The sequence below is a fragment of the Trachypithecus francoisi genome, unplaced genomic scaffold, assembly GCF_009764315.1.
Source record: "Trachypithecus francoisi isolate TF-2019V2 unplaced genomic scaffold, Tfra_2.0 Lachesis_group4, whole genome shotgun sequence".
Lineage (NCBI taxonomy): Eukaryota > Metazoa > Chordata > Mammalia > Primates > Cercopithecidae > Trachypithecus > Trachypithecus francoisi.
In genome coordinates this window covers 8,994,946-9,270,827 of record NW_022681469.1, presented here as the reverse complement: position 1 = coordinate 9,270,827, position 275,882 = coordinate 8,994,946, and the positions used below count along the sequence as shown (strand labels likewise).

Genomic DNA, 275,882 nt, shown 5'->3' with positions numbered 1-275,882 from the left:
GCCCATGGCCCCATCCTAGGGCCTCCTCATACCACAGTTTCCGGTTCTGTAAAGTGAGGAGTTCGGGCTGACCTTTCAGATCTGATGTTCAGGGAGGGGAATATCCTCACACCGTGTAGCTTCATGGAGAAGGTGGCCAGGGCTGACCTTGGGGAGTGGTAGGTCACAGTCAGGTGGAGAGGAGCAGGGAGGGTTCCCAGAAGCCCAGGGGGATGTGAGCACAGCCTCCAGGTTGAGAGGCCCTGGGGCAGGGTCTGATCTGGGAGCCCGAGCCTGAAGCCCACTGGAAGAGCAGGTCTAGGCTGGGCAGGTCCAGCAGGCACTGAAGCTGCAGTTTTTGTGCTGGGCTAGTGACACTGTGGAAGGGTGTGTTAGGAGGACCGGTGTGCAGCCGTGAGCTAGGAAGCTGCCCGTAACAACAGTCCTGGGTCAGGCCAGAAAGAAAGCTTTTCTCCAGTGGTTGGGGGAAGGAGGTGAAGTGGGGCCCACGGAGGAAGGCTGGTGGTGTGTGGGTAGAGCCAGCCAGTGGTGGCCTTCCTCCTCCCGAAGATGAGTGTTGTGGTCCAGGTGTTTGCACACTCACACTTGCTCACTCCCTCACACACAAAACCCTCACTCTTCCTTTGCTTTTTCTGTGCAGAGGGAGGCCACTGGCGGAAGTGCTTACCCTGGCCACAGTCAGTTCCCATTCGCATTTTGTAAGAATTTTGTCACAAAACAGTTTGTCTTGAGGCTGAGATGGTGAGAGGCCTGGAAAGCATCTCTTACAGATTCCTGGAAGAGCTGGGATATATTTAGCCTGGAGCAAGAGAGGCACCGGTGGTCAGGAGCAGTGTGTGGAAGAGCTCAGCTGGCGGGCTCAGACCTGCAAGCGGGCGTTAGGCAGACAGGCCTGGCTGCAGTAGTACTAATCATAGCTCTTAATATTCATAGTCCCTGCATTGGTTTCAGGCACTATTCCTGTATTTGTTTTGTCTTCACAATGTCTCTATGAGGTAGGTTGTTATGATCCCAGTATTATAGATGAGTTCGCTTAGGCCCAAATGGGTTATGTTTGGCTGAGGTCTCATAACTAATATGAAACAAGGCAGGAATTGGAATTCTGGCAGCCTGGCTACTGAGGCTAAGCCCCAGCCACCGTGCTCTGCCCGGTCTCTGGGTCCAGAACTTCTTAACTTCCACATCAGGTCAGCGGTGGTACCAGTGGAACCAACACAGTTGGTATCATGTTCTTCCTTAGAGCTCAGACCTGTCTTGCCAGCTCTGTGTTGAGCCACCAGAATGTCATGTGGGAGCCCTCTGCCTGGCATGAACCAAAATTCCAGACTCCCAGAAAGAAAGCAGGGGTGTGGCACACACCACATTGTTTGTTCAATCTAGGCACCTTGAGCCACTTCCATCGTTTAGAGAATGGTGGGAAGCCTCCTGACACCTAAATGCCTGGAAGCCAGCCCGGGGCCCTCCTGGCAAGCAGGCCTTCCTAAGGACAGCAGTCTAGGGCCGCTCTGCGCGCTCTTCTGCATAGACCGTGATGTTGGCTACATTTTCTCTGTTCCAAGATGCTAGGAAGAAATGTAAACAACTCTTTGAGAGAAGTTTTGGAGGGTGTCTGAGACTGTTCCTGAGAGGGAGTGACCATACCTGGGCCAGAGCCACAGAGGCTCAGGGAGAGTCTGCACATTGAGGCAGGAGACAAAGGCTATGGCGTCTCGCTGCCCATGGGCCTCTGGGCCTCTGGGCCTCAGGCAGGCAGTCACTTGCGGGGCTGCCCCTTGCCAGGGTTGTAGATGCAGCCTGGCCAGAGAGGAGCGCTGGTAGGTGTGACTGCATGGGACAAGTTAATAGCTGTTCAGGGAGAACAGGCAGAGAGCCTGGCAGTGAGTGGACATCAAGGCTGCGAGTTAGTGGCAGGGACGGTTTTTTGTTGTTTTTTTTTTTTTGAAACAGGCACTGGAGTACAATGTTGTGACCTTGGCTCACTGCAAATTCTGCCTCCCAGGTTCTAGCAATTCTCCTGCCTCAGCCTCCCAAGTAGCTGTGATTTACAGACACCTACCACCACGCCCGGCTAATTTTTGTATTTTATTAGAGATAGGATTTCACCATGTTGGCCAGGATGGTCTTGAACTCCCGACCTCAGGCGATCCACCTGCCTGGGCCTCCCAAAGTGCTGGGATTACAGGCATGAGCCATCACCCCCAGCCTGGGACGGTTTGTAGAATCACTGACTTGGGTGGGTGCGGTGGCTCACGCCTGTAATCCCAGCACTTTGGGAGACCAATTTGGGATGACCACTTGAGCCCAGGAGTTCAAGACTAGCCTGGGCAAGATAGTAAGATCCTGTCTTTATTAAGTAATTAAAATAGCTGTGCTGAGCAGATGAAACAAGCAGTGAATTGTCTTTGCTTTATTAGGAGCGTTTTCGTTTTCTTTAATAATTCATTCTTACGAATAAATAGTTTAACATTCGTTTCTCAATAGGAAGGACCCTTCCCATGATTTACCTTCTCTTTGCTTAATTTGCACAGTTAATTTTTGCCATAATTTTAAATTCAAGCCTATTGATGCTGGTCATTTTCTAGTGTCTGATGGCCACTTTAAAGTCCACTGAAGGACCTTTTTTTTTTTTTTTTGAGATGGAGTCTTGCTGTATTGCCCAGACTGGAGTGCAATGGTGCGATCTCGGTTCACTGCAACCTCCGCTTCCCAGGGTCAAGCAATTCTTCTGCCTCAGCCTCCTGAGTTGCTGGGATTACAGGCGCCCGCCACCACACCTGACTAATTTTTGCATTTTTAGTAGAGACAAGGTTTCAGTATATTGGCCAGGCTGCTCTCAAACTCCTGACCTCAGGTGATCCGCCTGCCTCGGCCTCCCAAAGTGCTGGGATTACAGGTGTGAGCCACCGTGCCCAGCCGAAGGACCATTTTTAATGAAAAGTAGACAAAAATGTTCCTGTTACTTTAAAAAGCCGCAGGGTAGGAGGAGATGAGTACAGAGAATAGGAGATAGGAGTACAGAGTGTAGAGGAGCCTGGTGACCCAAAGCTTCCAAGGGTGACCCCAGGTTTCTTCTGAGCACCTCTCTAAACCCAGCACACAAACTAGGTGGACAACAGAAATGTATTCTCTTACAGCCCTGCAGGCATGAAGCCTTACATCACAGTGTGGGCAGGGCCACACTCCCTCTGAAGGCCCTGTGGCTTCTGGTGGCCCTGAGCATTCCTTGGCTTGTGGCTGCATCACTCTAGTCTCTGCCTGTCTTTACACAACCTTCTTCTTCCTGTGTGTCTGTCTTTGTGTCTCTTCTGATAAGGACATAAGTCATACTGGACTAAGGGACCCCCCTACTTAGGATCATGACCTCATCTTAAGTAATTCCATCCACAGGGACCCTGTTTCTACATAAGGTCCTACTTGTAGGCGTGGGGGTTAGGTGTCTCTGCAGAGACACAGCTCACCCCCAGCGCTGTCTCCTAAGGGGATTCCTGCATGTCAGACCCTGGCCCCGGCTCTGGCTATTATCCTGGAGTGTGCACCTGGAGGCCTAGGTGGGGTCACCAAGTGCAGGGACAGCTAGGCTGGCCCCTCTGGGATGGAACAGCTAACCCCCCTGGAGACTGTGCCTGCAGATGTCCATCACCTTCAAGGACTTGGCAGTGCGGTTCTCGGAGGAGGAGTGGCGGCTCCTGGAGGAGGGGCAGAGGGAGTTCTACCGAGACGTGATGCGGGAGAACTACGAGACGCTGGTCTCCGTGGGTAAGGACAGGAGGCAGCAGCATGTGCAGCAGGAGCCTGGTGGGCGGTGGAAGGGAGACTGGAGTCCCTGGGACCTGGCAGCCTTAGTCTTTCCACCTGTGCAATGAACATGGGGATCATTCACGCTGCTGCTGTTCTATTTCCCAGGACCAGGTTCTAGGTACAATTCGGTGGGGGTATGCGGTAGCCTCTGAGGTTCCAGCCACTCTGTGGTTCTTTGAGTTTAAGTGGTCACGTGAACGTGCACAGACATGCAGGGGCCTGGGGTGCTACCCAACTGTGTGCAAAGCAGAGGCCACTCCATTCCCAGGGCCACAGTTCCCTCTTCTTTCCCAGGGACAGCTGAGCTGCTCCCCCTCTCTGCTTTCCTGTCACCCTCAGAGCCTGGAGGAGCTGTCGTGGGAGGGAGCCACGCTGATGAGGGGCAGGAGTCTGCTGCTGGCGGAGGTCCCCAGTGTAAGTTATCTGTCAGACTTTGGGCGTCTCCTGCCACTCATAGATCGTCAGCTCCGGGCAGTGTGTCGCCTCAGCCTGCTCAGTCCAGCCGCTCGCCTCCCTGGCTCCCCTACTGCAACCTCCCAAACTTTCACCTCTCATCCCTCTGGCCTGGAAGCCTGTTATGCAGAGAAGCACTCAGAGGAAGCCTGGGGTCACCCTGGAGGGTACCTCCTGCCTCAGGCCCCCACCTGCCACCACCCTGAAGCCTTATCACAGCCACCCCTGCAGAACCTGCCGCAGCTCCCAAAAGTCCTGCCACAAGGCTTACATCCCAAGACCTCACATGGTGGACGTGCTCCACCGGCGCAGACTGGGCAAGGCCAGGCATTTAGGGGGTGCCGGAAAGGCAGAGGGCCCAGATGGTGGGAGAGGTGCGGCGGCAGCCCGCTTGGGCATTCCCCTGGGAGGCAGGGAGGTTAATGAGTAATGCAGAACAGAAGAGCCCTGTTACCCAGGCCCTGCCCCCATGCCCTGGCTCTCCCTTGGCCAGAGCGCCTGGCCTGAGCCCACGTCCTCTATATCTCATGGGACATGGTGTCTCCTCTGGCTGCTTCTCCTGTGGCTGGGAGGATTATGTGAGATGCTGGGTGTGAAAACGCACATAGGTGTGAGTGCTGAGCAGCCGCAGGGTCACTGTGGCCTCTCTGCAGGGGGACAGCCCCGGCACAGCCTGCACCTCACCGCCCTGGTGCAGCTGGTGAAGGAGATCCCAGAGTTCTTGTTTGGGGAAGTCAAGGGCGCTATGGACAGCCCCGAGAGCGAGAGCCGGGGAGCCAGCCTGGATGGAGAGAGAGTGAGCCCCGAGGGTAAGTCAGACAGCGGGGCCAGTGCACGCAGCCTCCTCTGCACTCCCCATGATGAAGCGCAAGTCCACAGCACTGCACTGCATGTGGGCTCCCAGGCACAGGCGGGGAGGCAGAGTCATCCGCTGTTCCTCATGGCTAGGCCGTGTGCCGCCCTCTGAGCGCGTGGCCATAGCTGGCGAGAGGGCAGCTCGGACTTTCACATGGTAGTTTCTGTGTGGCTTTGTCACCCTCCACCCATCCCCATCAGAGCTCAGTGATGACAACGCATAGCTGGCTGACATCCTGGTCATTGTTAGCAGCACATGGGAAGGAAAAGACCCAGAATGTGACAGTGTGACAATGTTAGGGGCATCTTACCAGCTGTTATCTTTTCCCTCTTTCCCGACAGCAGCTGTGGCAAGAGAGCCTTGCCCTCTCCGAGGCCTGCTCAGCTGTCTTCCAGATGGCCCTGCCGGCCAGCCCCGCCTGGCTGCCACGCCCACCGACAGCTTGTGCTCCAGTGGCCCAACTGGTGACGGGGTCCAGGGAAGTCCTCTCCCCATCAGTGAGTCTGACACAGCAGGGACAGGGAGAACCAGCATTTCAAGAGCCCTGACCATGGCGTCAGGAGACCTGGACCCTGTGCCCTCTTCATTTTTTTCTAGGACTCAGTTCCCTTGTTGCTCTGTTCTCTTGTTGACAAAGTACCCCAGGGAGCAGGACCACATATTTAGCCTCTGGTGTAAACACCAAAGAGGAGGCGTGATGCTCAGCCCCTGGGGAGCCTCTCCTCCCGCCCCGATCACTGAACACTTTGAACACAGAAAGCCTCTGGCAATTTCTAACATGCAGGCCCATAGCCGGCAACATTCACCTACCTATGTGCACTGGAGACCATCTCATCACAGCAACCCCAACTGCAGAACAGGGCAAGGCGAGCTCCTAGGACTTCTCTGGGGTCTCATTTTATTTTTAAAACTTATTACAAATTTTGCATTTGTCTGTTTTTATAAAAAATAATTCAAATTTATATGGAATAAAATTGGCATTCCCCAAAAACATACCCCATTTAGCTGTGGTTTCATCTGGTGTTCAGAGGGTGTCAGGCACACTTGCTCTGGGTTTCTGTGTGCCCTGGTTTGAGAAGCGTGAGTGTGAGATTGTGGTCTACATGTCGAGACTGCTGAGCCAAATTCGGTGGCTGGGCTCACGGGGAAGGGCCTAGGGGTGCTCACAGTGAACCAACAATCTTGCTGTTTACAGTTAAACCAGAAAGAAATGGTGAAAGCCCTCAGCCCTCCTGGAACAGGGACTTGGGTAGCTGGAGAAGGCTGTCCTCTTCGGGGACCAGATCTGGGGTGATTTTCCAGAGTCTGGAGCTGGGGCTAGAAAGGCCCTCTTGTGTTCTCCTGCAACAGAAACTGGCGACAAACCATGGCCTACAAGGAAAGAAGGCCCAGGAGCCCTGGGAGCCCCGGGCGGGGGGCCTAGCCCTCCCACCCTTAGCCCCAGCAGGAGGAAGAGCCACAGAGAACAGGAGAGAGGGACCTCGGAGGCCGGTGAGAGGCAGGCTTTCCTCAGTGGGGTGGTGATGGGCAAGTGTGTTTAGTTCACACGAGGAGGTCATGCTGCTCCCCAGCCTGGGCCTGGTGGCAGCTCCACGAGGCAGGCCTTGTCTGTGTTCTCACGGGCAGGAATCTCAGCTGCCCGGAGACCTGAGTGCCTGCTGAAGCACTCCCGGGTGCCCCATCAGGACTGCACTGACCCTGGCCCACCTTGTGTGTGCTACAGGAATTTCTCCTGGGAACAGCCCCTTGCAAGGCCTCATCAACTGTCTGAAGGAAATCCTCGTGCCTGGGCCCCAGCACCCCGAGACATCCCCAAGCTTCCTGCCGCCTCTCCCCAGCTTGGGCACGTCCAGGCTAACCAGAGCAGACCTGGGGTCTGGGAGCCCGCCCTGGGCAGGTGAGTCCTGGGGCCTCAGGCTGAGGTCTCTGAAGCTTGGTTTGCATTTCAACAGCGATTCCTCCTGCTCCAAACTGTCTCCCTTAGGGATCGTTACCAGCTCGGCCACTGCTGTGTTGCCATTGTCACCTTTCTGGAGCCAGGTGGCTCTCTTAAGGACAGCATTTGGTCAGCTGGGAAAAGGAAACTTGGAAGCAGGCTTTGCCCTGGTTTCCTCATGTCCCTTCCTCCTCCTGACCCGGGACCCGAGGGGAAGAGCTGCAGAGCTCATGTGTCGCTTTGCATTGACGCCAGGCATGATGCATGGGGTGGGCTTGGGCTCTGGACGGCATGGTGGAGGGGCCAGGGCATGGGTCGTGGAGTCAGACCCTGAGAGGCTCCTGATGCCTTCAGCCTAGGCTGTTCCCACTCACAGGGCCGCAGTGAGCTTAGCTGCAGTAATGTACTTATTGTACAACTCCATTTTCCTCAAATGTAAGTTTTGTTCAGGACCCACAGAGCTGTCTCGAACAGTGACCCCGACAGCCCACTTCCTTCAATTTGTCCTCAGAGTGATGCCACATGTCTGCCTGCAGGGCGACTTCCATGCCTTCCCTCTCTGCCCTGTCCAGTTGTGGCAGGTGTGTGAACCCAGGCACCGGGAAGACTCAATGAGCCCCTGGAGGATCCTCATCTTCAGAGTTGGCCCCACGCCTTTCTAACTTATCCCGTTTGTTGTTTGTCATGAAGGCTGAGGACACTGGGCTCCAAGTGAAAACATGTTCTTTTTTCCTATAGTGAAGACCGAGGCAGCTTCAGGGGATTGTCCCCTCCAGGGTCTGCTAAACTGTCTGAAGGAGCTCCCCGAGGCCCAGGACAGGCATCCCAGTCCCTCGGGAGTGGGGAACCCACGGCTACAGGAGAATCCAGAGGCCTGGAAAAGGGGTTCTGGAGGTAAATTCTTCTCACTGGGCTGGGAGGCCCCCAGACGTCCTCTGTTACCTTGCCCCAGGCATAAACACTCAGGCCCCCACGGTGGCCTGTCAGGGAGAGGAGCCAGATGCAGGAGAACCCCACTGTGTAAATGGAGCGAGCTGCGTGGGAGGGGCTCGGTCAGCACTTGATAATTCTCAGGCTGGCTCCCAGAGGAGGAGCTGGACATTCCGAAAGGAAAGTGGGGAGGGAGCGAGATCAAGAAATAGAGGATGGAGCTCTAGCCCAGCACACACGCAGCTCCTCATTGTGATTTGGGGTCCTGTGTGTTTGGGTCAGGTTAGTATAACTGAGATTTGGGATTTCTGCCGTGTGTGAGGGCTGGGAACCCCAAATCCTAGTTATACCCACCCAGCCTACACATGGGTTCACGTTTCCGTGCGTGTCACCTCAGCTGTTAGCTTCTCAGAACAAATCCCTGAGCAGCTGGGTTGAGTCAGGTGTGCTGGCCATGGAGAAAGACATGATTGGTGCTGTCCAGGGAGGGCCGACTTCATGCCTGGTAGAAACCTTGGGGGCACCCCAAGGGGCCATGGTCGGGGAGGAGGCATGTGACTCAAGTCTCTCTGCTGGTGATTGACAAGTGACAGCATTCTGATCCGGTGACTGCCGTGGAGGCACACGGGCTTTGGAAGCCCCTCCTAACCCTATAAAGACTTCAAGGGATTCTCAGGGTGAGTCCAGGCCTGAATCTTGGGCTTCCCACTGGCCTCCTCCCGCAGGGCCTGGATGCTTCCTGACCCCTCCTCCCCGTCCTGGTCTTGGAGCTGGCAGCCTGCTCTCTGTGAAGATGGAGAACAGCTGGGTCCAGAGCCCCCCAGGACCCGCATCCTGTCAGCCTGGCAGGCAGCCCCTCAGTCCCTCAGCCACTGGAGACACCAGAGGGGTTCCCCAACCCAGCTGGGGCCCTGAGGCTCAAGGTGAGGCCTGGGGTTGGCTGCTCCGGTGGTCTTCCCCATGGGCTTGTCAGTCCCTAGCAAGGTTCCACCAACCCCAGGAAAGCAGCTCTCAGCAGGGAGCCGTCCCCTGGCCTTTCTTCCCAAGCAGTGAATCCCTTCATCCACGGCCTCCTCAGCCCAAGCCCCTGCTGCCTCAGGGCCATTGTTTTGCAATGATTCCTGGCCCCGGAACCTGCTCCTGCTGATGCATGGCCCTCCTCACTTCCCTCCTGTCTTCATGCCTTCCAGGGGCAGGGTAGGGGGCAAGAGTAGATCAGTCCCCCACAGAAGGGTTTCTTGCCTGGCAGGCCCCAGAGCCTAGTGCAGGACTCATCAACCTTGCAGAAAGCACGTCGGGTGGAGCCAGCCAGGGGTCTGATGGGCAAAGCTGGGATGTGTGGGAGATGGTGACAGGGTGCTCTCTCCTGTTCCAGCTGCCAGTGCCTCAAGCTCCCCGCTGGAAGCCCTGGAAGCCTGTCTGAAGGGCATTCCCCCAAGTGGGTCATCACCTTCCCAGCTGCCAGCCACTTCTTGTTCCCAGAACCCCCAGCCAGGAGACTCTGGGCCTCAGAGGCCTGAACTGCAGCCCCACAGATCACACAGTGAAGGTAGATTGTGGCCATGGGTGCGGGGTGGCGTGTCCCTGGGCACAGCAGTGGAGGCAGATGCTGAGGACTGTCAGGTCATTATGTTCCCCAGCCTCCTGAGGTGCAGGCCTACTCCCCCAGGCTGCCTTTCATACTCACCCCCAGACAGCTGCCTGCATGTGGTGAAAGCCAGTGCAGATCTTCCTGCCCTACTTCCTTCTCTCAGAACTCTCTCCAGTCACGAGACTCACTGTGGGGGTTCTGTGGGTCACGCGCTATGGGAATTTAATCTGTGCCACAGGGAAACTGTAGTGGGAGATACTTTGGGGCAGGGTCTTCTGGTGCCTGTGCACCCCATGGCCCAGGGGTCTCCTCTCCAGTGAGCCTCCTGGTGACCACAACTGTGCTGTTCCCTACAGAAGCGACCAGAGATCCTGTTCTGCCTCTGAGCCTGCAGAGATGTGTGAGAGATGGCCCCACCCGGCCCCCAGCCCCCCGAGGAACCCCCACCAGCTTCTCCTCATCCAGCAGCACTGACTGGGACCTGGATTTTGGGAGCCCTGTGGGGAGCCAGGGGCAGCAGCCTGGAAAAGGTGAGCTGGGCCAGCCCGAGGCTGGGGTTCATCCTGGGAGAGGACTTGAGGCCCCTTGCCCAGTCCCTGTGGCTTAACTGGGTCAGACTCCCATGCCAGTGCTGGGAGCAGAGCCAGGGATACTGAGGCAGGAGCAGATGCAGGGCTTATCTTGGGTGGGTTGTTGGGAGCCTACCCAACAACCGAAACGGAGGGGGCTCCGTTTTAGTGACTTGTCTCAGAAAGGATAGGACAATGTCTAAGATTTCTTTTAAAATCTTTTTGGGCTGGGCACAGTGGCTCACGCCTATACTCCCAGCACTTTGGGAGGCTGAGGCAGGAAGATCAGTTGAGGCCAGGAGTTTGAGACCAGCCTGGACAACATAATAAGACACCGTCTATACAGAATTTTTTTTTTTGAGACGGAGTCTCTTGTTGCCTAGGCTGCAGTACAATGGCACAATGTCGGCTCACTGCAAGCTCCGCCTCCCGGGTTCAAGTGATTCTCCTGCCTCAGCCTCCCGAGTAGCTGGGATTATAGGTGCCCACCACCACTCCCAGCTAATTTTTGTATTTTTAGTGGAGAAGAAGTTTCACCATGTTGGCCAGGCTGGTGTCAAACTCCTGACCTCAGGCAATACGCCTGCCTCAACCTCCCGAAGGACTGGGATTACGGGCATGAGCCACCGCACCCAGCCTGTACAGAAGACTTAAAAAATTATCTGGGTGGAGTGGTACCAGTAGTCTGTAGTCCAGTTACTCAGGAGGCTGAGGCAGGGAATCACTTGAGCCCCAGCGTTTGAGGCTGCAGTGAGCTATGATCACACCACTGCACTCCAGCGTGGGGGACAGAGTGAGACCTCCATCTCAAAAATAAATAAATAAATATAAATAAAAATTTCCTAGGCCGGGCGCGGTGGCTCAAGCCTGTAATCCCAGCACTTTGGGAGGCCGAGACGGGCGGATCACAAGGTCAGGAGATTGAGACCACCCTGGCTAATACGGTGAAACCCTGTCTCTACTAAAGAATACAAAAAACTAGCCGGGCGACGAGGCGGGCGCCTATAGTCCCAGCTACTTGGGAGGCGGAGGCAGGAGAATGGCGTGAACCCGGGAGGTAGAGCTTGCAGTGAGCTGAGATCCGGCCACCGCACTCCAGCCTGGGTGACAGAGCCAGACTCCGTCTCAAAAAAAAAAAACAAAAACAAAAACAAAAACAAAATTTCCTTTTTGCATTGAGTTCCTTACCCTAGCCACAAAGAATCGCCTCTGATATCAAACTGACCCCCAACTTAGGAAAACACACAGTGAGGCTCGTGTCAGAAACACTTGGGAGTGTGCTTGGTGACCTGTGCCTGCCCCAGGCCTTCCAGTCGAGTTGCTCCTGCAGACTTGAGGATCTTGCAGGACTCCAGCATCTCCTCTTGGCCTTTTTATTTCCCCCACCCGGTTAATCCGAGTCCTCTTGGTCTGTGTTGTCCTGCCGACACCAGTCCCTCTGTCCTCACCTGTGTCCTGACTGCCAGCATATTTACTGAACAGGCCTCTCGCAGCAGCCACAGCTCTGGTCAGGCCTGTGGGGCCTGCCAGTGTCCACAGCAGCCTGAATTCCCAAGCCCCACTAGGGGTTAGCCCCTTGGGTGTGGGGCTTTTCCCCCAAAATGCAACTGACTTCATAGGTAATATGATCACATAGCTTTGTTCAAAAGCTATAAAAGGTTATGTGGGAAAAATGAAGTCTTTGGCGCTCCAGCCCCTGCTGCCACTGCTGTGAGTTCATTCCCCTCCTCTTCCTCACGCAGAGGGCAGCATCTGTACATGCCTCCTCCAGGCTGCCTTTGTCGTCAGCATTTGTCTTTGACCCCTTTCTATACTTTTCATGTTCCTTGGCCACCAGCACCAGTTTCTTCTTTGGGATAGCAGCGTGGTATTCGGTAGCATGCTTCATGTGTCCTGCCTGGGTGGACTTCATTTACTAAGTAACCCAAACTGCAGGATATTTCACACTGCTTTTCAGAAGCTTCCAGCCAACTCCCGGCTCCCTCTGTTGCCCCAGAACTCAGCGAATGTGCTGTGGAGAAAATGCACGTGGAGGTCCTCTGGTTTCCACCCTGCCCTTCCAGCCCGTGGACATTCAGAAGTGCTGTGGGTTGCCCTCCCGCCCTGTGCCTCGGCCCAGGATCATCAGCAAACGCTTTCAGGAAAGAGAGCGGCAGCACTGTCCGCTTTATTAGGAAGGGCTCTCCTCACTCTAGAGTTTCAGTCCATCTAGTTCCTGTTACTCGCACGGCTGTCACTGGAAACAGGATGTTTACAGTGTATTTAGTTCTTTCCTAGTTGAAGCTGCATGCATGTGGGCCTGCCGTGGCCCAGAGGCGAGGAGGCCTGTGTTGTTCCCCTCTGTGAGTGCTGAAGGAAGTCAGCACATTCCATCTGTGGGGCCATCCCCTGATCCCCTGTGCTGGGGACACAGGATGGTGTCCCTCACAGTAGTGGCAGCTGGGTGTGCTGAGGAGGACTAGAACCCACACCTGTGGCCAATGCCCTCATGACAGCCACAGGCCAGGCTTCTGTGTGGGTGGCCAGGACAGGCCAGGCTTCTTCTACAGCAGCCAAAGCAGGGCCGCTGCAGAGCCAGGACTGACACGTCCAGTGCTCTGTGCCCAGCACTCCTGTGACCCTGCTTCCCTGGACACAGCGGAAGAGGGGAGGCTTCTGCGGTTTGCAGAGATAGAGCTACAGCCCCCATCATCTGTGAATGTTTGATCTTCACAGGAAGCCCGCCAGGAAGCTCCCCACTGCAGGGTCTGGAGAACTGTCTCAAGGAGATACCTGTGCCTGTGCTGCGGCCTGCCTGGCCCTGCTCCTCAGCAGCAGACAGGGGACTGAGGAGAGTGGAGCCCAGGAACTGGACAGCAGACAAGGAAGGTAATAGCGGCTGCCAGGGCCCTGGGTGTAGACAGGGCTGCTCGCAGGATGCCCTGGGCACTGCACCTGTGGGCTCATATCTGCTCCTGAGCCAACATGGTGCTCTGGAAACAGGCCTGGGCAGAGCCTTGTTGGAGGCTGGAAAGCCAGATAGTCTGTTCAGCACACACGTGCAGACCTGCTGACATCTGAGTGACGGGCACACTTTAGTGCCGTTGTCTGTGGCTCCACTGCCCTGGCTGGAGCTGGCTCCTTGTGGCCAGGTGTCCTTGTCCCGGCCGTGCTGGCCCCATGTGCCTTGGTATCTGGGCACCAGTTTCTGAGCCCAGGGTTCCACGCAGCTGGGTCTGGGAATAGAGAGGTTCTGGAGGGTTCGGGCGCTCCCCGGAACATGGCAGATGGGTGTTTCCCACACCTGACGCTGGTGTGCCCGAGAGCCCAGCAATGGCAGAGACCGTTCCCTATCCCTTCTTCTGTGGCAGCATGAGGCCCCGTGGGGCTGACAGGCCTTCTGTTTTCTCATTAAAACAGGACTGAGGGCCGAGGCCTGGGAGTCAGCCCGTCTTGGGCACGGTAGGGGAGAAGTGCCCACCCGGAGCCTCCGTCTGGTCAGCCCACAGGTGTTCACCTCCAGCTGCGTCCCCGCCTGCCACCAGCGGGGGCTCAAAGACCCTGGGGCCACCAGGCCAGGAGTGTGGAGGTGGCTCCCAGAGGGTGAGCTGGCACCTGCCCTCGGTACTGACAACCAAGCTTTAGTTAAAGTGTTTGACAAGGAAATAGACTTCCCCTCCCTGTCCCTCTGTTCCTTTCCCATCTCTCATCCTTTGCCCAGAGGACAGAAGCTGGTGCCAAACAGAAACTGAGGTTTGCTGAACAAGAAGATAAAGTGTCACAAAGTGCTGACAAGGAGCGGGGTCGGGAAGATCGTTGTTTGTGTCCATCCATTGGGTTTCTCCTGTGGAGAAGCTTCTTGGGGGGCTCCCGCTGTCTACTGCTGCTGCTTGGTTTAACTTCCAGCAGAATCTTTCCTCGATCTGCCACAGGGCCTGGTGGGATACCTTTGCTGAATAAATGCAGTTTTGCTGACTCTCCCATCAGACGAGGATGGGCCCTAACTGAGCCCCACCCTTGGGCTGCTGGCCTCTGTGAGATACCGGGTGCAGGGATGGTACCTGCCTGGTGGGAGAGGCTGCCTGGCCTGTGAGACCTAAGCCTGGCTAGCACCAGACTGCTAATGACTTCCAAGGACTGGAGATTTCCAGAAAGTTCCCCAGCAGACTTTCCAAAGCTGCTGGGGTCCTGGCCAGGCTCTGGCTTCACTTTTGTCCTCTTTCTCTGGCAAGAGAGGCAGCCATTTAGGGTCCCCTAGAACTCATGGTGAGTGTGGGCTGAGCTGAAAGGGGACCAGTTCTGTGTGCCCAGACACTAAGGCAGAGGCCTGGCTCTCTTCAGGCTGATGACAGAGCACTCTCTGGTCCCCTGCTCAGGGCCTGCCCCCAAGCCCTCCCCGCTGCACTGCCTGGAGAGCGCCCTGAGGGGGATCTTGCCTGTACGGCCCTTGCGCTTCGCCTGCGTGGCAGGCCCCAGCCCCAGCCCCAGCCCCGCCTCCAGCTCGAGCTTCAGCGGCTCTGAAGGAGAAGACCCGAGGCCAGAGCCCGAGCTCTGGAGGCCGCTCCTCCAGGGTGAGCCTCTTCGGAAAGGGAGGATAGTGGGGTGTGTGCTAGAGCGCCAGTCACCACTCTGATGCCAGCTTTGTTTGTGACATTAAGAGAGGGACCGCCTTCCCAGCTGTAAGCCTCCTGTCCCTCTGTCCCCATGTCTTGGTGGGACCCCTGCTGGAAGCAGTGGCAGCAGCCCTGGTGAAGACCCCAGGAGAACAGAGCCCAGGTACTGCAGCGGTCTTGGTGCAGGTGAGCCTCGGGTCTCCTGAGGGGGCGCCCATGCATCCCCCAGAGGGCCAGGAGTCCAGACTGGATCCTCTGAGTCCTGCCTGTCACTTTGCCTGGCTCTTGCCAGGGAGTCCTGCACATTGGCCGTGCTTTAGTTCCCTGTAAGGTGAGCTGTGTCCGAGAGGGAGGCCGGGGCTGCTGGGGGTGCTGGTGAGCAGCTGCAGGGAGGTCTAGGCCACCCACTTGAAGCCATGTACACAGTGTTTGCACTTGCTAATATACACGCGTGCATGGAGACAGATATGGATGTATTTATACAATAATAGTGTATGCTTTTAAAACTTGGCATCAATAACAAAAGTCTCAAAAGTGAGATTTCCCCAGCTGAGGGGACTTCTTGGAGAGTGTCCCATTAGGAAAGCTAGAAATGCTGCCTGCTGCCCCAGGTCACCTTGCTTCTCAGTCTCACTGTGAGCCAGTGTTTGCTCCCAGCGGGAAAAGCAGATGGGACAGGAGACAGGTCCCAGTTGCCTGGGAGAAAAGAGAGTTTAGATAGTACTTGCTGGCCTGGCCCCCTCAGGAGTGCTGGAGCACGAGGAGAAGGAGGAGGTGGGAGAAGGAGTGGTAGAGGATGGGGAGAAGGAGGAAGAGGCCAGAAATGGTCAGTGGAGGGAGCTCTCCCCAGCTCCTGCTGCTGGCTCCATTTGCAGGCCCTGGCCCTGGTCTGTGTAGGCCCGGGCCGTACCACATTCCTCACTCCCCAGTGGGCCTAGTGGAAAATGGCAGAGTGGGCTGGGTATGGACCACAGGATGCCCCAACACGCCCTCGGAGGTCTCACTGGGGCACGACCCACAGATGAGAATCCTTTTTCCCAGCTGCCTCTCCAGCCACCACCTCCTTGCCAGAGCCCCCTGCAGACCGGGCAGGAACACCACACACACGCACCACAGCGGGCCCTTCCACCAGAATTAGCCTCCCTCATGGGCCAAGTGTCCATCTTCTATCTCATTTAGTCACTGTTTGAAAGTTGAGAGTTTGAGATTGTTTTAGGGTATGTCAGAATGGCTCTGGCCAAACGATTGTCTCCCTGCCTCAGGGTCTCTGTGCTTTTTCTACAGGTACAGCTGGGGATCCCTGCCCTGTTTCTCAGCTGGAGAAAAGGCCCAGGGTTAGTGAAGCATCCAGAGGCCTGGAGCTTGGACATGGAAGACCCAGAGTTGCAGGTGAACTGGTGGCTTCCCCCATTCCCTCTGCACAGGCCAGGACCCAGAGCCCCCGCTTGGGGAAAACAGCCGTCCAGGGTCACCGTTTAGGTGATGGGTAGGAAAAGTCTCACCTGTAAGCCACTTCAGGTTGCATATTTCATTTCAGTGTTTTATTACAGAATCAGTTGGGATTTTCATAAAAGCAGACACACCCTTTAGAGGTGGAAATTGAGAAGTGAAGAATCAGTTTGGGGCTTGAGGGGACTTTAGAGAATAGGTGAGGAAACTGAGGCCAGGATGACCTGGCCACGGTCATTGTGAGAGGGTTGGCTCCGTGTCACACACCTGCCCCTGCGGACCCATGGTGGAGACATGCAGGGGCCCTGGCATCTAGTGCCCTGGGTCACTTGGGGACAGTCCCACACCAGGAACTTCCAGTGTGGCCTGCAGCAGGTTCTCTTACTGGCTCAGGGTGTTGGCTTCTGTCCAGACGCCACCGCTTTGCTGAGAGCTCTGAGCTGCCTGGGGCCACCCAGCCTTGCCTGTCCTCTGTAGAAGTCCTGGCCGGGGTCTCCAGGCCGAGATCCTTGTTGGTGAACTTGACCAAACAGCGGTTGGGTCCTTTAGCTACTCCAGTCTTCCCTTTTTCCTCGGTTTAAAGCCTCGGAGGTGCCGAAAAGAGAAGGGCAGAGCCACAGCTGGGGGCCCAGAGAAACAGGGAAGAAACCGGCTCTGTGCCCAGCCTGGGGCTGAACAGGTTAGGAATGGCAAATGCCTGGCCAAGCCTTTCTTGTGGTTTGCCCAGGGTTGGGACCAGTTCCAAGGGAATTTAGGGTGAAGGATTAGGTGATCTTTTTTTTTAAAAAAAAAAAAAAGCTTATGACTCCTATGAATCTGTAACTTCTGAATAGGGAGAGTAACGGCAGAGTGGGTGGGAACCGTTGTGGTTTGCCTGTAACCAAGAGCACTGAGTTCTCGAGTGGCCCCACAGTCACCCCACAAAAAATGCGCAGAAGGCCCTTGGCTGGCCTGGCCCTCTAGGCCCATCTCCTGATGCTCCCATGGCCTTGGTCTCATGCTGTCCAGGGGCTCTGGGCCCTTCCCACTGACTCCTAGGGCAGGGCTGCCATTTGGTCTCATTAACACAAAGACCCACTGATTCCTAGAAGGTGGGAAGACCGCAGTTTAGGAAAGCCTGGTTACCATGGAAACCCAAACCCAACCTGTGGTTGATCCTGCCCATCAGTTTGGGAAACAACCAGGAGATGTAGCCAGTTTTCATGCCATAACCATTGGCATCAGCGTTTTCAGGCCTGACTCACCTTCCTTCCCTTCTGGAAGCCGGGCCTTGGAGGAGGCAGGGTACTGAGTGCCCTTGGTTCAGGGGACCTCTGGGGAGAGAAAGATCCTTACAAACCAGGAACTCTGACCAGTCCTTGCTCTGGTTTTAGCCAAGACCCATGGGAGGCTGCTCCCCCAGGTCCCACCTGAGCCACCCCGTGAGTCTCCACCTCCGGAGCTGCCCCCTCAGGAAGCCGCGCCTCCCGTATTGCCAGCCTCCTCCCCGCAGCCGCCGTGCCACTGTGGGAAGCCCCTGCAACAGGAGCTGCACAGCCTCGGTGCTGCCCTCGCAGAGAAGCTGGATCGGCTCGCCACGGCGCTGGCAGGCCTGGCTCAGGAAGTGGCCACCATGAGGACCCAGGTGAATCGGCTGGGGAGGCGTCCCCAAGGCCCTGGGCCAATGAGCCAACCTTCCTGGATGTGGACCCTCCCACGGGGACCTCGCTGGGCTCATGGCCCTGGTCACAGACACCTGCCCTACTGGAGGCAGAGGGGACCCACAAGGCCTAAACCAAAGATCCTGCGTGGCCAGGGAGAGGGCTGCAGGGCGGGTGACCCGCCAGGACCCTCCAGAGGGACCGCTCGCCGGGCACCTCCGCTGCCTCCAGACGCTCCCCCGGCAGAACCTCCTGGGCTCCACTGCAGCTCTTCCCAGCAGCTGCTGTCCTCCACACCCAGCTGCCATGCTGCGCCGCCTGCGCACCCCCTCCTCGGACATACCGGGGGCCACCAGAGCCCCCTTCCCCCTTTAGTGCCTGCTGCCTTACCCCTGCAGGGAGCCTCTCCTCCTGCAGCCAGTGCAGATGCAGACATGCCGACCTCGGGAGTGGCACCAGCAGGGATCCCAGACCGGCCTAAGGAGCCGAGCAGCCTGCTGGGAGGAGTGCAGAGGGCACTCCAGGAAGAACTGTGGGGTGGGGAGCACAGGGACCCGAGGTGGGGGGCGCATTGATGGCATTCCTCTTCTCCACATCTGCTCGTTCTTGCCAAGGGTGCAGTGGTGGCATGGAAGCCCTGTCACCCAACCCCAGGCCTCCCTCTCCCAGGGGATGCCATCTCTCTTAACTGTTGCTGGGAGCCTCACCCTTTGTCCCAGCTGGGCAGAGCCCCCAGGTGCTGTTTACTCAGGAGGCTGCTGTGGGGGTGCCTTCCTTAGCCTCTGGCCCTCTTGGCTCAGATTCAATCAAATGTTGCTTCCCTCTCCTGTCTTTCCCACTGGAGCCGCCCAAGCTTGTAGGTGGGTGGTGTGCACAGGCCATGTGTGCCCCAGATACGCAGGGAGTGCCCCACACAGCTAGAGTGGCCAGGAGAGTGCCTCCTAACCACCAGCCATTCCTGATCTCAGGAGCCATGAAGGGCTGGGCTCTTGCCTTCTTGGAGTAAATAGTGGCACAGATTTCATTTGAAGAGATCTCGGCCCCTTGGTCTAAGCTGGACTTACCTCTGTGGATTCTGAAATTAAAGAAGTGAGTTGCTAAGGAAGGCCCTGACCTGACCCCTGCAGAAGGGAGCTCCATGCGGGCCCACGTTGGGGCGGGGCTGGTTGTGCCACCACAACCAGCCGCCTGGTCTCCCAGACATTCTTGAGAACATTCAAGAGTGTGCCAGGAAGGGTGGGGGAATTCCCACAGGACTCATAGGACTCCCAGGGCACACTCTGTGAGTCCCCCGGGGCTGCCACACAGAGGACCCCTGACTGGGCAGCTTCAACAGCAGCATTTGTTGTCTCTGTCCTGGAGGCCAGAAGTCTACAATCCAGGTGTCAGGGTCAGTTCCTTCTTCGGGCTGGGAGGGAGCATCTGTCCCAGGCCTCTGCCCTTGGCCTGTAGATGTCTTCCTGTTCAGATGTGTTTTCTACACAGCTGTCTCCAAATTTCCCCTTCACATCAGGGCAGCAGTTGTATGGAATTATGACTCACCCTAATGAGTCCATTTTAACCTGATGACCTCTCTAAATACCCCGTCTCCAAGTGAGGTCACATTCGGAGGTACTGGAGGTTAGGCTTTCACCATACACATTTGGAGAGGAGCACGGTTCAGCCTGTAACACCGAAGGAGCTGGGCCAGTCTTCTTGGGTTTGTGTTGGGAAAAGGCATGACCAGGCATCACTAGCCCACTTGTGTCCTGGTTATCGGAATGTGCCTGCTCCCAGCCCACTCAGTTGGTGCTTGGCAGTGCGTTGGAACTGGCCTGCCTGTCATTCCCTCGCGTCGTCTTCCCAAGAGGCAGAATGCAACCTGTGTGCCCCCAAATCCCTTATTTGACTTGAGGCGGCTTCAGGACCTATGTGTGCACCTGTTGCCTGGCAGGGTCAGCCTGGTGTGGGCTGGCACACTTGGCCCTGTCCTCAGGTCCCTGAGGAGCCTGGGACACCAGCACTATGGCCTGGGGCAATGCTGGCTACCCACCATGACTACAGGAGCAGTGCCTTGTGGCTGCAGCACCCAGTATGTCCCTAAAGTCAGGGTCACTGGGGACACACCCGGAGCCTAAGTGCCCCGCAGCTGAGCAAGGGGCTTGGGAGCTGTGAAGCCCTTGCTCTTTGCCGCCCTGTGAAAGCAGGGCAAGGACACCTGTCAGAGGGGATGGGAAGATGCTTTCTGGACTAGAGTGAGCTCCGAGGCGACTGTCTGGAAACAGATCCTAAGATCATGCAAGTAGGATGTTTGTTGAAATACAGGGGCTCCTCACTCACAGCCATGCTTGCACAGAATTAGGAAGAGAAAGGCTCTATCTAGGCTGCTCCCGCCTGAGGAGCTCTCCTTGTGGTAATAAGCAGGTAGCAGTGCCAGGCACATTTCAGAGCCACAGCAAGGGGTGGGACACAGGTTCAGAGGAGGGTTGAGAAGCGAAACCGCGCCTGCCCTGACTGACTGTGAGGAGAGGACTCGTGGCCACCCCTGCTGCAGCTGGCCCAGTCCCGTCCTGCCTCCCTATCCTCCCATCATCCTTTCCCTTCTAAGCAGGGGTCACTGGGCTGTTGGCTCAATGGGAGGGGGGCCACCTTACACTTCCATGTGGCACATTAAGGTGGTTTTGCTTTGCTGGCTTCAGAAACAGCCACCACACAAACCCTAGTTGACAGGCACAAATGAACAAATGAGCATGGTGGCTGTAAGTGACTGTCACAGGCAGTCTTCAACCAGCAGAGCTGGAAAGAGAGCGCGAGCCCTCACCAGTGCCACCAGCACTCGGCACATCTTCACCCTGGGCACAGATGCCCCCTCCCGGCCTTTGCCTGCTGAGACAGATGAGGGTATTCAGGACTGAGCCTGGTCTAAGTGGTCCGGACGCAGCTGGATCATGGAAGTTTAAACTTGTTTTAAGAATGTGGATTCTAAGTAATTAGTGGTAAGAAGTTCCATGGTCTGCAGCTGTGTTCCTCCTGCAGCAGCAGGTGCCTAGGTGTAGGTCTCCAGGACCTGTCCACGGTCACTGAAATGCCTTCTAGCATCAATGATCTAGTGGAAAAAATCTAGATGCAGCTGAGGTCTTTGGTACTGTGCCCATCTCCTCTAAGAACTGTACAGTGTGATTTGGAAGAGGAGATGTGGTCACTTTGATGGGAGAAACTGAAGGAACTTTTTGAATTCAGAGGAGCTCCAGGGTTTGGGGTTGGGGTAGAGAAGGCTCCAGGCTGCTCATTCCATCCTGGGTGAGCCGAATGGGTCCTGGCTGACCTAGGTGCGACCTTCCCAGTCAACCAGTCAGAGTTCCCCAGCAGGCAGGAACATGTGAAGGTTCTGCTTCAAAATACGAACCAAAGGGCTCCTCATGTCCCTATTATTTCCTGGCCACTCGCAGGGGTCCTGATGGAAGGGAGGCTGACCTGCAGGGTGCAAGAACCAGGAGTCACCGCTCCCCACTCAGGTGCTTGGTCAAGAGCACCAGGCATGCTGTTAACCTTTGTGTGGGTTTGTGTTTTGGATGTGGCTCCTATACACAACGTACAGATTTTATCTCATAAACCATCTTGACAGGTTTTGCTCTTCACTGGGAGCCCTTAATCCATTTAAATGTCATCGACTGACTGATTTATTTAGACTTTAACAGACTTTCTTACTTTGTGCTTTTTGTTTGTCCCACCTCTTCTGGGGCTTTCTCTTCCCTGCCTTATTTTGTATTAACACTGTTGTGGCTTTAAAAAAATCGTTCCATGTTTTCCTCTGCTAGCCTCAAAATGTAAAGAACTAAAAGGAGAAACACCCAAAATCACAATCATATTTGGGAGGTTTTCGTATATTTTTCTCAGAAATTGATAGAACAAATCGGGAGTGATGTAGAAGATTTGAAAGGGCTCCTTAACAAAATTGGCCTGACTGATGCCCACATAGAACAGTACACCATGGGGCCAGGCGCGGTGGCTCACACCTGTAATCCCCGTACTTTGGGAGGCTGGGGCGGATGGATCACTTGAGGCCAGGAGTTCGAGACCAGCCTGGCCAACACGGTGAAACCCTGTCTCTACAAAAAATACAAAAATTAGCCGGGCATAGTAGCATGCACCTGTAATCCCAGCTACTTGGGAGGCTGAGACACGAGAATTGCTTGAACCCAGGAGGCAGAGGTTGCCGTGAGCTGAGATCATGCCACAGCACTGCAGCCTGCGTAAAGAGTGAAACTCCATCTCAAACAAACAAAAACTGTGCACCATAGGACTACTTAGTATACATTCTTTTCAAGCATACACAGGACATTTATAAAAATTGACCATATATTAAGCCCTATGGTAAGTTTAAATAAATTTAAAGTATTGAAATTGTATAGGGTATGTTCTCTGACAATAACCTTTTAAGCTAGAATTAAATAATAACCAGAAATTCTTATATTCAAAAATGAGAATTATGCTGCTAAAATAACGCATGTGTCAATGAAGAAATCATAATGGAGATTAGAAATGTTTCCCACTATTAAGAAAGTACCACAGTCCAGGCGTGGTGGCTCACGTCTATTGTCCCAAAACTTTGGGAGGCTGAGGCAGGCAGATCACTTGAGTCCAGGAGTTCGAGACTAGCCTGGACAACATGGTAAAACCCCATCTCTACTGAAAAAAAAAAAAAATATATATATATATATACACACACACACACACACACAAATTAGCCAGGCATGGTGGCATATGCCTGTAGTCCCAGCTATGCAGGAGGCTGAGGTGGGAGAATCACTCGAGCGCAGGAGGTGGAGGTTGCAGTGAGCCGAGACCGTGCCACTGCACTCCAGCGTGGGTGATAGAGTGAAACCCCGTCTCCAAAAAAAAAAAAGAAAAAGAAAGTACCATATCAAAATGTGTAGCATAAAGCAATATCAGTACTTAGAAATGTATAGACATAAGTGAGTATGTGGAAAAGGAAGGACAGAATTCACAAGGAGAAACAAACAGAACAGCAAAGGAAATCCAAAGAAAAGTTTAAAAGGGCACACAAAAATCAGAGCAGAAATTACTGAAATAGCATACATATAAATGATATAATCAACAGTTAAAAATCATTTCTTTACAAAGCTAATAACATTGACTACTAGCCTGTGATGAAGTTCATCAATGAAAAAAGGAAGCACAAATAACCAGTCTCAGAAATGAAAAAGGTGACAGTACCGCAGATGCTACAGGCTACAGAAGGACAATAAAATGATATTATCAGCAAATTTTCACCAAAATTTTGAAAATAACTCCACAAGAATGCAACTTAAAACAGACTCAAAACAAAACAAAAAACCTGAATAGTCCCATACCATTGAAAGAAAAATGCATCAGTGATCAAACATCTTACAAGAGAAACTGTAGGGCCAGGCATTGTGGCTCAGGCCTGTAATCCCAGCACTTTGGGGGGCCAAGGCGGGCAGATCGCCTGAGGTCACAAGTTCGAGACCATCCTGGCCAACATGGTGAAACACAAAATATTAGCCAGGCGTGGTGGCATACGCCTGTAATCCCAGCTACCTAGGAGGCTGAGGCAGGAGAACCACTTGAACCCGGGAGGTGGAGTTTGCAGAGAACCAAGATCATGCCACTGCACTCCAGCCTGGGCAACAAGAGCAAAACTCCGTCTAAAAAAAGAAAAGAAAAAAAAAAAGAAAAGAAACTGTAGTTCCAAAAGGCCTCACTGGTAAGTTCTAGCTCACATTTAAAAAGGAAATTATTTCAGTAATATACAAACTATTCCAGAGAATGGAAAAATATGGGACACTCTCTGACTCATTTTACGAGACTGGTATAATCTTGAAATTTCCAAAACTTGAGGATAGTACAAGAGAACAAAATTACAGGCTAATCTCAAAAAAATGTACATAGGAAAAATACTCAACAAAATACTAGCCCAAGAGAATCTAGCAATATACAACATGTTTTACTGAGTAAAACATCATTACCCAGTTAGCTTCATCTTTTAGATCAAGAATGGTTTCAACATTTGAAAATCACCAGTGGTAACCCACAATAATAGATTAAAGGAGAAAATTCACATGATCATCTCAATAGCTGCAGAAAGATCACCTGATAAGAGCCAGCACCCATCAATATTCTAAGTGAACTGAGATGACAAAGGAAATTTCTTACTTTGATGAAGATTATATACCAAAAAAAAAAAAAAAAAAAAGATGATAGCTGTATTAGCCTGTTCTCATGATGCTAATAAAGACATACCCGAGACTGAGTAATTTATAAAGAAAAGAGGTTTAATGGACTCACAGTTCCACATGGCTGAGGAGGCCTCACAATCATGGCAGAAGGTGAAGGAGGAGCAAAGGCATGTCTTACATGGCGGCAGGCAAGAGACTGTAAGGGAACTGCCTTCTGTAAAACCATCAGATCTCATGAGACTTATTCACTGTCATGAGAAAAGCAAGGGAAAAACCCACACCCATGATTCAATTCCCTCCCATGGGGTCCCTCCCATGACGTGGGGATTATGGGAGCTAGCATTCAAGATGAGATTCGGGTGGGGACACAGCCAAACCATATCAATAGCTAATACACTTAATGGTGACATATTGAAGTGTTAAAAACCAGTATACCAAAACTAAGTTATATTTACATATACCAACAGCCAACAGTTAGAAAATACTACTTTAAAGATTTTATTTGTAGTAACAAAAAGCTCAAGAGCCCAGGAATCAATGTAAAAAAGATTTATGTGGAGAGAAGTATTGAGCACTTTTTGTGATTTCCTTGAAGCACAGAAGTTAAGAAACTTGCTCACAGCTACCCAGTTGCTAGGTGAGTTTGAGCTGTGATTCTCTGGCTTCAGAGCTAAGGGAGGCCCCAAAACATGCAGGGCAAGAGGCACAGTGAACACTGGACCTTCACATTAGGTTCGTCAGTGTCTGAGGCAAATCAGGGAGGAATAAATAAATAGATGGTTATAAAAATTAGTAACCTGCAGCAACTATTTGTGTGTTACTTTGTTGAATGTCTGCCCCTCACACCCACCAGCCCTGGTTGTAAGCTCTGTGGATGAGGCAAATATATATGGTATCTCTGGCATCAACACTGGATCAGCTACATAGTGGGGGTTCAATAAACCTGGATTGAATCTCTGAATAACACTCTTATTTGAGTTTAAGACAGAGAGTGGGCTGGGCGCAGTGGGTCACACCTGTAATCTCAGCACTTTGAAAGGCTGAGGTGGGTGGATCACTTGAGGCAAGGATTTTGAGAGCAGTCTGGCCAGCATGGTGAAACTCCATCTCTACTAAAAATACAAAAAATTAGCTGGGCATGGTGGCGTGCATCTGTACTCCCAGCTACTTGGGAGACTGAGGCAGGAGAATCGCTTGAACCCAGGAGGCGGAGGTTGCAGTGAGCCGTGATTGTGCCACTGCACTCCAGCCAGGCAACAGAGTGTGACTGTCTCAAAGGAAAAAAAAAAAAGAGAGAGAGTGAAGGTGTTGGAATAAATTCATCAAAATTTTCCAAGTGTTTATTGGACCCTTGGATTCTAATAGAAACCATGAGCTGGTTTCTATTAGAACCGCCATCAACACCTCAGGCTTAGCACTGTGCCTCAGTTTCCCCTGTGTTAACAGGCCAGTCACACATTGTTATAGAAGACAGAGCATTGCCCTAGGGCATCTCTGTCGACCCTGAAGGTCCTCAGACACTCCTTCATCCCCTCCATTTAAAATTTAAAAAATTTTTAAAAGTGATTCTGGCTTGGTGGTAATCTGGACTTGGATCTTTAAGATGATGGAGAAGTTCATAGAGCAACAGTTCTCTTCCCTGAGTGCAAATTGGGGTCACCTGAGAAAGTTTTAAAAAATCAGGTTTGACTGGGTGTGGTGGCTAACGCCTGTAATCCCAGCACTTTGGGAGGCCGAGGTAGGCGGATCACGGGGTCAGGAAATCGAGACCATCTTGACCAATACAGTGAAACCCTGTCTGTACTAAAAGTACAAAAAATTAGCCGGGCGTGCTGGCGGGCACCTGTAGTCCCAGCTACTCGGGAGGCTGAGGCAGGAGAATGGCATTAACCCACGAGGTGGAGCTTGCAGTGAGCTGAGATCGCGCCACTGCACTCCCACCTGAGCGACAGAGCGAGACTCCGTCTCAAAAAAAAATCAGGTTTAGGCCCCACCTACACAGATTCTCATTCATGGAGAATGAGATGCTTGATAGATGGAGTTGGCATCTATATCTAGCCATATGTATGCGTGTATAAACTTTTTATTAATATACAATATACAAAAAAAGTACACATTCGATTGGTATATTTTTAAATTGCTGGAGATTCTGCCATGCAGCCAGTATTGAGAACCATTCTTGTTGGCAAAACTGTAGAACAATCAGAGTTTGCCACTGCTGCCTCCCAGCCATTCCCCCTGCTAACCACAGAGAACTTCTGTATCTATCTGCCTTCCACAGGCAGCATGCATTTATTTCACAGCAGATTCCAGAGTGCCCGGAGCCCTGGAGAAGCCACCGTAGCCCTCAGCAGGCTGGTGGCACTGCATCAGGCGGCCGCAGTTCGCCAGAACAGTGGGCCAGGGAGGGACCACAGGTCCCCAAAGATAAGCGGGCGGAGGTCTCCGGAAGGAGCTGTGGGTGTGTGGAAGCCCCTCCAGAGTCCTGGGTCGCAGCTGAGAATAATCGAGCCAGACTTTTCTTTACCTCCCCTCCCCACCAATAATGAAACATCTGCTCTGAGTCCCAGTCCCTTGGGAAATTCTCAACTAGGAAACTAAGTAAATTAATCCATTCTCTTACCCCCTTCCAGGAAATAATTTGTATTTTGCCAGAAACTTTCGATCGACTTTGAGGCTGCTGTGAGCAGAACAGGAGGCTCTTCTGAATCTGGAATGCCTTTGCTCGTCCATCAAACCACACTGAGACCACCTGCTCTGCCCGACCTAGGGCAGAGAGGAAGGAACCTGCATTTCTGGAATCCCTATTTCAGAGGGGAGAGCTAGTCAAGGAAAGGGGCTTCCGTTCCAGCGCCTCGGCGCCATCTGCCGGGAAAGAGAGACAATGACAATTCAGGACTACAGCTGGTCCCCGTAGGGTGTTGAAACGAAAACAGAAGCCATAAAGGCTACCTTCTTGGCCGGGCGCGGTGGCTCAAGCCTGTAATCCCAGCACTTTGGGAGGCCGAGACGGGCGGATCACGAGGTCAGGAGATCGAGACCATCCTGGCTAACACGGTGAAACCCCGTCTCTACTAAAAATACAAAAACTAGCCGGGCGAGGTGGCGGGCGCCTGTAGTCCCAGCTACTCGGGAGGCTGAGGCAGGAGAATGGCGTAAACCCAGGAGGCGGAGCTTGCAGTGAGCTGAGATCCGGCCACTGCACTCCAGTCCGGGCGACAGAGCGAGACTCCGCCTCAAAAAAAAAAAAAAAAAAAAAAAAGGCTACCTTCCTACTCCCGAACATTACCTGAAGGGCTTCCTCAGAGATCCCACGCTGCCTTGTATATGAAGCCACCTTGTGTGTGTTACTGGACAGAGGGTGAAAAGACCCCTTGCCACCAGCTTTCTTCCTAGAGGAGAGCTTGGTTCTGCAGCCACCTTGCTGGGAGATGGGGGAAGGGCAGCCTCCTTCAGAGGTTCTACTGCAGAGAGAATCAGATCTGTGCCTACCCCTGGCGCAGCCTTCCAGGGAGGCAGCCATGGGCAGCGGTGCTGGGTTTGGATGAGGACATCACTGTGGGGCTGTGGAAGGGAATCCTGCTTGGAGGGAGTGAATGATGAGAGCCAGGTGAACTTTAACATCACACCCCAATTTAGGACTTCATATACCTGTCAGGTCTGATGTGAGACTTTTTTTTTTTCTTTTTTTTGAGACAGGGTCTCACTCTGTCACCCATGCTGGAGTGCAGTGACATGGTCATACATCACTGCAGCCTTGAACTCCTGGGTTCAAGCAATCCTCCCACCTCAGCCTCCCGAGTAGCTGGAATTACAGGTATGCACCACCACGCACAGCTGGGTTTTTGTTTTGTTTTGTTTGTTTGTTTGTTGTTTGTTTTTAGAGACAGGGTCTTGCTATGTTGCTCAGGTCTGTCTCGGACTTCTGGGCTCAAGCAATCCTTCCAGGCTGGCTTCCCAAAGTGCTGGGATTACGGCTGTGAGCCCTCATGCCTGGCCAAGATGAATTTGCACCTTGAAAATATTGTGGCCGGGCGCGGTGGCTCACGCCTGTAATCCCAGCACTTTGTGAGGCCAAAGCGGGTGGATCACTTGAGGTCAGGAGTTCAAGTCCAGCCTGGCTAACGTGGTGGAACCCCGTCTCTACTAAAAATACAAAAATTAGCTGGGCATGGTGGCACATGCCTGTAATCCCAGCTACTGGGGAGGCTGAGGCAGGAGAATCGCTTGAACCTGGGAGGTGGAGGTTGCAGTGAGCCGAGATCGCACCACTGCACTCCAGCCTGGGCAACAAGAATGAAACTCCATCACAAAAAAGAAAGGAAGGGGCCGGGCGCGGTGGCTCAAGCCTGTAATCCCAGCACTTTGGGAGGCCGAGACGGGTGGATCACGAGGTCAGGAGATTGAGACCATCCTGGCTAACACGGTGAAACCCCGTCTCTACTAAAAAAATACAAAAAACGAGCCGGGCGAGGTGGCGGGCGCCTGTAGTCCCAGCTACTCGGGAGGCTGAGGCAGGAGAATGGCGTAAACCCGGGAGGCGGAGCTTGCAGTGAGCTGAGATCCGGCCACTGCACTCCAGCTCGGGCGACAGAGCGAGACTCCGTCTCAAAAAAAAAAAAAAAAAAAAAAAAAAAAAAAAAAGAAAGGAGGAAGGAAGGAAGAAGGAAGGAAGAAAATATCATTCGAATGTGTGGCTCAAATAAGATCATTGAAAGCATAATTGGAAAATGTTGAAGTTTTGTGCCAATGCATGCAAATATTTGGAGAGAGAGACCACATTCTCATTTAGACTCTTAAAACAAACTTCACGTATTTTCTGGGAATGTTTTCTTGACATTGGCTTGACTTTGTGCCAGATCCCTTACTTCTCCCTGGCAGTGGCAAGTCCCTAACTTGACCCAACGTTGCCTGACCTGTTCTGTTTACTAACTACAGCAACAGCAACTAACACTTACTGAGAATTTATTATATGCTAGTCACAAGAATGACATTTAATAAGGACCTATGTTGGAAAGATTTGAGAACAGTCCCGCCCTTGACCGCTTTTATATTATAAGATTTAGTATTTTTCAGCTGACTTTATCTAATATTTACATTCAGAATGTGCCAGACACTATGCCATATTATTTCATTATTATGCATTATTTCACTTTATTATAGTACCAACCAAATGAAGTATAATTTTATCTTGATTTTGCAGAGGAGGAAATTGAAGCTTAGATCAGTCAACTACTCAACATGGTGAGGGGGAGGGATGGTAGACAAGCCACCCCTAGCATCCTGCTGGTCTCTCTAGCTATAATATGTACTTGTTTTCCTCAGAGTCTCATAGAGTCTCACCATATCTGAGTTGGTGCATGTTGCAACTTGGTATAAGAATAAATGCAGACCTGGAGTCTAAGCAGTAAAAACATTTATCATTGACCCAATAACTTTTTCCCGTAAAAACTTTTGGCACCCCATTGTTTCCCAGCATTGCACCCTGGATTTTATTGGTAGAGATTTACAGTAGCATCGTGGGCTGACGTGTATGCATGTGGTCAGCTGAGGGCCAGATCTGGGCCTTCTCTATCGCTGCTCATCTCCCTGGCATGAATGAGGGACTCAATGAGAGAAACATCTAATCAGGTGCACCAGAGAGCTCACACTCTTGGCCCATCTCCTACTTCCCACCCGAATTCAACTCTCAATCCATCTCTGAGAGACATTTGACCAGAATTTCTTCGGGCAGGAAAGCTGATGTGGAAACATGAACAAGTGGGGAGACAGTAAGAGGGACATGGCCCAACCTGCAGATCTCCCTGTCTGTGCATCTGTAGTGAAGACACCAGGAGCTGGGTCTCTCCCCTGGAAGAAACTGCGCCTGCAGCCCTTCTCTCCTCCAGGATCTGAAAGCAAGGTGCCAGGCTAGTCATGGTGGCTCAAGCCTGTAATCCTAGCACTTTGGGAGGCTGAGGCAGGAGCATTGCTTGAGACAGAAGTTCGAGATCAACCTGGGCAACATAGCAAGACCCCATCTCTAAAAAAAAATTAAAAAATAAAAAATAAAAGCAAGGTGCAGAAGTAACCAAAACCCCTTGTCACCCCATCCACCTAGTGGAAGTCCTGAGACAAGGATCTAAGAAAGGAAAGTAAGTTTACGTGAAAGGATAATTTGGAGAATGTCCACTATTTACATGGGCCCTTGGGCAGTCAACAGAGTAGGGAAGAGACTGCTGGTCCCTCTCCCCTCTCAGTCTTGTTCTGTGGTTTCTATCCCTTCATTCCTGGCAGGGAGCATAGAGGAATCAGAACCTCTTGGGGTGCTTAAGGCGGGGCAAAGACCTAGGGCCGGGTCTTGCTGCTTGCCAAGGCCCAGTGGCAATTCAGGGTGACTTCCTGTCTTGGCACAGGCAGGAAAGGTGACACCACAAGGAGTCGACTGGTGCCCTGGCTGCTGTTCTCCCAGAGGATGCAGGCTGCACTGCCCCTAGGACTGCATAGCCACCCAAGTGCTCCAAATATTGAGCATTGTGAGCAGCAAGGGAAGGGCAGGGCTGGGTGGGGACAGCTGCTTCAGCCACGGTCAGTCCCCCAGGCAGGGGAACAGCTTTCCAGCAGAGTCTTGGTGACACTCTTATTGGTCAGATCCAGAGCCCGACCTTCTGTTAGGGTCTAGCTCAAGGCCAGAAACCTGTAGCTCAGGAGAGTGTGGCTTTAGATTTCTAGAAATAATGGGAACAGTTGCCAAGTCACTCACACAGCCCTGGGAAAGAGCATCTCCTTAAATTTTGTGCCCTGGCACCTTGCTTTCCTCACTGTAGTCTCAGCTTTGGCTGAAGGGGTTAGAGGCAAGGTCAAGGGCTCTCTGTTGAGGGGTTAGTGGATCTAGTCAAAGAGAGGACTACTTCAGTGGAGTGGTGCTGAGATCTGTCAACCTGGGAAGTCTGGCAAGAGGCCAGAGGCACTCTGGAGGCTCATACTGGGCTGAAATCCTCATAACTGGGCTGGAGTATGAGCCCCGGGAGCCCAGGATCATGGAGAAGATGGCTTTGCTTGGGATGGAGGAATTGAGCAGCTTCTTGGACACCTCCTTAATGGGTGTCTAAAAGGGTTCCTCCTGCTGGGAGAAGCTAAGCTTGGAGGTGGGTTCCAAAACCTTGTCTGGAGGTGCTGAGGCCCTGAGAATTGTAGGTTGGGCTCTTTCAGGCCAGGAGAAAACAAGATCTGTTTCTACCAGCCCTGACTTTCCTCCCTCTCTCCCTCTGCTAACCATCAGTATTCCAAAGACTCCTGGGTTGGGGATGTAAACCCAGTATAAGAGGTCTTGGTCCTTGAAATGAGAGGCTGGGACAAGTCCTTCCAGGGTGGACTGATTCCTCTTGGAGATCTGGGATGGGAAGATGCACCTTTGCAAGGTGGTTACTCCAATTTGATGGCCTCCAGGAGAGGCACTGCCTCCCCTGGCTGGATTCCTCTAAGAGAGGTTTCTGCTTTTGTCCAGTCCTGAAGCAGGAAAAGGCGTTGCTCCTTCCTCAGCTAGGATCACCTGGGGGCTTGTGAACGCTCTGGCTGTGATGACTGAATCTGAGCTCATTAGTTTATGGGTGTAGCCCCAGGGAAAGTTGGATCTTCACTGAGGGCTGCAACACCAAGGCCTGTTCACAGGGAATTAAGTGGGCCAAGGTGTGAGTGGACATCAGGGAGTCCAGGCTGGATGCACAGATTCCTGAAAAGTTCTGAAGTGGGTCATCCCTGCTATTTAAATACCTGGGGCACCCTCCAAGTAGCCACTGGCATTGAAGCAGATGGCCCAGAAGAAGACCTTGTCATTGGTGGATATTTCACTGAAAACATATTAGGGAGGAGACTTGGCAGATGAAATACTTCTAGCCTGATGTGGAGCGACCTTCAATTAGGGGAAATGTTTCTCCATCCTTGTATAGATGTCTTCCAGTCACATGTTCCCGTCCACGTTGAAGGCAAATTGAATCATATCCAGTTAGGCTGCAGTACCTCATTATTAGCGGGCTCTGATCCCAGGGCGGTTCTCTGTCTCCATTGCGTGCTGCTGCTGCTGGAGCCCAACCCATCAGAACTCATCTTTCCAAGTCAAGAGTGAAGCACAGCTCCCTCGCATCTGCCTGGAACGGGCTCCAGTGGTTTGGAGGATGAGTTCTGGAGGGTGAGTTTGAAGAATAAACTTCTAGGACGGCCTGCTGCTACTGTCTTTTCCTTTAGTGGTCAAGAATTAGAGATTGTTCAGACTATCGCTATCTTTGGGGACAGCCATCATTTGGGTGTCGGGTGGGGATGGGGGTGATTAATAACCTTGATTCCAGTTGAAAACTTTCAAGGGTCAGACACTGCTGCCTCCCAGGAGCCCTGCACCCGACCAGGATCAGGTCAAAGCCCTGAGAACAGTCTGAGGTCAAAACCCTGAAAACAGTAAGGGGAGGGGAGCAACCAACATTAGTGTAAACCCCAGAATCAGCCTGAGAACAGAAGCTCTGATGTCTGAGAGCAAAAGATGATGTCCCAGCTCTAGAACAGAAAGCAAATTCACTTTTCCTCTGCCTTTTGGTTCTAGCAGGGCCCTCAATGGATTGGATGGTGCCCACTCGCTTTGGTGAGGGCAGATTTTCTTTCAGTTGACTGACTGAAATGCCAGTCTCTCTCAGGAACACCCTCACACACACCCAGAAGTGATCTTTTACCAACTATCTGGACATCTCTTGGCCCAGTGAAGTTTACACATAAATTTACCTGTCACAGAAGCTCAATTCAACTAGCCAAGACAAAAGGAGAAATAGACCAGGCATGGTAGCTCACACATGTAATCCCAGCACTTTGGGAAGCCAAGGCAGGTGGATCACTTGAGGTCAGGAGTTCAAGACCAGCCTGGCCAAGATGGAAAAGTTCCATCTCTACTGAAAATACAAAAATTAGCCGGGCATAGTGGTACGCCTCTGTAGTCCCAGCTACTTGGGAGGTTGAGGCATGAGAATCACTTGAACCCGGGAGGCAGAGGTTGCAGTGAGCCAAGATCATGCAACTGCACTCCAGGCTGGGTGACAAAGAAAGACCTTGTCTCAAAAAAAAAAAAAAGAAAGAAAGAAAGAAAGAAAAGAAAAAAAAGAAATATATTGGCTCAATGAAGTCATGGGAATGATTGCTTCAAGAAGCAGGCAGAATTACAAGGATAAGAGAATTATGGGGAAGTATAGCTCCCATGAGATGTGAAAAAGAGAGATAGCAGTCTCAGGCACGATGAGCATCCGACCCCTCTGCAAAGAGAGCTGGGGGCGGAGGGAACAGGATTGTGCAGTTGGAGCCTCAGACCCTGATGCACAAAGTCTCAGACACCCCAACAGAGAGCTCCAGCCCAGAGAGCTTATTCGCCGGCTTATTAGATGACTTCCACTTTGGGTAGAAATAGCCTGGCGTGGTCACTGGCTGGGGACTTCCTGGGAGGAGCATGGCCTTGGCTCACAAGCTGAAGTGGACCCTGGATGCACTGACAGCAGCCAGCTGTCAGCTCACCATCCTCCTGACAGAGGAGCAGCATTGGGTTTGGAAGGGAAATCCAAGGGTGCATCTCCATGGTTGCCACAGAAACAAGGGATACAGTTTGGCCTAAGGAAAGCCAAGAGTCTGTGGCTCATCTGATACAAAGATCTTCTTCGCTCCTCATTCCTACTTTATTCTGGGATCACCTTCATTCTTCCTCACTGAAAACCAATCTCATTCACATGGTAAGAAATATGGCCTATGGAAACTTCCATGTGTTACTTCCTATAGCTTTTGTTACCCAAGAGGGTCTGACTCACACGGTCACTGGTCCAAAGTTCAAAATCCTGGGGAAGGGCGCCAACTGGCCTAGCTTGGGCTAGGTTCCCTCTCCTGGACCAATCACCTGGTGCCAGGGCCAGAACCATGCAGAAACATGGCAGCTGCATCTCACCAAGAAGAAGGAGAGGGTATTTTTTTTTTTTTTTTAAAGAAAACAGCAGCACTGACTACATAAATTAGATATCTGTTCCAAATGGTCTACACATCTTGCCTCCATTTCTTCACTCCAATTCACCCTTCAGACATTCGCAATCTAACTTTTGCCACCATCATTCTACTGAAGCAGCTTTCTAAGTGACTACCCATGAGTTTATAGTTAATAAATCTGATAGTCCTCTTGAACTGTCAATATAGCAGTTGCTAACATAGGACAGTCTCTAGCTATTGTGCCCACTGCAGTAGATACTTGGGCCTGACTGTCCAGCGTGGTGGCCAGCATTTCCCTGGGAACTGCCATTTCTTCCATAAATGGGTGGGACATGACATCCGGGACAAGGATCATAACTGAACAGCCCTGGGATCAACTTGACCTTAGCTTAGCCAGATTCATTCTTCCAGGAGTCTGGAATTGAGAAAGTCAGTCAATTGTTTGAATGACTACACCAGTAACTGGTCAATGTGGAAGCTGTGGAGAGGCCACCTTTGCCGTACTCTATGAGTGAAGAAGCAGGAAACCTGGTCCACAGACAAGGAAGGAATGAAGGCACAGAGAAGCAGGGGAGAAAACAGCGCATCTGATAAGTAACCCTGGAAGAAAGCAGTTGTGTGGGGTACACAGCAGAGCAGAAGCCAAAGGGTGGTCACTTAGAGGGTGCATGGCCCTCATCAGGGAGCAGTGAAGCCTCACATGGCCCCACACAGGGAGCAAGTGACTTAGAAGAACTCAGCAAAGCACCTCATGAGAGACAAAGTCAATATTCCAGCAGCATCCTGCCATACATAGGACACCTGGGCTGGGTGAAAACAACACTGGTCAGATGGGACGCATTCTCCTTCCCCTCCTTCCTGTCATCTCCCCGGGGGAGCCAGCTGGGGCCCAGGGTGTGAAGAAGAGCAGTGAAAGAACAAGATGGAGATCATTGAGACCTGGGCCCCTTTCCCATCACAGCAGTCCCCAGTGAGATTGGAGAGATGCTTCAGAGTGGATGAGATATAGAAGTTGAGGGTTAGATGGTGCTAGACTTTTTAGTAACTGAAAATGAGACCCTTCTAACATCCAAGATATATTAGGATCCACGTAACATATGGTCCAGTAGTGGCTGTGACCAGAGCTTCTCCTGCCCTGCACACTCACTACGGTGCCATGGGCTTTGGCTGCTGTTCCCACCAAAAACTGGTTTTCCACCTCTTAAACCTTGGGGGGCTTTGTAACTTGATTTGATCAAGAGAATATGGCTGACGTGACATGGTGTGAGTGCTGCAGCCGTGGCTTCAGGAAGCCCTTACAGATTCTGCAGCAGTCCCCTTGGAAGACAGAGCTGGCACGTCGGAGGCCCAGGTCAGCCTCCAGGACGAGGAGAAAGAGGCCCAGCCAATAGCTAGCACCAACCACTGGCCATGAGAACAGGACCATTTTGGACCACCCAGATCCAGTTGAACCACAAGAACCACAAGGCAACTGTACCTGCAAGGAGGAATCCAGGTGAGACCAGCCAAAAACCACTCTGCTGAACCCAGTCCAAATTGCTAACCCATAGAACTGTAAGCAAATAAAGGGTTGTTTTAAGTGACAATTTTGGAGTGATTTTTTACACACAATAAAAAAGTGATATAACAAAGAAGGCAGATACAACAGAATGGGGTTGAATGCGACGATGAAAGAAGAAAATAAAGTTGTTTCTTGCCACTCCCCAAGTCCAGCTCATTTAATTTACAAGCAATATTTGCAAAAGGCAGATGCCTGTAGCGATACGAAATTCTCCCCCCGGGTATTCTCAAGTGCCTAAATACCTACTTGGTTTAAAATAGATAATTTTCAGCTGGGCACAGTGGCTCAGGCCTGTAATCTCAGCACCTTGTCTGCCAAGGCAGACAGATCACTTGAGGTCAAGAGGTCAAGACCAGCCTGGCCAACATGGTAAAACCCTGTTTCTACTAAAAAAAAAAAAAAAAAAAAAAAATAGCCAGGCATGGTGGCAGGTGCCTGTAATCCCAGCTACCCAGGAGGCTGAGGCAGGAGAATCACTTGAACCCAGGAGGCAGAGGTTGCAGTGAGCCAAGATCGTGCCATTGCACTCCAGCTTGGGCAACAGAGTGCAACTCTATCTCAAAAAAAAAAAAAAAAAAAAAAAAAAAATTCTCATCTCTGGACTCTCCCCTTGTCTCACTCTGCAATGTTTCCCTTCGGACATCTCCTCACAGAGCTGTGGAAAGCTCAGAAGGCCCCTCTCTGAAGCCTTACTGCTGGTCACCAGCATTGGCCATCAGAAGGCTGCTGCTAATCAGGGCTGAGGAGAAGCTGTGACCTTGACTGAGAATAGAAGTGGGGGTGAGGGGTGAGCTAGCTCTGCTTTGTTTCTTTCCTGAAACAGCAAAATGAGACAAGTGTGTGCACGCTATGCTGCTGCAGCTGCAAAATGAAAAGCTTCTCATTAGCATCCTTTGCACAGGGGGTGGGGGCAGGGGATAACTCAGGAACAGCTCTCAGAGTGCAGAGCTGGGGCTTCTGCTCCCAACCCAGGCCCCAGGCAGGCCCCCAGGTGTGTCATCTGCCTCCAGCCCAGCTAGGTGACTGTGCTTCCATCTGGGTTGGGGAGCGGAACTGGTGGAAGGCTCCTGTGGGGTAATTGTGAGTCCTGATCTGGTCCCAGAATGTGAGCCCACCTTAGCTGTGGGACCCTGGGACCCCCACCCTCCCCAGCCCGCTGAGCAGGGAGGGGCATACAGAGCTGGGTGGAGGGGAAGCAGGTTCCTCTGGCCACATAGGCTTTTCCTGTGCCAGGGGTAGCCCAGGCACAGGATGACAAGGAGAATCGGAAACCAGCCAGCAGGGCCTGCCCTGTGAAATCATAGATTTCCTCTTTCCCTCCCTCCCACCCTTCAGGCCCCAGCAGAATCTCTCTCCTCCAGGCCTCTGTCCTCTCATGCAGGATGAGAGCAGAGGTTCTTCAACCAGCTCTGGGGACTACGGGGACCCACGGAGGGACTTAAAGAGGGTGTCCACATACCCTCTAAAATTATGTGCAAATCATTATTTTTATGCACATTACTCTGAAGGGAGTTTTAAACAACTAAGTACTTGGTGGTTTGCTAAAGGTTAGGAACCATCAATCTAGAAAATTCTCAGGCCTCTCCAACACTAACATTCCTGCTTTCCCCTTTGTGTCTGCTTTCCTGAGTGTGGTTCTCAGCTCTCTTAGTTCATGTAGCTCTGTTCTCATCTAATACATACACTTTGCAGTAACGGCCAACAAAGGTGGTATATCACAGTGAGGCTTTAAATGGGAGATGCAGAGTACATGAAACATACCAGATATCTAACTCACATAATTGCATTTGAGCAATAAGTTTAGCTTTAACCATCTCAGCAGCCACATGAAAAAAATAGATAGCTGAATTTATTAACTTTGGGATTTGTATTCGCTGTCACCCTGTCTTAGTCCACAGCTATAACTCTGCAGGGGTGGATTTTAGGCACTCAGATTACCTGGTAGGGGAGAGATTTTGAGATGGGTAGGCCTTGTAAATGCTCCTCTTCCAACTGTACAATTCAACATACGTGTTGTGAGTGCTCAAATGTGCCAGGCCCTGGAAATACCAAGACAAAAAAACACAACTTCTGCCCTCAAGATGTTCCTAGTGGGCCTGGAGATATGAGGCTCCTACAAGGGCATAACCTTTCTAAACCCATTTCCTTACCTGAGAAGTGAGGACAGCATCCCTGTACCAAAGGGCGCTTAGGGGAATTAAGTAGTAGCCTCAGTCACAGGAGGCACTCACACATTTTAGGCACACACGGACACACCCAACAACTGCAGGTGACATCTGGTAAGGTGGGAAGCAGAGGAGCCATGACAGCTTAAAGGAGGAGATTGTTGTGTGCTGGGATCATGGGGGAAGGACACCCCCAGGAGGTGGTTCCCATCTGTGCTCGAAAAATAGGATTTAAAAGGGAAGTCAGGGCAGTGGGCACTTCATGATGGTGAAGCCCAGGGAGGCCAGGGCAGGAGGCAGGAAGGACCACATGGCCCAGAGACAGGAACAAGACTGCTTGGTGTAAGGGAGGATGTGTACCCAGGAGGTTTGGAAAATAAGTTTCAAAAGTTTGTTGGGGCCAACTGTACAGAGCCTTGAGTTAGAACAGACATGTATTGCACACTGGCTAGGTGGGCACCGTGCTCTGTGCCAGGGAAGCTTGCCACTCCCAGAGGTACACACAGCACAATGTGGCACAATGTGTCAACCACTAAGGCCTCTGGATAGTCAGATGAGCAGAAGTTTCCAAGCTGGGGCGTAATAAGTTATAAGGAAGATCAGCCTGACAGTTGGAGGATAGATGGGGAAGCGGGAGTTGGGGAGAAGTCAGAGGGGGACCCGATAGGAGAAGGTTGTCCACTGGCCTGGGCTTGGGTGGACGGTGCCGGGAGGGTCAGGGGCAGCGGGGACAGCAGGGCAGGCATCTGCAAAGGATGAGCATGCTAAGAGGCGAGCTCCATCATTCTGGAGAAAGAGGATCCTGAGGACATAGCCTACTCTGAAGAGAGCCTCATCCACCCAAAATACAGTTCTTCCGGGGAGAAGCTGAGGCGGACAAGGGTGAGGCCTTTGTAGGTCTCCTGGAAGTCCGACAGTGAAACCTCAAGAGAGAAAATCCCAGCGAGGAAAGGGGCACTGGGCCTGCGGGAATCCTGTCTTGCTGGGCCAGAGGGGAGCCCTGGGTCTGGCTCCTGTAGAGCCTGAAATAGAATCCAATTTGTGATGCCCCTAATGATGTTATGTAATGACATTGCATAAGCCCGTTACATAAATCAAAGTCCTGCTATTGACCAAGAATGTCCCCTGCCCCGAGGCTGACCTAATCCCACGCCTGAAGGCTCAGTCCTTTGTCGCAGTTGGATAAATCTGTTTCCTAAAGCCTCTGTCAAACCCTCCCGATCTCAATGTCTCTGTCTTTAGGGTTCCTGGGGCCTCCTTCTCCGTTGCTGCTTCTCTACTGTGTGAGGCCTCAGTGTGACACTCACTCATCCTTTTCCCGAGGTGAGGGCTCCCAGGGAAGGACAGGATTCTGGTCCTTCCACCAGCGTGGAACTGTGGCTGTGCGCCCTCTTCTGGGGGTCTTACATACTCCTTCTGGCTGTGAAATACAAGACTTGTCTCTGGTTAAAAGACATTTCAAGGATCAATCAGTGAGTGAAGAGGTTTTCTTCCCTGTGGGGCATGGGTCGCCTCCCCAGGACCCTGGAGTTAACAACTACAAGAAGGTTCTTGAGTCCCAGGGACAGAAAAAATCTTTCACTACTGGAAACCAGCATGTTCCCTGAATGCACTCACCAACGTGTCTCGCTTCAATCGGCCCATCTGTCTCCCTGAACATACTAGCAGAAGCCCTCCCACCCTCAACCCACCTCTGCAATCCCCACCCCGGCTTCCCTTGAAGCCCTCTCCCCAACATAGGCAACATCTTCCCCGGGAGGCTGTCTCCTTCCTTCATCTACGTCTCTCCACAAGTAAATCCTGATGTGCACACCACCCACCCCCGACACATAAACACAATTTACAGAAACACCAAACAAAACAGTCATGTTTGATGGAAAAAGGCTGAGTTCCCAGTTGCTCCTATAGTCTCCTAAAAATCAACTGTTTACTGTCATATCAAAACTATTTTACTGTTATAGGAGTAGGAAAGATTTACATTTAAAAATCACCTAACATGAAGCAACATTTTTTATGTTTTATCTTTTTTTTTTTTTTTGAGACAAACAAGGTCTTGCTCTGTCACCTGGGCTGGAGTGCAGTGATATAATCTTGCTTCATGTAACCTTGAACTCCTGGGCTCAAGGGATCCTCCTACCTCAGTGTCCTGAGTAGCTAGGACTACAGGCCTGCTACCATGCCTGGGTAATTAAAACATTTTTTTTGTAGAAATGAAGTCTCCCTGTGTTGCCCAGCCTGGTCTTGAACTCTTGACCTCAAGTGATTCTCCCACTTTGGCCTCCCAAAGTGCTGGGATTACAGGTGTGAGCCACAGTGCCCGGCCTCTTTTGGCTTTTTTGTATGATATGACACATCTCCAAAACATAGCACAGGGTGGATCCAAGAGCTTCTGGGGTGAGAGCTGCCCAGACCCACAGGTCCACTCTCATGGGCTCTGATTAGAGCTGCACTGCCCCATTCCCTCCCAATACCAGGAGCCCTTATTTCAGCCTCTGCTCCCCCAACTTTGACACAGTATTTTCCTCAAGATCTCTGTTATGAATTGAATTGCGTCCCCCAAGAAGTCCAAAAAGTTGTGCTGAAGTCCTAGCCCTGGCCCCAACCTATGAATATAGCCTCTTGAAAATAGGGTCTTTGCAGATATAATCAGGATGAGGTTGTTAAGGTGGGCCGTACTCCAATATGACTGTTGTCCTTATAGGAAGAGAATGGACACAGACGTGCCCAGAGTGGAGGAGACTCGGGAAGAAGATCATGGGAGGATGGAGGTAGAGATTGAAGTGATGTGTCTGTAAGTCAAGAAATGGCCAGAAGAAAGGCCTGGAACAGAGCCTCCCCTTGAGCCTTCAGAGGGAGCGTAACACCTGATTTCACACTCACAGCCTCCAGACTGTGAAGAAATAGATTTCTACTGTTTTGAGCTATGCAGTGTGTGGCACTTTGTAAAGGAGGCCTCAGGAAGCGAACACAGGGGCTTCGGTGAACACAGTGCCACATGGCACAGCTCTCCGCTTGTCTGTGTGCAGGGGACGGCAATGTCAGCAGGACAACTTTCAGGCAATTCTCAGAGACTGAGGCTTGGAGTTGGGCCCAGGCTGGCCAGTGTCATGGGAGTCTCTGAGGCCTTGACCCTCTTCCCAGGTTGCTATCTGCCTGCCCCATAAACACATCCTGAGACTTTGCTACCTTCCTTTCCCCTTTCCTTCCTTGTGTTTTCTCAGAGCTGCACCTCTCTGTACCGCCTGGTCTCCTTGGTACATCATCTGCTTGGACATCAGCCACCCTTTCTCAGTGTCTCGATTCAGGATTCTATAATATATTCTTTCTATGAAAACGAAGCTTCATTCTGCCTGCCGATTCCTACCTATTTTAAATCACAGCTGACGTTCATGCCTCAACAAAGATTCCCATAGCTGTGGCTCCATGATTCATTATCAAGTCTGGAAAGGGAACATTTTCCAACAGATGGCCAAGCCCAACTTCCACGGCTTCATGCTTCTTCCCAGGTCTCTGCCACTCAGCACTGTCCTCTCCCAGGAGACAGATGTGTGTTAATGCCACCTGTGCGTGTAACAGGTTTCCTGGCTGGCTGGAAGCCTGGTTCCCAGTTGCTTACAGTCTTGGCAAGTTAATTTGCCTCCTCAGAGACGCCCTCCTGACCTCCAGGTGTGAGTCCCTGCTCCTTGCTCTTTGTTCCACAATCCTTTGCACATAATTCTTTTACTCACCAACCCACTAGGTCCAACCATGAGTTTGTGAGTGCCCTGAAGACCTTGAATGTGTACCCTGAAGACCCCTCTCTGCAAGGGGACCATGGAGCTTGGTATTTAAAAGCCCAGGGCCTAGAGAAATGCAAATCAAAATCACTCTGAGATGCCACCTCAAAGCCATGAGGATGGCCACTATCAAAAACCAGAAAATAACAACTGTTGGCAAGGATGTGGCATCACTGGAAGCCTCATGCACGGCTGGTGAGAATGTGAAATGGTGCAGATGCTGTTGAAGACAGTATGACAGCTCCTCAAGAAATTAAAAATAGAATGACCATATGATGAGGCAATTCCATATCTGGGTATATACCCAAAAGAGCTGAAAGCAGGCACTCAAACAGATATATGTACACTCCTGCTCACAGCAGCATGATTCACAGTACCATAAGGTGGAGGCAACCAATTGTTCATTGACAGATGATTGGATAAACAATGTAGTGTAGACATGCAATGGAATAGTCAGCCTTAAGAAGGAAGGAAATTCTAAGACCTGCTACAGCACGGATGAACCTTGAGAACATTATGCTAAGTGAAATAAGCCAGTCACAAAGGACAAACACTATGTTATTCCACTTATAGGAGGTCCCTAGAGTAGTCAGATTCATAGAGATAAAAAGTAGAATGGTGGTTGCCAGGGATTGGAAGAGGGGAGAATAGGGTTTAATAGGCACAGAGTTTCAACTTTGCAAGGTGTATTAGTCAGGATTCTCTAGAGAAAGACAACCATGGGGTGTGTGTAAATGTACATAGAAAGAGATTTGTTTTAAGGAACAGGCTCATGTGATTACAGGGGCTGGCAAGTCCAAAACCTGTAGGGTGGCTTGGCTGGCTGGAGACCCAGGGAAGAGCCGATGCTTCTGCTGGCTGAATTCCCTCTTCCTTGAGGGAGGTCAGTCTTCTGTTCAACTGATTGGGTGAGGCCTACCCACATTATGGAGAGTAATCTGTTTACTCCAAGTCCACCAATTTAAATGGTAATATCATCCACAAACACCCTCATATAAACATATAAAGATAATGTTTGGCCGGGCGCGGTGGCTCAAGCCTGTAATCCCAGCACTTTGGGAGGCCGAGACGGGTGGATCACGAGGTCAGGAGATCGAGACCATCCTGGCTGACACGGTGAAACCTCGTCTCTACTAAAAAAATACAAAAAACTAGCCGGCGAGGTGGCGGGCGCCTGTAGTCCCAGCTACTCGGGAGGCTGAGGCAGGAGAATGGCGTAAACCCGGGAGGCGGAGCTTGCAGTGAGCTGAGATCCGGCCACTGCACTCCAGCCCGGGAGACAGAGCGAGACTCCGCCTCAAAAAAAAAAAAAAAAAAAAAAAAAAAAAAAAAAAAAAAAAAGATAATGTTTGATCACATATCTGGGCACTATGGTCTAGCCAAGTTGACAGAGAAAATTAGCCATCACACAAGATGAAAAGAGTTCTGGAGATGGATGGTAGTGATGGTCACATAACGTGAATGTACTATATGCCACTAAATTGCAAACTTAAAGATGGTAAAGATGTTACATTTTATGTGTATTTTGCCACAATTTAAAATAATGTAATTTTTTAAAAAGCACAAGCTCCGAGACGGGCGGATCACGAGGTCAGGAGATCGAGACCATCCTGGCTAATATGGTGAAACCCCGTCTCTACTAAAAAATACAAAAAACTAGCCAGGCGAGGTGGCGGGCGCCTGTAGTCCCAGCTACTCGGGAGGCTGAGACAGGAGAATGGCGTGAAGCCGGGAGGCGGAGCTTGCAGTGAGCTGAGAGCCGGCCACTGCACTCCAGCCTGGGCAGCAGAGCAAGACTCCGTCTCAAAAAAAAAAAAAAAAAAAAAGCACAAGCTCTAGAGTCAGACCACCAGCTTGCTTTCTTTCGTTACGTACGGTCTCGTGTCTGTGCACAGGTCATGGAGACTCTCTGAGCTTCCTTCACCTCCTCAGAATAACTGGACCGGGGATGGGCATGGTGGCTCATGCCTGTAATCCAAGCACTGTGGGAGGCAGGCAGATCCACTTGAGGCCAGGAGTTCAAGACCAGCTTGGCCAACATGGTGAAACCCCGTCTCTACTAAAATACAGAAAAATTAGCTGGACATGGTGGCATGTGCCTGTAGTTCCAGCTTCTCCGGAGGCTGAGGTACGACAGTTCCTTGAGTGCAGGAGGCAGAGGTTGCAGTGAGCCGAGATCATGCCACTGCACTCCAGCCTGGGCAACAGAGCAAGACATCTCAAAAAATAATAATAATAATAATTGGATCAGTGACAATGATGCCCCATAACAGGGAGGTGGTCAGAATAAACAAAGCAACACTTGTAAACCCTTAATTTGTATAGTATCTAGCACAAAGTGGGTGTTTGATATATTTTAGTTTATCATCTGAACTATCCACTCCACGAGGGCAAGAGCTGTCATTCTATTCCGACCATGTTTGCACAAGCCTGGGTAGATTTTAAAGCTCAGCCAATGTTTATAGGGGATTAAAATGCCGGACTCACCCTGGATGCCTGAGGCAGTCAAGCCTGGGGAACATCTCCAGATCTCTCTACTAGCAGCTCTTGTTGTCCAACCCTGCAGATGGAGAGGGAGAAGATACAGAAGGCCGGGCTGCACAAAAGATTCTCGTGTCTTACTACAGTCCTGTGGTAGGCAGGCTTCGCGAAAGCCTAAATGAAGTATAAATGGCTTTAGTATCCTCACTTCACTTTGCTCTGACTCCACCCTGCCAAACCCAGTCTTGATGATTAATTTCATTTCCCCAGCATGGACAAGAGGAACAGTCCAGGCACCTGAGAATCTTCCAATATAAAGCAATACACTGGCCATGTGGCACATTGGCTGTTTACTGACCATTTCCCCTGCTCCTCAAATTGAAAAGGCAGCAGCAACTTGGGAACTAAGCGCTTGGATGCACTGGGTGCTTGTTAATTGGTGCTCATGCTATAAGGAGCTGAGTCTTGGGGTTAGGCTTGAAATCCTAAGCAGATGAGAAACCCTGCCCTCTTTAACCACTGTTCTGCTCTCCTCTTGGGCACCTAACCTCTAACAGGAGGGCAGTCCTGTTCTTTGTCTTTCTCCACCTCCTCCCAGCAAGATTGTCATCAGAATGGCTGTGGACTGGGTTCCATTTAAGATTCCCCAGGTCAGCTGGGCGTGGTGGCTCACGCCTATAATCCCAACATTTTGGGAGGCCGAGGCGGGTGGATCGTGAGGTCAGGAGTTTGAGGCCGGCCTGACCAACATGGTGAAACGCTGTCTCTACTAAAAATACAAAAATTAGCCAGGTGTGGTGGTGTGCGCCTATAATCCCAGCTATTTGGAAGGCTGAGGCAGGAGAATCACTTGAACCCGGGAGGCAGAAGTGGCAGTAAGCTGAGATCGTGCCACTCCAGCTTGGGTGACAGAGTGAGACTCTGTCTCAAAAAAAAAAAAAAAAAAAAAAACAACCAAACCAAACACAAAACATTCTCCCGGTCTCAGGTATCTATCAGTTGGAGGTTCTAAGACTGAGATAGATTAGCAGTGGAGGGAGGAGATAGGAACCCACTGAAAGGACTGAGAGGAAGATGAAGCGTTAACTGGACACAAGCATGTAAAGATCATCTGAGTCAACGGCTGCCAAAAATTCTGGAATGAGAATTTTTTTTTGAAATGGGGTGGAGGTAGGGTGAGAACTGAGGGCTCTGATAAAGGTTAAGCCATGAAAAAGACAGAGGCATCGCTAGGTTGATGCCTGGTGGGGTTAAGGGCTCCATGGTGTTTCTTCTCTCTATTAACCATCACAATCCAGGGAACTTGGATATTATCATTCTTGTGACAAGTGAATATGTCCCATCTCCCTCACAAACAAGAATTCGGGTCTGTAACATGGAACAGAACTCGCCAATGTGTTGGGAGTTCCAGGGATATGGAGGTCACGCTCAGCTATCAGGACCACCAGGTGTGGGGCTGGGGCAGCCCCAGTCATCGCCACAGGCCTCGAGTGGGCTCCCCAGTGACCCTAATATTATCCTTACCTAAAGGCCATCCCATTAAAAAGACTGGGAACAGTTTCTGTTTGGGATGATGAAAAAGTCCTGGATACAGACAGTGGTGATGGTGATGCAATATTGTGAGGGTGCTTAAGCCACTGAACTGTACACTTAAACATGGTTAAAAGAGTAAATTTCATGTTATTTATGTTTTACCACAATAAAAAAATTTTTAAAGATTGAGAAGCACAGGCTCCATGGAGATTAGAGAAGGAGGAGGGGCCGCTGACTAGGGGTAAATAAGAGTTGGGAGGACAGAGAATCTAGGAAGAAGTATGTTGTAAGAAGGGGAGGTTGGAGCCTTCTCTCTCCTCCTGCCCTGACCATCCAAGAATCTTGTCCATGCAGCTCCATGTTCAGCCCCACCTCCTCTCCAGAGCTTTCTCTGTCCCCTCAGGTCTTTAGAGCCTACCGCAGAATGCCACCTAGCACTTAGATTCTCTGCTTCATCAACATTGATGTCTCATCTCCAGTCAGACTGCAGGTTCCTTACAGACAGGTGGCATGTGCTTGACATCTCTGTGCTATTCACAGGGACTGGCACATTCTGGGCATATACTAGGTACTCAATACCTGTTATACAGTAAGTCTCTTTTTTTGAGCAGGATTGGGGAGAAGTAAGTAAATTTTAGCTAACTAATAAAACCTTTCTCTTCTAGATATAGAACTAGTAAATGAATGCTTTACTTCTCTGAGCATTTTCACATACCAGGATGTGGTTCTAAAGTCAAAAGTCTGGTGCCTTATGAAGGTAGTTGTACCTGGGGTGGCTCAGACCTGGGGTGACATAGGGGTGGTGATGGTAGATATTGATTTTAGTGAGGCCATCACTTTCTGAGTCTAGAACTCTTCCCTGGGAAGAGCCTTTAGAAACCTCAGTCTTTCATCACAGTCACGGTGCATTTGTTGAGCAGACGTCTTCTGAGTTGGCTACTGCCAGACTGGATGCTAAACAAATTTTGACTATTTGCAAACAAACTAAAAAATAAGGACAAAGATATTCATGTCTTGTAGAGAATCTTTAAAATAATGTGAAATCCTGAAAACGTCTGGCACATGGTAGGCCTCACCAAATATGCTGTAAGATCTAAAAGCTGTTCTTACAAGAGAATTCCAGAATGTTTCAAGAAAGGAAAACATTGGTCTAACCAACACAAACATTGTTTTTATGTGTTTGATTATAAAGTCTGTGAAATGACTTTTTTTTTAGCTGGAATCACAAGCTCTGTGCCTAACAGGCTGGGTAGGGAACCTCGGAGAAGCCTAGTTGGGCTTTAGGATGAGGGGGAGTGCTGAGGACTCTGATCCCTTAGTCCAAAGAGGCCAACTTCCACTCAGCTTCAGCCACCAGTTGCTAAACCTTTTGCTTTTTTCACAACAGAAGCTGGAAGTCCAGATTTTTACGTGACATTTCAAGATATTTAAAATAACTTGGAGTCACCGACTCATTTTGGCCATGAAACTCATAAACACACCTGCATTCATGCCTCCTCTGACAGGCTTTCCAGCCAACACCCCTCCCTCACTTGCATCCAGGTCTCATTGTCTCCTACCTTCTCTGGGATTTTGCTTTTATAGTTCACCATTATGATCTGAATTCTGACCCAGCTGCTCCTGATGCTGCTCTCACCAAGACCTGGATTTGCCTTGCAGCGAAATCCAAAGGGTTTGGAAGTCCTTTGCCTGTGACCTCTCTCTAGCCCCCAGCGGCCTCCTCCTTTCTGAAGCACGTCTTTCCTCGGCTCCTCTGTCACCTCTACCTGGGGCTTTCCTGTCCAGTCCTTGCACCTCCACTCTCCAATCTTGTTTACAGTCCTCTCTCGGTGCCATCCCCTAATGTTGGTGTCCCAGACGCTTCTGTCCCAGGCCCCCAATTTCTCACTCCACACTCCGTTCTTTGGGAAGATCATTCACTCCCCCATAGCTTCAGAAGCACATGCGGATAATTCTCAGCTCTGTGTCTGCATCCCGGCCCTCTTCTTAGCTCTCCACCCACACAGCCTCCTTCCGGCTGGGCAGGCACTGCTCACAACTCAGCAGATGCAGGACTGCTCCCCCAGCACGAAGCTGCCCAAACACCGCGTCTCCCTTCTGGGAGTATGCCACTGTCATCCAGTCAGTGGCAAGCAGAAATCGGGCCAAGCTTATTGATTCCCCCACCCACACTAGTCAACAGGTCCTGTGTCCTCTGCCTATTAAGCCTATTCAGTGTCTCTTGAATCCATCAATTCTCTGTTTTCTCTGACACAACTATGGTCCCAGGTCATCACCACCTGTCACCAGGACAACTGATGCGCAGGCCTCCAGTCTCGCTCCCGAGTTGTCTAGCCAAACATCCTTCCAAAATGCAGGACTGTAAGCGTGGCCCTGTTCCTGCCCTGTCTAACCTTGCCATGGTTCCCCCTCTCTTGGACACGGTCTAAACTCCTTCACAGGTGTGAAAGGCCCTTCCATCTCTCAGGCCACTGCTCTGGCCTCTCATCCCGCTCGCTGGGAAATGAATAATGCTGCGCTCCAAGTCCGACGAGAGGCAGAGCGGGGTCAAACCCAAGACTACTCACTGCAAGCCCCATAGGCTCCCCATTATCCTACCCTCCCTGCTCATGGCCAGGCAGCCCTAGCTCTCCTACCTGCCTAGGCTGGAGAAGGGCAATACAGAGACTTCTGGACTCAGCAGCCTCAAGAAAGGACTTGTTGCAAGTGCGATGTGAAAGCAACCTTCCACTGCAGTGGATGTGCCACCTTCTTCCTCAGGCCACCCAGCTCCGAATCCCCCAGGAGAGCTGCAGGGACCGCACAGAGCTCCCAAGCCCACGCCAAAGGACGGCCTGCCTCCTTCAGCTCCAGTCTGTGACACGTGGCGTGAGTGAAATGCACCCTAATGTTCCTTCCTTATACTTCCGAGCTAGAAGCAGGAGCCAGGGTGGTGGTTTGGTGAATAAGCATATTACATTTTGATTTGGGAGAACCAATTAACAGCAGCTGGCTAAATGTAACTCACCCAGGACTGAAGGGCAAGTGGAGGGGGGTGGTCAGTGTGTGGATGGAGTTGGGACAGTGGCTAAGGAGAGTCAGGGGTTCCCTCCCCCAATTCATTTAACAGCCCCAGAACGTTCCGATTTTAATTTTAATGAAACTTGAAGTACATAAATAATCACTCTTTCCCGCCCTGGTTGAGGCCGCGCTGGGTCCAGGAAATATCTGCTTTCCAACAGGGCACCTGGGTGGGAGCCTTCCAAGAACTTCAGCCTCAACTGTTCCCAGCAAGGGTTCGCTCGCATGTCTGTCCTAGGAGGTCCAAGCTGGGTATCCTGGCGGACGCAGACACTGCGGGAAGGAAACAGGAGTTCCGCGGAGGCCAGATCTTCGGGCAGCTGCCTAGGCCACCGTGCTCACCCCAGGCGGTCTCATGGCACGGGCCTCTCCAAACTGTAGGCAAGAAAGGGTCCTGGTGAGAACTAGGCTCAGAAAAAGAGCGGGGGCGGCGCCACCTCTGGGGGAGTGGACCAGGCTGGGGCTGCCAGGGCGGCGTCCGGAGCCGCATGGGCGGCTTCGCCGTGAATGAGCTGGTGCCGCACCAGGTGGGTCTTGCGACTGAAGCTCTTTCCGCACTGTGGGCAGGAGAAGGGGCGGGAGCCTGTGTGGATCGCCTGGTGTCGGACTAGGTTGGTTTTGGAGCTGAAGCTGCGGGCGCAGACGGCGCAGGCGTAGGGGCGGCTGCCCGTGTGCACCGCCTGGTGGCGGCCCAGGTGCGACTTGCGGCTGAAGCGGCGGCCGCACTGAGCGCAGGCGAAAGGCCTGGCGCCGCTGTGGGCCCTGGAGTGGGCGACCAGATTGGGCCGCGAGCCGAAGCGGCGGTCACACTGCGTGCAGGCGAAGGGCCGTTCGCCCGTGTGCACGCGCCGGTGCCGCGCCAGGTGCTGCCCATGGGCGAAGCCGCGCCCGCAGTCCGGGCAGAAAAAGGACCGCTCGCCCGAGGGGGCGCGCTGGGGCGCCACAGGATCGGATCCTGGGCCGCAGCCCGGTCCGCCAGGCGCGCTGGCCAGGGGCTCGGCGGCGGGGGGATCCACGGTGGTGCCCAGTGCGCACTCGTTGCACCCATAGGGGCGACCCTCGCTGCGGTGCAGACACTGGTGCGTGGCGAGGTTCTTTTTCCAGCCGAAGCTCAAGCCGCAGTCGGAGCAGGCGAAAGGCTTTGGCCCGGGAGGGGATGGGGTGGGGGACCGGGCAGTGGAATGAGGAGAAGCGGACGCGTCGGGAGAGGGCCTGGCAGGGCCGGCCGCCTGGTGCACCCTTTGGTGCCGAACCAAGTGCTGCTTATGCGTGAAGCTGCGTGCGCACTGCGCGCACTGGTAGGGCCTCTCGCCAGTGTGGATGCGCTGGTGCCGAATCAAGTGCGTCTTCTTGCGAAAGCGCTTCTCGCATTCTGTGCAGGGGAAGGGCCGCTCGCCAGTGTGGGTCTTCTGGTGCGAGCCCAGGTGGATCTTCTGGCTGAAGCGCTTGCCGCACTCCGCGCACGGGTAGGGCCGCTCGCCCGTGTGCGTGCGCAGGTGGCGGGTCAGGTGGGCCTTCTTGCTGAAGCGCTTGTCGCACTCGGAGCACGGGAAAGGCCGCTCCCCGCGGTGGCTGCGCTGATGCAGCAGCATGTGGGCGCGCTGCGTGAAGCTGCGGCCGCAGTCCGGGCAGGCGCAGGGACCCTCGCCCCGGTGCAGCCGCTGGTGCAGTCGCAACGTCAGCTGGTCCCGGAAGCGCCGCTCACACTCCCCGCAGCCGTAGGGCTTCTCGGGCATCGGAGCCCACCCGGACAGCGCGAGCCCACTCAGTGTCCCCGGGGTCCCTGGCTCCAGTTTGTAAGCGGCAGCCAGATGCCCCAGGTCAGGTGCGGGAAAAGGGCTGGGAAGTAACGATAGATGCTGGGGCCATTCAACCTCCTCTTCTGCCTCCTGATCCTCATCCTCCACCTTCACCTTCCGAATCATCCACTCGTCTCCTGAAAGGTCAAAACAAGAATTGTCTATTGAGCTCCACGTGTGGCAACGTTTATTTAACCACAGGATCTCCACTTCCTGGAACCCTGCGGTCTGGCTGTGCTCTCCACTCTACCTAACGGTTCCTGAGAGTGACCAAATCCGCAGCTTTTCTCAGGCCTCCTGCACTCTCGGAAGCCTGTGATGCATGTGAACACCACACCCCTCCCGGGGGCTTCTTCCCCGGCCTGGATGTGCCCAGGAGCCTTCCGGCACCCCTGAAGAGGAAGGTTGCCCAAGCTTCAGTCCTCCTGCTTCGCTCCAGGTTCACATCCCTTTGGTGGCTGGCCCAGATCTTCCTGCTCCAGCAGTGCCTTTCTGGGACCTCAGTCTCCATCTCTGGTCCAGCAGCTCTCCTTGGTACTGCAAACTGGCCGCGGCTCAGCAGCTTTCTTACCACACACCTGACCTTCCCAAACTGAGCCCTGGCTGACTTTAACCTTAGGACTAGAGCCTCCTTCCCTGGTGGCCTTGAAAACTTGATCTTTGACATCTCACCTGGGCTGCTTCTCTTGCTCTCTAACCCCCACCCCCAGCCCACCTTACCTCTAGTGGCCAAGGAACCAGGGTGCTCTCGTACTCCTGCTACTCCCTTCTTTCCTGCTGGACAGCTGGAGGGGAAATCACCATTTAGGAAGACCAGGATGGAGTTTACAGGGTCTGGAGAACTAGTGAACACTGGCTCTGGAGAAGCAAGGAGGGCCCTCTGGGGGAGCCTCAGCCTAAGGGCAGGTTGCAGGGGGTTCCACTGGAGTGTTGCCCCTCTCGGGTGCTGCAGTGGTCCAGCCAAGAGGAAGGAGCCCGGGGTCCAGACGAGAGGGTCCAACTTAGGTTCTCCTCTGTCACTAACTAGGAGTGTGACTTTGGTTCAGTCACTTAACCTCTTTGAGTTATGTTTCTTAGTCCGCTAAGAAAGTTTTCCCTTTGTCTAAGAGTTGGAGTAGTTTAAAGCTCTTACGCTTGTTTTGCATCATCAGCTCCTGGGGAACTTTGAGAAAATGCACAAATGGGGGCAAGCCATTCTCCCGCCTCCGCCTCCCGGGTTTACGCCATTCTCCCGCCTCAGCCTCCCGGGTTTACGCCATTCTCCCGCCTCCGCCTCCCTCCCGGGTTTACGCCATTCTCCTGCCTCCGCCTCCCGGGTTCCCGCCATTCTCCTGCCTCAGCCTCCCGAGGAGCTGGGACTACAGGCGCCGCCACCTCGCCCGGCTAGTTTTTTGTATTTTTAGTAGAGACGGGGTTTCACCGTGTTAGCCAGGAGGGTCTCGATCTCCTGACCTCGTGATCCGCCCGTCTCGGCCTCCCAAAGTGCTGGGATTACAGGCTTGAGCCACCGCGCCCGGCCTGTTCTCATCTTTAAAGCTCCCAAAGTGACTCTCATTTGTGAATCACTGAATCAGATAATTTGAGTTCCTGTCTGGCTTGAGCCTCGATTCCATCACACATGGACTTCCACAATCAGAGGTACTCCCAGTTTCTTCTATCAGTTCATTGACTCCACACTCCTGTCTACTTATCATACTGTGATACTGCTTTCACCTTCATTGTGGCACTCTTCACTTTTCTACTCAAGAACCATCAATAGCTCCTATTTATTTATTTTTAATTAAGTCAGGGTCTTGCTCTGTCTCCCAGGCTGGAGTGCAATGGGATGATAATGTCTCACTGCAGCCTCAAACTCCTGGGCTCAAGTGATCCTCTTACCTCAGCCTCCCAAGCAGCTGTGACTACAGGTGTGCACCACTATGCCCGGCTAATATTTCTTATTTTTTCAGAGATAGGGTCTCGCTGTGTTGCCCAGGCTGGTCTTGAAATCCTAGCCTCAAGCAATTCTCCCACCCCAGCTTCCTGAGTCGCTGGGATTGCAGGCATGAGCCACAGTGCCCAGCCCAGCACCCTATTATTTGAAGATAAAACAGGTTCCAGCTGTATCTGAGGCTCACCTCACCCAAGTCCAACTTTCTTTCTCCCAGGCATGGACCTTCCACTTCAGCCAAGCTGCTCTCCTCCCCTTTCCTGCTTCAAGATCTTCTCACCCTAGAACGTCTTCCCATCCTCCACCCCACCCCTTTCAGAACTGAAGTTTACACCTTTCTCAAAATGCAGCACAAATTAATGTGTTTTTTTTTTTTGACAAATTCCCAATGCACGTGGATCTTTTAGCATAAACTCCTATAGCACTTACTGTTAACACTTTTGTACTTATTTGTGACTTGCCTTTATACTGTTTTAATTCTTTGTTCTGGCTCATATTAAGGTCATTTCAACCAGATTTTTTCTTCCGGGGTGCAGACATTTTGTGTTCCATTTCTTTTGTGTCTAATAAGAAAGTTGTTTTTATATGTCTGATAAAAATGGGGACTGCTGCCACTTATTGAGGACCAACTGTAGATGAAGTGGTGTAAACACACTGTCACAAACCTTCACAAACCGAAGCTCCTAGAGGCAAGGTGGCCTATCCAAGGACACTCAGCTAGTAAATGCAGAGCAAAGATTCAAACCAGGCCCAGGTAACTCTACAGTTCATCTCTTTCCCCTATACTTAACACAACCTGTATGTAGTAGGTGCTCAATAAATCCTTGCAGAATAAATGATATTCCTCAGGCAAAAGGTAGTAAGGGTGGTGGTAGTGGAAGGAAGTAATGGTGGGATTGTTGAGAGAGAATGAGCAGTTTGATCACCCTGGGTGTGAGGAGATGAGTTGAATACAGCAGATGTGGAGCATCTGGGTCCCCTCACGATCAGAGGAAGCTGGGGAAGGCAGCATGTCAGGGGAGAGGCAGTGAAAAGGTCGATCAAAGCCATGTATCTTCATGGCAACTGTAATTAGACTTAGACTGGGGGAAATAAAGAGGGGGAGGCAGGAGTTCTAGAAGGCATTTGAGGGGAGGCTGTGTTTCTCTTTGGTGACCAGCCTGTCTGACTCCTGCCATGTACAGATGTGAAATTCCCTTTCAGCACTGAAGCTCCACAGCAGAAAGGTGCTGAACTCAACTTGGGTTGGAAGGGCCTGGACTGCCTGTCTTGGGGGATTACCTGCCTCATGAGATAGCAGCTCCAGAGCTTGCTGGGCCCCGTTCCCTTGGCCTGAGCCCATGGTGGGAATGAAGTGACAGGAAGACTCACCTGGGCAGGCGCCCACAGGCTGAGCCTTCTGTGCTGTGCACGCCTGGCCTCTGCAGGGAGCCTCGGCTTGTTCTGTGCGGGCACCTTCCTCCGGTGTGGGGGCCTTGTGCCCTGGCAGAGAATAGGATACCTCAAGGACTCTGGAGATATCACAGATGGCCAAAGGGCCCCACTGGTGCTGGGAAGAAGGAACATTTGAAACTCTGGCTCCAGCAGGGCCCATAGGGTTCCTCCCACATCCTACCTGAATTCAGGGGCTGAGTTCCTGGCTTCCCAGGGGCTGCCTCAGACTCCTTCAAGCAGGGCAGCTGCTAAGGGTATGTATGAGATGGACCACAAGGTCACAAGAGCCACCACTGTGAGGAGCTTCTGGAATACGTGTATGTAAGACAGTGGAAGCAAGGGAGGCCCCTAGGAGAAGGGCTAGGGCTTTCCCAGCCCCCAGATGGACCCTGGTTCCAAGCAAATCACTGGGGAGAACCAGGATGTCAAAAGTCAGGCACATTCCTGCCTTAGTGCTCTGTTCTGGCTGTACTCCTGCCTGAAGCACTTTTCCCAAATTTGCTGAGCTGTCTCCTTCACCTCTTTTATTTTTCAAGAGAAAGGTCCTCTCTGTCACCCAGGCTGGAGTGCAGTGGCATGATCATACCTCACTGCAGACTGGGCTTCAAGGGATCCTACTGCCCCAGCCTCCCAAGTAGCTGGGAACACAGGCATGAGCCACCACATCCGGCTAATTTTTAATTTTTTTGTGGAGACAGGGTCTCGCCATGTTGCCCAGGCTGGTCTCGAACTAGGCTCAAGGAATCCTTCCACCTTGGCCTCCCAAAGGGCTGAGAATACAGGCATGAGCCACCATGCCCAGCTTCCCCCACCTCTTTCAAATCCTGCACAAATCTTACCTTCCCAAAGAAACCCAGTCTCGCCACCCTATTTAATCCTATAACATGCGCCACTCACCCTCACCGACAGTAGTCTCGGCCCCCCGTCAACCCACTTCAGACATTATCCTGTCTCCCAGAGCTCTGATCATCTTTGAACATAGTTTATAAATGTCCTTATTTATTGTTTGCTGACTTGCTGCACTCATTAGGATTAAGCTCTTGAAGGTAGGGATCTTTGGCTATTTGGTCACTGAGGTATTCCAAATGTTTAGAATAGCATCCCACACATAGTAGGTGCTCAATAAATATTTGATGAAGGGAAGGAAGAAAGGAAGGGAGGGAGGGAGGGAGGGAGGAAGGAGGGAGGGAAGAAGGGGACGAAGGTAGGGAGGGCAGGAGGAAAGCAGGCAGACTCCTCCCTGAGCCTCTCCATGGTTCCTGTTACCTACCTGAGCACACCCCCAGTGCTCTCTCTTCCCTAGAAGAGGACATCTGCTCCTGGACATTATGGGATCCTTCCCTGGGCTCACTTTGGGGGACCATCTCTGGCTGTCCCACAGAGAATCCTGTTACAGGCAGAAGGGTGGGTCCAAGTAAAGCATCCAGTACAGAACAAGTAATCAGAGGCGGGGGCTCATCCCCGTCCCAGCCTGCCCAAGAGACTTTTCCCAACCTGCTCAGGAAGGACAGGGTCTCTCACCAGCATGGACATGGACAGGTATCAACCTCAGTCCCTTTGAGTTGAGTCAAAAAGGACAGAAGGAAGAGATAGCATAGATGTAAATATGACTGTGCTCTGTGAGTGCTCAAGTGTGCAGACGGTCTGGAGCACAGCCTCTACTATGGTCCAGGCATTCAGACACCCCATGCTACAGAAAAGGAGGCTGCCCTACAGGCCCCTGGGGCCTCAGGGTTGCAGCCTCCTGAGGGTGGCTCTGCTGTCTGAGTTGTAGATGCTCCTGAATCCTCCTAAGCTTTTCCCCAAGTCCCTTCATTTCTGCCAGCTCACCCAGGGAGCTGAGGGCCTCCAAGGTCTCTCTCATGGTAACCCAGAGTAGCTCCTCCTGGGGATCGGCCACAGACCCTATGGAGAAAAGACAGCCTTGTTCAGATTTCTCCCACACCAGCTTCCACCCGGGCCCTGGCTCTGCCCAACCTCTCCCTATGGGCTCTTCCAGGAGCTCCAAAGGTAACATCTCCAGGTACTGGGGGATGTTAGGGAAACTGGATTTCAGAAAGCCAAGAGATCTTTGAAGGTGGCCCAAGAAGGCCTTGAAACCATTTCTGTCAGCTCTGGAAACCAGCCACGCCACCCCCTCACCGGGCAGGTCTCTCACCCGCAAGCCCCAGCCCATCAGCACCGCAACTCCACGTCCCAGTGTCCTTGCCTGGGGAAGTGCAGTAAAGATTCGATTCTCTGGGGAGAGGCTTGAGGGTGGGAGCCTAGGGTGGGGAGTGGGAAACTGCATCTCCTAGGCCCTCCAGCTGTCACCGCCCGAGCTGGTGAAATAGGAGCCAGCCCTGGGACGGGAGTGAGTGTCACTTTAGGGGTACTGCTTGGGGAGGTCCTCGAGAGGATCCTCTTATAGGTAGAAAATGACTGCCTCTCCCTAAACCACTGCCATAAAACCACCTCTCACCCGCGCCGGGCTGCTGCCCAAGGCCGGGACACCGCCCCTGCTGCCCCTTCCCTGCTCCGCCTCCCGCGGGTCCCCCGCCCTTCCCCCAGCAGACTCCCCTCCCCCATCTCCCCGGCTGCCTTCCCTCTGCCCCGCCCCTCCCGCTCCCCCTGCCTTCCGCCCTCTCTCCGGGCGAATCGGGCCGGCGCCCCGGCTCCGCCTCCGGTCCCGCCCCTCAGGCTCCGCCCGCCCGCGCCCGGCAGGGCCAACCCCTCGAGGCCCCCTCGGGGTCGGCCCTCCACTGCCACCGCCTCCCCTGACCCTCCGCTCCAGGCCGCCTCGGCGGCAGCGCTCCCCTCCCCCTCCCAGACTCCGGACTGCCTTTCCCTGCCCTCCCGGTTCTCCCCCGCTCCATCTCCCTCCCTGGCTGCACGCCCTCTCCCTTCCTTTCCCCCTCCTCTTTTCCTTCCTCCCCAACACCCGCCCTCCTCCTCTCAGCTTTTTCCCCAACCCCGTTCTCTCCTCCCCTCCCTCCTCTCCTCCCCCACCGCGGTTTTCCTTCCTTCTCCTTTCCTCGCCTCACCTCGGTTCCCTTCCCCTCCCCCTTTCCAGCCCTCCCCCACGTCTCCCCACCGCCCTCCCCCTCCCTCCCTCCCTCCCTTCTGCAGCTCTCCTTCCCCTCCGAGGCCCCCGCCTCCCTTCCCCCTCTGTCTCCCCAGCAGGCTCCAGCTTCTCTTCCCTCCCCGTCCCCAGTCCCCAGAACCGCTCTTCCCCTCCCCCTCCCAGGCCGCTCCCCAGCTCCCTGGTCCTCCGGCCCGCAAGCCTGGGGGTCTAGGGCTGACCCGCTCGCTCGGGACCTTCCCGCGGGCCCTGCCCTCCCCCCCCGCCTCTCCTCGGAACACCCCTCCGCGCCTCTCCCTTGCTCCGCGGCGCCCCCTCCCCATTTCTGCCCCCCTCGGACTTCTCCTCACCCCTCCCAAGTTTTCCTCCCGACGGGACCCTCAGCTCCACCTCCCTGCCCCAATGCCGTCCCAAGCAGCTCCGATCACCGACTTCACTCCAGGTCCCGGCCCCCTCCGCAGCTCCGGGGCTCACCTGTCAGCGCCCTCCTCTCCCGCCCCTCCCGAGCGGCCCGGTTCCCTGCGCCCGCTTCTTCTTCCCCTTCCCCCTCGGCCCCCTCCCACACTCCCTCTCCCCTCCCCTCTGGGCCCGCCGGCCCCTTCCCACCTGCTTCCCGCCCGACCCACTCCCACCCCCGCCCTTCCCTCCAGCCCCCCGGTCCCCTCTACCCCCACAGCCTCACCGGCCCTCGCCGGCCTTGCCCTCCCTTCCCCCAGCCCCCGACCTCCCCCGACCCTGCCCCTCCCCCACGCCCTCCGTCCGCGCCCCTACCTCCGGGGCTGTCACCTGCGCGGAGCCCGCGGTGACCCGAGCGCGGCGCTGAGGGAGACGCGGGCGGGGCCGCCTGCAGCGGAGCCTCCCCGGCCCTTACCTGGCTGGCTGGCCGCTCTGCCCGCGCCGCGGGGACCCAGGCGCCCGGGCCTCCTGCCCCGCCGGCTCTGCTCACAATGGCGCTCGCCGCCTGCAGCTCGGGTGCTGACGGCCCGAAAGACTGACAGACTGACAGCCCCGAAACTTCGCGGGGAGGAGAGGGATAGACGCGCGGGGAGCGGGAGCCGGGAAACGGCGCCCGCGAAGGAGGAGGGACCGAGGGAGCAGGCGAAGAGACTCGGTGCACCGGGCTGGGGGAGGCAGGGGCAGGGGGTTTTAGGAGTGGGGTCCCAGGAGGGATCACCGCGGGCTTAGGTGGGCAGGTGATGGTCTTAAGGCTCCGAGCCCGGAGTAGGTGCTGGAAGTGGGAGCTCAGGACGGGGGAGGGGAGGGGTGGGGAGGGTGATGGGAGAGCGGGTGGAGGAGGGCGAGGAGGCTGGGGAGGAAGGGCACTCGGGCTGCGGGGAAGGGTGCCGAGGGAGGGTGCTCGCGGCCGCGGAGGGAGGAGACGGGGAAAGGTGGAGCGCGAACGGGTGGGGTGGGCGAGGAGGAGTTGGGGGAACGAGGAGGGGGCGTGTCGGGGGGGAGCCAGCGAGTCGTGCACTGCCTTCTCTAAGTCGCCGGTGCCAGCCGGGTGTGCAGCGCCGCGTTCCCGCGGGAGGACGGCACGGGGGGGTCGGCCTGGGAAACTGTGGCCCCGCCCCCGTTCTCCACCCGGATTCCACCCGGATCCACCCAGACCCACAGCCCCTCGCCCGGAGTCCCGAGGACCGGATTCGAAACCAGCCGTGGGGGCAGACGGGAGAGAGGGCTGGGCCCCTGTGCCTGCGAGAACGGGTCCTTCGAAGTAGAAACTGGGAAGAGGACTTTGAGCCAGGTCCCCTGGGAGAAGGCCGGGCCGGGTCGGGAGCTCCAGGGGGCGAGGCTGGGACGAGGCTGGGCAGAGACTCTGAGGGCGGGGTCCGGGGGAGGGTCTGGGAGGGGGCTGCAGAGAGGGGAGGGCTCTATGGGCGGGAGAAGATAGCTGGGGTGCCTGCTGGCCCGGACGCCACCTGGAGTTAGATGTGGAGGGTCCCCCTCAGCCCCAGCTTCTCAGGGGACTCCACTCGCCGTCCCTGCCCAGGTTATGAGGTTTCTCCTCGGCCTCCTTTCCGCTGCGCCCACTCCTGAAAGCTCCGGAGATGCTGAGTTCTGGACTGTTAGTTCCCGGTCTCCTCTCCATGAACTTTCTCCAAACTCCCTTGGGTTCCAGCTTCCTCCCTCCTGCCCCTTTGCTGGAAAGGGTGGCTCCAACTCGGGTCTGTTCCCAATCCCAGTGCTGCCTGATCAGCCCCGGTTTGAATCCAGAGCTGAGAAAGAGGCTGGGAAGGGGAGGGTGTGAATGGTCCTCGAGGTCCTGCTACCACAGCCCACCACAAGGATGGGTGCCTGGAAGAGCGCCCATCCCTCGAGCTCAGCTGTGAAGGCTCCTCTGCCTCCAGGATGAAGGGAGCCCCCGGAGCAGCATGTGTCACTGTGCGTGCTGGGGTGTGGCCGAGCACCTGTGCCAGCGTTGTGAGACTTACAGTGAGAGTGTGCATGTGTGTAAAACAGGAAAGGGGGGTGACTGGGTGTGCGTGTGGCCCTTTCTGAGGACTCCAGAGCGGGAGTTGATCCCAGCCATCCGTGACTCCCTAAGAGACTCACTCTGGGCCCTTTTTTGGCCCCGGGACCAATGGTGAACCCAGGAGAAGGAAAGTCCCGCCCAGCTCTGGTTCTCAGCAGAGGTCTTCCTCCCCCAGGTGGAATGACTACAGGATGCTGGGAAGGGTATCAGGTTTAGGAGACCGAGGGGCGTGGAATCGGAGCCAGGAGACCAGGGCGTGCATTCCAGCCCGGGTGTCCGGGTGTGCTTGGAGCTCCGCTGGGACCAGGATGGACCCCGGATTCCCCTGTGGAGCCTGTCACTGCCCCTCCCAGCCGGACTCTCGGATTATTTCATCCGGCTTCGCTCTACCCCAGGGCTGGGGGAGCTGGCTCCCCTGCCCACTCCTTCCAGAGGGTCCTCTCATTCCTCAGCATAGGCTCCCCAGTTCTAAACCCCAGAGACTCTAGGAGACCCTCGAAGAAGGAGACAGGGTGGGCCCAACCAGCCACACATAATCATTCTTATGGTCACAATAAGAAACTGAACCCTTACATGTTGCCCACCCATCTCCACACACTCAGGAACCCCAGCTACCCTACCCTGGAAGCGCTCCCGCTTACTGCCCCCCACTCCTGAATTTGGGCAAGAGAGGAGTGGGAGGCAGGGGAGCACCATCCAGGCAGAAGTTCAAGGCTGGAAGACCCCATCGGTCGTTTAGCCCAGGAGCTCTTAACCTTTTCATGGGGTCATGGCCCTCTTGAGAATCTAATAAAAGTTATAGAACTGTCTTCAGAAAAATGTGCACATACAATTTCAAAGATTACTGGAGTCTGAGTCCTATCTGTGCATCCCTGGGAAGTCCCTGAAATTTTTACTGGGAAGGAAATTGAGGCCCAGAAAGGGAGGGTGGCTTGCCCACAGCCCCATGTTAATTTGTGGTAGTGCCTGAGAGTGTGAACACACACACACACACACACACACACACACACACACACACACACGGAAACAGATGCACTGGGAGGGGACAGGAAGGAGACTGTTTCCAGGGAGAGCTGGCCTCTGAGGGGCTGGTGTGGCAGGTCCAATCCAGTTTCGGGCAGCTGGTGCCCTGGGGCATGAGACTGGAATAAAGCCTCCTCAGCCCCCAGGACTGGCCACTGGGCTGCGGGGAGGCTGCGTGGGGCAGGAGAGAGCGCCGCTGGCCTCTCTGTGCCCCCTCTGCAGTATCACCTCTCTTGAGCCTAAGCCTCACATTCCCCAAAAGTGCCCTGGGGGTGAGGGCACCATGCTGCTCCCTGCCCTCCTCTTTGGGATGATGTGGGCCCTGGCTGATGGGTAAGCAGCCCACCCTGGACCCCTCTGACAAGGGTCCTCCTTCTACCACATGCCCAGGGACCCTCTGGAGCATCAGACTCCACGCCCCCCACCCCCAGGGTCCTCCCTCCACCCCTGCCACTTCCCATGAGTGTCTCTCCCTGCCTTAGCATCCTCCTTACTTCAGTAACCACCCCTGGGAGTGGGGTCATAGGACAGGGCTTTTGGTGACAGAGGGAATGGTGGCGGCAGCTGTGGTTCCCCATCATGGGCAGGCGGTGGTGTGAGTGGACAGAGACCATCCGTGTGGAGGAGGAAGTAGCACCCCGTCAGGAGGACCTGGTACCCTGTGCCAGCCTCGACCATTACAGCCGCCTGGGCTGGCGGCTGGACCTGCCCTGGAGTGGCCGCGCGGGGCTTACCCGGTCCCCAGCGCCTGGGCTCTGTCCTATCTACAAGTGAGTAAGGGTGAGAGCCTGGGCTGTCTGCTGGGCCGGAAAGGAGTGACAGGCCGGACATCCTGAGAGTGGGGAGGCCCTGGAGAAAGCAGGGATTTGGAAAGTAGGTTTGGAGTGGGCCTGGAGAAGGGTGGAGTGTGTGAGATTAGGGTGGGGGGTGAGTGGGCACTACAGTGGGCAGGACAGGGAGAGGCCCGAAGCCCACTCCCTCTATCCCCAGCCCCAATCCCCGTGGTCTGCCCTCCCAACATTATTCTCACTTTGCATGTGGGGAAATTAAGGCCCGAGGAAATGATGTGATTAGAGTAGCTGACAAAACTGAATGTCCGCAGCCCTCCCCAGGGTGGGACTGGGCTGAACGCTAACATCTCTTCCCCGTTTCCACCGGCTCGGTGGGTGCAGACCTCCAGAAACCCGGCCTGCCAAGTGGAACCGGACAGTGAGGGCTTGTTGCCCAGGCTGGGGGGGCGCCCACTGCACTGAGGGTAAGCACCTGAGGGCATTTGGGGAAGTGGTACCTTCTGGGAGTCCTGGGCAGGGGATGTTAGCTCAAATTTGTGGTTTTGGGCAGAGAACCAGGGCCGGACTGAGAGCTCCAGGCTACCCCATCTTCATTGCCTGGGTCTGCCCCATTCTCCCCACCTACTGCAGCCCTTGCCAAAGCCAGTCCTGAAGGCCACTGCTTTGCCATGTGGCAATGCCAGCTACAGGCAGGCTCAGCTAATGCCTCAGCAGGAAGCCTGGAGGAGTGCTGCGCCTGGCCCTGGGGACGAAGCTGGCGGGATGGCAGCTCCCAAGCCTGCCTCAGCTGCTCCAGCCGACACCTGCCAGGTGTGTCCACAGACTCCAGCCTGCCAGACAGGCACAGTCCTGGCCATCACCCCTTCCGCCTCCCCAGGCACTCCCACGTGGAGTTCTTGTGCTGGGCCCTCTACAGGGCCCATACTGGCTCCCTGGCCCACTAGAGGGACCATGTTCTGTCTGCCTGCCTCCCACTGTGCCGGGAGCCCTGTGTCCTCGTCCTCCACCTCTGCCTCACACTCAGAGGCTCACAGTTGCTGTGTCTCTCCCAGGCGGTGCCTCTTCTCCAGCCCTCCTGCAGCCCCTGGCAGGGGCCGTGGGCCAGCTCTGGAGCCAGCACCAGCGTCCCTCTGCCACCTGTGCCTCTTGGTCGGGTTTCCACTACCGCACCTTTGATGGACGCCACTATCACTTCCTGGGCCGCTGCACCTACCTGCTGGCAGGTGCTGCGGACTCCACCTGGGCTGTCCACCTAACACCTGGGGACCACTGTCCCCAGCCTGGACACTGTCAGCTGGTGAGGGAGGGAGATGGGGCAGCCACAGGGAGGAGGTTGGACAGGGGAGGAAGAGAGCCCCGGCCCCCTTTTCCACTATGCATCTCCCCAAGGTCCAGGTGACGATGGGACCTGAGAAGGTGCTGATCCAGGCTGGAAATGTGTCTGTGAAGGGGCAGCTGGTACCTGAAGGGCAGTCTTGGCTGCTCCACGGTGAGAGCACTGGGGGAGCAAGCGGCTGCCCGGGCCCCCACATGCTCCTCTGGGACAGTCTCTCCACCCTCCAGGCAGGGTCAGAAAAGGAGCAGGGGGCAGTTTGGGAATGAGCCCATGGTGGGCCCCCAGCCATTGCTGTTGGGAGGCTCTGAAGTGCGGAGCTAGTGAGGGGACAGGAGGAACCAGGCCTGGTCCCGACCCTCTGCAACTACCCCCACCAAACTCTTGCAGCACCAGCTCAGACAAGTCTCTCTACCTAACTGGCCGAGTCCTAGTTTCCCCACCAGCCTCAGAGGAGTGCTGTGAGGTAGCACTTTGGTGCTGCTAAGCAATGGGAAGCTTTCCAAACAGAACCTTTGTCCTGGCTGGACTGCAGGGTGAGGTGGGGGTGAGTTTCTTGCATGTATGCCTGTGTGTGCACGGGTGCAGTGTGTGCATGTATGCATGCATGCGTGTGTGTGCACATGCACATGTGTTTCATAGTTCACTTGAAGTTTGCTCTCTCCAGAGAGCGTCTGCAGCTTTCATGAGCTCCTCAAAGAGAGCTGTGATGGAAATCACTCTGCTGTAAAGCATATACTTTTGGTATAAAGTGCAGAGCTCTCTAGAATGTGAGAATTGTGTGAGTTATTTCCCTTCTCCTTTCCATCCCTGCGCAGCTGAGCCCTGCTGTGGTAGTGGGAAGGGTGAGAATTGTGGCTGCAGGGGGCAAATGACCTCTTTCTGTGCCCAGGGCTGAGCCTGCAGTGGCTAGGGGACTGGCTGGTGTTGTCAGGGGGCCTAGGGGTCGTGGTACGGCTGGACAGGGCTGGCTCCATCTCCATCTCTGTGGACCACGAGCTCTGGGGACAGACACAAGGCCTCTGTGGGCTCTACAATGGCCAGCCAGAGGGTAAGTGGGGTGTGGGTGGTTGCTGGTGTAGCAGGGAAGGGAAGACCAGAGGCCCTAGACCCAGCACCCCTGCCTTACCCCTTCTCAGATGACTTCATGGAGCCAGGCGGAGGACCGGCCATGTTAGCAGCCACCTTTGGAAATTCCTGGAAGCTCCCTGACTCGGAGGTGAGGCTGCCACTGCGGCCCCTCCCTCCCAGTTGCCTGCCCATTCCCAGGTTTTCAGCTCGGCTCCTGACTCCTGAACCTCCAAGCCCTTGTCCCAGTTTCATCGCTGGCCTGTTCCCTAGGACAGGGCCTGGCCCTCTTCCAGATCCTTAGGGGTGGAGGGCGGGCCTTGGGGTCCTACAGAAAGCCTGGCTGCCTGCTGTGAACTAGCCATCTGAGGCCAGCGTTGGTGAACCAGTTAGTCATTTATTCCCATCACTACAGCCCAGTGTGGGGCTGCCACCTCGCCTCTCTCCCCAGCCCCAGGATGTGGGCGGTGGGCCTGACGGTGGGGCCCTGGTGCTGTGTGAGAGCAGGAGGCATTTTTCTGGGGTCCTGGTTAACGTCCCTTATCACTGCTGCCTGGCCTGATGTCCTTTTTCTGCAGCCTGGGTGTCTGGATGCGGTGGAGGTGGCCCAGGGCTGTGACGGCCCCCTGGGGCTCACAGAGGCAGACGTAGAACCTGGCCACCTGCGGGCTGAAGCCCAGGACGTGTGCCATCAGCTGCTGGAAGGTCCATTTGGGCAGTGCCATGCCCAGGTATGAGTGGGGTGGGGGTGGTGTCTGGCACCCAAGGGAGGGTGCTAGAGAAGTGTCAGCAAGCTGGTCTGGCCCTGCCTGTGGGTTACTTTGGACCATCTGTCAAACCCCCACCTCTCCATCCTCGGCTTTATTTCTGGGAAATGACGCTCATATGTGTGATCTCTGAGGTCCCTTCTGGGGCCTATCCGTTTGGTAATAAGTCATAGAGTGATGGAAGCAGGAGGCAGGAGGTGCTGGCTGTTTGCTGAGGGGCCGTCCTTTCCTGCAGGTTTCCCCTGCTGAGTACCACGAGGCCTGTCTCTTTGCCTACTGTGCAGCGGCCATGGCGGGCAGCAGGCAAGAGGGGCAGCGGCAGGCTGTGTGTGCCACCTTTGCCAGCTATGCCCAGGCCTGTGCCAGGCGGCACATCCACATTCGCTGGAGAAAACCTGGCTTCTGCGGTATTACTTGGGCCTCCCTGTGCTGTGGGATTGACTGAGGGCCTCCCCACCCAGCAGGATTGCCTGGGGTCTGGCGGGGGACTACAGCTCACTCGTGTGCCCACAGAGCGCCTGTGCCCCGGGGGTCAGCTCTACTCCGACTGCGCCTCCCTCTGCCCACCCAGCTGTGAGGCGGTGGGTCAGGGAGAGGAGGAGTCCTGCAGGGAAGAGTGTGTGAGCGGCTGCGAGTGCCCACGAGGCCTCTTCTGGAACGGCACCCTCTGTGTGCCTGCCGCCCACTGCCCCTGCTACTACCGCCGCCAGCGCTATGCACCCCGTGACACCGTGCGCCAGCTGTGTAACCCCTGGTGGGTCCTTGAGCCATGCTGGGGGTTGGTGGCCATGTGGTACCCTCAGATCCCTCCCTTTACACCCTCTCTTCAACCTGCTTCCCCTAAGCCTCCAGCCCATTCTGGGGCTTCCTCTCGGAGACTGGGACTGCTGCTGGCATGGCTGATGGCCTTGCCGGCTGACCTCTACCCCTTCAGCAAGAGGGGCTTCCATGGGAGGGGAGGAACAAGGGTTTTTGGGGGGGTCACCTCCAGCTCAGGGGTCATCTCCACCCCCTCAGTGTGGACCTGATGCCAGAGCTCATTGTCTCATCTACGTGTCCACAGCGTGTGCAGGGATGGCCGCTGGCACTGTGCCCAGGCCCTATGCCCCGCCGAGTGTGCCGTGGGCGGGGACGGGCACTACCTCACCTTTGATGGGCGGAGCTACTCCTTCCGGGGCGGTCAAGGTTGCCGCTACAGCCTGGTGCAGGTGGGCAGAGGACGGTCTGCAGGGGTGGCACTCGGCCAGAGTAGGGGCCCTCCTAGAGGGCACAGTGGGACTGACTGTAAGGAAACCCCTAAATAAATAAGGGAAACCCAGAGTCTTCCCAGGAAAGGCCAAGGGAGAACCAACACTGGGGGCATGGCTTTCACAGGCCTTCAGGCCTCCCGCTGGGTTCTCACCTCCTCCCCAGCTTCCCTGTGAAAGTCCCTCTGTCATCACCACCCAGCCCAGGGCCAGTAACCAAAACCCATCTTCAGTTGTGTCTCTCACAGATGGGACAGGCTGGGCTTGTTACAGGCTACTTCACGCAAAACAACCTCAGGGGAAATCAGAGGCCCTGCTCCCACCCTAAACCTCCCCCAGTGAGTGAGCTCACTTCTCAAGTTCAGGTGCAGGCCACGATCTTCCCAATCATCTAGGGCCCCTGAGTGATCTCTCCATCGAACTATTGGACCATTCCCACTCCTCTCATAAGTAGTGATGGAGATGATGAGGTCCTGGGAGCACAGTCCTCAGAGAGGCTGTGCCTGTCCATGGGGAGGGAAGAAGACAGCCATCTCCCCCAGCAAACACAGTCAAAGATGCATGTGTGTACATACACACACAGGCTGCACAGCAACACACAGAAATCTGCATGTGCAGACACACACACACACACACACACACAGAGGCTACAAACCAACACAGAGATCTGCATGTTTACACACACACATACAGGCTACACACCAACACACAGAGACTTGTATGCACACACACACACATACATGCATCCAGGTACACACCTACAGAGAGACACAGACATACACACGACACACACTCATATATGTGCATGTAGATTTAGCACGTGTGTACATATGCACACACATATGGGAGAACATACATGCCCATGTGGAGGAAAGAGAGGAGTCATCTCACCCTAACATGCGGACACGCACTTACCTACACACACTCGTGCACACACAAACATGCACACACATACTTCCACATGACACCTATGTGCACATCCATGGCCCTGCACACGCATACACACAAACATCCATGCATGCCGGCCCATGGTGAGGACGAAGCCCCTTACCTGGCAGACAGTCTGGCTGGCCGGAAGGTGAGCAGCTGCCTCCAGGTGCGTGCTGAAGGTGGTCTGTAGGGAAGGTCTCCAAAAGCCTCCCCAGAGAGAGTCGGCCTGCCTGGCCCCACTGAATTCCCCCTGCCTGTCCCAGGACTATGTGAAGGGACAGCTAGTGATCCTACTGGAGCATGGGGCCTGTGACTCTGGGAGCTGCCTCCACGCCATCTCCGTCTCCCTGGAGGACACCCACATCCAGCTCAGGGACTCAGGTAGCCTCTGCTCTGAATTCTTGGCGCAGTCCCAGGCCTCCTGTCACTGCTCCCCCTGCACACTACCCTATGGCTTTGGAGTCCAGACACTCTTCCCCAGAGTCCTGCACCTGAGCACACTGCCTCAACTTCCCTGGCCCTCTCATCTCTGAAGCAGACACACAGAGTCCTGAGGAGATATTCCAAGGCACCTTCCGCCCCGTCCTGGGGTCAAGTACAAGTCATGCAGCTATGAGAGCTTGAAAGGCCGCGAGCCATGACCAGACCGGGCAGGCCACTCTCAGCAGGGTCCCTCCAACCCTCCCCAACCAGCTTCTGGCTCGCCATCTAGCTCCTCCCACACACTGATCATGAGGGTGAGGGACTGGAAAATCTGTGTGCCAAGGGTAGTCCTTGGGCCACAGGGGTAGGGAGCTCAGGTGGACACTTTGGTTGTCCCCAGCAGCCCACCCTGACATGGGACCTCCTACTTCCCACCCAAGCTCCTTCCCTTCTCACAGCCCTATCCTTCCACGTGCCCCACCCCCATCACCAGGCCCCCTGTTCCAGGAGCTGTGCTGGTCAATGGGCAGGACGTGGGCTTGCCCTGGATTGGCGCTGAGGGCCTCAGTGTGCACCAAACTTCTTCTGCCTTCCTGCTGTTGCGCTGGCCTGGGGCCCAGGTGCTCTGGGGACTGTCTGACCCTGCAGCCTACATCACTCTGGACCCCCGCCATGCCCACCAGGTGTGCCAGTGAGGCAGGTGTGTGGCTGAGCAAGGGTGCAGTGGGACTGCCTTCGGCTGTCTTACATGCGTGCCTGTGGCCCAGGTGCAGGGTCTGTGTGGCACCTTCACCCAGAACCAGCAGGACGACTTCCTGACACCAGCTGGAGATGTGGAAACTAGCATTGCTGCCTTTGCTAGCAAGTTCCAGGTGGCCGGCAAGGGAAGTTGCCCCTCTGGGGACAGTGCCCCGCTCTCCCCCTGCACCACCCACTCCCAGCGCCACACCTTCGCAGAGACAGCTTGTGCCATCCTGCACAGCTCTGTCTTCCAGGTAGCTGGGTTGGGCTCCTCCCACATCCGTAAGATGGGCCAACACCTTCCCTGCCCTCCACCTGGGCTCTTGGGAGGGTCAAGGAAGACCAGACAAGCCCAGGGGTGCTGTTGGGGACCAAGGGGATGTAGACTCCATGGAGGAGAAGTTGACCCATTTTCCCATCTCCTCCCAAGGAATGCCACAGGCTGGTGGACAGGGAGCCATTCTATCTGCGCTGCCTGGCAGCCGTGTGTGGCTGTGACCCTGGCAGGGACTGCCTGTGCCCAGTGCTGTCTGCCTATGCGCGTCGCTGTGCCCAGGAAGGTGCCTCACCTCCCTGGAGGAACCAGACCCTCTGTCGTGAGTTCGCTCAGCCCAGCCAGCCCTACCTAGGCTCCTCCCCTCCTCCCTAGCCCATCCCCCTTCCAGGAATGGCTGGGGGCCCGGGGTGCATCACTACCCTTGGCAGACTGCCGGGCTTTTCTTCCTGCAGAGGCACAGGGGATGTGGGGTGTGGGGTTCAGAGGGGGTGGAGAGAGCGAGAGAGCCAGCGGTGGCTATGCCCCTGACCTGTGTGTGTCCCTGTGCCCAGCTGTTCTGTGCCCTGGTGGCCAGGAGTACCGAGAGTGTGCCCCAGCATGCGGTCAACACTGCGGGGAGCCAGAGGACTGTGGGGCGCTGGGCAGCTGTGTGGCCAGTTGTAACTGTCCTCTGGGGCTGCTGTGGGACCCTGAGGGCCAGTGTGTGCCCCCCAGCTTGTGCCCCTGCCAGCTCGGAGCCCGTCGCTATGCCCCTGGTAGTGCCACCATGAAGGAGTGCAACCGCTGGTGAGGGCAGCGACCTTTGGGGCAAGAGGAAGAATGTGGGGGTGAAGAGGTAGCTTGGGAGATAACGGGTGGGGTGTGCAGCCTTGTTGGTGGCAGCATGCACGCTGGAGGTGACAGAGTGCTGATCACTTCCCCTCGGTAGTGGGGCACTTTAGGGTCCATAAAGCACTTTCCTGTGCATCCTTTTATCTAGTTTTACTTCCTACCATAACCTAATAAAGTAAGAAGTGGAAAAATTGCTCCCATTTTGCAGATGAGGAAACTGAGGCTCAGATAGACTAAACAGCTTGCAGAGTCACACAGCTTGTTCAAGAGAAGTGAAGGCAGATTATGGATCTGTGCAGGCAGGGCCAGGATCCAGGGTTGATGAAGGTGGGGGCTGAGGATGCAGGCTTCAATGCACCCCTCTCCTACCTGGGCTAGGAGTAGGGTGGTTCAATATCTCTGTCCTGCTCCAGAGCCTGGAGGATGGCCCTATTGGAGCTGGGACAGAAAGGGTGACAATGTCTATCCCAGGCATGTCAGGGTGCTGGAAACAGTCCAGCTCCCTGTGTTGGTGACTGGGTGTTGGGAGCTGAGATGGACAGGTCTCCAGCATCAGGGCTGGGTTTTCACTCAACATGATGGGATCTGGACACCTGGGAACCCAACGAGCGTCTGGGTTCCTGAGATTCTCACCAGGTCAGACCAGGTCCCTGGAGGCTTAGACTTGCCTCTTACTCCTTCTCAACCTCCTGCAGTGTCTGCCAGGAAAGGGGCCTCTGGAATTGCACAGCTCGCCGCTGCCCCCCACAGCAGGCGTTCTGCCCTAGGGAGCTTGTCTATGCCCCTGGTGCCTGTCTCCTCACCTGTGACAACCCTACCGCCAGTCACTCCTGCCCTGCAGGCGGCGCTGATGGCTGTGTCTGTCCACAGGGCATGGTGCTGCTGGTGAGTCCAAAAAGGAGCTGCATGGGAGAACAGGATGGCCTTCCTTAAGCCAGGGCACTGCCCTGCTCCCCTCACACCCCTACATGGTGCCTTTTGTTCCTGCCCTCTGCCCAGGACGAGCGCTGTGTGCCTCCTGACCTCTGTCCTTGCCGTCACAGTGGGCAGTGGTACCCACCCAACGCCACCATCCAGGAAGACTGCAACATTTGGTATGACCTCTAACCCTTTGGCCTTGTGGCCCATGGCTCCCCACACATCATCCTTCCCTCCACCAGAAGGGGTTGGGGTGGTGGGGGCTGGGGTATCCAGACTGGCCTGGGCCAGAGGAACCCTGCAGGACCCCTCCACCCTGAGGGCTGCTGAAACTGCCTGGAACCTGGACCAGCTGCCTCCCCTGGATCCAGCCCCCAGGGCTCTGTCCTCAGTGACTCTGTCTCCCCCACCTTGTCCATAGCGTGTGCCGGGGCCGGCAGTGGCACTGCACAGGCCAGCGGTGCAGTGGGCGGTGCCAGGCATCAGGCGCCCCCCACTATGTGACATTTGATGGACTGGCCTTCACCTTTCCCGGGGCCTGCGAGTATCTGCTGGTGCGAGAGGCCAGTGGCCTGTTTACAGTCTCTGCCCAGAACCTGCCCTGTGGGGCCAGCGGTCTCACCTGCACCAAAGCATTGGCTGTGCGTCTGGAGGGCACTGTTGTGCACATGCTCAGAGGTGGCTGCAACATTGAAGGGTGACATTGCCAGGGAGGGGCACACCTGGATGGCTTCCCAGCTGTGCAAGTTGGGCGGGGATGGGGTTCCCTGTGTCTGCCCGCTGCTGGCAGGCTCCTTACCAGGCGTGGCTGCCCTCCATGCCATGGGGTTGGTGCCTGTCCTCTTGGGTGGGACTCATAATACTGGAAGGCTCCCAGAAATTAAGTCCCAGAGAAGTCTAGTGACGTGCCCAAGGTCACATAGGTAGAGAAGCAGAAGAAGGGCTCAATGGGGGAGCTAGAGAGCCTCATGAGGATCTGGAGGACCCTTTCCTCCAAGTTGGGCCTGAATGCCTCTCTTCCTCTACAGGCCGGGCAGTGACAGTGAATGGGCTGAGGGTGACGCCCCCCAAAGTCTACACAGGCCCCGGGCTGAGCCTGCATCGTGCTGGCCTCTTCCTGCTGCTCTCGACCCGCCTGGGCCTCACCCTGCTCTGGGACGGAGGTCAGGCCCCTGCCCTCCCTCAACCATCGGACCCGTGCCCCATCTATAGGGTTGGACTCACCCCAAGTTCTTTCTCCCAGTGCCTGACCCTCCCTCCTCCTGGTCTCCCTCCACTGAGCCCCTGACACCTCCATAAGGCAGATTTCCAGGCTGAGAGCTAGGCTGACAGCCAGGCTAGGACCCTGAGCTCTCACTTTACCTCCCTGCCTGGCCGGCACTCGCCCTGCCCCATGCCCAGCCCAGTGCCACTCCTACCTTCCAGTCCATGCAAGAGGTCCAAGTTTCCAAATTAGGTTTTTTGCCAGGTGCAGTGGCTCATAACTGTAATCCCAGCACTTTGGGAGGCTGAGGCGAGCAGATCTTGAGTTCGGGGCTTCGAGACCAGACGGGGTTGAACATGGCAAGACTCCCTGTCTAGAAAAAACACAAAAATTAGCCGGGCACGGTGGTGCGCGTCTGAAGTCTCAGCTACTTGGGAGGCTAAGGTGGGAGAATTGCTTGAGCCTGGGAGGTCGGTGCTGCAGTGAGCTGTGATCACCCCTCTGCACTCTGCCTGGGCAATAGAGCGAGAAAAAAACTTTTTTTAAAAATTAGGTTTTCATAATTATCTTTTTCATCATTATGAAAGCAATCCTTCCACACCAAGGGAAACATTGAGAAAATACTAAGTTTTAGAAAGGCAAAATGAAAATAAATACCCTAACTTCCCATCACCCATATAAGCAGCTGGTTTGTATGTCATATCTAACTGCTTCTGCAGAACTAACAGAAACCCAGACAACCCCCATATAGACTTGGCTCTGATCCGCTGGGCCACCCTCCCAGCCTGCCGCCACCAAGGCTGGTGCTACTGAGCCTCACAGTCCATCCTGGAGTCTGATTTCCCGGAATCTGACCTGATGGAGAATTTCCGTCCCCCCAGCCCTTGGCTTGGTGTTAGTTAGGAAAATAGGCTCCTACTTCCCACCTTGAGCCCTCCAAATGTAGGTCTCTTCATTTATCATCACCAATCATCCCCCCACAAAAGAGGTAACCACACCTCCTGGTGGCTTGGTACCTGGTGGTGGTAAAACAGACCCTGGGTCTTCTGGCCCAGATAAGGGCTTGTGGCGTCACTTTTAACCATGCTGCCTGCCACCAGGGACTCGGGTCCTGGTGCAACTGGCCCCTCAGTTCCGTGGTCGCGTGGCTGGGCTGTGTGGTGACTTTGATGGAGATGCCAGTAATGATCTGCGGAGCCGCCAGGGCGTCCTGGAGCCCACAGCTGAACTGGCCGCCCACTCCTGGCGCCTCAGCACCCTCTGCCCTGAGCCAGGAGACCTGCCACATCCCTGCGCAGTGAGTGAGGGTGGGAAAGCAGGAAGGGAGGTTCCCAGAGGCAGGGCTGGGGAGGGTGTCCACTAGTCCACTGTGCTGGAGACGCCACCCTGTGCCTGCAGGTGAACACACACCGGGCTGGCTGGGCTCGGGCCCGCTGCGGGGTGCTGCTGCAGCCGCTCTTCGCATCATGCCACGCAGAGGTCCCCCCGCAGCAGCACTATGAGTGGTGCCTGCATGACGCCTGCGGGTAAGGAGGGGACAACCTGGAGTGGGGTAGAGGTGGGGGTGCCAGGGCGTGCGGAGGGGGTGCCGGGACTGAATACTTCCTCCCACAGCTGCGACTCAGGGGGTGACTGTGAGTGCCTCTGCTCAGCCATTGCCACCTACGCAGATGAGTGTGCCCGGCATGGGTACCATGTGCGCTGGCGTAGCCAGGAGCTCTGCCGTGAGTGTGCCCTGCCCTCAGTCCCCAGTGCTCAATCCTGCCACTGCCACAGGCTCAGCGTCTTGAAAGAGCTTCTGCTGTCCCACAAGACGGCCGTTCATTCATTCAAGGGCAAGCTGTGCATTGAGTGCTTACTCTGTGCCAGTCGCTTTTCTAGATGAGCCATATATGCAAGAATGGCTCCTGAGTAGAGCTGACATGGTACACATAGGCCCAGGGGGATCGTGCCCAAGGTCTACACCAGATGCCCCGTGCCCTCCATGGTGGTCACCTTGGGCAGCCAGCCTGGTGTGGTTGCATCCTGCTGCCCCGGTGCCTTGGTGATCCAAGCCTCTCTCTTCTCCTCCCAGCCCTGCAGTGTGAAGGGGGACAGGTGTATGAGGCCTGTGGCCCCACGTGTCCCCCTACCTGCCATGAGCAGCATCCTGAGCCTGGGTGGCACTGCCAGGTGGTGGCCTGTGTGGAGGGCTGCTTCTGCCCCGAGGGGACTCTGCTGCACGGTGTGTAGAGTGACAACGGGCAGAGGGGAGGGGCACTGAGACTGGGAAGGGGCCACTGTGCCCTTTTGCTCTAAGCCCTGCACTCTGTGGCCTCAGGAGGAGCCTGCTTGGAGCCAGCTTCCTGCCCCTGTGAGTGGCGCAGCCACTCCTTCCCGCCGGGGTCTGTGCTGCAGAAGGAGTGCGGGAACTGGTGAGTGGGGAGGTCACCTTGGGGGGCGCCTATTGAAGAAGCACTGGGCCAAGCCCAGCTTGTGGCTGATCCCAGGACGCTGTGTGCTCAGCACGTGCCAGGAAGGTCAATGGCATTGTGGGGGTGACGGTGGCCACTGTGAGGAGCCGGTGCCTGGCTGTGCAGAGGAAGAGGCCCTGTGCCAAGAGAATGGGCACTGTGTGCCCCATGGGTGGCTTTGTGACAACCAGGACGACTGTGGCGATGGCTCTGATGAGGAGGGTGAGTGTCTTTGCTCGTGTGTGGAAGCGACAGGATTGGTCAGTCCTTGCACATGTAACTGAGTTTCCTGGGGCCAAGGCAGCTGTCCTGGAGCGGCTTCTTTAGCTGCTGCTCCCATTGCCAGGGACTATCTGTGGCTCGGAGGGATGAGGGGAAGAGAGGGTGTTCTGGTCCCTCTGGGGTTCGGGGCTTCTCTGGGCCCCTACAGCAGCGTCCTGAGCCTGCCTGCTTGCCCCGTGCTAGGTTGTGCCGCCCCAGGCTGTGGGGAGGGGCAGATGACTTGCAGCTCTGGCCACTGCCTGCCCCTGGCCCTGCTCTGTGATGGCCATGATGACTGTGGAGATGGCACAGATGAGAAGGGCTGCCCGTGCCCCCAGGGCTTGCTGGCCTGTGCTGATGGACGCTGCCTGCCCCCGGGCCTGCTCTGTGATGGGCATCCTGACTGTCCGGACGCCGCAGATGAGGAGTCCTGCCTGGGTGAGTTGTCCCCACGCTGGAAACCAGCCCACCTGGCACTCCCTCCCGCAAGGCCCATCTCCTCAAGAGCCCTGACTTCGCCTCCTCGCTCCTTTGCCAGGTTCCTGCTATGAAGTTGGTCCTCAGGGTATGGGAGTTGGGGCACCCCAAACAGTAAGAGTACAGGGCAGTGCCCCAGGGCCAGCTCTTCTTTTCTGGCTGCAGGGCAGGTGACCTGCGTCCCCGGGGAGGTGTCCTGTGTCGATGGCAGCTGCTTGGGGGCCATCCAGCTGTGTGATGGAGTCTGGGACTGCCCAGATGGAGCCGATGAGGGGCCGGGACACTGCCCCCTACCTTCTCTGCCCACGCCTCCTGTCGGCACCTTGCCTGGCCCCTCCTCTGGCTCCCTGGACACTACGCCAAGTTCCCTGGCCAGTGTTAGCCCTGGTGAGTCTCCTGGAGGGAAGAGGTGGGAAAGCTGGTGGCCAGAAGCCTGGGGGAGAGGGGCATGGAAACCTCGGAGAGACGCATTTGTGGCGCTGCGCTGGCATGGGAAGGAGCAAGGCACAGTGGGAGACTCCGGAAGACGCTGGAGTGAATGAAGTGGACGGCGTTTGAAAGAGTCTACACTCTTTCCTGGCGTTCAAGGCCTCCCTCCCAGCTGCAGGGAGTCTCATGGAAATTCTTGACCCAGGGGAGAGCTTTGGGAACACCAACAGGGCAGCAAAATGCAGGAGGGATTGTTCTCGGGAAGGGGCTGCAGGTGGGTTAGGGCCGGGCCCAGGAAACGGCCAAGGGACTTGGAGCAGGGAGGGCAGCGGCGGCGGAGGTGGAAGGACTGACCTGGGCGCAGTTGGGATGGGAAGGGCGCTCGCCGGCGGAGGATCCAGCGCGGACGCTCCCCGCAGCGCCGTCCTGCGGCCCCTTCGAGTTTCGGTGCGGCAGCGGCGAGTGCATCCCGCGGGGCTGGCGCTGCGACCAGGAGGAGGACTGCCCCGACGGCAGCGACGAGCACGGCTGCGGAGAGCCCTGCGCGCCGCACGACGCGCCCTGCGCCCACGGCCCTCACTGCGTGTCCCGCGAGCAGCTGTGCGACGGCGTTCGGCAGTGTCCCGACGGCTCGGACGAGGACCCCGACGCCTGCGGTGAGGCTCCCGCGCCCCCCGGCCGTGCGCGGCCCCCCGCTGGCCAAGCCGGCTGGCCCACCTCTTCCCGAGCACCACCCCCACCTTCGCCTCCTGAGGTACAGGTGGGCGCCGCAGCCAGAGCGATTTAGGTTTGGGGGCATGCGAGGCTGGGCCATGTTTGCGTTCCTTTGATCTTTTTCGTGAAACTTTATTTGAAATGTTTTTGCCCTCCCACCTAGGCCCAGGGGAGAGAAGAAAGGGGCTTTGTCTTTGCCCACACTTGGCCAAGAAGGGATGAGAGGGTGGGCAGAGGCTCTGCGGGGCTGGGGAGTGTGTCTGTTTGGAGGGGTCCCGCCATCAGCGTTTCCCCACCAGACCTGAGCACACCCTTTGTGTCACTGCAAGCCAGCCTTTCAGGTCCTGCCTACCTCCCTCTAGAGGGAGCTGTGCACAGGCCCCAGCTCCTCCCAGGCTGGCCTGCCCTGCCGCCTCCCATCCATCTTCCTGCCCCTCTGCAGGGAGAGGGCAGGAAGGGACAGGAGCAGAGCAGGACATCTCATGGTGCCCGCAGGCTCCACCCAGCTGCCTCCGTGCCCTGGCCTCTTTCCCTGTGGTGTGGCTCCGGGGCTGTGCCTAACTCCTGAGCAGCTCTGTGATGGGATCCCAGACTGTCCCCAGGGCGAGGACGAGCTGGACTGCGGTGAGGACGCTTTGTTCCCTAAGGGAGGCCCTGCTGGCTGGGCCTGGGACGCAGCTCACACTCCCTGCTCACTGTGTTTTCTCTCCTCTTCTTTCCCAGGGGGGCTGCCAGCCCTGGGAGGCCCCAACAGGACAGGGCTTCCCTGCCCAGAATACACCTGCCCCAATGGCACCTGCATAGGCTTCAAGCTGGTGAGGGTGGGAGTGGGTGGTGGAGGCGGCAGTGCCATGTTGCCCCCCAGCGCAGGAGCCCTGACCCCACTCTCTCCCCAGGTGTGTGATGGGCAGCCTGACTGTGGAGGGTCAGGGCAGGCAGGTCCCTCCCCAGAAGAGCAGGGTTGTGGGGCCTGGGGCCCCTGGAGCCCGTGGGGACCTTGCAGCCGGACATGTGGGCCCGGGGGGCAGGGCCGGAGCCGCCGTTGCTCCCCACTCGGCCTCCTGGTGCTACAGCACTGCCCGGGACCTGAGCACCAGTCTCAGACCTGCTTCACAGCAGCCTGCCCAGGTGAGGGGCTGGGGTGGTGGGGCCTGGATAGAGGAAGGGAGAAGAAGGCCACTAGGCCTTCAGCCTTCACCCATGGTCCCCACTGCCTGCCCTGTCCCCCCGCCTTGCAGTGGACGGTGAATGGAGCGCCTGGTCCCCCTGGTCTGTGTGCTCTGAGCCATGCAGGGGCACCATGACGCGGCAACGGCAGTGCCACCCACCCCAGAACGGGGGCCGCACCTGCGCTGCACTGCCCGGAGGCCCGCACAGCACCCGCCAGACCAGTGAGTGAAAGAGAGGATGGCACTGCTGGTGGGAGGCCATCACCTCTGCAGAGCTCCCTTCCCTGACCTCTGACCTCTGCTTCCGGCTTCTCTCAGAGCCTTGCCCTCAGGACAGCTGCCCCAATGCCACCTGCTCTGGGGAGCTGATGTTCCAGCCCTGTGCCCCCTGCCCACTGACCTGTGATGACATCTCTAGCCAGGTCATGTGCCCACCTGATCGGCCCTGTGGCAGCCCAGGTAAGGGGGCTCTGGGCCCAGGTGCTGGCTCCAGGGTGTGGGTCTGTGGCGACAGCCCTCTGCATGGAAGCCTCATCCTGGGCCCCCTCTAGGCTGCTGGTGCCCAGAAGGGCAGGTGCTGGGCAGCGAGGGGTGGTGTGTGTGGCCCCGGCAGTGCCCCTGCCTGGTAGATGGCGCCCGCTACTGGCCCGGGCAACGCATCAAGGCCGACTGCCGCCTCTGCATCTGCCAAGACGGGCGGCCCCGACGCTGCCGACTCAACCCGGACTGTGCTGGTGAGGCCCTTCCCTCGGGGTCCCTAGTCCTCTCCCTGCGCATCCACCCTCCTTCAGGCCCACCTCCCAGCTGTGCATCCACCACCTCCTTCAGGCCCTGACTCTTGGCCCTCCCTCAGTGGACTGTGGCTGGTCCTCCTGGTCGCCCTGGGCTGAGTGTCTGGGCTCCTGTGGAAGTCAGAGCCTCCAGTGGTCCTTCCGGAGCCCCAACAACCCCCGCCCCTCCGGACGAGGTCGCCAGTGCCGTGGCATCCACCGCAAGGCACGCAGGTGCTCTGTTCCCCCCCCCACTGGGGCACCTGCAGGGACCTTGACCCGCACCCCACCTCCCACTTAGGAAGCTTCCTGTGTGCCCCTTCCACATCTACCACACTGCCCTGTGTCCCTACCTGTCTAAACCCCAGGAATCCCAGAACCTCTTTGGGGACTGCTGGCCTCCCCCTTCTCTAGTTTTATGCTTTCTAGGTCTTGAAGGTGGGTAGACGGAGCCCGCAAATGTAGCTTCACAAACTCAGCTTGAATTCCTGGGCTGAGGCTTGCAGGGGGCTATTGCCATAGCTGCCTCCCAAGCCCCCTCTGGGACCTGCTGTGCTGGCTGCAGTGTTGGCACAAATTGCTTCCCTGACCTTCTTCTGGGCCAGTTGCAATGTCTCAGGTGCAGAGGCAGAGTGGGCTTATAGGGTGACCAAATGTCTCAGTTTTCCCAGGACTTTCTCAGTTTTATCACAGAAAGTCCCAAGTCCCAGGGATGTCCTCAATCCAGGCAAACCAGGAGAGTTGTTTACCCCACACAAGCCCCGTCACCAGCTCAGGGATATCCTTCCCTTCTCAGGTGCCAGACGGAGCCCTGTGAGGGGTGTGAGCACCAGGGCCAGGTCCACCGTGTCGGGGAACGCTGGCGTGGGGGCCCCTGCAGGGTGTGCCAGTGTCTGCACAACCTCACCGCACGCTGCTCACCCTACTGCCCGCTCGGCAGCTGCCCCCAGGTGAGGGCATTGGACTGTGTGGTGGGCAGAGCTGGAGGGGTGTGGAGGCTGGTGGAGTGGGTTGGAGATAGGCAGGTGGCCTGACCTCTGTGCCTCTGCAGGGCTGGGTCTTGGTGGAGGGAATGGGAGAATCATGCTGCCACTGTGCCCTACCTGGTGAGTGTGCCTGGGGAATGACAGGGAAGCCCCAGGGGGAGGACAATTGGTGGGATCGCTGAGAGGGAACCGGGGCACTGAGCGGAGGTGGCTGGATACCCCAGCCTCAGCGTGGCGGGAAGCCTGAGTTCTGCATGCCAAGGGAAAGAAGGGACCTCAGGGTGGGAAGGCTTCTCTCTGCCCTCCCTCTCCATCCGCCTTGCCTTCCTGTGCTTTGGGGGCTTTCTGCCTCCCACATGGTGCCACCTTTGAGGTGTTCTCTTTCCTCTGGTTCTGTTCAGATCTGGTTGCTCTGGTTGCTTTTCTTTTCATCTTAGAACAGCCAAGACAAAGTTAAGTTGGACTTTTCGAAAGTATCTTTGCCTGGAAATGAATTATAAATGAAATAGGAAAATACAAAGGCTTGAAATGGATGCATTTATGGGTCCAGGTTTCTCTCTTTCTTTCCTTCCTTCCTTCCTTCCTTCCTTCCTTAGTTCCTTCCTTTCTCTCTCTCTCTCTCTCTCTCTCTCTCCCTCCCTCCCTCCCTCTCTTTCTTTCTTTCTTTCCTTTTGTTTCTTTTTTTTGAGACAGGGTCTCACTCTGACACCCAAGCCGGAGTGTAGTGGTGCGATCTCGGCTCACTGCAACCTCTCCCTCCTGGCTTCAAGTGATTCTCATGCCTCAGCCTCCCGAGTAGCTGGGGTTAGACATGCACCACCATGCCCAGCTAATTGTTGTATTTTTAGTAGAGACAGAGTTTTGCCATGTTGGTCAGGCTGCAGCTTTCTTATCCTAAAAGTGCATCCACAAGTTGCTGAGGTTAAAACAGAGCCAGCATACTCAGTTGCACAGGTTGTTCACTGTGCAAGTTAGCTGTGATTGGGGCCTAGACTCCAGCCCACAGAGCTGCTTTCATCCAGAGGCAACCGCTTTCTAATGCCCATGAAGGTGCCTTTTTGGTGTCAGCACCCCTGGGTTAGGAGCTGCAGTTGCTGGGTCCTGGGCTGAAAATAGTTTCAGGCTGGCAGTTTTACTCTATGTTCTCTAAATACTCAGCGGATGTGAAAGCCCCCGATTCACACCAAGGGAAGGAGACGGACCTTTCCCAGCTAGGAAGTTGTTCTGGGAAGTCAGCAGGGAGAAAGTGCTCAAGAAGTGGGGAGAGGCCTGAGTGCTGGTCCAGGAACTGTGAGCCTCTTGGTCTCTGTCTCCTAATCCTGAAGTCTCCTCCCACAGGAGAGAACCAGACAGTCCAGCCCATGGCCACTCCTGCTGCAGCTCCGGCTCCCAGTCCCCAGATCAGATTCCCTTTGGCCACTTACATTCTGCCTCCACCAGGAGGTAAGGGATGTGTGCAGTGCCCTGCAGTGCTGAGAGGGGCCACGCTGCCCAGGGATTATCCAACCTGGGAGGGGAAACAGGCCCTCGGGGACATCCTCCTTGTCCTGCACATAATGGATGGTCATCCTAAGGATCTGGGAGTCATCCTATCTTAAGTTGCCTCTCTTGACTCTTCCCTCCCTGGGCCAAAGTCACCCATGTGAGCCTTTCACATCCCCTAGCTCCCCGTGCAACTTCCTAACCGTGTCCCTGAAGACTCCTGCCACCCTCTATCCTACCCTACTCCAACCTGTCTCTCTCTTCTGCACCCAGACCCCTGCTATTCTCCCCTGGGGCTGGCAGGACTGGCCGAGGGGAGTCTGCATGCATCGTCCCAGCAACTGGAACACCCCACCCAGGCTGCCCTCATGGGGGCTCCTACCCAGGAGCCCAGCCCTCACGGATGGCGCGCTGGAGGTCATCCTTATGCCAGATGGCACACTCGGCCCCATTACCTGCAGCTGGACCTGCTTCAGCCCCGGAACCTCACTGGTCAGTGAGGAGGGCAGTGCTTGAGGGGGAGGCAGTGATGATGGGGCGGGGGGCAGGTGTAGCTCCTTCAGCTCTGACCTCTGCTCTTGCCCTGACCCCTCCCTCCCCAGGCATCATAGTGCCAGCGACTGGCTCTTCCAACGCGTCTGCCACCAGCTTCTCACTCCAGTTCAGCAGCAATGGTCTACGCTGGCTTGACTATCATGACATCCTGCCTGGCATCTTGCCCCTGCCCAAGGTACCACCCGCCCAAGGCCGATAGGGCCAGTGGCCCACCATACCCTTTTGTAGTTTCCATAGTCTTTGTCCCCAAGGGCCTTCCAGTCTCCCCGAGGGGCATGGCCTGCATTCGATGCTTGTTGAATACCTGGTGAGTAGCAGGGACTGTGCTCTGTGGAGCTGAGGCTTGGGTGCCACTGTCACATGGATGCTGGAAACCATCCAAGTGGCTCAGACTCAGGGCAGGTATGTGAAGCCTACAAGGGAGAGAGGGTGGGGAGCACCAAGTTCACTGAGGGCCTCTGGGGGCCCAGACCCACGCAGGTCTTTGTGGAGAGCAGCCGGGGCACAGCCCTCCCCTCAGGGGGTTTGCATCCTTCCCGGAGACAAACCGCACGAAGCGATAGGAGTCAGCCCATGCTGTGTGTTAAGTCTTAGCTGTTTCAGGAGCACCCGCTCTGTGCCAGGTGCCGAGCCAGGCCCTGGGGACACAGCAGTGAACAGGACCTGGCCTTTGCCCTCAGGGTACCTCCAGCTCAGCAGGAGGAGCTCAGTCCAGGACCAGCTCCCTCCAGCCTTGAGAGCCCAATTCCTACTGCCAGGGTGGGGGGCATGGCTCTGGGATGGCCGTGAAAACTGGGGAAACAGTGGGGTCACTCAAAGTCATGAGGTCAGCCTGAGAAAGAGGTGAAGCTCAGTCAGCAGCATCCTCTGCCGGCAGCTTTTCCCTAGACACTGGGACGACCTGGACCCTGCCGTATGGACTTTTGGCCAGATGGTGCAGGCGAGGTTTGTCAGGGTGTGGCCCCGCGATGCCCACCACAGCGATGTCCCCCTGCGGGTGGAGCTGCTGGGCTGTGAGCCAGGTACAGGTTGCACAGGGGTGGCAGGGCAGGAGAGAGAGGGGCCATGGGAGGAGCCCTCAGCCGTACGTCCTCCACACAGGGTCCCCACCGGCACCTCTGTGCCCAGGGGTTGGACTCCGCTGTGCCAGTGGTGAGTGTGCCCTGAGAGGGAGCCTGTGCGACGGTGTTCTGGACTGTAAGGATGGCTCGGATGAGGAGGGCTGTGTGCTGCCGCCTGAGGGCACTGGCAGGTATACTGTGGCCGGCTGTGTGCAGCTCACGCCCTTGGCCTGGCCTTCAAGGGGACAGCCATGTGGGAGGGGCCCAACACTGCCTTCGCCCCCCAGGTGCCCAGACCCTGCATGCTGAGGAGCTGCAGCTGCGTGCCTTCAAGGCCCTTTCCCACCTGGATTCTAGGATTCCCTGCCTTTCTCATAGTTGATTCAGGGATTCTCCAGGTGTGGGCCCTAGACCAGCAGCATTGGCAGCACCTGGAACTTGTTAGAAGGGCAGGTTCTCGGGCCCGCCCAGACCTGCAGGGGTGGGGCGCAGTAATGTGTGTCTTACAAGCTCCTCAGGTGATTCTAACCCACGGTCAAGTTGGAAGCTACTGTTGGGAACCTCACCTTTGTCCAGCCTCAGTGGGCAGAGTCCTTCCTGGATGCCCACCCCAGCAAAGACCCCAGGCCCAGCAAAAGTACACTGACGCCCCTGCCTGGAAGCGGGGCACTGGTGCCGGGAGGGCCCCTGGAGCCTTTTTGCCTATTTTTCTCCCCAGATTCCATTCCACAGCCAAGACCCCGGCCCTCTCCTCCGCCCAGCCGGGACAGCTGCTACACTGGCCCAGGGAGGTGAGTGTGGAGCCTTGGGCCCAGAGGGTGGAGTGCGGGTACAGGGACCTCGCCTCCCGGCCTCACCAGCCCTGCTCCTGCACCAGCCGGCGGCATCTCCCCTCTCCGCAGCGTTTCCTCCTGTGTGTTCCCTGGTACTGCTCTCAGGAGGCTTCCTGGTGCCTGGCAGAGGGCTGAGGGCTGGGGCAACACAGAGATGCAGAGATGTGCAGGCAGAGCGAGGGCCCAGAGGGGTCTGGGGACAAGAGAAGCCTGAACCTCTGATAGGGAGCTTATGCCCACGGGGCAGGCACCAGGACATCTGGTGCTCAGAGCCGAAAAGAGCCCTGTGCCCGGGTCCCCAGGGGCTTCCGGGACAAGACTTGAGGGCTGGAGAGGGGTGTCTGTAGTGTGGAGAAGAAGGCGCGGAGCATCTTCCTACCTGGAATAGCCTGGTCAGGAACCCAGAGGGTGTGGGTGGGGTGGGGGGGACATGTGCACTGGATGGGGGAAGGGGAGTTTGAGGGGCAGGAGCTGAAATGGATCACCATGGTGGGCTGCTGAGAATAAAGTCCCTGAGCTCCTTGAGGGCAGTGGGCTGGTGCCTGGAAGTGCAGTTGCATCCTCAGCTCTGCCCTGGGCTGTGGGGGAGGAAGATGGACAGGAAGCAGTGCTGGGACTGTGAGCGCCCAGGCTGTATCCTCAGGGGATGGGAGCTGCCCTCAGGGCCTGGGGCTGTGCAGGGTGCTCAGCCCTCTCCCTCTGCAGGGCCTGGCAGAGACTGAGCGCTGGCCTCCCGGACAGGAGTCCCCCACGTCCCCAACAGGTGTGTGCACAGACTCCAGGCCCCCTCCCTAAACCCTTGTCCCACCTGTTCTTCCAGAGCCAGGGGCAGTTACATCTCAGGGGTTCAAATCCCCTTACCCCTGACTTCCCCACAACCGAGAAAGTCACAGAGTTGGCTCAGGGAGGAGACACTGGTCACTTTGGACATGACCAGGTCCTGCCTCTGCCCACCCCCTGGGATTCCAAGGTATGTGGGCTGCAGGTAGGCAGGGCGGGTGGCTCCAGGCCAGCTCCCAGGACTGAGCCTGTGCCCTGTAATGTGGCTGCCTCCCCAGATGCCTGGTCAGGACATGTCTCCCCCATGGGGGTGGGAGGCCACTTGACTGCAGCCTGCACTCCCTCTGCTCACCATCCATAGAGCCAGGCCCCCTTTTCTGAAGCATTTGCTGGCAGCAAATGTCTCTTAAGTGGGCACGGGGGTTGGATGTGGTCATGAAGTTGGTGTGCTCCTATATAAGAAAGGAAGGGGCTCTGCCTGGTTGTGAGCCGGCCTCCCTGGAGCTACCTGATTATTCACCTCCCTGCTAGCCAGCAGACAGCTGCCTCCTAGAGGGCCTGCTGTCCTGCAGGGATGGGGGGTGGTAAGAGGGCTTTTGGTGTGGGGGAGTTCCTACCCTCATTTCTAGCCCCTATGGGAAGGACCTGGGTGAGGCTTGGGGCAGCAGGGGCTGGAGAGAAAGGAGGGTGAGGGCGCCAGGGCTGCTCTTTCATTCTGGCTCATCCTCCCCTGTGCCTCGCCGTGCCACCTGCCTGGGCCTCAGCTTTTCCCCATCTGTGACACTAGAAGGCCTTATAGACAACTGTGGCCTCTCCCTGTGAGTTCTGATGGAAGTTATTCGGAACCTGGCCAGACTGTTTCTGTGTCTTTTGTGAAAAGCAGACAAAGCAATTGATTCTACCCCTCAGATCCATAACATGCAGACCCATGGGATACATTCTAATTTCATTCTCAGTCTGGTTCTAAAAAAAAAAAAAACACACAAAAAAAGGCTGTCTTTGAATGCATCTCTTGCCAGAAAATGAGACTCTTAACTCTTTTCACTGTAGCTGCCAGGAAGCCCAAAATCAGTTTGTTGTTGTTTGTTTACAACAGAAGCAACGAACTCACCCTGAGTCTATGGTAGTGTTTACTCCCTCTGCTGCTGTGTTAAAATGACCTCAGTTCTTTCTCTCCCTAAATATCTTATTTTATGGTGAGTTTGAACTTGGAAGTTGTCATGTGTTTCTTCTTGGGAATAGAGTAAAAATCTCAGATCAAAACAAGTCTTCTACTTTCAGCCAAAGCCCTTCTTGTGCTCCTTGGATTTTTTTGATCCAAGGCCTCTCAGAAGGCGGGGTGTGGTCCGCAGTACCTGTGATTACTTTGTACCACCCAGAAGCCTGGGATACCCTCTCAAGGGCCCCCATCTTCCTTTCCTGGGAAGGGGAGCTGGGTAAGCCTCACCTCCCTCCACCTCCACCCACAGAGACAAGACCCGTGAGTCCTGGCCCAGCCTCTGGGATACCTCACCATGGGGAATCCATGCAGATGGTGACCACCATCCCCATATCCCAGATGGAGACTAGGACCCTGCCACCAGGTATGGCAGCTGTGATGGTGCTGACCCCACACACAGTGACTCCAGCGACCCCTGCTGGTAAGACGCCAAGCCCTTCTCCCTGTGTGCAAAGCCTCTGTGAGCCCACCTTCCTTGTGAGGGGGACAGAGGCCCTTTGTTCAAGATCACACAGCTCAAGGTCATTTTGGGGAGGACCCAAGTGTCCTAGCCCAGTTTACCCTTTTTCTATTATCCCAAGATAGGCAGAGTGAGGAATAGCAGATGCCAAGAGGAGGGAGGTTGGGGGCTTCAGGGAGGTGACGAAGGAGAAAGGATAGGGCAGGCCAAGTGACTGGTCAGCCAGCTGTGGTGGTGCCCACAGGCCAGAGCGTCGCCCCAGGGCCCTTCCCACCTGTGCAGTGTGGCCCCGGCCAGATGCCCTGTGAGGTGCTGGGCTGCGTGGAACAGGCACAGGTGTGTGATGGCAGGGAGGATTGCCTCGACGGCTCCGACGAGAGGCACTGCGGTGAGCTGCTGGAGGGCCTGCTGTCCTGTGGGTAGGGGGTGGCACTTATCCTTCAGTGTAGGAAAGTGTCTGCCCTCGTTTGTAGCTCATATTGGAAAGGATCTTGGAGAGGCTTGGGCAGCAGGGAATGGAGAGAATGGGTAAAAACAGGAGTGTGCGTGTCTTTGGGTATGGTCAAGATGGGGAATAGAATAGGCCTTGGGTCTCAGCCTGTTTTATAAAACCTGTTTGACCTTTGAAGAGACTCATCTATTTACTCACCCATCCAACAGTCTACCTACCCCTCCATCCATCCATCAGCCACCCATCTTTCCATCTACCCACCCTCCCACCACTAACCCACCCACCCACCCACCCACCCATCATCCATGCATCCATCCACCCACCCACCCACCTACCCTCTATCCATGTATTTATCAGCTACCTATCATCCGTCTACTCACAAATTCATCATCTATCCATCCACCCATCCAGCCAGCCACCATGCATCTATCTATCCATCCATCTATCCATCCATCCATCTATCCATCCATCCATCCATCTAAATCCACCTACCTAACCCTCTATCCATGTATTCATCAGCCACCCATCCAGTCAGCCACCCATTCGTCCATCTACCCATCCATTCATCAGTCCACCCACCCATCCTTCAATTTATCCATCTATACATCAGCCACCCATCCATCCATCCACCTACCCATCTATCCACCCATCCATCCATCCATTTACCCCTCTATCCATTCGTCTGTCAGCCACCCATCCATCCACCCATCCATCCACCCATCCATACACCCATCCATTCACCCACCCATCTATCCACCCATCTTTCCATCTACCCACCCATATATCCATCCATTCATTTATTCATCCATCCATCCAGGCAAAGTAGATCACTGTGATCAATGCTTAGTCTTCCAATCATGACCAAAGAAATCAAATGCTAATCACAAGAATGGCCACCCCAGGGAGTATACATTCAGAAAGAAGGTATCTAAGCGTCTAGAATCTCTGTGTGAGAGCTTGTGTAGACCAAAGACTCCATGATCTCACCAATACATTGTGGAAGGAAGCCTGCTCTGGGCATGGGATGCAGGAGGCATTAGTAGGAAGGGGAGGCCAGGGACTCCAGTCAGCAAGCTCACTTCGGCTCTTGGCCTGAGTTAATGGGCTGAGTGTATCATCCAGCCAGGAATCTACTTATGTGGCTCCCTTCTCTCCCTGCCTTGTGAGCAGCAAGCACTGTGCCCTTCACAGTGCCTACCATGGCCCTGCCTGGGCTTCCAGCCTCAAGGGCCCTCTGTTCCCCAAGCCAGCTGAGCTGTGGCAGCGGGGAGTGTCTGTCTGCTGAGCGGCGCTGTGACCTGCGGCCTGACTGCCAGGACGGCTCGGATGAGGATGGCTGTGGTATGTGCCAGCAAGGGCAGGGGCAGCCCTGAGGGCCCCCTCCTGCATGAGCCCCTCTGAGCCCCGGCCCCTATTCCCCTGCAGTGGACTGTGTGCTGGCCCCCTGGTCTATCTGGAGCAGCTGCAGTCGCAGCTGTGGCCTGGGCCTCACCTTCCAGCGCCAGGAGCTGCTGCGACCACCTCTGCCAGGGGGTAGCTGCCCACCTGACCGGTTCCGAAGCCAGTCCTGCTTGTGCAGGCCTGCCCAGGTAACCCTGCACCCCAGCCTTCCCTCAGGAAAGCCCCTGCTCCCAGAGGAAAGTGAGGAAGCCCCCCATCCAGTCTCCTCAGGACCCTTCAGGTGGGAAACCTGGGGTGGGTTTCCATCTGAGACCCTCCCGGCCAGCCCTGCCCTCCTTTCCTGCCTGAGCCGAGACTCAGGTTCTTGTGTATAGCCTGGAAATAATGGTCATTCCTGCCTCAGAAGGCACTGCAAGGATTAAGGGAGATGACGTGTGGGGGTGTTTGGAGCCGGGCCTCAGGTGTCAGCCGGCTGTGCCACTTGTCCCTGGGTGCCATGCTGAAGGCCTTGTCGCTCTTTTATTCCGTCAGTCCAAGGGAGTGGCCCTCACCCACTTCTGTGCATGGCAGAGAGGGGCTCCCCATACAGGGGCCTCTTCAGCCCCACCCTGGCTCCTCCCTGGCTGTGATGGCCCTACAGCTGCCATCAGGGCAGCTCTCCCCAGGATCCCCGCAGTCCCAGCCCCTTCCCGGGGAGCAGAGCTTTTGTCCTGGGAGGCACCTAGAGCCCTTTCTCCAGGCACCTGCCACCTAGGGGAGGTTTTCTGGGACAGAAGAGGAGCTGTGGAGTGCCCGGGGCAGGGCCCTTGGCTGCCTTGCTGGCCACTGCCCAGGCTGGGGTAGGAGGGGAGCCCTGGCTCCAGCCACTCTCTCATAGCCTGTGTCCCCTGGGCCCCTCCTGCTGGTCCTTCTTTCCCCAACAGTGGCTGGGGCATGGGCCATGTGGGAGGCCTGGGGGCCCTGCAGTGTCTCCTGTGGGGGTGGCCATCAGAGTCGCCGGAGAAGCTGTGTGGATCCCCCACCCAAGAATAGCGGTGCCCCCTGCCCCGGGCCCTCCCAAGAGAGGGTACCCTGCGGCTTGCAGCCCTGCTCAGGTGGCACAGGTAAGGGGGAGCTGGGCTGGGGGCAGGAAGAGAGCACTGTGCGCATGAGGTAGTTGGACCTCCCAGCACTCAGGCTCACCTGGTGCCCATCTCCCACCAGACTGCGAGCTAGGCCGTGTGTATGTGAGTGCTGATCTGTGCCAGAAGGGGCTAGTGCCCCTGTGCCCACCCTCCTGCCTGGATCCCAAAGCTAACAGAAGCTGCAGTGGGCATTGCGTGGAAGGTGAGGCAGACCTGGCCTGCAGGGAAACTGTGGGGTGCCCACCCAGGCCCACCAGCCCCCAGTCTCCAGCTTCCCCTCACTGCTGTGCCCCTTGGGACTGAGTGCCCTCTTCCACACACGCCAGGATGCCGCTGTCCCCCGGGACTCCTTCTGCATGACACTCGCTGCCTGCCTCTCTCTGAGTGCCCCTGCCTAGTGGGCGAAGAGCTGAAGTGGCCCGGCGTGTCCTTCGTCCTGGCCAACTGCAGCCAATGGTGAGGGCGGCTGCGCCAGGGAGAGGACTGTGCCGGGGTCTCCCCAGCCCTGACCAGTTCCCCAGCCTCTCCCTCCCCTGCAGCGTGTGTGAGAAGGGGGAGTTGCTGTGCCAACCAGGGGGCTGCCCCCTGCCCTGCGGCTGGTCAGCCTGGTCCTCCTGGGCTCCCTGCGACCGCTCCTGTGGCTCTGGAGTGAGGGCCAGGTTCAGGTGCGTAACAGGGGGTGGGCGGCAGTGTGAGAAGGAATGGTGGGGGCCAGGGAGGCAAGGAGCCAGGCCAGCCCTGAGGGGGCAGTAGGGGGAAGATGGTGAACAGGTGATGGAGGATGAAGAAGGCAGGAGTGAGGGCAGGGGGAGAGCAGAGCGGGTGCTGAGGGCTGCCTCTCTCCCCAGGTCTCCCTCCAACCCTCCAGCAGCCTGGGGAGGCGCCCCCTGTGAAGGTGCCAGGCAGGAACTGCAGGGCTGCCACACAGAGTGTGGGACAGGTATAGTTGGGAGCCTGGATGCAGGAGCCCCCTCTTCCTCCTCCCAATTCTGTACCCTGGGAACACACAGGATGGGACCCACTGGCCACTCTCCGTGGGGGATTGGTAACGCCTCTGCAGTCTGAGAGGCAGCCCTTGAACTGGCCTTGGCGGAGGGGCTTTGATGGAGAGAGGCAGACTCCCGCCCAGACTGCCCGGGCACCAGGAGCAGGTTGGCCTGGGTGGAGCAGACGACTGCAGAGCTGGGAGAGAGAGGTGAGGCTGAGGGTTTGAGGGAGGCCAGCAGCAGCATTTAGAGGCCAGATGAAGGTGCCAGATGGTTTCCCTCTTTCCACCCACTGGGTGCCCCTCAGACAGTGCCTGTGTCAATGGAGGTGTCTGCAGAGCAGGCCCAGCCTCACTGGTGTGCAGAGCAGTGGGATGAGGTGGGCAAGGGGAAAGCAAGAGGAGTGGGGGAGGGGAGAGGGAAGAGAGGCAGGGTACATCCAGGGTCTGGGCCAGGATCTTGTAGTAGGAGGGAAAGAGGGGCCAGTGGGGAGTAGCTGGTGGGACATTGACAGTGTCCACAGGGACTCTTAATTAGTTTCTGGCATAGAAGGATCAGGAAGCGTTGATCTGGGGGAAACATGAGGATTTTTGGTAGTCCTTCCTGCTGAGGTGCTGTCCGAGTCCAGGAGAGAGATGTGGGAATGTAGTCGAGCCCAGGTTCACAGGAGGCTCCGTGCCTGGCTCTGGAGGGTGAGAAGTGGAGCTGGAGGCCGGGTGCGGTGGCCCACGCCTGTAATTCCAGCACCTTGGGAGGCCAAGGTGGGAGGACTGCTTGAGGCCAGGAGTTCAAGACCAGCCTGGGTAACAGAGAGAGACCCCATCTCTAAAAAAAAAAAAATTAAAAATGTAGCTGGCCGTGGTGGCGCACGTCTGTGGTCCCAGCTCCTCGGGAGGCTGAGATGGGAGATTAGGAGGTAGAGCTTAGGAGGTAGAGGCTGCAGCAAGCTATAAGCATGCCTACTGCACTCCAGCTGACAGGTCCTGTCCTCAACCCCCCAAAACAGAAAAAAGGACTGGAGGGGGGGGTCCCAGCAAGTGAGCTGAGAAGGGGCAGAGGCTGCACCCTGAGCCCAGAGCAGCCTCCCTCCTTGTGAGCCCTCTTCTGCCCACCTAGTTTCTCAGACCTAACCCAGGCTCCCTGACCCTCCCCAGCCCTGCCAGAAAAGGCCTTTGCACAAATGGCCTGTCCTGTTCATCCTCCGCAGAGGTGCTGGGCTGGACGCCCTGGACTTCCTGGTCCTCCTGCTCCCAGAGCTGCCTTGCCCCCGGAGGGGGCCCTGGCTGGCGCAGTCGTTCCCGACTCTGCCCCAGCCCTGGGGATTCATCCTGCCCAGGAGAGGCCACCCAGGAGGAGCCCTGCAGCCCCCCTGTATGCCCAGGTACTCCCCCTCAGGCTCAGGTGTGGCTCGGACACTGGGGTGGGATGAGAAGCAAAGAAGAATGCCCCCTTAAGCCGGTTCTAGACACCTGGAGTGGGGGCCAAGGGTTGGAGCAAACCTGGCTGTTGTCCTTAAGCCTCTCCCACCCCAGCCATCCCCCAGGAAGCCAGCCTGAGTGGTAGATGTTGGTGGGAGCTAGAGGCTGCAGTTAAGACTCTGCAAGCTACACAGCTCCAGCCCCACAATGCCCTGCCCTGGACTGTCTTTGCCATGCTGGTGTCTGTCCTGGACTGTCTTTGCCATGCCAGTGTCTGTGACTCTGGATTGGGCTCTTCCTGGCAGTGCCAAGCATCTGGGGTCTGTGGGCTCCCTGGTCCACTTGCTCAGCCCCCTGTGACGGAGGCATCCAGACACGAGGGCGCAGCTGCTCCAGCTTGGCTCCTGGGGATACCTCGTGCCCAGGACCCCACAGTCAGACCAGGGACTGCAACACGCAGCCCTGCACAGGTACCAGACTCTCTGCCTGTTTTGCAGCGGGCCTCCCTGGCCCAGCTCCTGGGGATTTTGACCTTTTCCCCACCCTCACCTTCGCCCATCACTGTCCTCTGACTCCAGGCCAGGTAATTCCTGGAGCTCACGGAGACTGGGATTTCCTGTGTCTCTTCTAGCTCCCTGCCTCTCCCTCCTGCCTGGGACCAGGTCCCAGCAGCTGTAGGCCCTCAGCCCTTTGCTCTTCTTTGATGGAGGCAGGCCTCCTTCTCCAGAGAACAGGCTCCCTGAGGGAGTCAGACTGGCCTTCCTCAGGGCAGAACACACTCACGGCCAGAATCGTGGGGGAGCAGAGTTCGTAGTTTGAAGCTCCTGGCCCCTTCCTTACTCTCTCTCGTCCTCTGAGCGCTCCTCCTATCCCAGATGACTGGAGTCCTTGTGGTCTGGTTTCAAGAATATTTGTATTAAAATGGAGCCAAGCCATGACTGTGTACTGGTGCCATCCCAGACACTGGAGCAAAGCTGTGAGGGTAGGGGCAGGAGGCGTGGCTTCTTTGGCACACTGTTGCCCGGCAGGCTGCCGCCCCATGCCCTGCTTGCAGGTTCCCTTCCACACCTCTGCCTCTTTTCCCTTCCCATCCCTTCCCATCCCTCCTGCCCCTGCTGAGACCTGCTTTGTCTTCCTGTGCAGCCCAGTGCCCAGAGAACATGGTGCTCCGCTCAGCAGAGCAGTGTCGCCAGGAAGGGGGTCCTTGCCCTCGGCTGTGCCTGACGCATGGCCCTGGGATAGAGTGTTCGGGCTTCTGCGCCCCTGGCTGCGCCTGCCCCCCTGGTCTCTTCCTGCACAATGCTAGCTGCCTGCCCCGCAGTCAGTGCCCCTGCCAGCTGCACGGGCAGCTCTATGCACCAGGAGCAATGGCTCGCCTGGACTCCTGCAACAACTGGTGGGTCATAGCGTGGGGGCAGGGTGGGAGAGGGGCCAGGGGTCCAGAGGTGGGCAGGTGTGGGCTCCCTCCCACAAACACACCCATGGTGGGGTGCTCCGTTCCCCAAACAACACAGCAACCACGGGTGCCAGGCAGGGTCTTGGGAATACTAGAGCGAGCAGTCATCCCCATTTGACTTATGGGAAGATTGGGTCTCAGATCGATGGAGCGATTTATGATAGAACTAGAGATGGGAGGGGGTCTAACCTCTCATCACAGCTTTCTCTGGTTCTCTTTCCTGAATATAATTTCATACCCGGGATCCACTTGATTTCTGTTCAGAAACATTCAAGTGCCCAATACCCAAAGCTGACATCAGGACCTGCCAGCAGAGGGTGCTCAAGCCATTTCCCTCTTTTTTCTTTTTCTTTCACTTCGTTTCCTTCTTTTTTTTTTTTTTTGAGATGGAGTCTTGCTCTGTCGCCCAGGCTGGAGTGCAGTGGTGCGATCTCAGCTCATTGCAACCTCGCCTCTCAGCTCACTGCAACTTCCACTTCCCGGGTTCAAGCAATTCTCCTGCCTCAGCCTCCCTAGTAGCTGGGATTACAGGCACCTACCACCATGCCAGGCTAATTTTTGTATTTTTAGTAGAGACAGGGTTTCACCATTTGGCCAGGCTGGTCTCCAACTCCTGACCTCAGGTGATCCGCCTGCCTCAGCCTCCCAAAGTGCTCGGATTACAGGCTTGAGCCACTGCACCCGGGCCATTCTTCATTTCCCTCTTACTTTTTACTTTATGTACCCTGCCCCTCCTTTGATTTCCTCCTCTTTCATTCTTCCTCCCTCCTGTCCTTTCTTTCTCACTTTTCATCTCTGATCTTTTTCTGGGACCTCCAGTATTTGATAAATAGGCTTTACAACATGTATTGGAGAGAACAGCAAGTGTGGAGAAGTACCCAGTTCTCCCTCCTAGAAGAACTCCAGCTCTCTCTAAATCCCTCCTACCTGGCCCCGGCCCTCGAGGTCATTTCGCAATAAATACAAATGGATGAGACCTTGGGACAAAGGACAGCACAGTGCCTGGGTGTTGTGGGGCTCACTGAGTGTGCGTCGTGAACTTCACAGAGGACGTGGGCAGCAGGCTTCACACCCAGACCCTCAGGTTTCTCTTCTGCGGTGGCCTCAGCTGCTGCCCCGGGGGTAAGGGCTGACTGTGGCCGTGATGGCCAGGTAGAGCCTTACTGCCCCCTCTCTCTGCAGCACCTGTGTCTCTGGTGAGATGGCATGCACCTCGGAGCACTGCCCAGGTACCCCCGTGCTTGGGGCACAGGAATTGGGCAGTGGTGGGTCCTCAGGGACCACAGGGGGCTTAGACCCTTTCTGAGATAAACTCCTGGGAGCTCAGTGGTCCCCAGGGAAGTTAGGGTATGAAAAGACTGACCTGGTTTCACACACACTGCCCTCTGCCCCCAACACGCCCTGGCAGTGGCCTGTGGCTGGAGTCCCTGGACCCCGTGGAGTCTCTGTAGCCGCAGCTGCAACGTGGGCATTCGGCGCCGCTTCCGGGCAGGCACTGCACCCCCAGCTGCCTTTGGGGGTGCTGAGTGCCAAGGCCCCACCATGGAGGCTGAATTCTGCAGCTTGCGGCCATGCCGAGGTGAGAGCTAGGACTGAGGTCCTGAGACCTCCTTAAAGAACCTTCCAGAGAGAAGCCAAGAAGACTCCCATCACCCCCCACCCTGAACCTCCAGGGAAGTGCAAGAGACTTCATTAAGAGATGCCACTAAGAGGTTGTCCCCAGAGACTCCTTGAGGGTCTGTTCCCTAACAGGGCCCCTCCTCAGAGTAGCCCCAGCTGCTCTCTAGAGACCAGCCCAGTTCTAGGCCGAATACTGGAGCCCCTCAAGCAGGTGTGAGGCACCTTAGGTAGGATATGACACTACAGGTGAAGTGGTGGAGGGATCCCAGGGGTGTCTGGGTGGGAGGAGGAGAAGGTGAGGTGGGCACGAGAGGCAGGGCCTGTGGTGACCTGGGTACCACCCCCAGGTCCTGGTGGGGAGTGGGGCCCTTGGTCTCCGTGCTCCGTGCCCTGTGGTGGTGGCTACAGGAACCGCACCCGGAGCAGTGGCCTGCACAGCCCCATGGAGTTCTCCACCTGTGGCCTGCAGCCCTGCACAGGTGAGGGCTGCCCTGGGGACCCTCCAGTTCTCATTCTTACCAACCCAGGGCACTGTCAACCCCCTGTCCGCCACCCCAGCACAGCCCTGTCCCTCAGCCATTGTGCAGCCCCCATGACCACCCCACCCATACCCAGAGCTGGTGCCTCTCCCAGGTTGGGAGCTCAGGGGAGAGCTGAGTGCTCTGGGGCTGGGCTGTCAACTTCTATGTCCCCAGGGCCAGTGCCTGGTGTGTGTCCCAGGGGCAAGCAGTGGCTGGACTGTGCCCAGGGCCCTGCCTCCTGTGCAGAGCTCAGCGCTTCAAGAGGGACTGACAAGACCTGCCACCCTGGCTGCCACTGCCCCTCTGGGATGCTCCTGCTGGTGAGTGTCCCCCTGCCTGGCCCCAGCGAGGCCTCCACACAGCTTGGGGACTGTGGGGTGGCAGGGAAGGGACAGGCAGGATCTGGACAGCGAAGAACAAAGGGTGTGGGGCTGGAGACAGGGAGACCCTGCAAGGTTGAGGAAAGGGTACTGAACTCATGGCAGGAACCAGCAGGGGATCCTGGGCAGGTCTCATCCCTCTCCCATCTCCCTCCCCCACCTGTCTTCCCTCTCCCCACCTGTGTTAGTCTCCTGGGGCTGCTGCCACTGAGTGCCTGAGATCCTGGGCAGGTCTCATCCCTCTCCCCTCTCTCCCCTGTCCCCCATCTGTCATCCCTCTCCCCACCTGTGTGAGCCTCCTGGGGCTGCTGCCACCAAGTGCCATGTACTGCGGGAGGGTCTTGAGCAGTGGCCCCTGATGGTCTCACAGATCCTGGAAGCCCAGGGTCATGGTGTTGGCGGGTAGGCTCCTTTCACAAGGGAGACTGTTCAAGGCCTCTCTCCTCTTCTGGGAGTTTGCTGGAAATCCTTGGCACTCCTTGGTCTGTAGGTGGCCCTTCTCCCTGTCTCTTCACGTCACCTTCCCACATCTTCTCTTCTTCTAAAGGACACAAGATGCATTAAAACTAGGGCCACCTCAGTGACGTCCTTTTAACCCAATCACCTCTGTACAGACCTCATCTTCAAATAAGCTCCCATTCCCAGGGACTGGGGCTAGGACTTGAACTTGAGGGTTTGGGGGGCCACAATGCAGCCCATGGACCACCCACCTCTGTTTCTTCACTGGTAAAAAATGGTGATAGGTCTAGAAGGTCTTTGTGAATTGTCCCTGCTCGAGTGCTCTGTCCAGTATGTTATCACCAGTTATTTATCGAGCACCTACTGTATGTTTAGTCTCTGGCTAAGCTGTTCTGTGGGGAAGTAGTAGTCTCTGCCCTCAAGGAGCATCCAGTCTGGGGAAACCAGACCCAGAGCCCCTAAAATGAAGATGAAGCCATCAGATGGGCAGGAAGTGAGCTTTGCACATTGTGGAGTGGGGTAGGTCAGCCATGGAGGGCTCCCTGTAGGAGGTGGTCCTGACTTGAACATCAGAGATTGGAGGGTGTGGAGAGTAGGGAGGCATGGCAGGCTTCCTGGAGGAGGTGGTCCTGCACTTGAAGATCTGAGATTGGAGAGCAGAGAGGTGGCCATTCTAGGCAGAGGGTGGTGGGAATTGGGGCTAGGAAATGCTGGCTGCGTGGTGGGATTGAACTAAGCCGTGGGGTGAGTCATAGGGTGTGGTTAAGGGACATGTTGTAATCATATCTGAGTTCAAATCAGGCTCTTTTACTAGTAGCCCAGCGAGCTTGGGGGTAGTATTCCCGTGCCTCAGTTCCTTCCTTTGTAAATTAGGGTAAAATTACAGCCAGTCACAGGAGTCAGTGAGACGGCGTAGGGAAAGTGCTTCCCAGGCCCTGGCCCGTAGGGAAAGTGCTTCCCAGGCCCTGGCCCGTAGGGAAAGTGCTTCCCAGGCCCTGGCCCGTAAACTTCAGAGCATTCGACTTTGCATCGTGTGCCACAAGACGGCTGTTTATTTTAAATCTGAAGGACTTCTGTCCGGTCGGCCTGTGCACCATGTTTTTCTGTTTTTATTTTGTTGATGAAAGTGTGTCTTTTCCTACCATTGCTGTACAAATTGCACAGTTCATGTTTTCATGGCTAACTTCATGGGGATTCGACAGTTCAGTCTCATGTCCTGCAATTTAAGATGGTCTTTTTCTCCTAGAAATTGGAGGGTCCATGCCCCCATGGCCCCCAAGCTGATGGTCTGCATTTGCCCGGCAGGAGGGCAGTGGGGAGAGCTGTATGTCTGTGGAAGGAGGGTGGGTGGCTTTTAAGGGGGAGCTTGAGGATTGCATGCTGGCTGTGACCAGGGGTGGGGAGCCCAGACCCAGCCCATCTGGAGCCAGAAGATGATAGAGGGTTTCGATTCCAGAACAACGTGTGTGTGCCCACCCAGGACTGCCCTTGTGCCCACGAGGGGCACCTCTACCCTCCAGGCAGCACTGTGGTTCGTCCATGTGAAAACTGGTGAGACACCGCCCCCACCTCATTATGGCCCTGTGACTTCCGAGGACTCGCTGTCCCTCCTCAGAGGCAGGGACTTTGGCTCCAGTTGGGGACAGAGACACACGTGCCCCCCACCCTCAGCCCCTCGGGACAGTCGTCCAGCCCTCTAAGGCTGCACCTGCCTGTACCCCTCCCTCCCCCTGTCTCCCATCTGTCTTCCCTCTCCCCACCTGTGTGAGCCTCCTGGGGCCGCTGCCACCAAGTGCCATGCACTGCGGGAGGGTCTTGAGCAGTGGCCCCTGATGGTCTCACAGATCCTGGAAGCCCAGGGTCATGGTGTTGGCGGGTAGGCTCCTTCTGAGGGCTGCAAGGGAGACTGTTCAAGGCCTCTCTCCTCTTCTGGGAGTTTGCTGGAAATCCTTGGCACTCCTTGGTCTGTAGGTGGCCCTTCTCCCTGTCTCTTCACGTCACCTTCCCACATCTTCTCTTCTTCTAAAGGACACAAGATGCATTAAAACTAGGGCCACCTCAGTGACGTCCTTTTAACCCAATCGCCTCTGTACAGACCTCATCTTCAAATAAGCTCCCATTCCCAGGGACTGGGGCTAGGACTTGAACTTGAGGGTTTGGGGGGCCACAATGCAGCCCATGGACCACCTGACCCTCTGCTGCTCCCCACAGCTCCTGTGTCTCCGGGCTTATCACCAACTGCAGCTCCTGGACTTGTGTGGAGGGTAAGGAAGCATCCCCACTTCTGACTTGCACCCCAGCTCCCCCATCCCTCGGCTGCAGAAGCGGGCCAGGGCTGAGACTGGGGGAGGAAAGCCATCAGGAGAGGTGGGGAGCAGGGGCACCATGCTCCATCTTTAGCCTGTCCAGCTTGTGCCTGTCTGCCTCCTGCCTGCCTGCCTCCTGGGCATCTCTTAGGTGAGCCCACGTGGTCACCCTGGACCCCTTGGAGCCAGTGTTCAGCCTCCTGTGGCCCTGCCCGACGCCATCGGCACCGGTTCTGTGCCAGGTCCCCCAGTGCAGCACCATCCACTGTGGCTCCGCTGTCCCTGCCAGCCACCCACACACCTCTCTGCCCAGGCCCCGAGGCTGAGGAGGAGCCATGTCTCCTGCCGGGGTGTGATCGTGAGTGCCTGCCCGCCCTGCCCGCCTGGACCCTCCTGCGGAGCCCAGGGTGGTGCCCACTGTGCGCTGTGGATGCTGCTGCCTTGTACCAACTGCCCCCTGGCCCCAGCTATGCCCCTCCTCACTCCTTCCTGTGCTGTCCCCCCAGGAGCTGGGGGATGGGGTCCATGGGGGCCCTGGTCCCACTGTAGCCGGAGCTGTGGGGGAGGCCTGCGGAGCCGGACCCGGGCCTGTGACCAGCCCCCACCCCAGGGCCTCGGGGATTACTGCGAGGGGCCACGGGCCCAGGGGGAGGCCTGCCAGGCTCTGCCCTGCCCAGGTACCTGCCAGGGATGGGGGTGGGGATCAGGGATGGAGGAAGGGGAGTTAGAGGAAGCATTCCAGGGAGACAGGCCAGGGTAGATGACCTCACACAGCTCTTAGCCCATCCTGTCTGCCCTCAGTGACCAACTGCACCGCCATTGAAGGGGCAGAGTATAGTCCCTGTGGGCCTCCATGCCCTCGCTCCTGTGATGACCTAGTGGTGAGTCCCAGCTCCCTTGGTACTGCCACCTGACCCAAGGCCCACTTTGCGGGAGGGCAGGGCATGGCTTTGGGCTCGTGGCCTCTTTTTGCTGGGGCCTGGACAGCCCAGCACAGGTGGGCATGGGTGGGGGCTCTGGCTTCAGTTCACAGAGCATGCCAGCCCATCCCAGAGAGACACCAGCCTCGCCCCACAGAGAGCCAGCCTCACCCAACAGCCCTTATCTGTAGATCAGACAGTTATGGCAAAAATGGCATAAACACAAAGGAAGGGGGAAATCATCTCGAACCCCATGAGCACGTTGGTGTCTAGACCTGCGTGTGTGCGTGGGTGGGGGAGTGGGCGTCCGCTGTGTGCCCACCCGGGCACCCTGGACACAAAGGGAAGCAAGCGTAGGGTCACCACGGAGCCCACGTTCTGGGCTGAGCAAGACGGACACGCATGAAAGAACGGACACTCTAGGGGCCGTGAAGAATGAGGTAGGGCTTGGAGGCCTTGGGTGTGGAGGTGCTAAGGGAGATGGGGACAGGGAGGAGAAAGAGGAGGAGTTAGAAGAGAAGGTCGTTGCAGGCAGTGTCTGCTCCAAGCCGCCCCAGGACCTCCCAGCTCCTTCCCAAACTGCCCCCTTGCCCAGCCAGCTCTCCAAGTTCTAGAGAGGTCTGGGACATGCCCCAGGTCCCAGGCCATCAGTCCAGGTCACTCGCTGGAATTGGGGTTTTACATTTGGGAACACCTAGCTCCAAATTCCTGCCCCAGGGAGCCAAAGGGAACCTCCTCAGCTGCTCCTCCCTCCCCTCCACCCCCAGGGAGGGGCCAACTCAGAGACTCCAGTGGAAACTGCAAGGCTGGGTCCCCTTCCTGCCTTTCTCATTGGCACTACAAGGTGTACTCTGTGTTTAAAACGTGAGGCCTCTGTCATACTTTTCTCCTCAGCCCCTTGTTCCATTGTCTTCCCTGCATAGCTTCCCTTTTTCTGCTGATGGCCCCCCACTTACTGTCCCCCAACTTACTGTCCCCCAGCACTGCGTGTGGCGCTGCCAGCCTGGCTGCTACTGCCCACCAGGCCAGGTACTGAGCCCCAACGGGGCCATCTGCGTGCAGCCGGGTCACTGCGGCTGCCTGGACCTGCTGACCGGGCAGTGGCACCATCCGGGGGCTCAGCTGGCAAGGCCTGATGGCTGCAACCACTGGTAAGGGCCCCCTGCCGTGGCGGGAGGCAGGGATGCCAGCAGGAGTCGCCCCACTTCATCCCATGCTCTTGAGCTCTCCGGAGTCTCCGCGGATGCCCCCACAATCCCTGAGCAGATGTGGGCAGGCACCATGACCCGTGTGTGATAGGCGAGGAAGCTGAAGCTAAGCCTGTGTGTCTGCAGGGGCTGGGCGTGTGCTCAGGGGCAAGAGGGGTCTGGGCAGGAGGAGCCTGGGCAGGAGGAGTGACAGATATGGCATTCACAACCCATCTGACCACACAGTTGGCTCCCGGGTACCTGTAGTCCTTCGTCAAGAGAAGGCATCAGCTGGTGACCCCTTCTGAGAGGGCCAACTAAGTGGGACAGGGAGCAGGATGGGGAGGCACTGGAGAGCTGGGAGATGGAGCACTGTCTGGGAGAACCTGAGGATCAATTATAAGGATGAGGGGAGGGGAGAGGCAGTGGGGAGGGTGCAGGGTTAGGGTTTGGGGTGGGACTGAGCTGCTGCCTCTTCCTTCTGTGTCTGCACCCCCTGCCCAGCACCTGCCTGGAGGGGAGGCTGAACTGTACAGACCTGCCCTGCCCAGGTATATGCCCAGCTTGGAGGGAGGTAAGGAGGGGGGCCTGGGACCGGGGAAGGGACGGGTTGCACCCCAGTGCCCCCCGTTCTCCTCACAGTGCCCGGAGGCTGGTGCCCATGGTCGGAGTGGACAATGTGCTCCCAGCCCTGCAGGAACCAGACCAGGAGCCGCTCCAGGGCCTGTGCCTGCCCCACTCCTCAGCATGGGGGTGCCCCGTGCACCGGGGAGACTGGGGAGGCAGGGGCCCAGCATCAGAGGGAGGCCTGCCCCAGCTCCGCCACGTGCCCAGGTGTGATGCCCCACGAGGCCCACGTCCCTTCCGCAAAAGGCCCTAAACCCCTGCTCCACCCCTGCTGACCTGGGGCCTCCTGGGCCTCCTAATGCCGACGATCTGTCTTCCTGGCACAGTGGACGGAGCCTGGGGCCCATGGGGGCCATGGTCTTCCTGCGACACGTGCTTGGGGCAGTCCCACCGGAGCCGGGCATGCAGCCGGCCCCCCACCCCTGAGGGAGGGAGGCCCTGCCCTGGGAGCCACACGCAGAGTCGCCCTTGCCAGGACAATTCCACCCAGTGCACAGGTCAGGCTTCAGTAAGGTCTGGGAGGGCGCCTCTAAGTCTAGGGAGATGCTGACTCTGGCCTTTGACCTCCACACACATCATGTCACTCTCTCAAGGGACAGTTCCCAGGCCCTCAGTCAGTCATGGATCTGGGCAAGGTGGCGGGCCCAACTGGGGGACGGGCATGGCAGGAGGTCTGAAGATCCCTCAGGATGCCGTTCAGTGACCACCCTCTCTGTTTTCTTCCTGCATAGACTGTGGGGGTGGCCAGAGCCTGCACCCCTGTGGGCAGCCCTGCCCCCGCTCCTGCCAGGACCTGTCCCCTGGGAGTGTGTGCCAGCCAGGCTCTGCGGGCTGCCAGCCCAGCTGTGGGTGCCCCTTGGGCCAGCTCTCCCAGGATGGGCTGTGCATACCCCTGGCCCGCTGCCGCTGCCAGTACCAGCCTGGAGCCATGGGTGAGTGCCTCCCCTCTCCCCCAGGCCCCAGCACTGCAGTGCCACCTGTCCGGCTCCTGTGCCACTTCCTCGGGGGCCCAGCCTGGGGCTGCAGGACAAAAATGAGCAATTACCAGCTCTCTAGGCTTTGTGTCCCTCGACCCACCCCACCCCCACCCCCAAACCCAGGGCTGTCTGGTTGAAGCATCTACCTCCTTGTTCAGGACATAGCGTGCCATGCAGTAGAGGCAAGAGGGTGGGGAGTAGAAGGCCATGGGGTGGGAAAAAGGATGGATGGGGGGAGCTGAGCTGTCTGGAGCCCCCACCCCCCACTCCTGTGCCCCTCAGGGATCCCTGAGAACCAGAGTCGGTCAGCAGGGTCTAGATTTAGCTCCTGGGAGAGCCTGGAACCGGGAGAGGTGGTCACTGGGCCGTGTGACAACTGGTAAGCCAAGAAAAGTGGGGACAGGGAGGCGCGTAGAGCCCAGGAGGGGAGCCCTCAGGGCATGGGGCTGGTCCTGTCCCTGAAGTCCCTCCCTTGTCCCCAGCACCTGTGTGGCAGGCATTCTGCAATGCCAGGAGGTGCCCGGCTGCCCGGACCCTGGGGTGTGGAGCTCTTGGGGCCCTTGGGAAGACTGCAGTGTTTCGTGTGGGGGTGGGGAGCAGTCGCGCTCCCGGCGCTGTGCCCGTCCTCCCTGCCCAGGGCCTGCCCGCCAGAGCCGCACATGCAGCACACAGGTCTGCAGAGGTGAGCGCCAGCCCGGGGCCTAACCCCCCTCTGACCTTTGAGTCCCATCCTGGCTTTTGACCCTGACTCATGGTTGCCTTTTGGCCTCTCCCTCCTCACCCCCACCTGTCCCCCAGTGCCCTCCCACCATCGATGGACAAGTGAAGGAGGACTCAGCCAGACTGTGGGAGCCTGTGGGAGGGGGCAGTGCCCATGGCGGGGAGATGGGCAGGTGAAAGGCACTCCCTGAGGTGGAGAGTGAGGGCCGGGGCTGGAGCAGGTGCTGATGTGGCTGCTGCCTCAGAGGCAGGTTGCCCGGCCGGCCGCCTGTACCGCGAGTGCCAGCCCGGCGAGGGATGCCCCTTCTCCTGTGCCCACATCACGCAGCAGATGAGCTGCTTCTCTGAGGGCTGCGAGGAGGGCTGCCACTGCCCCGAGGGCACCTTCCAGCACCGCCTGGCCTGTGTGCAGGTCAGAACCTGTCCACCCCACCACCTGTCCACCCCACCACCTGTCCACCACTCCTTGCCCTGCCTGCCCTTCCTTTACCTGTTCCCCTCTGTCATGTCTGTCACTTTTGCAGACCCTGTTGCCCCTGGGCAGGCCCCTAAGCAGAATACAGGCTGGTGAGGCCACCTGAGGCCTCTGCTGACAGCGTCGGGGGCAGGCACAGTTAGATGCAGACTCCCGGGGTCCCTGGTTCCCCGGGAATGGGGGACACCTGCCGCCTCTGGACTTGCCTGGCCTCTGCTCCTGACCGGCACATCTCCCAACCCCGCCGGGGCTCTCACCCGCCTCTGTGTTTCCCGCTGACCCCTCACCCTGGCAGGGAGGGGCAGTTTCCTGCCAGGTTCTCATGTCCCCCAACCTCACTGGCCCAGCCTCACCTTCCTGTCCTCCACTGTGGGGCATGGGTCTTCACCACCCCTCTCTTGCCTATCACACACTTGTGGGAACAGTGCCCCTCACCTTCACTCCCCTTGGCGCCAGCTGGTCCCCCGCTGTGCATCCCAGCGGCAGCCGGGGCCAGCTCTGCTCTGCTGAGCCCAACGGGCACACAGGGATCGCTTTCCTAATCCTAAGGCTGGCTGCCCAGTGGCCACCCCTGAGCCAGAGTTCCAGGATGCCATAGCCAGGAGGGACCAGAGCAGCTACCTGGTCTCACCTCCTAGACCTAGAGATGGTGACAGTGAGCCCCAGAGAGGGGAGGGGACACACCAAGGTCACACACAGCAGCAGAGCCAGACCCAAACCTAACATCCCGATTCCTGGCTCAGGCTCTTTCTGCCCTCGCACCGCATCTGAGTCTGTGAGGGCCTGTGCTGGCGCCTCCTTGTGTCCTGCTGGGCGCTCTGTGTGAGGAAGCCAGCTCAGGCCAAGCCCAGGCCATGTCCCTCTCATGGTGTGCTCATGCACCTGACGTGGGTGAACAGCCCCCTGCTCCTGGAAATGCTTTCCTGGAGCCTGAAGCCCTCTTCTGGGTCCTCACACTGACCCTCCCCAAGTTTCTCCAGGGGATGTGCACAGCCCTGGGTGGGTGGCCTGTGCTGTAATGCTGTCTCCTCTGCCCCACTTCCCCAGGAGTGCCCTTGTGTGCTGACAGCCTGGCTACTGCAGGAGCTGGGAGCCGTCAGAGGTGACCCTGGTCAGTCCCTCGGGCCTGGAGATGAGCTCGGCTCGGGTCAGACACTTCATACAAGCTGCGGCAACTGGTGAGGGCGATGGTGAGGGTCAAGGAGATTTTCAGTGGAGGGAGGGGTTAGAGGGTAAGAGACCAGGAACCCCAGTCTGCCCTCTGACCCCACCTGGGCTGGATTAACCTGGCTCTTCCCCCAGCTCCTGTGCACATGGGACACTGTCTTGCTCCCTGGAGGACTGCTTCGAGGCCGGTGGTGGTTTCGGTCCCTGGAGCCCGTGGGGCCCATGCTCCCGCTCCTGTGGTGGGCTGGGCACCCGCACCCGCAGCCGCCAGTGTGTGCTCCCCATGCCTGTCCCCAGTGGTCAGGGCTGCCGTGGGCCCCGCCAGGGCCTTGAGTACTGCCTCAGCCCAGACTGCCCTGGTAAGGACAATAGGAAGGTGGTGGGCAGGGCTGGGGTCAGGATGGCACTGGACAAACATCTAGGAGGTCTTGGAGGAGGCAGTATCTGAGGGGTTTTGAGGGAGGGAGGGAGGGAACTTTGACCAGTATTGGAAGGAAAGGAATGGCTTGAGCAAAGGCCTTGATCCTGCAGGGAAGTGCTGTGCTTGGGGCCTGGGTATCCACAGGAGCTCAAGCTGAGGAGGGCTGGACTAGATAGCTGTGAGCCCGCAGTGCCAGCTGCCAGCCTTAGGCGTGGTCCTGGTGCACTGTGGGTACAAAAACATTTCTGAGTGGGGTTTCCTTTGGCACAGGGGCTGAAGGGTCCACGGTGGAGCCAGTGACAGGCCTTCCAGGTAGCTCCAGACTCCCTGCACCTCTGCCTCATGGCCTCCCTGTGGGAAGAGCAAGTCCAGGGACCCTTTCCTCATCCCCTGCTTCCTGGGGAGGCTGAAGCTCAGGCCCAACTCATCCCAGGAGGCGCCCTCCCCACTCCCTCCCCCAGGTGGCTGGGGCCCGTGGTCCTCCTGGTCCCCCTGCTCCAGAAGCTGCACGGACCCTGCTCGCCCTGCATGGCGCAGCCGCACCCGCCTCTGCCTGGCTAACTGCACCATGGGTGACCCGTTACAGGAGCGCCCCTGCAACCTGCCCTCATGCACAGGTGCACCTTCCAGCCTCAACCTCTGACCCCAGCCACCACCCTCAGACAACTCATTGTAACCCCCAAGTCCCAACATCTAATACCCCTCAAGTAATCATTGGTTTCTAGTGTTGACATCTCATTTCAAATCAGTGTCTGACTCTGGGCTCTGGGTCCTCGTTGCCAACCTCAGCAGCTGCTGGGGAGCCCAACTTCCAGCACATTCCTTGTTCTCTTGTGTGTGTGCTGAACTCTCCAGCCACCCCAAGGTCCCACCCAAATCCCTTTGCAGCCCTGTGAGTCTGGGATTACTGTCCCCGATGAGAAAAGGGAATACTGAGGCCCAGTTGTCAAAGCTGCACAGTAGTCAATGTCAGATCCAGACTGAGAGCCCAGAGCTCTGGACGAGGCTGGCCTGGGTGGTGGAGTTCTACCCTTAAGCTGGGAGCAGAGAGGAAAGGCTGGGCAGGTGTCGTGCAGCTGGGACTGGCTCCAGCTCCGCTTTGTGTCACAGAGCTGCCCCTGTGCCCTGGCCCTGGCTGTGGAGCTGGGAACTGTTCCTGGACCTCCTGGGCCCCGTGGGAACCTTGCTCCCGCAGCTGCGGGGTGGGTCAGCAGCGCCGCCTGCGGGCATACCGTCCCCCTGGGCCCAGCGGGCACTGGTGCCCCGACATCCTTACTGCCTACCAAGAGCGCCGCTTCTGTAACCTACGAGCCTGCCCAGGTGAGGCAGCTGGGGGAGACCAGGGCGTACCCTAGGCTCTGCCCCTGGAAGGCCCCTGGCATCAGTGCCCCCTCCCAGGCACCCAGCCTACCTGTGTGGCACTTCCATCTCTCGCACCAGATCCTGACCCGGGCTCGTGGGAGAGGTGGGGGCTCCCTACCTGAGCCGACCCCTCAAGTGGCCGTTCTCTTTCCCACACAGTGCCCGGGGGCTGGTCACGCTGGAGTCCCTGGTCCTGGTGTGACCGCAGCTGTGGGGGAGGCCAATCCCTGAGAAGCCGCAGCTGCTCGAGCCCCCCACCCAAGAACGGGGGTGCCCCCTGTGCTGGGGAGCGGCACCAGGCCCGGCTCTGCAATCCCACGCCTTGTGGTATGTCAGTGGTGACAGTCCTGTCCCACCCCTGTTGGGCTCCACTCTGCATGGGGCCCGGCTGCTACCTCATGGGCCAGTTTGGAAACTGAGCCCTCTGGGTGGATGGCTGGGCCTGGCATTGGGCAAGGATACCCTGAGCGTGTCTGTTGTCTGTGCCAAGGCCCAAAGATCCACCCCGGCCACCCCAACCAACAGGAGAGCACCTCCTCTCGGCTTTCCCACCCCCGAGGTGGGAAAGAGCCACCCAGTCCTGTCACGATTTTTGGAGGCTTTGACAGTGGTCCTGTCAGGAGCGGGTGTGGCACTTGTGGGTGGTGGATGGAGCCAGTGACTGTAGCTGAGCCTGTGCCGCCTCCTGTCACCCCCAAGCTTCAGCTTCTTTAATTGGCCCTCCCCAGCTCACCAGCCCTGTGGCGTGGGTTCCCCCAGGGCTCCCCTCCTCTATCCCCACCCACCCTCTGGGGGGACACAGGCTCCAGGTAACACTGTTGGCTTTTGAGACCCAGAGATTTAGTCCACCTGTGCAAACATTTACTGGGTACCAGGGTAGGTGCTGAGAACTCACAGGAGGTGAGAGGAACTCACTGTCTACCTAGAATGTCCCAATCCCAGAGTCTTCCTGAGTCTTCTATGTTTCAGTGGGCTCCAGCGTGGGGGATGGGATGGGTCCTGTAGCTTCATGGATGGTAGGGAGTCCCCAGCAGGGCAGAGGGAGGGTTTCTGAGCCCTGGGTCCTCCTGACTCTGGGCCCCCCCATCTGCTTAGAGGCCAGCTGCCCAGCAGGCATGGAGGTGGTCACCTGTGCCAACCGCTGCCCCCGCCGCTGCTCAGACCTCCAGGAGGGAATTGTGTGTCAGGACGACCAGGTCTGCCAGAAGGGCTGCCGCTGCCCAAAGGGTAGGTGCTGCCCTGTCCTTCAGGAGTATCAGGGTGGTTGAGTGGGAAGGTGTGGGTGGGGCCAGGGGTGCCAGCTCCAGCCCTTGCCCCACAGGGTCTCTGGAGCAGGATGGCGGCTGCGTGCCAATTGGGCACTGTGACTGCACCGATGCCCAGGGCCACATTTGGGCCCCAGGGAGCCAGCACCAGGATGCCTGCAACAACTGCTCATGCCAAGCTGGGCGGCTCTTCTGCACGGCTCAGCCCTGCCCGCCTCCCACCCATTGTGCCTGGAGCCGCTGGTCGGCCTGGAGTCCCTGCAGCCACTCATGTGGGCCCGGAGGGCAGCAGAGCCGCTTCCGGTATGGGGCTGGCAGGGCTAGAGGTCCCCTCTGCCACCCAGGGCCTCACTCTGCAAGGCGCAGTCTCCCTTCTGACAGAGAGTTCCTAGGTCCCACTCTCACCAGTGACAGCACCACCCCAGACCCTGGGCCAGCTCTGTCCCTGGTTGCCCTGGCTTTTCCTTAGCTGTCTCCATGCCCACCCTGAGGTATCCCGTCAGGGTGTCTCACCAGAAGACAGACAAGTGATGAGGGGCCTGGGCCATCTCTCACCTCCTCTGCCCTGGCCCCACCCAGGTCCTCCACGTCGGGCTCGTGGGCCCCAGAGTGTCGGGAGGAACAGTCCCAGAGCCAGCCCTGTCCTCAGCCCTCGTGCCCACCCCTGTGCCTGCAGGGCACTCGCCCCCGCACCCTGGGGGACAGCTGGCTGCACGGGGAGTGCCAGCAGTGGTGAGTGCAGGGCAGGGAGCGGGGCTGGAACCGCCCTGCTGGAAAGCAGAGTCCTGAGTCCTGGCTCTTTCGCAGCTCCTGCACCCCGGAGGGTGTGATCTGCGAAGACACGGAGTGTGCAGGTCTGGGCTGCCTCCGGATCCCCGCCTCAGCCATGCTTCTAGCCTCATGCTTTGCCTGCCATGTGCTCTGGGCCTCATTTTCTCCCACCTTACTTAACTGCCACTCCCTGGGCCACCATGCAGGTCCCGACCCAGTCCTCTGGCCTTTGCTCCCTCCACCTCCTCTGACCTCACCTGTGCCCTCCCACAGTGCCTGAGGCCTGGACGCTGTGGTCCTCCTGGTCTGACTGCCCTGTCTCCTGTGGAGGTGGAAACCAGGTCCGAACCCGGGCCTGCAGGGCCGCAGCCCCTCACCATGGGAGCCCACCCTGCCTGGGCCCTGACACCCAGACCCAGCCCTGCGGGCAGCAGCCTTGCCCAGGGCTGCTGGAGGCCTGCTCCTGGGGCCCGTGGGGGCCCTGTTCCCGCAGCTGTGGCCTGGGCCTGGCCTCTCGCTCTGGGTCCTGCCCCTGCCTGATAGCCAAGGCCGACCCCACCTGCAATGGCACCTTCCTCCACCTGGACACCCAGGGCTGCTACCCAGGGCCCTGCCCGGGTGAGTGTGCGGGGGAAGTGAAATCACCTCCCCACTTTTCCTACCTTGGGAGATTCAGAAAATAAATATTTTTCTAGTTCCCGGATGATCCCTTCAAATAAGCCTGCCCTGCCTGTGCCCCCATGTGTTGCTCAGTTCCTTTCGTCTTCCCACCATCTCTTCTCTTGGGGCCCTCCTTGTGGGGTGAGAGGGCGTCCAGCCAGCCCAGCCTTTCAGGCCCCTCTTGCCTGTTTCCTGTGGAGGGTGTCAGCAGGGCTGGGGTGAGAGGGAGGGCAGGCAGGGGAGAGGGGGGCTGACACACCCCTCTGGTCCCTAGAGGAGTGTGTGTGGAGCAGCTGGAGCAGCTGGACGCGCTGCTCTTGCCGGGTGCTGGTGCAGCAGCGCTACCGGCACCAGGGCCCGGCGTCCCAAGGGGCCAGGGCAGGCGCCCCCTGCACGCAGCTGGATGGCCACTTCCGGCCTTGCCTTATCGGCAACTGTTCTGGTGAGGCTCCAGGAGCAAGAAAACAGGGGGCTGAGCAGGGCAGCAGCCACCAAGGGTCCCTGTTAGAACTCCCTGCTCCCCTCACAGCCAATGTAATGCCCCCAAGACCTCAAAGCAGCTGCCTGCGCCTGTGCCTGCACCCGTGCCTGCCCTCGAACCCAGCCGCTCCCCTGCTCTCCCCAGATACTCCGTCACAGCTGCGCCCCCAATCCCTCACCACAATTTGTCCACCCTGCAGTTGCCAGCCCGCCTGTGACTTTGGCCCGTGTAGCTGCCCTCTAGGAGGGTGCCTCGCCTGCCTCCTGCTGCGGCTGCCCTCCTGCCTTCCATCTCTGCCCCTGTCTCCTATCTCTGCCCCTCTGTCTCCCATCTGCCAATCTCTGGAGCACCTGCCAGGCCCCTCACTCCTGCAGCCCCCTCCTCAGCTGCCTCCTCCAGGCATCCTCCTGGCTCTCCAAGGCCCAACCCATCCTGATCTTCCCTGGAGGTGCCCACAGGAGCTGAGTGGGTGCCAGACGGGGGACACTGGTTTGTTCTGACATGTGGAGGGTGGGCATCTTGTACTTTTGCCAGGTGACCCCAAGGGGCCTCAGTGGGACCATGCAGCATGTTCTCTTGGCTTTGGGAGTGGTGTCTCTGGGCTGTTCCCCCACCAGCCTGCCTCTCCCGCATCTCCCCCAGAGGACAGTTGCACGCCTCCCTTTGAGTTCCATGCCTGCGGCTCCCCCTGTGCTGGGCTCTGTGCCACACACCTGAGCCATCAGCTCTGCCAGGACCTGCCGCCCTGCCAGCCGGGCTGCTACTGCCCCAAGGTGAGAGCTGGGAGCTGGGGCAACTTCCAAGAAAAAGGGGGTCCTCTGCCCACCCTCCCACTCCTCCTTATCTCTGTGATGTCCATGGTGACCCCACCTCCTTCAAACTCCTTGGAACTCGGTGCCTCCTCCCAGCTTGCCGTTCACTCGGCATCATGCATACGCACCTGCTGCAGGCAGGGCACAGTGCTGGGTGCTGGGATGACACGATGATCACTGTCCCGTCTCTCCTTCCACCCAGGGGCTGCTGGAGCAGGCTGGGGGCTGCATTCCTCCGGAGCAGTGTAACTGCTGGCATACCTCAGCAGCGGGAGCCAGGATAACCCTGGCCCCTGGGGACCGCCTGCAGCTGGGCTGTAAGGAGTGGTGAGTGATGGGGGAAGGAGTGGGGTGTAAGGAGTGATGAGTGACGGGGGAAGGGAGACAGAGTGCTGGGGCCAGGGAATAGGGCAGGGAGGCCTGGGGGGCCCAGTCCAGCCTCAGGACAGAAGACCATGAGATGCCAGAGTTTGTAGCTCCCTTATCTTGCCCCAAATGTGCCTAGGGCTCAGGTTACCGTTGCATGACCGCCCCCCAGCCTGGGAGGTCCTGGGCTGGGTCCTGCCTCCCTTAGTCTACCCTGACCACCCCCTCCCGCAGTGAATGCCGGCGTGGGGAGCTGCACTGCACCAGCCAGGGCTGTCAAGGTAACCCTGACCTATGGAGACAACTGTCCCCATTGTTTGGGACTGGGGGGTTTCTGGGATGCAGAACTTTCAGTGCTAAGACGGGGACAGTCCCAGGCAAACAGGGATGGTGGGTCACCCTACCCTGCCCCCACACCACCCTCAGCCTTCCTGTTTCCAGCACTTCCTGGTCATGACCCTGAGCCCCTCCTGCCTGTCCACCAGGGTCTCTGGGCTGGGGGGCGGTCACTGGGAAGGGCACCCACACCCTGCCCTTCCAGGTCTTCTGCCTCTGAGTGAGTGGTCCGAGTGGTCGCCCTGTGGGCCCTGCCTGCCGCCCAGCGCCCTGGCCCCTGCCTCCAGAACTGCCCTAGAGGAGCGCTGGCTCCAGGACGCAACCAGCCTCTCTCCCACCTCGGCCCCGCTGCTGGCTTCAGAGCAGCACCGCCACCGGCTCTGTCTAGATCCTGCAACAGGGAGGCCCTGGACTGGAGCCCCTCACCTCTGCACTGCACCCCTCCGCCAGCAGCGCCTCTGCCCTGACCCTGGAGCCTGCCCTGGTAATGGGGAGAGGCAGAGGCCACAGGACAGAGGGGGCCTGGAGTGCAGGTTGGGGGAACCTTGTGGAAGGGGCTAGGCTATAGAGCGCATTGATCTGCTGCCCCTCCTGCTTGCCTCTAGGGCCTGCAGGATTTGAAGCTGGGGTGGAGTCCAGGCAGCAGCTAGAAAGAGGAGCTGGAGGGCCTAGAGGGCTTTAAGGCCAGCCGGAGCGTTTGCAGCGACAAAGCTCAAGGCTTGAGGGGAAGGCTGGAGGTGGGCCTGGGTACTGACTCCATTGTGCCTTCCCCAGACTCATGCCAGTGGAGTCTGTGGGGGCCATGGAGCCCCTGCCAGGTGCCCTGCAGTGGGGGGTTCAGGCTACGCTGGAGAGGGACAGAGGCCCCCACTGGAGGAGGCTGCCGGGGGCCATGGGCTCAGACAGAAAGCTGCAACAGAGGGCCCTGCCCAGGTAACTCCCATCCCTGCATCCAGAGGAGGGTCTGGGACAGGAACATCTGAGATCAAACCTGAGGGGAGAGTTGCCTCTACCCCAGAGCCGTGCAGTAGAAGCAGGGAGCCAAAAGTGTCCCCAACACGGACTCCTATCATCTGGTCTTCAGATGAGAGCTGCGAGGCCCGAAACACTGTACTCACCCTCGACTGTGCCAACCAGTGCCCACGCAGCTGTGCCGACCTCTGGGACCGCGTTCAGTGTCTACAGGGACCCTGCCGCCCAGGTAGCCAGCAGGTCCCACCACCTGGCTGGGAGTTCCCGGAAAGCCTGGGCCTCCCCCAACTGCCTCCTGCTCCCAGAGAGTGTGTGATCTCAGGCAGGGGTGGGGGAAGTTCAGACTGCTGGGTCATGAGTGGCGGGGCAGGAAAGTGATCACTTTCAGCAGCCAGCTCTGAGTCCTGCAAGAAGTGAGCGTCACTCAGGGCCACTGTTCCATGTGGATGCTCAGGTGGCTGTCAGGGTTACTGGGTGGTGCCCACACAGGCTAGAGCAGCCCTTTCCTGTGCATGGGCAGTGGGAGGTACTGTGGAAACCAGGCTTTGGACTCAATCTGGTTGCCGGGGGAGGATCCATTGGGTAAGCCCTGCCTGAGCACCCAATCTTGTTCGGCCTCTTTACCCACATCCCTAGGCTGCCGCTGTCCCCCTGGCCAGCTGGTCCAGGATGGGCACTGTGTGCCGATCTCCTCTTGCCGCTGTGGCCTCCCTAGTGCCAATGCCTCTTGGGAGCTGGCCCCGGACCAGGTGGTGCAGCTGGACTGCCAAAACTGGTATGGCTGCAGCCCCGCCAGGGCTAAGGGAGCTTTGGGTGGAGGCATGGGCAGGTCAGCCTTCGTCGGCATTGCTGGGGAGCAAGGGTTATGTTCACCCTGACTGGAGCCCTTTGTGCTTACCCCTGTGCACAGCACCTGTGTCAACGGGTCCCTGGTGTGCCCACACCAGGAGTGTCCAGTCTTTGGGCCTTGGTCAGCCTGGAGCAGTTGCTCGGCCCCCTGTGGTGGGGGCACTATGGAGCGACATCGGAGCTGCGAGGGAGGTCCTGGGATGGCACCATGCCAGGCCCAGGACACGGAGCAATGGCAGGAGTGTAACCTGCAGCCCTGCCCTGGTGAGTGTCCTGGGTGGCACGTGAGTGATCCCTCCATTGCTGCCGAGCCCAGGCCCTGCCCCAGTTGTAGGGGGTAGGTGTGGGAAGAGGAGGTCGGACTCCGGGCAGCCCCCTCCCTGGGACTGGAGTTGCTGGGTCCCTCCCATCTCCCTATCTGTGTGCACCCCACAGAGTGCCCCCCTGGCCAGGTGCTTAGTGCCTGTGCCACCTCATGCCCACGCCTCTGCTGGCATCTGCAGCCTGGTGCCATCTGTATGCAGGAGCCCTGCCAGCCTGGCTGTGGCTGCCCTGGAGGGCAGGTGGGTATTGGGTGCTGTGTCCTGACTCCCTGTGGGGGAAGCCGGCAGGTGGGGAGGGAAGAGGCGGTGGTCGGAGTGTCACTGAACCTGCCTCGCTGCAGCTGCTGCACAATGGCACGTGCATGCCTCCTGCTGCCTGCCCCTGCACCCAGCATTCTCTGCCCTGGGGCCTCACCCTGACCCTGGAAGAGCAGGCCCAGGAGCTGCCCCCAGGGACTGTGCTCACCCGGAACTGCACCCGCTGGTGAGGGCCTGGCCCTGGGGTGGGGAGCCGGGATGAGGAAGGGTGGGGAGGAGGGCATGGGAGGCATCTGAGTGTGCTTCTGTCTTCCCAGTGTCTGCCATGGTGGAGCCTTCAGCTGTTCCCTTATTGACTGTCAGGGTGAGATGGGGCCATCCATGCCCTCTGCACCTCCAAAGTCAAGGCCCGGGACTGGCACTGAGGAGGAGAGGAGGGCCCTGCTCACAGCCTAGACAGAGCTTCAAGAAGCCCTCCCCTGCCTGTCCACACTGACCTCTCTCTAACCGGAGACCCAGCACCCCCTGCCCAGGGCTCCCTGGGGTACTCAGTGTGGTCTGCCCCACTTGTGGGGCATTCCCTAGCACATGGTGTACACAGAGCCAGGGCTGTGAGTGACGCCAGGAAGTGGAAGGTTCTTTCCCTGCCAGGGAGGAAACTGAGGTCTGGAGGGGTGAGCGGAAATGAGGGGCCTGGCCTGGCAGCCCCCAGGCGGTAGTATTTGCCCTGTGCAGTGCAGTGTTGCCCCAGTCTGATCAAGACCAAGGGCCCACCCACTGTGTGCCCAGCTCTGCCATGCTGGGCCCTGTGGCCAGCCTCCAGGCAGACCACCCCCCAGAACAGGCAGAGAGGGGACAGTCTCCAGGCCTCTGACAAGCAGGCAGCACCCCAGAGGGTGAGACATCAGTGCTGAGAATAGAGGCTGGGTGGACAGGATTGGTCAGGGAGGCTTTTCTGAAGGAGGTGAGACCTGGCCTGGGTCCAGCTAGTGTTTGAGTGGGTGGATAAGAAAGATCAGGAGGTGTAGTTGGAGGCTACTGTGGCTGAGAAGGCAGGACGGGGACATGAGGGTGCTCAGCTTGGGAGGGGCGGAACCGAGGCTGGATCCAGGGCTGACTGGAAAGGTGGGTTGGATGGTCTTCCCTGGCAGAGTGCCCCCCTGGAGAAATGTGGCAGCAGGTGGCCCCGGGGGAGCTGGGGCTCTGTGAGCAGACATGCCAGGAGATGAATGCCACAGAGACCCGGAGTAACTGCAGTTCGGCTCGAGCCTCGGGCTGTGTGTGCCAACCTGGGCACTTCCGCAGCCAGGCAGGCCCCTGCGTCCCTGAAGACCTCTGCGAGTGCTGGCACCTCGGGCATCCCCACCTGGTGAGACACAGAACCCCCTCTGCTACCACCCACCCATTCCTGACCTCAAGCCTCCCCATCTGTCTGTAACTCCACTGGCTCCTCTCCCTACTCCAGGCCCTGCAGCAGCCAGCAGGGCTCCGCTCTCCCCCTGGACTGTCTCTGGCCCCAACAATTCATCTCCCTCCTGGGTCTCTTGTTGCCTGACTCCATCCAAGCCCATTGCCCCAGCTAGGCACTCACAGTCTGGGCTTGGGGGTCAGGAATACTATTATAGAAAAGTCTACAAGTTGGAGCTGGGCACGGTGGCTCATGCCTGTAATCCCAGCACTCTGGGAGGCCAAGGTGGGTGGATCATGAGGTCAAGAGATCAAGACTATTCTGGCCAACATGGTAAAACCCTATCTCTACTAAAAATACAAAAATTAGCTCGGAGTGGTGGTGCGTACCTGTAGTGCCAGCTACTCGGGAGGCTGAGGCAGGAGAATCACTTGAACTGGGGTGGTGGAGCTTGCGGTGAGCAGAGATTATGCCACTGCACTCCAGCCTGGCGACAGAGCGAGATTCTGTTTCAAAAATCAATCAATCAATCAATAAAATAAAAAAGAGAGAGAGAGAAAAAGCTACAAGTTGGCAGAGACCAAGAGGAGGCTCTCCCCTACTCTCCCCAGCCTGGATCTGAATGGCAGGAGGCCTGTGAGAGCTGCCTCTGCCGCAGTGGGAGGCCTGTCTGCACCCAGCGCTGCTCCTCGCTCACCTGTCCTCAGGTACTCCCTGTATCCCTGCTACTCTCCGGGGTGGTTCCCCCCTCACCTGTGCTCAGGTAGCCCCTGCAGCCCTACTACCCTCCTGGTTCCTCAGGCTCCTTCCTGGGACCCTCCTCTGGGGAGGGTGGGCTGGACTCCAGGTGTCAGGACCACCGTGGGGCTCTCTCTCTCTGCAGGGCGAGGAGATGGTGCTGGAGCCAGGGAGCTGCTGTCCCTCTTGCCGCATGGAGGCTCCGGGTATGGAGGGAACCTGGGCACACTGTGGGGTACCTCTCCCTGGTCTAGACCCTTCTCCTCTGCCGCCCCAAACCTGGCCTTTTCAGCCTGGCAGGTGCCTGCCTGCCTCCCCCAGGCCGACCCACCATGGGGATTTGAGGAGTGAAGACCCCAGCACATATTACAGCGCCTGGCTGCCCCACCCCACGTGTTCCCCTCAGACCCAGGCCCTGCCCCTCTTCCCACAGTCCCCTCAGTCCCTCCTCCTCCTGTGCTCTGTCCCCCCCAAGTCCCCTCAGTCACCTCCTCCTTCTGTGCCCTACCCCACAATCCCCTCTGCCACCTCCTCCTCCTGTGCCTTCCCCCACAGTCCCCTCAGTCCCCTCATCCTCCTGTGCCTCCCCCTACAGTCCCCCAGTCACCTCCTCCCCCACAGTCCCCTCAGTCCCCTCCACCTCCTGTGCCTCCCCGACACAGTCCCCTCGGTCCCCTCCCCCTCCTGTGCCCTCCCCACAGTCCCCTCATTCCCCTCCTCCTCCTGTGTCCTCCCACAGTCCCCTGTCACCTTCTCCTCCTGTGCCCTCCACACAGTCCCCTCAGTCACCTCCACCTTCTGTGCCTATCCCCTCCCCACAGTCCCCTCAGTCCCCTCTGCCTCCTGTGCCCTGCCCCCACCTCCTGCCACTCAATGCCCCTCCCCACAGAGGAGCAGTTGCCCTCCTGCCAGCTCCTCACAGAGCTTCGAAACTTCACCAAAGGGACCTGCTACCTGGACAAGGTAGAAGTGAGCTACTGCAGTGGGTACTGCCCGTCCAGCACCCATGTCATGCCAGAGGTGAGCCAGGGACCTGCCGTCCAGGCCAGGGGAGTCGCATCGGCCAGTGGCTGCCGAGGGCTGTACTGAGCCTGGGACCTGGGCACAGCCAGAGGCCACGAGGCACAAGGTGCTTCTCATGGAGATAACAGTGGAGTCGGGGAGGCAGATGGTCAGAGCTTTCCCCAAGGCAGTGGTGTGCACCTGCGGGTTGGCCCAGAGGTTTTACTAGGTGCCTGACCCCCTCCCACAAAGGTCTTCTGTGGTCCCACACCATTCCCAGAGTGTGTCCGCTGTGCCCCTCAAGGCAATGAGCCAGGAGCCCAGCAAAGAAAGGCATGGAGGAGCTAAGCTAACCTCTGAAATTAGAACCCATCACACCGTGCATGAGAGCATGAGAGCTCTGCCGGAATGCCCTTTCTACAGAGAGGATCACCGCACACATTTCCCACAAGCTGTCGAGCCAGGCTGGCTCTGAGTCTTGGGCAGGGCTCCACTCTGCGTTTGCCCTCTGTGGACCCAGAAGCCCTGATCCTTCTTGGGATCATCCGAGGGGCTCTGTGCCCACCCTGAGTCCCCTCAGCCTGAGCCTGATGAGCTGTGACCTGAGCTGCCTCCTGCCAGGGTCCTCTCTCCAGCTCCACTCCCATTACCGCCTGCCCCTGGGCCCACCTCGCGTCCCTCCCACCTCAGTCCACCTGGTTTACCTCATCCTGGAAGACAAGGATGCTTTCCTACCTCGTCCCCAAAGACACAGCCCCTTAACCCTCAGCCGCTCTACGGCTCCCCCAGGTGCGTCCTGGACCTCCTGGAAATACCTTCCCAAATCACTTTTGGAATTTTTTTCACACTTTTAGAATTTTTAAAACATAGAGTGAGAAAAGAGAGAAAGTAATTAAGAGATGCTTTTTTTTTTTTTTTTTTCCCCTGAGGAAAGAAATTGCTAGTGGGATAGAAATTGGAGGGATAATTTTTTGCTGAATAACCTCTGGCAGTTTTTGAACCTGGCATTGTATGAATGTACTACCCATTTCAAAGTAAAATTATAAAGAGAATTATACATAAAATTAAATGATGTGCTCATAGGACTCTGATAGAGGTGCTTTAAGCACAGTGCACAGGGATCTGCTTTGGAGAACTCACTTTGCATTGGGGATCAGAACTATGCAGTTAGAACGGACTTATTTGTAGTGTCATATATAAGTCTGTCTGTCCAACTAGACTCAGCCCCTTGCGGTAGAAGTATGTCTTTCCCCCTGCAGCCAGGAGGCACTGATGGGCACGTTAAAAGGATTCGCTTAACCTGTAGGTTGTTGGACATTCAGACAGTGGGGGGTGAAGGAGGTGGGCTTCTTGCAAAAGGGGCTTGGCAATGGCCCAGCCACCCTGCTCAGTGAAGAGGGTGTGCTCTGGCCCTCCCGCCATCCCACCCCACCTAAAATGGGAAAGGCCAAGAGGGGAGGAAACTCCATTTGGCCCTAGTTCATCCACTCCCTCTCGCCCAGGAGCCATACCTGCAGAGCCAGTGTGACTGCTGCAGCTACCGTCTAGACCCGGAGAGCCCCGTGCGGATCCTGAACCTGCACTGTCTGGGTGGCCACACAGAGCCCGTGGTGCTGCCAGTCATCCACAGCTGCCAGTGCAGCTCCTGCCAGGGTGGGTCTGGGCGGGGCTCCGGGCAGGGAGGGGACGGGGAAGGAGCCTGGGCAAGGACCCAGTGTTGTGAACTAGACCCAGGAACACACACATAGCTCCTCCTTCCATCATTCTTCCTTGAGTTCTTCTAGTCCATGTTTTTCAGTGTTCTTGTTCATTTCATCTCCTATCATGTGTAAGTGTGGGTGTCTGGAGTAATTGTACCTTGTTCAAACCCCAGCTCATCTTTTTTTTTTTTTTTTTTTTTTTTGAGAAGGGCGTCTCACTCTGTCACCCAGGCTGGAGTGCAGTTGCGTGGTCTCGGCTCACTGCAGCCTGGAACTCCTGGGCTCAAGTGATCCTTCTGCCTCAGCCTCCCGAGTAGCTGGGACCACAGGTCACAGGTGTGAGCCACCATGCCTGGCTAATTTTTCTTTGTAGAGACAGGGTTTCACCATGTTGCCCAGGCTGATCTTGAATTCCTGGGCTCAAGTGATCCACCTGCCTCGGCCTCCAAAAGTGCTGGGGTTACAGGCAGGAGCCACTGCGCCCTGGCCCCGACCTCATCTTTTAAGCAGGGCTAACACTGCTGTGCAGGCTTGTTGGGTGGACCTGGTGAAGGCATGCATGTGAAGTGGCTGGCAGGTGCCTAGTTCTGTTAAGTACCTGCCATATGATAACCTGAGGTCCCACTGTGTGGCACGTGAGGGGGAAACAGGTGGAAGGCACCAATGCCGCCTGGGTGGAGCACAGTAGAAGGCCTGGTGTTGGTTCTGGGCTTTCTTCTGGCACCAGCCTGACAAGTCTGCCTCTCTTACTAACCCATCTCCCCCTCATGTGTCCCCTAGGAGGTGACTTCTCAAAGCACTAACAGGCTCCGCTGGTTGAGTCCACAGCCGTCCCTCTTGTGATCATGGGACTCAGCAGCACTGACTATGTCCTCCCACACTCTCCCACCTGCCCCCAACTGGGGGTCCATGACTTGGCATTAGCATGTTCCAAATAAAGTGACACTGGCAACAAGTCACTGTGCAGCGTCTCTATCCTGGGGCTCAGAGGGAAGAGGGAGGGTGGGCCTGAGTCCTGGCCTGGACCTATGTAAGGACTTTGTCTCCTGGAGACCTCTGCACATCTGCTATGGACTCAAGATGGCATTCCCCATGACTGGTGAACCTGGACAAATCATTCCCATATCTGAGCCTCAGTTCCATCTGTAGCAGGACAGGCTTGAATGGAGCCTTGAAGACCTCCCGTATTAGATGTCACTAGTGTCCCAGGTCATATTCCTCCACCCAATGTGATTTCAGCTGTGGAGGACAGTCTGCTACATGTGGGCTGATGTCTGCTTCTCCCTCTCCTTTTTACAACCTCCCTTTTTACAACACCACTCTGCCCACCTCCCCGTTGCTTTCCTTGTTTTATTCATCCCAAAGTCCTATCCTACCTTGTGAAGCTGGAGATAGCAGCTAGCTAGAAGCCACACTATTGAGCTAAGTATTGGGGATAAAAATTGAAAGAGCCCCCTGTGCTGCAAGAGACTAGCTCATCCTGTTGCATGTCCCCATGGTCTCCATTCCTCTTCAGGAGACCAAGCCTCCCCATTTGTCCCTCGACACCACCACCTCTCATGACATCCCTCTTGTAAATCCCACAGTCTCACTTGATCCCCACCCCATGCTGCCTCTCCCTCCCAGATACCCACTGGGGTCTCTGAGACTCCGCATCTGTCTTCCGTAGACTCTGCTCCATCATCCCCATCTCCAAAGGCTTCTTCCACCATCATGTCATGACTGACACTAGCTTGCCCATCCCTTGAAGCCTTTACTTGGAAGCTGAGACTTCATCCCCCCTCCAGGCCAGGAAAAGAGATACTTGTCTTCTGTGATATTCATGTTTATTGTTTCTGTTGGGCCAGTTCTCCCTGTTCCTCCTGCAAAGAGCCCTCTTCCTGGGTTGTCTGAGCCACTCTGTAGTGACACCACCCTCCCTGGCTCCCAACTGCCACCCTGGTCACTCCCTATCATCCAGAGAAGAATTTAACTCATAGCCCAGCATTCCTTTCCACCAATTTTCAGTGTCCATGTGGATACTCGACTCAAAATTCTGGTCTCACATTCTTTGCCTGCTCACCTACAATGACCTTCTTCACTCTGTCTTGGGAATCCACTCCCATAACTAGACCATTTTCAAAACCTCACAGATATTTACTTACCAATCATGACTTCCCATCCCTCCAGCTGCCTTGCTGTAGTACTCCACTGCTATAATTTATGACTGCTTTTGTGATTTCAATTTCATCGACCCCACCATTTTCTTACTTTTTCATTAGCCTCCTATCTTCCCTCGTGACGCAGCTTAGATTCATGGTCTATATAGTGATTCTCAACATCAACTGCACGTTAGAAGCACATGACATGAGGAGCGCTTAAAAAATATCAATGCCAGCTGGGCATGGTGGCTCATGCCTGTAATCCCAGCACTTTGGGAGGCAGGTGGATCACTTGAGCCCAGAAGTTTGAGGCCAGCCTGGGCAACATAGGGAGATCCCAGCCCTACAAAAAGTAAAAAACCCAATAGCCAGGTGTGGTGGCACACTCCTGTAGTCCTAGCTACTCGGAAGGGTAAGGTGGGAGGATCCCTTAAGCCAAGGAGGTCAAGACTGCAGTGAGCCAAGATCACGCAGCTGCACTCCAGTCTGGGTGACAGAGTGAGACTCTGTCTCTTAGAAACAAAAAAAAAATTAAACAAATTTAAAAAATAAGTGCCCATGCCCCATTGTAGGCCTATTAAATCAGGATGTTTGAAAGGTCCATGGGTGACTCCAATGTGCAGCTGGAATTGGGAATCACTTTCCTACCATTATAATTACTCCAGTGCAAGTACTATTCACTCCCTTGCTTTTCTGTGCCTCCTTCATACTCACCTGGCATGGCCGGGTGTGGTGGCTCACACCTGTTATCCCAGCACTTTGGGAGGCTGAGGTGGGCGGATCATGAGGTCAGGAGATTGAGACCATCTTGGCTAACACGGTGAAACCCCATCTCTACTAAAAATACAAAAAATTAGCCGGGCGTGGTGGCAGGCACCTGTAGTCCCAGCTACTCGGGAGGCTGAGGCAGGAGAATGGCGTGAACCTGGGAGGCGGAGCTTGCAGTGAGCCGAGATCGCACCACTGCACTCCAGCTTGGGCAACAGAGCAAGACTCCATCTCAAAAAAAAAAAAAATACCCACCTGGCAATACTCCAAGCCAGGATGAAGCCAAATATCTGCCCAGCTTTCTGCTTCCAAACAGAATTTCACAGCTAGGCTTTTTTTAACCTTAAATTTGTGATCGTAAACTTCAAATTGGCCTCTAATTCAAGGTTTGAGGTAAGCTCTATTTCCCATTCTCCAAGATGGCTTGGTATACCTTCTATTCCCCCACTGCATTTTCATGAGATGATCTTATCTCAAAAAGACATCATCAGATGGAAATTCCTTCAGTAAATCTACAAACAAATGTACATCTACTCCATCTTCTTCTTCCCTCCTGGCATAATCAAAAGTGTTCCTACCTGGGCCAGACGTGGTGGTTCACGCCTGTAATCCCAGCACTTTGGGAGGCCAGTGAAGGTGAATCACTTGAGGTCAGGAGTTCAAGACCAGCCTGGCCAACATGGTGAAATCCTATCTCTACTGAGAATACAGAAATTAGCAGGGTGTGGTGGTGCACGCCTATAGTCCCAGCTACTCGGGAGGCTGATGCAGGGGAATTGTTTGAACCTGGGAGGCGGAAGTTGCAGTGAGCCAAGATTGTGCCACTGCACTCCAACCTGGGCGACAGAGTGAGACTCCATCTCAAAAAAAAAAAAAAAAGAAAAAAAAGAAATGTTCCTATCCCTAGGAAGGGTCCTTGATACTCTGTTCCTAGACCTTCCTGCTTTCTCAAGGACTTGGGTCCTTGCACTATCCCCGTTTGAATCATCAGTTTCCTTCCTATCAACACAGAAACAAGATTTTGTGTGTCATATCTTAGTCCCACTGCTTTGATTCCCCATTTCCCCCTAGATACGGCTCCATTTTTCTTGGGAAGATGGAAAACCTTTTATGGAAAAACGTGTCAAAAGAATGATTTACCCTAACTGTCCTCCAGTTTTTTAACCCCCAAAAGAGAATCCGTTATAAAGACATGGATAACTCATAGGTAGAAATACAGCTCTTCAAGGTAGTGATATAGCTGAGGTGGGGAGTGGCAGGCCACTTGGAATCCATAGAGTCCTCACTGTCTGCCTTCTCGTCCACATTTCTTGTGTCTCATTTTTCTTTTTCAGTAATGCAGACTCCCCTACACTCCTCGAACAGAGTGTAAGTCTATTGTACCTTGGCCAGGAGAGCAGAGTTGGAAAATGCTTACTTGAAGCCTGTATAACATGGCGAAACTCTGTCTCTACTAAAAATACAAAAAACTTAGTTGGCCATTGTCTTAATCTGTGTGTGCTGCTATAATAAAATCTCTGGAACTAGGTAATTTATAAATTATGGATACTTATTTCTCATGGTTCTGGAGGCTGGGAAATCCAAGATCAAAGCACCAGTAGTGTCTGTGTCTGGTGAGAGCCTGGTCTCTGCTTCCAGGAGGGCACCTTGTTGCTGTGTCCTCACATGGCAAAAGGCAGAGGGGCAGAAGGGCAAAGGGCCTAGCTAGTTCCCCCAGCATGCATGTGGTCACTAACACCTTCATGAAGGCACATCCCTGCCCTGGCCCCCTAAAAGTCTTTTTTTAAAAATTTTTTCGAGACATGGTCTTGCTCTGTCACGCAGGCTGCAGTGCAGAAGCGCCATCCAGGCTCACTGCAGCCTCGACCACCCAGGCTCAAGTGATCCTTCCACCTCACAAGATTATTTTATTTTATTTTTATAGAGATGGGATCTCTCACTATGTTGCACAGGCTGGTCTCAAACTACGGGGCTCAAGTGATCCTCCTGTCTCAGTCTCCCAAAGAGTTGGGATTAGAGGTGTGAGCCACCACACTTGGACAAAACTTCTTACAAGGACACTAATCCCACCATAAGGGCCTTACCCTCACGACTTCATCTAAACTTCCCAAACACCCCATCTCCTGGGAGAGGAACACCAGTCCATTGCACCTCCCTTACCTGGCAGACCCCCACCTCTTGCTTTAATTCTGCTCAGGCATCACTTCCTCAGGAAATCCTTGACTAAGCACCTCATATCCCCCACCGCTTCACTCTAAGGTGACAAGGCGGGCTTTAATTCATGTTTTGTGCTTACCTCTTTCATGGCACTTGTCTCTGTTTTGTAATTATGTTTCCGGTCTGATTCCCTAATAGGTCGTGAGTCCCTTGAAGGCAAGGCCCTTGTCTCATTCAGTTGTGTTCTCCCAAACCCTAGAACACGGCCTGACCCGTGGTAGGCAACCAATGATACTTTTTGAGTGAATAGAACAAAAAGTATTGCCCTCCTTAATAAAAGAAAACCTAGAACCTTCAAGGCTGACACTGGCCTTCGCGTAGCCCAATCAGAGCGCTTTGCTCTTGCTGCAAGGACTAAAGGACACCACGCGGCCGTTGCCTAGTAACTATCGCCGGAGGGAGGCGGGGAGAGCCGCAAGCTCTCCGCCGGCGTCCAATCAGGACGTGCATTCCGGGAGCCAATAGCAGCTTCGAGAGCCGCTCACCTAGAGCCGACTACACTTCCCGTCATGCCCCGCCGCCCGGGGCTGGGCAGTGGCCGTAAAGCTGTTCGCTCGGTACGACGCGAGTCCCAGCTCAGCGCCTATCCTGGGTCCACGGGCGCTACCGCCCCCCGACGTGAGAGAGCGAAGTTCTCGGGCCGCGCTACCTCCCTGCCTGGGTGCCCTCCCTCTCCGGGAGCTTGGGTCCCCGGGGCGGTCGCGGCGGCTGCATCCTCAGGCCAGGCCGCGGGGGGAGGGGGCGGCACGGGCCTCCGAAAGCGGGGCCATGGAGCCCAGAGAGTCGGGGAAGGTAGGACTGGAAGGCCCGTGGGCCGCCCGCTCCCTCCCGAGGATCCCTGAGCCGGGCTCGGGCGAGGCGGGGCGGCTCGGGCGGAGGCCCCGCAGATGAGCTAGGCTTGCAGGGAAGGACTCGCCGACCCGCCCTCTGTTCCCGCACTTCGGCGGCCGACCCCGGGAGGGTGGCGGAGAGGAGCGGACGCGCCCGTTCGGTGTTCGCGCATCCTCCCTGAGCTGGCGAGTGGCCGCTGGGTCTATGCTGGGTTGGGTGACCCCCGAGTGTAGCCATGCGAAGGTGCTTCCTGTTTCGCCCACCACCTTCGGCATTTTGAAGAGGCCCGGCTAAGGCTTGGAGTCTGGATCCGACGCCAGTGGGAGCCGTAGGGTGGGACGCTTGAGGGCTTGGCCCTGCCGAGATCCTGCTTCCCAAGAAAGGGCTGAAAAGAGAGGGCATCTGGCATGCTTTTTGCCACTTCTGTTTCTAGGTTATGTACTTCATGGAATATCTAGGCATTGCTTAGAAACCTGTGTCATAAATTGGCTTTGGGCGAAAGGCTTTGAGTTGGAAGAAAAGGTGGAAAGAAAGTGCTTGGGGGTGGAGTTCAGGGATTTGACGGGATTGCCAGCGCTTCCAGGCCGTGTCAGCAAAGACCAGTGTGGTTGTGGGCACATTAGCTTGGAGACAGTGGCAGCCTCTTGGGACTAACATCTTTCTGGATGTTGTTTGCTGCCAGTTCTCGAGGATTGTTTCTTATTTGGCACAGAGGAGAATTCTCTCAACAAACGTTTTCGACTGTTTATTGAGTCCCTTAAAAAAATTGTCCATTTAATAAACATTTGTGATCAGTGATTCGAATTGAACGAGATGCTGGAAGTATGAGGATAAATAGGAAATGATCACCTTTCTCAAGGAGCTCCCCTGCAGTTTTCACTTCAATAACTTGGACACGCCTGGAAGGGTTGTCCCACACCAAAAGAGAGAAAAGGATAATGAGGTTCTTTTGATGCTGTAGTCTTTCCTGGGAAGACTAGGAAGGACTCTGAATTTCAAAAGAGGTGATTTCTCGCATGAGCATCTCTTCCATCCTCCCTCCCCTCCACAAGCTACAGTGGTGCATTTTCCAGACACGGCACCTACAGAGTACACGGTCCAAGACAATAAAGCTCAACAAAACCCAAGAAAAGCTGGAGCTTATGGCCCTTACCCTTTAGAAATATCCCCAGATTGATTTAGATTGAACCTGAATTTGAATAAAGAGGAGCAAAATGTAGGGGGAAGAAGGATTAAAAAATATTGGGATTGATACTGGAATCAGTGATTTGAGGTTGATTTCCAAGCTATTCTGTTTAGTCGTAGGCTTTCTTAGCCTTTAATGGAGAAGAGAGAAATACGGTCATGCGCTGTATGAAAAGGTTTCCATCAACACGGCTGTCACGTACATTCCCTATGACTACAGTGAGGCTGAGAAATTCCTATCACCTAATGACATCTTCATGATCCCGACCCTGTGTAGGCTTAGGCTAATGTGTGTGTTTGTGTCTTAGTTTTTAACAAAACTTAAAAAGTAAAAAAAAAAAAAAAAAAAAAAAAATTTAAAATAGAAAACCTCATAGAATATAAAGAAAAATACCTTTTGTTGATGGAATGGTTTGCTAGAAAATAAAATACAAAAATATTTAAAGAAAAATATTGTACACATGTACAATGTGTGTTAAGCTAAGTGTTATTACAAGAGTCGAAAGTTTAAAAAATTAAGTTTATAGGCCGGGCGCGGTGGCTCAAGCCTGTAATCCCAGCACTTTGGGAGGCCGAGACGGGCGGATCACGAGGTCAGGAGATCGAGACCATCCTGGCTAACACGGTGAAACCCCGTCTCTACTAAAAATACAAAAAAAAAAAAAAACTAGCCGGGCGAGGTGGCGGGCGCCTGTAGTCCCAGCCACTGGGGAGGCTGAGGCAGGAGAATGGCGTAAAACCCGGGAGGCGGAGCTTGCAGTGAGCTGAGATCTGGCCACTGCACTCCAGTCCGGGCGACAGAGCGAGACTCCGCCTCAAAAAAAAAAAAAAAAAAATTAAGTTATAAAACAATTACAATAAGCTAGGGTTCATTTATTGAAGAAAGAAAAATTTTTAATAAATTTGGTGTAGCCTTAGTGTGCAGTGTTTATAAAGTCTACAGAAGTGTTCAGTCATATCCTAGGCCTTCACATTCACTCTCCCACCCACCCATCCAGAGCAACTTCCAGTTCTGCAAGCTCCATTCATGGTAAGTGCCCAATACAGATGTACCCTTTTTTTGTTTTTTACTTTTCTACCGTATTTTTACTGTACCTTTTCTATGTTTAGATACACAAATACATAACCAAGTGTTACAGTTGCCTACAGTTTTCAGTACAGTAACATACTGTGCAGGATTGTAGCGTAGGGGCAAAAGGCTATACCATATAGCCTAGATGTGTAGTAGGCTGTACCATGTAGGTTTGTGTAAGTACACTCTGTGATGTTCCACTATGACAGAATTGCCTAAGGACACATTTCCCAGAACTTATCCCCGTTGTTAAGCAATGCATGACTGTACAAACATTTTGGGAGGTAGAGGAGAAACCTGATTCCTTTTCTGGTCCAACCACTAAGTGAAACCTCAGAGACTGGAAATTTCACCCTTGATTCTAGTCTTTCTTTTAAGGTGTCTCAGAAAGGTGCTCGCCCTTCCCAAATACAGTTGTTTTCTAATATGGGAAATGAGAACTTCATACAAGAATGAAATAAAATAATTACAAAACCAACTGGCAGTGTAAGATGTATTGCAAATGAATGACCAGGAATAGCGGTGCTGTTCTACAGCTCCACTCTGAACAGCATTTTTATGGCTCAGAACTGGGAGACTACCTTGTGAGATAGTGATTTGGTCTGTTACTAGACTCTTGGGTGCCGTTTTGTGGTCTTTATTAACTAAAAGCCATCTTGGGCCATTGGATTGATATCCCACATTGAGTGTAGGACATCTTGCCTGTCATTGGCAGAATAATGGATACGGGTCAGACTTTTCCCCACCATGCTCTATCCCATGATCGTGTTTTATTTTCTTCCCAACCCTTATCACGCAACAAAATTCTCATGTTTATTTATTTATTTACATATTTGTTGACTGTTACATCCCCGGCTAGAACAGTGGAGCAGCTCCTGGCATTTAATAGGGTCTCATTCAATAGGAATCCTTATAAAATAGCATCACTACAGGAGCCCTTTTGCTGCAAGGTGTGGGTGCTCTGAAGAACACTGTAGCCCGCCCCCTCGTGTGCCTCCTAGGAGACTGTGCTGTTGATGCCCCCAAAGAGAAGTCTATATGTGTACTTGTTTCTGTATGTATTTGTTGCCTCAATGTTTGTTTCCTGGCCCTCTCTTATCTTTCCTGTACAAGTGACTGATACTCCTTTCTCATTTTTTTCTGAACATGGTTTTGTTATTGCACTTACACCTTAGTTGTCTGTCACCTCCTGATAGATTTTAATCTCATATCTTTGAATTACCATGCACCAAGCACATAGAAACACTTACGTAATAAATGTGTGTTGAATGAAAAAAATGAATTAAGTGCCTATAAAATACTTTCCATATAACATGGTTGTGGGGAGAAGGGTGGTGTTGATGTAGGAAGTTTTAAAATCAACCAAGCAGCATAGATTTCCTTAACACTGGACTCTAGAGGAGATATAAAGCCTTCCTTGCTCAGAAGAAGGATAAATGCTTGGGCCAGGTGGTTAGGAAATCCCTCCTGAAAGAGAACGTGAATCGCAGCTTTATGGGTGGGTGGATTCTAAGTCGGTGGGAGGAAGTGGGCAGTCAGGATCTAAAGATTGGGAGTGTAGAGAGAGGAAAGGTGCGAAGTAAGCTGGGTGATTGCAGTGATATGAATCTGGCTGGAGGAGACGTTCTGAGTTAGGCGATGCACAGAGCTGAAGTTAGAAAGTAGGTTAGATTCAGACTGAGGGGGCTTTGGTGCTAGACTGAGAATTCAGACAGCTTTACCCTGTAGAGAGTGGGAACCGCTAAAATAAAACATCTGGAGATATTCTTTGCATTACACATAGATGAGGAACTCCTCTTGTTCATGCAGATTTGTGTTTTCTTTACATTGCAGTCACCTAGAATCAGAAGGCTCTTGCTATAATACTGCTTAAGAGAGGTACCAGGTGTTAGTGTTATCACTCTTGCTGGGAAGACACTGTTGTCCAAATGGACAGCCCTAGCCATGCTCCTTCTCAGGTGGAGCTACCGTGATGGGTTCCTTGGTCCTTATTATGCTCACCTGTGCATGCCCGGGAAGGATGGGCATGAAGAGGGACCCCGGCTGTCCTGAGTCACAAGTGTTTTAACCTGCCCCAATCTGGACAGGCTGCCCTCCAGTCCTGGGATACGGCAGTCATCCTGAATCTGCCTTCAGCCTAATCTTGGGGTTATCTTCAATGCTTCCCCACATTGTCTGTCCCTAGGCTGTATCTCATGGAGACTCCTTTCCTGTTTGACTGCTTTCTTTTAGTGGAGCCTGTCTTCCAATCGGTTTTTGGAAATGTTTCATTTTGCTTTGGAAGACACTCTACAGCAAATAGTTATTTAAATGTACACATTTGGCAGTACAATTCCATTTTTGTTTTTAAAACTGTTCATACATATTCATAGACAAAAGACTGGGAGATTATATATAAAATGTTAACAGGTTCTCAGGAAAGAAGGGTAATGAAAAGTAATTCTTTTTCAATAAAGAGAATGTGCGTGATCTTAATACTTTTTTTCTGCTTATTTCTATTGTCCAAATTTTCTGCAGTCACTATAAGAAAAATCTATTATGATAGTGACCAGTAAGAATGATCTATGTCATTTTCCTCAAGAAATGTCTACTGTCGAGGTTAAAATCGATATTTCACCTATTTTTAAATGGCATGCTGGTATTCCCAATGTTATTTTTCTTTGGACTGAGAAATTTGTTTTTTGTTGATAATTTGATTGATTTACTTCTTTTTAAAATTTCTTTAGGTAGTGTTTTCATGGCACAAAACTTAAAATGATAAACATTTCTACTTCTTTTTCTGTTGATTTCTTTTATAACACTTTGTTGCGTGGCTGCAGTACCTTACCTCTTTGATGATTAGATGATAGTTTTTTTTTTTTTAAGTTTTTTTCTCCATGCTTCCCTTACATTTTCTTAGCAACCCCCCCCCCCCGCCACCCCAACACCTCCCATCTGTTTTGGTCTCTATAGTCCCTGTTAGATCCTTTCCCCAAGTGTCTGGTAGTCCAGTCTGCTGACATTTAGCGGTAGAAGACCAAAACTCTAATAACTCTGTGCTCGTGAGAGGGAGGACGGGCTTATCAGCTGGAGCCTCATGTAAAGAACCTGGGGAGGCATTGGTTGGGGCACAGCCCTCCCCTAGTTCTCATTCCATTGGGCTGCCTGCCTGCCTGCCTGCCCTCCCGTGCTAGAGGTTTCTCGTGCTGGAAGATGCCAAGCTTTTGAGGATGCAGAGTGTACCTTGGGTGGTTCTCCGCTTTGCCTGCTGCCGGGGGAGGATTTGATTTTCTTGGATCTGCTGAGTGACTGCTTTTTCATCTGCTTCTCGGTTTCCAAGAGCATATTGCTGTCGTCTCCTTGTTGTGCCTCCTATTATAGTGGGGGTTTTGTTTGGGGGAGGGGGCTTTTAAATTAACAGGGAGTAAACAAAATTAAATGGGCTTGTTTAATCTGCCGTCTTAATCTGGAACTCCACCAAGCACTTTCTGAACTCCCTGCCCCACAGAGCCCCTTTACAAGCCACACGGGATGTCGGTCTCAGCCCCAAAGCATTGCCTGTTTTCATCATTCACAGACATAGTTCTAAATGACTTTCAGCTATTTCTAGAAATCAGACGCATCTTCCTAAGTGAAAGTTTACCATGTTTAAGGTTCCATGAAAGAATGTACCCTAAGTTGTTGCCCAGCCCCTGGCTGAGAAGGAACGGGCATGTGGGAGGCGGGTAAAGAGCACGCAGGGAGGGGACGGAGAAGCTCCTAAGCCAGCTCCTTCATGGGTCCATTTCGTTTCAGTGCATGGCACTTCCCGGAAGAAACGAGTCTCATTCTCACTGTGATCTGTACCCAGGTGGGGAGATATGGGGTGTGGGCCTTGCATGTAAATTGACAACACGCCTTCCCATGCAGGGTACCCTCAGGTGGTCAGGAACACTTTTGGAAGATAAATCTAAGGAAGAGGGTGGTACTTAGCAGCTGTCATTGTCCTTTCAGGCTCCTGTGACGTTTGATGACATCACTGTGTACTTACTCCAGGAGGAATGGGTGCTGCTGAGCCAGCAACAGAAGGAGCTCTGTGGTTCCGACAAGCTGGTGGCACCACTGGGTATGGGTGCCCATCCACATCCCTGCCACCGTCAATCTAGATCATCATTCCCAACCTCATCTGCGTCAGGAACACTGGAGAGAATTTTCTGGAATCCAAGCATTTGTCTAGGCATCTTTATACCACCTATCTGCTCGATCCCGTATCTACCTTAATTGCATGCAAATTCACACATCACCCTTTCTCTTCTCCCCTTAAAATGGTCAAGAGAAGTGGGGCAATCTGGTAGGCCTGGGCTAGACTCCTGGGTCTGTCTCCTGGTACCTCAGAATGCCCCAAGGGGCCAGGAGGGAAACTCGGAAGCTAGGCCTGTGGATCTGTGGAGCCAGTAGGACGCTGGAGGTAGGAAGCAGTGGTGGCAAGAGCATCACATTTGCAATGTGGAAATCTGATCCCAGCTCTCCACTGGATACTTGAGTGCCTTTGGCCTTTTTAAGCCTGAATTTCCATCTTCTTAGGGTTATTGTAGAGATTTAGTGAGATAAAACAGTTTAAGAATTTGCACAAGTGTATTTTTCATCTCGTCTGTTTTTGAATGCTCTTTCCTTTGATTCTTTGGGTAGACTTTCTGTGCCAGGACAGAGGTGGTTGGCTGTATTTCAGCATGTGTGTACACATAGGCACTGTTGACTGATTGCAAGTTGATGACTGTCTGCCATGCTTTTCTTATTTCGTCTTGGCTGCTGTGTAAGGCATGGTAGAAGCCACAATCTCAGCATTTTGTGGGTGGAAGGATTGCAGCTGGGTTGAGTCTTCCTGTGCCAGCTAAAAGAGTTTGAAAACCACTGATTCTTCCAAACCAGAAGTTGCAAAGTAGCAGCTCATGGGCCAGATATGGCTCACTGCTTGGAGTTTTATTTTGCTTTGTTTTTTGACTTTTGTTTCTTTTGTTTGGCTTCTTTAAATTGCCAATATTTAGTTATTAGGAGTTTTCACATAAGATCTGGATTTCTGACCTGTCTTGACAAACAGGACGGTGTGGCAGGGCTGAGCCTGCATCCCGAGTGGCAGCACTTCTGCAGCTGAGTAGCTACCGTTCACTTACGTCTTGCAGGTTGCCACAGCCCTGGAACTTGGCCTGGTTTCCTCTGTTATATTACCAGGCTGGCCACTCTCAGCATTTGGGTTTCTGACCCATAGTTTTTATACCTGTTTAGCCTCCTTTTGCCCTCATTCCTTTCTCCTAGTCTCCTGTTCTATTCAGGGCCTCACAGATATGAGTTTCTAAACCACTGAACCACTGTGCTGAACCACCAAGACTCCTACTTTCCTCCTTGGCCCCTTATCTCACCATGCCGAGAGATGTCGCAGACAGATACCTCCTTTGTGTTGTGACCCAGAGCCAGGTCTTCATAGTGCTTTTCTCTCTCTCTCTCTCTCTCTCTTTCTCTCTCTTTTTTTTACTCAGGACCAACTGTTGCCAACCCTGAGCTGTTTTGTAAGTTCGGACAAGGGCCAGAGCCATGGCTTGGCAGCGTCCAGGGCCAGAGGAACCACCTGGAGCATCACTCAGGTGAGTGTGGACCTGCACTCAGGGGCAGGTGCTTGGCTGGAGAGGGAGCAGAGGCAGCCCCAGGACTCCAGGCTCATCCTCTGCCCTTCCTGTTCTCCACCAACTGACACTGCTGTTCTCCTCTCAGGTGTCATCTGATTAATATTTAAATATACACACTGCCCCTAATGTCCTTCTCCAACCTCTCATCTCCCATTGTCTTATTTCTACCCAGGAGAATATGTTTATTTATAATTATTATAAGTTCCATGAAGGCATGACTTTGTCTTATTTACTACCATATTCCTAGTGCTGAGAACAATACCTGGTGCCCAGCTGTTGCACAATAGATAATCACTGAATGAATGAATGAACAGCTGTCTGCTAAGTTCTAGGGATTTATCTTTTCTTACCTCTTTCGATAAGACCCTCCTGTTCAAGGGTTGGCTTAGCCAGACCAGATGACATCTTGTCATTATGTAAAATAACTGAGTTAACCCAACTCCTACTGTGGGAGAAGAGGGAAGTGGGGAGCAAGATCCTATATAAATCAAATCACAGAAGTTTGTTTTCCCTTGTGATTTCTCTCAGACCACAAGGAGCTCTAGACAGCTTTGTGACTCTGGAAAGTATCATAGAGACAAATTTGTTTTGTTTCATTTCTCCTTGCTTGGCTCTTACTTTGAGCCTTCTGACTGTTATTAATAGCTTCATGCCCTTACAGTTTTGTAGACCAGTCTGTTGGCCTGGCACAAAAAATGTTGAGTCCTCAGCCACTGGGCATTGGAACTGATGTTGGTACATAAGAAATGGTTCCACAGGAGTTAGAGTCGTTGGAGTTGCATTTCGTCTAAGTGAATAAAGAAACTTCTAGTTCAGCTTGAAGAAAAATGATGTGAGGTCATGAGAGTCCTCATCTGTTTGAAGGTTTGTGTTATAAGAGAGGAATTAGACTTGAGTTTCTCTTGAGAACTGGGTCAGCATCCAGTACTTTGAGGTGAAAGTACTCGAAGATAGATTATAGCTTAAGGAAAACACCTGGGGACCAAAGCCGCCTGCCCAGGAGATAGGGAGCTGTCTTCCCCTGGAGTTGTGGTGTGTGGCTTTAGTGATCTGTTTTAACCTATGTTCTATTATATTAGTGTTCTTATCCATACATGAATTTTTTTTTTTTTTTTTTGAGGCGGAGTCTTGCTCTGTCGCCCGGACTGGAGTGCAGTGGCCGGATCTCAGCTCACTGCAAGCTCCGCCTCCCAGGTTTACGCCATTCTCCTGCCTCAGCCTCCCGAGTAGCTGGGACTACAGGCGCCCGCCACCTCGCCCGGCTAGTTTTTGTATTTTTTAGTAGAGACGGGGTTTCACCGTGTTAGCCAGGATGGTCTCCATCTCCTGACCTCGTGATCCACCCGTCTCGGCCTCCCAAAGTGCTGGGATTACAGGCTTGAGCCACCGCGCCCGGCCCATACATGAATTTTGACTCCTGAAGATTGTACGTTTCATAGATCAGATTGCAAAGATCTCCTTTTGGCTGGTTGTATCTGTCCTTTAAATTCAAGAAACAAAAAGGAGGGGGAGGGTTCCGTAAAGCCCATCCCTTTGGCTTTCTTCTGGATTAGGTGAGGAAAGGGCCTGCAGACTTGGCCAGGACTAGGAGAAAATTCAGGTGTGTGTGTTTGCTTTCCCCCTTTCATATTTGAGGTTCTTCAGAGCCACTGTGAGTTGCAGTGGCTCTAACTACAGGATTTTAAAGCAAATCCCTTCCGTCCCTGTTCTCTAAAGGAAAAAAACAGATGGGCTACATGGAAGAAATGGGCGTGCGAGGTCCCACCAGGGAGAGTGGACAGTCCCTGCCGCCTAAGAAGAAAGCCTGCCTTTCCCACCTCAGTACAGGCAGTGGACACATCGAGGGAGACTGGGCAGGAAGAAACAGGAAACTCCTGAAGCCCCGGTCCATCCAGAAGTCATGGTTTGTGCAGTTTCCGTGGCTGATCATGAATGAGGAGCAGACGGCTCTGTTCTGCTCTGCTTGCCGAGAATACCCCTCCATCAGGGACAAACGGTCAAGACTAATAGAAGGTTATACAGGACCATTCAAGGTGGAGACTCTCAAATACCACGCCAAGAGCAAGGCCCACATGTTCTGTGTCGATGCCTTGGCAGCAAGGGACCCCATCTGGGCAGCCCGGTTCCGGAGCATCAGAGACCCATCTGGAGATGTCCTGGCCAGCCCGGAGCCGCTCTTCACGGCAGATTACCCCATATTCTACCCCCCAGGGCCTCTGGGAGGCTTTGATAGCATGGCTGAGCTCCTGCCAAGCTCAAGAGCTGAACTAGAGGACCCTGGGGGGAATGGAGCAATTCCTGCTATGTATCTAGACTGCATTTCAGATTTGAGGCAAAAAGAAGTCACTGATGACATCCACAGCTCCTCAGACATTGATATTTTATGTAATGATGCAGTAGAATCCTGCATTCAGGTAATATGTTTATAATGATTGCTGTATCTTACAGAGAAGGGTTCTATACTGAGAACAATGTATATCCAGGCTGATGATGGAAAAAAGAATACTAGCAATAACCCACTGCTGACATCATAATGTTAGCATATATTAACATGCTTATCATGGACTAGGCATTGTTTTAGATGCGTCACATGTATTATCTCATTTAATTTGGACAACAGCACTATTATCTCCTTTTTGCAAATAACAAAACGTAATTAGTGAGACAGAATATTTCTACTTCCGGTATAAAGGAAACAGTAATCTTTATTCAGAATCCAAAATAAACACAGATCTCAAGAAATAATCTACAACCACAAAATAATCACAGAGCCCTTAAATAGTTGATATCAATTTGTTTTGTTTAAGAGACAGGGTGTCGCTCTGTCACCCAGGCTGGACTGTGGTGTGATCATAGCTCACTACAGCCTTTACCTCCAAGGCTCGAGCAATCCTTCTCACTCAGCCTCCCAGGTAGCTGGGACCACAGGTGTGTGTCTCCACACCTGGATAATTTTTTATTTTTTGTAGAGATGGGACTCTCACTATACTGCCCAGGCTGGTCTTGAACTCCTGGGCTCAACCAGTCCTCCCACCTCAGCCTCCCCAAATGCTAGGATTACAGATATGATCTACCACACCTGTCTAGTATTTTTTAAAGTTTAACTTTAACTTTGGAGTCATGTTGCACTTTTAAACATTGCAGTTTTTTCACGTGTTGTTTGACGTAATGTTTCTGATGTTGCTGTGCAGCCAGTAGAGCAAGTGCTATTAAACTCATCTTGTTGGAAGAAAACAGACTTTGGAGGAAGTGGCATGTCTGGGGTTCTAGAGCTCTTATAGTCAGTGCCAGAATCTGCCCAGAGTCCTGAGCTGCCAGTCCATGCTTTCCTTCCACTCCCCACAGCACTGCTGGGCACTAAGTACTGTAGCGCCCACCTTAGGCTTCCTTTGTAGTTACCGAATGCTTTGGAAAGTTGTCCTGTAAGGAAACTGTGTTCATTGGAAGCTTCCCCATTTCTCACCTATTGCATAGAAGTAGAATTTTACAACAAATCATTTTTAACTCCCCTCCAGGAGTCTGGCGAGAATAACTCAAGAGATTCCTGCTAGAGCTGGCATCATAAGGAATCCAGTTCAACTGCATACACTCTCATTTTTCCAAAATCCAGAAAAACAGCATAGCTCATTTCTTTTCCTATTCCTGACTTTTTTAGTGTTAGAAACGAATACACAGATCTAACCTTTTATCATCTGAATTCCTTCAGCAGTGAGGCATATGTAGACCAGTTACTGGTCGTAAGCATCTTTAACTATTTTGACCACCTCTTCGTTCCCATCCCATTGGGAAATCTTAACAGGTGCTCTTAGAGGCACACAGTCACCTTTTAGTTGTAGGTGACCAGGAGGCAGCTCTCAGGACTCCGAGGACAGCATGCAGTGAGAGGCTCTGCCCAGCTGCCTGTTCTTTCCATATGCTTTCATTTCTGCCCAGGAGATCCTAGGGTCTAACCGAGTCTCACTTGCTTTTAACGCACTAATTCCGGCCTCCTGAATTTCATTCTTTGACTTTCGATGGATAAATTCATTCCTCTGAGGGCATCGGGGCCTCTTGGTGAGCTTCCCAGGAGAAATACGGCTTCCAAAGGCCCCAGAAGTGTCGCGCAGGCATCTGGCTTGGCAGGCGGTGCTGAGTGGCCGCTGCTCTTTGTTCCAGGACCCTACTGCAGAGGGGTTGTCGGAGGAGGTTCCTGTGGTGTTTGAGGAGCTGCCGGTGGTGTTCGAGGATGTGGCACTGTATTTCACCCGGGAGGAGTGGGGCATGCTAGACAAACGGCAGAAGGAGTTGTACAGAGACGTGATGCGGATGAACTACGAGCTGCTGGCATCCTTAGGTAAAGACGCACCGAGCCTCTTATTCGCCACCCTCATTTGACTTGGGAAGCTCACAAGGGGAACTGAGGCTTGTGGTTATTTTCCCATTCCTGCCCCCTCCCCGTGCGTAGGCAGAGATCAGTCCTGGCTTTTGCACCTCAGAACTCCCCTGCTTAGCGTAACTGTGCTTTATCACCTCATCCACCCATCTGTCCATCCATTCGTCCCCCACCAGACATTTTGGAGTACCTACTATGTACCAGAGGAGCACAGCTGATCTGTGGTCTCTGCTTTCAAGGGCCTAGCACATTTGTGGGAGAGACAGACATTTTAATAAGAAACTATAAAAATTGGCCGGGCGCGGTGGCTCAAGCCTGTAATCCCAGCACTTTGGGAGGCCGAGACGGGCGGATCACAAGGTCAGAAGATCGAGACCATCCTGGCTAACACGGTGAAACCCCGTCTCTACTAAAAAAATACAAAAAACTAGCCGGGCGAGGTGGCGGGCACCTGTAGTCCCAGCTACTCGGGAGGCTGAGGCAGGAGAATAGCGTGAACCCGGGAGGCGGAGCTTGCAGTGAGCTGAGATCCGGCCACTGCACTCCAGCCTGGGTGACAGAGCGAGACTCCCTCTCAAAAAAAAAAAAAAACTATAAAATAATACAGTCTCCCATAAAAGAGCTTCCAGAAGAGTACCCGGGGCTACTGAAGAAGAGGGATTTGATTTCCTGGGCATTGGTGGGAGGGATCAGGAAGCCTTTATAGAGTAGGAAATGTTTTAATTGAGTTCAAAGCCAGGTAGACCAGAAGGAGGAAGGGCATTGAACCATGATGGAGGGGACGGCCTGGCAGAGCCACCCCTATCTGTGCAGCCCAGGGCTGAGGCTCCTGCATCCTGGCCAGGTGCGGGCAAGGGCTGGCAGCCTTCAGCATGGGAGTCATGGGGTTTGGACCTTGGCAGATTAGGAAGACGGCAGTGCTTATTACTCCTCAGGATGGTGCTCTCCTCTCCTGCATCTGCTGTTTTATCCTCTCTTTGCCTCTTTCTGGCAGTTAGCAAGGTTCTTATGAAGCATCAAGATGGAAAGACAACTTTGTTTGTTGGAGACAGTCTCCCTGTGTCGCCCAAGCTGGAGTGCAGTGGCGCGATCTTGGTTCACTGCAACCTCTGCCTTCCAGGTTTAAGCAATTCTCTTGCCTCAGCCTCCTGAGTAGCTGGGACTACAAGTGTGTGCACCACCACGCCTGGCTAATTTTTATATTTTTAGTAGAGACGGGGTTTCACCACGTTGGCCAGGCTGGTCTCAAACTCCTGACCTCAGGTGATCCACCCGCCTTGGCCTCCCAAAGTGCTGGGATTACAGGTATGAGCTAGCACACCTGGCCAACTCTTCATCTTCTACATCTTTTATGTATTTCTTTACTAACATACATGGTCACAGAAACCTCGTGGAACAGGCTATTGTACATAACTAAGGAGTTCCAGCAGCAACCTGTATTGTGACTTCTGCAGAACAGGAAGTAAGAAGTCTGTGACTTGATTGATGTCATAGTCCCACTGCACTTTTGGGTGCAGCTAAGATCCGGATTATTTTGTAAACATCCTTGACTTATATACATCTTTTTGTCATTGTTCGTAATTTTTAAATGGCTCCCCAAACATTCAGAAGTGACTTACATGAATTATTTTGTGATGACAGAGGTTTTGTCACCATGCCTTAGGTTAGAGCATCACTGCCTCTGCTGTGCTGAAGAGCAGTGAGAGTGAGGGCGAAATTCACACCTGCTTCAAAAATGCACACCCTCTACAAAAAGTTGGGTTTGCCTTTAGAGTAATTGGCACTAGCGACTCAGTTTCACTGTGAGGCCCCCGGGCGATTGTGAAAGTACCGGGCAACGGGGTGGCCAGCCCAGGGCAGCTCCTCCGGCAGTGCAGGGAGGGCTGGCCAGGATTGTTTAGCCTGTGCCTGTTCCCTCACATTTTGTGTCTTGACAAAACACGATCTAAACGTTTTATCATTTTCTTTTTCATTTACATAAATTAGGCAGTAGGGAAATCTTAGCTAACTAAGGTCTTTAAGTTTTATTTGGATGAACAAAAAATGTAATCAGAGGGAAGGGAACTCATTTTCCTTGAGGGTCAGAGGCAGGAATCAGAAAGGCTTTCTAGGGGGTGGGCCTGGCCTCTCCGGTTGTCCATGAAATTGAGACAGGTGTGGGAGTCTAGAAACGGAGTTGCATGTGTGTGATTCCTTTCAGTTACTTTAACTGGATCTCTGGTTATCCTTTATCCCCCAATTTAAATAGTTCTTCATGTTTGAGATACAAAAGCATCTTAAGGAGCCTGGAGACTATGGGCAGGGCCTGGCATAAGCTATTTGTATATTTAAAAGTGATATATAGTAGTATTAAATTGGGATATGAGGTAGTGTTAAAGCATAGTGGAGATTCTGTAATTGTTATTATTATTTTTACTTTGGCTCTTTTTTTAATTTCCCACACTTTAGCCTCCATAACAAATGCTTTAAGAGTTGAAAACCAAATATTATTTTGCATTATCTTTAAATATTTTTTATAAATAGAACACAAAACTCTTCTTGGGGTAAACTCAACTTTGTTTTGTGTGTGTGTGTGTGTGTGTGAGAGAGAGAGAGAGAGAGAGACAGGCTCTCACTCTGTCGCCCAGACTGGAGTGCAGTGGTGCCATCATAGCTCACTGTAACCTTGAACTCCTGGGCTCAAGCAATCCTCCTGCCTTAGCCTCCCAAGTAGCTGGGACTACAGGCGCATGCCACAACACCTAGCTAATTTTTAATTTTTTTTGTAGAGTTGGGGTCTCACTTTGCTGCCCAGGCTGGTCTCAAACTCCTGGACTCAAGCAATCCTGCTGACTAAGCCTCCCAACATGTTGGATTCCAGTGTGAGCCACTGCACCTAGCTTGCCATATCTGATGAAGTCTGTTGCTTCTTCCCAAAGAGAAGCCAGAAATCTCAATTACATCCCACTGTTAAGAAACTAATATTTGTCATTAACAGAAATAGGCCAACATGGGGACTATGTGGGTAGCCCTTGCTTTTATTTGTAAAGGTGTCATCGTATGCTGAGTGGCCAGTCACTCACTGCAGGCAGGCAGTTTCTTGTCCACAGGAGAAGTTGGTAACTACAGCCAGGCCTTACTGAACTGGGGGAAGGCATTGTGTCACTCATGGAAACCAACATTGAGTGGGAGGACCCTAAAGAAGATGAGCAAGGGAGTTTGAGTCCCCCAGCAGGTGGTGTCTGGGAAGGCAGCTTCTCCACGGCAGGGCATGTGATGATGGCCTCCAAGTGGGGGCAGCCAGGAGCTAGAGAGACAAGAACCAAGGTGAGGGGCTAGAGTGGCATCTATTTACTTATTTGTTTGTTTGAAATAGGGTTTCTCTATATTGCCCAGTCAGGACTGAAACTCCTGGGCCCAGGCGATCCTCCTGCCTCAGCCTCCTGAGTATCTGCAGAATGGATTCATGGGATAGGGCCTGCTGGCCTTTGGTGAAGTTGGCCTGGAAGGATGAGGAGTCCTTTGTAGGTCAAACCATTGTTATGGACTGTTAGGGAATGTGGGTGTTTGTGGGTGTGTGCATGTACTCATGACAGTTATGTGCCCTCATTCTTTTTCTATTACTAAGTCATAGAAAAGGCTGAAAGCTCCCCTCTTTCATTTGTTTGGAAGGGAACAGAAAGAGAGGTTTTGATAAGATGTGGGCTGCAGCTTCAGAGAGGTACCATCAGGGTACGGTATTCCTGGGGCCAGGGTGGTGGTGCCAGCGGCAGTCAAAGGTGGACAGTCCTCAAAGGGGATATAAATGGAGGCAAACAGATTTGGGAACATTTGGTCCCTGTTTGTTTTGAATTATTATTGTTAAATATTTCTGCCAGGCGTGGTGGCTCACACCTGTAATCCCAGCACTTTGGGAGGCTGAGGCGGGTGGATCACCTGAGGTCAGGAGTTCAAGACCAGCCTGGCCAACATGGCAAGACCCTGTCTGTACTAATGTCTGTACTGAAAATACAAAAATTAGCCGGGCATAGTAGTGCACGCCCGTAGTTCCAGCTACTCGGGAGGCTGAGGCAGGAGAATCGCTTGAACCCGGGAGGTGGAGGTTGCAATGAGCCAAGATCGCGCCACTGCATTCTAGCCTGGGCAACAGAGCCAGACTCCATCTCAAAAAAAACCAGAAAAACAAAATGACAGTCCCCTGTCCCACCTTTCTCTTTTACGAAGTCCTCTTCCCCAGAATCTTGTAGCTGTTTCTTCCAGTAATTTGCTGCATTCTTTCTAAATAACGTATGTGGACATCATCTTACAGGGGATGGACTCCAGCAGGACGCGCTCATAAAACAGTTGCATCCTGCCGCTCACCACTGAGCATGTCAGCTGTGGGGGCCTTTTCTTTCTCACCCTCTGGGTTAAATCTAGGCAGGGCCTGGAACTTTTTCTTGTCACACTCAAATAACATAAAATCTTCCTGGTCTAATTTCAATGAGTGCAATGCCTGGTACAAAACTCTTCAAAAGTGTCCTGATCAAAAAAAGACCGAGTAAGGCCGGCAAACTACCTCAATTAAAGGAGACTGAAGAGGTGTGACAACTTGAGTACATGATGCTAGGACAGATGCTGGGCTACTGAGACATTCGGGGACAAGGGAAGACATTTAGTGTGAACTGTAGATTAATAATAGTATGATATCAGTGTTGAGTTTCCTGGTTTTGATCATTATAACTCTGGTTGTATAAGACACCTTTGCTTTCTGCTGCCCCATTTCAAATGACTGCAGACTCATGTATTATCTCACAACTCTGCAGGTCGGGAGTCCAGGTGGGCCTGACAGGTTCTCTGCTTAGGGTCTTAGCCCAAACCAAGGGGCGGACAGGCAGGCTCCTGTCTGGATGCTCTGAGCTCACTTATGCTGTTGCCAGAATCTAGCTCCTTGCGGTTCTCCTGCTGCCTGTCAGCGGGGAGCACTTTCAGCCCAGAGGCTGCTCTCGGGTGCTTCCCTGTGGCCCCCTCTGTGCTCAGGCCGGCAGCAGCATGTGGAATCGTCATGTTCCTTGAAGCTCTGACTTCCCGGTCTGCTGCCAGCTGAGAACAGCACCAGCTTTTAAAGAGCTGTGTAACTAGGTCGGCTCCACCGGCTAATCTCCCTTTGCTGTGCAAGGTAACATGATGACAGTGTGACCTCTCATCCTGTTCAGAGTGCCCTCACCTCAAGGGGAAGGGGTTAAGCCAGGGTGAGGGCCCTGGAGCCCATGTTCGAATCCCACCTACCACCTGTTAAAGGGTCCTTTTTTGTTGGGTAATACACATGAAGTACTTAGGAATAAGGGGGCATGCAAACAATTTACCCTCAAATGGTTCACCAAAATATTGTAGCTATATGTATAGACCCAGCAGGAGAGCGTGCCTGTGAGCTCACAAGCATGCCAAAATACATGGGGCAAAATGTCAATGATTGGAGTTCCTTGTGTTGTTCAATCTTTTCTGTAAATTTGAAATTATATCAGAAATTTACCAAAAGGAAAATTTAGGACACAAAAGCCCCGTCTCTGGGTAGTAGCAGAAAATCTGGACTTCATTTAACACTCGATTCTTGCCTTTCCTGCCTCAACCTGCTGCAGGTGTAGAATCTGGACCCATGCCATAGGAAGAAAGGGGCTCCTCTTCTCCCACCCCCTGCTGGTTTCAGAATTTCTGACTCATCCTCAGTGGGAATGGCATTGGTGGGTGGGTGGGAGAGGTATGAGAAAGGTTTCACTTGACATGTAATCTGACACCAGCTACTTAGAGCTGTCGTCCTTTAAAGCTGGTTCTCTTGTTTGGGTGTTTGTGGGTTCTGCAATACCCCTGACCAGGCACTGAGACCCTCTCGCTTGCAGTTGCCTGGACATGGGTGAATGTCTGCCCTGGCAGCCTGTCCATATAGGCACCTTCACAGGGGAGCATCACACCAGTAGCCACCCGTCACGGGCAGGCCCCACAGACAACGCCAGGCCTCTTCTCATTCCCCACGTGGCCCACATCTGAACCATGGAAGCACTTCCAGACCTTGTGCTGTCACAGATCTGGGACTGTAGGCCATTCTCCACATGGCCACCTCCAAGGCACCCCGTGGCTACTTTAGTCTTACCCAGGCCTGGACTGGTGGCCCCTCACAGCTCCCAGAGATACAGGTCAGGTTGAGGGAAAGGGCGCACCCACCGCTCCCCATAGTCAGAGAGAGAGGCTCACGATACCTTTGACAATGCTTTCCAGAAACATCCCTGGTGCCCAACTTCCTGGCTCCTTCAGGCTCAGCTCTGTGACTCCTCTCGATGGGTGCAGGCTGGAGCCACAGCCCCCGGCCCTCAGCCATTCTCTTTCCAGGTCATGTGTCTGTGTCTGACTTTGGAATGCAGGAGAGCTGGCTCCTACTTTTGGAGGCTTTCAGCCAGAGCAGGCATCCAGAACCACACTTTAATACCCTGTGGCTTATGTTTATTGTATTCCTCATTTATTGATTTTAGATATTCTGTTGATTCCTACTGTGGAAGATGGAGATACGGCCCTGTTACATCACCTGGGCCCCCACTTCTCTTCCCTCCATCCTCTCAGAACAGGTACATCATACTTTTTTGGTTAAATTAGTGTCAGTTTTGTGCCCAGTTATGATTATGTATGATTTACTGCTGAACAAGGTGGTGTATTGTGATGGTGTTTCCTTCATTGTAGGACTCTTCCCCCTCAAATTGGAAAATTTTTTCTTCTTTTTTATTTTTCTCTTTCTTTACCCTCATCAGTTCTTCCCAGACTCTCCAGTGGAATTATAAAACTCCTCCGAAGAGTCTTTTCCATGTGACGGGACATCCTGTGATCTCTCCATTTCATTCTTTCTCTGGAGGCTTCACCCCCAGGGTCTTCTCCTCCCCTGCTCTGTCTAACCTAGGCAGCGTTTAGGCCTGCGGCACACCTGTGGTCTGAGATGTGCCTTCGTCTCTCCCCCATTTCCCAAGTCTATCCCTTCTTTTGTGGTTGACATCTTCATCTTGTTAGTGTACATCTTCCAGTGGCTTCCTAAGGAAGGGTGCAGGGGAGGCCTTCTTTCTGTGATGCATCCTGTCTAAAAACATCCTATTCTTCCCTCACGATTCAGTGATAACTTGTTTGGGCCTAGGATTCTAGGCTGCAAATATTCTTCCTCAGCATTTTGGAAGCGTTGCCCTTTTAGGTTTTACGGGTGCTGTTGAGAGGTCTAGTGCCTTCTTATTTCAGAATCTTTGAACATGGCTTAATTGTTCTACTCTGAAAGCTTTTGAAATTGATTTCAGTTTTCTCAGATTTTTAATGATATGTCTTGATGTTTTATATAAAGTGTGTTTTTAATCTTTTGTTTTGGGTATCTGGTGTTTCTCTTCCATGTGGAAACTGGTCTTTTCCTGTTTGGGAAAATTTTCTTGTAGGATTTCCTCCTATCTATTTTCTCTTTTCTTTCTTCCAGAAACTCCTTTCTATTAGTTTGATATTGGACTTCCTGGATTGAGTCTCTGGTTTTCTGTTCGTTTCTTTTTCTCCTATTTTCTGCTTTTATCTTTTTTATACTACTTTTTTGGACATTTCCTCCATTTTATTTTCTGACAATATTTGTTTTTGATTCTATTGGATTTTTTTAGTTTCTAAGCACTCTTACTGCCTCTTTCATGAATGGCTATCATGACTTTTCTTTCTTGGGAATATTAATTCTCATTATTTTGAAGTTTTATTTTGCTTCCTGCTATATTTCAAGTTCTTCTAAATCTTTTCCTGCTTGTTTTGATTTCTCTCTTTCATGTTAGAGGCTTTTCTTAAATAATTATTTCCAGGTTCATTCCTATGTAAGAGTAAGCCTTTACAAACGGGCCGGAAGCCCTGTGCATGGCTGTGGGCCTGTGCGTGGCTGGGAAGCAGCAAGAGTAGGTTTCACTTTTCACTGTAGGGTGACCAGCTGTAAACCCAGATGTCTTACTGAAGAACACACAAAAGTCAGTGTCCATAGATCTTTTGAGGGGAGAGGGAAGGGCAATTCCATTTTTCCAAAGAAAACGCTTCCCGTCTCTTGTTTGGAGGGTATGATAAGCCCAGCCAGCATTCTTGGAGTCGAGCACTGCACCCCTCAGTCCATAGACATGACTCAATCTCCCTGCTTTCAGTACCGCACCACCCCTTCACCTTTCTGTGTACGTGGTATCTGGGATCTGGAGCCTTTCTGGGTAAGTTTTTCTGTAGACCGAACTTCTATTCTCCTCTGGGGTGTGGTGGTGGCGTTTCCTGGTTTCCTGGAATAGGTAAGAGGATCTGAGATTGATCAGATCTCTGTCAGACTTGAGCCAGTCCGCTGCTCCCACCCATTCCCCACCCACCACCTTCTCCCATATCTGGTGCCTGCAGTTTTTGAATCTTCCTGGGATTCTCTGGTACCAGCCAACTTGCTTCTCCTTGTTAACCCGTCTGTAGGCATTTGGTGTTCAACTCTGTCTCTCTCTCTTTTGTCTCCTTTCCTTCCAAAAATGGATTTGCATTCCTAATCCAATTTCTCTTGGGCTTATACCTCATTTTCTTATTATTATTCCTTTGGCCTCATTTTAGAGATATTTTAAGAAGGATATATGTTCAGTCTAACACACTTTAGTAATTTAGTTATTTATATTTCTATTAGTAAATATGTAGATATTCACACACACATATATGTATCATTATATATATAAATATATTCAAATGATCCAAAGATGAATGGTGGGAACCAGCCTCCCTTTTCCCTTGTCCTTCAATTCCTCTCCAGGAGCACCCACAGGCCCAGCTGCTCGTGTGGCCCTCCACAGAAAGTTTATGCACACATTTACACAGACATGCACAAAAGCATGATGTAGATAGTGATGGATTTTATTTTCAATAGAGGAAATGGTTTATTTGCATACCCCTGAACAATATTCCTATTTTAAGTAAAGGGCAGTGCTTAATCCAAAGACCCGAATCTCCTTTAGTCAGATTTCAGGCTCCATTGCAGACGGTAGGTATTTTGGGGGGCCTCCAAGTGCCTCTTTCAAAAACCCATGTAGTTGGTCACCTTCACAAAGGCCAGCTGTGGGGGCAGAGGGGCACATGCATGGGCCAGCTGTGGGGGCAGAGGGGCACATGTGTGGGCCAGCTGTGGGTGGGACCTTCCACTTCTCACGTGGCTGCTGCTTCCCCTCCTGCTTAGTCCCTATGGTTCTTCCTGTTTCCACCCTTCCCCCTCTGGTATGTATGGCTGGCCCGTGGCTCCCAGGGCTGGCCCATGGATCTGTGGAAGTCCCATCCTAGCTGAGGGGTGCCCCTCCCCTTACTGCCTGTTTGGCACTCTGGGTTTGCACTCCGCCTGCCCCTGGCCGACTAGACTTTATAAGGACAGAACCCAGAGACACCTCTGTGTATTTCAGGGGCCGGGTCTAGCTTGAGAGGGCTACTCAACTTGGCCACAGCAGTGACATCAGCATGATTCTTCATCCTTGCCACAGGACCTGCTGCTGCCAAGCCAGACTTGATCTCCAAACTGGAGCGGAGGGCTGCACCCTGGATCAAGGACCCAAATGGGTCAAAGTGGGGGAAAGGTCGTCCTCCAGGTGAGTCTAAACCTACAGTGTTCTGAAGGACATATGCCAGGGCCCAGGCAGCTATGATGAGTTAAACAGCATGAGCTCAGCTGTGTCCATCCGATGGGGGCCGATTGGGCACCAAGCCTGGCAGGAGGCCCTGGGTAGACAAGATGAATAAGCAACTAACCCTGCCCACGGAGTGTAGAGTAGTCTGGGAAAGTGGGAAAAAACAGGTCCTTTTGTAAGCAGAAGTGCTGATGGAGGCTGTGGCAGAGCTGGTGGGAGCAGGTACATGGGGACACTGATCTCGAGGAGCCAGGGGACCCATCTGTGAGCCTCTCATTCCTTCTTCCTCCTTCTCCAGTGCTCAGTGACAGCACCATTGGTTTGTGAGAATTTGTCTTGCGTATCTCAATCAGTAACTTCTTGACTTGTAGCTGCTACACTTACTTCTGTACCTAATTCTTTCTGAGGCTCGTAAAAGACTTGGCAGGTGTTTAACCTATTCCATTGTGGAGCCTCACACGAGAGTGAAAGCCACCTGCTTATCCAACAGTCTCTGTGGCCAAGGGGTTAATTGAACTTAATGGTATCTGGTGTCACATGATCGCAGGGTAGCTGTGTGGATAGGGTGGTTGGGGCGCTGGTGAAAGAACCCACAAGGATTAGCAACAACTCTGGGAGAGCCAGATTAACTTTCATAGGTAAGAATGGGGGAGGGTTTAAGTGGACGCCACTAATGATCTCTAGAAAGAAGGATTGCATTCATCTTCTCTGCCTTGCTTAAGGGATACTTATTAAATTTGGGGGTGTCTTAGCTGGTAGAAGACTGCAGAGTTCTGGGTAGCAGAACGAAGCATGATTTAATTTTCTCCAAAGGGAACAAGAAGATAGTGGCAGTGAGAGAGGCAGACACACAGGCCCTGGCTGCAGACTCTGCGTTGCTTCCAGCCTCTCCTGTGGAGGCCCGTGCCTCCTGCTGCAGTCCCAGCATTTGTGAAGGAGAAGGAGATGGACCTAGGAGAATCAAGAGGACATATAGGCCCCGTTCCATTCAGAGGTCATGGTTTGGGCAGTTCCCATGGTTAGTCATTGACCCCAAAGAGACCAAACTCTTCTGCTCAGCCTGCAAAGAAAGACCTAATCTCCACGACAAATCATCTCGGTTAGTCAGAGGTTACACGGGGCCTTTTAAAGTGGAGACTTTAAAATACCATGAAGTCAGCAAAGCCCACAGGCTCTGTGTCAACACGGTTGAAATCAAGGAAGACACCCCTCACACTACCCTCGTTCCAGAGATCTCCAGCGACCTCATGGCCAACATGGAGCACTTTTTCAATGCCGCCTACTCCATCGCATACCACTCAAGGCCCCTGAATGATTTTGAGAAGATCCTGCAGCTCCTCCAAAGCACCGGGACCATGATATTAGGCAAGTACCGCAATCGCACAGCGTGCACTCAGTTCATCAAGTATATCTCAGAGACCCTGAAGAGGGAGATCCTGGAGGACGTGCGGAACTCGCCCTGTGTGAGTGTGCTGCTGGACAGCTCCACCGACGCCTCCGAGCAGGCCTGCGTGGGGATTTACATCCGCTACTTTAAGCAGATGGAGGTGAAAGAGTCCTACATCACTCTGGCCCCTCTCTACAGTGAGACAGCAGATGGGTACTTCGAGACCATCGTTTCTGCCCTGGATGAGCTGGACATCCCCTTCCGGAAGCCTGGCTGGGTGGTGGGGCTGGGAACGGATGGCTCAGCCATGTTGAGCTGCAGAGGAGGCCTTGTGGAAAAATTCCAGGAGGTCATCCCACAGCTGCTGCCTGTCCACTGTGTGGCCCACCGGCTGCACCTGGCTGTGGTGGATGCCTGCGGGAGCATCGATCTGGTGAAGAAGTGTGACCGGCACATCCGCACCGTCTTCAAGTTTTATCAGTCGTCAAACAAGAGGCTGAATGAGCTGCAGGAAGGTGCGGCGTCTCTGGAGCAGGAGATCATCCGCCTGAAGGATCTGAACGCAGTCCGCTGGGTGGCCAGCAGGAGGCGCACGCTGCACGCGCTGCTCGCGAGCTGGCCCGCCCTGGCCAGGCACCTCCAGAGTGTGGCGGAGGCTGGGGGCCAGATTGGGCACCGGGCCAAGGGGATGCTGAAGCTCATGCGCGGCTTCCACTTTGTCAAGTTCTGCCACTTCCTGTTGGACTTCCTGAGCATCTACAGGCCTCTGTCCGAGGTGTGCCAGAAGGAGATCGTGCTGGTTACAGAGGTGAACGCCACGCTGGGCCGGGCCTATGTGGCACTGGAGAGCCTCCGTCACCAGGCAGGGCCCAAAGAGGAAGAATTCAACGCCGGCTTCAAGGATGGGCGGCTCCACGGCATCTGCTTGGATGGACTGGAGGTAGCGGAACAGCGGTTCCAGGCAGACAGAGAGAGGACGGTCCTGACCGGGATTGAGTACCTCCAGCAGAGGTTCGACGCAGACCGACCCCCACAGCTCAAGAACATGGAGGTGTTTGACACCATGGCCTGGCCAAGCGGGATCGAACTTGCCAGTTTTGGGAATGATGACATTCTCACCCTGGCCAGGTATTTCGAGTGCTCCCTCCCAACAGGATACAGTGAGGAAGCTCTGCTGGAGGAGTGGCTGGGCCTGAAAGCCATCGCCCAGCACCTTCCGTTCTCCATGCTCTGCAAAAACGCCCTGGCCCAGCACTGCCGCTTCCCCCTGCTGAGCAAGCTCATGGCTGTGGTGGTCTGTGTGCCCATCTCCACCTCCTGCTGTGAGCGGGGGTTCAAGGCCATGAACCGTATCAGGACCGATGAGAGGACCAAGCTCTCCAATGAGGTGCTCAACATGCTCATGATGACGGCTGTGAACGGCGTGGCCGTCACGGAGTACGACCCTCAGCCTGCCATCCAGCACTGGTTCCTGACCTCCTCAGGCCGGCGTTTCAGCCATGTCTACGCCTGTGCCCAGGTGCCAGCCCGCTCCCCTGCAAGTAAGTACACGTGGCAGAGCTCCCCCAAGGCAGGGGAATCTTGCCCTCCAGCCCTGTGTGAGCCAGAGGCGGAGAAGACAGGACTGCAGGTGCCTGTGGGGCTTCTGTCATGCGCCCACCCGTTTGCTAGGCCAGTGGGTACTCGATGCGTGACGCCCACCCTCCAGGACCTTGTGCCCCAGCCAGGGAGATGACACGCATGTGCTCTAGGCAGGGCTTAGTGCAGAGAGCATGCATTTCTAGAGCCTGTCTGCCCTGGTGACAATGCTGTGCTGGCTCTGCCCCCAGCTGGCTGTGTGGCCTTGGGCAAGTTTATCCCTCTATGCCTTGGTTTCTCATCTGCCAAATGAGTGGTGCATGTAAAGCACTCAGGACAATGCCTGGCAGGTGATGCAAATGGCGCTAGTTAAAGGTCAGGACCACTGCTGGGAGTAAGGAGAGGGCTGACCAGGCTCAGGCAGCGCCATCACATTCTGAGTGGGGCTGTATTGACTCTGGACTGGGCAGGAGGTCCACGTGGCTGTGGAGGAGGTGAGATGCAGAGGAGATGGTGGGGCTTTCAGGCAGGAATCTCACAGGGCAGGGGAGAACAGAAGCAGCCTCTCTGGACCAGAGGGCTGGGGTCAGGGACTTGCTTGAGGGGGAAGCTGTATTAGAAGGGAGGGAAAGTTACTGAAAACCACAGACAAGAAATGTTCTGTCTTCAGGTAGTCACTGAAAACCAAAGAAAATATGCCAGTTGTTGGGGTTCTGCAGACCACTCGCGGTCACTTGACAAGGATAGAGCACTGTTCTCTCTCCTGGCGTCTCTAGCTGGTCTCCTTCCAGCTGTTGCTGCTCCCGGTTTTCACCTCTGAGTCTGTGGTCATCAGAAATGGGACTGGGTCTCATGGTTGACAGAGGCTCTATAGGAAGCAGGGTGGCCCTGAAGCCACAGTGGCCGGTGGGGAGAAGAAAAGAGACCCCTCACTGATAAGGAAAAGGGAGAACCGAGAGAGGGCTGGGTGAGCCCCTCACCCAGGCATTTGTTGAGTGAGTTGCTCTGTGTCCAGCCCTGTGGGTGCTAAGGAGAAAAAAATGATGTCAGGTGTACCTTGGAGCAAGTTACTCTTTCCACAGGGAAAATGAGACCAGCACAGATTGGTCCAAACACTACCAAACTACGCACCGATGCCTCCTTCCAGGCAGGGCTCTCAGCCTTGGCATTACTGACACTGGTGCTGGGTAATCTTGGTTGGGGGGTCTTCCTGTTCACTGTGGGAACTTGAGCAGCATCCCTGGCCTCTACCTATTAGATACCCACTGGATACCGGTAGCATACCCCCCATTTGTGACAACAAAATCATCTCCAGACATTAGCAAATGGTCCCTGGGGGATAAAATCACCCCCAGTTGAGATCCCCTGTCTTAGGATAAAAGAATGAACACAGCAGGGACAGATGCGGGCTGCAAAGAGCCGTCCTGGTCCTGTCTCCCGTCTGTCCCGCCGAGCTTTCCTCACCAAACAGCCCCTGGGCGAAGTTGGACGTGGGAAGGCAGTCACTGTCGGTCAGTCTAATTGCCTTCTCCTTCCTCCCTCACAGGCGCCAGGCTCAGGAAGGAGGAGGTGGGAGCCCTCTATGTGGAGGAGTCTGGGAGCCAGAAGCCACCCACCCTGCCCTGCAGGGAAGCAGTGCAGGTTCTGAAGGACTGTATCATGGAGCCTCCCGAGAGACTCCTGTACCCCACGCCAGCCAGCAGGCCCCCGGGATGTCCTGAGGGACAGGGAGTCCTTGGGGCTGCCTTGGAGACACCTCTGTGATCACTGGGACAGGCTCTGCAGATTCTAGGCTGCCCTGGGATCTTCTGCTGGTGGCGACGGTCTCTAAGCACCAGGAAGTGGGCAGTGGCGTCCCGGAGCAGCAGGGGTATTAGGAGGTGCATGACCTGTTTCCTGAGGCCCCATTCAGCACAGCCATGCCTCATAGCACACAAATGTGCCAGAAGGTTCTAGATCTCAAGTTCATTTTTAAGGTGCTCCAGAAAATAACCCCATCATGAAAGGTTTCAGCCCCTGAGTTCTGGTGGCAAGAGGACTGTCCTGGTGGGGGAGACTGTTGGACATCCCTGGGGAATGTTCCAGGGAGGCTGCCCACAGCCTAGTGAGAATGGGAAAGGCCTCTTTGTTAGAAGGGGGAGCTGCTCTAGGGACAGCTGGCCTGGCTGCAGGAGCCCCCAGAGGCATTGTTCTGGGACTTCCTACCCTGGCTCCCGCAGCAGAAACAGTGAGGCCTCGATCTCGTGCGGATCTGTACCTCTTCCCAGGGCTTCCTTCAGGGCGAAACAATCACAAGCCCTTTGCACAGAGCACCCGAGAAACTTCTCTTCCTGCAGCTCCAGATGGTAGAGCTGGGACTCTTCTGGCAGGCGGTCTGGTGCTTCCCGCAGAGCCGAGCCGCGTTTGACCTGTGGCACGCCCTGCCCGGTTTCCTCAGGAGAGGATGGGACCAAGTTGGAGTTGGGAGGCTTGGGATGCAGCCCCAGCTCTGCTGCAGGCAGTGGTCTGATTAATCCCTTCCTCTTTTCTGTGCCTCAGTTTCCCTCTCCATGAAGTGGCAGCAGAGAATCCAAGTGCCTGCTGACTCCCCACCTGCCCTAGGATTAGTGAATGAGAGCCTCGGGCTCCCTGAAAGACCTCTGACTGCAGTGTGGACTCACCTGCCTTCCGCCCCATCCTCGTCCTTAGTGGGACAGGTAGGAATTTGTCTCCAAAGTCCTTGTTGTAGGAGTTGGTCTCTGAACGCACCATCTGCATGACAGGCTAGTCCTCTCTTCTCCGAGTTGCCCTGGGGACTCTGCACCAGGATCGCCAGGGCCCACTGAGACATCCCGGAATGGGGACTCAGTGACAAGGGCTTTGAACAAGCTCCTCCAGGGTCTGTGGGCCTGCTCCAGCTTCAGAACCACAGAAGCACCGCCCTAGAGGCACAGAGGGGCTTCCGGCACTGCTAGGTTCACACCCTCCTTGCCCATCTTCCACCTAAAGCGAAGCACTTTTCCTTTCAGGGGCAGCTCCATCTTGGCAGGCTCAGGAGGCCGCTTATCAGGAGGCGGATGATTTTGTCTCGGTTCCGCCTTCCTTAACCATGGGCAGGAAATAAGAAAAGTCAGCAGGCAGGGTTTCTCTGCCCTGCCTGACATTTATTTTAAACAGGCAGGAAGTGGGTGCCATCCATCCCAGCTTGCTTGCTGCCTGGCTCAGGCAGGTCCTGTGCTGTGCCACAGGCCCCTGGGGGTGGGCCCTTTCTCCATAGTCTGCTGCTTCCCATTCCCAGGGTAAGTGCTGGCATCTGAGCACCTGAGTACCCTTCCTAGTCCCAGGGTAGAAGCTGCTGTCTCTGAGTACCCTTCCCATTCCCAGGGTAGATGCTGGCGTCCAAGCCCCTCCCCAGTACTGCAGGTGCCCTAGTACCCCATATGCCCTTTCATCCCCCACCCCAGCACTTAGCCTTAGCACTGTTGCTTTCCTGCCATTTTCAGTTCTAGTCAGGAATTCCTTTCTTGCTTTCTGCCTTTGACCTGTGGAAATGTCTCCCAGCCCTGTGGGTCTGGCGGTCAGAGGGACCCCTCAGGCCTGTGGCGCGGGAGCTCTGGGAGGTGTTACTATCCACGTGGCTAAGACATGCACAGGCCTCCCTGTCTCCATCACTGTCTCCATGGGCGTTCAGGAACTTGCCCAGGTCAGGCACTATGGATGTGAACTGGTGGAAGGGGAGGGAGAAAGGCTTTTTTAGGTGGGGCTGTAGCCTCTGCCCTACCCACAGGGATTCCACATCAAGGTGCTGTTCCAGCACACACGCTTCCTGCGGCCTCTTCATCCTTGAAGAATCCCTCAGAGCAGGGGACCATCCTGTGAGCAGCCGTGAGTGGGTCTCTGTGGGAGCAGTTCTGGAGCTGAGGTGGAAGCCAGGGGAAGTACCTCACCCTCTCCACGTCAGCATCAGCATGCTCCGAGGACACCATCCAGTGCCTTCCTTAGGTGGTGGGAAAAGGGGTCCCCTTGCAGCGGGGCCACTGAGCATGCTGTTTGTCAGAATTTGCACTACCCGATTTCTCGAGTGGCGCAGGCCTGCTCCGTTCCCCTTTGTCAGCCAATGACCAAGAAGGAAGAAGACGGCTGCCGTCTCATTCCTGAACTTCCTCATTCAGGACTCCGGTGGAAACAGTGAGCGTCCTTATCCGAGGCCCCGCCCAGGCCGGCCCCTTTGCTTGGAGAGGCTGGCTGAGTTACGGCCCTAGTGCCTGGAGACCCCCTTGTTGGAGAGGCTTCCTGTTTACGCCTCACAAGAAAAACCACAGGGCTCTGGGAGTGGAAGGAGCATGCACTCCCGCTTTGGCTGGAGTCCCAGCGCTTGTTGCCACCTTCCTCCTTGCCTGTAGTCTTGACAGCATCCGTATGTACGTGTCCTGGCATTTCCCCTCCCTCTCCCTGATGACTGATGCCCACCGGGTCTGACATTCCAAGTAACCAGTATGTAACTGGTAGTTTGATCCCAGTAGCCATAGCGACTCCAGGTGGAAGAGAGGGAGCCAGCCCCCTGTCCTGAGAGTATGTGACCACGCTCCAGAACCTTGCTTCTCTCTCCTGCAGAGGGTGGGTTTCTAGGGTGCTAAGTACCTATCAGAACAGCGTGGAGGGGCAGGTACACTGACTGGCCCAGGGACGTTCTCTCCTCTATTTTCAAAGATGAAAGGAGGTTTTAAAAACCATGTTTGATTCCTAACCTTTTGCTACCTGAATAAAGCAGAGTCTATTTCAACACATCTCTGTCTTGTGTGTCCCTAAGCAAGGACCAGGAGCTCGGAGAAGCTGACGGAACGAGCTCTGCCCTCGCTCAAGAGGGGACAGGACCAGGAACAGAGGTGGGCAGGGGAAGTGCCTGTGTGTTCACCTGATTTTTGTCTTTCAGTTTCTTTCCTCTCTAGTCCTTCATAGTGAGCTCAATCATTTTTGCCAGATAGAAGGTAGAGATGAGAGTTGGCTGTTTGGTGAGTTATAATTAAGGGCCTGGCTGCCTTTTCTGGAGTACTGTATAGTTTACAAAGTGCTTTCACATACATGATCTAATTTGGTGTTAGACTTTCAGGGAAAAAACATTGATCTTCCACCAGTAGTAAAAGCTGCTGCATCAGACCTGTCACTCAACAGCGTTCCTTGAGGCCTAACTCCTGAGATCCCTCTAGCGAGCCCTTGCGGCTCCACATCCTCTGCGCTGCATGCTCCCACGGGACTGCAGCAAAGGTTTCAGAAACTCGGGATACAGCCAGATCTCTTCGGTGAGGAGACTCAATCTTACTCGAGTGTATGTGATTTTTTTTATTTTTATTTATTTATTTATTTATTTATTTTTTTGAGACGGAGTCTCGCTCTGTCGCCCGGGCTGGACTGCAGTGGCTGGATCTCAGCTCACTGCAAGCTCCGCCTCTCGGGTTTACGCCATTCTCCTGCCTCAGCCTCCCAAGTAGCTGGGACTACAGGCGCTCACCACCTCGCCCGGCTAGTGTTTTTGTATTTTTTAGTAGAGATGGGGTTTCACTGTGTTTGCCAGGATGGTCTCGATCTCCTGACCTCGTGATCTGCCCGTCTCGGCCTCCCAAAGTGCTGGGATTACAGGCTTGAGCCACCGCGCCCAGCCGTGTATGTGATTTTTTTAAAAAAGACATTGAAACAACTATCGAAGCAGAGGCACAGGCAGCAAGGCTTTGGGTTTGTGACTGGGAATCTGCGGCCTCCATGCCGTGAAGACCTGACCCCATGGTGGGGGTGAACAGGGTCTCCTTGACCCCTTCCCAGGGTTCCTTTGGGAAGATGGATTTCACTAGAGGAAGCGCAATGCCAGTAGCCTCCACGCTCAGGCTGGGCAGGGTAGGCTCCTAGGGAGGTAGCTCCCAGCACAGCCTCTTCCATCACTCCAGCCGGAGCTAAAAGGAGAGAAGCGAGCGGAGGCTCTAGAAGGTGCTGCACTCGTGCCTTTCTTTTTCCCAAGGGTCCTCTTGACATCCCGAGTGCAGTCAGCAGGCCTTTCCAAGTGGGCTGGCTGCCTCAGGTGCCTCAGCCCGTTGTTGAGGACGCTTCGGTGGGGCCTCCTCACTGTGGGCCTTCTCTTGGGTCCGCGTGATCCTCATGTCCCTTTCCCGTGCCAGCGACACTCATGGGCTTCATGTGGCTGGCCCCTGCTCCCAGGGCTCTTGAGATGCCGCCTCTGACTGCAGCTCCTGCCACCCTGGGACCCGCGTGGCCACTGCTCCCCTCTGCGCCTCTGAATGGCTGCCCAGAGACTCCCTGTTTTGAACCTTTTGCCTTGCTCAGGCAGCCAGCAAGTGCCCTGGCACTCACAGCAACAGCAGGGCCCTGCAGTACTGCGGCTGTGCTGGTGAGCCCAGATAAGCTGAGAGGCACAGACACGCTGGGCACACTCCAGACAGGCGCAGGCCTCTGGGTAGTGACAGTTTGCAAGTGTTCCGTGGTCCTGGGCCCTGCACAGGCTTCTTGGCAGCCAAGAGAGGCTGTGTCTGCGTTGAATGTGTACACCTGAAAAAGTGGCCCCTCACCGCCTAGGCAGTGTCCTCCCACATCCCCAGGAGGGTCTTCCTGTGCCATCTGAGGTCCACTTAGTGGGAAGCCTTTGCCACACTAGGACACTTTCAGGGCCACTCCCCCACATGGATGTGCTCCTGGATGGCCAGGGCTGTATGGCTCTTGAAGCTGTCCACACACTTGGCACAGATGGATGGCTTTTCCAGTGGAATCTAAAGGACTTGGGCATTCTCAGAGGCCAGTCTGGCCTTGGGGTTTTTCAGCTTCCCAGAAGCCTGCAGAATCATTCTGGGAGGTTCCCAGTTGCCTCCAGAATCATCTTCAGTCTCGTTTCTGACTTTGTTACCAAATTCTGTGGAAGAGAACTCAGATGTTAGCTTAGTGATGGGGACACACTCCTTTTGTTCAGTGTGACCTGCTCAGCCCCCAGCCCCCACGAGATGACGGCTAAGAGCAGCGTCCTGTGGATGCCGCAGCCAGGGCCAAGTGTGGGTCAGCATCCCAACTCAGAGGAGCGGCCCAGTTGGTCTGAGAACACTGAAGACCCAGGACCCTGGATAGGGACTTCTGACCAGCGTTCTTCCTGCTCTCATTCCAACACATGTGACGGGAATGTCCTGGTCCAGGGAGCCAGGGTTCTCTTGCTGCCATCTGAGTAATTCCCTACAGCAGCCACTGCTAGACAGCAAGCTTGGGAAGCCTTCTTATGCAGAAATCAAAGTCATTTTTATAAAAAGTATCACAGAGTCCCTTATGAAGAGAGCTGGACAGAGCAGGAGCCGACCCTTCCCTGACTGCCCAGTTCAGTGAGCCAGGTTAAATATCTGCCGTCAGCAGCCTGCCATGAGGTACAGTGAGGACCTTCTACTTCATCCCTGCAAGCTGGGTTGTGTCATAAAATGCATACTTTATTTTCCTTCTTCCTGTAGAGAATCAGAAAGCACATGATGGAGGTTTCAGAAAAGGGCTTGTGAGATTGAGCATGTCAGAGCTGAAGATCTGTGGCTGAGACATGTCCTCCTGAAAGAGCACACGTGAGCTCACACAGCCACGGCACCGGATTACCCTCACCCTGATTGTCCCTCAGTGTAGCTTGTCTCAAGAGGCTTACACTGTGGCTGTGTTTCTCACAGGTTACCCAAGCTCCTGTCGTAACGGCGGGAAACAGAGAAGTACAAAACCTGAATCCAAACCACAGAAGTGCTAGAACCCAGGAGGCACTAAAGGCTCAAGGAATATGGTTACCTTTGTGCAAGAAATGTTCCATCAATACTTACCTGGCTGAGTGGTAGCTTTTTGGCCTCTGTTGGGGGCTGGGAATTCTTCACCCAAAGCTCACGTTCCCTTTCAAGTCTACAAGTGATCTCTGGTTTGGCAGCAGCATGCACCGTAGGGAGAAAGACAGCCGAGCGCCCCTTAACCCACACTGAGCATACATAGACCCATGTCAGTCCTGAAGCCTGACTTGTACCACCCGTTTAATGCCCTGGGCCCACCCCATCAATTTGGGACAGTGAGGGTAGGTTGTAAACCTAAGAAAGCTCCAGAAACAGGCAGGGCCTGGCATACAGGTAGGAATGTTTATTTCAGGGCAATAACAGGAGTGCCAAGGGCTGATAAAACAGGGCAATTGTCAAAATATGTTTTCCCACTGCCAGGGGCCCTTGAAGGAAAAACAGGCTCAACCAGTCACAGAGACAACCATGCTCTGGGTCTAGTTCTCCCTGACCCCACAGGCCAGGAGCGCTCCTATGAGATGGCAAGCAAGGGGCCGAGGTCCTCACCCAGCAAGCCTCCCAGCTCCTAATTCCTTATCACATCCTGGTACAATTCCTTCTACTCCTCATGGCCACGAGAACAATGGGTGGGAGATAGGTGGTCACATCCTTAAATGTCACAGGCCTTACTTGCAAAGACCTGAGCACAAGCCCTAGGGGTGAGCTGAGAGTGTGGAGGAGACACTGGAGTAGGAAGGAGAAGCCTTGGCCATGTGTTCTGGCTCTTTTACTGATGAGCTGTGTGGGCCTAGGCAAGTTACTTCACTTCTCTGGGCCTCAGTTTTATCACCTGTAAAGCGATAGGATTGCCTCAGAGAGCCTCTAAGATCCCTTTCAGCTAAAAACAAAGTTCTAGAAAATAAATATGTGGTCCTGTGGAACTCCGGGGAGCTGTTTGATCAGGTGAACACTTTACCCATGGAAATGGGGCTCCAGCACAAAGCTGCTCACATCTTCTAGTCACGTTCCAGGGAACAGCAAGAGCTTGTGGGCCCAGATGAGGCTTTAGTGGTTGGAAAAGGAGCCAGTTCCTGGTTTTAATCCCTTCATGGACCTCAGACTATCACAAAGCTGCCAAACAAATGACACAGGCAATCACATGCAAATTAGGACAGAAATGAAACATCAAAAACATTAAAGGAAAAGAGAGCTACAGGCTGCTAACATGAGTAGCTGCTCAGACTCAGCACTGTTTTTGGTTCTGGCCAAAGCCAAGACAAAGGAGCAGAGGCAAAGAAGGAAATATATTGCACTCTACAGCTGTCATTTTATACAGAGGATTTTTTTTTTTTCCCCAGAACAAAATTCAAAGAAGTCCATCTTTTTTGAGCTATGGAACTTTCATGGTGCTTTTTTTTTTTTTTTTTTTTGAGATGGAGTCTCCCTCTGTCTCCCAGGCTGGAGTGCAGTGGCGCGATCTCGGCTCACTGCAAGCTCCGCCTCCCGGGTTCACGCCATTCTCCTGCCTCAGCTTCCAGAGTAGCCGGGACTACAGGCGCCCGCCACCACACCCAGCTAAATTTTTTGTATTTTTAGTAGAGACGGGGTTTCACTATGTTAGCCAGGATGGTCTTGATCTCCTGACCTCGTGATCCGCCTGCCTGGGCCTCCCAAAGTTCTGGGATTACAGGTGTTAGCCACCGCACCCGGCCCTCATAGTGATTTTTTGAAGGCCTCAATTGACATCCTCTTAACTCTATCTCCTGGATGCCAAGTGCACCCTTATCCTAGGCCAGTGTTCTCAACAATGCACACACTCTGGATGAGAAAAATAACCATTGTTTACAATCTAGCTAAAATCTCACCTCCTCTAGGGAGTCTTCCTGGATTTCTCCACCCTCTGAATTCTCATAATGGGCATTTGGCTTCCTTGATCACAGGGCTCTTAGAACTATGCTGGCCAGCATTATGATTTTACCAGAATATATCATTCCTCAACTACTTTAGAAACCCCTCGAAGGCTAAGATGGTATTTTATACCTAATAATTTGGTGTCACCCCACACCCACCTCCAACTTGCATGAATGTTGAAAGGATGGATAGTGAGGTTTCAACTAGGGAACAGAGAAGGGCGGATGTGACTGGTTCTTGCTTTTGGAAAACCGCCAGGAGCACACATCGCTGACGGGGTCAGTGCGAGGACAGGCACATTTCCCTTCCGCATCACGTGGGGACTGCACCTCCCCATGTCATGAAGCCAGGGAATGTGTGGCCGGCTGCTTAGGGTAGCACTTGTTGCTAGAGATACCGCCTAGAGGCCACTGATCTGTAAAAGGGATCTCTACAGAAGATGGGGATGTTTGATTGCCACAGAAGGGATATATGAGATCGAAACGCCCAAGGAGGAAAGCAGGCTCTGAAGTCTCTTCCAGCCCTGATGGAACAAACTACCGAGCCTTATTATGCTAGGTGTTTTCCACATGCCTATTCATTTAAACCTCCAGGAACCTTGTAAGAACGGCCATCCCATTTTATATTTAAACAAACTGTAGCTACTGACGCAAGGAGTCAGGGATCTAATCCCAAAGCCTCTGCCGGGTTCGCTACAGATGATTGTCCGCGAGGATGCCAGCCCTCCGCCTCCCGCCGGGTATCTGAACGCCGGCCCGGCCGGTCCAACCTCATTCCGCTTCCCGCCACCGAGACGCGAAGCCCCCGAGTTCCCCCAAACGTCTCTGAGCCGCTGGCGCTTTTCTGGCTCCGCCGCCTCCGACCCCAGGCCTCGGTTCCCGCCCGCCGCTCCGCTTGTCCTGGGAGTGAGGAGAACGCGTGCCGAGGACCCGGCCAGAGGGACAGCGGGGACCGCCCTCCCGCTGCGTCTCTGAGGGCGAGGCCATTCTTCCCGCGTCCGACCCCCGCGGGGCCGTCAGGTCCGGGGCGGCCCAGGCTGCGGGTCCGCAGGGCGCTTCGGGCCGAGTCGGCGGGGCGCGTACGGGCAGAGAACACCCCGAAAGACCGCTGGGGTGGGATCCCAAGCTCTAGGGTCCTTTGGAAATAAGAATGCGGCATGACGTTGGCTGTACTAGCTCGGGGCGGACGCGGACCCTATAACCCCATCGCGGAACTCGGACGGCCGCACCCCCTCAACCTCGGCGTTTCTCTCGGTCCGCGGCTCCGCTCAGCCAATCAGCGAGTGGGCTCCTAGGCAGGTCCTAGTGACGGCGCAGCGGGCTGGGTCAGGAGGTGCGCGTGCGCAGATCGGCCCGGCTGATCGCTTCGGGCGCGCTACTTCTGTTGCGCATGCTCAGCGCGCTGCCCGGCCGGGGACCCGCGCATCTGCAGCGCCCGCTGCTCGGCCCTGCATCCCGCCTGGGCATCCTGCGCCCGGCCATGACAGCGCACTCATTCGCCCTCCCGGTCATCATCTTCACCACGTTCTGGGGCCTCATCGGCATCGCCGGGCCCTGGTTCGTGCCGAAGGGACCCAACCGCGGGTAAGGAAGGCGCGCAGGCCCTGCAGACCTCTCCACCCCGGCCTCCTGGCCAGGCTCTCCCCTCCGCCCCGGGGCGGCGGCTTCCTGCCCGGCAGCGAGCGTCCGCAGGAGGGACGCCAGGCACCCGGACGCCACCTCTGAGGTCTCTCTGCACCTGGGTCTCTGACAGCCGGGAACAGGCAGGAGGTGGGGCAAGAGGGCATATACAGAAGGTAAAGAGAAGAGTGACACTGGAGATGGCTGTCACCCCTCCTGCAGCCAGTAAAGGGCACAGGTGGGCACTGACGCGCTTTCTCCACTGCTTGCTAGCTGTGTGACCTGGAGCCAATATCAAGTCTCAGTTTCTTCATGGGTAAAATGGAGATAATGTCGACTCCTGCCTTAAAAGGCTGCTGTGAGGATGACCTGCGGTAACGCATTTAAAACCCCTCCAATGCATGGCACTTTGTAGGTATGGGATAAGTTTCGCTGGCGTTATTTTTCGAAGGTCCTGTAGCAGATTGCTGCGCCATTCACCAGTTTCTGCTTCATATTATCCTCAGTTACAAAGCACCCTTCCCTTGACTGCATGTTCCCCGAGGCTGGAGTTTGTCCAATTCACCATTGTCTACCCAGTGCCCAGCCAGGACTGGCACAACCTGCTTAGTAATGTTGAAAAAGGGATCCAGTGCTCCTGTCTCCAGCACCAGCTTGCAGTGCTTTACATCAAAGATCAAGGGCCTGGTTTGGATTAGAGTTAGCTTTGCCCAAAGGCCCTTTGGACTTGTGAGTGCTGCCTTTGTTCTTAAAGACAAGCAAGGCTTGGGATCCCACAGCTTCCCTTTGTAAACCATTTTCATGTCTTGCATCTCCTGCTAATGGTGAGTTCTTGCGTCAGTTTGACTGAAATTTCTCTTGCTGCACTTGAAGCTTCCGTCTCTGGTCTTCTTTGAGTACACACGAAGTGGCTAGTCCCTGTTCTCTTGGTAACAACTCACCAGGCCTCACAAGTGGCTCACAGTCTGCCTGCTTCTTGTCCTGTCTTCTAGCCTATTGTTTTCCTTCCCCTCGCTCCATGAATTTTGAATTCCACAGACCACTCCCTGGTGGGTTTCCACAAATGCAGCTCTGTGCACTGCCTTTCCGCAACACATCTGCATTAAGATGGAGAAATACTGGGTGGTAGAGAAGGGAGATGAAGGGAAGGATTCTTAAGGCAACTTGGATGTGGTCAAGGTTGGCCTCTCTGTGAGGTGACACTTTCAGTTGTTATTTTCTGGCTTGCTATTCTTACCCTGAGTAGAACTCAGCCTCCTGTGTCCAGGAGGCATCGGGAAGGCTAATGGAAAAGAGCTGACACCAGGAGCTCTTCTTGCTCTGGTCCTGGCCAGGCTTTGTGAGGTGCTGGCTGCATCTGTCCTGACCCGTGTCCTCTTCTGCTGCAGAGTGATCATCACCATGCTGGTCGCCACCGCCGTCTGCTGTTACCTCTTGTAAGTACTACTCTCCCCAGCTCAAAATCAGCCAGTTCCTTTGTCCTCCCTCCTTTCTTCTTCACCCTAGCCTGCTCTTCCTTCTGTCCTGGTAGTAAATGCCTTTTGAAAGGCTGAACCTATAAAACAACAGGAGTGGAGGTGGTGTGGAATGGGAAAGAGAGCAGTGGGCCAGAACTCATGAACCCTGGGCTCTGGATCTGGCTCTGCCCCAGTGTTCTGGTCCCGTGGGCTGTAGTTTTCTCACCTGGGCAAGGAAGGAGTCAGGCCACGTCAGTGCTGTCTGTGCCTGACGGGGTCACTTGGAGTGATTGTTCAAACACAGTTTTCAGGCTGTACCCTAGACCCATGAAATTACAACTCTCGAGATCTGCACTTGGGAATTCCTGTTGTTCATGAATGCCTCCAGGTGACTGGAATGCAGCCATCTTAGAACCACTAGGTGAGAGGCCAGGCACGGTGGCTCACACCTGTAATCCCAGCACTTTGGGAGGCTGAGGAGGGTGGATCACAAGGTCAGGAGTTCGAGATCAGCCTGGCCAACATAGTGCAACCCCATCTCTACTAAAAATACAAAAATTAACCGGGTCTGGTGGCGCGTGCCTGTGGTCCCAGCTATTCAGTAGGCTCAGGCAGGAGAATCACTTGAACCTGGGAGATGGAGGTTGTGGTGAGCCAAGATCATACCACTGCACTCCAGCCTGGGCAACAGAGTGAGACTCCGACTCTAAAAAAAGAGCCATTAGGTGAGAGGAAGTCTTCAAACTTGGGATAGGTACCCTGGGGATACAGAAGAACATTCCAAGGGACTCGAGTACCCGGACAGTGTGAGGGAATCAGTTTCCAGATCCTCAGTGTCCATTGTTTGGTCTCTTGCCAAAACTGCCATTCACAATAGCCAATCCCTCTTTATTAAATTTTTTTAAAAAGGAAAAAGAAAAAGACCCTGCCCCCCGCATCCATCCCAATCCTGCTGTTACATTGCTCTGTATTTAGATGATCCTGGCTGCCAACCAAGAGATAAGTTCAAGTTCTAGTTTGCAGGGAGGCCTGTCTCATGGTTAATCGAGCTGCATTAAGGCTGTTGGGCTTCCCATCGTCCTATGTCTTGTACATTATTTTTATGGGTTAAGCTTGGCATAGTTGGGTGTTCTTAACTCAGAACAATCGAAACAGGCCAGGTAAAGTGATGAGATGCTGATTCTTTAAGAGGTAACAGATTCTTTTGAAAGCAACTGGAATATTTTCCAGGGTTGCCAAATTTTTCAAATACATAAGACAAAACTCACTTTCAAAAAATTTACTTGATTGATTTCTGATCTGATGTATGTTATAGTTAAAACTGTTTTATCTGATTAGATCATGGATTCTTTATTCCCATTAATCAATTCTCTTATTTTACCTTATGTTTGATTGATTGATTGATTGAAATGGGGTCTTGTCAAGACCCCTGGTCTTGAGACCAGGCCAGTATGGTCTCCAACTCCTGGGCTCAAATGATCCTTCTGCCTCAGCCTCCCCAAGGAGCTGGGATGACAGGTGCATACCACTGCACCTGGCTATTAACTAATTAGTTAATTGACATGGTCTTACTCTGTTGCCTAGGCTAGAGTGCAGTGGTGGGATCATAGCTCACTGCAGCCTCAACCTTCTGGGCTCAAGCCATCCTCCCACCTCAGCCTAGCTTTGACCACAGGCGTGTGCCACCACGCCTCGCTGATTTTCAAATTTTCTGTAGGGACAGGGTCTTGCCATGTGGCTAAGGCTGTGCTTGAACTCCTTGGCTTAAGTGATCCTTCCACCTCAGCCTCCTGAGTAGCTAGGATTATAGGCACACGCCACTGCACCCAGAAATGTATAAGCCCTCCTACTGACAAAAACTAAACTTGTTAGAAATAATGATGACTCTTAACACATGGTTTAACTTAAACACACTTTTTTTTTTTTTTTTCAAAATTCTTCCTAGACAGAGCATCTCTAAGGCCCTTTCTCTAATGCTATTTCTAGGTCCTTCAGGGCTTGACAAAAGATCCTCACCTGCCCATGGCAGGGCCTCAGAGGAGCTTGGGTTTGGTAGCTGGGCGGAGGCGGGGGAGATGGGGTCTACACAAGATGTGGGGTAATCCCAAATACTGACTGAATCAACATACGGGAAACAGAAAACACATTCTAAGAAAATGTTACACCTAGAAATTATATTTACAAAACATAAACTCAGAGAGAATGCTGATGTAAAGGAGGTAACAATTTCTGATAGCTTCCTGGGCGTTAGGTCCGCCTACCTACTGTGAGGGATTCAGAGAGGAACCATATCGATCCTTCCTGCAGAAACAGACAAAGCAGTGTGGATGCGGTCATGGGGGGCAGAGCATGGGGACCTACTAACTACTGTGGCAATGAAGGTGGGAGCTTTGTCACGAATGACAGGCCAGACAGCCACCCAGACGTCCAACAGTGATGACAGGTGGGACCAGGTCCCTGAGGGTTTTCTGGCCTGAACAGAGGTGGCCTGGCAGCAGCCTAGGCAGGAGGCCCCAGACCCGTCAGCTCCTCACGTCTTGGGGTAGTTCCTTGTCTCTCCTAAGAGGAGATGATTCTGATGTGCTGCCCGCCAGGCCCACCCTGTTTGCTCCCTGGTGCATGGAGCCTGGGGAGCCTGGACAGAAATGTCTGAGGGCACAGCTGGGAGTCGCTCCCAAAGCACCCCTGAGGCTGCCTCCCCTCTTCCCTAATCCCAGGTTCAGCCCCAACTCGGGGATCCTTCAGATCTACCGAACATGAAATGAAACCAAAACCAAACCCACAAGTGCCATACCAACCCCATGCACCTGCGGGAGTGTGGGTGGCTCCCTGGGCCTTCTTCACCCTGGGCACACAGGCCCTGCCATCTGCTGGGTTGGCCGCATCCAAAAGAATGTGACTGAGGCCTCCCCTGTGGGTGTGGGAGGACCCTCCTGTGCCAGGCTCACCACGCTTTGCTCTCCCTGGCAGCTGGCTCATCGCCATCCTGGCACAGCTAAACCCCCTGTTCGGGCCCCAGCTGAAGAATGAGACCATCTGGTACGTGCGCTTCCTGTGGGAGTGACCTGCCTGCCTGACCCAGGTACTGTGTGGACGAGGGGTGGGGCAGGTACCATGTGGGCGAGGGGTGTGGGTGAGAGTGACCTGCTGCCCCGACCCAGGTACCGTGTGGGCAAGCAGTGTGGGTGGGGAAGAGGGGAAAGAAAAGGCTGTGGTTAGACTTCTTGTTGGGATTCAGGCATCTGTTTATTTCGTGAAAAAAAAAGGCGGGGAAAGGACTGAGCATCGACTCCCTTCCTGCGTGGCACTGTGTTGGCCGCCAGGGATGAAATGGGAACCATGCTCCCAGCACCACTCCCCATCCCAGCACCACTCCCCACCCCCCCATCCTCACAGCACTTCACCCCAAGGCAAGACCCTAACCTGGACGGAGGGAGGGAGAGGGTAAGCTGAGGACCCTCTGGGCAAGGGTGAGGGGGCTTTCCAGGGAAGGTCGGGGGGAGCGGAGTCTCCACTGCAAGGCTGGGACCCTTCCATGGGATGTGCTTTTCAGGTGCCCAGCTCTCAGAATGACTGTGGCTCCACTGTCCCTGACAACCCCTTCGTCCGGACCGTCCCCCACACAGCTGTGTCTGGTCTCCAGCTCCCTCCTGCTGGCACCCAGAGACCCGGACCTGCAGGGCCTGCCTGGTTTCTGGAAGTCTTCCCAGCCAGCCTGGGCCCTGGGGAGCCCTGGGCACAGCAGTGGCTGAGGGGATGTCCTGCTCCAATACCCGCACTGCTCTGGAGTTTGCCCTCTTTCCCAAGGAGATGCTGCTGGGCAGCTGGTATGGGTGAGGTCCTTCCCTTTACGGGTGGGGCAGATGCCAGGACTCAGCCCATCCTGAGGAGGACACGTGTCCGCGTGGAGGGTGCTCCGGCCCAGGCCTGGGAGTCGGTGCCCAGTCAGCAGCTCTGCCACCATCCTGCTGGGAACTGGTGGGCTTCTATTGGGTTATAGGCAAGGCCTTTTCTCTGGCATGGAATTGTTAATTTTCTGACACATCTAGATGTGAAACTTCTGAAAATGTTGAAGTAGAGAAACATTCACACACAAAAAGCAACATAGTCGTGTGGGTCCAGATGGCCTCAGTCCTAGATATTGGCATTCTTTGCTGTGTCTCCTCAGAATATCCTGTTCCCCCTCCTCCCACCTGGACCTCCCCTCGGCAGATGTCTTCCCTCCCCGACCCCAGCCTGTCAGTGCAGGTTTGACACGCTGCACTGCACTGAGCACAGTGCAGGTTTGGGCCCTGACTTGGGCCTCAGGCTGCAGTGGGGGTGGATTTCAGAGCCTCTCATGGCAGCATCTAAGTGACCAGAGCTGGGATGAGAGAGGGGAAGGGGCAGTGTGAGTGGCACTATGGGGCGGGCCAGCCCTGCCCTCTGCCCCCGGGCCCTGGGCTGTGTGCTAGGGATGGTGAAGAATGGGGGCGTGCCGGCCTGGCAGGAGTGGGAAGCAACACACAGGGGTCCCGGGCCTCTCCAGCCTCGCCCTCATGCTTACCCAAGCTCCCGGTGTAGTTAGTGGTTAGCACAGAGCTCACCCGCCTTGCCTGGCTCCTAGCTGAGGGCCTGTCCTCACTGGTGCTCCAGGGGAAGAAACGCCAGCCTTGCTTCTGTATGGACTGCTGATCTGGACTGCTGTCCTGTTCAGTGAGCATTGTCTTTGGAGCAGCAGGAGAATAGGATGCCTCTCCCTCACATGCCAGTTCCCAGCTGGCCAGCTGCTCAGGGCTCAGGCTGGGGCCTCCCATTGACATCCTCCCCCAACACTCCCCTCCGGACCTCCGTTGCCCCTCCTGTTGGGTGAGGGTGTTGAGTGTGACTTGTGCTGAAAACCTGGTTCATATCTAATAAATAATGGTGATGAAAAGATTACTGTTTGGTGACAAAGCCCTGGCCTCTGCCTATGTGCAGGTCCCCTGCCCCGCCCACCTGATTCTTGTTTCTCCGATGGGTGGGTCTGGGGAGGGAAGCAGGGAAGGATTCCGGGAGCTGCAGTTATGAACACAGACACCCAGGACTACTTTCCTGAGATCTGGAGGAAAATCCCGCCTGCTGCTGACTGCCCAGATTCCGCGGAGAACCAGGCCTGGCAGGAAGACCAAGGACTTGTTCAAGTGCAGCTTTGAGCACCACTCGTCTGGGCCCCCGAGGACAGAGTGCAGGACTCCTGGGGCTGTGCAGTGAAGCAGGTCCCCAGCGGCTCCCAGGCCTGCCTCATGAAATAGCCTAGGGCTGGGATCTGCCAGTGCGGCTTCCTGCAGGGCCAGTGGGGAAGCAGGCAGCAGGAGCCCAGCCCTCCAGCCCAGCCTGTAGCTCAGGACGGAGCTGAAAGAACTTCCCTGGAGGGACAGGAGGGTGGGGCGGGACTGGAAGGCACACAATGGAGGCACCAGAGCACTGAGGGTGGAAAGCCAGCTGAGGCGCTTGGATGGTTCCCAAGGGCCATGGGGGCCGTGAAAGGGATTTAAAGCAGGGCCGTGACATGGCCACCTGGATTTCTAGTGTTACCTCGACAAGCTGCACAGTGGATGGCAGGCTGGTCTGACATCTTTATTAGGGCCCCTGGTGGAAGGGGTGAGGACAGAGAAGCAAGGGGGGAGCTGCATGGCTGTGACCCCTAGAGATGGAGGCTGCCCATGGTGGGGAGTGCAGCAGGGGCAGGTCTGAGAGTGGCTGTGGGAGCTGGGGTGGTTTGTTTTTTGTTCTCTGCTGAGTCGTGTGTGTCCAGGGCACCCCGTGGAAGTGTTGGTAGTGGTTGGATGGGTGGGGTGGATGGTCAGGAGGAAGATGAGGCTGCAGGATGCAGAGTTGGAGCCATCGGCATAAATAACCGGTGATCCCTGAGGGCTGCAGTTTGCTCAGGGGGTTCAGAGTGAGAAAGACCCAGAAGAGAACCCCGGGGAGTGTGAGGTCGCGGGGTGGGTGGGTGGGGGTGGGCCGGTGGAGGATGCTGGGAGGTTGCAGGCAGCCAGAAGACAACCAGGTGAGTGTCACTCAGGAGGATGAGAGGTTCAGCAGGAGAGAGTGGTTGAGGTAACACAGACCCCCATTGTCCTCTTCCTCCAAGAAGTCAAGGTCAGCTGGCATCTTTGGTGATGGGCAGTAAAGTCAGACTGCAGTGGGCTGGGAGTGAGTGGGCAGGTGGGGGGTGAAAAACACAGTGACCTCAGGATGGGGACCCTGTGGACCCAGTTAAGCTGGACCTAGAAAGATGAAACTAAACAGGCAGGGACCTTCTGGGCCCATTTTCCCAGGTCGCTGTGGGTCAGCCCTGGGCCTGGGGGAACCACTCAGCCAGTTCCTGCAACTGAATCTCTGAAGCCACACCCAGCCCGCCACAGGCCCACCATGGGGACTTCAGGTTCAGGATGCTGAAGATCCGTGTTGGCCCAGGATTGGGGTGGGGGGCATGTATCCCAAATGACTGCTTCCCCAGCTTGTTTTCTGCTTTCTGGGTTCTTGCCTTCCATGATGTTGGATTGGTGGCATCTTTAGACACTCTCCCGGGATGTGTGTGGCTGTAGGTGGATTCTCACTGAGCACCCTGGGCGGTATCATCTGGGCCTGGGAGGTGGAGTCCTGGAGAGCTGCTCCCTGCTCTCTGGGCAGCCTCTGGACTGCTGAGGGCCGGCAGCTCCTTCCCAGGCAGGGTGGCCCTTCTCACGTCTTCGATCCTTCCTTCCTGTGCAGCCATTCCAGGAGAGAGGAGAGGGACCCAGAGCTCATGTCCACTCCACTCCCTGGTGCGATCTAGGTGAGGACCGTGTTCCTCCCAGAGGCTTTCCCTCCACGCCCAAGGCGGGAACTTGCAGGGTAAGTGGGTCTGTCAAAGATAAACTAAGCTGGACCTTAGTTAAAGCTACGAAAACAGATCTTATTCATTAACCATTGACAGGGGAGAAGCTGAGCTCCATTCGGATCTGTGCAGGGGGACTGGACAGTTTAATGGGAGAACGTAGGAGTCGGGAAAGGGCACTCCGGGGCTCAGGAACCATGAGAGTGAAGAATTACAAAGGGTTGTTTGTGTTACTGTGGCCGGGCCAGCTGTGTGTGCCAGCTGGCAGTGATGGAAGTTAGCTTCTGTCCTCCCCCAGAGCCTGGGAGACAGGCCCCCATCCCTCCTGATGATGCCATTTCGAAGGACTGGCTCTCAGGCTTTTGAGAAAGACACTCCTGGACAGACATGCGTGTACATCTCAAAGGGACAAGGGAAGGAGGTACGACTCTAAACGTTTTTAATGTAAATGCTCTAAGAAAGTTGGGTGGGGGGGTGGTCAGAGGCCGTTGTCAGGTGTTGGTAGGAACAAGCACTCAACGATTTTCACGGCCTTGAGCTTTTCAGACAGGAACTCAAAGGGTGGCCAGGTGGTCCCAGGGATGCCGCTTTGGGCTCCCAGAAGCCATGCTAGGGTTGGTCCAGTCTCTTGGTGCAGGGGTTTGGACACAGTCACTATGTACCCAACTTCTGTTAGAGTTCTCAGTTTCAAACCCCACCCACCTGCCACCACACCATCCCCAATGTGGGAGGCACATCAGTAAATATCAGCCTCTGACACAGATGCTCATGAACCTACACGATGCAAAAGAGCTCTAAAAATGGGCCGTGGCTGACAGCAGGGCAGCCCTGAACCATACCAAGTGGCAGAGCAGGAAGTGGCCTTGGACGAGGCCAGGCTGAGAGGGAGAACAAAGCCACTGAGAAAAAAAAGTAAAGGTAACCAAGAAAAGTTAAGCTGCACACAAAGAGTATGGCCAACAGAGGGCAGCACCTGCGTGCAGGATGAAGTCTCCAGGGAGCCCTTGTCCAATCCCTGCATCGCTGGGGGTGGATGGTGCCAAGGTCAGAGATGGTGGCCCTAGAGCCATAGGCTTGAGCAGGGAGCCACAGTAATTCTCCAGACAGTACCACAGCCTGGAGGAAACACCCTTCAGGAATGTTTCATAGTGGCAGTGGCTGACGAGCATTGAGCCATTACAAGGCGCCAGGCACTGCTTCAGAAACCAAAGGACCATGCTGAAGACCCCTGCTGTTCTCCACTCTGATCCCAGGCTTCCCGAATCGTCTTCTGGTTCCATCTTCCCGAACTGTTTCCTACCTCAACATCCCTGAGAGCTCTAGCACATTCCATTCTGTAACAGGGATGCCACAGATTCTTGGTGGAGGGAAGGAGGTGCTGCTCCTGCTGGCCATAGGGTGCACGCTCCCTGCAGAAGCCCCCAAAGAGCAGCCCTCGGTTAATTTTGGCTACTTTGAACAGAAATAGGCTAGTTGATAATTCTGGAAAAGTGAGGAGCTGGAGGTGAAGTGAGAGGCGTGGCTAATCTTATCTGTGTGCTGGAAGTGACCTTCTGCTGATAAAGCTTTGGGCTTCCGGGAATGAAATCAGCTGGCAGCCACCACAGTTTTGCTTGTCTTGTAACACCGGAAGATGAGGGCAGATGATCAGAGTCCTGTGTGGATTTAGGCCACATACTGGGTTAGCAAATCTAAATACGAATCTCTCATTGGGGAAATATTGGTCAAAAGGTAGAGAATTTCAGTTAGACAAGAGGAATAAGTCCAAGAGACCTAGTGTGCAGCCCATGGTGACAAGGTGCTCAACAGTGTGTTGTATGCTTGGAAATCGGTAAGAGTAGATTTCACAAAATGAAAAGTGAGGTACGCATTTGTTATTAGCTCAATTTAGCCATTTCACAATGTATACACATTTCCAAACATGGTATACACTTACATGTGCGCAATTTTTGTCAACTTAAAAATAATTGAAAAAAAAAAAAAAGAATCACTCAAGCCAAACAAAACAGCCCATGGAATTCTGGGATGGAAGCCATGTCTATTACAACAGAACCTCCAAGGATGAAGGAGGCTGGGGCTTTAGGCAGCTCTCCAGGTGCCTCTGCCACATGCAGACCCGCACGGGGCCAGAGTTCGGGAATCCTGTGCCAGGTGCAGCCTGCAGTGCTACTTGTCAATGTGGAGTGTGGTCTACCTGTAATAGAATAACCTGGAATGCTTGAAAGTACGGGTTCCTGGGTCCCACACTGCACCCTACAGGTTTAGAGTCTCACATAGGGGATTCTAGACTTCACATTTTAAACCAGCTCCCAAGGGTTTCGGTGCTAATCGAAGCCCTGGAAGACAGGATGTCCAAGCCCTGGCACTGTTGACAATTTGGGCTAGATAATTCTTTGGGTGTTTTTGTGGGGGATGGGGAGCAACAGACGGCACTGTTCTGTGCATCCTACGATGCTTAGCAACACCCCTTCCCTTTACCCACCAGATGCTAGCAGGGCCCCTCTCCCTGCTCCTGGCCATGACAACTATAAATGTCTGCAGCCATTTTGAAATGTTCCCTAGGGAAGCACCCCTACCATTGAAACCACTGCTCTAGAACCTCAACCCTCAAGGGATTTCCAAACTTAGTTATCACCCCAGACCCTCGGGGAAGGAGGCTGGGGGACCCTGAGGGGAGCCGGATGCCTTCAGCTGGCTTCCCCAGCAGGACTGGAGCTTCTGACCAGAGGACCCCACCCCAGCGACAAGGAAGCCCCCAAGCTGCCAGGGACTACCAGGTATCAGAGCAGGCACTGACCCCAGCACGAGCTGGTCCCTCTGTGAGCTGGTGCTTCCCAGGAGGCTGGGGGCAGGGAGCTCCGGCACGGCCCCGAGCCTAGTGGAACTTGGTGTTCTCCCTGCGGGCGGCTCCCTGAGCAGGGTGGGTGGACATGGTTAGGACGGATATTCTCAGACCCCTACAGGACCCCCACCTTGGCTCTCTAACTAAGGGTCATGATAACAGCAAGGGTCTTCCTCCCTCCTGAAATGTCAGCATTTCGTCCTCTGACAAAGACCTGGGACACACTGGGGTGGTGACTTCATGTTCCCATTCTGTGTCCCATACAGCAGGAGCCCCAGGCTCTGAATTCCTGCAGATTCTGCAGCTTCAATCAGCTGCGATGCCAGGTGCAAAGGCCTTGCCCTTGGCCGGCAGCAATTGATTCAGCAAACATATTTCTCTTTTTTTCTCTACCCAGCCTCCCAGAAACAGTTTAACTTCACTTAGCAGCTCAGCTCAGCTTGGAGGTTGAGAGTGCGGAGCCTACACCTGGATCAAATTCCAGCTCTACTGATGATTAGTTGAGTGAAAGTGACTTAATCTTTCTGAGCTTTGTTTTTATTGATGAATCAGGATAATATTAGTAGCACCTGCCTCATAGGAGTTGTGAATATGAACTGAGATAATGGACTAAAGTGCTTATCTGGTCAATAAATGCTATTAATTTCATTATATTTACATATTAACTATTTAATTCCATGCCACATTTTATTCTGCCAGGATCTCGGCTTCCTTCCCCTTTTCTGTTCCCGTCATGGTCACCACACTGATGCACTTTGGGGAAGAGAAGGTGGCAAGTACCCTGTGTGCTTTTGTATGTGAGGCAGGACTTGACAAATAAGTACCATGAAAAATACCTGGGGCCTGCTTAGGTATCTGTATTTTTGTGTTTCCTGTCAAATGTCTTTAATGTATAAATGTAGCATCTTCTCAGTAAAAACACAAATGCTTTTGGAGGACGGGGGAGGAAGCGGATACTGGAATTGGCATGCTGTTTCTAAAGCCCTCTGGGAAAAACAAACATGTAAGAAATAACCAAGATATTCCTGGAAAAGCAGAGCATTGAGAGGGACACTGGCACTCCCAGCTACTAAAAAGTCTAAGATAAAGATACCATCTGCAAGGCTACAGAAATGCAAGCAGTGGGGCTGGCACGTGAACATACAGATGACTCAAGGGGAGAAAATAAGAGTCCAGAAATAAATTTACAATCAGGAATTAAGAATATGATAAACAGCCAGACACAGTATCTCACACCTGTAATCCCAGCACTTTGGGAGGCCAAGGCGGGTGGATCCCTTGAGCCCAGGAGTTCGAGACCAGGCTGGGCGTCATAGTGAAACCCTGTCTCCACTCAAAATACAAAAATTAGCTGGGTGTGTGTAGAGGCGTGAGCCTGTAGTCCCAGCTACTCAGGAAGGCGAAGTAGGGGAAATAATTGAGCCCAGGAGGTTGAGGCTACAGTGAGCAGAGATTGTGCTCCTGCATTCTGGCCTGGGCGACAGAGCGAGACTGACTGCAAAAAAAAAAATGAATATGATAAACATAGCAAACCAAATACACAAGGAAGAGATGAGTAGGGCAATTAACAGTGTCCAGAGTCCCAGCAGCAAAACAAATACAAAATGGAAGGAAACTATAAATGTTCTAGAAAAAAATATTGGAGAATTTTTAAAATTATCATGTAATAGGGAAGGTCTATCTCAGGGGAAGAAAGAAAGAAATCCAGAGGCTATGAAGATAAAACTTTATACATTTAACTAAGTTAAAATTTAAATTTTCTTCAAGGCAAAAACCACACAAGTAGATAAATGAGCAAATGACACAAAAGAATTCACAGAAGAAGACATATAAAAAACTTTTGAGCATGAAGAGATGTTAAACATAATTTAGTCAAGGAAAGCAAATTAAAACAGCAACGTAACCTCCTTATTACCTGATTAACCTTCTTATTACAGAGAGTGAGACTGTGATAACAGACTGTAGGTCTGTGCTGGCCACTGCAGTGCATCTCCCCATGCTCTTGATGCTCCCATACACGCCAGGCGCCTTCCAGCTGCCAGCACTGGCTTCCTTCCTGGGCAGCAGGCTGGACGTACCATCAGGAGTTGGCATATAAACGGGCTCCCAGAGCTGCCTGTAGTGTCGCTGGCTTGCACATGTTCTGGATGGCCTACTGGGCCCAGAGAAGGTGAAATGTGAGGAGCACAGTAATCACAAAATGACCTGAGCCAAGTCGAGCCAATCCTAGGCTAGACTGGCCAAACTCCATGATATGGTTTGGCTGCGGCCCCACCCAAATCTCAACTTGAATTGTATCTCCCAGAATTCCCCTGTGTTGTGGGAGGGACCAAGGGGAGGTAACTGAATCATGGGGACCAGTCTTTCCCATGCCATTCGCGTGATAGTGAATGAGTCTCAAGAGATCTGATGGGTTTATCAGGGGTTTCTGCTTTTGCTTCTTCATTTTTCTCTTGCCGCTGCCATGTAAGAAGTGCCTTTTGCCTCCTGCCGTGATTCTGAGGCCTCCTTAACCTTGTGGAACTGTAAGTCCAGTTAAATCTCTTTTTTCCCTCAGTTTTAGGTGTGTCTTTATCACCACTGTGAAAACAGACTACTACAGCCCAGCTGAAGCAGAGACACACTAGCCAAAATTAAATAACTGTTGTTATAAGTCAGTTTTGGGGTGTTTTGTTATGCAGCATTATTGCAACACACCTGACTGATACAGTGCTGTTACATGTAGATCTAGTTCATTAGTGATATATACTTTCTTTTTCTACTCCCCTATTAATGACCCCTGTGTTACTTCCAGATTAACAAATAGTAAGCATCTTTTATATGTCTTTGTGCACATTTGCTGGAATTTCTCTAGGATGTATATTTCGGAGTCAAAGAGCTTTTAACATTACAAGAGATTGCCAAATTTCTCTCCAAAATGATTGTTTCAGTTTACACTCAACCAACCTTGTGTGAGTTTCTGGACTTCATTTGCTATTCATCTTCTTAAATGTTTTCAGTAGATGATGTGTGTGAAATGGTAGTTTATTTTATTTTATTTATTTATTTTGAGCCAGAGTCTTGCTCTGTCGCCAGGCTGGAGTGTAGTGGCACAATCTCAGCTCACTGCAACCTCCGCCTCCTGGGTTCAAGCAATTCTTCTGCCTCAGCCTCCTGAGTAGATGGGACTACAGGTGTGTGCCACCATGCCCAGCTAATTTTTTTTTTGTATTTTTAGTAGAGATGGGGTTTCACCATGTTGGTCAGGATGGTCTCTATCTCCTAACCTCGTGATCCGCCCACCTTGGCCTCCCAAAGTGTTGGGATTACAGGTATGAGCCACAGCGCCAGGCTGGTAGTTTAACTTGCATTTCCCTAATGGCTGCTAAGCTTGACACCACCTGTTTATTGGACATTTCGGTTTCCACTTCTCTAATTTGCCTACTGAAATCATTAGCTTGCTTTTCTATTACTTTTTTTTTGGTCTTTCCCTATTGATTTATAGAAGTTCTTTATATATTTTTGGCTACAAGTTTCCCTACTCCTAGTGAATCTAGTGCCAGGAAAAGGGAAGGAAGGAGAAGGTGGGGAGAGAGGGCAAGATCAGACAGCCTCATTTCTCTTTCTGCTCTTCAAAACCATTGTTTAAAAAAAATGAAAAGCAAACCACAAACTGGAAGAAACTATTTGTAATGCATATATCTTTCAAAAGACTTGTATCTTGAATATATGAGGAACTCATACTTCAACAATATGACAAACCCAAGTTTTAAAAGTGGGCAAATCTGAACCCTTACTTCAAAAGAAGAGCTGCAACCTTACCTTAGATCATGCACAGAAATAAAGTTCAGGAAGGTCAGAGACCTAACCCCAAAGAGCAATATGTCAAAGTGTTTAAAGTAAATCATAAGAGAATGACTTCCTGACATCAGGAAAGGGAATAATTTTCTAAATAAGGCAGGGAAAAGATTGCTGTGGTACATATTTATGAAAGATTGCCATCCAGATTATATAAACAACACTGACAATCTGAAAAGTACAATTGAAAAATTGGCATGTATATTCCCAGCAACTCACAAGGAGGGAAACTTGAGTGGCCAATCAGTAGGTGAAAAATATACTTAGCCCCATTAGTAATTAGGGAAATGCACATTAAAGTCACAATGAGACATCATTTCACACTCATCAGACGGGCAAGTTATGTCTGCTAGCACAAAAGGCTGGGGAGGATGGGGGAAATGTAAGTAGGGGTGCAAATGGAATCAACCAGTTTGGAAAAACAATTTAGCAATACCTCACCAAGATGAACACCTCAGACCCAAAGACAAGCAGCTTCACTTCTAGGTGTCTATCCCAGAAAATTTCTTGTACATATGTGTGATGAGACATAGACAATGATATTTGTGTAGCAAAAAAAAAAAAAAAAAAGAAAAAGAAAAAGAAAAGAAAACAATTGAATGGCTCCTTCATAGGGAGATGGATAACAAACTGGTTTATTCATACAAGGGAGTATTATACTATAAGATGGTTAAAATGATGAACTGGAACTACATATGGCAACATAGGAAAAACTAAAAGTATAATGCTTAGCTTTTTTAAAAAGCAGTTATAAAATGATATATAGATTATTTCATATATGTGTATTTCTAACCCTTATTACTGTCACTGCAGAGTCAAACTCTGTAAAACATTTGAAAAGATTCAGTCTGAGTCAAGTATGAGTGACCATGGCCCATGACACAGTCATCAGGAGACCCTAAGATCATGTGGGTGAGGCACAGCCTAGTTTTATACATTTTAGGGAGACATGAAATATCAATCAAATACATGTAAGATGTACATTGATTTGGTTCATGTCAGGCCTCTGAGCTGAAGCTTACCCATTGTAACTTCTGTGACCTGCACATATACATCCAGATGGCCTGCAGGAGCCAAGAAGTCCGGGGCAGCCAAAAAACCACAAAAGAAGTAAAATAGCCAGTTCCTGCCTTAACTGATTAACCAACATTACAACATTCCACCACCGTGACTTGTCCCTGCCCTACCTTACCTTAACTGATCAACCGACCTTGTGAAATTCTTCTGGACAATAAGTCTTATAATCTCCCCACCATGTACCTTGCAACCCCCTCCTCTGCTAACAATAAATAACCACCTTTTACTGTAATTTTCCATTACCTATCTAACTCCTATAAAGCAACCCCTTTCCCATCTTGCTTCGCTGACTCCTTTTTCAGACGCAGTCTGCCTGCACCCAGGTGATCAAAAAGCTTTATTGCTCCCACAAAGCCTGTTAGGTGGTCTCTTCACACGGAGGCACTTGACATTTGGTGCCGTGACTCAGATCGGGGGACCTCCCTCTGGAGATCAATCCCCCGTCCTCCCACTTTTTGCTCCATGAGAAAATCCACTTACAACCTTGGGTCCTCAGACCGGCCCAGACAAAACACCTCACCAATTTTAAATCGGGTAAGCGGCCTTTTTTTATTCTCTTCTCCAACCTCTCTCGCTATCCCTCAACCTCTTTCTCCTTTCAATTTCCACGTCACCCTTCAATCTCTCCCTTCCCTTCATTTCCTTTCCCTTTCTGGTAGAGACAGAGAAGACACGTTGTATCTGTGGACCCCAAACTCCAGTGCCCGTCACGGACTCAGGAAGACAGTCTTCCCTTGGTGTCTAATCATTGCGGATTATTCACCCGCATTCCAGAGGTGTTTAATCACTGTGGGGACACATGCCTTGATCCTCCATCTTGGTGGCAAGTACCACCTCCCCTGGGTGGCAAGTACCATCCCCCCTTTCTCTGTGTCTCTACCCCCTCTTTCCTCTAAACTTACCTTTTTACTATGGACAACCTTCCAGCCTCCATTCCTCCTTCTTTCCTCTTAGCCTCTGTTCTTAAAAACTTAAAACCTCTTAAACTCTCACCTGACCTAAAACCTAAGAGTCTTATTTTCTTCTGCAACTCTGCTTGGCTCCAATACAAACTCGACAATGGTTCCAATGGCCAGAAAATGGCACTTTCGATTTCTCCATCCTACAAGACCTGGATAAATTTTGTCGAAAAATGGGCAAATGGTCTGAGGTGCCTTACGTCCAGGCATTTTTTACACTTCGTTCCCTCCCTAGCCTCTGCTCCCAATGCAACTCATCCCAAATCTTTCTGCTTTCTCTCCTGTCCGTTTCTTCAGTCTCTATCGCAATCTCAGAGTCCTCTGAATCCTCCTTTTCTGCAGACCCCTCTGACCTTTCTCCCCTCCCCAGGCCACTCCTCGACAGGCTGAATCAAGTCCCAATTCTTCCTCAGCCTCTGCTCCCGAACCTTATAATTCTTCTATCACCTCCCCTCCTCACACTCAGTCTGGCTTACAGTTTCATTCCATGACTAGCTCTCTCCCACCTGCCCAACAGTTTCCTCTTAGAGAGGTGGCTGGAGCTGAGGGCATAGTAAGGGTTCGTGTACCTTTTTCTCTATCAGACCCTTCCCACATCAGTCAGCATCTGGGCTCTTTCTCATCAGACCCCACTAAATATATACAGGAATTCCCATATTTGAATCAGTCCTGCAATTTAACCTGGAGTGACTTAAATGTCATCCTGATCTCTCCCCTCTCCCCAGATGAGCGGGAAAGAGTTTATGCCCTAGCCCAATCTCATGCTGACACCTGCCGGCATCATGTGCCAGATATCCAAGAAGGCATCAGGGCAGTTCCCCGAGATGATCTCTGATGAGAATACCAGACAGGCTCCCCAGGTATAGCTAGGCAGGATTACATGGTCTCTTGCCTAGATGAAGGGCTAAAAAAGGCAGCAAACAAAGCTGTTAGTGATGGCAAGGTTAAAGAAGCCACCCAAGGTAAAGACAAAAACCCAGCCCAGTTATTGGCCCGCTTGGCGGCTACCCTTAGATGCTTTACAACCCTAGACCCTGAAGGGCCAGAAGGCCATCTTATTCTCAATATGCATTTTATCACCCAGTCAGCTCCTGACATTAGAGAAAGGCTTCAAAAATTGGAATCTGGCTCTCAAACCCCACAACAGGAATTAATCAACTTTGTCTTCAAGGTGTTCAACAATAAAGAGGTAGCCAAGCAGCAATGTATTTCAGAGCTGCAACTGCTTGCTCTGCTGTAAGAGAAACCCCAGCCATGCCTTCAGCACATAAAAACTTCAGAACAACCAAACCACAGCCTCCAGCTACTCCTTTAGGCCTTCCTCATGGACCTTGCTTCAAGTGTCGCAAAACTGGCCACTGGGCCAAGAAATGCCTGCAGCCCAGAATTCCTCCGAAGCTGTGTCCCACCTGTGTGGGATCCCACTGGAAATCGGACTGTCCAACTTATATCACAGCCACTTCTAGGGCTGTGGATCAAAGCTCTCTGGATCAAAGCTCTCTGGCTGACTCCTTCCCAGGTCTCGGCTTAGCGGCTGAAGACTGATGCTGCCCAATCGCCTCAGAAAGCCCCCTGGACCATCACAGATGCTGAGCTTCAGGTAACTTTGACAGTGGAGGGTAAATCCGTCCCCTTTTTAATAGATACGGGGTTACCCACTCCACATTACCTTCTTTTCAAGGGCCTGTTTCCCTTGCCCCCATAACTGTTATGGGTATTGACGGCCAACCTTCTAAACTCTTAAAACTCCCCCACTCTGGTGCCAACTTAGACAACATTCTTTTATGCACTCTTTTTTAGTTAGCCCCACCTGCCCAGTTCCCTTATTAGGCCAAGACATTTTAACTAAATTATCTGCTTCCCTGACTATTCCTGGGCTACAGCCATACCTCATTGCTGTCCTTTTGCCCAATTCAAGGCCTCTTTCACATCCTCCCTTTGTGTCTCCCCACCTTAATCCACAAGTATGGGACACCTCTACTCCTTCTCTGGCAACCAACCATGCACCCCTTACCATTCCATTAAAACCTAATCACCCTTACCCTGCTGAACACCAGTATCCCATCCCACAGCAAGATTTAAAGGGATGGAGCCTATTATCACTTGCCTGTTACAGCATGGCCTTTTAAAGCCTACAGATTCTCCTTACAATTCCCCTATCCTACCCATTCAGAAGCTGGCTAATTCAAGACCTTTGCCTTTAAAGCCTACAAATTCTCCTTACAACTCCCGTATCCTACCCATCCCGAAACCGAACAAGTCCTACCAGCTAGTCCAACACCTTTGCCTCATAAATCAAATTGTCCTTCCCATCCATCCTGTTGTGCCAAACCCCTATACTCTCCTCTCCTCAATACCCACTTCCACAGCTTATTATTCTGTTATCGACCTCAAAGATGCCTTCTTTACCATCCCCTTGTATCCCTCCTCCCAACTTCTTTTCGCCTTTACTTGAACTGACCCTGACACGCACCAGTCCCAGCAACTCACCTGGACTGTCCTATCTCAAGGTTTCAGGGACAGCCCACACTACTTTGGTCAGGCCCTCTCTCATGACTTACTTTCTTTCCGCCTGTCTGCCTTCCACCTTATTCAATATGTTGATGACTTTCTTCTTTGCAGACCCTCTTACCAATCTTCCCAGCAGAACACTATCCTACTTCTTCAACATCTCTACTCAAAAGGGTACTGAGTATCCCCTTAGATACTCCATTCAGACCGCTGCTCCTACCTATGGGAAAAGGGTAATATAATAGATCATTGGCTTAACAACAGGGAATCCCACTCGTATGACAGAAAATGGGGACAAAAAGCTTTGGTACGTAAAACATCATTCCTTCCCTGGCCTAAAAACTCATCGCCACCTACATTAAAGCTAATATGCCTGATTACTGTTTTTAGAGAACTTATTTTATTAGGGCAATTCCAAGCTCAAAAATGTGCTAACTGGCACCTTGTTAGCTACATAGAAATGCACCCTAGACCCGAAACTTACTGTTCTAACTCATTATAAAATTTTCTTTAAGGTGTCCACGCATTCCCTGGTCATGCTTGAAGCAGTCCTGAGAAACATCACCCCTACCCCAATAATCCCCAGAAAAAACTGATATTTTCTTTATCTTTTCTTATAACTTTATATTTTTTACATAAAAAGACAGGAATGTCAGGCCTCTGAGCTGAAGCTCAGCCATTGTAACCCCTGTGACCGGCACATATATGTCCAGATGGCCTGCAGGAGCCAAGAAGTCTAGAGTAGCTGAGAAACCACAAAAGAAGTGAAACAGCCAGCTCCTGCCTTAACAGACTGACCAAACTTAAGACATTCCACCATTATGACTTGTTCTGGCCCTGCCCCAATTGATCAATTGACCTTGTGACATTCTTCTGGATGATTAATCTTATGATCCCCCGACCAGGCACCTTGTAACCCCCTCCTCTGCTAACAATAGAAAACTACCTTTAACTGTAACTTTCCACTGCCTACCCAAGTCCTGTAATGCTGCCTCTCTCCTACCTCCCTTCATTGACTCTCTTTTCAGACTCAGCCCACTTGCACCCAAGTGAATAAACAGCCTTGCTGCTCACACAAAGCCTGTTTAGGTGGTCTTCTCTACGGACACACGTGACAGTTCAGAAAGGTGGGACAACTTGAAATGGGGTGGGCTGGGCGGAGTGGGTAAGGTGTTCCAGGTCATAGGTAGATTTTAAAGTTTCTCGTTGGCAATCGGTTGAAAGGGTCAAGTTATTATCCAAAGACCTGGAATCAATAGAGAGAAATGTCTGGGTTATGATAAGGGATTGTGGAGACCAAGGTTTGATCATGCAGATGAAGCCTCCAGGTAGCAGGCTTCACAGAATAGATTGTAAATGTTTCTTATCAGACTTAAGGTCTACGTTGATGTTAATTCCCGTTAGCTCTTCCTGAAATCCAAAAGGGAGGAGGATACAGTGAGGCATATCCAACCCTCCCTTCCCATCATGGCCTGAACCAGTGTTTCAGGTTAACTTTGGAATGCCCTGGCCAAAAGGAGGTGTGCATTCAGATGGTTGGAGGGCCTTAGAATTTTATTTTGGTTTACATTACCTAGAGAGAGAGAGAGAGAAAGAGAGAGAGAGAGAGGAGAGAGAGAGAGAGAGAGAGAGAGAGAGAGAGTTATGGATATACACATACTGGATTATTTGACAGACACTGGAAGGGCTCACTAAGCCTTCTTGGCAGCTCCCTGGGGACCTGCCTGGAGCCTGGAAAGCTAAAAACAACATTTCCCAGAAATCTTTGGAGCCAGCTTTTGCAAGGCACTTGGGGATTATGAAGAAGATGCACCTGGGTAAGCGTTAGTGGCAGAAATGAGCAACTCGAGGCAGAGGCCATGCACAGGATGGAGCTCTTCTGGCAAGCACAGTACTGGAGCCGTACGGCCCCTCCAGGGCGAGTGAGGTTCTGCATGTAGTCTAGTCCCCAGGTCATTTATGGTAAGCTGTGGTAGTAGGGGTGGTGGCAGCTTGCTCATGTGGCACTGTGGCTGTATGCGTGTCTCCTAGGGTAAGTGGCAGTGGCGTTAGCTCCATCACTGTGGCAGGAGCCGAAGGTATCTGGGGTCAGTGACTTTATGTGACCAGTTTTGTGGAATAGTTGTCAGCCTTGTTCCTGGATTTAACCTAGAAGCTCTTCCTCTAGCCCTGCCAAGGATTCTTGAACTATTTAATACACCTTAGAAAATGCATTTTTCCTTGAACTATTAATAGGTAGAGTTATGTCTATTGTTTGCACCAAAGAACCCTGGCTTATAGAAGAGAGTGATCAGCCTCTACCTAAGGGTACTGATTGGCTCAGAAGAAGGAAATAGGGAAAGAAAATAGGGTGGGGGCGATGGAGCTTTGGGTATGTCACAACTTTTTCTTTGAAAAAGACAGGGAGATGTCTGAAGCAAATGTGGCAAACATATAGCTACTCTTTGAGGTGTTTTTTGTGGGTATCTGAAACAATATTTTTTGTGCTTTTCTAGATGTTTAAAATGCTTTATTATTTAAAAACAATGTTTAAGGCTGGGCTTAGTGGCTCATGCCTGTAATCCCAGCCCATGGGAAGGCTAAGGTGGGTGGATCCCTTGAGCCCAAGACCAGCCTGAGCAACATGGCAAAATCCCATCTCTACAAAAAAAAACAAACAAACAAAAAAGAAAGTTAATTGGGCACAGTGGCACACACCTGTAGTCCCAGCTACTCACAAGGCTGAGGCGAGCAGCTCGCTTGAACCCAGGAGGTCGAGGCTGCAGTGAACTGTGATCACGCCACTGCACTCCAGCCAGGGTGACAAAGCAAGACCTTGTTTCAAAATAATAATATTTATTATTATATATATTTATTATTTTAAAAATATATACAAGTGATGAAGTAGGCAAAGATTTCTCTAAAAGGACACAAAAAGCAATGACTATAGAAGACTGACAAACTGAACTTCATGAAAATCAAAATTCATTAAAATTGAACGTCATCATGATAAACTTCTGTCCTGCTAACACACGATGAAGGCAGAAATGGGAAGCTACAGCTGGGGAGGATCTTTACAATCCATACACCTGGCAGAGGATATGCAGCCAAAGATGCTAGCAACGCCTACAAATCAGTCAGGAAAAGACAACCCAATACTGAACAGCACTTCCAAAGCAGATATGCACATAGCCAAAAAATACAGAAAAGATGCTCAGGATGGAAGGAGTAAAAAATTATAAGGAAATTGGCCGGGGACGGTGGCTCAAGCCTGTAATCCCAGCACTTTGGGAGGCCGAGATGGGCAGATCATGAAGTCAGGAGATCGAGACCATCCTGGTTAACATGGTGAAACCCCATCTCTACTAAAAAATACAAAAAACTAGCCGGGCGAGGTGGCGGGCACCTGTAGTCCCAGCTACTCGGGAGACTGAGGCAGGAGTATGGCGTGAACCCGGGAGGCGGAGCTTGCAGTGAGCCGAGATCCGGCCACTGTACTCCAGCCTGTGTGACAGAGCCAGACTCCGTCTCAAAAAAAAAAAAAAAAAAAAAATTATAAGGAAAATATGTTGTACGTTTTACATACTAATTCGTTATTAGCATTCAACATATTTTACTGCAGTTTTTGATTAGGAAGGACATTCCTATGAAATAAAATTCAAAAGGTACAAATTAGCTCACAGTGAAAATGCCCTCTTTGCCCCTTAACAACACAGTTCCCCTCCCTGGGTCATTGTTACAAGTTCTTGTATGTCTTTTCCAGAGAAACTCTAGCATGTAGAAGTAAACATATACATGCTTATGTATATTCATACATGCATGTATTCTCCTTTTAAAAACACAAACACTCCCAAGACTATACTCTTTTTTTTTTAAACTGACTTAATGATGTATCCTGAAAAGTCAGTCCATATCAGTACACAGTTTCCTTATTTTTAAAAATGAATGCATAGGCCAGGCGTGGTGGCTCATGCCTGTAATTCCAGCACTTTGGGAGACCAAGGCAGGTGGATCACCTGAGGTCAGGAGTTCAAGACCAGCCTGACCAACATGGAGAAACCCCGTCTCTACCAAAAATACAAAATTAGCTGGGCATGATGGCACATACCTGTAATCTCAGCTACTCAGGAGGCTGAGGCAGGAGAATCCCTTGAACCCAGGAGGTGGAGGTTGCAGTGAGCCGAGATCACACCATTGCACTTCAGCCTGGGCAATAAAAGTGAAACTCTGTCTCAAAAAACAAACAACAAAAATGAATGCCTAATATTCCATCATGTGGATGTACCATGCTTGCTTTATGCAATACACTGGGCCTGTTTTTAGACTTTTTATTCCATTCCATTAATCTGGCTGTCAATACATTGCACAAATACATAGTGTTTCGACTGTAGTAGCTTTAAATATATGTTGATATGTGTCAGGGCTTGTTCCTACCAACCCCCAGCCATCGCTATTCTTTATCTGAAGTTTTCTAGCTATTCTTGTTTATTTTTCCACCTGAGCTCTAGAATCTGGTTCTTTTTTTTTTTTTTTCTTGAGGCGGAGTCTCACTCTGTTGCCAGGCTGGAGTGCAGTGGCTCGATCTCAGCTCACTGCAACCTCTGTCTCCCGGGTTCAAGTGATTCTTCTGCCTCAGCCTCCCAAGTAGCTGGGACTACAGGTGTGTGCCATCATGCCCAGCTAATTTTTGTATTTTTAGTAGAGAAGGGGTTTCACCATGTTGGCCAGGATGGTCTCTATCTCTTGACCTCGTGATCCACCCACTTCAGCCTCCCAAAGTGCTGGGATTACAGGCATAAGCCACCATGCTTGGCTGAGAATCTGGTTCTTAAAAGTTCCTGTTGGAATTTTTCCTGGGATTACGTTAAATTGGTAGCCTATTTTAGGGAGAACAGATATCTTTTAGATATTTAGTCCTCCTGCCCCTGAACGTGATATGCTTTTCCATTTATTCAGGTTTTCTTTTTGTTGTCTTTAGTGATGCTTAAAGGTTTGGGTTTTTTCACATAGATTTTGTGCATTTTCTGCTAAGCTTTTTCCTTGATGCTTAATCTTTTTTATTGTTAGTAAACAGCTGGAGTCTTTCCTTCCTTCCTTCATTTATTTATTTAATGAATTTCCTTCTGTTGTGCAATGGCATGATCTCAGCTCACTGCAACCTCTGCCTTCTGGCAGTGATTCTCGTGTCTCAGCCTCCCAAGTAACTAGGATTATAGGCGTGCACCATCATGCCCGGCTAAGTTTTTGTATTTTTAGTAGAGACAGGGTTTCTCCATGTTGGCCAGGCTGGTCTCAAACTTATGGGCTCAAGTGATCTGCCTGCCTTGGCGGCCTCCCAAAGTGCCAGGATTACAGGTGTAGGCCACTGCGTCTGGCCTTCCTTTACATTTTCTAACTGGTTGTTGTTTGCATACATGGTGGCTTTCGATTTCCATTTATCAATACTAAAGCCAGACACCTTACTGAATTATTTTATTAGCTCTAGTAATTTTTGTCAGTTAATTATCTTGTGTTTCTCATTTATGCAATCAAGTCACTTGAAATGATGATAATTTTACCTCTTATCTTCCAGTTAATAAGCCTCTAATTTCTCTCTCTTAACTACTGGTGTTGACTAAAACCACCAGAACAATGTTAAATGATAATGGTAATCATATATGTGATTATCTTATTCTTGAATTTAACAGGAATACATTTCATGTTTTTCATGTAAGCATTATACTACCTTTAAGGCTGAGGTGGATATATTTGATCATGCTAAGAAAACAGGCATCTATTTCTATTTCACTACAATCTAGTTATTATCCAGATGGATATTGAATTTTGTTGAATCCATTTCAGTAGCTGAGGAAATGCATTGACTTTTCTCTATACATCTGTGACCACCAAGAATACATCTGCAGTTGAATGGGGTTGGGTGTATTGGCTCCTTGCAAGGAGGAAGAAAGTAAACCAAGAGAACTATGAGGTGTCTCACAAGAGGGTGTTAAAAAGGACTTTCTCTAGGACAGAGCTTGTTTTAGTAGATCTGGAGGAGGGTGCAAGAAAATGGGGATTTCCTCTCAATGGGATGATGTCGGGAAGTAGGGGCAATTCTATAATTGTGTATTTTTTAGATAATTCTTATGGAGAAGACAAGAAGAATAGAGTGAGGCTAAAGCTATGATGGTGAAAAGCAGTAGTCATTTTTATCAGCCAGGATAGGGAGGTTTCCTGTGGTTTGGATAATGTTCTTGTTTTGTCTGTGCTCAGAGATCATTATGGAGTGGTCTTATCTCTGCCAAAAGACACGAGGGATTTCTGGGAGCACCACAAGCTAAGAAAAAGACACGGAACAGATTCTTTCCTGGAGCTTTCAGAGAGACTACAAAACCCTGATTTCAGACTTCTACCCTCCAGAACCAAGAGACAATACCTTTCTGTTTTTTAGGCTATCCTGTTTGTGGTATTTTCTTACTCTAGTCCTGGAAAACTAATAAAGATGCCAACTTTAAAATGTACAGAGTTGCCAGGTGTGGTGGCTCATACCTGTAATCCCAGCACTTTGGGAGGCCGAGGCAGGCAGATCACGAGATCAGGAGTTCAAGACCAGCCTGGCCAATATGGTGAAACCCCGTCTGTACCAAAAATACGAAAATTAGCCAGGCATGGTGGCACCGAGCTGTAGTCCCAGCTACTCAGGAGGCTGAGGCAGAAGAATCGCTTGAACCCAGGGAGCCAAGATCACACCACTGCACTCCAGCCTGGGTGACAGAGTGAGACTCCATCTCAACAACAACAACAACAACAAAACAAACAAACAAAAAATGTACAGAGTTTTTCAAGGTTCTTTAGGGGGCCTGTGAGCCCAAAAGTTTGCTTTAGATCAGTGTTTTTCAAAAGCTTACATATACCGTGTGATTCTGATGCATTTCACTCCCTTAGGGGTTTACTTTAAAAGTCATTTTCTGGGCTCGTTCCAGACCCACAGAATGGGTGTGGGCCCTGTATTCTGCATTTTCAAACAAGTTTCCCAGGTCCTTCTACATCCCAAACCACTGCTGAAGTAGGTAGATACCTGGGCTGTAGACAAAAATTTGGATTTAATCTTCACCTGGTCTATTACTGAGCAAGTAAGAGTTAAAGTATACACTCTACTGGGAAAATCCCCAGTTCCAAGTCGAGTGACTCTGACACGTATTCACTGCACAGCATTTGTAAAATTGGGGGTGTGGAACAGATTTTTTTTTTTTTTTGAGACAGAGTCTAGCTCTGTTGCCCACGCAGGATGGAGTCCAGTGACGTGATCTCGGCTCACCATAAGCTCCGCCTCCTGGGTTCAAGTGATTCTCCTGCCTTGGCCTCCCGAATAGCTGGGATTACAGGCATGCGCCACCATGCCTAGCTAATTTTGTATTTTTAGTAGAAACGGGGTTTCTCCCTGTTTCTCAGTCTGGTCTCGAACTCCTGACCTCATGTGATTCACCTGCCTCGGCCTCCCAAAGTGCTGGGATTACAGGCATGAGCCACCACGCCTGGCCCAGAACAGACTTCTTAAGAATCTGTCTAGCTCTGACATTCCACAAGGCTATGAAATGGTCCAGGAAGAGTTAGGGCAGGCTAGCAAATTCAGGTGCCTTTGCCTTTGGGAAGATGGGAGGCAAAGCACTTTGTCCATCCAATTACTTTGTATTTATTTATTGTTTGTTTGTTCGCCCTGACTCCAGTCTTGACAATTACTCTACATTTTAAAACACTGTTGGGACTAACCCCACCAGCCTCTCCCCTGACTCGAGACAGAGTCAGCAGCTAATGTAGCTACTTCCCACTTTCTGTCACCCCTGCAAACGGGGCAAACAGGGATGCTGTATCTGGAAGCTCTAGAGGCAGGAGTCAGTCCTATTTATCCTTTTGTAAAACACCTACCAAAACGAGATGATTTTAGGTCCTCCCTCCTGAAAGTCGGCTTGGCTGCAGTGAAAAGTTTTGCACCTACAGGAAGATCAGCATTTCCTTCCATTCGTCCTCTCCCAGTCCATCCCTGACTGGTCTTTTGCCCTCTTTTGAGTAAGAAACTCCTTGTTTTAGAGTGTTTCTGGATTAACGCTAGAAAGGGACCAGCTCTGAACCCATAGTATGGATCCCATGTAACAGTACTCTTACCAGAAAAGGGGTTTCATCCCAGACCCCAAGGGCAGGTTCTTAGATCTTGCACAGGAAAGAATTCAGGGTGAGTCGCAGAGTACAGTAAAGTTAAAATGGTTTATTAGAAACTAATCTCTTAGAGTAGGGTGTCCTCAGGAAGCAAGAGGAGGAATGCCCTACCTCAAATGTAATGCTTCCTTGTGTAGGATATTAGAGGTAAGAATAGTGTATTTTATTATAAAGGCTTGTGATCGGCTTGTGACAGACTATTTGTATTGTTATTCTCTTGTGCAATTAATTTCAGCAAACATTTATGAGTGGACTATTATCTTTAGAGTGAAACATAGTTTAAATTAAGAATGCCTTTTTCCAGGCTGGGTGCCATGGCTCACGCCTGTAATCCCAGCACTTTGGGAGGCTGAGGTGGGTGGATCACTTGAGGTCAGGAGTTCGAGACCAGCCTGGCCAATATGGCAAAACCCTGTCTCTACTAAAAATATAAAAATTAGCCAGGTAAAGTGGTGCATACCTGTAATTCCAGCTACTTCGGAGGCTGAAGCAGGACGATCAATTGAACCCGAGAGGCAGAGAAGGCAGTAAGCCAAGATGGTGGCACTGCACTCCAGCCTGGGCAACAGAGTGAGACTCCAAAACAAAACAAGAATGCCTTTTTCCATTAACTTGTTTCCTCAACAATAAACATCTTGTGATCAAGAGTGCTAACTTCCTGGGAATGCAACCCAGCAGGTCTTGCCTTCTCCAACCTTTATTTAGGATAGAGTCACTCTGGTTAGGACGCCTCTGACAATACAACCCAAATCATTGGTGGCTCATGAAAAGAACTCACTCCTTGGCTAAACTTGAGTCAGTCTCCTCTCAGTCCTCTTTTTGAATAGGCCCTGACCCTGGGCTGGTCCTTAGCTCACTTAGTTCAGTTTTAGCAAGAATCTTGCTGAGTCAGTTCAACAAAAATCCCCTAACCTTGGTATCTGATCACCTTGGCTTGCATTCAGCAAAAAATCTCCCTAGCCTTTATGTGTCCTCTCAGTAATTTTCCATCTGCTGACCTCCACCCTGTTGCTTAACTATAAATCTCCACCTGTCCTTGTATTTGATGTTAAGCCTGATCTTTTTGCCCCTACTGCACAGCCCCTATTGCAGCTGTTCTTGAATAAAGTCTCTCATCTTAACAATTGTTTGAATAATTTTTTTTTAGTCCCATTTCCTACTGTAACACGCTGTGTGAGTCTCAATTTTCTCATCTGTATAACGCAGAAACTAATACTTCCATCTCTGAGGCATGGAGAAGATCAAGTGAGATTAAAAATAACTTGGGTATGGCTGGGCAGGGTGGCGCACACCTGTAATCCCAGCACTTTGGGAGGCCAAGGCGGGCAGATCACTTGAGGTCAGGAGTTCAAGACCACCCTGGCCAATATGGTGAAACCCCTTCTCTACTAAAAATACAAAAATTAGCCAGGTGTGGTGGTTCATGCCTGTAGTCTTAGCTACTTGGGAGGCTGAGGCAGGAGAATCGCTTGGACCCAGGAGGTGGAGGTTGCAGTGAGCTGAGATCACACCACTGCATTCCAGCCTAGGCAAGAGAGTGAGACTCCATCTCAAACAAATAAAAATAAAAATAACTTGGATAAAGTGTAAAGATAAAAATCACTATTCTTGGGCAGGGGTCCCAGCTGTAGCCCAAGCTGGAGAACTAAACTGGCTTGGCATTAATTTGCTTGGAACAGGAGGAGGGTCATCTGAAAGAGATGGGAAAAGCTAAGGTTGCCCCTGGGAAGACTAGGGAAGCCTGCCCCCAGGACAGCCCCTTGAATATGTCCAACTCAGGAGGCGGAAAGAAATTCAATGTAGCCAGGGAGACAAAAGTGGTTCATTTGGTGCACATGTGGAACCAACATGGGACAAAGAGGCATTTTGTGCTCACCCAGGGAACGTGACTTCTTTGGCTCCCACACAATTTGTAGCCTGCAGGAGTGGCAGAGCACCCGAGCGGATGCAGGCCCAGATGTTCTCTGGATTGGGTGTTTAGGACTTCTGGGAGTCATCAGGCAGCAGGTATTTGCCCCAGGGTCAGAGGTGTTTAAACCAGAATTACTCCATCTTGAATAAGGGCTGAGTAAAATGAGGCTGAGCCCAACTGGGCTGCATTCATAAGAAGTTAGGCATTCTAAGTCACAGGATGAGATAGAAGGTTGGCACAAGATACAGGTCATAAAGACCTTGCTGATAACATAGTTTGCAGTAAAGAAGCCCGCTAAACCCCACCAAAACCAAGGTGGCAATGGGAGGGACCTCTGGTGGTCCTCACTGCTCATTATGCGCTAATGATAACGCATTAGCTGCTAAAAGACACTCCTACCAGCACCATGACAGTTTACAGACGCCATGACACCATCGCGAAATACCCTACATGCTCTAAAAAGGGGAGGAACCCGCAGTTCCGGGAACTGCCCACCCCTTTCTCTGAAACTAATGAATAATCCAACTTTTGTTTAGCATATAATCAAGAAATAATCACAAAAATGGGTAACGAGTAGCCCTGGGGCTACTCTGCCCATGGAGTAGCCATTCTTTTATTTCTTTGCTTTCTTAATAAACTTGCTTTCACTTTATGGGCTTGCCCTGAATTCTTTCTTGCATGATATCCAAGAACCTTCTCTTAGGGCCTGGATCGGGACACCAGGAGTCACCCTGAATGGGTTTCCTGAATCGACAGATGAGCCTTCCACGCGGGGAGACCTGGATTCTTATTGTCTTTGTGGCTCCTTCCGTCTGCACGTGCGGACGAGGCCCGGGTCGCACTCGGGTGGTCAGCCTGGCACGCACAGCGCTGGCGTGTAGGGGGCCTTGGGTGCCACCGAGTCCGGGAGGAAATCTAGGCCGCCATCTGTCCGGAGACTGGCACATGTGACCACCCACCCAACATGTATTGAATAAGGGCTTGGAGGTCCTTTCTCTAAGACCGCACCGATAAACGATTACCAACTGTCAACCTCACGGCCCCTTCGCTTCCGGCCGCATTGCCGCGCTGCCTACGCCTGCGCACTCAGGGGCCGCAGGCAGGAGGAACGTACCAACTGCGGGGCAGGGGGTGCGCGCGGAGACCCCCACGAGCTGCGTTCCCGGAAGTAACCCCTGGTGCATCCTGGATTCCAGAGCGCCCACTACGGCCTTTGGCCAGGCCCCTGGGTGCGTTCCAGGAGCTCAGGCCTGCGGCGCTTGGAGAAGCACGTTGGCCAACCCGTCGGGTGGTGGGCAAGGGGCCCAGGGGTCAGGGGCCGCTAAGCGGCTGGCGGCGGGGCTGCGGCTCTTACCCGCCGAGGAGGCGCCGGCTCTGCGGAGCGGAGTTGCGCCGGACTTCCCAGCTTGGCCAGTGGCTCCGCGGGCTGCCGGCTCCACCCCTCAGGTAAGCGGGGACTGGGCCGCAGAGGTTCAGGGGAGGGGGCGGCTGTCGGGACTGTGCCGGCACCGGGGGGCCACCTCATTGGCCAGCCTTGCCCCCGCGCCCAAACACACTGGGCGAGGCCAGAATCTTCCGAAACAGTCAGCCCTTACCCATCGCTCCCTCTGTGCTGAGAACTGCCCTGAAATACTATGATATTAACTCGTTTAACCCTAACAATCTCTTGAGGCGGGTGCTTAGTATTCCCATAGTGTAGACGAGGCTCTGACATGCTCTGACTCCATTGTTAAGCCCTAAGGCTTCCAGAAAAGAGCAGAGTGCTGCCATGTCGTTTGAATCACATCTCACTTTGTGTCATTTTTTTGCACAGTATGAAACCCAATGATGCATGATTATTATTCAAAACATCTTGCTTAGGATTTTTTATTTTTTAATTTTTTTTGAGACGGAGTCTCGCCCTGTCGCCCAGGCTGGAGTGCAGTGGCGCGATCTCGGCTCACTGCAAGCTCCACCTTCCGGGTTCACACGGTTCTCCTGCCTCAGCCTTCGGAGTAGCTGGGACTACAGGCGCCCGCCACCACGCCTCGATAATTTTTTTTTTTTTTTGTATTTTCAGTAGAGACGGGATTTCACTGTGTTAGCCAGGATGGTCTGGATCTCCTGACCTCGTGATCCCCCCGCCTCAGCCTCCCAAAGTGCTGGGATTACAGGCGTGAGCCACCGCCGCCCGGCCGCTTAGGCTTTATAGGTAGTCAAATTTGCATGTGGGACAAAACCCCAAAACACAGTGGCTTACTCTCCTCTTTTCCTTTCACACGTTCGTCTCTTCCAATCCCTTTCTCTCACCACCTTTCAATCTTCTCACAGATGTTGTGGAGGAAGATGAGACTTGTGGGCCCAGCAGGTGCTTAAAATCCCCTGTCTGGTGGGAGTGGAGTAGACACTCCCTCCCCCACGCAGTGCTGGAGTTGAGAGCAGAGGGGGCGGGAGGGCCTGGGCGGAGTGAGGAGTGATCCATGATCCTGGCATAATCATGGAATGCCCAGGGTGGAGTTCTACTTCTCTTGCAGGCACAAGAGAAGTAGAAGAGTGGCCCCTTTCCTTCTGGGCACGCACTTGGGAAAAGGCCTGGTAAGACCAATGAGAAGAACGTGTCTAATGTCTTGAACCAGTGTGCGGAGGTGCTTCCCAGCCCAGGCTAAGCCAGATCACTCAGCCAGCCGCTGGCTGCCTTTACAGTCAACACTGAACAGTCTCCCCCTGAACAGTCAACACGCCTGGCTCTCAGGCATAAGCTGCCTCACTTCCTACTGTGCTGCACTCCAGGACTTGCCTGTCACCAGTCCCATCCTACTTCCTCTGTCAGGAAAAATAAGATTTCTTCCTGGTCTCTGAGGCCGATCCCTTCCACCACCTGTGTCCTGGATCCCTTTCTCTAGGAAGCTTCTCTTGCCTGTGTAGTTAGCCTCCCCGCTCTTCCCAGGGCATCTTCTCTCTGTTTAGGGACCGAGCCAAGCCTTTTCCCTCCCACCCCCACCTCCAGCATTCCTGGTTCCTGCTTCTCCCCTACTTCCTGCTGTACCACCCACTGAAGGGACCTTTGACCCCGTTGACCACTGCTTTTGGAAAGTCTTTTCTTGGTTTCCTTAACTTCACTTTACTTTGGTTTTTCTTTGTCTCTCTCCTCTGCCTCTCAGTCACCTTTGAGATCTGCTCATCCTCTCACTTCCCTGTATTGTCAGCATTACCTGGGCAGCCCCTCTGGTGTTTTCCCTCAGTTTCTCTAGAAACTTGCCTGAAGATTTGCCCCAAAATAGCCCACATGGACCTGTATGAGTAAAGAGGATCACTATGGAGTCTCTCTCTCCATCGTTTCCTCCTCTTCCACTCAAGACTTAGGCATGGGCCACCTCCTGAACAGCTCTCCCCACAGTCTCCTCCACCCGCTCTGCCATCACCCCGCCCTGCCGTCACCCCGGCCTGGCCCTCTTTCCCTTTTGCCTCCCAGGGATGTGCCTGCTTCCTGTGAGGCCTGGCTAGGGCGCTTTCCCGACTGCCGCCCACATGATCGACTGTGCGCAGGCGTGCAGCCCAAAAGGCCGTGCCTCAGCTTGGAAGCCCTTGGAATCTTGCCTTGTTGTGGTTGTAGGCCTCCAGTGTGTTGTCAGCTGTGGTGATGTGTGTCACAAGTAACTTCTTCCTTTTGAGACAGGGTCTGGCTCTGTTGCTTAGGCTGGAGTGCAGTGGTGCAATCACGCCTCACTGCAACCTCCACTTCCCTGCTCAAGCCATCTTCCAGCCTCAGCCTGCCAAGAAGCTGGGACCACAGGCATGGGCCATCACAGCTGGCTGATTTTTTGTATTTTTTTTTTTGTAAAGATAAGGTTTCGCCATGTTGCCCAGGCTGGTCTCAGCCTCCTGAGTTCAAAGCAGTCCACCCACCTTGGCTTCCCAAAGTGCTAGGATTACAGGCGTGAGCCACCACACCCAGCCACAAATAACTTCTTAGTAATAAAGTACTGGAATTTGTCAATGACTTTCTTTTTAAAATTTACGTTTTAGATTCATTTGGATTGAAGGTTGACTCTCAAAAGTGCCAGCTGCACTGTCATCCTGAAGTACTCCCGTGGAAGAGAACATGGTGGTGTTACTGTTGTACCAGTGATGACACAAGATCCCAGATCTCCCTGATGGGTCTGCGGGGACTGAAGATTGTGAAGCAATAGCCTAAGGTAAACAACCCCTTGCAAGACAGTATTTCTCAGTAGGTCAGCCTGGGGCCCCCCCAGGGATCCCTCCCCACCTCATAGCACCATACCCTACTTTCCCCCTGGTCTAGTCATGAGCCCATTTCTAGGTTGTCATCTCATCCTGAGCCCCAAGTGCCAGCCAGGCAACTACTCTCTTCTATTCATATCTTGAATGCACAGTGCTGGCTCAAAGTAGACATTTGATGACTTTCTGTTAAATGATTGAGTGAATCAAGAGTATCTACAGAGTATAGCATTTATGATGAGACAAAGCTAATTGGGAAACAGAACAAGATTGGTGTCCTGGGGTAACTGGGTAGGTCTTAAGATGAAGATTTTGGGGTGTGCTAGGCGCAGTGGCTCACACCTGTAATCCCAGTACTTTGGGAGGCTGAGGCAGGGGAGTCGCTTGAGCCCAGGAGTTCAAGACCAGCTTGGGCAACATGGTGAAATCCCGTCTCTACAAAAAACACAAAAATTAGCTGTGTATGGTGGTGCACATCTGTAGTCCCAGCTACTTGGGAGGCTGAGATTGCGAGGATTACTTGTACCCAGGAGGCAGAGGTTGGAACAAGCTAGATCATGCCACTGCACTCCAGCCTGGGTGACAGAGCAAGACCCAGTCTGAAAAAAAAAAAAAGATTTTGGAGTGTGACCCTGTTCTGCAGACGGCCTCTGGAGGCCTGGATGTTCACACTCTGTGGTGGCAGTTTCCTCAGTCATGAAGTGTGAGTTAAGTCCCCTCCAGTGTGACATCCGAGAGCAGTTGTGGGCCCAGGACAGCAGCCTGTGTTTCCTTTGCAGCTTAACCTAGCCCCTCCACAATCATCACCCTGCAGTAGGCCTTCATTTCTTGGATTTGTTGGTGGCTGAAAGTTCTTGTGAGATAGGCTTGAAGCTGTTGCCACTTAACCCTTCTGAGGCTCTTCTGGCTGGAAGGAGCTCCTCCTTCTGTCCAGAGTCTTGCTTGAGCCTTCTTAGCCGTCTTGTCACCTGTTATATAGGCAGCCCTGCCATCTCTGGTGACTCTTTTTAAACATTACCCTGGTGAATAATGTTTAACGTCACTCATTGTCAGATCTTTTTTATCTTTTTTTTTTTTTTTTTTTTTAGTTTCAGTACCAGAAAGTCTTTATTCATTATATCTGTCCAGGGAAGTGAGAAGGGAAGTGAAAAGGGTCAGCATGTGTGTTACAAAGTGATTAGGAAATGGGAAAGGAAGTACCTGGTACAGAAAAATCAGTCATCCAATAGATGCATCCCAGAGATGGAGTAACCAAAACCCAAGGGGCTTGGTCTCCTGCAGTTCAGGAATGAGGGGCCAGGGATTAGGGAAGGTACAAGCCTTTCTACCCTCCCTCCCTGCCCCTAAATTCAAGATTTCACATAAAGCTTTGGTTTCTAGCATTAAACATGGGGTTACATTCATCTGTCTCCTTTTAAACAATCTTGTAGCCACTTTGACATAAGTTCTTGCACTGGGCCAGGTGTGGTGGCTCACCCCTATAGTCCCAGCACTTTAGGAGGCCAAGGAAGGAAGATTGCGTGAGCCCAGGAGTTGGAATCCAGCCTGGGCAACATAGTGAGACCTTGTCTCTACAAAAAAATAGAAAGAATTGCCGGGTGCAGTGGCTCAAGCCTGTAATTCTAGCACTTTGGGAGGCCGAGACGGGTGGATCACGAGGTCAGGAGATCGAGACCATCCTGGCTAACACAGTGAAACCCCGTCTCTACTAAAAAATACAAAAAACTAGCCGGGTGAGGTGGCGGGCGCCTGTAGTCCCAGCTACTCAGGAGGCTGAGGCAGGAGAATGGTGTAAACCCGGGAGGTGGAGCTTGCAGTGAGCTGAGATCCGGCCACTGCACTCCAGCCCGGGCGACAGAGCACGACTCTGTCTCAAAAAAAAAAAATAGAATTAGTCAGGCGTGTTGGTGTACACCTGTAGTTCCAGCTACTCGGGAGGCTGAGGTGGGAGGATTGCTTAAGCCTGGGAGGTTGAGGCTGCAGTGAGCCAAGATTGTGCCACTCCACTCCAGTCTGGGTGACAGAGCAAGACCTGGTCTCAAAAAAAAAAAAAAGGTTTCTTGCACCTGCACACAATTCCCAAGTGACTTGGATATATACTCATATTCCTTTGCCTGGTCTCCTGACCCCACTTCTACGTGGAAGCCCCTGGTCGCTTCCCCCTCCTTTGAGATGACAGATTAAGTAGGTTTGATCCATCCAAATAAAGCAGTGTCTTAAGTGTTTGGGGTGAACCACATTGACTCAGGTTGGCAACAAGAGATGGAGGGTTCCTAATTTCTTCAGGTTGTTCACATACATCATTTAAGAGTTGCAGAGACAGCCCAAGAATTCAATATATGCGTGTGTGGGTATGTAGGTTTTCTTTTGGGGGAGGTCAGTGGAGAACTGGGTAGGATAGAAGTCGAGTTTTTAGGGCAGAAGATCTGGTTCAAAATAGGAAAGAGAGGAAGGGAAACACAAAGAAAAGATAGTTCAAGATCCCCACTTCAATACGAGGGTCCCCCAAACTCATGTTTTACATCCTTTTTGCCTGGTTCAGAACTTTCTGTAAAGATGCCTTGGCCATTTTTCTCTCAATACAAAAACGTTTGTAAATAATAAAACCCCAAAAGAACATGGAGAAAGACCAACACAGTATATTTACACAAACTAGGCCACCTAGCAGTCACCAACTGCTACAAAGTCCAGACAAATACAGGAACTAGAGGGGGCAGCATCAGGGGAAAACAAACCCAGGATCAGATGTGCACCCCTGAACACGTTCTATCATGCTTGTCCCATTTCAGCCCAGCAAGGGAGGTTCGTGGTGATCCTACAGGATGTAAATGGGGCCCCCTTTTCTCCTTAGTTACCGTGATACTGAATCAGCGCTGCAGCAGGGCAGGATGCCGGCTGTGCACACCACAGGAAGAGGCCCTCCCTTACGGGGCTCCCTTGAACCCAAGAATTTGGAAAAGTTAAGAATTTTAATCCTTGCTTCATGTATCCTTCCCTGGACAGCACAGGAGGGGTACAGGGGCACTGGTCTTAACATTTAGCCTTCCCAAGTCACGTGTTTTATGAATACACACACATACTCCCTGTTGTGGATGGTAGGCCTAGCCCAATCCAGTGAAGGACGGATCTGGGGTATGAAGCAAGTGCCATGCCCTAGGATTAGGAAACTCTCACCTAACCTTGGTGTCCCTTGGTGTCTCAGCACCTTAGTCTAATTTTCAGTCTTCCAGTAGCCAGAGATCAAGTGTTGGGCAATCCAGTGGAACCCTAGTCTCCTGTGAAACATTTTCAAGGTGGGGGGTTTCAGGAGTGGGCTTACTGGTATCGGGCGGCTGCCCCAGCCTGGAGCAGGTGGCCAAGGGCAAGGGCTATACCCACATCCATTGTTTCACCCACTGCCTTGACTCCCTGGTGAGAAACTTTCTGTGTCACCATCACAGTGTCCAGATCATCCTGGGCACTGCCAGGGCCATCTGCAGCCATTTCTAAAGCTCTGTGGGGGCCCGGGGGCTCCTCACCCAGCTCCAGCGCCAGCGCCAGCACGCCCTCCCGGCCCACCTGCCTCTTGAGGAGCTCTTGGCCCACTGGGTCTTGGCCTACCACCTGCTGGAGTGGCCGGTGGAGCAGCAGCAGCCCCTTCAAGAGTACAAAGGCAGGCACCAGCTGGAGAAGGCTGGTGTCACCTTGTCGGCCACATTCTGGAGCCTGGCAGACAGCCTCAGCAAGCTCCTGCAGCCCTTCCAGATGGCGGTCCGCGAGGTGAGTGTGGTGCAGGCCTCTCTGAGCCAGGTGCTGCCCCAGCTGCACTACCTGCACATCTTCCTGGAGCAGGTTCACGGACACTTTCAGGAGCAGAGTATCGGGGAGGCGGGCGCAGCCATCCAGCTGGCTAAGAGGTTGGCCCTGCACCGACTGTCAACTCAATGAGCTCTTCTACCGTGAGGAGTTTGTGCTGGCCACCTTGCTGGACCCTTGCTTCAAAGGCAAGATTGAGGCCATCCTTCCTGTGGGGGCCGACATTGACCACTGGAAGCAAGTCCTTGTGTACAAGGTGAAGGAGATTAGGGTGTCTGAATACTCTTTGACTGCCCCCAGCCCCCTGCAAAGCCCCAGGGGTCTGTGTGTGGACCCCACCAGGGTAGCCAGGAGCTGCGAGGTGGAGAGGAAGAGCTGGGGGAGCCCCTGCAGAGCAGTGGCTGCTCTGGGGCCTTCCTGCTGGCCCAGAGGGAGAAGGGCTTGCTGGAGAGCGTGGGGCTGCTGGCCTCCGAGAGGAGTGGGGACTCACTCTCCACGAAGAGCCACTGGGCCAGCATCATTGTCAGGACGTATCTGGGAGAATGAGACCGTTGGAGCCCAGGACGACCCCCTGGCTTCCTGGGAGAAGAAGCAAGAAGCCTGGCTACCATCTATCTGTCTTATCCCCGACAAGAGCCTTCTCTGAAAGCATATTTGCCTCCCTGAACAGCCTCACCCTTGTAGAGCAAAACTCTTTTCTCAAGGTGGAGGCCATTGAGCATACTTGAAGACCAACCTGGAGCAGTTCCCCCACTACACCCCGCCTCCCCTCATCTGCTCTAGTGGTGACCTGGCCAAAGGGATACAGGCCCTGCAGTCCGCTCAGGGTGGGATGGCAGACATGGCAGGTGCCAGTGCTCACCCTGCCCGTGAACTCCTAGAGAGCCCCTGTCTGTAGTAGGTCAAAGCAGAGAGCCGGGTGTTACATCCTGGGTGCCACATGCTGATGGCCAGAATCTTAAACCTATTTGGTAAGAAAGGGTCAGTTTCTCACTTGACAGATTGCCATATTTTTTTTTTTTTTCTGGGAGATGTCATTTTCCATCTCCCCATTACTTCCTTTATGTCTAGCAGTATGTGCCGAGAAGAGGCTTACTCTCTTCGTAGGTGACTGTGAATTTTGTACTACGTGGCTTTGTACATGTGATGCTCTGTTAAAACATAAGTAGGTGTGAAGGTCCTTGAATACACCTTGTCTGTGTGGGTAAGTGGATACATGCCCTTAAGAGGCTTGCTTTCTCAAAAAGTGTACAAGGGATTGGACAGGAGAAGAAAGAAGGGGGTGGCCCGTCAACCCCGCAAGACTTGCATCCAGGTAGCCTAAGGGTTCCTGGTCACTGGGTAGGGTGGCTGCTGAGATGCAGGTCGGAAGAGGCAGGGAAGGCTCCAGGCCTAACTTGCAGCATGTCACTGGCCATGGAGGTGACGGGACAGACTCTCCCCTTACTGGCTGGCAGCCCCAGGAACCTGTTCCTTTGCCTTTCCTAGGTGGGTTGCCAGCCCTGTGTTTCACTGTGACCAATTCATTCTGACATTTGGATATTACTGAAAATGTAAGGAAGCAGGAAAAATTAACTATAGTCCTTTCATTCAGAGATAGCCTCTATCAACAGTTTGACATTTTTCCCTCTTTTACATTGAGATCATACCCTAGGTACTGTTTAGTATGTGATATTTTCATTTTCACAGTATAGTAACTGCACCTGTTAAATAAAGTTTTGTAAACATTTTCAATGACTGGAATAGTATGATTTGAATTCAAGTCTGGCCTCCAGATTGCTTAGATGACTCCACTGCCTGTAGCACTAGGTGTGGGAGTGGAGTGATAGGGACACATTCACAGGTGATAGGAGGCTGGGTTTGTCTTGGGGAGGGACCTTACTACTGCCCCTGGCTCTGACGCCATTGCATCTGGATAGGAGGGGCAGGGCTTGCTGGATCTCTCCCTGCAGTGTCCTGCACCTCACTCGCAGGATCCTGACTCACCTGTCGGAGTGCGGAGGATCTGGGAATGGGATGCATCCTCAGGTTGCCTTAGGCAGCGTGCATGTCTGTGCTTCCATCCTTGAGCAGTCGGAACTGTTCTTGGAAGTGGCATCGTGGCTCTGCTTTGTGGCATCACTGAGCGGGCTCATGTTCCGGGAGAGGACTGGTGAGGCAGCGAGGCTTGGGAGAAGAATGTGAGAAGATTGGGTGGGGGTGAAAGGAAGAGGGTGAGAGAGCTTGATGGCACCAAACCAGGGGGCTTGGGCTCTAGAACCTTCACTTTCATCTAGGGGCAGTTTTGTCCCCCAGTGGACATTGACAATGTCTGGAGGCGTTTTTAGTTGTTCCAAGTGGGGTAAGGGGAGTGGTTCTGTTGGTGTCTAGTGGACAAAGGCCAGTGATGCTGCTCAGCACCCTTCAATGCACAGGACAGCCTCCACAACCAAGGCTTTAGCCTGCCCAGATGGCAGTAGTGCCAGGGTTGGGAACCCCTCTTCTAGAGCGTTAGAGCCTCCAGTCCACCCGAGGCTGCTCTGGGTTGAAGCATTCCTCCCCCTAGACTTAGTTTTGCCCTTCGGGCATCATTTCCCAGGTAGAAGACACTCACCAAGGCCTGGGACCGTCTTCTCTGGTTCTCAGTCAACCTCCCTCAAAGGGCCCAAGTGCCATCCTTGTCACCAGTCCTCTTTCCAGACTCTCTTGCTGGGCCAGGTCTCTGTTCCCTTCATTTCCATAGTTAGGACAAGGACGGCTCCCACTGCAGGAGTGCTGAACCTGGTGGACATGCGGGAAGCCATCCTCTTTATGTCTGCGGGCAGCCTGATGTTAGTTGTGGTTGCACAGGTGGGCACCGGCTGGTTCTCGGTCTTACCGGGCTACCTGTTTGCAGTGTGCAGGTGATGGACCAGAAACACAGCAGAGGTCACTGACTCCCAAGAGAATGAGGGTTTTGCACGACCCATCACCAAGACCTAGGCGGCCTGCATCGTGGTGAGGGCAGGACGGAGCCACACTGGTGCAGGGCTGTGTGTTGGAGGGCAGCAGGGAAGGGCCGATTTCTGTCCCATTGGGGTCTTTCTGCTCCGTTTCCTCTTCTGTAAACCATGTTCCTGGTGTGTGCATGCACAGTTGCCTGCCTCTGTCTGCCTGCTTCTTTGGTCTCTCCCTTTGCTGAGCCATCATCTCCATCTAAAAAGCCACTGACCCAGTTCCTCAGGGCATTCACTTAACCTCTGCAGTCCCACTCTGGTCTCACCTGTGCCCAGGACTGCTCATCCAGTGGCTGTGTCTCCAGCCTCATCTTGTCTGAGTCCAGTGGGGCGTCCTAGCAGTGTTGGTCTCACTCCTTAAAAGCCTTCCGTGTTCTCTTCCCTCTGCTTGGCAGAATCCTTCACAGACTCATTCATTCAGCCTCATAGGTTAGCCTCCACCTCTGCTGCTCGTTGTGTACAGGACATCTTCCACATTCACTCCTGAAATGGTGGGTGGGAGGGGTGCATGCTCCTGGAGAGAGGCCTGCGGGTTCTTAGAGAGCTCTGTGTCCCCAGCATGGTTGGCCCTGAGCACTGCATGCCTTCCTTGATGCCAGCTGCCATCTCCCTGCTGATGGTGCCTGGATCCCTCCAGCCTGGAGCTCCAGTTGCCTCCTGAGCCCCATGCCACACTCACTCAAGCTGAGTGCTGTGTAGCTGGATGTCTTCTTGTCTCCAACCTGTCCCACCTGTATTTCACATGCCTGAGAAGGGAGCCCCAGTCCAGGTGGGGTGGCTCATGCCTGTAATCCCAACACTTTGGGAGGCCGAGGCAGGTGGGATCATCTGAGGTCGGGAGTTCGAGACCAGCCTGGCCAACATGGTGAAACCCCATCTCTACTAAAACTACAAAAATTAGCCAGGCATGGTGGTACATGCCTGTAATCCCATCTACTTGGGAGGCTGAGGCAGGAGAATCGCTTGAACCCGGGAGACAGAGGTTGCGGTGAGCTGAGATCGCGCCATTGCACCCCTGCACTCCAGCCATGGCAACAAGAGTGAAACTCTGTCTCAAAAAAAAAAAAAAAAAAAGGAGCCCCTTGCATACAGTTACCCAGCCAGATTCCCACTTGTCCTAGACCCTTTTTCCTCCTCCCCATTGCTTCCTGCCCTCCTTAGGGCCTGTATCTTTTGTTTTCATAGCAGACAGGTTTCTAGTACCTGGTGCTCCTCCTGCACCCTGCATCTTAGGGGCCAGAGCAGCTTTAATCAAATGCAAAGTTGATTGCATCGCTCCCTGTTTACAAACCCCAAAAGATTCCATTCCCATTGAGGGAATCCACACTTCTTGGCAGATGCTTCCAGTTCCTTTTGGAAAGAAATGAGGTATAAATAAAAGAGAATGAACTGGAGTGTTGCAGACTAGAAGGGAGCTAGATAAGGAAATGGGGGCCATAAGCGCAAGGACTCGCCTTCCCAGACGGGGTGGAGAGTACATAAGGATGGCAAAACTGTTTACATCCTCGCTACCTCCCTGGTTGGGAACACAGTAAATATCTTTGTTGACGGTGTGGGAGGAGCTAAGTGGACCAGGCTCTGGGCCTGGTTTCCTTGGAGAGGGGAAAATGAAAAGTGTTGATGTGTAAACTCAGACTCGGGAGTCGCCGACACCCTGCATCAGATCTGCAGGGCAGGCATCACCCCGCCGGCCTGGGTGAGACTCCTGGGACTGGACCTGGCCAAAGTCTGCCAGGTTGGGAAAGCTGCGCTTGGAAGAGGTCTGTTATTTTCCTTCCTGCTTAAATCTTGCAGTCCCTCCACCAGGCCACCCCTGCTTTGTGCCACAGTCATGCACTGGCACCTGGGCTCACCTGGTCCTGCAGCCCCTGGCAATTTGATGTGCCCATCCTGGCTTTCTGGAGCCACCCTCCCCTCCCACCAAGACAGCCTGCCCTTTGGGAAATTTATGTTGTATTTGCAGCAGGCACCATGCTGTCTGGCACATATAACAGTGCTGTTCCATTGATCTGTCCAGCTGAGGCCAGAGTAAAAGAGCTGGCTTTGGTGGGCAGTGAAGTGGTAGGAGCAAGGGTGTGGGACCTAGCCGGCCACTTACCCCAGCCGTCCCTGACCCTTTGCTACCTTGACCTCAGTTTCCTCCTTTAGGACTAAAGGCCAACTTCTTATGCTCTACAGCTCCAACCAGAGGCACCATTTGGCCCATATAATCTGGAAACAAGTTTGAATTCATTGCTGTTAGAATTGCAGTAATACTGACTGAATCAAACAAGGCACATGTGCTCTCATTTGCGTTGCATGTATATTGATTATCCCAGAAGGAAAACAAACTGGTGATGCTGGTTACCTATTGCCTGTTCAAACATAATGGCTTAAAGTACACCCCCAAATTAATAGGGATGGATCGTGAGTGGTTACTGAAAAAGTAAAATAATGATGTTTTGCCCCTGGTTTGGACTTAACGGAAAGAAATGGTAATATTGGGCCTGAATCCGTCCAGCATGGCCCTAAGCAGCCGAGGCCAGTCTGGGCTGCTCCCATTGGGTTGGGCCTGCACCCCATCCCTGTCACTCAGATGGTTTTTGTGGGCTGTGTCCCAGCTTGGTCTTCAGGTCTTGCCTGGCCGAGATTGTTGGTTTTCATGATAAAAGCAGGGTCAGACTCCCTGCTGTCACCTGCTGCGTAAGACACAGAAAGTACTGCCTGCTGACTGATTGTCTCTCTTCAGGGACTGGCTGGCTTCGAGCAGGGAATTGGAACCAGGCCTCCTGGCACTGGCCTGGGGAGAGTGGAAGGTGCCTGCTTCGGGGCGAGCACCAGTTGACCCCCAGTGGAACCCCGTGACAGTCCTGCCAGGGCCCAGGCCATCCCAGCCGACTTCCCTCTCATGGAGCCTCCAGGGGAGAAGTCGGGAGAGGCTGGCGGGCTGCAAATCACACCCCAGCTGCTGAAGTCGCGCACAGGCGAGTTCTCCCTGGAGTCCATCCTGCTGCTGAAGCTGCGTTGCGTGGGACTGGCCGACCTGGGCTGCCTGGGAGAGTGCCTGGGCCTGGAGTGGCTGGACCTATCAGGCAACGCGCTTACCCACCTGGGCCCGCTGGCCTCCTTGCGCCACCTGGCCGTGCTCAATGTCTCCAACAATCGGCTAACGGGCCTGGAGCCACTGGCCACCTGTGAGAACTTGCAGAGTCTCAATGCCGCAGGCAACCTACTGGCCACCCCGGGCCAGCTGCAGTGTCTGGCCGGGCTACCGTGCCTGGAGTACCTGCGGCTCCGAGACCCTTTGGCCCGGCTCAGCAACCCGCTCTGTGCCAGCCCCTCCTACTGGGCTGCAGTCCGGGAGCTACTGCCTGGCCTGAAAGTCATCGACGGTGAGCGTGTGATTGGGCGTGGTAGTGAGTTCTACCAGCTGTGCCGAGACCTGGACAGCTCCTTGCGTCCCAGCTCCAGTTCCGGCCCCAGAGCCACCGAGGCCCAGCCCTGGGTGGAGCCAGGCTACTGGGAGTCCTGGCCCAGCCAGAGCAGCTCCATCCTGGAGGAGGCCTGCCGGCAGTTCCAGGACACACTGCAGGAGTGCTGGGACCTGGAACGCCAGGCCAGCGACAGCCTGGCCCAGGCGGAGCAGGCACTCAACTCTGCGGGCCCCACCTCTTCCTTCGTCTTCTGAACGTGGCCCATGGCCCAGGACAGCCTGGCGGGTGGCCTCGCTGCCCCCAGCTCCCCTCCCTGCCCCCACACTCGTCTTGGTTGCTTCACCCTGGTTACTGGCCGTGCATGCTGGGCTATTGCTTTATCCCTATCCTGAGAGCAGCCCCTCCCCGTGATCCCTCCACATGCTGCAAGGAGGCACTGAAGGGCCTTGAGCAGGTGTAAAGGCTCCCACCACCCGTGCGCCTGTGTCCGCAGCTGCTACCACTCCGGGCTGCTCTAGCCTGCGACTTAGTGGAAGGAATTACTTCTTCCTGAGGCTACAGGCGAGAAAGGTAGGGATGGGCCAGCCTCTGGTCCCAGCTGTTGGGAGAGAGTAGGCAGGCTGAGTGGCCCAGAGCACTCCTGGAAGCAGAAGCGGGACTCCCCTGCCTTGCAAATGTGCCTCTCCAGACTGCTACTGTACTCCTTCCCGCCCCGGTACCTTCTCTGCCCTTTCTCGTCCACACATCTATTAAATGCTTCTGTTTTCATTTGCATCCCCGCCTGGCATTTCATGGGGGCACCTCTGGCTCTGGAGCACAGGAAGGGTCCTGTCCCCCTGCCTTCTTTGGCCGCCTCTGAACTATGTTGAGGAGGAAGGCATGCAACACAAGGAGCTGAGAGGCAGCTGGGAGAGCAGCTTTATTATCACAGCCGGGGATAGAACGGGGTCCTCTCCTGGGGGTCTGGGGTCTTCCACTGGTTACCACCAACAGCGGTCCCAGAGGCACCATGCAGCTCTAGACAAGAGGGGAAACAGGTTTGGGAGTGAGGGAGGTTGCTTTGGCCCCAGTTCCAGCTTTCCTCCCAGGCTCCTGACCTGTCCCCTCCCAGGCTCCCAAAGCCCAGCCTAGCCCCTCAGCATTCCCAGGGTTGGCCCCATCCAGACGGTGCTCTCTGTCCCCTGGCGCCTACCAGTGCTGGCTCAGCTGTGGGGTAGGGCCTTGGAGAAGGCAAACTGTCCAGGGAAGTAGAAGCTGTGGAGGTCCTCACCAGCCCGCTGCACCCTGATGCACTGGGTCTCCTGGTGCTCCTCAGGCTCCTGCCAGGACCCACAACTGTTCAGGCAGTGTAGGAGGGGCAGGCAGTGCCCAGGAGAGGGGAAGGCAGTGCCAGTGGAGGGCTGCCAGCATCCTGGGCAGGGCCCATCTGCACGTCCCCTGGAGAACGTCCAAACCAGGCACAGTGCTTTCTAGCCCCCACTCTCCCTCCCCCTTGGCCAAGCTTCTGCCTGAGGACTGGCCCATAGGCTCAGCTTCCATCCATCTTCCCAGCCCTGTCCCCACCTCTGCACCTTTGCCCCTTCTTACCCGCAGAACCTGTGTCTCTATGGGACAGTGGACCATCCGGCCCAGAACTTTGCCCTCAGAGCCCAGTTTGATGCAGGCCAGGCATTTCCGTTTCCTCTGTGGGGGGGGGGGGAGCATGGGGTGAGCAGAGGAAAGGGGTGAGGGAGGCCTGGGCATCATGAGGGTGGGAGCTGGGGCTGCCCATCACGGGACCAGATTCCCAGCTAGGCTCTTGAGCCCAGGAGCCAGAGGTCATGCAGGCCAGCAGGTTTTAGGCACAGCCCACCCTAGAATGTCGGAAGTCAGACCCATGCAGTTTTCAAACTGTGGAACTTTCGTGTGTGTGCAGGCAGGAGTCCTTCCGAGATGGGTTGTGTGGCACATGCATGAACACGCATGTATTGCAGGCAGGAGTCCTTCCGAGGTGGGTTGTGTGGCACATGCATGAACATGCATGTATGTGGTTTGTATGCAGGAGTGTGGGTGGATGGGTGTGTGATGTATGCATGGACGTATCTGCTTGTGCTCGTGTGAAGGCAAGAATCCTCCTCCGATGGGTTCTTCCCACCCAGTGCCTCCAGAGTGGCTCAGCTGTCACCTATTCTATTTATTACATTTTCTTGTAAGATTTGATTTGAGGCTGGTGAATCATTGCTATAATCCAGTGCCCTCCTTGAGCCAACAGAGGGAACTGGAGCCTTTACAGAACCTGTAATACAGAGCCCAGGCAGTACTCACAGAGTGGGAACTAGAACAGTCACTGCACTCCCATCCCAGGCGTCACCCCCATGGTGGAGGGTTTGCCCCCACCGTGGCTGATGACTGGAGCCCTGCTAGGCTAGGAGGGCACCAGACACATCCACACAGCGAGCTCCTTCCACCCAGGCCCTGAAGCTTGAGAGAGGAACTCAGACAGAAGTGAGCCCTGCTCTGATGATAAATCCAGGGGTAACCAAACCCTCTTCCTGTCTGCCAGGCCCCAGCTCTCCACCAACCACCCTCACAACCTTGGGCTCAGGCTGAGCCGCTCCACCTCTAAGGAGGCTCCTCACAGTGGGGTCTCTAACCTCAAGGCTTCTTAATAGACCTCCCAATTCCATGCAGGCATACCCAGGCATGTGCCCCATACCCCAAACCCCAAGTCCATGAACTCACACCCAGCATGTGCCCATCACTCTCACACCCCTTCACTCACCCCATTGGGCCTGACTTTGCACTCCAGTTTCTTCCAGTCCCTCTTCCGGCAGCTTGTCTGCTGGAGCTTAAATTCCAGCCTCACAAATATTCCAGCTGGGAAGTGCTGCAGACAGGCAGGCAGAGGATGGCCAGTAGCCAGCTGAGCGCGCAGAGCAAGCCCTGGTGTGACCCGCGCCTCCCTCACGCAGTCACATCCCAGCAGGTTGGACTGGGGCCTTTTCTCCAAAGGGCTGGGGCTCAGAGCCCAAGCACTTCTGTCTCGCTTCCTGGGAAGGCGCTGGTCTCCCGGGGTGCGACCCTCCCTGCTCCCGCCAGGGCCATGCTACTCACGGTGTCCACGGCGCTGTCCACACCGGTCTCCTGGAAGGCCCACTGCACGGGCGGGTGCTTGTGAAATTCCTCCAGGGCCACCTGCAGGCCCCGGCGCTGGGCTTCCGTGAGCTCGGCGACGCCCACGCCCACCGCGCCCAGCCACAGGGCCAGCGAGATCAGCAGCCGTCGCATGCTTCCGTGTCACCCCGGCCCTGCGAAGCGGGTGTGCGCCCCTCAGCTCTCCGAGCCAGCCCGAGCCGCCTCCTCCCGCGCCCTGCTCTTGGGGGGGGCGGCGAGGGGGAGCCAGGCCTGTGTAGAACGCTAGGCAGAGGTGAAGGAGCCTGGAAATGGCCCTTTCTCCAAATTGATCTTGGGGTCTTCCTGGTCCTCTCCGCTCCCTCCCACCCTGCCCGCGCTGTTCCCTGGGGCCTGCAGTTTTAGCAAAGTTCCCTGCCCACGCCAGGAATCAGTCAGTTCCCACTCCCACCCTCCACCCCTCATCTTGCCCATTCTCTCTCTCCCTGGGTCTCTGGCACGACCCCCTCGCCTCCCTGCTGTCCCCGGAGCCCCTCTCTCCTTTCCTCGCTCAACCTTCTCCCAGACCGCGACTCCCTGCCTGTTCAGAATCACCCTGCTCCCAAGGGGTCCCCAGTCTCCGAAGTCCAGGCCAGCGGGGGGAGGGGCAGGGGTCGGAGGTCGAATACTTTCAGGAGGATCTAAACACGTGGGAGGGCCCGACGCGTCCTCACCCTCCCGGTGCGGGGGCTCCCTCGGGCCACCAGCCCGCCCCAGTCACTAGGAATGGGCATCTCGCGCCGCCCAGCCCTTGGCTTTCCCGCTTCAGGCAAAATCTTCCCTCCTTCCTCTTTTTTCTAGGGCCTTCCCCATGACCCCTCTCCCAGCCCTTCTGATCAGTCCCCTGATGCATGACTGGGGCCACCGGAGGGGCTGACCCTCCCGGCGAGCCCCGTCGGTCCTAATGGTCTTGGGACCGGAAAGAGACAGATGTGGAAACCGAGGCCCCTCAGTGAAGAGCTGCCAGGGTGGTCGCCTTAGACCAAAGGCGTTCGTCATTCCGCCTGCGCAGCTGCCCCTCCGCCCGGCTGCCGCCCCAGCCCGCTTCCCCTCCTCACGTCCTTCCCTGCGCCTGGAGGTCTCCCCTGACCGTCCCGCAGCTGAAATCTTGGCCTCGCTGTCCGCCTCTTCCCGCTCTTCTCGCGGGGCGGCCCCCACCTCCTCCCACCCCCACCTCCTGGATCCCCTCCAGCAACTCCGGCTCCTCCCCTCCCCCGTGGGACCAGCCTCTGGGGCGGGATGCTGTCCCGCGCCCTTCCTCCCCATCTCACCCCCCTCCCTCCCCTCGGTCCAGCCCTCATGACCCTGACCCCGGCCGCGGCTGCAGGCGGCTAGCCCGGGCGCGCAGCCCTTGGTCCCACCTCCCTCTGGCTCCGGCCTGAGCATTCCACAGTCTCGGCCAGCCTGGGCCTCTTCTCCACTGCTCTGCTCCCCCAGGGGCTTTCTGTGCCCCACTCCTGCCCAGGCAAGGCTGCCCTGTCTTGGGTCCTTTACGGGGGACCATTCCCCAGTGTCCCTGAGACACTCATCCTGGGATTTCTTCTCCGAAATACAGACATCCTCAAACCAAATGAGACCTCGATGAGGTCCCTACCCCTGTTCCCGCCTCCCACTCCCTGAGCCACACTGAGAAGGAACGTCTCTCCTACTCTGGCGCCTGCAACCTTGATCGACAGCAAAGATGTCCAGTGTGGATCCTGCATCTGCCTATCCTGACCATTCCTCGTGTCTCATTATCCGTGGGATAGATTCTCTTGGCGAGTGGGGGAGCCTTCTGGTGTGGCAGAACAGCATGATGGAATTCATAAGGTGAGAGGAAACCCAAGGAAAACTGTCCAAATACCGACTGGACTCCGGGGTATGCTGGAGCAAGGACGAAGAAGCTCTGGGACTTTGCATGTCAGTAACCACCACCACCATGCCTCTGGTTCCCACAGCACAGGGATCACCTGAGGTAGAGGATCTCACGTAACTTCATGGCTCTCTCTGAACTTCTGTTTCTTTATCTGTAAGATGGGGATCAGAAACTGTCTTAAGGAGTTGTTTTGAGGATTAAATGAGGAAACATGAAAAGCAACTGATGTCTAGTATGGGGCACAAGGCTTTTGTCCCCTACTTATGCACCCCTGGCCAGGGTTCTCCACTTAGAGCTGAAAGCTTCCTTAACAGTGTGCTCTGGGGGCACCAGAAAGAAACTCCACTTCCATTAACCACTTCTGGGTGCGTGAAATCCCACCACTCCTTAGAGCAGTTCACTCCCCAGCTGTGAGCTACTCAGACTTCCTTAAGCAGAAAGAGATGGGATCCGCGTTCCCTGAAAGCTTTAGATGGGGTTAGAGAGAAAAGATGCACCCAAAGATGTTTCCCAGCCCAAGAACGGGAAGGAAACCAAAATATTTCACCCCAAAAAATCCTTATTTGACACAAGGTGGCTGTTCAGAATGGCTGGAAATAGAAGAATAACGAAAAAGCTGTCTTTTGTGGAGAGATTTGCATCTGTAGAGGAAATCTACATTGATGTAGCCAGGCTTTCTGCGAGGCCCTCCCTTGTCTGGATCTAGGAAAGAGTAACTGAGAGGCTGGCAACCTTTATAGGTCTGAAACAAACATTTGCCCTGTATTCCTTCTGAGGGCTGCCACCTGTGAGGTGTCATCTGCCTAACAAGACTCCCGTGCCAACCAGGCCTCCTCTTCCCTCCCTTCCACAACCTGTCTGGCCACTATCTGAGCCCCATATATGCGTACACTCAAATGGTGGATAAGCTTCTGTATCCCACTGAGGGGTTGGGGTCATCACTCTGTGGTTCTCTCTCATGCATGTTAATAAATATTTCCTGTTAAAGCTGAGGCAGGAGGATTGCTTGAGCCCAGGAGTTCGAAGGTGCAGTGAGCTATGATCGCGAAACTGTACTTCAGCCTATCTGGACAGAGCAAGACCTTGTCTCTAAAATCTATTTTTAAAAATTATTATTATACTTTAAGTTCTAGGGTACATGTGCACAACATGCAGGTTTGTTACATATGTATACATGTGCCATGTTGGTGTGCTGCACCCATCAACTTGTCATTTACATTAGGTATATCTCCTAATGCTATCCCTCCCCGCTCCCCCCACCCCACAACAGGCCCCAGTGTGTGATGTTCCCCTTCTGGTGTCCAAGTGATCTCATTGTTCAGTTCCCACCTGTGAGTGAGAACATGTGGTGTCTGGTTTTCTGTCCTTGCAATGGTTTGCTGAGAATGATAGTTTGCAGCTTCATCCATGTCCCTACAAAGGACATGAATTCATCCTTTTTATGACTACATAGTATTCCATGGTGGATATGTGCCACATTTTCTTAATCCAGTCTGTCACTGATGGACATTTGGGTTGGTTCCAAGTCTTTGCTATTGTGAATAGTGCCACAATAAACATACGTGTGCATGTGTCTTTATAGCAGCATGATTTATAATCCTTTGGGTATATACCCAGTAATGGGATGGCTGGGTCAAATGGTATTTCTAGTTCTAGATCCTTGAGGAATCACCACACTGTCTTCCACAATGGTTGAACTAGTTTACAATCCCACCAACAGTGTAAAAGTGTTCCTATTTCTCCACATGCTCTCCAGCATCTGTTGTTTCCTGACTTTTTAATGATTGCCATTCTGACTGGTGTGAGATGGTATCTCATTGTGGTTTTGATTTGCATTTCTCTGATGGCGAGTGATGATGAGCATTTTTTCATGTGTCTGTTGGCTGCATAAATGTCTTTTGAGAAGTGTCTGTTAATCTATCTTGAATTAATTTTAGTATAAGGTGTAAGGAAGGGATCCAGTTTCAGCTTTCTACATATGGCTAGCCAGTTTTCCCAGCACCATTTATTAAATAGGGAATCCTTTCCCCACTTCTTGTTTTTGTCAGGTTTGTCAAAGATCAAATGGTTCCTTGTCTCTAAAATATAAATAAATTAATTTATTCTATTAATCTGCCTTTCATCAACTGATTTTTCAGTGAACCTTCAGAAGGCAAAGGGGAAGTTTTCCCTTGGCCCCCACAGACCCATGCTGGGGGACGTCCTAAGGACGGGTGAGGAGAGAAATCTTCCAGGACAAGGTGGGACTTGAGCTGAGCAAAGCAGGAAACTCATCCTGACTTTGGTGGGGGCTGGGGGGAAAGTTGCATCAGGCCTGTTGCAGGGGAGGTGAGGCGGTTGAGATGGGGAGGTAGGTTGGGAGCAGGGTGGTAAGAGTTGGTGAGGGAGGAGCCAGTCTGGCTGTACTTAAATGGCCACACAAAATTCACTTTGGGTGTAGGTATGTGAGGTGCACCCTAAAGAGGTGGATGGTCCTACTGCAGAGCACTCATAGGTGTGGACGTGTGAAAGGACTACTTAGGGCATATTCATGAGCTCAGCTCCAGGTAACATGTCCCAGTCCAGGGGAGCAACAACAGGACTTAACTATTTAATGATGGTTAATGATCCTCCTGGTCATCACAGCTAAAAAAGTAGACTCACATATCCAACTTGTTCCAAGCTTAGTTTTCCAATAACTGAACTGGGTACCAAAAAATATTGTCCTTTAGTGTTTGCAACCACATTGACAAAAATAGTTTATTTCTTTTAGAAAAAGTGATTTGACTTTGAAGCAAGAGCATATCAGTTGCAAACCTACACCTATTCAAGTACATTTGCCAACTTGTGTCAGTTTGGTACCATTAACATAAATTCAGGCCGGGCGCGGTGGCTCAAGCCTGTAATCCCAGCACTTTGGGAGGCCGAGACGGGCGGATCACGAGGTCAGGAGATCGAGACCATCCTGGCTAACACGGTGAAACCCCGTCTCTACTAAAATATACAAAAAATAGCCGGGCGAGATGGTGGGCGCCTGTAGTCCCAGCTACTCGGGAGGCTGAGGCGAGAGAATGGCGTAAACCCGGGAGGCGGAGCTTGCAGTGAGCTGAGATCCGGCCACTGCACTCCAGCCTGGGCGACAGAGCGAGACTCCGTCTCAAAAAAAAAAAAAAAAAAAAAAACATAAATTCAAAAATGATATTGCATAAATTCAAAAGCCACTCTAAATTTCTCAATATCAACTAAGAATTCTTCAAATTTTTCTTGAAATATTGCGAATTTACATAATGCTGTATATTATAATTAAAACCTCTGTATGTTGATTCTTGTGACAAAAGTATGTAAATTGTAATTATTTGTCACCATTATGAAAATATTTAATTTGAAATGCTTATATTTGTCTGGCTAGGTCACAAATGAGGTTTCTTTTCCCTGGATATTCAAATTTAGCCCATTTATATGTAGTGTGATATTGGTGAGAAAATACTGACTTTTTAATTTTTAATTATTGAATACTTGGGTTGAGAGTAGTGACTCATGCCTGTAATCCCAGCACTTTGGGAGTTCAAGGTGGGTGGATCACTGAGCCCAGGAGTTCAAGAACAGCCTGGGCAACATAGAGAGAGGCTATCTTTAAAAAAAAAAATTTTTTTTTAATTAGCTGAGTGTGGTGGCACAAGTCTGTGGTCCTAGCTACTCAGGAGGCTGGAGTGGGAGGATCACTTGAGCCCAGGAAGTCAAGGTTGCAGTGAGCTATGACCATGCCACTACATGACCCTCCCACCTCAGCCTCCCAAAGCGTTGGGATTATAGGCTTGAGCCACCACTCTCAGCCTTGGCCACAGAGCAAGACCTTGTCCCTAAAACAAATAATAATAATACTTATTATTGTATATTTGGTAGTCATGGTTTCTGTCTCAAGAAAATCTTGGAGTTAGTTAAAAGTACAGTAAATCTTAGAAGAACTCTTCCACAACCCTGAAAATGATCTTTGGTAAATAAAAGATCATTAAATGCATATATTTCATTGCTTTCAACAGTTCCATAAAACCAGCAATGATTCACAGCATTTCCACTTAAATACTGAATTAGTTTTAATGAATGTAGCCATGAGACTTGCATAGAATAAATGTCAGAAAACTGAGCACAAGTATCTTCAATATGTACCCTCAAGTGAAATGAAGCAACACTGGAAGCATCAATCTCTTGTTTTAGCATTCCAATAAATACCTCAGTCACACCAGCCACATGGCAAGTGTTCCTAAACCTGTGGCAGGTGGCTACCATATTGGATAGTGCAGGTAGAGCATGTGTTATCAATTATGTGAGCAAAAACTAAAACTAAAAATGAACAAATTTGTGTGTTTGTAAATGCATGGAATGTTTCTAGAAGGGAAAAACAAGAAACTTGTAACAGTGTTTGCCTATGAGAAGAGGATCTGTCCAGCTGGGGAAAACAGAGGCAGGAAAACTGTACTCTCTTTGTACTTTTAAATTTGTATAACTCGTGGATAATTTGTCTATTAAAATATAAAAATAACTTTTAAAACTATTTTTTGAGACAGGGTCTTGCTCTGTCGCTCAAGCTGGAGAGCAGTGGTGCAATCATGGCTCACTGCAGCCTCAACCTCCTGTGCTCAAGCAATCCTCCCACCTCAGCCTCCCAAGTAGCTGGGACCACAGGTGCATGCCATCATCCTAGGCTAGTTTTTGTTTTTGTTTTTGTTTTTTTTTTTGAGATAGGATTTTGTCACATTGCCCAGGCTGGTTTCAAACTCCTGGGTTCATCAATCCACCCACCTTGGACTCTCAAAGTACTGAAATTACAGGCTTGAGCCAACCATACCTGGCCTTAATACTTTTAAAATAAAAAAACAAAGCAATAGCATTTTCTTTTATCTTATTTTCTTTTCTCTTTTTTTTGAGACAAAGTCTTATTCTGTTGCCCAGGCTGGAGTGCAATGGCATAATCAGAGCTCACTGCAGCCTCCATCTTGTAGGCTCAACTGATCTTCCTGCCTCAGCCTCCCAGTAGCTAGGACTACAGGACCACCTCACCCAGCTAGTTTTGTTTTTTTTGTTTTTTGTTTTTTTGGTTTGTTTGTTTGTTTTCAGGAGAGAGGAGGCCTTGTTATGTTGCCCACACTGGTCTTGAACTTCTGAGCTCAAGTGATCCTCCTACCTCGCCCTTCCAAACTGCTGAGATTACAGGTGTGAGCCACAGCGCCTGGTCCCAATAACATTTCTGAAAGCTCACTCTGGCTGCTGTGCGGAGTGGATAAGAGGGAATAAATCTCAGCAGGAGACAGTTGTGATTGTCCAGGTGAGAGACGAATGTGGTTGGGACAAAACGGGGGGCAGTGAAGATGGGAAAAACAAAGTCCAGAAATACCTTGGGTTTGATGATTGATCAGATGTTGGGGTTGAGGTCAACAGAGGGGGGAATCCCAGGTTTCTGGCTTGAACAGCTGTAGGCATGGTGATGATCCTCAGGGAGAGAGGGACTCAGGAGGGCAGTGAGGAGAGAAGTGTGAGGTGTCTGTGGGATATGCCAGTGGAGATGTTGAGTGAGCAGGGCTGGTGGAGCTCTGGCTGCAGATGGGAAATTGTGTTATCTGCATGCAGATCGAGATCAGAGCAGAGATGAGATTGGGGATTGGGGCAGGAAGTAGCTAGCCCTGGCAGAAGAGTGTGAGGAGGGAAGAGGTTAGGGCCTCACTGGGAGGGGATCCAACATGGAGTAAGAGGGGTGGGTGGATGAAGATGAGCTGGTAGGAGCTCAGTGGCAGGTCAGGAGCATGTGGTGTCACAGAGATGGGGAAGGGGATGTTGGGAGGGGGAGGCAGGGCTGGCAGTGTGTGCCCAGAGGTTTAGGAAGATGATGCCAGAAAGCACTGGACCTAGTGAGGCCAGGGTGACTTTAGCAAGAACTGTCTCAGTGCGGAATGAGTGTAGAAGCACGTGGAGGGTAGAGGGAAAGAAGGAAAAAGATGCATTCACCAATAAATGGTGTTGGAATATGAGACTAGCCTTGTGGAGGAAAATGATTAATGGTAGTTCCTGCCTCGCTTTTTACACTATAATACATTCCAGATGAATGAAATTAAATGTACCAGATGACAACTTGAGGATTTTATTCATTTGTTTGCTTAATAACTTTTTCCTGGGGAAGTATAATACAAAACCCAATGCCATAAGATAAAAGATTGATGAATTGACTTCATGACTATCAAACGTTTCTCCATGATAAAAAAAAAAAAAAAAAAATCAGCGTAGGCAGGGCATGGTGGCTCACACCTGTAATTCCAGCAGTTTTGGAGACAGGCGGGGGGATGGCTTGAGCCCAGGAGTTAAGGCTGTTGTGTGTTATGACCACACCTGTGAATAGCAGCTGCACTCGAGCGTGGGCAACATAGTGAGACTCCATCTCTAAAAAATAAAAAGATAAAGAAAGAAAGAAAGATATAAAGCCATGTATCCAGTGTGATATGTTTCAATTTGTGTAAAAACTACGAATGTGCACACATGCTTACACGTCACATTGGGTAATTCTGGAAAGATTTACAAGGAACTTGCAAGAACAGCAGACTCTAGTGAGGCTAACTGGAGGACTACAGGGAGGAGGAAACTTTCAGGTCCTTTTTTTCTCTTTTTAAAATAGACTTTATTTTTTACTGCAGTTTTAAGTGTACAAATAAACTGCACAAAGTACAGAGGGTTCCCCATACCCCCACCGCCTTCTCAGTTTCTCTTATTATTAACATTTTGCATTAGTGTGATAAATTTGTTAAAACTGATGAGCCAATATTGATACATTATTATTACCTGAAGTATAGTTTACATTAGAGTTTGGTCCCTGTAGCACATTTTACAGTGAGGTATATCCACCATTATAGTATCATAGGAAATGATTTCACCCTCCTAAAAATCCTCTGTGCTCCACCTATTCATCCCTCTCTGTCCCCAAAACCCCGGCAAATACTGGTCTTTTTACTGTTTCCATAGTTTTTCCTTTCCTAGAATGTCTTATAGTTGAAATTATTTTTTACTTCCTTTTGAAATGCTTGAATTTTTTTTTTTTGGAGACTGAGTCTCGCTTTGTCACCCAGGCTGGAGTGCAGTGGTGCGATCTCGGCTCACTGCAAGCTCTGCCTCCTGGGTTCAGGCTATTCTCCTTCCTCAGCCTCCCAAGTAGCTGGAACTACAGGCACCAGCCACCACGCCCAGCTAATATTTTGTATTTTTTAGTAGAGACGGGGTTTCACCATGTTAGCCAGGATGGCTGACCTTGTGATCCCATCTCGGCCTCCCAAAGGGCTGGGATTACAGGCGTGAGCCACCATGCCCGGCCTAGCTCTTTCCTTTTTAAAAGCTTATTCCTACTTTTAAAATACTATCCTATAAATATAGGATTTCTTTTTTAAAGTTCCATTCATCTCCTTATTTCAGCTGTGGTTTTGGTCTTTCACGTTGGAGTCATTCCTAAAAAGCCTAATTGAAAGCTTCATGGGAAGGTGGGGCCCTGTTAATTGGTGGGTTGTGTTGTAGGGTGATCAAGTAGTGAGGCTGATTTTTTGTTTATTTAAATGATCCCAAATGTCAGTATTACCTACATGTCTTTGGGCCTATGCAGTTTTTCCAACAAAGAATCCTCAGAGCTTTTGTCACCACCAGGCTGTTTGTGTTCTGGAGGCCAAGTGGGGTCAGGAGGCTGACAGCCACCATTTAGCACAGGGACTTTGACTTTACCTCCCTGTATGAGCCTTTTGCTCTTACCCATTCCATTCCTGCAGAGTATACTCTGGCCTCCTGCAGCGGTGGAGCATTGCAGGGGGCGTTCTCCATTGTCCCCAGCTTCACTCTGTCTCTCCTGCACCTTGTGTCTCTTGGTTCAGACTCGTTTCAGAGGTCGATGAATTCAATTCTCTTACCCCCCGCCGCACCCCACCGCAGGGACTCTGCTCTGCTCAGTCCGTTACCACCATTGCTTCCCCACTATCTTTCTCCTTGTGAATTTTGCAATCCCAACACTTTGGGAGTCCAGGGCGGGAGACCAGTCTGGGCAACATAGTGAGACCCCATCTCTACAAAAAAATTTTCAGGCCGGGTGCAGTGGCTCACGCCTGTAATCCCAGCACTTTGGGAGACCAAGGTGGGCGGATCACAAGGTCAGGAGCTCAAGACCAGCCTAGCCAACATGATGAAACCCTGCCTCTACTAAAAATACAAAAAATTAGCTGGGTGTGGTGGCACGTGCCTGTAATCCCAGCTACTCGGGAGGCTGAGGCAGGAGAATCTCTTGAACCCAAGGCAGAGGTTGCAGTGAGCCAAGACTGCACCACTGCACTCCAGCCTGGGTGACAGAGCAAGACTCCATCTCAAAAAAATTTTTTTTCCAAAATTAGCTGAGTGTGGTGGCGCATGCTTATAGTCCCAGCTACTCAGGAGGCTGAGGTGGGAGGATCACTTAAGCCTGGGAGGTTGAGGCTGCAGTGAGCTATGATCACACCACTGCACTTCAGCCTGGGCAGCAAAGCAAAACCCCATCTCAAAAAAGAAAAAAAAAAAAAAAAAAAGAAAGGAAAGAAGGGAAGCCTTAGATAAATTAAATTTAACAGAGCTAACTGAGCAAAGAAAGAACAATTTGTGAATCTGGTGTCCCCTGAACCAGAAGAATAGGTTCAGAGAGACTGGAGCTGCCACATGGCCAAGGAAGATTTATGGACAGAAAAAGGAAAGTGACAGAAAGAAAACAGAAGTGAGGTACAGAAGCAGCCAGATTGGTTACAGCTTCGAGTTTGCCTCATTTGAACCTGGTTTGAACAGTTGGTTGCCTTTGATTGGCTGAAACTTAGTGTTTGGCACAAGAGTAGGTTATAGTTTGTTTATACATCCAGTTAGCTCACTGTTAACTAGGTAGGAGAAACCTTGGGGCCAAACGTAAAACACATTAGGAGGCAGCTTTGGGCTAAACTTAATGATTTTCCCTTTTCAGTCAACGTCTCAAAGCTTTAGGCATCGATGACACCCTGTCACCATCATAAACTTGGTACCATATCCCACTGGGAAATAGTAGAAGAGTGGGTTTTCTAAGGTGGATAAAGGTGAGAGTATAGGGGACCTCCTTGTGCTGGAATCTCCTGTTTACAATAGAAAAACAAAACCTGGTCTGTCTTAGGACCTATCTGCTTCCTTAAAGTTTCAGTTTGATTATGTCACATTTAGCATGAATGACTCCATTTTGGCGGTCTGTTGAGGCCTAGTGCACAAGCTGAGTCCACCATGGCAAATGTGACAGGAGTGGGTGGGGATAAACATATGTATGTAATCCGCCACGTTTAATCAGAGTCTATGAGTTACTTAGAAAGACAAATTACTACATTTAAATATATATATATACACACACAATTGTGGGGGGGAGGACATAATTTAGCCCATAACTATATTCTTCCCAAATTCATATGTTTAAACCCAGCTATGGTCTGTGTCCTCTGAAGTTCATGTATTGGAAATTTAACTTCCAATGCAACTGTGTTGGGAGTTGGGGCCTAATGGGAGGTGTTAAGTCATAAGGACTCTGCCCTTATGAATGGATGAACGCTGCTATAAATAGGGCTTGTGGCTCACACCTATAACCCCAGCATTTTGGGAGGCTGAGGTGGGAGGATTACTTGAAACCAGGAGTTCAAGACCAGCCTCGGCAACAGAGTAAGACCCCCATCTCGGAAAAAAAAAAAAAAGCTTAGCTGGGCATAGTGGTGCCTGCTACTTGGGAGGCTGAGGCAGGAGGATCCCAGCCCATGAGTTGGAGGCTACAGTGAGCTATGATTGCACCACTGCACCCCAGCCTATGATTGCACCACTGTACCTCAGCCTATGATTGCACCACTGTACTCCAGGGCACGGCAAGTGAGACCCTGTCTCAAAGAAAAAAAAACAAAAACAAAACAACCAACAAAAAACCTACCACTAGATGGAGATGCTGAGCACAACCCATGTTCATTACTCTTGAAACTTAGGGGGTTCTATAGTTTCAAATAACAATGCTGTGGAATTATTTTTCTTACCTACTTCCATCATCCCTTGTGGATTTGTGGTTTCATCCTCAGAACTTCTTGGCTGGTACTGAGTTATCAGGATTGATTCACATTAGTGTCAGTAAAGTTGGTATACAGTCCTCCACTGCTAAATTTGACTGCCTTTAAAAAATATTAAAAAGTAAAAAGAACTTCTCCTAATTTCATTGTAACCAAAAATCATGCCAATTTGTTGCACTGGTTTTATATGCCATGTGCATATTTGTTAGAACCGTAAACCAGCTCAGGTCATAGAAAATGAGTGGCATCTCAGCCAGTGGAACCACGGTAGTTTAGATGCTGTGAAATTAAATGCTTTTCAAGTGTTCTTTTAAAAATAATTTGTAATATATTATTGACTATATCAATAATATAATATATTATATATTACACATAATATATTATATTTAATAATATACTAAGATTTAGTATATTAAAATTTAATTTTAGTGTATTTATAGACTGTAGTAATTTAATAGAACATTATTATGCAGTAAACATGTTACATTTTTTAATTTCTAATAATTTCCGAAAATAAACCTTCTTAAATCCCGTTAAGAGGATATTCTCTTCTCATGTTTTAAGAAAGTGAAGGCAACCCAGTTAGGAGGGATCTGGGACTTTCCTGGCAACTCTGAAGGCAACAAGTGGTTCACGACCAGGATTCGGTCTTGGAAGCAGATGAGAGGGTAAAGCGTTGAAGCCAGGTCTACACTCGGATTCCTCCAAGTCACCGAGTGGTTTCATGTGAAAGGGGTCTGCGCAGGAGTGAGCTGAGGTTAGCGGTGGTATTTCAGTGACTTGGTAAATGTGCACAGATGGCTCATAAACCGTCCCATATGCCACCCATAGGAAACTACCGCTTGACAATACGCCTGCTTCTGCCGCATCACAGACTTAGCAGAGTCTGTTCAGAATCTCCTTGCATTTCCAAATCAAGCTTGGATGTTAGCAGATACTAAACCCAAGAACAGGTACACCTGGGCTCTAAATTAATCTTCTGACTCGAGTTGAAGATAAAACCTCATACCAGTTTGGAGTAGAAAGAGGCACAGTATTGTAATCATAAATGAGATTTGACCTTAAAAGAGTAACAGAGCAAATTTCTAATTAAAGTGGAGCATGTTCTCTCTTGACTGAGGCACCAAGACGATTTGTTGCAGATTGTTGCTGGCAACGTACAGTCCCCAAGACCAAATCACCAAGAGGCACAGTGGTGAGCGTGGTCAGCAAGGAGCGGAGCGCCTTCCTCCCACCAGCAGGTGACTCTGGCCACGTCGTGTCCGCCTTGGCGTGAGAGGTGCCCTAAAAGGCTCTTGCATTCCAATTATCCTAACTGGAATACTGTTCCTGAAAAAAAGAGTATATTTAAGGCCTTGCTACCTATAATCAATCCTTCAAGGAAGAGAATTATAAACAACCTTTCCTGCAAGTTCTTGTTCTTTGCCTCACTTACATGCTGATTTAAATCGTTCTCTAAGAAAAGATGGTATTTCCTCTCACTGCAGGTTCTACCAGACTCTCATCACTTGCTTGCCAAGCAGCAGCCAAGGGAAAACAGTTAGAAATTTACTGCTAACAATTGGTTCACATACCGGGTACCGGGCACTCTTGCCTGTAGTCCCAGCTACTCAGGAGGCTGAGATTGGAGGAATGCTTGCACCCAAGAGTTCAAGTCTAGTAGGTCTAACACTGTGAGACCCTGTCTCTTAAAAAATAAGAAAAAAAAAAAGCTTCACACTGCTGTATAATGCATTGGCAATTCAGTGTGGTCTAATCAAATTAGCTTAACCATGGTATTGCACTTACATTTGCTCATTCATTTTAACCACAAACACTTACTGAATACGTACCATGGGCCTGACACCTTTCTAGATTCTGGTTATATTGTGAAAATACAGGCCAAATCCCTGCCTTCCTGTGGTTTCTGTTGTGGTGGGAACTAGACAAAACTGTCCAAGTGAATAAATGTGTCACTAGTTTCAGGTAGGTGAGAATGCTGTAAACAATATAGCTGAGTGGGGGCTGTAAGGTGATGGGGTAGGTGAAGGGGCTTTGTAACCTCAAAAAAGGGCCCCAAGTAGCCCCAAAGATATCTGGGTCCTAATCTCTGGAACCCCTAAATATGACCCCGCATGGCAAAAGGTACTTTGCAGATGTAATTAAGCTAAGAATTTTGAAGTGTGGATATTATGGTGGGGAAATATGATTAAAAACAAAATCTCCTGTTAACCCAGAAAACCTCTCCACAAAATAGAAGAGATATAAAAGTTTTATTCTTGAATAACCATTAAACCAGAATGAGATGCACATCACAGGAAACTCACTAAGAGACGGCAAAGACAAAAATAAACTTCACTCTTTTATACAGCCACGCAACACATACACACACACGCACACAACCCACCACACACACAACCTACCACACACACACAACCCACCACACACACATAACCCACCACACACACACAAAACCCACCACACACACACAACCCACCACACACATACAACCCACCACACACATACAACCCACCACACAACTCACCACACACACACAAAACCCACCACACACGCACACAACCCACCACACACACAACCCACCACACACACACAACCCACCACACACACACAAAACCCACCACACACACACAACTCACCACACACACACAACCCACCACACACATACAACCCACCACACAACTCACCACACACACAAAACCCACCACACACACACAACCCACCACACACAAAACCCACCACACACACACAAAACCCACCACACACAACCCACCACACACACACAACCTACCACACACGCACACAACCCACCACACACACAACCCACCACACGCACAACCCACCACACACACAATCCACCACACAACCACACACAACCCACCACACACACACAACCCGCCACACACACACAATCCACCACACACACAACCCACCACACACACAGAACCCACCACACACACACACCACACACACAATCCACCACACACACACAATCCACCACACACACACCACACACACAACCCACCACACACACACAACCCGCCACACACACACAATCTACCACACACACCACACACACAGCCCACCACACACACCACACACAACCCACCACACACAACACAACACACCACACACACAGAACCCAGCACACACACACAACCCATCATACACACAACCCACCACACACACATAATTCACCATACACACACACAACCCACCACACACACACAATCCACCACACACACACCACCCACCACACACACCCCACACACAGACCACACACACAACCCACCACACACACACAATCCACCACACAAACACCACACACAACCCACCACACACACCACATGCAACCCACCACACACAAACACCACACAACCCACCACACACACACCACACACAACCCACCACACACACACAATCCACTACACACACGAACACCACACACAACCCACCACACACACACAAACACCACACAAAACCCACTACACACACATACACAAACACCACACACACACAAAACCCACCACACACATACACACACACAACCCACCACACACACCACACACACAACCCATCACACACACACACAACCCACCACACATGCAACTCACCACACACACGCATAACCCACCACACACACACAACCCACCACACACACATAACCCACCACGCACACACAAAACCCACCACACACACAAAACCCACCACACACACACAACCCACCACACACACACAACCCACCACACACAACTCACCACACACACACAACCCACCACACACACCACATACAGCCCAGCACACACACAACCTGCCACACATACACAATCCACCACACACACAACCCACCACACACACACCACACACACAATCCACCACACACACACCACACACAACCCACCACACACACAACCCACCACACACACACAATCCACCACACACACACACCACACACACAACCCACCACACACACAATCCACCACACACACACAACCCACCACACACAACACACCACACACACAGAACCCAGCACACACACACAACCCACCATACACACAACCCACCACACACAAATCCACCATACACACACACAACGCACCACACACACAATCCACCACACACACACACAACCCACCACACACACACACCCCACACAGACCACACACACAACCCACCACACACATACACAATCCACCACGCACACACAAACACCACAACCAACCCACCACACACACCACACACAACCCACCACACACACAACCCACCACACACACACAAACACCACACACAACCCACCACACACACACCACACACAACCCACCACACACACACAATCCACCACACACACAAACACCACACACAACCCACCACACACACACCAACACCAAACACACACCACACACACAAACACCACACAAAACCTACTACACACACATACACAAACACCACACAGACACAACCCACCACACACACACCACACATACAACCCACCATACACACACAACTCACCACACACACACAAAACCCACCACACACACACAATTCACCACACACACACAACCCACTACACACACGCAACTCATCACACACACTCATAACCCACCACACACACAACCCACCACACACACACACACACGCACACAACCCACCACACACACCAACACCAAACACACACCACACACACACAAACACCACACAAAACCCACCACACACATACACAAACACACACACACCAGACACATACAGCCCACCACACACAAACACCACGCACACAAAAATAAGTGACTCACTCGCAGTGAGCAGACTGGACAATGCCATTTGTCACACTTAGTTCATTCTAGATTCACTTGGTAATCGGGATAACCATTTGTGTTTGCTAATTGCCTTTATCCAAAGGAAAAATAAACTCATATCTTATGACAGAGGATAAGTTTGCAATTTAGAGCCAAAGTTAGGAGACTAACCCTCTCCCTCCCATGGAGACTGGGAGATAGGGACACTGTCTTCCTTGATGTTTACATTTCATACACACACACATACACGTGTATGTATATATTTTAGAGACAGGGTCATATTCTGTTGCTTAGGCTAGAGTGTAGTGACACAATTGTGGCTCTCTGTAACCTCAAACTCCTGGGCTTCAGTGATCCTCCCACCTGCGTCTCCTGAGTAGCTGGGATTATAGGTGTGCACCACCATGTCCGGTTACTTTTTTTTTCCATTATTTTTTGTAGAGACGAAGTCTCACTGTGTTGCCCAGACTGGTCTTGAACTCCTGGCTTTAAACAATCCTCCCATCTCAGCCTCTCAAAGTTCTGGGATTACTGATGTTTGCATTTCAAAAAGCTAGTTCCCAGGTCCTTGAGACAAACAGTTCTGAGTTGTAAAGCTGCCAAAAGTTTTTTCTTAGCTTTCAAAAATATTTATGTACATCTCTGCCCAGTGTGGTGGCTCACGCCTATAATCTCAGCACTTTGGGAGGTCAAGGCAGGAGGATCACCTGAAGCCAGGAGTTTGAGACCATCCTAGACAACATAACGAGACCGTGTCTCTATACATTTTTTTAGCCACTTGGGAGGCTGAAGCAAGAAAACCACTTGAACCCAGGAGTTTGAGGCTGCAGTGAGCATCACTGTACCCCAGCATGGGTGACAGAGTAAGACTCTGCCTCTAAAAAACAATAAAAATATAAAATAAAATAAAGGATTTACATATATCTCACATGGGCAGAAGAAAATTCACAACCACAAGCTTTCTAACGTAAATATGCTAAGAAAAGGGGGTCATCTCTGCCTTTTTTCACCAGGGAGCAAGAAAACTTATTTTTCTTTTTGACTTGTATTTGCTTTTACAATTCTCCTGGCTATCTGGGTAATTACATGTGTCTTTGTGTTGGCGGGGGTGCAGGGGGAGATTCGGCTGCAGCACAGGCCAGCAAAGTGACAAGTGTAGCAAGGTGCTACACGGTGGGCTTGGGAGACAGAGTGAGGGGCCTCGAGCCCAGGAATGCCAAGGCAGCAGCTCTTCCAGCCGGAAAAGGCAAGGAAGGATCCTCCTCCCTGAGAGACTTTGGAGGGAGTAGGGCCCTGCCAACACCTTGACTTTGGCCCAGTGAAACATTCTGGGCTTCTGACTTCCAGTCCTGTAAGAGAATAAATGCCAGTTCTTTCAGGCCGAGCTGGTGGTCATTTGTTAGAGCAGTCCTAGGAATGTCATCGAGGTGTGAAGCTATTTTAGAGGGGTTTGTTGGGAAGCGTGTTTTGAGGCGAGGAGATTTGAGCCAAAATCTGAATACAGTGAAGAATGGAAGGCCATGTGGACCTAGAGGAGGATTGTCTAGGCAGATGCAGCAGCAACTCCAAAGGCCCTAAGGTGGAAATGAGTGGTGGCCGCTGGGGCAGTGTCTGGCAGGTGCATCAAGGTCTGCAGGAACCCTGCAGACCATGGCAGCGGCTTGGATGTTAGTCCAAATGTTAGCAGGAGGCCTCGGAGTTCCCTAGCAAGGGAGTTCCCTGATCTGATTCATGTTTAAAGGGCCAAGCTGGTTAAGTGGAGACGGACTTTATGGGGCCAGAGCGGAGGCAGGAGGAGTGGCTGGCCACTACTGCAGAGTCCCGGTGAGGGAGACTATGGTGCAGGGGTGGGGGATAAGGGTGGGAAGCAGGCCTCACCATTATGGGGCATGCACATGTACCAGTTTCCTCTGCAGGAAATCTGAGCCATCTACCTGATACTCGTTTAACCAGCTGGATTCTTTTTCTTTTAGCAAGAGACTCTGGGAACTAGATATGCGGCAGGAAAGCATCTTGTGTGGTGGAATTTGGGGATTGACATTTGATCTCAGCCCAGGGCTTCTCTTACAGCGTGTGTCCCTGTCATGCATTATACATGTTTTCATGCACTTAAAGATATTTTTGGAACTGCAGAAGTAGAAGCACTTGGATCTTTTCCTGAATAATTTCCACATGACTTAGCAGGCCTCCTTCCACCTGAGATGGGAAACCTTGGAAAGTGAGGGGACCTTCTTCAGTGTGTGCCACTGTAGGGGTTTTACCTCAAACCCCGTAGATGTGTGGTTGGAATGGACTCCTGTTACAACAGACAGATTAACGAGAAAAACCAGTGCAAGTTTATTAACATGTATATTTCACATCTGCCTGGGAGACACGCAGGAATTGAGTAGTTCTCAAAGAGGTAGCTTTGAATTCCAGCTTGTATAGCATCTTCAACAAAGAAAAGCCAAGTTTTAAGGAAATGACAGGACAAAGGAAAAGAACTTTGAGTGTCTAAGGGGGGAACTTGTAGAAAGGTGAGTAACCGGCAGATAAATAGAGTTAGTAAAGCACCTTCATGTCGATTCCTCTGGTTCCAGCTCCAGGCCCATGAGAGTCTAAAGTTGTCTTCAGTAGTTAACTTGTTTTCCCTGGTAGAGAGAGGGAGCGGACACCTTTTATGCTTCTAAATATATATCCTGCATTTAGGCAAGTGGAGGGCAGAGAGCTTTCTTCCATTTACTTTTTCACTGCCTTCAGCTCAACAACCCTTCATATTTCGGGGCCTCCCCAACTGTTCTCTTGGTGCCCTCCAGTTGGAAAGGCTCAAAGGATGGGGAATGTATACCTGTGACTGCTACTAGCGAATTGCCCCCCATCAGGGTCAGTAAGGGATGTGCTTTCTGCTGCCTCTGCAAACTGTAAACCCCTGGAAATTAGCTGTGTGACAGTCTTGCATATTTGCTGTAGGGATGCGGCAGGAGGTAACGGTGATGATAGTTAAGGGCAGGTTCATTAAAGCGAAGTCTCCATCTCTCCTCACTTGATCCTCAGTCTCCTCCAGCTTTTCCACAGTCATCCATCCAGAAATTACCAACAAGTGCTTGGTTTTACTTTGTAGTAAGTACCAAACCAAGAGATATTTCTGTAGTTAAATGAGCATTAAAAGTCTCCTCAACACCCTCTCACATTGTGGGAAAACTGCATGGACCACCTCTGCCTGACTCATGATGAGGTCGGGCACCTGGCACAGTGGCAGATTGTGGGCACTGATTAAATATTTGTTGCATGTATGAGCAAGTCCTGTAGGGGGAACTGGAACTGTATGTCTGCAAGAAGTGGGTGCAGTTTTCCATCTTCCAGATACAGAGCTGCTTCTAAACAATACTTGGGTGTCTTCATAGAGGATTTCTGGAGACACTGTTTCTGTCACCCCCTGGCATGCCAGCCCACTTTGCATCTAATCCGATAATGGGAGCCAGGCACTGTTGGAGGGGAAAATGGATCCTCCCAGGGACCCTATCAATATTCGCTGTCCAGGGGGCCCTTCCTGTCCAGCCCTTTCTCTAGCTAGATTGTCAGAAGCTGAGACCGTCTCCACTGGGCTAGGCCATTGGGCCATTTGGCTGGTTGCTGGGCCATCCTCTAAGACATTTTGAAGGGTGAAGTCTCAGATACCAAGGCCTTAAGCTTCCAGCTGGCATAAAGGCTCAGGAATCCCTCCACAACTCCTTCGCCACTCATTTTCTTTCTGCAGAGCGAAAGCACAGTCATACTTAGTTTCCTCTGGCTATGCCTAAAGAGGAAGTGACAGCAGGTGGTTAACTCCTGACTGGGAGGAGAGACATTTCCTCTAGTGGAGGCTGGGCAGAGAGAAGAAGGTTAGGGCCTTGTTTAAATGAAGTACTTTTCTGTTATGAAAGACGGATTACAGACAAGAAGTGAGTCTATGAAGGAATTCTCCTTCGCAGGCTCTTGCAGGAAGGTAGGAATCAAGTTGAATTTTAGGAATGGAGAAGCATTAGATGTCCAAACTCACTCATTAACCCCGGGGGATCCGACACTTACTCTGTGCCTGGGCCAGCACACATGCAACTTTAGTGGTTAACACTGAGGACAAAGGGGCACTACTTGAGTTCAAATCAGCCACTATCCAGCTGAGTGGCCTTCGGTAAGTTCCTGAACATTTCAGAGTCTCGGTTGTTACATTTGTAAAACAAGGACCAGAAGAGTATTGCATAGGGTTGTTGAGTGGATTAAATAAGATATGTATGTGAGGAGTTTATCACCATGCCTGACACAAAGTAAAGCCTCCCAAAATGTTAACTATTAAATTACTAAGTAGGTAAAAACTGGAGCATCTTCTTATCGCATTGTTGGTAGAAAAATTCATTCTTCCATAACTACTAAACTTTGCCTATATTCTACAGTATGCTATGACGATATTTTCAGAACCCCCAAACTTATGATATGACAAAGATTTTTTTCATATTTGTGAATTTTATTTTGTAAAGTATAAAAGTCGGGCTGGGTGCCGTGGCTCACACCTGTAATTCCAGCACTTTGGGAGGCCGAGGTGGGCGGATCACCTGAGGTCAGGAGTTCAGGACCAGCCTGGCCAACACGGTAAAACCCCATCTCTACTAAAAATACAAAATTAGCCAGGTGTGGTGGTACGTGCCTGTAATCCCAGCTACTAGGGAGGCTGAGGCAGGAGAATCGCTTGAACCTGGGAGGCGGAGGTTGCAGTGAGCTGATACTGCGCATTCTACTCTAGCCTGGGTGACAGAGCTAGACACTGTCTAAAAAAAAAAAAAAAAACTTTAAAAGTTAAGTAGTTAATGTACAAATTAGTCAACTTGACTGGGATAGGTAAAATAAGACCTGAATGAATGGAGACCCATGAATCTTAAAGACAATCAGGTTTTTAAAATATTGACAAGAAATTCTAAAGTGCCTTTTGTTACAAAACTGAACTGAGGTCTACTTGCCCGGTGCATTAAGAGGAAACACCAACACTGAGGTTTTGCATCCGGAGAAAGGAGCACATTTATCCACAGGGCACCAAGTGAGGAGAAGCGGGTCATACTTAAGATCTGACCTCTTCAATGACTTACAAGCAAGGTGTTTTTTTTTTCCCAGTCGGAGTCTAGCTCTGCTGCCCAGACTTGAGTGCAGTGGCATGATCTTGGCTCACTGCAACCTCTGCCTCCTGGGTTCAAGTGATTCTCCTGCCTCAGCCTCCCGAGTAGCTGGGGTTACAGGTTCCTGCCACCATGTCCAGCTAATTTTTGTATTTTTAGTAGAGGTGGGGTTTCAATGTGTTGGCCAGGCTGGTCTCAAACTCCTGACCTTGTGATCTGCCCACTTTGGCCTCCCAAAGTGCTGTGATTACAAGCATGAGCCACTGGGCACGGCCACAAGCAAGGGTTTTTAAAAGCAGGGGTAAATTTCAGGAAAGGAGAAGTTATGGGCAAAATTGTGAATCGATACATGGAGGTTATGCACTGGTTTGGCCTCAAAGGGCAGGATATCTTGAAGGAGGAGCCTTAAAGGTCATATGTGAATTCAAAGACTCTGATTTGTGATAAGTTAAGGAAGCCAAGCTTTGTCTAAAACCTTGGGGTCAGCAGAAAGGAATGTTTAGGTTTGGCCCAACTTCCATCAGGATCCTCAGGAAGAAATTTAGAACAAAGAACAGCAGAGTTCAGTCCTCAGCTCCCTCTTCTCTGAGGTCTACAGGCCAGAGCATCCATTTGGGAGAGGGGTCCAGGTTTCTGAAGAGCAACTCATGGACATATATTAAGATGTTTAGTTTCTATAGGGAACCAAGTATTTTGTGACTCTAACTTCCTTGTTTTAAGCTACAGTTACCTTCTTGTTTACTAGGTTGCTAGCTGGGTGCCTGGAATTTTCCTTGAGGGAATTCAAGATTTTCCTTTATTTCCATGCTTGCCCCCTCCCCACTTCCTGCAGGCCTCTAAGAAGAGCGCAGGCTTCACCTCAGTTTGGAAGAATAAATGAAGTGATTCTAGCCAAGAAGTTATGAAGAATAAAAAAAATCCAGAATCTGTGTGTAGGGGAAGCACTTAAACTACTAGCTACCAAAACTTATTTTCTGTGATAAAACTACAAACATTAAATGTAGTTTTACAACTCTAAGTTTTGGCACATTAAAACAAAACTTGCTCGCTGGGCACGGTGGCTCACGCCTGTAATCCCAACACTTTAGGAGGCCGAGGCGGGCAGATCCTGAGGTCAAGAGATCGAGACCATCCTGGCTAACACCGTGAAACCCGTCAAACAGGCCGGGTGCAGTGGCTCAAGCCTGTTATCCCAGCACTTTGGGAGGCCGAGACGGGCGGATCACGAGGTCAGGAGATCGAGACCATCCTGGCTAACACGGTGAAACCCCGTCTCTACTAAAAAATACAAAAACTAGCCGGGCGAGGTGGCGGGTGCCTGTATTCCCAGCTACTCGGAAGGCTGAGGCAGGAGAATGGCGTAAACCCGGGAGGCGGAGCTTGCAGTGAGCTGAGATCCAGCCACTGCACTCCAGCCCGGGCGACAGAGCGAGACTCCGTCTCAAAAAAAAAAAAAAAAAAAAAAAAAAGAAAAAACTATCGGGGCATGGTGGCGTGCGCCTGTAGTCCTAGCTACTCAAGAGGCTGAGGCAGGAGAAGGGCGTGAACCCGGGAGGCGGAGTTTGCAGTGAGCCGAGATCGCGCCATTGAATTCCAGCCTGGGAGACAGAGTGAGACGCCCTCTCAAAAAAAAAAAAAAAAAAAAAAAAGAATAAATAAATAAAAATAAAATAAAAATAAAACAAAACTTTCTCATGCTTGCTTCAGCAGCACATAGACTAAAACAAAACTTTCTCACATCAACAACTGAAAAGGTAGGCCGGATGCAGTGGTTCACATCTGTAATCACAACACTTTGGGAGGCTGGGGCCGGAGGATCACTTGAGTCCAGGAGTTTGAGACCAGCCTGGGCAACACAGTGAGACCCCATCTCTACAAAAGAAAAAATTAAAATAAAATAATTAGCTGGATGTGGTGATGTGACCGTGTAGTGCCAGTTACTCAGAAGCTGAGGTGGGAGGATTGCTTGAGCTCGGGAAGTCCAGGCTTCAGTGAGCCATGATCGTGCTACTGCACTTCAGCTTGGGTGACAGAGTGAGACCCTGTCTCAAAAAAGAAAAAAAAGTTAACAAGTTAAAGTATAAATGGAGGAAATACATCTGCAACAAACATGACAAGTCTTTAATACCTGTACTTTATGAGTGCCCCCCAAACAATAAACCAACTTCCCAACTTTTAAGATGGGCAAATAGAAAATTGGGCAAATGGACATAAACAAATTCACAAAAAAGAAAATAAAACTGACAAAAAATAACCATGTGAAAAAACAATCCAGCTAACTAGTACTCTAAGAAATGCAAGTACAAAAGATGAGAAATAACCATTTCAAACTAATTTTTTTTTAAAAAAGTCTGTGATGTCAAGTATATGGAAAATGGGCATTTCTCAGGGAAAACTAATAAGCTTTCCTGTAAGATAATTTAGAAAACATTTAAAAATATACTCCTTTTATAAAGCCATAATCATGTTTAAAAGAATAATAATGGCCGGGAGCGGTGGCTCAAGCCTGTAATCCCAGCACTTTGGGAGGCCGAGACGGGCGGATCACGAGGTAAGAAGATTGAGACCATCCTGGCTAACACGGTGAAACCCCGTCTCTACTAAAAAAGACAAAAAACTAGCCGCGCGAGGTGGCGGGCGCCTGTAGTCCCAGCTGCTGGGGCGGGGGGGGGGGGGGGGGGGGGGGGGTGGCGGAGCTGAGGCAGGAGAATGACGTAAACCCGGGAGGCGGAGCTTGCAGTGAGCTGAGATCCAGCCACTGCACTCCAGCCTGAGTGACAGAGCGAGACTCCGTCTCAAAAAAAAAATAAAAATAAAAATAAAAGAATAATAAAATGGAAGAAAATTCACAAGATCGTGTTAAGTGAAGAAGGCAGAATACATCTTTGCAAGGCATTATCCCAATTATGCCAGACATGCCATGGATATACATAGAGAAAACACCGGAGACAACATACCAAAATATTAAATATACTTGACTCTAGGAGGTAAAACTGCGTGTTTCATGTTCCCCTATTTCCTATTTATGCAATAGATTTAAAAAGTGTTTTTACGACTAATTATACAATTCAAAAATTGCCTATGTTGAAAAGCATGAAAGTACATGAAATTGTACTACCCTGGAAACCCCAGTTAGTGTTTAGTTTGGAAAGCCAGGGCCACCTGCTAGTGGGTGAGTCATGGGCACAGGCTCGCACCTGCCACCGCAGACGCCACACAGGCTGCTGCGCCTCTCCAAGCGAAATGCCCCACGTGTGCCAACGGCCACCTCAGCCGTCGCCCTGCGCCTGGCCCGCAGCCAGAGGAAGCCCAGCAACTTCTGCTCTTTCTTAATTTCTGGAAAACAGGGAAGAGGGGCCTTTTCAAAGTTCGCAGGATCGGGCCATTTTGTGCTCCACTTTGGAACAAATCGGAAGCTAGGGACTTCCAGATGCGCCACCGCCGTCCCGGGACCGTCGCTCCCGCAAGCGTCCGCACTGCGGCCGGGGTGCGCGGCCTGAGAAAGGCCCGGAGCACGACGCTCTGGGGGCGGCCAGAGCCCTCTTTGAAGTCTGCCGACGGGTTCCGAGCCTCTCATAAGCCAGCCAAGACCGACCAGCCCCGGTGACCACAGGCCAGCCACGCGGTCGCCCGGGGACGCGCGTGCTCCGCAGGGACAAAGGGTCGGGAAACTTGAGCTCCGGCCAGTCCCGGAGAGACCCGGGCTGGTGGTCGCCATGGCAACGGAGTCGGGCCCTCCGAGATCCGCCGCCTTGCTGCAGTAGCGGCGGAGGTGACCCGGCCCGCTCTGGGTGCGGGCCTGCGCCCCGGCCCCGGCCGTCCCTCCCCGCCCCCAGGCCGCGGCCGCGGGAGCCGGCGACTGACCCTCGGCAGCTCCTGTAGTCACGTGGCGCTGGGAACCCGGCGGGGGGAGGTTGGGGACGGGCCTGGCAGTTGTGAACTCGAACCTGCCGCTGTCGCCGCGGCGGGGCGGGGAGCGGGAGTGGGCCGCGGAGGCCGGCCTTCGGGCCCCATGGACGGGCGCCGCGCCCCTGCACAGCCCGCCGCAGAGGTACGGCCCCGGCAGGGGCGCGGGGGGCACCGCGGGCCCGCGGGGGGCCGCTCCACCTGCGGGGCGCGTGACCGTGAGTGTGCGCGACCGTGTGTGAGTGCGCGGGGGGGACGCTGCTGGATCTGCGGGGGTGGGGGAGCGCACCTGCGCACAGGCTCCGCGAGCTGCGCCGTGCGTGGGACCCGAAATGGCTCACTCGCAAGAACGGGACCTGTGTGCCCGGGAGCGTGGACGGAGGACACGCATCAGTACAAAAGGGCGGTGTGGGAGTTCTGCCACCCGCGGGCAGCCACGATGCGGAAGGGGATTCTGACTGAGTCCCGGTCACAGCAGCTGGCCCTGCGCAGCCGCATGGGAAATAGGCCTGGAATTCCTGTCGGGAGGAGGTTGAGGGAAGGGGAGCCAGCAGGGATTCCAGAGTTCCTGCCATAGGCCGGCCTTTGGCCATCAGGGAAAGCCCAGACTCTGGCCACAGAATGGAGAATTCGTTCTGTGACCTTAGCAGGGAAGGAAGTGATCCCCAAAAGTGATCCCCAAAGACAGCAGTGTGCTTCCTTGTTGAAGGGGCACATTCATTTATTAATCCAATGTCCATTAAGGTCACTCTGCCAGGCAGGGTGTGGGGCTTATGGCTGGTGCTCGTGGCTTTGTGGGGGGAGGGGTTGTGGCTGGTGAGGACACAAAGCTGACTGCCCTAGAGGAGCTCAGAGCCTCACTCCTGTTTTCTCTCCCCTCCCCACAGGTAAGGCTGGCCTCTCTGCAGTCAGAGGTCTGAGCTCTGCCATGGGGGTAGGGGTGTCTTTATTGCTGCAGTTTTCTCTGACACCTGGGGGCTACCGGAGTGTGGGCCGAAGCAGGCGCTGCAGCCGCGGAAGTATTCCCAGGAACATCCCCAAGAGGAGCTGGAAAAAGCCTCATCCCCAGCTCTGCAGTCTCCAGGGTAGAGTCTGTCCTTTGCTGTGCTCCCAAACCACTCCACAACTAGGGTGCACAGGCGTCCCCATCCCGGCGGAAGGAAATGGCCCTTTCTCATATCCTGGGGTCTTCCCTGCACAGTCCGACACTGGGAATGAGTGACCTTTGTGTTCCCTGAGAAGAGAGTGGGCTCTAGGGAATTTAGAAGGATGTATCTGGAGCTTGTGAGCAGGCACAGAAGGGCCCTTAGGAACCTAACTGCTTCCTTCCTCCTTCCGCGGAGGAGGCTCCTGTGCAGGAGTCTGGGCTCCCCTGAGCTGTGGAAGAGCTGAACACGCGGCAGCCCCTGGCGAGGCTGGGGCAGGACCGGGCAGGGGACCGAGATTGCAATCTCATCTTCCCTCCCCTTCTCTTGCCCCAGTTATCTCCAGCACCCCGAGGGAGGCAGAGCCAGTGATCAGACCCTGAAGGCAGCAGGCTGTGGGTGTTCCTTGGATTCAGGGAGAGCATTCCTTCCTGCAATGTCCTAATTTGTGTGGGTGGAAAAAGGCAGGCGGGCAGAATGTGGGCACAGTCTGGGCAGGCAGTGGTCTGGCGTTAGAGTGGTGGGAGTAGCACCCAGGGCTCCGCTTCTGTTCCCGGAGAAGGGCTGTTCTCACTTGTCCTCCAGCCTCCTGCAGAGACTGCAGTTAGTAATGCTGCAAGTGCCTACCCTGTGGGGCTAGGAATGAAAGGCTATAGAAACCTTTTTCGCTGAGATCTTTGCAAACCCAGGCATTTTAGAGGAAAGAGCACTGGCCTGGAAGTTTAAAGACCTGTTCCCCAGTCTTGGTTCTGCTGTTGGCTTACTGTGTCACCTTGGGCAGGTCTCCTCATCTTTGATGCTTCACAGTTGCTTCATCTGTCAAACAGGAAGCTCAGTGTCTGCTTGTCCAGCTTCACAGAGTTGCTGTGCAGCTCAGATGTGGCATAGAAAATAGCAGACACAGGGAGAGGGCAGCAGGAAAGCGCTTGGAAAAGCATAAGGCACTGTAGGGAGCAGTGGCCACGTTTTCTGGTGAGTCTTGTGGCAGGAATATTTGTGCATTCAGCACTGGAGCATTGACTCCCTGTCTGACCCTGGGGTAGCTGCCATGAGCGGGATTCTAGTATCAGAGTCCCTCCCTTCTGGAAGTTTCCAGGGCAATAAAGACATAAGACAAACATCCTTGAAATGTTATCTAAAAATCCAAGATTGAAATAATACGTATCACACAAGGAAACAGGAGAGTAGTCTAGCTCCGTGTCCAGGGTTCTAGGGGTTCATAGATGGCAGCTCCTGTCCGGGGCTGAGGTTGGGAGGGGAAAAACGGGGGCAGGGTGAGTTGGTCTCTGGAGTGACTGTGCTTTTCCACCCTCAGCAGAGGAAGAACCGATGCTGGAACGTCGTTGCAGGGGCCCCCTGGCCATGGGCCTGGCCCAGCCCCGACTCCTTTCTGGGCCCTCCCAGGAGTCACCCCAGACCCTGGAGAAGGAGCCCGGCAGGCTGAGGCAACAAGGCACGTCAGTGGCCCAGTCTGGTGCCCAAGCCCCAGGCAGGGCCCATCGCTGTGCCCACTGTCGAAGGCACTTCTCTGGCTGGGTGGCTCTGTGGCTTCACGGCCGCCGCTGCCAGGCCCGGCTGCCCTTGCCCTGCCCTGAGTGTGGCCGTCGCTTTCGCCATGCCCCCTTCTTAGCACTGCACCGCCAGGTCCATGCTGCTGCCACCCCAGACCTGGGATTCGCCTGCCACCTCTGTGGGCAGAGCTTCCGAGGCTGGGTGGCCCTGGTTCTGCATCTGCGGGCCCATTCTGCTGCAAAACGGCCCATCGCTTGCCCTAAATGCGAGAGACGCTTCTGGCGACGAAAGCAGCTTCGAGCTCATCTGCGTCGGTGCCACCCTCCCGCCCCGGAGGCCCGGCCCTTCATATGCGGCAACTGTGGCCGGAGCTTTGCCCAGTGGGACCAGCTAGTTGCCCACAAGCGGGTGCACGTAGCCGAGGCCCTGGAGGAGGCCGCAGCCAAGGCTCTGGGGCCCCGGCCCAGGGGCCGCCCCGCGGTGACCGCCCCCCGGCCCGGTGGGGATGCCGTCGACCGCCCCTTCCAGTGTGCCTGCTGTGGCAAGCGCTTCCGGCACAAGCCCAACTTGATCGCCCACCGCCGCGTGCACACAGGCGAGCGACCTCACCAGTGCCCCGAGTGCGGGAAGCGCTTCACCAATAAGCCCTACCTGACTTCCCACCGGCGCATCCACACCGGCGAGAAGCCCTACCCGTGCAAAGAGTGCGGCCGCCGCTTCCGGCACAAACCCAACCTGCTGTCTCACAGCAAGATTCACAAGCGATCCGAGGGGACGGCCCAAGCCACCCCCGGCCCGGGGAGCCCCCAGCTGCCAGCCGGCCCCCAGGAGTCCGCGGCCGAGCCCACCCTGGCGGCACCGCTGAAACCGGCCCATGAGCCGCCGCGGGGGGCCCCGCCAGTGTCCCTGCAGGACCGGGTCGAAGCGCCCCCCTCCCTCTACAGCTGCGACGACTGTGGCAGGAGCTTCCGGCTGGAGCGCTTCCTGCGGGCCCACCAGCGGCAGCACACCGGGGAGCGGCCCTTCACCTGCGCCGAGTGCGGGAAGAACTTCGGCAAGAAGACGCACCTGGTGGCGCACTCGCGCGTGCACTCCGGCGAGCGGCCCTTCGCCTGCGAGGAGTGCGGCCGCCGCTTCTCCCAGGGCAGCCATCTGGCTGCGCACCGGCGCGACCACGCCCCCGACCGGCCCTTCGTGTGTCCCGACTGTGGCAAGGCCTTCCGCCACAAGCCCTACCTGGCGGCGCACCGGCGCATCCACACCGGCGAGAAGCCCTACGTCTGCCCCGACTGCGGCAAAGCCTTCAGCCAGAAGTCCAACCTGGTGTCGCACCGGCGCATCCACACTGGCGAGCGGCCCTACGCCTGCCCCGACTGCGACCGCAGCTTCAGCCAGAAGTCCAACCTCATCACTCACCGCAAGAGCCACATCCGGGACGGCGCCTTCTGCTGTGCCATCTGTGGCCAGACCTTCGATGACGAGGAGAGACTCCTGGCCCACCAGAAGAAGCACGATGTCTGAGACGGTGGGCGGGGCGGTGTTGGCTGAGAGAGGGCTGGGGTCCTTCGTGGTGGGAGTTGCAGTGGCCTGGGGGTGCCTGCCTGGTGCTGGAGTAGGGGACAATGGGAATCCCAGAGGGGATAGAAGACGCGGGGAGTGATCTAGGTGGGCCCTGTTAGCAAGAGAGGTCAACCCCGGTGGCTAGAGAACCCACTTCCAAGTGCAGGGACGCCGGCCTCCAGCTGGTGTGTGCTAAGGTTCCATCCTGACTGCCCTGTGCCCTGGAAAAGTAGCAATAGCATCTGCCCCTTAGAGCCCTCTGGCTAGAGGAGCCACCAGTGGAAAGGAAAACCTCCCATCCTCTGGTGTTAACGCCTTAATGTCCCTGTCTTTTACTGTAAGTTACTTCAGATCATTTTTGGAAGTAGGTGAGGTACAGTTCTGTAAATGAATGCTCTGGGCTAGATACAGCTTGGAGAACCTGCTGGCCTTGTTAGACAGCACTTGGGCCTTTGCCAGCAGCAAGAGGTGAAGCCGAGCCATTCTAACCTCCCCTTCCCCTCCCACCTGCCCCCTGCATAGGCTCCCAGACTTGGAGAGACCCATCTGCTGTTAGCACTTCCGTCCTCGTCCTTCCCAAAGAGCAGACCCCCAGGGCGTCTACTCCTTGGTCTGTCTCGCTTTGTCTGTCGCCCCTCCCAGCACTGAGAGCCTCCCCTGGCTGTCAGCAGCACTGTGTCCAGGCTCTTGTCTGGACACCGCAGCCCCTCCTTTGCTCCTTCCAGAGCTCAGCATGTCATGGCAAGGACTGCCCCATTGGTGATGGAGGGCCAGCTGAGAGGAAGTTACCGGTGAGTTTCCTTTTCACCATTTCTAGCATATGGACACCTGGCCTCTGCTTGAGCACTTAGGTGACAGGAACTTCCCCACCTCCTGAGGCCCTGGATGATTCTAATTGTTAGAAATCCTTCCTTATAATGAATGAATTCTGCTTTCCTATAATTTCTACCTATTTGGCCTTGTTCTGTTCTCTGGAACTAAACAGAACAACCATTTATCCCCCCTTTTCAAACTAGAGAATAAAGATTTGGTTTTGGAACTGGTGGCTGGGGAGTATTCCTTTTTCCTGGGGAGCTGCGGCATGTCAGGAGGAGCAGAGGCATGTCAGGGGGAGCAGCATGCTCTCCTCCCTAGAAGGCCAGGGTGGGTGGGGGGGTACTGTGGGTGGGACTCTGGCCACAGGCCACATGCCCAGCTTGTTGAGCTCTGGCACCCGGCCTCAGTTCTTCCCTGAGCATACCCAGGCAGTTGGACTAATTCTCTGGGTGGTGGGCCGAGGCTCTGGAGAACTGTGGTGGGTGGAATGCTCTCAGCTTGGTCCCAAGATTTATGTTCTTGGTCACTTGCCCTCCTAGGTGGGCCCAGTGACACCGAATCTTTCTCACCACCTGGGCCTTTATGAAACTCCAGCGAGCGCTATGAGCTCTTTTGAGGGGTGCTGGGTGTTAAACAGACTTTGGTTATACCTGGACTCTGCCTCCAGTAGCCCTTCAGAGGCTGGACAGACGAAGGAGCCTCTGGGAGGGGAGGCGGTTCCCAGCAGCTAAGACAGCACTTGGCTTCCACACTCCACACACCCGGGATTCAGCGTTCTTTGAGGTTGTTGTCAAGCCCAACCTGGGTCCACTTGCCCAGTGTTTGCAAAGCCTAACACCGACAGATTTGCAGCCAGAGAAAGTGAGGCGTTTATTGTAGAGCACCAGGTGAGGAGAATGGACAGCTAAGGCTCAAACTCCCTGATGGCTTATAAGCAAGGGTTTTTAAGGCAGGAGTGGGGAGGTTTCAAAGTGAGTTAGAGGCTGAGGAATTTCTGGAACTTCCTTATCCATTTTCTGGTTCCAGTCTGTCTGAAGTCTACGCTGGGATTGTCACGTGGTGACATTGGTGGGGGTCCTGGTTCCTGAAAAACAACTCAAGGATATATGTCAAGATGTTATCTTTAGGCTGGGCGTGGTGGCTCATGCCTGTAATCCCAGCACTTTGGGAGGCTGAGGCGGGTGGATCACCTGAGGTCAGGAGTTCAAGACCAGCCTGGCCAACACGGTGAAACCCCGTCTCTACTAAACGTACAAAATTAGCCGGTGTGATGACGGGCCCCTGTAGTCCCAGCTACTAGGGAGGCTGAGGCAGGAGAATTGCTTAAAACCGGGAGGCGGAGGTTGCCATGAGCCGAGATGGTGCCACTGCACTCCAGCCTGGGCAAGAGAGTAAGACCTTGTTAAAAAAAAAAAAAAGAAAAAAAGGTGTTATCTTTAGTTTCTTTGAGGAAGCTAACATTCTGTGACTATTACTTGAGTGACTATTGTTTAAGCTATTATTACTTTCTTGCTTAGCGGGTTATTTATTTACTTCCCCAATTCCTGGCTGCAGGGCTAGCTAGGTGCCTGGAATTTGCCTTGAACGGACTCACATTTTTCTTTATTCTCATGCTTTTCAAGTGATGGGCAGAACCCAGCAGGCTCCTAGGAGGGGTCTCTGAGGCTGGGCACGGTGGCTCACGCCTGTAATCCCAGCACTTCAGGAGGCCGAGGCAGGTGGATCACCCGAGGTCAGGAGTTTGAGACTAGCCTGACCAACATGGAGAAACTCTGTCTCTACTAAAAATACAAAATTAGCAGGGCATGGTGGTGCATGCCTGTACTCCCAGCTACTCAGGAGACTGAGGCAAGAGAATCACTTGAACCCCAGAGGCAGAGGTTGCAGTGAGCTGAGATTGCGCCATCGTACTCCAGCCTGGGCAACAACTCTGCCTCAAAAAAAAAAAAAAAAAGAAGAAAAGAGGGTCTCTGCTCCATCTCAAGGTCAGGTCAGACTTTTCAGGTGTCAGTTGCTAGGCAGGAAAGGGGGGCTGATTTGGTTCTGTCCTACAGTGCCTCCCTGGCCGGCCTGTTGTAGGACTCCCGGTTTCTGTGAGCAGTCACCCTGTATGCATCCCTGAATTGGTGGTTTCATACAAATTTGAGTACCTGTTTTTACCAGGCATTAATAGGTTCTTTTCTTGCCTGTGTTAGTAATTTCTGCATATATCACCAGCATTTAGCACAGAGCACATAAGAATAACCACAACTTGTTGACGTGAGTGGCACCTGGTGAAGTTTACCTAAATTATCTCATGAGTCCTTGTGTGGGAGGTAGTCTTCTTTTATATATGAAAACAGGCCGGGCGCGGTGGCTCAAGCCTGTAATCTTAGCACTTTGGGAGGCCGAGACGGGCGGATCACAAGGTCAGGAGATCGAGACCACCCTGGTTAATACGGTGAAACCCCATCTCTACTAAAGAATACAAAAAACTAGCCGGGCGACGAGGCGGGCGCCTGTAGTCCCAGCTACTTGGGAGGCGGAGGCAGGAGAATGGCCTAAACCTGGGAGGCGGAGCTTGCAGTGAGCTGAGATCCGGCCACCGCACTCCAGCCTGGGCCACAGAGCCAGACTCCGTCTCAAAAAAAAAAAAAAAGAAAAGAAAACATTTGCCCACAGTCATATAACTGGTAATCACCAGAGGCAGATTCAAATTCAAGTCTGTCTGACTCCTGAAACCTGTGCTCTTGACAACTGCTGTGTACTTAGTGGATGAATGCTGTGTGCTGCTGTTTTTGCTTAAGATAAGTATTAAATGCCAACTGTGTGGGTGGGGCTTAAAGTGTGTAGGATGGAAAGAACAGCTTCAAAGCTCCATTTTGGCTTATGGAGTCACTTAAAAACCTGTGTAATTGATGACAAGTTATCTGTCAAAGCCTGGGAGCAGAGGGTGTGGTCTCAAGAAAGCCCCAGTCACATTTTTTCTCTTTGAGGGAACACAGGGTTTCCAGGGAAGGGGAGATGGCCAGGAAAGAGTAGACCGATGTCTGGAAATGATGGGCAGGGAGCAGGGGCAGGTCCTTGGGTTGGCATCTAGGTTAGTATTGGAGGTATTAGGGACAGGATGAGGGTGAGCAGGGATCTAACCAGGGGTCCTAACCTTTTGAAAAATCCCGTTTAAAGGAAATAGTCTGGGATATGGGGAAAGTGGGGTATGGGTGTCCTCAGTGCTTCGCTGCCCTCTGCTTGTTGTGGGGTTGGGAAAGAGGTCCACAGGACAGAAAGGTCACACAAGTGGCCTTGAGGGGACTGGTAAAGCAGGAACAGAGTCAAATTGTGCATGGTTCCTTCCTGAGTTCCTTGATGGGTGGCCCAGTGGTTCTGAAGCCCTTGCTCTGCCTGGTTCATCACCGTAGCAGTCACTGGGGAGGACTGCCTGGGTTGTAGGGGTCTGCTGGCAGGAGCTGCCCTTCTCTTCTGAAGAATCCACAGTTTTTCTTTGTTTTCTTCTACAATTACAAAAGCATTAAATTATCTTTAAAAATAAATAATTCAGATCTATTTAATGTGAATGCTCTCCTTCATTCCCCTATTCCACTCCCCAAATCCTTTTTGTTTACACTGTGAAAAGTTTGAGGAGTATTCTCCTAACATTTTTTTCCTGTGTATTTGCAAACACACATGCAGCCTCTCCCCTCAGCTTTTTTTTCTTCTTAATGGAAATAGGATCCCAGAGGTTCTCCATTCTTTCCACCTCTGAAATACCCTTGGTCATGGGATGCCAATCTGGAGGAAGTCTGCTCTGTAAGGAGGAAACAGGCCCAGAGGGTGGAAGTGAGCCCCATCGGTGGGAGTCCTGATTTCTGAAAAACAACTCAAGGACATATGTCAAGATGTCATCTTCAGTTTCTATGAGGAAGCTAACATTTTGTGACTCTTATTTGGGTACTATTGTTTAAACTATTACTACTTTCTTGCTTAGCAGGTCATTCATTCACTTCCCTAACTGCTGGTTGCAGGGCTAGCGAGGCGCCTGGAATCTCCCTTGAAGGGACTCAAATGTTTATTTTCGTGCATTGAATGGGGGGCTGGTGGCAGACCCCTAAGAGAGGTTCCTGCTCTGTCTCAACACTTGTAGCCAGTGGCAAATCTGGAACTAGAATATTGGTCTCAGCAACAGGAATGTACTCCACAAGCCTTTGTAGAACCTCTTCTAGGTACTCTTCTAGAAAATAAGCTAGGTGTGGTGGTGCATGCCAGTAGTCTCAGGCGTAGCCGAGGTGGGAAGATCCCTTGAGGCCAGGAGTTTGAAGCTGAAGAGTATTATGATTGTGCCTGTGAATAGCCACTGTACTTTAGCCTGGGAAACATAGCAAGACCCCGTCTTTAAAAAAATAAACAGGAGAACGAGACTCTAAAGTGTTGATAGCTAGTGATGTGTGGCCTCTTTATAGGGTGTGTATGATTTTGTATTTTACAAATCCTTCTATAGATAATATAACCAAATTAACGGTAAAAACTCAGTAACGTATGCAGGCAACTAGAAAATTATTAACCCTATTTTATAGAGGAATAAGTCAAAGTCCAAAAACAGAAAAGTATCTTTTATAAAAAGTACACATGAAGTTAGTGACAAAATCGAATCTCAGTCCCCAGTTCCTGCTGTGCTACTGAGGCTAAACCGCAGCCGGGCCTGTGGCAAATGTTTAATCAGCTGTTAACTGAAGAAAATAAGGTCCGCCTGCCCAACAGCAACCGTTTGTAGAGTCTCAGAGGCCCAGCTTCTGTCTGTATCTACCTCATGCCCCAGAGGCAGCTTCTAGCAGCTCCGGAGAGAATCCAGCCAGTAGGAGTTGATCCAGCTGCGCCCCTCAGAGCGGTTCCTCAGCTAGAAAACAAAGGGATTGGGCCGAGCGCGGGCCTGTAATATCAGCACTTTGGGAGGCCGAGGCCGCAGGGTCACTTAAACCCAAGAGTTCGAGACCAGCCTGGGCAACATGGCGAGACCACCGTCTCTACAAAAAATTTAAAAATTAGGGCGGGAGAATGGGTTGAGCCACGGGTTCGAGGCTGCACTGAGCCATGATCGCGCCACTGGGGACAGAGCGAGACCACATTCCCGAAACAGAAAACGAAAATATCGAGTATAATGATTTCTAAGGTCCCTCGTAGTGAACCCTAGAAGTTATCACACCCTACGGTGGGGCTGTCGCGGCTTGAGGGCAGCCACAGCCTCAGCCGGGGTTTCTGTCCGGGTCCTGATGGGTCCCTAGCAGAGGGAAACAGCGTCCGGTGCGCTGAGGCGCTCGGCGAACGTGCGCTGAGTTCAGGCGTTACAACGGGGTCGCAGTCTGACTCCGGGCCTGGCAGGGGTGCCAGGACGCCGCCGACCATCCGGGGCCGACCTCCCCAGATCTCCTCCCCGCGGCCCAGCGGCCGGCTGCTAGCGCGTTCACAGCGCCCGGGCCTTGCGCGCCCGCTGGGGGCGAGGTCAGCCCTCCCCCCTCGGCTATTGGCTCCAGAGAACAAAGGGGCCGCCCCGCGGGCTGCTCCGATAGGGTCTGCCGGGTCATCTGAGCGGCGCAGCCAATGGGGTGGCTGGGCGGCCCCGGGGATGGCCAGCCCCGCCAGCCAATCAGACACCCGTACCCGCCCCGCCTGCCCCGGGAATGGCCAGGGCCGGGAGCCCAGTGCCCAAGTCGCCCTCGGGGTGGCAGTTCCCGTTAACCTTAGCCACAAAGTCAAAGGTATTTATTTCCTCGTCGCCTCCCTCCGAGTCCCTCTGCATTTCGGGCGGGGAGGGGCGGTGCGAGGGATGGACCAGCGCCCGGCCCCGCTCCTCCTGTGCTGCCTCCGCCCGGCTCGGGCTGGGGCGGAGTGATGGGGCGGGGACCTGGGGTGCCCCGAGCCCCGCGCGTCCTCCGAGCCCGCGCGTCCCCCGAGCCCCGGGTCTCAAGCGTTTCCCCTGCCCCCACACAGCCGAGGGGAAAGGGGCGCGGCCGAGGGTGGGGAGGGCCCCAGGCCAGGGCAGCGAGGTCGGGAGGGAGGCTAGTGAGGACGGAGGGAGGACGCGGTGGCGAGTAGAGGGTCGCCCGCGAGCGGCCCCTCCTGGGCTGTCCCGTTGTTCCGAGTTCCCGGTTCCTGGCCGTCTCCCTGATAGATCAGCTTCTGGGGGCGGGAACCCCAGTGCTCGCTGCAGAGTGACAGACACATAGTAGGTGCTCAATAAATGTGTGATTAAACGAGCGGGGATAAGGATTGGGGGTGGAGATAAGTGAGAGTGAAGCACCGCAGAAGTTGGAAGGGTGTGGTGTCGGGTGTGGCGGAGAACTCCTCTCCAGGAAGATGGGCACAGCAGCCGCGAATTCGGTGGGGTGGGTGCGGGCATCCCCTCTGTGAAGAACGTTGAGGATATCTATCTACATGTGGAAGGTGTGGAGATGGGGCCTCCTTCAGCCTTTTGATCAAGATGATCTGAACTGGGGCTGGGTGTGGTCACAGCCCCAGAGGCTGGAGGTGGACGACAGTCCAAGGCTTCACAGCCAACTGTTCCCATGTTCATCTGTAAAATGAAGAGATTAGATGGCAGTTGTTTCCTTTCAGGCTGAAGGTTTCATGCTTCCTTGCTTCAAATCTGTTTTGTACTGAAATTTCTTTAAGTGTTCCCTTGTGACAGTTTTTATTAATGGATTACTGTGTGTGGGGCCTGTACTGGGTGCAGGGGAGAGAGAAGGACCCTGTGTTAAGATGCATGTAGTCTTGTGCAGACTAACAAAATATTGATGACGATGATGATTCCATGTAGATGGTCCTGGGTGCACAGGTTAAACAGAGAAGGGGCTCCTGGCTGAGCCTGGTGTGTCTAAAAAGGCTTCCTGGTCAAAGGGATCCCTAATCTGGACTGGGAAGGGGAGAATTGAGCAAGGGCCTTCCAGCGTTGGTCACAGGGTGCCAGGACACGGTGAGTTCAAGAGCCATGAGAGGATGGGGCATGTTGGAGTGCAATGGGGAAAGATGAGCAGAGTTGAATTCTCAGTTCCCCCTTATCTGAGATGTGCGTGCCAGCAAGTCCATTTGGTGGGGGTCTGGATTTCTGAAAAACAACTCAAGGACATACGCTAAGATGTTACCTTTAGTTTGTATAGGCAACCACACATCTCGTGTGGTCGAACTTCCTTGCTGTTGTGTTAGCTACGATTACCTTCTTATCAGTTTGCACATTTACTTCTCAGGACCAGCTAGGTGCCTGGAATTTCACTGGAAAGAACTCAAGATTTTCCTTTATTTTCATGATTGGAGGGAGCAGCAGGTGCCTGAAGGGGTCCCTGCTCCATCTCACTTTCCTTTTCTGAGGTCCTTTGAATGCAGCAAGGGATGGAAATGTGTTTATTAATTAAAATGTGACACCTGTTCAGAGATTGTTAGCAGCTGGGTTTGTCCTCGACCTTCAGCTCAGATCCAGGCCCTGACAGGTTCCTGAGTATTAGACTTGGGGCCGAGAAATGTTAAGTGCAGCTCTTGCCTCTGAAGGGAGGTGGCTGAGGAGGAGAGGGCCAGGGGTGTGGGGCAGGGGGAGGTATGGGTAGGACAGTTCCAGCAAGGGTGTTTACCTCTGGCCGGTGAAGGAAGTCTTGGAAGGAGGTACCTCATGGCTGGAGTCGAATTGGGGACCTCTGGGAGGTGGGCAGGCATAGTGGATAAGGCAAGTGACCTGGCTGCATGCAGATCAGGTCTCCTGGGAATGTTGACAGGAGCAAACTAAAGCCATGAAATCTGGCTGGCTGTTCATACCCTGAGGTACAGTTCTTATAACCCTGAATGGGGAGTGGGTGATGGCAACAGCAATGACCTAAGTCGAATTTGTCTTGCACCTTGGGAATGTCTCTGAGAGTCCTCTCACACTGTTCACATCCTGCCATCCCTCCGCTCCGCCCCCGCCCCGCTCGATATAACAATTTTATACCACGAGCAAGTGTTATTTCCATTTTTAGGTGGGGAAACTGAGGCCCAGAGAAGGAAAGTGGTTTGCCTGGGATCATGTGGCTAACCAGAAGCAAACCCAATCTCAGTGCCTGTCTGGAGCCTTTCAACGGCCTTTTCCACTATGGCCTGCTCTTTGGGTGGGATGGTGGCCTGCCCTTTCCCCTGGCTCCCCTCCTCTGTTTCCTCCCCAGATTGAGGACTGGGGTGTTTGAGAGACTGAGGTCTGAAGATGGTGGAGTAGAAAGAGGGGAAGGGTCAGGGCTGGGAGAGTGGTCACAGTGGGGGTGGCCTTGTGCTGAGTGGGATCCGGGAAGTTGGAGAGGAGCAGAGTGGGTCATGGCGGGTGGGACGGGGAGTTGTGGTGGGATGCTGATGCTGGATGTGGGGATGGAGGCCTCTAGGTGGGGGAGGGGATGCCTACCTGATTTGGGCTGGGACCTCTGGGAGGGGCATGCAGAACTGCCCTGGTAAGTGGAGAGCTTTACAGACAGTGCCACAACCACAGCCATGGCAAACCCTCTTCCTCCTGCGGGGTGGAGTGTGGAGGCTCCTGTGTGGCGCTGAGGGCCTCTGAGATTCCCAAGTGGCTGGAAGGAGTAATGGCTTAGGAAGAGTGAGCAGCAGCGGGGACACTGGCAGAGAGGCTTGTACAGACACTGCCCGGTGCATCCAGCTCAGGCTTGCTGCCCTGTGGTGCTCCTCCCAAACTCAGAGAGCAGGTGTTTCCATTCACCTGTGCCATCAGGAACCTGAGCTCAAAGCGCTACAGTGACTGGCCAGGGACTAGCAGCGGCTCAGTGATGGGTGGGCTGGGACTTGGGACTCCTGATTAAGACATGGGGTCCTGAGGGGAGGGACCAGGAAGGGTGGCCTTGAGAAGGACATCCCTGCCAGCCTCAGGCAGTGGGCTTCGAGGGGGAGACTAGGGCTAAGGAGCCAGCCAGGTGGCGGCTCAGGGTCACCCAAAGCTGACTGAAGAGGAGAGGACCCGTTGCATCCCGTTGGGCCGGAGCCCACAGGCCAGGCCCTGGAGGATCTCAGGCTGCACCAGGCTTGCTGGACACAGGCTCATTGTCTCTAGGGCTTTCTGTCTTGCTGTAACGTCTCTCCAGCCAGCTGCAGCTCCTGCTGACCTATCCCACCCCAGCACAGGTCATCCAATGGTGACTCACAGCCCCAGCCTCCTGGCTCAATGAGGGTATGTTGCTTTTGTTTCTGCCTCTCTGAGTTCTTTCCCTTGGAACAAGTGGGTGTGATAGGATGGCCATGGGTGTACAAGGATACTTGTGTCATGGGTGACTTTGCATTTCTGTGTTTGTAGCTGTGCTGTGCAATGATTTGTGCTGACCTGGTTCACAGTTGCACATTTGTGTGTCTGTGGATCTGTAGGTATATCTGTGAGTTTAAAAAAAAATCTCACATTCTCTATTTGCATAGACAGTTTTGCAGGTGTTCTCATGTAGTTTTGTGTCTTTGAACTTTTGTTTACTTAGCTGTATTTAGATATGATTGTATCTGGGTATGTTTGTGTGTGGTTTACATCAGTTTCTCATGTCCCTATGGTCATATATTTAAATTAAAACCATCTGCTATTAACTGAAATCAGGCAGAGAATACCATTTCCTGGTCCTGAGGGATTTCTTGATAGTGACAGAAGACTGGAGCCTGAGGAGCCACCTCTTGAGTCCTCCATTGTTTCATTCACTCATTCTTTCATTCATTGAATACACATTACACACCTTCTACATGTGAAGGATGTGCAGGCATGGCAGCAAGCCCCCATTCCCTGGGGCTGACTTGAGTGAGGGGGTCTCACAGGGAGAGAGAACTAGGTGAGGACACAGCAGGAATGGGCTGGGCGAGAGGGCAGGGAGGCTCTGGGGACCAGGTGGAGTTGGGAAGGACGAGGCCGTAGAAAGGGGCAGCATGGGCAGGGAGGCATTGGCTGGGCATGGGCTGGGACTGGGGAGGCCAGTTTCTGTGGGGGTCTCCTACAGAAGACCAGCTGAGCAGTGCCCAGCAAGTGAGGACCTGCTGGGACCTCAGGGCTGAGAAGGGCCTGATACTGGGCCTTTGGCTGGGGTTTGGGGAGCTGCCCCCACCCCCCAAAGGCTTAGCGACTGGTGGTGGATCCTGCTCCTGCTCCACTGGCAGCAGATGATACCTGCGGCATGGTCTGCTTCTGACTGCCCGACCTGGGGCGCTGAGGCTGTGAGAGCTGTGCTGGGCTGGTGGGAGGGTCCAGGGGCGGACGGGACGACCTTGCCTCTTTCTGGCCTGTGGCCTTTCTCCTCCCCCAGCTGCTGTCTGGCCTCCCCGCCCCCAAGTCTCTGCCACAACCAAAGCTCCTTTGTTGCCTCCCCCTGCCCTGGGCCTCTCCACCTGCTGCTAGCTCAATCCCCTCTTTGTGTGGTTGGTCCTCAGTTGTCATGGCAGCTGGGCCCAGGCTGAGGCCTGCCCACTGTCGGGCTCTTACTGAACTGCAGCCTGACCTGGTGCAGGGAGGGCCGGGCCAGAGCCAGATGTGGGAAGGGGGCCTCTGTGTGTCGTGCTCCCCTCAGAGCCCGAGGGGCAGCAGAGAGGAAAGGTGGTACGGTAGGGGTCCAGGGTCCCTTGTGCGATAGACGAAGCGGCCTTCAAAGACTGGGTGTGGGCACTGGTGGCAGATGGCGCGTCTGGCCCTTGATGCCTGTCTTCCAGCTGGGGGGCTTTGCTGGGCAGCCTGCTCACCTGGCTCCTGGGTGTCTCCAGGTGGCCGAGGACGTGTCAGGAGGGTGGGTTAGGAGGGGCCTGCCATGCGCAGAGCAGGGCGAAAGGCAGAATAGGAGAGAAGCTTAGGGTGGAGACATGTGGTGTCTGGCCAGCCTAGAACGTGTCACATGGAGGGCTTTCCTGGATTTTGTCTGTAGGACACCTGCTGTGCCGTTTCCCAGACATAGCCCACCTGAGCACACAGGTAGAGGCGGGTCCCCAAAGACTTGGCCTCCCCTCCTTCCTGTGCTCTGTGTTTCCCCCTTGAATTTCTCACTTCTTCCTCTTGGGTCCTCTTCCTTCTGTCTCCACTTCTGTTCTTATGTAAGCCACAAGCTGCTTCCCCTCGAGCCCTGGTATGGCCCGAGGCAGAGGCACTGAGGCTTGAGGCAGGAGCGGGTCTGAGAGGTCCTGGACAGTGGAAGGCCTGCTACTACCCGGAGTGGCTGTTACAGGTCCTAATACCTCTTGGGAGGCAGGGTGGGTGAAGTAGGACTGTCTTTGATTTGCATTGGGGGTCTCACTCTGTGTAGACCCAGGCCCATCCTTCTGTCCTCCTGAATTTCTAGCTTGGGCTCTGCCCTCCTCAGTCTGAGTTCCCCTTACCGAGGTGGCTTCTCTGTCCACTAGCCCCTTTGCGCCTCTTTAGGTAGATGTTAAGTCCAGTTGGTGAGAGGTTTCCCAAGATGTGGCGTGCAGAAGCTCACAGAGTGGCCCTGAGGGAGGAGGGTGGCATGGGAGGGAGGAGCCCCCAGCACCCATCAGAGCCCCACCATTCCCCACTGCTCACCTTTTCTCTCCCCCACAAGCAGGTTCGAGTGTCTGTAAGAAACCATAGTAGGCATGCTTACAGACCCCTGTAGGGGAAATAGAAGTAAAAACAAAATCTTTTGCCAACCCAGAAAAGCTCTTTGCAAAAGTAGAAGAGAAAAACAGTTTTTAAAAGATTGAATGTGCATGAAACCAGAATGTGGTGTGCACCACAGGCAATCCCCTGAGTGACTGCAAAGACGGGAGCTCTCAGCCTGCATATAGCCAGCACGTGCAGCCCATTACAGACATGTTCTCAGGGTAAACAGCCACCAGCCCTCCAGCAAGAGGACTGGACATTACCATTTGTCACACGCAGGTCATCCTAAATTCACGTGGTAATTGGAGTGACCATCTGTGTTAGCTAATTGCCTTTACCCACAGCAAAAATAAAGTTCTCATATTTTTATGACAGGAGATAGGTTTGTGATTTGGAGCCAGGCGCCTGCTGAAGTTAGGCTCCTACCCTCCCATGGAGACTGGGAGGCAGCGGTAGTGTCTTCCTTGATCTTTAAATTTCAAAGAAATGGCCCCCAGGACCTTGGGAAAGACAGTCCTGGGTTGTAATGTTGTCAGAAGGCTTATTTAGCTTTTTTTTTTGAGACAGAGTCTCACTCTGTCACAATCTCAGCTCACTGCAACCTCTGCCTCCTGAGTTCAAACAATTTTCCTGACTCAGCTTCCCGAGTAGCTGGGATTACAGGCATGTGCCACTACGCCCAGCTAAGTTTTATATTTTTAATAGAGACGGGGTTTCCCCACGTTGGCCAGGCTTGTCTCAAACTCCTGACCTCAGGTGATCTACTCACCTCAGCCTCCCAAAGTGCTGGGTTTACAAGCATGAACCACTGCGCCCAGCCTTATTTAACTTTTAAAAAGATTTATTTCTACTTGAGGAGCATTTACTGCAAAAATAAAAAATAAAAAAAATTCACATACATCTCAAAAAGACAGAGATAGAGCTTATTAATTAGAAGTTTCTAAACTGCTCTTGAAAAAGGGGGTGTCTCTTCCTCTCTTTGCACGAGGGAAAATGACTTTCTGCATTTTCTAGATTCATATTCACCCTTCCCCCCATGTCTCTTGTCAGGGTCCAGATTCCCAGTCTGGGTGTGTGCCCCCAGTGTCTGGGCTCTGAAGGGGACCTGGGAGAGGTAGGCTGGGTCTCTGCGAGGCTCTTGGGGCCTGGGTGGGTGTTTCTGTGAGGGTGACCGAACCAGGGTGCCTGGGAGGAAGGGCTGACTGAAATCTGGAAGAGCCCCTCCCTTGAGGCAGCAGGAAGGATGAGCTGCGCATCTCCGTGGGGCAGCCACGTCTTTGCTCTGCTAGGGGGTACAGGCGCACGGGACCACATCCCTGTCCTTAGGAGAGGCGCACCCCCAGCGAGGAGGAGATGAGTCTTCAGGCAGCACAGCTCCTGGCCAGGTGGAGCAGCACATTCCTGCCACCTGCGTTTGTTACAGGCCCTCCGTGTGCCCTCTGCTCTGGGCCCTGAGGATGCGGTGGCAAGCATGAAGAGCTCCTGGCCTTGGTGTGGTGGGGAACAGACAAGTTAAGATGACTTCAGGTGGCAAAAATGTTAGAGAGGAAACGGGAGGTGGAGTTAGGCTGGTGACTGTATATAGAAGCGCCAGGGGCCGGCATGGTGGCTCATGCCTGTAATCCCAGCACTTTGGGAGGCCAAGGTGGGTGGATCACAAGGTCAGGAGTTCGAGACCAGCCTGGCCCATATGGTGAAACCCTGTCTCTACTAAAAATACAAAAATTAGCTGGGCGTGGTGGTGCACACCTATAATCCCAGCTACTTGGGAAGCCGAGGCAGGAGAATCACTTGAACCCAGGAAGTGGAGATTGTAGTGAGCTGAGATTGGGCTACTACACTCCAGCTTGGGCAACAGAGGGAGACTCCATCTCAAAAATAAAAAACAAAAAAAGCACAAGGGACGCCTGCTCTGAGAAGGGGACATTTAAGCTGGGAGCTGATAGAAGTGAGGGGGCCAGCCAGGTGGGGATCTAGGGTGAGGAGACAGCCAGGCAAAGGCCTGGGGCATCCACACAACAGTGTCGTCTATCTTGTCATGTTCCAGGCACAGGGTGAGCCATTCAGGAAATGCTCAGAAGACTTGGGCGTAAAAACAAAAAAAGAAGGCCAGGTGCAGTGGCTCATGCCTGTAATCCTAGCACTTTGGGAGGCCAGGGCAGGCGGATCACAAGGTCAGGAGATCGAGACCATCCTGGCTAACACGGTGAAACCCCATCTCTGCTAAAAATACAAAAAATTAGCTGGGCGTGGTGGCGGGGTCCCAGCTACGTGGGAGGCTGAGGCAGGAGAATGGTGTGAACCTGGGAGGCAGAGCTTGCAGTGAGCCGAGATCTTGCCACTGCACTGCAGCCTGGGAGACAGAGCAAGAATCCTTCTCAAAAAAAAAAAAAAAAAAAAAAAAGATGAATCCTAGATCAGCGAACTGGGCGTGGGCTCTGCAATGCCCAGTTGACCATGTGTGTTCTTGTATGGAGATGGCTGGCCCTGAAGCTCCCCGGAGGGGTTTGTGCTTGAACATGGATGGGGACTTTGAAAGAGGGGGCCGGTGACTGAGGAAACATGTAGGGCTGTTCTGCCTTCCAGGTGCATTCCTCGTGGTCAGTTGCAGACATATCTCTAACCTTACTCCAGGCTCCTGCTTCTCAGGTGTGGCGTCCATCACACGCTGCCCTGCGGATGTTGAGGGTTTGGGCTCTGGTGTGGGTGTTAGAAGACCTGGGATTTTGTCCAGCTCTGCCATTCATCACCTCCATGACTCTGGGCACATCAGGGGTCCTTCATGGTCTCAGTTTCCTCTTTCGTAAAATGGGAATTAGGGCTCTTTTACTTTCTCAGCAGGTATGCGTACAATGAAAGAGCCCCTGCCCACGTCGAATGTGGCTATGGATAGAAAAGCTCTTTGGAAAAGAGAGTGCTTTATGGGATGGGAGGGGGGCTGGGGACCCTGAGTTTTGTCCTTGTCCCACAGGCCCATTCTCTTTCTTCTGCTTCTCTTTCTGACAGATGACAGGAAAAGGACACAGCCGGTGCTGATGCTGGGAGGCCTCCAGGGATGGAGGGTGGCCTGGCTGGTGACCGCACAGGTAAGAGAGAAGAGAGAGGTGGCAGGGAGCCAGGGTCTCCTCCGCTGAGGTCGCGTGCCCTTATCTTTTCTGAAGCCAGGCGCGAGCCAGTGCCCTCTGCCAGTAGCTAGTACATCCCATTGATGCAGAATTTCAGGGTGGGGACCAGGGCTTGGACAGCCATGTCAAAGAATGGAACAATGACAGAGGCTATGGGAGCTCAAAAAATGACAAAGCCTGGTCCATTAACTTGCCTGGCAAGGGGACACGTGCACCCATGCCTTGTAGAAATTGAGGTGTTATTTACATGCTAGAACAGGGAGTTTGTGGGGTTATACTAATTAGGCATGGAAAGCTAGCACTCTAGGTAGGACAGTTGGAACAAAGCTGTGGCTCATCAGTCAGGACAGTGTCTTCAGTTCAGTCCATTTATGTTTCCTGGAGGTCACTCAGAGTTCAGGGTCCTTATTGGCTAAGCTGCTTAGAGCTGGTTATGATGAAATACATGCTGCCAGTGGAAAATTTCCCCGCACAGTCACGTGCTTTTGACTGGAGCCCCTGCCCAGCATCCCTGTGCCTGAGGTGGAGCAGCCCCTGGCGTCTGTGAGTAGCACTTGCAGCCCTTTCTGGCGTGCCCTGTCGCATGTGGCGTGTGGCCTGGCTGCAGTGGCGTGTGGCTCGGCTGCAGAAGGACTCTAGGCCCCTCAGCAGGGTTGAGTCCAGAGCACACCGGGCACCCTTGGGAGCCCTGCCCTTCGGCACAGTGTGACTCGGGTTTCTTTACCTCCCTCTCCACTCCCAGGGGAATTGCCCCACAGACCTCAGGGCCCCTGCCTCATTGTCCCTGTGGGAAGAACCGCCTCCCCTCCCAGGAATATCATGTCAGGAGACCCGAGACCGAGACAAAAATCAGGCAGTGGGGTAAAAGAGAAACGTGGCTGCAAGTGCAAAGCGTGGCAGTGTGGTGTGTGGACACAGACCCTCAGGGAGCCTAGCCATGCACCTGCATGCCTGTCTGAGGAGCCAGGTGCGTGACAGCAGCACCCTAGCTGCATGTGTGTTTTGGAAATTCCAGTGGAACTTAGAGTGCAGCGTGTTATAGAAGGCCCTTTCCCTAGATAGACTTGTACCTGGGATCCTGAGTCACTGTGAGGTTGCTCTGGTTGATGTGAGCTGTGGAGTCAGCTGGGGCCCTCTCTCCTCTCTATGGCAGCTTCTGGGGAACCCTGTGGTTTTAGGGAAGAGTTTGAAAAACACTAGCCTAGACTCCTGGAGACACGGAGGCATGTGGGGACTCGCCTGTGGCCAGAATGAAGGAACCACTCATTTGGAGGACTCCGTTTTTCAGACAATTGACAGCTTTCCCCTTTTAAGCAACTTTTAATTTTTATTTGTGTGTGTGTGTGTGTGTGTGTGTTTTATTGTGGCAAAATATGCATGACATTTACCACTGTAACCATTTTTAAGTGTATGGTTCAGTGGCATCAGTACATTCAGTGTTGTGTAGCCTTCACTGCCGTCTATTTCCAGAATATTTTCATCACCTGGGAAACTGTACTCATTAAGCAATAATCTGTGCTTTGTACCTTTTAATTTTATCTGAACCATTAAAACCTAAAACATGAATCTTTTTATGATGACTGAGGAGCGGTGCCATTATTTCGGGACTCTCCACAGGCAGGCCAGTGGCCCGCGCCCTTCATATGGTTACCTGAACCCTCGGGAGTGTGCCTGGGGCTGCTGGAGCCCCAGCACACTCCACCTCAGCTCCAGGGCCTCCAGGGATGCTGCTGGGCTTAGCACCTCATCCAACCCAGTCATTTACGTCTGCCAGGGGTCCTTTGGCAGGTGGATGTGACGACACTGTCCTGGCATTCTGGGGCTTTCTGGCCCACAGTCATCTTTCTGGCTGGAGAGGGCTGAGGCGGGGAACCAGCCATCAGCCACCTGATGGACGCAGCACAGCCACCAGTCTCAGATTGGTGTGACTCATCCTGGATCATCCCTGTGTGTATTTGTAGAGACATATGGTTTAATTTTTTATGAATTCAATCAGATGATTCATATGGTTTTTCAACTTGTTTTTTGCTTTCTCTTAAAATGTTTTGAGAATCTTTTCATATTGGCATACATAGTTCTTTTCCATTCTTTTTAGTCGATGCATAGTATTCCATATTATGAAGGGAACTATTTTTTAGGATAATTAAGTTATTTTTCATTGTTTGCTAATTACAAAGAACACTTCAGTGAATATTCCTGGACATTCCTCTTTACACTCGTATGTCAGTATTTCTTAGGTGAACACGTGGGATGGAATTGCTGGCTGGAAAGGGCCAGAAGGCTCTCCACACTTCTAATTTTAATAAACACTGTCAGATTGTCCTCCACAAATTCTGCCTCAGTTTATGCTCTCAGAATACCCATGTGTATACTAGTTCTTCTGTGTAGTGTCCACGCATATTGTAAAGTAGAGGTATTATTGATTTTTTAAATTTTTGTTGGTATGAGGGGTTGAAAGATGCTACACTTTTAGTTTGCATTTTGTTGATGACTAGTGGGGTTGAACTTCTTTTTATCATGTATAGGAGTCTGTTTTATAGTCTGGATACTAAGCGTTTGTCTGTTCTATATCTGCACATATCTTTTCCTGGACTTTCATTGTCCAGCACATGGCCTAGCCATATAGAACTCTTCTAGTTTAAGTTTAGGTTTAAATTACCTTAAGTATGGCCAGGCGCGGTGGCTCACGCCTGAAATCCCAGCACTTTGGGAGGCCGAGTTGGGTGGATCACCTGAGGTCAGGAGTTTGAGACCAGCCTGGCCAACATGGTGAAACCCCATCTCTACTAAAAATACAAAAATTAGCTGGGCATGGTGGCAGGCACATGTAATCCCAGCTACTTGGGAGGCTAAGGCAGGAGAATCACTTGAATCTCAGAAGTAGAGGCTGCAGTGAGCCAAGATCACGCCATTGCACTCTAGCCTGGGTGACTGAGGGAAACTCTGTCTCAAAAATAAATAAATAAATATTAATTAATTAACTTAAATACAATTAATAATGTCATTTCTTAATTGCACTAGTCACATTTCAAGTGCTCAGTAAACACGTGGCTTAAGAGCTCAGATGTAAACTGTTTCCACTATTGCGGAAAGTTCTATGGGAAAATGCTGCCCTAAATTCCCATTTCTTTTTTCTTTTTTTTTTTTTTTTTTTTTTTTGAGACGGAGTCTCGCTCTGTCGCCCAGGCTGGAGTGCAGTGGCCGGATCTCAGCTCACTGCAAGCTCCGCCTCCCGGGTTTACGCCATTCTCCTGCCTCAGCCTCCCGAGTAGCTGGGACTACAGGCGCCCGCCATCTCGCCCGGCTAATTTTTTGTATTTTTTTAGTAGAGGCGGGGTTTCACCGTGCTAGCCAGGATGGTCTCGATCTCCTGACCTCGTGATCCGCCCGTCTCGGCCTCCCAAAGTGCTGGGATTACAGGCTTGAGCCACCGCGCCCGGCCTCTTCTTCTTTTTTTTGAGATAGAGTTTTTGCTTTTGTTGCCCAGGCTGGAGTGCAGTGGTGCGATATCGTCGCAGTGGTGCGATATCGTCTCACTGCAACCTCTGCCTCCCTGGTTCAAGTGATTTTCCTGCCTAAGCCTCCTGAGTAGCTGGGATTGCAGGCACACACCACCACACCCAGCTAATTTTTTTGTATTATTAGTAGAGACGGGGTTTCACCATGTTGGCCAGGCTGGTCTTGAACTCCTGACCTCAGGTGATTCTCCCACCTCAGCCTCCCAAATTGTTGGGATTAATGGCATGAACCACTGCATCTGGCCGAAATTCCCATTTCTATGGATTTATGTTTATAGTATCTTTTGTCATACAGATGTTGTAAATTTAGTTTTTATCTTTTGTATCCTGTTTAAGAAGGCTTTTAATTACCTCTGGATTCTAAGCAAATTCTCCTAATTCTTCTAATACTTCCATTTTCTTTTTTTAAGCTGGCACTTAAGTCCATCTGGAACTGATTTTTTATAAACAATCTGCACTACGAATCTAACTTAAATATTTTCCCCAAAGACAGGGTTGGTTCTAAGTCAATGAATAGCCTTTTTCCATTGACTTGGAATGTCTCTTGTGTCAAATGATTCTGTTCCATTGGCCTATTTATCTATTATGTGTACTGTACATTATTGTAATGCTTGTATTTAGCATTTTTACTTCTATTTTTTGTGGATGGGAATCTGACTTGCAGCCTTAAGTCACCAAGCCCACCATGGAACAGCCATGCCAGTAACAATAACAACTGTGTCAGTCAAGAGTTGGGTTTTATTTTCTTTTTTTCCCAAATGGATCTCTCTCTCTCTGTCGCTCGCTCACTCGCTCACTCTCTCTCTCTCTCGCAGTGCAGTGGCATGATCAGGGCTCACTGCAGCCTCAGCCTCCTGGACTCAAGCAGTCCTCCCACCTCAGCCTCCAGAGTAGCTGGGACTACAGGTGTGCACCACCACACCCAGCTAATTTAATACATTTTTTATACAGACAGGTGTTACTCTGTTGCCTAGGCTGGTCTTCAACTCCTGTGCTTAGGCAATCCTCTTGCCTTAGCCTCCCAAAGTGCTGGGATTACAGGCAAGAGCCACTGTGTCTAACCTAGACTTTGTATTTCAGAGCAGTTTTAGCTTTACAGAAAAATTGTGAAGAAAGTAGAGTTCCCCTATACCGTAGCTCCAGTTTCTCCTGTTATTAACATTTTGCATTCGTGTGGTACATTTATTATAACTGATGAACCAATATAGATATATTTTTATTACCTGAAGTCTATAACTGACAGTAAGGTTCTCTCTTGGTCTTGTACCTTACCATGGGTTTTGACAAAGGCATAATGTCCTGTATCACTATTACGGTATCATACAGAATATTTCACTGCCCCCCAAGTCCCCTGTGCTCCACCTGTTCGTCTCTCCCTACCCTCCAACCCCGGGCTACCACTGGTTTTTCAATTCTGTCTATAATGTTGCCCTTTCCAGAATGTCATATATTTGGAGTCACACAGTGTGTAGCCTTTTACGTTGGCGTTTTTCACCTAGAAGTTTGCATGTAGGGTACCTCTGTGGCTTTTTTGACTTCATAGCTTATTTCTTTTTATTGTTGACTAATATTCCATTATGCGGAGTTATCCATTCACCCACTGAAGGACATTGTGGTTACTGCCAAGTTCTGGCAGTTAGGAATAAAGCTATAAAAATCCATGTGTAGTTCTTTGTATGGACAGAGGTTTTCAGCTCTTTTGGGTAAATACCTAGGAAAGCGACTGCTGGATTGGGTGGTAAGCCTGTATTTAGCTTTGTAAGAAACTGCTGAACTGCCTTCCAGAGTGGTGGCAGCACTTTGCATTTCCACCAGGAAGGAAAGAGCCTCTGTTGCTGCTCAGCCTCCCTGGACGCACATGCCAGTGATCTGGATTCTAGCCACTCTCATTTATTTCATTTGATTTTTATTTTTTTTGAGACAGAGTTTTGCTCTTGTTGCCCAGGCTGTAGAGCAATGGTGTGATCTCAGCTTGCTGCCACGTTCCAGTGATTCTCCTGCCTCGGCCTTCTGAGTAGCTGGGATTACAGGTGCCTGTCACCACCCCTGGCTGATTTTTTGTATTTTTAGTAGAGATGGGGTTTCACCATGTTGGCCAGGCTGGTCTTGAATTCCTGACCTCAGGTGATCCACCCGCCTCGGCCTCCCAAAGTGCTGGGATTACACACATGAGTCACCGTGCCCAGCCATTCATTCTATTCTATTCAATTGTAACCATTCATACGTGTAGGGTGGTAGCATTTTTGCTTTTAATGTCATATAAGCCAAAGTCTTCTTTGTTCATTTTTAGGATTTTCTGGGCAATTTGTATAGATGATAAATGTTACAATTTACTTAAATAGGATGACACTGAATTTAAACATTATTTCAGAGTGAAGAACATCTTGGCTCCTCATCTAAGAATATGATATATTGCTCCTTTTATTTAGTTTTCTTTATCTCTTTAGTAAAGTTTAAAAGTTTTCTTTATATAAGTTTTGCACGTTTATTAGGTATATTCCTAGTTACTTGTGTTGCCATTTTTTAAAAAGTGATTTTTGTATGGTTTTGTACCAGGCAATCTTGCTGAACTCTTATTTCTATTTCTCAGTGGATTCCCTTGCACATTCCAGGTTGTTAATAATCATAAGCAAATGGCAGTTTCCTCTCCTTTCCAATGTTGATGCGTTTCTCTTTGTTTTCCCCTCTGCCTTGGCTAGTTCCTCAAGGACAGCCAACTGATTTCAGGGATGGTGAGCATTGCATTTTGTTGCTAACTGTAATGGGCTTCTAATCTTTTGCCTTTGGTTATAATGTTTGCTGTAATTTCTAGAGTACATTCTTTGATTCTTTGTCAACTTAGTTTCCTCTATTCTTAGTTTGCTAGGAGCTTTCTTCTCTCTCTCTCTCTCTCTCTCTCTCCTCTCTCTCTCTCTCTCTCTCTCCCCTCTCTCCCCCTCTCTCCCTCCCTCTCTCTCCTCCCCTCCTCCCTCCCTCTCATCTTCCTCCTCCTCTACCTTCTCCCTCCTTCAAACCTTCCCTCCAGAAATAATGCTCAATTTTATCATATGACTTTTTCACATCTATTGGGAGTTTTTTCACTTTTAATAAGGTAACGTTATAAATTATATTGGGCCATGTTTGCTTTCCTGGGGAAAATCTCAGCAAGGTTAGGGTATGTTATTATTTTAATACCACTGAACTTGCTTTGCTAATGTTTGTGTCTATGTTCAAAGAATGATAAACCTTTTGCTCACCTCCATTCTTGTCTTAGGTTGATACTAGAGTTATGCTAACCTTGTAGATTTCTCTTTCCCTTTGCTCCTATTCATTGTAGTCGTTTATATAAGGTGGACATGGTCCTTCCCTTGAGGCTTTAGCAGCACCTGTTTATACAGTTACAGAGCCTGTTATCCATTTTTGAGGTAGACTGAGATGTTCTTCTCAGGCTCTTTTACTCGTTTATGTCGTCAGATTTTCTACCTACTCTTGGGTCAGTTTTAATTTACATTTTCTTGCAAAATCTTCTATTTTATATAGATTTTCAAATTTATTTATATAAAGTCCATATATAGTATGTGGGGATTTTCAGAATCCTTTTTGCAGCTACATGTCCCTTATCTATAATCTGTTTTTATCTTTATTAATGCTGTTCTTCTACCTCCTTTGGGGTTATTTTGTTGTCTTTGTAACACTGACATCTGTTTAAAGATTTTTCTCTTTGTTCACAGCTGTTTTATTCCACCTACTTTTTATTACATGTAAACCTTTTTGGAAAGGTGCGTAGATCACAAGCTCTATAAATTCTTATACAGCACACATTCCCCTGTAACTAGCACCCACATCAATGGAGAACATTGCCAGAACCTCGGAGTCCATGCTGCCTTCCACCCACAGTGCCTCTGTAATAGGGCGTTATCCTGACTTCTAACTCTTGGTGTCATTTTGCCGGCTTCTCCTCTTCGCATAAATGGAATCACACAGTATGCATTCTTTAGTGTCTGTGGCAAACGGTTTCCTTATGGCTTCTTATTCTGAGCTAGGAAAACAAACTGCCTCTGTAGACTTGTGTATGGCCCAAGATGTGGGCTGGGAGCAGTGGGTGTGGGACCCTCAAGAGCAAAGTGGATTAGGTTTAACACAAAGGCAAGGCGACACCTCTTTTGGATGCTGAGGTCTTTCTGGCCTACTTTTTTGTTCTTGGTTTTGTTGAAGGAGGATGAATTGCCAGACAGCCAAGGTCCCAGTAGGTGAAGTGTTCCCCCACCATGGCTTCTGCCTTGGAGCAGGGGTCCCGCCAGTGTAGACAGTGATGCAGTGACCCAGGGTTTGGTCTCCTTGACCACTGAGGACTGGGCATGCCTTTGCTTAGAAAGCTTCCAGCACATGGATCCTCTTAGAAAAAGAATGGTATGTTTTGCAGCTTGGCCACTTTCTCCTTGCCCCTTGGGTCAGCAGATTTCACTGGATTGGTTTCTTTAACCTTCTCTGCATCTCCTGGGCCTCAGGGTGGAGAAGGTAGAGCAGCCGGTGTCTCAGGGATCCTGTGGCCTGGGCACCCGAGTGATTCACTTAGGATTCCTCTCTTGTATTTTTCTCCTTCACTCCTTTCTATGTCTTAACCTGCCCTTGTTGTCCTTTCTGCCTTCCTTACTCTCTTTTCTTCTCTTGCCCCTGTTTTCTTCTGTTCGTTTTAAAATCTTTCCCTTCTGCCTTTTCTCGTGCTCTCTTTTCAGCCCTTCTCTGCCCTCCCACACCCCTTCCCTCTCTCTCGCTCCTTCTCTCCATCCCACCTAGCGAGCAGCAGTGACCTTTTTCCCTCCTGTCTCCTGCTTGCCTCTGGCAGGAGCTGGGCTGGTGATGAAGGTCAAGCAGGAGAAGCCGGAGCGGCTGCTGCAGACACTGGCACCACAGGTCATGCTTGCGGAGAAGGACAAGGAGAACATCTTCCAGCAGCACCCGGGCCTCCCGCCACGCCAGACCATGGGGCGGCCTCGAGCCCTGGGGGCACAGGAGGAGTCTGGGAGTCCAAGGTGGGCCCCTCCCACTGAGCATGATGCGGGGCTGGCAGGCCGGGCTCCTGGGTCAGCCTCCGGTCCCCTGAGCCCCTCGCTTTCCGCCGGCGAGGGTCACTTTGTGTGCCTGGACTGCGGGAAGAGGTTCAGCTGGTGGTCGTCCCTGAAGATCCACCAGCGCACCCACACCGGGGAGAAGCCGTACCTCTGCGGCAAGTGCGGCAAGAGCTTCAGCCAGAAGCCGAACCTGGCGCGCCACCAGCGGCACCACACTGGCGAGCGACCCTTCTGCTGCCCCGAGTGCGCGCGGCGCTTCAGCCAGAAGCAGCACCTGCTGAAGCACCAGAAGACCCACTCCCGGCCCGCCACCCACTCGTGCCCCGAGTGCGAGCGTTGCTTCCGTCACCAGGTGGGCCTCCGCATCCACCAGCGCGCGCACGCCAGGGACCGCCAGGGCTCCCGCGCCGGCCTGCACGAGCTGCTTCGGGACGCGGCGGCGCGCAGGGCCTGTCGCCTGCGGCCGGGGCCGCCGCGGGGGCGCCCCGAGTGGGCCTGGCTGGGGCTCTGCCAGGGCTGGTGGGGCCAGCCTGGGGCCCGGACCGCGGTCTCCAGCCCCTCGGGGCCGGGCGAGCCGCGCCAGTTCATCTGCAACGAGTGTGGCAAGAGCTTCACCTGGTGGTCGTCGCTGAACATCCACCAGCGCATCCACACTGGAGAGCGGCCCTACGCGTGCCCCGAGTGCGGCCGCCGCTTCAGCCAGAAGCCCAACCTGACAAGGCACCTGCGCAACCACACGGGTGAGCGCCCGCACCCCTGCCCGCACTGCGGCCGCGGCTTCCGCCAGAAGCAGCACCTGCTCAAGCACCTGCGCACGCACCTGCCCGGCGCCCAGGCCGCGCCCTGCCCCAGCTGCGGTAAAAGCTGCCGCAGCCGCGCCGCACTGCGCGCCCACCAGCGCGCCCACGCTGCCGCTGAGCCCGCCGTTCCGGCCGGGGAACCGGGCGACCAGCTGCAGGCCGAGGCCATCCCAGGATTGGCCACGCGGCCACGGAGCTCCCAACGGTCCCCGGGGGCCCGGGACGCGCTGTGGGGCCGGGGACGCACGGGCCTCGCCGGGCCTGGCGAGCCGCGCCAGTTCATCTGCAACGAGTGCGGCAAGAGCTTCTCGTGGTGGTCGGCGCTCACCATCCACCAGCGCATCCACACCGGCGAGCGGCCCTACCCGTGCCCCGACTGCGGCCGCCGCTTCAGCCAGAAGCCCAATCTGACGCGGCACCGGCGCAACCACACAGGCGAGCGGCCCTACCTGTGTCCCGCCTGCGGCCGCGGCTTCAGCCAGAAGCAGCACCTGCTCAAGCACCAGCGTGTACATCGCGCGGCCCCTGCGTGCAGCCCCAAGGAGGAGGCGCGCTAGTGGACGGGACCTCAGGGGACCCGTGGTGGTGCGGGGGATGTTTGCGGGGTGTGGGGAGTGGGTGTGGCCAGGATTGCTGGCTCTTAGAACTCCCCACAGCGGGACCAGTAGATTCCTCAAGGCTCTGAAGGGCTGAGAATAGTTCTAGAAGGGCCCAAGAGGGTGCTGGGAAAGGTCCCAGTGTGGGTTGAGGGAGGAGGAGGGAAGATCCGAGTTCCCCACCGCTGGCCCGGATGTGACCACCCTCTTCAGAGGTTGGACCCCAGGCTTCAAGCAGCGAGTGAGGGGCCTGTTGGGGACGCTGGGAGAGTCTCCTGGTGTGAAGTGGCTTAGGTCTGGACTAGTCAGCTGCTGCACCAGCCGGTCCTGCCCACGCTTCAGAATGGCCAGGGGCTGCCCCTGTAGGAGAGGTGCCAAGACTCGGTGATACCAAGGATGGAAGCCAGAGGCTATGATGAGGGAGAGCAAAGCATATTCCCAGCACCAGGGCCAGAGCTGGCACGTCGTAGGAATCCAATAAATATTTTTGGAAGGAGTGAGTGGTTTTATGTCCTTCTCCATCCCTCCCTGGCCCCTGCCCAAGGTGCGTGTTTGGTTGGGCCCGACTCTAGAACTGATATGTGTGTGATGGTCAGGCAGGCATGAGCCGGGTGGGCTCTGCTGAGGCTTGGCTACCTGAGGAGGTAACTGTGCAGGAGAGAGCCAGACACGCTGCTCCCACTCCTGTCTGGGGCATGTCTAAAGTGGGCTGGCTGACTTGACTGGCTTGGATCCTTATCAGTCTGGTGTTGCAGAAGAGAAAATGGATGGAATATTCCACATGGTCTCACTTGCCTTTCTGAACCACCCTCGCTGAAGCTGAAGCCCAGGTCTGTGTGTGCTCAGAGATCCATTTGCCCGAGGCTAGGAGCACAGCACTCCCCGTGCCCAGATCTTGCCGGGGGTGTTTTCCTTCTTCCCCTCTCCAAGTCCGTTTAGTGTCTCTTCCCACATACCCTCCTCAGCCTCCTGCCCCAAGAGGTCACCCCTTACACCCTTCCAAAGCAGGGTTGGCTGAGTCCCTGGTGCTGACAGAAGAGCCCAGGGCTCCAGCCCAGGCTGTGACCGCAGATGGTATCTTCCCAGAGGAGAGGAGGGAATTGGAGAGGGTGGTGATGGGTGTTGGGGTGCCAGGGTTGGGTTAGCTGGGAGGTGGGAGGAAGAAACGACCCCAGCATGGCTCTGGGGAAGGAAGAAGTACACCTGCCCACTTCTCAGCCCAGATCCTTCTCTGTATGCAGGGAAGTGTTATCTTCTGGGAGCTGCCACGGTTCAGCCTGGCTTCTGGTCACTGTTCTTTAATCCTCTATATTTGGAAAAAACTCCGGTTGTAGATCTACGGAAGGACATACGAAGGCGATGGGTGGACCAGGAGGGCCGCCCTGACTGTTATGGCTTACCAGGGTAACAGTGCTGATGATGGTTAGCACTCAGCCAGGGCTGCTCCATCCCCGAGCAGTTCTTTGATCACAAACCATGCAGTGTGAAATCACACGGGGTGTTGTACGCCAGGGTTGCTACCACCTGCTTGAGCATTCAGCACTTAGGACCACGGGAAACCAAACCAGAAGGGTTTTCCTGGGCACCCTCCACCTGACACCAGCCCTAGGGGCTCCCCTGACTCTAACGTCCTGCCTCTCTCCTGGAACTCCCCTTCCACCCTGCGCTCCCCCACGGAGCGCCTGACTGCCTTGCAGCTCATCAAACCCTGCTTTAACCAGTGGGGAGGTTCAGGAGTCATCTGCTTTTTTCTCTCTGCCACTTGCCAAATTCTGAAATGACGTTGAGCAAGCGCACCCACTTCAGGCCTCACTGAGTCCCGTCTTTCATTCCTGGGTTACAGAAACACTGCCTGCAAGGACAGTTCTGTGGAAACACTGGGTCCCTGTGAATCAGGTGCCCGAGGGCGCATGTGAGCAGATGCTGACGAGATCAGTCCTGCAGGAGCATCTTTACAACAGAATGTGTTCTTTTCCATAAGTGGCTTGTTTAATGATCAAATCAGTCAAATAGCTTTGCTGGTAGGACTTGGGGTTAAAAAAATGAGGCCTACTTGCAGCTTTTTTCTCCAGCACCAGTTCATGAGAATGCCTGCTTGCTGATCCCAGGTGACTGAACCTCCCACAAATGGGTGCTTTGGGTCACAAAGGGGACAGGGTCAAATCCTTCAGGCAAAGAATGACTGAGGTGTATGACTCACTGACCAGGCCGGGACGTCACAGCATTCATTCACTAAACAAGCCCTGCTGTGTGCCAGGCATCATTCTGGATGCTGCCCATGACAGCCCCTACCCTTGAAGAGCTCAAGGACCTTCGTGGAAAATCATTTTGATAAGCACAGGACTTGGGACCATCTATATGTTCAACTCTTTAAAAAATGTTCCCAGCCCCAGCTCTCTTAGCAAGGTTTTCTAATTCATTATCTCATTTAATCGTACCATGAGTCAGGCAGGGCAGTAATACATGGGAAAGGAGGGTGGGGGTGGGGGATAATGTGACCTGTTCACCAGGTCCTGTTGCAAATTGACAGCAGATCCCAGGCCTCCTGTTAGCCCAAGCTGCTTCTGCTGTCACACTGCGGCCTTCTGCAAGGATGGGGTGGTACTGTCCTCAGTTTTCATTCTCTTTCATTTTAAAATGATAAACCTGGGTCACAGGATATTTGGGAAGAGGCATTGTCATTAAGTCCAAGACAAGACGGTCAGATTTGTTATCCTAGTGGGTTACAATCCAAAATACTCTGGAGCATGCTGAGATTAAGGTGGTTGCCAAGGGAACAGAAAACAGCCATGAGTAAACAAATCAAGACTTAAAAGGATTTAGATCAGGTCTATGGCCAGGTAAGTGCAGAGGTTTGTATCCTGTCCAAGGCCAGGTAAGTGCAGGTCTGCAGTGGGGCTCTGTGGCCACGTGGTCACAGATGTGGAAACATCCTGCAAACGCAGCCACGCTGCTTCGTACAGGCAGTGCAGTGGCTGGCACGTGGAGCCAGGTGAGCTTCGTGATGTTGGGGCTTCTGGAACTGCCTACGTCATCCTTGTATTTCTTTGTTAGGAGCAAGTCTGGAGCTAGGAAAAATGATGTAGGTTCTCGGAAAATGGTTGTTTTTTGGCAAGGGACAGGCGCTTCAAGTTGTCCAGTAAGGCGGTCAGCCTCATTGAGAGGGTCTGGTGTCCCACCGCCCAGCCCCAGGGGAGCTGCCTGACAGAGGGTAGACTACAGTGACCAGAGGCGGCCGCTCAGCCATGCAATAGCACAGGCCCCTCAGGGACTTGGCAGAGGGAAACTGGTGGGAGTGGGGGATGCTCCTGAAACCTTTTGTTATTATTTTTAAGTGGTTTGAATTTGATAAAGAAATATCTTTGGCCTTTAGGCAGGAGGAGGAGTATTGGGGCCAAAAATAGCATGTTCTCACTATCACTGTTCTTCCTGGATTGTGGCAGGGGCAGTGAGAGGGGGACTCCCTTAAGTTATCCCTTAGGCTAAAAAGAGAACAGCCTTTCGGGTTGACTGGGTTTGGAGGAGCTGTCCTAAACAGGCTGTTCAACAGAGAAAGCCACATATGGCTATTGAGAATTTAAATGTGGCTGGTGTGGCTGAGGAACTGAACTTTATTCAATTTTAATTAATTTAAGTAGCCCTAGGTAGCTACTGGGCAGTACAGTCCCAGGGATGATAGGATGACACTCCTATTGATAAGAAACTAGAAACATTGTTTCTTTTCCCTTCACCTTCTCCCCTCGGCTCACCACCTACGTGAGAGCCAGATAGTTCTGGGGTTCAATTCTGGTTTTGTCATTTAAACCATAGGTCCTTGGGCAAGTAACTTATGTAAAGCATGGGGTATAGTGCCTGACACACAGCAATCACTCAATAAATGGTAGCTATTGTTGTTTTAATAAACTAGAGTGGTTACTTGCAGAGCAATTGTGCCCATGGAAAGGGAAAAAAGGGTTTTCCCTTGTTTAGCTTAACCCACATAAAGAATTCACCATCCCCAGTGTGAAGCAGGCCTGCTGCAAGTTTAAGGGTTTGAATTGATGTCATAGGTCACATACTGGGTTTTAATTCCAAGGAAAGAGAACTTTGGAGCAGATGAGGCCTCATGCTGAGCCTCACATCTTCATCCAGGTCTCTGCAGAGCCACTCAGCCCTCACAGTTGTGGCTGGGGCAGCAGCTTTGCCTGCACCTCCTCATTCCTTGCATTGCATCAGCACTCCTTCTGCTCCAAACCCTTAGGGCCATCTTTTCTCTCTGCGCAGCCTGAGCTATCAGATGTAGCTTGCAGAGGAGCATACGTTCATGAAACAGACATTGACTGAGGACCTATACGCTGGATGTGTGGCACACAGAGATGCTAAAATAGTCCCTGCCCTTTGAAGTTCATAACCTGGTGGGGAAAACAAAAGTGTGCTAAATTCCAAATCTGGGATCGGCATAAGGTGCTTTGGAGAAAGAGCTCAGACTGATGTCCAGTCCTGGGGAGATGGGAGAGGCTTTTCAAGGGGGAGATGGTTGCCCTACTGAGTGAGGAAGCCCTGGGGACGCAGCCCCACAGGAGGAACTGGAGGATGAGGGGAGCAGGGTCTGGAGTTGCCCTGAGGAGGCCCATGGGGTGATCTGTGTGTCCACCTGTTGTGCCCCAGCGTGACTACAGTGCAGAGTCTGGGACAGGGTTCACCTGAGCTACACGTCTACCCATGCCCTACAGGAGCCATGAGCTACGCGTCTACCCACATGGGAGCCGGGTCTGCTGTTCTCCAGGACGCCTTGGTTGTGGGTGTTCCAGGTCTTTGTTAGGGTCCAGAGTCCAGCTGCCACATGGACCTGTCAGGATAGTGGTGATCCCTGTGCCAGCCACTGCGCTGCCTGTATGAGGAAGCATGAAGCAGGGCTGTGTTTGCAGGGTGTTTCCATATTGGCACTCCATCGTGCTCACCGCAGCCCCTAAGAATGGGGTGATGGGGAACCTTGGGGGAGACAGGAGGGTGGTGTGTGTGCACGAAACTACAGAAGTGAAGTGCCTAAGCTCAAACCACAGTGGCAGAGCAGAGAATGGAGGCCTCTGGGAGCCCTTTGGGCCTCGGCTTCCCCGCTGAGACACGGCAGGTTTGAGGTGGCATTGCCTGTGTCTGTGTCCACCCCCATCCCCTAGCTGTGTTCTTTTCCTTTCTATTTTGGTTCAGCTTACCTAGAAAATGCTGCTAAAAATATGGGAGACATCCTCAGGCATATTATTGATTTTGCTTTTGAAAAACATGGTCTTCACCAAGTGTCCCAATTTCTCTTATGGTCTGCAGAGGAGATGAACACTGGGAGCTCTGGCAGGTGACAGCAGGGGCTGGAGAGCAGGGCAGTGTGGATGTGCTTCGAGTGGAGGCACAGGTGGGGTTGGTCATGAGCACCTGGGGTGCTGGTGTCAATGCATGGGAACTCAACATCTGCCCTATGGACTCGTTTCTTTGTCTTTCCAGTATTCCCTTCCTGTTGTCTCTATTTAAAATACCAATTTCCTTGGGACGGGGAACTCCAAAAGTCCCATATCCAGCAGTGAGGTGTCTCCAGGAGCAGTGAAGGGATGGGGTGGGGGTTGGGGTAGGAGCGGGTTCTCCAGAGGCCACAAGGGAGACGGGTGGGGCCGGGTGGGGCCTGGTGGGGCAGACTGGTTCTCCCAGTGAGCTGTGAAAGCAGGCAGGCTTGGCCTCCCGGCCTGGTGTTGAGGGAAGGGGCTGATTTTACAGCCTAGGGGCTCCCACCAGGAATTCTTCAGTTCCTAGTCTCCAGAAGGCACAGTGGGCACCTACAGAGCTGCAGAGGGGACCCTCATGATATCGGGAGGCCTGCGTCTCTCAATGCCCTGCATGAGGGACAGCGCCACCCCAACTGCCACATCCACTGTCTGCTGCAAGGATCCCTGCCTGGGACTTGGAGAGTCACGTTTCTCCACCTGGCAGCTACAAAGAGGCCACAAAGAAAAAAACCTATTTAATGTTCTTCTACCACTTGTGACTTTTAAAATCACTTTTCCTCTCAGGCCTCTGTTTGTCTGTCAAATGTACACCCTCAGGCACGTTCTCACTGGGGCCCAGGTTTTTACTTCCCCGTTGTCACACCCTATTTATGTCTGAGGGTCTCAGTCCCAGGGCGGTGCAGTGGAACTCAAGCTGGGTCACGGTGCCGTGTCCCCATCTGGGCTCTGCTACTTAGAGCTGTGGGTGTTGGAGGAAGCCACTCTGTGTTTCAATTTTATTTTCCTATCTATAAAATGGGATAATATTAATACCCACACAAGCTAGGGTGCACATGGTTACTGGAAGGTTTCCACGCGATCATACATGGAAAAGGGCTTTGTAAAAGGCAAGTTATGTCCAACTAAGGGACATTATCATTAAATGGCAGCTGGAAGCTGTAATTTGGTTCTGCCCTCTCACGCCCGCTGCTACTTCAGACGTTCTAAGTTGCTCTTCTATGGGATATCTCTGGCTTGACTGCGGGTTCCGTTCTGAGGAGGTGTGGTCAGTAGGGACCAGATGTCTTCTTCCTTTCCCTCTGGTCACTCTAGTGATATAACCCAGGCCATATAGTCAGGCAGACTTCGGCAAAACTGTCAGCGAGGGTAGCTCCCCGATTCGGCCCCTTTGACTGTTGTCTCGTCCTGAAACCCTCGCCCGGGGCCGCTCCGCCGCCGGGCTCCGGCGCTCAGTCCATATCACCCGCGGAAAGGCCGGCGCCTCCGTCCGACCCTCTTTCCTGGTCGCTGGGGGCGGTTTGTGGGCCTGGCCTTGGGATTAGGAAAATAGGGATGGTGCTATAACGGCCGAATGCGGGCCTCAGGGAATCCCGAAAGGGGGAATGTCTGAATCGGCGGATCGGACGTTCAGGCCCCGGAACCGGCCCCCGCATGGTCGCCGCTCCGGCCCGGGCGGGCGCAGCGCTAGCAGCCCCGTTTTCCGCCAGCCGGGCTGCCGGAGAGTTAGACCTCCCAGCCTCACGGGGCTGCTGTGCGGCTGCGGCAACGCCGGCGACTGCGGCGCTGCAGCGGAGACCGAGGGCTTGGGAGGCGGCGCCATGTGAGTCAGCGCGGGGCCGCGCTGGGTCCGCGGCGAGAGGTTACCGTATTTACCGAGGCCAGAGCCGGACCCCTCCAGGGCGGGTCACTGCGGGCGCGCTACCGTATTTGCTGGGTCCCGCGCAGGTCCTTTCCGGGAGTGGGAGCGCCGCGACTTAATTACGTATTTATCCAGGGTTGCGTGGTTCCGCGGGGGGCGCTGCGGGCACTGGGGGTGGGCTGCATTCATTCCCTCCGGGAGCTGGGGCTTGCAGTCGGGCGGGGTGGGTTGCGGCAGCAGGGTGGAGGCCTACGTATTTTCATGGGGGTGGGGTTGCGACGCAGAGTTTACCATATTTCTCCAGGGTTGCTTAGGCCGCAGAAGTTGGCAAGGTTGTGTGTGAGGTCGGGTGGGGTGGGGTCAGCTCTCCCGATTAATGCAGCTATTTGATAAGAGCAACGTCGCGGGAGGCTTGCTGTCTTTATGGGGGCGGGGAGAAGGGGCACGGGAGTCGCTGCGGGAGAGTTACCGTATTTGCGTTGAGCAGCACAGACTGTAGAGGAAAGAGCTGCGGCCGGAGACCGGAGGAGCAGGGGCTCAGCTGGGCTGTGAGTGTGGCATGGGATGAAAGAACTTGGGGGAGAGACGGGGGGCCTCTCGACGTGCAGGCGGGGCCTCAGGCAGGGGTATAACTGGGGAGAGTGAGGAGGCTGCCCAGTCACAGGGCCAGGCTGAGATTGGCCAAGGGGACTTTGATGATTTGTCTTTGCAGATGTCAGTGCAGTTGCCTGTGGAAAAGACTTGTGGGTGGGGTCTCTTGCAAGTAGGACTTGTCTCCTTCCCCGGGGTGTCAGTTACACCTTGGCCTCGAGGGTAGGGAAGACAGAGGAGGTGGCTCTGAGACCCCACTCTGCAGATAGGTTGGCTGAGGCTGGAAGTGAAGAGAGGCCTTCGGGGAGGTCCAGTGGAACACTCAGTCGGCTTCCCTGATGGGGTTGGGGAGAATGGATGAGGCAGGCCTTAGGGCTCTGCAGGAGCCCAAGTTTTGCGGGGGGGGGGGGGGTGGGGGCTCGTGGGAGTAGTGGCAGTAGACAGTACCTCTACAGGAGAAGTGGCCCTTTGGAATGCATGACTCTGTGACAGCTGGGATGGTGGTAGTGGTGTGTGTGTGTGTGTGTGTGTGTGTGTGTGTGTGTGTTTTGAGGAATGTTTAGTTATTGAGCAGCTAGTACATTGAAAAAAGCTTTCAACAGTGAGGCAGGAGACTTAAGGCCTAGTCCAGGCTCGCCTTGCTCTGTGACCTTGGCAAGTATGTTGACCTCACTGAGCCTCAGTTTCCCCAACTTTAAAGTGGGGCTCAATAACCCTGCTCCGCCCCTTTCTCAGGGCTGTTGTGAGGACAATGGGAAACAATTTAAGAGGAACACAGTACCCTGGGAAGAGGATCCTTTGGAGAACCAGCATGAAGGCAGCTGGGTTTGGGGGTGTTGGCTGGGCACTGAGTGTGCTACTCAGCCCTGGGCCAGGTTTTGCTGTGAGGATACCAAGAGGAATCACGCTGAGACCAGTCCCCCTGGGAGCCCACACCCTGGTTCAGTGACTTGGAAATCTTTTGAACACATGCCTCATTTTGATAAACAAAGAGCTGCTGCCTTTAATGTTAACTGAGGTCACTTTCAAGTTTTCAGGGTTGTGTTTTTGTTTCCTGTTTTAAGCTTCGCAAAAATATCTTTAAATCACTGATAATCCCACCCTTTTCTCCAAGTTTGGGGTGCACTTCCCTACCACCCTCTGTCCTTGAGATCTGGTTGGAGGGATAAGACATATCTAGATGAAGGTAACTGAAAATCCTAGCTGAAACTGAAACTGAAACTCCTAACTGAAACTCATCACCATCTGTCCAGTGTCTTGTGTGGCTGGCTGACATGGTGCTAGGTGCTGGGGCTGAAAGAAGGCAGCTCTGTCCTTAAGGTGCTGGGAGTCGGGGGACAGAGGTGGCATGACTGACCCTCGTGCAGTGTGATGAGTGAGGGCCACATGGTTGTGTCACACAGTGTAAGCCTGGGGTGGAAAGGTCGGGGAAGGCTTCTAGGAGAAGGTGCCCTTGGGAAGGGCCGGAAAGGAGTTTAGGCCATACTTAAAAGACAGTGGAGGAAGAACACCAATTCCCAGCAGGGGAACTTGAGCTTGAACAAAACGGGGCGAAAGGTGGAGGTTGTGGGAGGTGAGGCTGGGGGTTGGCTAACCCTCGGGTCCCCCGACCCCTCTCTCTCCCCGCTTCTGTCTCCCTAGGGACTGGTGATTGCAGCTAGAAGTGCCCATGACCGAGCTGGCGTCCTCCGGGGGCGGGTCCCCTGCGGGGGACGGGGAGGAGGGTCTGGGGGACGATCGAGGCCTGGTCATCCACCACCCTGCTGAGGAGCAGCCGTACCGCTGCCCGCTGTGCGGCCAGACCTTCTCGCAGCAGCCCAGCCTGGTGCGGCACCAGAAGGCACACGCCGGGTCGGGCCGCGCAGCTGCCTTCGTGTGCCCCGAGTGCGGCAAGGCCTTCAGCGTCAAGCACAACCTCGAGGTGCACCAGCGCACGCACACCGGAGAGCGGCCCTTCCCCTGCCCCGAGTGCGGCCGCTGCTTCAGCCTCAAGCAGAACCTGCTCACGCACCAGCGTATCCACAGCGGCGAGAAGCCGCACCAGTGCGCACAGTGCGGCCGCTGCTTCCGCGAGTCGCGCTTCCTGCTCAACCACCAGCGCACCCACGCGCGCATGCCCGCGCCCCACCCGCGCCGCCCCGGCGTTTTCGGGGAGCGGCGGCCCTACTTCTGCCCCCGCTGCGGCAAGAGCTTCGCACGCGAGGGCTCGCTCAAGACCCATCAGCGCAGCCACGGCCACGGGCCCGAGGGCCAGGCGGCCCACTTAGGACGTGTGCTATGATGCGCCCGGGCCCTGCTGCCGACTGCTGCTTCCTGCCCCGCACGTGCGTCCCCGACCCCTGGAGATGGCCCTGGGCCGCAGCTCCCTCTCTGGATGGGATCCCGGGAGAGGGGCAGCGCTGGCTTGGGCTCTTGAAGGTGTGGGCCGCCGCCAGGCTCCAGCCGCCCCCTTGCGTTCCTCCCTCGGGACCGTCTGGCTGGCTGCGCACAGCTGCTTCGGGCTCCTGCCATGGTTCTCCTTCTCTGGCCCATACGGCCTAGAGCAGGTGAGACCTGCGGGGCTGGCCAGAGCCCCTCTCAGGGCTGGGGGTGGTGGTAATTCTTGATGGCAGGTGGGGCGGTCTGGGTCCCGGGCTGTAGGTTTCTCTGTGACGAACTGCTTACCGGATCTTCATCCCCAGAATGTCAGAGTTGAAAGAGACTTGGAGAGGGCCACTTTCCACAATCCCCACGCCCAACCTCAGCCCCCAGGCCTCCTGGCTCCTGTACACACTCTCCGCTGTCCTTGCGATGTCATTTCACTTCATGTTTCAGTTTGCTCATCTGTAAGTTGGGGGTATAGATGAGGGGCTCTTCCTCGCTGGGATACATTGCAGCTACTGGATGAGAGAGGGTGAGGTCACTGGTGCACAGAGCCTTAGTTGATTCTGCCACACCATGTGCCACTGACTGTGCCACGCTGGGCTATCCCAGAGACACACATGAGGACCGCAGGCCCTGTCATAGGGTGCTTACACTCGGTGTGTGATGTGGGGCCAACCTACAAAGCGCTCTGGGGTGAGACCGAGGAGGGTGACTGGCTTCTCTTCGTCACCCAGGGGAGTTTGATGGCTTTGAACCAGGTCATGGGGACAAATAAAATTGTTCTAGGAAGAGTAAGTGTGTAGAAGGGTGTTTTCAAGGCGGGGGAGGGCGTCCTGATAGTTTGGTGACTGACTCCAGGTGTCCCAAGGGGAGGTTTGCCCTTCAAAGGACTTCGTGGTCAGGGGGCAGGGACCCTGAGATTTTTAAAGAGATGAGTGCTATGATCTCAGACTTAGGCTTTAGGAGGAGGATCAGTGGTACTGTGAGGGTAGACTGATATGGGAAGATCTGGAGCCTCGAGGGGCTTGGGTCATCTGGGCAAGAGAACATGAGGCCCCCAGCTAAGAGGCCTGGCTAAGTTCTGGCAGTGAGAAAGAGGGTGGCCGGGACTCTGCTCCAGGACCTGTGATTCCAAGCTGGCGCTCTGAGGCACAGGCCTCTTCAGCCTTTTGGCAGATGAGGAAACAGGTTTGCCAAGCTTGCCTACACCACAGTTGGTACTTAGTGGTACAGTGGGTAGAAGCCAGGGCTTTGTTTTGGTTTCTGAATCCCAGAACCTTTTAGCTCCACTGCTAAAAAGTGGACGATGGAGCAGGGAGGATTTGGGGCCACGTGATAGGAGCTGGGGCGGGGTATCAGGAGTGGTATGGGTTTTTGAAGGGGACATGGCATCCTTGGGAGTGGTTTGGGAGGAAGGGACCTGGGTCTTCGAGGGGACCTGCATGTTCAGTCCTGTGCTGGGTGCTGGAGACTCGTCCCTCCCCACTGCCCGCCTCTGCCTGTCCTCAGTGCTATGTGGCTGTGGCTCCTCGGAGACTGTTAGTCCTCTCCCTTCTACTCCCAGGTGCTGTAGACTAGCATTGGTGGCAAAGACGAAATTAAACAGGGACTTGGGACACCTGGAGTCAGTCACCAAAATGCCCTGAACCCAAGGTGTCTCATCTGTAAATGGGATTAGTAATCCTTGCAGTGCTGGGTAGGGGACAAAGAGGATTCATTCAAGCCCTAGGACAGATTCAGGGTAGGCCAGCTGATCACTCCCTCCTAGCCTCAGAGGGGTGGCTGGGCAGGGCCGTGTCATGGCACCACACCTGATCCTGATCTCTTTGTTTCTGTGGACAGATGCGGAGTGGGCAGGATCCTATGACCCGATAGGTGCAGGACCCATCTGGACATGGAGACCAGGAATGGGGTGCTGTGGGGGCCTGGCTGGCACTGCACCTGGGCATGAGGGCACGTCCAGTAAGAAGACATGCCTCAAGAGGTGCACTGCGGTGACCAGTGGAGGTGTCTGGTTGGAGACTGGAATTGGAGGCAGATTCCAAGCTCTGGTGGACAGATTCCCCAGGCCTGGTGGGAATCGCAGCTGGGGCAGACCTCATCCTGGCTGCCTGGCCACAGGCCCCCACTGTCTGCCACTGGTGGTAGGCTGATGCTTGTGTGGAGGGCTGGCTTCTCTGCTCCCACCTGGTCCACCACTTGGCTAGAGTTCAGAGACAGGAAGTGACCGGTATAAGCTAACACAGCAAGTTGGTGGCTGACCTGGTTCTAGAGGCAAAACCTTCTGCCAAATGTGAATGAAACCTGCAGGCTTCATTTTCCTTTCTGAGCAGTGCTTCTTAGCACTTTGGAGACACGAAGCCCTTGGAAAATCTGATGAAGGTTACGGACCTTCCCTAGGAAAACAGGTAACTGACATAGACTCAAAAACCCCAGGCAATTTCAGGAGCCACTGGACTCTGTGAATGAAACCCATCCCTGGACTCCTCAGCCCTGAGGACTTCACCTGCTGCCCTTTCCTTACCTGTCACACATTCAGCCCCGAGTCAAGGCCACTGTAGAAGTAGTGCCCCTCCCTCCTTCTGGCCAAGCCTCCTTCCCTTGTTCAGGAATAAAGAATTCCGAGGAGGAGACCTTTTTAGTCAGTCCCTTCTCCCAGACCTAAAGAATGATGCATCAGGTTTCTGGAACCTCATTTCCCTTCGCCAGACATGGGCAGAGGTCCCTTGGGCTAGATTTTCTCTTCTGGTTTTGTGTTTCTTGTTTTGCCTGACTGGCCACTGGCTTCCACAAAGGAGCCCTTTGCTCCTGGCCTGGGCTCTGATTTCACTGTGTGGTCTCAGGGGAAGCTGGACTGCTGTGGACGCTGGTGGGAGTTTGAGTTTGGTCTGAGTCTGCCCCAGGGAGAAAGAATCCTGCTCCCACCAACCAAGCCCAGTCAGCGGTGCCTCCCAGCTGGCCAAGTGTTCAACCCAGTGGGCTGGGGAGGAAGAGGATGAGGGCCTCGCTCCTGGTGCCTGTGGCTCTGGGCAGGGGGAGAGGTCGGTGGAGGAGCTTTCTGTGTGTTCTCTGAGTGTGCAGCAGTGCGGTTGAAGGGAACAGGGCTCAGGCTGGCAGCAGGGGGAGGACTCCTCCCATCTTCACACCTGAACCAGTCAGCCTGGAAGCCACAAGTTCTCACCTGCTTCCCCAGAATGAACATCAGAAAAGACAAAACTGACCAGGGCTGGGATGGGTTTGGGTCATGGTGGTTGGAGGGCAGTCTGTGGATTCCTGCAGTGGAGTCTTGCTGTCTTCGATGCCATTTGGATCATACATTCTTACGTCCTACTGTATGCCTCACCCTGGAATAGCAGAACGCTCAAGGGGAGATCTGAGAATGAGAAGGTGCTCCCAGCCCCAGGAGCTTCCAATCTGGCTCTGATCCTTGGCTGACCTAGAGGAAACCTCCACACACACTTCTTCTTTGCTAATGGTGCAGTTTGTGTCCCCCTCTGCCCATCACTGTGCTGTGCTCATTCCTGCCTCTGTGCCTTCCCCTGTATTGCTCGGACATGTCCTCTTTCCTCTTCTCTACCCAGCTAAGCGCTTCTGATCCACGGGGCCCGGCTTCCCAAACAACCCAGCCCACATTCATCCTTCCCTCTCCGAACAGGCCCTGTGTGAGCCCCCGCCCCCAAACTGCGTGCTGTCCCACGGACGTTCCAGTCTCCTGTGTGTGTGTTTTGAGTCCCCAACTAGACAGTGAGCTCCCTGAGGGCAAGGGACTGTCATTTCCTCTTGAGCCCTACCAGGGTCTAGCACCGAACTGGGCTTCTAACTCTCAGGAAACACTTGTCGACTGCCTCAAGCGCTGGAGCTTGTCGGTGGCTGGTAATGGGCAGTGCACGTGGGGAGAGGGTATGTGAATTACCTCAAGGGTGCCTTTTATTGGGCTGTGGGCTGGCTCCCCTGGGTCGCAAGTGGATGTCGGAGGCCTCAGGCTCTTACCTCCTTGGGGCAGTGGGAGCATCGGGGACCCCTCCCCTCGGCTCTGCAGGAGTGCACAGAAGTGGTCGTCCAGCCTGGATATTTCTACAGGTCGCTGACACCTGCGGGAGCTGACTGAGTGAAATAAATGTTCTCTCGACATCAGCTGGTGTAAGGAGTGGTCATTTGGGGCTTAGTGGGGAGCAGGGTGGTGGCCTCTGTCTCTGCCTCCATCATCTCTTGAGGAATTGTGTTTCAAGGTTGCCTGGTAACCAAAGACCCTAGAAGACACACATGAAAGCCTCAGTGATGAGCTGCTGTAGGCTTCTGGCACCTGCACAGTGACTGCTCTTTGCATCTGACTAACAGATATAGGGACTGCAGCCCTTGCTGCCTGCTCAGCCCACGGTGAGGCCAGTGCCTGAGCGGTGGACCGCTAAGAGTGCTTGAGTCAGGAGACCAGGCCTCTGTGCTGGTCCATCTCCAACGGGAGGTCTCAGCCAGACACGCCCCTCCTGATGTTAGTCCCCCTCCTGCTCCTCTTCCTTATGGAGTTGTGAGGAGTGAACAAGTCGATGTGTAAAGAATGCAAGTGCACAACGCAGCACAGAGACTCTACTGTCCCTCTTTGGGACCCCCCCCCCCCCCCGCCAAAGTAGGACCTGGCTGCAGACCACCTCTCGCAGAGCGCTCTGGACAGCTGACCTTCTGTCCTGCCTGCTGCCGGGTGGCCATGAGACCTGGGTAAG

General features: G+C 53.1%; 11 protein-coding genes, 1 long non-coding RNA gene and 1 pseudogene across 72 annotated transcripts in view; 10 read left to right on the top strand and 3 right to left on the bottom strand.

Annotated features, from left to right (window-relative positions):
• Nucleotides 1-18,919, top strand: part of KRBA1 (KRAB-A domain containing 1) — a 20,001-nt gene extending 1,082 nt beyond the window's left edge. Inside the window, exons 2-17 of one of the 16 annotated variants that reach the window (XM_033192988.1) lie at nucleotides 3,630-3,756; nucleotides 4,138-4,212; nucleotides 4,905-5,060; nucleotides 5,449-5,604; nucleotides 6,458-6,598; nucleotides 6,831-7,004; nucleotides 7,782-7,937; nucleotides 8,699-8,896; nucleotides 9,349-9,522; nucleotides 9,921-10,094; nucleotides 12,849-13,001; nucleotides 13,533-13,715; nucleotides 14,489-14,683; nucleotides 14,771-14,911; nucleotides 16,010-16,114; nucleotides 17,548-18,919. In XM_033192988.1, the coding sequence (XP_033048879.1) occupies nucleotides 3,630-3,756; nucleotides 4,138-4,212; nucleotides 4,905-5,060; nucleotides 5,449-5,604; nucleotides 6,458-6,598; nucleotides 6,831-7,004; nucleotides 7,782-7,937; nucleotides 8,699-8,896; nucleotides 9,349-9,522; nucleotides 9,921-10,094; nucleotides 12,849-13,001; nucleotides 13,533-13,715; nucleotides 14,489-14,683; nucleotides 14,771-14,911; nucleotides 16,010-16,114; nucleotides 17,548-18,389 (3,150 nt within the window). In that variant the 3' untranslated portion in view covers nucleotides 18,390-18,919. Of the gene's footprint in view, nucleotides 1-3,616; nucleotides 3,757-4,092; nucleotides 4,213-4,904; nucleotides 5,061-5,448; nucleotides 5,605-6,457; nucleotides 6,599-6,830; nucleotides 7,005-7,781; nucleotides 7,938-8,698; nucleotides 8,897-9,348; nucleotides 9,523-9,920; nucleotides 10,095-12,848; nucleotides 13,002-13,532; nucleotides 13,737-14,488; nucleotides 14,684-14,770; nucleotides 14,912-16,009; nucleotides 16,115-17,547 lie in introns of all 16 variants that reach the window. The other 15 variants (XM_033192986.1, XM_033192985.1, XM_033192996.1 and 12 more) reach the window with 15 other exon arrangements.
• Nucleotides 18,920-48,451: 29,532 nt separating this feature from the next.
• On the bottom strand, nucleotides 48,452-58,143 carry ZNF467 (zinc finger protein 467). Of its 15 annotated transcripts, none has more exons than XM_033192718.1 (5): nucleotides 57,567-58,135; nucleotides 55,565-55,639; nucleotides 55,005-55,121; nucleotides 53,672-53,849; nucleotides 48,452-50,507 (listed from the first exon to the last, which is right to left on the bottom strand). In XM_033192718.1, exons 3-5 carry the CDS (start codon nucleotides 55,059-55,061, stop codon nucleotides 48,982-48,984), a joined length of 1,761 nt encoding a protein of 586 aa, XP_033048609.1. In that variant the 5' UTR covers nucleotides 55,062-55,121; nucleotides 55,565-55,639; nucleotides 57,567-58,135; the 3' UTR covers nucleotides 48,452-48,981. The 15 variants fall into 15 exon arrangements, with proteins under 15 accessions (XP_033048609.1, XP_033048600.1, XP_033048601.1 ...); XM_033192709.1 differs by having other exon boundaries at nucleotides 53,672-53,782; XM_033192714.1 differs by having other exon boundaries at nucleotides 48,631-50,507; nucleotides 53,672-53,782; nucleotides 57,667-58,143.
• A 451-nt stretch (nucleotides 58,144-58,594) lies between these two features.
• LOC117072490 (SCO-spondin-like) lies at nucleotides 58,595-117,347 on the top strand. Its single transcript, XM_033192708.1, is given in 106 exon segments — nucleotides 58,595-59,231; nucleotides 59,447-60,627; nucleotides 60,882-61,064; nucleotides 61,467-61,549; nucleotides 61,716-61,895; nucleotides 62,138-62,382; nucleotides 62,475-62,574; nucleotides 63,311-63,469; nucleotides 63,558-63,637; nucleotides 64,065-64,217; nucleotides 64,489-64,660; nucleotides 64,767-65,007; nucleotides 65,317-65,461; nucleotides 66,694-66,811; nucleotides 67,361-67,536; nucleotides 67,621-67,848; nucleotides 68,025-68,190; nucleotides 68,423-68,657; nucleotides 69,398-69,587; nucleotides 69,702-69,796; nucleotides 70,042-70,298; nucleotides 70,649-70,783; nucleotides 71,925-72,121; nucleotides 72,223-72,350; nucleotides 72,439-72,548; nucleotides 72,899-73,048; nucleotides 73,145-73,238; nucleotides 73,330-73,499; nucleotides 73,743-73,976; nucleotides 74,181-74,402; nucleotides 74,864-75,100; nucleotides 75,654-75,782; nucleotides 75,882-75,973; nucleotides 76,055-76,286; nucleotides 76,397-76,549; nucleotides 76,646-76,786; nucleotides 76,879-77,061; nucleotides 77,181-77,331; nucleotides 77,894-78,047; nucleotides 78,149-78,203; nucleotides 79,422-79,526; nucleotides 79,839-80,057; nucleotides 80,168-80,295; nucleotides 80,998-81,142; nucleotides 81,222-81,372; nucleotides 81,900-81,972; nucleotides 82,720-82,777; nucleotides 84,264-84,434; nucleotides 84,718-84,861; nucleotides 86,095-86,265; nucleotides 86,350-86,493; nucleotides 86,496-86,513; nucleotides 87,249-87,428; nucleotides 87,529-87,651; nucleotides 87,776-87,905; nucleotides 87,989-88,114; nucleotides 88,298-88,389; nucleotides 89,643-89,816; nucleotides 90,159-90,323; nucleotides 90,997-91,249; nucleotides 92,492-92,538; nucleotides 92,718-92,888; nucleotides 93,277-93,408; nucleotides 93,625-93,770; nucleotides 95,746-95,840; nucleotides 96,501-96,553; nucleotides 96,747-96,953; nucleotides 97,102-97,272; nucleotides 97,397-97,476; nucleotides 98,497-98,666; nucleotides 99,207-99,253; nucleotides 99,345-99,536; nucleotides 99,656-99,826; nucleotides 100,061-100,261; nucleotides 100,589-100,685; nucleotides 100,789-100,988; nucleotides 101,272-101,438; nucleotides 102,549-102,679; nucleotides 102,804-103,027; nucleotides 103,360-103,401; nucleotides 103,551-103,706; nucleotides 104,200-104,409; nucleotides 104,611-104,778; nucleotides 105,547-105,678; nucleotides 105,773-106,019; nucleotides 106,296-106,448; nucleotides 106,524-106,570; nucleotides 106,761-107,105; nucleotides 107,422-107,589; nucleotides 108,271-108,401; nucleotides 108,643-108,767; nucleotides 109,041-109,087; nucleotides 109,348-109,626; nucleotides 109,917-110,075; nucleotides 110,227-110,343; nucleotides 110,751-110,889; nucleotides 111,025-111,227; nucleotides 111,399-111,526; nucleotides 111,628-111,770; nucleotides 111,862-111,908; nucleotides 112,696-112,913; nucleotides 113,564-113,659; nucleotides 113,836-113,896; nucleotides 114,580-114,710; nucleotides 116,195-116,345; nucleotides 117,173-117,347. Coding segments are annotated over 105 exon segments (15,561 nt in total). The 5' UTR covers nucleotides 58,595-59,231; nucleotides 59,447-60,577; the 3' UTR covers nucleotides 117,196-117,347.
• Nucleotides 117,348-122,049: 4,702 nt separating this feature from the next.
• Nucleotides 122,050-151,977, top strand: ZNF862 (zinc finger protein 862). 8 transcript variants are annotated; one of them, XR_004432776.1, is made up of 10 exons: nucleotides 122,050-122,310; nucleotides 128,579-128,690; nucleotides 130,099-130,203; nucleotides 131,962-132,659; nucleotides 134,401-134,578; nucleotides 141,100-141,192; nucleotides 144,103-144,207; nucleotides 145,060-147,174; nucleotides 148,758-149,091; nucleotides 149,750-151,977. XR_004432776.1 is itself a non-coding variant. In XM_033192498.1 (9 exons), the coding sequence occupies exons 1-9, from the start codon at nucleotides 122,287-122,289 to the stop codon at nucleotides 148,973-148,975; spliced, it is 3,648 nt and encodes a 1,215-aa protein (XP_033048389.1). In that variant the 5' UTR covers nucleotides 122,050-122,286; the 3' UTR covers nucleotides 148,976-151,977. The 8 variants fall into 8 exon arrangements, 5 of the variants coding, with proteins under 5 accessions (XP_033048389.1, XP_033048391.1, XP_033048392.1 ...); XR_004432777.1 differs by having other exon boundaries at nucleotides 148,758-149,187; XR_004432778.1 differs by having other exon boundaries at nucleotides 148,758-149,907; nucleotides 150,978-151,977.
• Nucleotides 151,978-157,258: 5,281 nt separating this feature from the next.
• ATP6V0E2 (ATPase H+ transporting V0 subunit e2) lies at nucleotides 157,259-164,872 on the top strand. Its single transcript, XM_033194380.1, has 4 exons — nucleotides 157,259-158,462; nucleotides 159,887-159,934; nucleotides 162,926-163,037; nucleotides 163,509-164,872. The coding sequence occupies exons 1-3, from the start codon at nucleotides 158,269-158,271 to the stop codon at nucleotides 163,017-163,019; spliced, it is 336 nt and encodes a 111-aa protein (XP_033050271.1). The 5' UTR covers nucleotides 157,259-158,268; the 3' UTR covers nucleotides 163,020-163,037; nucleotides 163,509-164,872.
• LOC117073388 lies at nucleotides 163,491-164,870 on the top strand (annotated as a pseudogene). Its single transcript, XR_004433218.1, has one exon. The product of XR_004433218.1 is annotated as an uncharacterized LOC117073388 (transcript).
• A 6,481-nt stretch (nucleotides 164,873-171,353) lies between the features above and the next one.
• LOC117073470 lies at nucleotides 171,354-189,599 on the bottom strand. Its single transcript, XR_004433242.1, has 3 exons — nucleotides 189,464-189,599; nucleotides 182,113-182,210; nucleotides 171,354-171,796 (listed from the first exon to the last, which is right to left on the bottom strand). It is a non-coding gene; the product is annotated as an uncharacterized LOC117073470 (long non-coding RNA).
• Nucleotides 188,660-203,284, top strand: LRRC61 (leucine rich repeat containing 61). Of its 4 annotated transcripts, none has more exons than XM_033194374.1 (4): nucleotides 189,419-189,555; nucleotides 190,623-190,683; nucleotides 192,115-192,284; nucleotides 201,826-203,284. In XM_033194374.1, exon 4 carries the CDS (start codon nucleotides 201,985-201,987, stop codon nucleotides 202,762-202,764), a length of 780 nt encoding a protein of 259 aa, XP_033050265.1. In that variant the 5' UTR covers nucleotides 189,419-189,555; nucleotides 190,623-190,683; nucleotides 192,115-192,284; nucleotides 201,826-201,984; the 3' UTR covers nucleotides 202,765-203,284. The 4 variants fall into 4 exon arrangements, with proteins under 4 accessions (XP_033050262.1, XP_033050265.1, XP_033050263.1 ...); XM_033194372.1 differs by having other exon boundaries at nucleotides 189,433-189,555; nucleotides 190,599-190,683; XM_033194371.1 differs by lacking the exon at nucleotides 190,623-190,683 and having other exon boundaries at nucleotides 188,660-189,555.
• ZBED6CL (ZBED6 C-terminal like) lies at nucleotides 194,286-197,852 on the top strand. Its single transcript, XM_033194376.1, is given in 4 exon segments — nucleotides 194,286-196,229; nucleotides 196,231-196,496; nucleotides 196,499-196,655; nucleotides 196,657-197,852. Coding segments are annotated over 4 exon segments (693 nt in total). The 5' UTR covers nucleotides 194,286-196,071; the 3' UTR covers nucleotides 196,769-197,852.
• Nucleotides 203,285-203,405: 121 nt separating the features above from the next.
• Nucleotides 203,406-206,863, bottom strand: RARRES2 (retinoic acid receptor responder 2). 3 transcript variants are annotated; one of them, XM_033194377.1, is made up of 6 exons: nucleotides 206,719-206,863; nucleotides 205,604-205,797; nucleotides 205,272-205,376; nucleotides 204,098-204,193; nucleotides 203,703-203,829; nucleotides 203,406-203,527 (listed from the first exon to the last, which is right to left on the bottom strand). In XM_033194377.1, exons 2-5 carry the CDS (start codon nucleotides 205,775-205,777, stop codon nucleotides 203,713-203,715), a joined length of 492 nt encoding a protein of 163 aa, XP_033050268.1. In that variant the 5' UTR covers nucleotides 205,778-205,797; nucleotides 206,719-206,863; the 3' UTR covers nucleotides 203,406-203,527; nucleotides 203,703-203,712. The 3 variants fall into 3 exon arrangements, with proteins under 3 accessions (XP_033050268.1, XP_033050269.1, XP_033050270.1); XM_033194378.1 differs by lacking the exon at nucleotides 206,719-206,863 and adding an exon at nucleotides 206,177-206,227; XM_033194379.1 differs by lacking the exon at nucleotides 204,098-204,193.
• A 24,540-nt stretch (nucleotides 206,864-231,403) lies between these two features.
• Nucleotides 231,404-236,670, top strand: REPIN1 (replication initiator 1). 11 transcript variants are annotated; one of them, XM_033194135.1, is made up of 4 exons: nucleotides 231,404-231,555; nucleotides 232,298-232,495; nucleotides 233,383-233,527; nucleotides 233,871-236,670. In XM_033194135.1, exon 4 carries the CDS (start codon nucleotides 233,885-233,887, stop codon nucleotides 235,586-235,588), a length of 1,704 nt encoding a protein of 567 aa, XP_033050026.1. In that variant the 5' UTR covers nucleotides 231,404-231,555; nucleotides 232,298-232,495; nucleotides 233,383-233,527; nucleotides 233,871-233,884; the 3' UTR covers nucleotides 235,589-236,670. The 11 variants fall into 11 exon arrangements, with proteins under 11 accessions (XP_033050026.1, XP_033050028.1, XP_033050031.1 ...); XM_033194136.1 differs by having other exon boundaries at nucleotides 231,424-231,555; nucleotides 233,874-236,670; XM_033194138.1 differs by having other exon boundaries at nucleotides 231,497-231,628; nucleotides 233,874-236,670.
• A 5,364-nt stretch (nucleotides 236,671-242,034) lies between these two features.
• ZNF775 (zinc finger protein 775) lies at nucleotides 242,035-261,599 on the top strand. 6 transcript variants are annotated; one of them, XM_033194125.1, is made up of 4 exons: nucleotides 242,091-242,172; nucleotides 250,596-250,658; nucleotides 251,016-251,095; nucleotides 259,478-261,599. In XM_033194125.1, exons 3-4 carry the CDS (start codon nucleotides 251,065-251,067, stop codon nucleotides 261,058-261,060), a joined length of 1,614 nt encoding a protein of 537 aa, XP_033050016.1. In that variant the 5' UTR covers nucleotides 242,091-242,172; nucleotides 250,596-250,658; nucleotides 251,016-251,064; the 3' UTR covers nucleotides 261,061-261,599. The 6 variants fall into 6 exon arrangements, with proteins under 6 accessions (XP_033050014.1, XP_033050016.1, XP_033050017.1 ...); XM_033194123.1 differs by lacking the exon at nucleotides 250,596-250,658 and having other exon boundaries at nucleotides 242,035-242,172; nucleotides 259,478-261,596; XM_033194126.1 differs by lacking the exons at nucleotides 242,091-242,172; nucleotides 250,596-250,658 and adding an exon at nucleotides 242,194-242,639.
• Nucleotides 261,600-267,337: 5,738 nt separating this feature from the next.
• LOC117073327 (zinc finger and SCAN domain-containing protein 2-like) lies at nucleotides 267,338-275,298 on the top strand. Of its 4 annotated transcripts, none has more exons than XM_033194121.1 (4): nucleotides 267,338-268,170; nucleotides 270,442-271,346; nucleotides 271,482-271,625; nucleotides 273,007-275,298. In XM_033194121.1, the coding sequence occupies exon 2, from the start codon at nucleotides 270,470-270,472 to the stop codon at nucleotides 271,079-271,081; it is 612 nt and encodes a 203-aa protein (XP_033050012.1). In that variant the 5' UTR covers nucleotides 267,338-268,170; nucleotides 270,442-270,469; the 3' UTR covers nucleotides 271,082-271,346; nucleotides 271,482-271,625; nucleotides 273,007-275,298. The 4 variants fall into 4 exon arrangements, with proteins under 4 accessions (XP_033050012.1, XP_033050011.1, XP_033050010.1 ...); XM_033194120.1 differs by having other exon boundaries at nucleotides 267,338-268,332; XM_033194119.1 differs by having other exon boundaries at nucleotides 267,338-268,757.
• The last annotated feature ends 584 nt before the right edge of the window (nucleotides 275,299-275,882 follow it).

Coding starts and splice junctions, on each gene's coding strand:
- ATP6V0E2 (XM_033194380.1), top strand. CDS start 158,269: ATGCTCAGCGCGCTGCCCGGCCGGGGACCCGCGCATCTGCAGCGCCCG. Junction 158,463..159,886: donor CCGAAGGGACCCAACCGCGG/GTAAGGAAGGCG, acceptor CTTCTGCTGCAG/AGTGATCATCACCATGCTGG. Junction 159,935..162,925: donor GCCGTCTGCTGTTACCTCTT/GTAAGTACTACT, acceptor TCTCCCTGGCAG/CTGGCTCATCGCCATCCTGG.
- ZNF775 (XM_033194125.1), top strand. CDS start 251,065: ATGGAGGGTGGCCTGGCTGGTGACCGCACAG. Junction 251,096..259,477: donor CCTGGCTGGTGACCGCACAG/GTAAGAGAGAAG, acceptor TGCCTCTGGCAG/GAGCTGGGCTGGTGATGAAG.
- LOC117073327 (XM_033194121.1), top strand. CDS start 270,470: ATGACCGAGCTGGCGTCCTCCGGGGGCGGGTCCCCTGCGGGGGACGGG.
- LRRC61 (XM_033194371.1), top strand. CDS start 201,985: ATGGAGCCTCCAGGGGAGAAGTCGGGAGAGGCTGGCGGGCTGCAAATC.
- RARRES2 (XM_033194377.1), bottom strand. CDS start 205,777: ATGCGACGGCTGCTGATCTCGCTGGCCCTGTGGCTGGGCGCGGTGGGC. Junction 205,377..205,603: donor TGGACAGCGCCGTGGACACC/GTGAGTAGCATG, acceptor GCCTGTCTGCAG/CACTTCCCAGCTGGAATATT. Junction 203,830..204,097: donor TAGAGACACAGGTTCTGCGG/GTAAGAAGGGGC, acceptor GGGTCCTGGCAG/GAGCCTGAGGAGCACCAGGA.
- ZNF467 (XM_033192714.1), bottom strand. CDS start 55,598: ATGAGAGAGACCTTGGAGGCCCTCAGCTCCCTGG. Junction 55,122..55,564: donor GGAGGCCCTCAGCTCCCTGG/GTGAGCTGGCAG, acceptor TGCCTGTAACAG/GATTCTCTGTGGGACAGCCA. Junction 50,508..53,671: donor GCCTGTGGGCGCCTGCCCAG/GTGAGTCTTCCT, acceptor TTGACCTTTCAG/GAGACGAGTGGATGATTCGG.
- REPIN1 (XM_033194129.1), top strand. CDS start 231,517: ATGGACGGGCGCCGCGCCCCTGCACAGCCCGCCGCAGAGGTACGGCCC. Junction 231,629..232,297: donor CACCTGCGGGGCGCGTGACC/GTGAGTGTGCGC, acceptor CCCTCCCCACAG/GTAAGGCTGGCCTCTCTGCA. Junction 232,496..233,870: donor CCAGCTCTGCAGTCTCCAGG/GTAGAGTCTGTC, acceptor TTCCACCCTCAG/CAGAGGAAGAACCGATGCTG.
- ZNF862 (XM_033192498.1), top strand. CDS start 122,287: ATGGAGCCCAGAGAGTCGGGGAAG. Junction 141,193..144,102: donor CCTCCATCCTCTCAGAACAG/GTACATCATACT, acceptor TCCTTGCCACAG/GACCTGCTGCTGCCAAGCCA. Junction 144,208..145,059: donor GGGGAAAGGTCGTCCTCCAG/GTGAGTCTAAAC, acceptor TTTTCTCCAAAG/GGAACAAGAAGATAGTGGCA.